The 260,152-nt window shown below is 34.5% G+C and overlaps 15 protein-coding genes and 3 long non-coding RNA genes across 22 annotated transcripts; 9 read left to right on the top strand and 9 right to left on the bottom strand.

Moving 5' to 3' along the window:
* Nucleotides 1-1,653: 1,653 nt before the first annotated feature.
* LOC123697803 (zinc finger CCHC domain-containing protein 24-like) lies at nt 1,654-16,834 on the bottom strand. Its single transcript, XM_045644356.1, has 4 exons — nt 16,462-16,834; nt 5,540-5,734; nt 2,630-2,794; nt 1,654-2,186 (listed from the first exon to the last, which is right to left on the bottom strand). The coding sequence occupies exons 1-4, from the start codon at nt 16,570-16,572 to the stop codon at nt 2,073-2,075; spliced, it is 585 nt and encodes a 194-aa protein (XP_045500312.1). The 5' UTR covers nt 16,573-16,834; the 3' UTR covers nt 1,654-2,072.
* Nucleotides 16,835-37,566: 20,732 nt separating this feature from the next.
* Nucleotides 37,567-43,549, top strand: LOC123697797 (cyclin-dependent kinase-like 1). Its single transcript, XM_045644350.1, has 14 exons — nt 37,567-37,684; nt 37,854-37,994; nt 38,305-38,499; nt 38,745-38,914; nt 39,227-39,348; nt 39,686-39,872; nt 40,435-40,507; nt 40,590-40,661; nt 40,827-40,893; nt 41,122-41,204; nt 41,607-41,746; nt 42,232-42,341; nt 42,596-42,681; nt 43,057-43,549. The coding sequence occupies exons 1-14, from the start codon at nt 37,598-37,600 to the stop codon at nt 43,114-43,116; spliced, it is 1,593 nt and encodes a 530-aa protein (XP_045500306.1). The 5' UTR covers nt 37,567-37,597; the 3' UTR covers nt 43,117-43,549.
* Nucleotides 43,550-44,209: 660 nt separating this feature from the next.
* Nucleotides 44,210-80,080, bottom strand: LOC123697798 (SH2 domain-containing protein 4B-like). Its single transcript, XM_045644351.1, has 10 exons — nt 79,848-80,080; nt 54,626-54,740; nt 51,832-51,948; nt 51,375-51,548; nt 50,964-51,170; nt 50,257-50,431; nt 46,428-46,532; nt 45,977-46,078; nt 45,202-45,396; nt 44,210-44,756 (listed from the first exon to the last, which is right to left on the bottom strand). The coding sequence occupies exons 2-10, from the start codon at nt 54,728-54,730 to the stop codon at nt 44,659-44,661; spliced, it is 1,278 nt and encodes a 425-aa protein (XP_045500307.1). The 5' UTR covers nt 54,731-54,740; nt 79,848-80,080; the 3' UTR covers nt 44,210-44,658.
* LOC123698235 lies at nt 62,857-64,974 on the top strand. The gene has a single exon (XM_045644818.1). It carries the CDS (start codon nt 62,857-62,859, stop codon nt 64,972-64,974), a length of 2,118 nt encoding a protein of 705 aa, XP_045500774.1.
* Nucleotides 80,081-103,436: 23,356 nt separating the features above from the next.
* Nucleotides 103,437-107,135, bottom strand: LOC123697804 (glyoxylate reductase/hydroxypyruvate reductase-like). The gene is made up of 4 exons (XM_045644357.1): nt 107,026-107,135; nt 106,611-106,755; nt 106,254-106,370; nt 103,437-104,072 (listed from the first exon to the last, which is right to left on the bottom strand). The coding sequence occupies exons 1-4, from the start codon at nt 107,121-107,123 to the stop codon at nt 103,437-103,439; spliced, it is 996 nt and encodes a 331-aa protein (XP_045500313.1). The 5' UTR covers nt 107,124-107,135.
* An 854-nt stretch (nt 107,136-107,989) lies between these two features.
* LOC123697799 (glyoxylate reductase/hydroxypyruvate reductase-like) lies at nt 107,990-110,525 on the top strand. The gene is made up of 3 exons (XM_045644352.1): nt 107,990-108,511; nt 109,128-109,389; nt 109,804-110,525. The coding sequence occupies exons 1-3, from the start codon at nt 108,357-108,359 to the stop codon at nt 110,437-110,439; spliced, it is 1,053 nt and encodes a 350-aa protein (XP_045500308.1). The 5' UTR covers nt 107,990-108,356; the 3' UTR covers nt 110,440-110,525.
* A 54-nt stretch (nt 110,526-110,579) lies between these two features.
* On the bottom strand, nt 110,580-111,805 carry LOC123697801 (thioredoxin domain-containing protein 15). The gene is made up of 2 exons (XM_045644353.1): nt 111,672-111,805; nt 110,580-111,454 (listed from the first exon to the last, which is right to left on the bottom strand). The coding sequence occupies exons 1-2, from the start codon at nt 111,718-111,720 to the stop codon at nt 110,625-110,627; spliced, it is 879 nt and encodes a 292-aa protein (XP_045500309.1). The 5' UTR covers nt 111,721-111,805; the 3' UTR covers nt 110,580-110,624.
* A 2,594-nt stretch (nt 111,806-114,399) lies between these two features.
* LOC123697802 (sarcoplasmic calcium-binding protein 1) lies at nt 114,400-123,790 on the top strand. 2 transcript variants are annotated; one of them, XM_045644355.1, is made up of 4 exons: nt 114,400-114,530; nt 118,564-118,730; nt 119,750-119,983; nt 122,968-123,790. In XM_045644355.1, exons 1-4 carry the CDS (start codon nt 114,479-114,481, stop codon nt 123,088-123,090), a joined length of 576 nt encoding a protein of 191 aa, XP_045500311.1. In that variant the 5' UTR covers nt 114,400-114,478; the 3' UTR covers nt 123,091-123,790. The 2 variants fall into 2 exon arrangements, with proteins under 2 accessions (XP_045500311.1, XP_045500310.1); XM_045644354.1 differs by having other exon boundaries at nt 118,564-118,742.
* Nucleotides 123,791-128,831: 5,041 nt separating this feature from the next.
* LOC123697796 (NPC intracellular cholesterol transporter 1) lies at nt 128,832-207,020 on the bottom strand. Of its 3 annotated transcripts, XM_045644348.1 has the most exons (24): nt 206,774-207,020; nt 188,917-189,039; nt 163,712-163,931; nt 162,912-162,991; nt 157,899-158,111; nt 156,357-156,549; nt 154,522-154,584; nt 152,677-152,868; nt 151,971-152,252; nt 149,908-150,094; nt 148,517-148,682; nt 147,110-147,371; nt 146,228-146,429; nt 145,644-145,844; nt 145,067-145,235; nt 144,167-144,389; nt 143,624-143,758; nt 142,985-143,191; nt 141,895-142,169; nt 141,370-141,465; nt 140,770-140,964; nt 138,978-139,065; nt 136,031-136,113; nt 131,785-132,084 (listed from the first exon to the last, which is right to left on the bottom strand). In XM_045644348.1, the coding sequence occupies exons 1-24, from the start codon at nt 206,855-206,857 to the stop codon at nt 132,073-132,075; spliced, it is 3,951 nt and encodes a 1,316-aa protein (XP_045500304.1). In that variant the 5' UTR covers nt 206,858-207,020; the 3' UTR covers nt 131,785-132,072. The 3 variants fall into 3 exon arrangements, with proteins under 3 accessions (XP_045500303.1, XP_045500305.1, XP_045500304.1); XM_045644347.1 differs by lacking the exons at nt 131,785-132,084; nt 136,031-136,113 and adding an exon at nt 128,832-129,936; XM_045644349.1 differs by lacking the exons at nt 131,785-132,084; nt 136,031-136,113; nt 154,522-154,584 and adding an exon at nt 128,832-129,936.
* On the top strand, nt 170,506-171,456 carry LOC123697805. The gene is made up of 2 exons (XR_006752283.1): nt 170,506-170,751; nt 171,308-171,456. It is a non-coding gene; the product is annotated as an uncharacterized LOC123697805 (long non-coding RNA).
* Nucleotides 207,021-207,379: 359 nt separating the features above from the next.
* Nucleotides 207,380-208,771, top strand: LOC123698052 (myb/SANT-like DNA-binding domain-containing protein 3). The gene is made up of 2 exons (XM_045644639.1): nt 207,380-207,740; nt 208,060-208,771. Exons 1-2 carry the CDS (start codon nt 207,531-207,533, stop codon nt 208,531-208,533), a joined length of 684 nt encoding a protein of 227 aa, XP_045500595.1. The 5' UTR covers nt 207,380-207,530; the 3' UTR covers nt 208,534-208,771.
* Nucleotides 208,772-209,337: 566 nt separating this feature from the next.
* Nucleotides 209,338-210,464, top strand: LOC123698051 (G patch domain and ankyrin repeat-containing protein 1 homolog). Its single transcript, XM_045644638.1, has one exon. The coding sequence runs from the start codon at nt 209,493-209,495 to the stop codon at nt 210,423-210,425; it is 933 nt and encodes a 310-aa protein (XP_045500594.1). The 5' UTR covers nt 209,338-209,492; the 3' UTR covers nt 210,426-210,464.
* Nucleotides 210,465-211,419: 955 nt separating this feature from the next.
* On the bottom strand, nt 211,420-212,872 carry LOC123698158 (mitochondrial carnitine/acylcarnitine carrier protein). The gene has a single exon (XM_045644757.1). The coding sequence runs from the start codon at nt 212,689-212,691 to the stop codon at nt 211,795-211,797; it is 897 nt and encodes a 298-aa protein (XP_045500713.1). The 5' UTR covers nt 212,692-212,872; the 3' UTR covers nt 211,420-211,794.
* Nucleotides 212,873-215,555: 2,683 nt separating this feature from the next.
* LOC123697920 lies at nt 215,556-216,514 on the top strand. Its single transcript, XR_006752311.1, has 2 exons — nt 215,556-215,914; nt 216,335-216,514. It is a non-coding gene; the product is annotated as an uncharacterized LOC123697920 (long non-coding RNA).
* Nucleotides 216,515-218,809: 2,295 nt separating this feature from the next.
* Nucleotides 218,810-233,976, top strand: LOC123697871 (SWI/SNF-related matrix-associated actin-dependent regulator of chromatin subfamily A-like protein 1). Its single transcript, XM_045644432.1, has 14 exons — nt 218,810-219,318; nt 219,426-219,541; nt 219,846-219,946; nt 220,444-220,578; nt 220,815-220,920; nt 220,991-221,074; nt 223,721-223,901; nt 224,437-224,587; nt 225,078-225,242; nt 225,728-225,881; nt 226,045-226,176; nt 232,468-232,593; nt 232,835-232,894; nt 233,665-233,976. Exons 1-14 carry the CDS (start codon nt 218,973-218,975, stop codon nt 233,857-233,859), a joined length of 2,052 nt encoding a protein of 683 aa, XP_045500388.1. The 5' UTR covers nt 218,810-218,972; the 3' UTR covers nt 233,860-233,976.
* LOC123697874 lies at nt 229,914-231,754 on the bottom strand. Of its 2 annotated transcripts, none has more exons than XR_006752297.1 (3): nt 231,135-231,754; nt 230,652-230,872; nt 229,914-230,578 (listed from the first exon to the last, which is right to left on the bottom strand). It is a non-coding gene; the product is annotated as an uncharacterized LOC123697874 (long non-coding RNA). The 2 variants fall into 2 exon arrangements; XR_006752298.1 differs by having other exon boundaries at nt 231,141-231,754.
* Nucleotides 233,973-236,851, bottom strand: LOC123697873 (serine protease inhibitor dipetalogastin-like). The gene is made up of 2 exons (XM_045644433.1): nt 236,758-236,851; nt 233,973-234,933 (listed from the first exon to the last, which is right to left on the bottom strand). The coding sequence occupies exons 1-2, from the start codon at nt 236,771-236,773 to the stop codon at nt 234,116-234,118; spliced, it is 834 nt and encodes a 277-aa protein (XP_045500389.1). The 5' UTR covers nt 236,774-236,851; the 3' UTR covers nt 233,973-234,115.
* Nucleotides 236,852-254,499: 17,648 nt separating this feature from the next.
* On the bottom strand, nt 254,500-255,482 carry LOC123698142 (mitochondrial coenzyme A diphosphatase NUDT8-like). The gene has a single exon (XM_045644738.1). The coding sequence runs from the start codon at nt 255,424-255,426 to the stop codon at nt 254,767-254,769; it is 660 nt and encodes a 219-aa protein (XP_045500694.1). The 5' UTR covers nt 255,427-255,482; the 3' UTR covers nt 254,500-254,766.
* Between the last annotated feature and the right edge of the window lie 4,670 nt (nt 255,483-260,152).

The following is a 260,152-nucleotide window of genomic DNA, read 5'->3' as shown; positions in this document are numbered from 1 at the left end:
GGTAAGTTGCACTTTATTCATTTTTTACGGCTTATTTTTTTCGTAGTATCATTGAAAGTTCCAGATAAAATACACATAAAGCTACTTATAATATATTTATTGTCTTACTGTGATTTGTTTCGTTTTTACAAGACCCACTACCTGAATGTCCAGTATTCTTCCCCTTATCAAAGTTATAGAAAACTATATACAAAATTATATGTCCAGTATTGTTCTCGTTGTCGACTTATTAGAAAATTAACTTTTGTTGTTTATTATAATACTATATTAGGGATCCGCATGTAATATGTTTTGAATTTTACTATTTTTGTCTTTTTTAGAACTTCATGTCAAGAGGACAACGCTTAGTAGCATTGGTACCGCCTGAATATGCTCCTTCAGATATAGACACTGATTCTGAACCTGATGAGGATATTGCTATTCATAATAAAACTGAAGATTTGTCCTCCTCATCCTGCCCTCCCATTGACTCAAGCTTACAGCGCATGAATTTATTAGACAGTTCCGAAAATGATACACAAGATTTAACCAAGTCGTAGATAACGATAAAAAGATCGTCATTGTAAAATGGTTCGATAATAAGGTTGTAACTTTGGCCTGTTCTTATGCAGATGCTTACCCTGTTCAAGAAGTCAAGAGATGGAGCAAAGAACAGAAAAGAAAACTTGGTGTCACATGTCCCCAATTAGTCAGCTACTACAATCAACATATGGGAGGCGTTGATCTGTGCGACATGTTGATAGCTCTTTATTGAATATCTTTCAAGAGCCGTCGTTGGTACATGAACATCTTTGGCCAAATGTTAGACATATCGGTTAACAATGCTTGGCTGCTCTACAAGAGAGAATGCAACATGAAGAGCCTGAAAAACATAAACCTAAAAAAGTTTAGACAGAGGTTGGCAGTTGAATTGTGGCAAAAGGGAAGATCGGTTGAGACGGAACCCCCAAACCCTGTACCGAAAAAAGCTCTGATCCAAAACCCAAGTGCACCGAGGACCCCAGTTTCTGTACGTTATGATGGATACAACCACTGGCCTGAATATATCACTTATGGACGTTGTAAGTTCTGCAAGAACAATAAAACGAACATGCAGTGTTCCAAATGCAAACAGAGGTTGTGCTTAGTGACCATAAGAAATTGCTTTTATAATTTTCATAATAAGTACTTAGATAGATAAAATAATGATTAACAATCTACATCGATATATTTTTTGATACTCATTTTTATAACTGATACTGATTATTTTAACTAAATGTTGATTATTATAAAGACTGCATAGATTACCTATTATTATGTTCAAAACATAATTGTGATTTTTATAATTTATAAGATTTAAGAGTTACAGAGTATTTAAGCGTAAAACGATGTAACTTTGAGACTTAATTTACCAAAATATATTGAATAATATTCTATTGAACCTCTGGTTTTTATATTCTACCTTTTTGACAATGAGAAATATACTACACATGATTCAAGTGCATCAATTTGTTGTAAACTTGATATGGTCCAGTATATAGGACATAGGTTTTTCAGGAACCTGAAAACAATAGATTTTTTTTTGTATTTTTTTTAGGGTCCTAGATAAGCTAAGAACTGAAATTAGTAACACAGATACAAATTTAATTACAAAAAAAATCTGTCGAATTAAGGGTTAATCTCGCCCATACCCGAGTAATATAATAATAATAATTGACATTGGCAATATTATTTTACTATTTGTTATGAAATATTTAGAAAATTTTGAAAACTTTAATCCAAAGAATTTAATTTTTTTGGTTTTAAGAGGGAAGCGCTTGACCACGGTAAGCTGTGTTCTATAAATAACAGTGCATTTAAATCAAAGGAGCAAATGCTCATTCTAACCCCACTATGAGAAATTATTTTAGTATGAACAGGCGTAGAGCATTCTTTCATTTTAGTTTAGGTATAGATCACGAAAGAAGCACTTGCTCGAGCTCTAGCTCCATGTTCGTTTGATGTAAATGCACCGTTTGATGAAGCGTGCTTGCCTAAAATGTATCCTCAACTCTTCCTTCTGTCTTTGATAATAGAAGTTTCCTGTACTTTGATTAATATTCCCGTCGACAGTAATAGCCCAAGGATCTACACTTCTGGCAGAGATGCTGTGGATGTATCTTCGACTGGTCGCTGACGTCCAACCCGTCGGGTTTCTCGAGAGGCCTCTGGAATTTGGGAACATTAATTAGTATTAATTTCATGGTCGCGTAGCAAAGTATGGGATGAATTCGCATTATAAATGACTATTGATTTATTTGGTTTTATGAAGATAACCTTATATTGTACCTTTGTTTGATGGTGAATCTGTAATTTTTAAACTAATTATTGATGTAAGTTCTTCTTTTCTTTTCTTATTGCTTATGGTTTCAAAAAGACATATACAAAAAGACGGACAGTATGTTTTCAACATAGCCTTAAAATTTATGTAATATCTGATAACGTGAGGCAAAAAGCTATATCAACTATAATCAGACCCTCAATTGAGTTGAGTCGTCTTACTCCATGACGTGACGGTATTGCCATGAAGCGACCTTGAAATTTTGCTCTCAACGCGCCTAAATAAGTTTCCATAAACAAATCAAGCATTTTTATATGTATGCATGTTTACCTGTTTATGTGGGAACACGTTGATCCGGCACTTGATGCACTCCTGTCCATTATTGGCCCAGCTGTTCCCGCTCATCCACTTGCGCTTGCATTTAGGGCATTTGTACTCGCCGAAGCAGCGCTTCTTGCCCTGGTACGGGGTTAGGCCTTCGCCTTTCGGACGGGCCTGGAAATTTTTATAAATAATATTATGTAAATGTGAAAAGCTTGTGTTTAAAAAACCTCTCCTCGAAACCCATTATCGGTAATTATAATCTAAAAATCCACCCCATATCATTAATTTTGCCTACGGGTGAACTATAACTAGTGCATGAAAAACTCTTGGCTAATCACATCGAATTTAGCTGATGTGACCGAAATTCGGCGGCCTCTACCTCTGTTATGAATCTATGGTAAACATAACATTCTATTCTCATTGTATTGCAATGTTTTCGGTAAACACGTCAATAATTGTTTATGCGTTTATTATTTATAGGCGTTTGTCTAATTTAATAACAGTTGTTTGTATTCTAAAATGGTTCTACTATATAGTTTCTATAATATAAGTTAAATCTGACAGTTACTGTCCTTGGCTTGAGTTACTCAGGTATCATAGTACCTATACCCAAGTAACTCAATAAATCTATACTAATATTATAAAGCTGAAGAGTTTGTTTGTTTGTTTGAACGCGCTAATCTCAGGAACTAGGTACTGAGTACTGGTCCGATTTGATAAATTCTTTCGGTGTTCGATAGCTCATTTATCGAGGCTATAATATATCATCACGCTACGACCTACAGGAGTGGAGCCACGGGGATAAACCGCGCGGAGCAGCTAGTACATAATATTTAGACTCAATATTTAAAAAAACCTTAATTATTATTAATGTTAATTTTGTACCATTAAAATATATGTAGTTCCAAATGAGTTCCAAGAAAAAATGTTGTAGAAATTATTGTGATATCTGTTATAGGTACCTATGTTGTTTATCTAAATGAAAGTTCCTTATTTATTCCTTGTTACAAATTACATATTATTGTTATATAACGGGTCCCGCGAAGAAAGTAAACCACTTCAGTTTAGAATTATTTAGTCTAATCGCATTCAAACGTTTCAATGTACGATAGGAATCAAACAAAGAGTATTATTTTAAGTTTACACCGTAAACCTGAACTCGAAGCAATAAATTATAGTCGACACTTGAACCTCTCAGAAAATTGGAGAGCCCATAAATTACTATTTTAACCACATTTTAACGATACAAAATTAAACGATCGTTCTACGGGCATAGATTAAAAATGTTAGTCATTTTTTGGCGGGAAGTTTGACAGTTTGACATTTGAATTTTGAATTACAGAAGTGGTGATATTTTATGGCTGGTTTACACAGTGCGAGCTAGCGTACGAGTAAGCCTTCCGAGTAGCTGCACTGCAGTAACTCGCACTATTTGGACGTAACTTACTAGTAACTCGTACGTGCGAGTTGGTCAGTAGCTCGCATCCGAGTTACTTCAACATTTTTTGTTTTCACTCGCCTGCTCGCCCGGCAGCAACTCGCACATGACAGCGGCTCGTGCGTCGCTCGCATCGTTTGGACGCGTTCGGCAGTAGCTGTCATAGAGCGTATCACCGTTTTTTTTTATTAAAACAAGTTCACTCGACATCGCGACACGACTCGGACTGAGCAGTAGCTAGGTGTGGTGTAGACAGCAAAGGCGAGCCGAGCTACTGACGTACGAGTAGACAAACCGAGTAGCTGTCTACTGGCCAGGCAGCAGCACGCACTGTGTAAACGAGCCTTTATTCAGCGTAGACCGTACTTTTCTTATTTTAATCACCTACCTATTCTATCAACACTTACGTTCTACGGGCATAGATTAAAAATGTTAGTCATTTTTTGGCGGGAAGTTTGACAGTTTAACATTTGAATTACATTGGAATTACAGAAGTGGTGATATTTTATTCAGCGTACTTTTCTTATTTTAATCACCTACCTATTCTATCAACACTTACGTCAAAATGTATTGAATACATTTTAACGTATTGAATACATTTTAATGTATTCAATACATATTTCAATTTTCAGCACTTGTAGCATTCACTGTTATGACTTTATCCTTGGGCCTCTTAAAGATTGAAGTAGGTACTTATAAGGTTACAAACAAGTAGGGTTTAGCTCTAGCTACAGTTGCTTGAATAAATTATTATTAAAAGTTTAAGATAGTTCGTAGAGCTAGGTTTTTATAGCACTATTTTTCATTGCCCTCGCGAATGTTATTCTAAGTCTTTAGATGTTCTTTATTTCATTGGATTTTGACAGTGTGTCTGTCAGTCTGTCCGTCTGTCTTGGTAGTAAACAATTAAGATCAAGCGTGATCTTGACACACAGTTCCATTAAAAATTCCTTTGAATAGAAAAATATGTAAAAATCAAGAAGGTAAAAATAAAACGTATTTGGCAAGCTGCCTGCTGGATCTAAAGCGCGGAAATAGAAAACCTATTTGGTGATAAATTGATAAATAATTTGACGAAATTGTGGTACTAAACTGTTTATGCTCTTGTTTTCTATTTTACAGATATTAAACGTGTTTTTATTAAATTGAGAATACATAGCAACAAATATCTCCATAATATATGAAAGTATGTACGTGTACCTACTTATGCGTGTGTAAAAAAGTCTTTCTAAAGACGTACGTGAAACTGTAACTTACTACCCATCACGTGATCGCTTTCAGGCAAAGCATTTTTTCATCAATTCTAGCGTAAAAATCTTAACTATCACTAACATTTTTATGCTAGTGCTAATTCTAGCATAACCTGTGAGCATAACAATGTTAGTTATCACTGATAACTACTTAACATTGTTATATGTACTTATCACTAACACTCTTATGCTAGAATTGTTGAAGAGGCTGGTGCTTCTCTTGCTCACCTGTGGACAATCTCCAATATAGTGTCCTTTCTTGAAGCACAAGTGGCACATGTAGGCCGGGGGCGGAGGACGAGGTGGTCGCCGCAGGGACAGGGCCGCTAGTTGCTCCGCTAGTGAGCTGGTGTCGTCTGCTGGCGGCTGGGCAGTCCCGGTAGCCGCTGTGGGCAGCGGACCCCATACTGAGCCGGGTACCCACTGAAATGAGATAAATTATAGGTAGTGACATCTAGTTGGAAAGTAGGGAAACGTGATTTGGAAAGATGACCTTTTTGAATAAGAGGAAAAATAAAGATCTTAAAAAGGTATGGCGCGGTGCGGGTATCATAATGAATCGAAAATAATACATCTTATTTGACAACGCTATCTAGTCTATAACTAGAGCTAAAGAAGATTAAAAATAAGGATCGAAAAAAATTGTTAATAAAGTTACAATTACTACGAGTATTTCCAGAAATTTGGGCATTTAGTACTCATATTAGATTGTGTGATATTACATGTTCTCTAAGACTCGTACTCCAATACAATTATAATATTTTCGCGTCCAACGGAATGTTATCTATTAAAATAATTTTTACAACGACCTCATCTCACCGAGATGCTCTAATTAATTTCACAGATCAACGCGATATAAATATAACAGCTGTACGATGCTTTGGTCATACGCATGTGTTACATGGATTAGAATGCGTAATGGTAGTAGTTTCATCCGCTAAGAATTATACAAGACTTGCTTTCCACCCGCGGCTTCGCTCGTGTTTTCAAAGAAAAACCCACATGGTTCCTCAAACCTATCCTGTGTTAACCCAAGTTAAAATCTATATGTGTGCTAAATTTAATTGTAATCGGTTCAGTAGTATTTGCGTGAAAGAGTAACAAACATACACACACATCCATCCTCACAAACTTTCGCATTTATAATATTAGTAGGGCTAGTAGGATAGACAAATAGTTTTAAGAGCAGAGAAGAAAGTGGAAATAAACAAAAATATGTAGAATTTAGTCATATAAATATATGTATACCTAACTGGATTTTGATGTAAATGTGGTATACCGTTTATCAGAAATAATAAGATTTGCGGTATAAAAATATGTAAAGTAAAAAATACTTTATTGCACAATGCGTACAAAACTAACAATTTACAAAAATAACGACTAAGTAATAAAATTTAAAATTTGGCGATACATTATGGTCACATAATATATTATGTTTTAATTCATGGGCTATAATTATTATTAAAGATTCCTATTGAATTTTTTTATGGAAATATGCCTTTTTAAATATGTGACGTTTTCCGTTCAAAGATTGAAGAATTTTGTAATTTCCGTTCGTTTCCGTTAGCTTCCCGTAAAGACGCTTGATGTGTGATTAAGGTAAACGCAGGTATTAACGACCCCTCTAAGGCAATTTCAAAATCAACCATATTTTTTAAGTATACTGGTTCTTCTAAAGATTTATAATTTCATTTTATATGCTAGTGTTATGTATAAAAAATGTATTAATTGAAGCAAATACATTCTAATAAAGGATTATCTTGTAAAAAATAATTTACAATGTGACTTAGTCGATTGTTGCTATTACCGACCCATAAAAACGGCTGTGAAGCTATTAACGATTTTTATGCAGCTATTCCCGATCGTATGTGTGAGGAAGCCTTTTTCCAGCAATGGAATGTATAGAAGCTAGTGATGATGATGATTACCGATCTTAATAAAATTTAAAATTTAAAATTTAATCTTAATAATTTTTTAATTAATCAACATAATACTATTAATATATTTACATATATTAAATTAAGGATTTCAAACTCTAGGATATTTCGTTATGCTATTTGATTGATTGCTTCGGCGAGTTGTGTTTCACTGAATACTTTTCGCCGCTTTCGTGGCTCCATATTTCTGGAAAAAATATATCTAATTATATGTTTTATGTTAATTTAACCTAAAAAAAATATAATTTTTAATAGGCACCTATTATGTCATAAAAGTAATAAAAATATATTTGCACGCTCAATTAGGAGCGGAATGTTTAAGGATCAATATTATCTGTATATACAAACATCTTTATTCTACATTCTGCAAATAAAGCAATTTGAATTTGAATTTGTAGATGAGAAACTAAACAATCTATATTCGATCGGTAATAGCTTCCTATAGTTGCTATTGCCGACCCACATGGGTCGGTATTAAAGTATGTAAGTATAAACCTAAATTGTATTACCGACCCATAAAAAAATGGTTATTTTAATTCATTTGACCATCAGACTATAAAATAGATTATAATTGATTAATGTCATACAAAATATGAACAAATGCATATTGTTTAAACAAAAAAAAAACAATGATTTACTACTGTAACTATTCGATAGGGATCCTCGAAAATATCATAACTTTGTATAAATTGACAACGCTAAAAGACACAACACTAGACAAAAAAGTTTAGTCGCTAATAGATTTTTATGAAGACTCATAGCTTAGATTTAAACTGGTCCATAAAACCACTTGTGTTAGTGTGATATAATAACATAAAAGAAAATAAAACAAAAAGTTACGTTGCTGCCATTGCCGACTTACGGGTCGTTGATACCTGCCACGACTTAAACTGGTGAAGCTAACACCGTCCCATTTTAATTTTAAGTTTTATCGTTTCAAATTACTTTTTATTAATAAAATGTTGTAAGAAATGAAAAGTTGACACTTAAATGCATTGACATTTAGTAATATAAATTAAAGTATAAATGTCATTTATTTGTAAATGTCTTAAAAAGATACTCACAGTACTTACCCGAAGGAACAACGGAACAGTACGATACGTCCTGCTTCCACGCTACCCCGCAGCAACTTACGCATTTTAACTCTTTTTTGCTCAGTTACTCACTCTAACGTTAAAGTATACGATGCTCAATTAATACATTCGTGTATAACTTTGCCTACCTATAGCTAGAATAGTTCTGGAAACGTTTAAATTTCGAATTACTTTTATAGGTCGGTAATACCTTCAGATTTTCGATGGGTCGTTGATAGCTGCGTTTACCCTAATCGATTTATTTCTGGTTTTTCGTTGAAGAACAGTTGGTCAGGATAATAGGTGACGTTTTGACCCATTTAATTTTCGTATATGTGGGTGATATTTGTAAGATTCGATTCGTCTTTTTTCACATCTTCTTCGATTTTTCAGTCATATGATTCTACCGCCGGTCTTTACTCTACATACATAATATATATATACATTCTTCTATCAAGATTGTTTATGAATTTGGTCTAATGTTTATATAATAAAACATACCTATATGTATGGAGTATGGACTGTGTGTTGGATGTAAAACTTTCCAATAGTCATTGACAAAGATTCGTTTTTAAAAATGCATGTTGTTGCAAACCTAAGTTAGACGTGCATATTAATCTATACCAATATTATAAAGAGGAAAGGTTTGTATTGTGGTTTGTATGTATATAATATGTATGTATGTATATGGTTTTCACGCATAAACTACAGAACCGATTATAATGAAATTTAGCACACTTAAAGAGGGTAACACATAGGATAGGTTTTATCCCGGAAATCCCACGGGAACGGGAACTATGCGGGTTTTCCTTTGAAAACGCGGGCGAAGACGCGGGCGAAAAGCTAGTTAATAATTATAACTAGAATAGTTTTACCCGCGGTTTTTCTAAGTTGTTTTGTTATTTCAGGTTTCTATCTGCATAACAAATTTCAGATGAACCATTGTTGAGAAGTTTATACGTGAAAAAACAACAAATATCTTTAGATCAGCAATTTTTCCATATTTATGTCAAACTTTCAGATTTATAATATTAGTAGGAGTTAGATAACTACCATAAAGTTTACGTTTCTGAACGTGAGATTATAAGTTATTAACGATAAATAAGAAGTTTGTAGATTGTTATATTTTCCAAAAATTCTGTAAGTTATGATTGGGTATGGAAATTATATACCGTAACATACAGCTATTCCGGTATTTTATAAAAACAATGTTAACCGTCGGGTTTTCCAAAATATCTGCATGTTAATACTTTTTGATACTAAGTATTATGGTTAGCTCGTGTTTTATATCCTATCCAACTAATATTATAAATGCGAAGGTTTTTTAGGATGAATGTATAATGTATGTCGTATGTGTATGTATGTTTGTAACTCTTACACGCAAATACTACTCAACCGATTACAATAAAATTTATGGATTGATACATAGAATAGGTTTTTCCCGGAAATCCCACGGGAACGGAAACTACGCGGGTATTTTAGAAAAGGCGGGCGAAGCCGCGGGCGAAACCTTGTAATAAGTTTTATCTACGAAAACCGAGTAACGTTCTATTAGCACAATGAAATTAACATCTTCAATCTAAAACTAAACCACTACTTTTCCCCATGAAGCCATTCATAAATACTTACTATTTTCTTTAATAATGCAAAACTCGAGAACTATTCTGCATTCACAATACTTTTTCATTACGTTTTTATTGTTTTTTGTCTACTATTTACTAAGTATAGTCAAAATATATTGTATCCATAAAGAGAACGCGTCCACAACATCAAGCATAGTTTCTTTTGCCGCCCCACTTTCATGGTCATTTATACAAAGTATCTAATTAACCAAACAGCTGAAATATTTAATTAAAACTAAACATAACCATCAGGTGTTATATATCAAGTGTTGAAGATCAAAAGCACGGGATGTTCACAGTGGTAACACGACGCTGATCAGCCATGTTATTGTTAACTTGGTTTGGGATCAAATTAAACTAACTCACATTCAACTCAAGCTAAAAAAAACTAATTTATTCTTATTTACCTACTGTTGATTTGAGAAAGATTAGGTTGCGGGTTCAACTTTACTATTATTTCTTACTAGCTGCGCTCCGCGGTTTCACCCGCATTACTCCGCTCCTGTTGGTCTTAGCGTGATGATATTATATAGCCTTATAGCCTTCGTCGATAAATGGGCTATCTAAGACCGAATTTTTTTTTCAAATCGGACCTGAGATTAGCGCGTTCAAATTTACAAACAAACAAACTCTTGAGCTCAGACCAATAAAAATTTATTGGTCTGAGCTCTTGAGTATAATAATATGTATTAGTAGGTATAGATATATTTCTGCTTTTAATGTTTATGCTTGAGTGGGCAACCGAGTTAGTGGTTCTTCTCATGGTAAGCGATCACCACCGCCCATGAACATTTGTAGAGGTAAAGCTTTTGCTAATACGTTATCGCTTTTAAAAAGTAAAGGATTAGAAAAGGATTGACCACGGAAATAAAGGAATGACCTGCAAAAGTGCTTCTAGAAGTCTAATTCAATAAATAAATGTTTGAGTTTGAAGTAAGAAAAAAAGTTACGGGCTACCTAAATCTACACGTAATTTTATAATGTAGAGTACTGTTAAGTGTAGAGTAAATACTTGTACTGGCTAAATTTAACCCATCTACTTATAACACGTAGTGTTACCACATGTCTATTACCTGACTGTGGAAGTACACCATTAGTAGAAGGTAATCGACCTTAGTAAGCAGGTATTTGCTTGTACACAATCTTTTAGTTTTTGTATGAAAATTATGCAGCGCCTCTAGCGGTTTATAGTGAAACTAAATTAGTAGTGAGTCTTGTTGTGTTATTTATGAAAGTTGACTGAAAGTTGAAACTTTTGCAATTAAATTACCTAATAAAATATAAGAAGGTATACATACTATCTTATAATCCAGGTTTAAAACTACCTGTTTACAAAATTGTTTACTAAAATATTTAAACTTATTAAATATCAGATTTATAATATGTACCTATATCTATATTTTTAAATTCAACAGACATAACAGACATAGCCAGCCATAGTATATTCCTAAATCGTAAATGGGGGGATATGTATTAAAAGAACGGTTTACGATAAACATTAGATTTAGTTTAATTACCACATTAATTTTATATTGTTAGTATTGCCTTTGTAAACAGATTTTCAGGAATTGTCCAAGAATTCGGGATCATCCAGATTTAAAAACAATATGCGTCAAATAAAAAAATAATAAAAAAATAATCTGAACTCACAGATTTCTTGATATAAAGTAGAAAAAAATCGTATTTAATTACTGAATATAGATATGTGTATTGTGTAGGTATAAATGTGTTTTAATTTTCATACGTGGTATGAACTTTCGACTTACGTAGATACATATTAATTTATAGGTACGTATTTATATAATAATATTATAAAGATGTAGAGTTTGTTTGTTTGTTTGATCGCGCTAAAATCAGGAAGAAAAAATTTATAAATAAACTTGTATAAAAACCTTCCGGAAAGTCCTTGTACTAACTAAAGTTTTCTATTTTTATCTGATTACGGCGAACCCAAAAGAGGGTAACGATTTTAGATTGTTTATATATTGTGTAAGTAATAAGTATGTTTGTGTATCTGTTCCAGCGTAAATACTAAACTAAGAACTTTCGCGTTATATGGTAGAGCTTTAAAAAGAAGTTGGACTACTTAGAATTAATTAAAAAGTTGACCAAAATTCTTTCACGATGAATGCTTTCCACACAACCGTATTCTATATATTATTACAGTCATTTCATATTTTACTAGCTGCGCTTAGCGGTTCTACCCGAATGGCTCCGCTCCTGTTAGTCTTAGCGAGATTATATTATATAGCCTATAGCCTTCCTCGATAAATGGGCTATTTAACACCGAAAGAATTTTTCAATCGGACCATTAGTTCCTGAGATTAGCGCGTTCTAACAAACAAACTCTTCAGCTTTATAATTTTAGTATAGATGCAGTAACTTGTGTGGTTCTTCAAAATACTTCAACATACATTATTTTAGATACTTTGACAAATGGAGCAACTGAAAATAATGTTATTTTTAACAATGTAAGACATAAAACACCTGTACCCCTGTAATTCATAGTACATTTCAATTTTAGTTGTGTTTTAGAATGCACGTGTTTCTGAATTGTTTTGTGTTTAAAAGTTAATTTATAATTAACGCTGTTGCACGCGGTAGTGTCTGTTAAATTAACTCTTCCGTTGTTTATAAAAATGGTTTTGTTTCATATTGTGTAATTTTGATTGTCAGTTGTTTTAAGTTTTATTAAAGTTCTAAATGTAGACTTTTCAGGGAATTTTCAGGATAAAAAGATGTATGAAATCATTTTATATCGCTATCTTATTTACTTTATCTATATCATAATATATCTTTTAGATTCAATGAATTACTTCAGAAATTCAGGTTACTTATTACGTTTTGTAAAAGTTGAAGGATATTTTTAATTCACACACCAAATAGTCTTATTCACACATTTAACTTCTGCCTTTCTGAAAAACTTGTTCCTAACTAGCTGTGCCCTGCGGTTTTACCCGCATTGCTCCGTTCCTGTTGGTCTTAGCGTACTGATATAGCATTTCTGCCTATGGCCTTCCTGGATAAATGGGCTATCTAACACCGAAATAATTTTTCAAATCGGACCAGTAGTTCCTGAGATTAGTGCGTTCAAACAAACAAACAAACGCTTCAGCTTTATAACATTAGTATAGACTAGCTTCCGCCCGAGACTCCGTCCGCGCGGATGACGGTCTTCGCGTGGTTGGTTTATCCATTCTGAGTAACTCTGACAATGACATCTTATAAATATCTATTGGACCCAAATACGGCTAGGCCTATAATAATACGCAACGTGTGTTCGCGGTTCTACAGAACAACGTCTATGGATAAAACTGAAAAATTAAGATTAATTTTTTTTCTACGTATTTTTCCAGGATTAAAATATATACCTATTATACGCCCAGGATAATAAGGTATAATTATACCAAGTTTCATCGAAATCGAACCGGTAGTTTTCACGTGATGTCTTCACATACAGACAGACAGACAGACAGACAGACAAAAATTTTTTTAATCACATTTGGGTTTGGTATCGATCCTGTAACACCCCCTGCTATTTATTTTTTCAATATTTTCAATGTACAGAATTGACCCTTCTACAGATTTATTAGATGTATAGATAGATGTAACGTCTATCTAAATCTGTAGAAAAGCTTGTTCGGTGATTGTGTGTCTAAAAAGCTTGTTCGGTCGTTATCTTATTTAATTTAATTAAAAAAATCACAATTAAATGGAATAGTTTTACAGAGCATGGTAGCGTAGACATCATACTTATAAAGCGAGTGGTCAGATGTTCAAAAACAATTAATTTGTGTGTCCGCCATGACCCAATTGACTGTATTTAAATTGATCAGCACGCATGCGCCCGTTATTACAATTATAGATTTTCCGATATAAATATTATGATTTAGATACTGAAAGATAAATTATGCCAAATATTGTTGTTTCAGAAAATAGTGTACAAGGATGCATGAAAATGAAACGTTTCATATTTTCAAACAAATAAGAAATTTAAATCTCATGCGTGTTTATGTATTACTAGCGGTCCGCCCCTGCTTTGCCCGTGGTACATGATTATGTTTTCTCTCCATCCTTGTTCTTCAAGGAAAATTATAAGAAATCGGTCCCGCCGTTCACGCGAGATTCAGTGACCAAGGGAAATAGGGATTTTTTTTTATACATATATAGAGGCTAGCTTTCCGCCCGCGGCTTCGCCCGCGTTGTCAGAGAAAAACCCGCATAGTTCCCGTTCCCGTGGGATTTCCGGGATTGCGTCATTTTCCCTTGATAAAAAGTAGCCTATGTCCTTTCTCGGGTATCAAAATATCTCCATACCAAATTTCAAATTGGTTCAGTAGTTTAGGCGTGATTGAGTAACAGACACACAGACAGACAGAGTTACTTTCGCATTTATAATATTAGTATGGATTTGCTTGAGATAATCCCCGTTTTCCAATTACAGCACTAAAGCGCATTATGCGGCATAATGCTAACGTTGAATGTTCCAACTACAGCAACGCTTCGCACAATCGAGCACAAATAAAAGTAATGCGCGTGAATTGATGCGTGCAATCGATGCCAACATTTGATATATTTTTTTTTCTGAAAAAACCTTCACATGTATTGATTATTGCATGATTAGTCTGAGGCCACTTGATATCATCCAATTTCGTTAGAATCCAAGTTATGACACGGCGAATGACTCGGAATGTTGATGAAATTGAAATATCAAATAAATTTGATATAGTCCGCGATGGTTCAGTATTTGCAATAAACCACAAAAATATTAAAAAGCTTATTTCAGCGCTGATGGGTTTCATCCCAAAGGTATTCTTGGGAATAAAAGCCGATGTTTCAAGTTCATCTACAAAAAAAGGTAAAAGTAATATATTATTATATAGTATATATAGTTTAAAACTCAAAAATATGAATTCTTAAAATACGTACTTATCAGATGATATGCAGTAGTTCGCGATAATCGAAAATTTTCTTTAAATTCAGCATCCGTCCAAGCTTTTACTACATTGAGATAATTTTCTACTCTTTGCTTTCGACAACCTGTCATCAAATATTTCATCAATGGCTCAAATAACTCATCTGATGCATTATCATATATATTTTCAATAAATATATCACTTGATAAGGAACTAATTGATTGATTTAAACTCTGAGTACTCGATAAATAGTCATCATCACTATCATCTGAGTAAGATGATTCAATTAAAAAGTATATAATTCTTTTAGAACTCATTTAAAAAAATTACTCAAAACAAAAAAAAATGTTATTGAAATAATCAAAATCCAAATTACTTAAAATAACCGTAGGTAAATAGTTTTCAACCAATTTACCTAAGTATAAACACATTAATGAGATTATTGCTAACTATGAATATTTTTTTTTTTAACAGTCAACACTGAACTTAGCGCAACCTGCTGGTGCATTTATTCACGTTCCAATTAAGCATCAGCATAATTCGGCATTGTGCGCCACTGAGTCGCATTATGCTCTGTAATTGGAAAACAGCCAATGATTTGTCGTGCTTGTTATATAATAATTTTAATTTTATCTAAGTCTATCGGTGATATGTGGGGATAAATGTTGAGAAGTTTTAGGAACCTCTGAATTCGTAAATATGTATGTTGTGGCCTAGTTCGTAATTTATGGAGAAACAATGTATGGTCTACAATCTACATGTAATAAGTAATTTGTTCATGTGATATTAATGCACCTATTTTCGTTTTTATCAAATTATAAAACTGTATACTGTACAATGTCTGGTATATTATGAAAATATATCAAATATTTAATGTCGTTTATGTAAAGTTTAATATTTAATTACATGAAAAAGTGGTTTCTAGCTGTATAAGTATCTAAATTTGTTAATTTATACATATATTTTATTTTATTGTTTTTATTATGTTTTAAAATCGAAAAAAAATCACCAAAATATTCCTTAATTCCAGTTATGTGTGAGTGTCAATGGTATAAAGTAATACATGTTTAAAAAGTACATAATATTACGTTTTTGATACCTATTTACATTTATCCATATTTCTAGTTTCGCTAATACATTGTCTCTTGTCTGGAAGAAATCTCTGCACGTGATAAGACCGCTTTCAGAAATGCGGACCTTATGAAGCATGTTTGTTATTTGTGTGACTACGCATAGCATGGAGTATTTATTATGTTTTTACTAGTCACATAAACTGATGTAAAAAACACATGTTATTAGACTATAAACGTATTCATATGTCTGTTATGGCACAGCTTTGGAATTGTCGAAAGCACTATAGTAATATTGTGTCGAAAGTTTCGCTTAATTTCGATAGAATTCATTAATAAGACAAACATTGTAACCGATTTAGGTTAATCCTGACAATACATATGGCTTTCTTAATATAATGGAACGTAAATGAATCAGAGTATTGGAAATATATAACCTATTTACACATGAAATCATATATATTTAGATCTTTACCATGAAATCGTATTTAGATATTTGGAAATGCGCATAACAATGTAACTAAGAGCATACCTGATCGTTCTGATCATGAGTCAGATATAGCCAGCCGAGCAGCGCCTGGGGGCAGCCCTCTGTCTTGCCGCACCATTGAGGCAAATCTCCGCCGAGGGCGGTTGGCGACATCGCCGCATCGGTCGGCACACTTATCGATAAACGTACAACACTAATCACTCGAAATTAGATAATTTAATCGAACTTGAATCGAAAATGTTTTCACGGCATGTGCGCCGGTCGGTCGGCTGGGTGAAGATTATTTTTGGATCGTGCGTTGTGCGGGATGCGCGCGCGCCGTCTAAACAGTGACTGTGGCCGCTCCTTGAGACGGGAGATATAGGGATTAGGGACGTGTTGCTGTTCGCTTGTCGAGTTCGTTGATCGGTGTTATTTAATTGACACAGTTAGAAATGTGACGTCAGTAATTTCTTTTTAATACATTATTTTTGTTCTATAAGTATTACACAATAAGAAGAATATATTTTTTACAAAAGACCAAAATGAATAAAAACAGGCGAAGTTTATTTAAGCTTAGGTATAACAACTTTGCAGAGCAGAATTCTATCAATATGAAACCTGGAATCAGGCCATCATTTCATGATGTAACCAATGAAAGTAGTATATGGAAAAAAATAATAACCATAACATAATGCATTCTCAATTCATAATTTATCATAAATATTAAAACGACTGTCTATCCTAACCATATTGAAATTTTCTAACCCACATCTCTTGTCTACACTATTCATCGATAATACAATTTATCGTTCAGCATCGGTACATCACTATGAAACATGTGGGTGCACCCGACGCAGGGACTCTGTAGAGTAATATTTTCGTTCAGGCCCCCCTACCATGATATAGGTCGCCTTGTTGAATTTCGGCAAATTAACAAAAAATAAGCAACGTGCAACGTGTATCTGTAGCTTTTTTAGTGTAGTTCATTTGTTTTTAGAAATTTGTAAAAAGCTTACTTCCTACTGGTGGTCAACTCTAATTTTATAGCTCAGAGAAGTTTATAATATAACATTATGTTATGTGTAGCTTGTGTGATATGAACTAAGAACTACAGTAATCTTACTTCCTATGAATACAAATATATATCCGTAACTTCTTGCGTCTTATTAAAAATACCTCAACCATTTTTGTCGAAAATAAGGATAAATGTTATAAAAGTCCTATTTATTGTTGAAATTTGTAGCACGATCAAGTTCACAATAAGTAAGCAGAAATAATGATTCATATTCTATCTCCTCGATACTGGGATCCAACATTACGACTTACGTGTCTTTTTTACACTTTTTAAAACAATTTTGTCAAAAAATATTCTGATAAGGAATTGGGACTTTTCCTCTTTTGCAAGTGTGTCATGTTTGGGTCGTAACAAAAATTATTTATTTGTACAAAATCAAGTTTTTATGATTTTGTTTTATGCAATCAGCATTTGCCAAGTTTACAAATCATTTCGACTCCCTGAAATAAGAAAAAACAGTTATAAAGTTCAAATAAGTTTGAGCACCTCTGCATAAGCCATAGCAAAGCGCAGCATACATACTTTCGCCTGCAACTTGATCTAGCAATGTTTATCAAAAATTTGCGCACAAGCATTCTAGCGAGCGTGATAGAAGGGGAGTATGGCTAGTGCATTCTCGGAAATGCGACCGTGCGAGTTTTATACACGTTATTTATAACAAAATAACGCCCGGATGTTTATGTAGGCGATTTGTAGATGAAATTGTGTTGTGTTGCGTTCAGTTGTTGTCAAACTTATAGGTACACTGAATGTGAAAAAGATGGCACCATCTCATAAGTTCGGTAGTACCTTTTTGTGTAATGATTGATTTGGTAATACTTATTACTATGTTTGTATTTTACGTAATTAGTTCAATAGATTTTCAGTAGCTTGGTTTTCCATCAATTAACATGACGTATACCTAGGTAATTTGTAGAATGAATGTAACGTAAAATAATTTACTCATAGGTACTTTACGTAATGCTATAAGTAGTAAACTCTACTAAAATACATTTTCTATTTATGATAGTTAAAACGAAGTTAAGTACCAAACTATGGGTCGGTATAAGCAGGTCAACTTAGGTACTTCATAATATTATGTATCTACAATATATTTGATATTTAGTATTATGAAATGATGAAAATTTCTTACCTACAATATAATAGATTAGTTATTAAGTAAAGTGCTGAAACACGATATGTCACCATTAATAATATCAAGAGGTTATGGAAACATCAAAGAATGTATACTTAAATTAGACTCTTGTTTCAAAATAAGAAGATGAATAAAAATTGAGTGACGAAAGGAATCTTTAAACACGCTGACTTTTGGTTCATCTTTACATTCATTATGGAAACGTTTTATATTTTATGGCACGCAATCATAAAAGTTAATATTTTGTAATTACAGTGTTACTTAGCACTCCAAAACATAATCTAGTGCCGATTGTCTTTACTATTTCTGTAATGTTTCGAGACCTTTTCAATTACATACCTAGTGCATGACTATACACTTATACAATACTAGCTTTCCGCCCGCGGCTTCGCCCGCGTTTTCAAAGAAAAACCCGCATAGTTCCCGTTCCCGTGTGATTTCCGGGATCAAACCTATCCTATGTGTTAATCCAAGTTACCCTCTATATGTGTGCTAAATTTCAAATCCATTCAGTAGTTTTTACGTGAAAGAGTAACAAACATCCATACATCCATACTTAGGTACAAACTTTCGCCTTAATAATAGTAGTAGGATATTTTTTAGTAATTCAGATATTTAAATAGGCATTCATGAATTTCAAAGTTCCATGAATCTTCCATACATCTACATTCCATACAAACACCTTGAATTGATACTCATTTTGAAGTCTTTTAATGACACCAGAAAATCTATGTGTCATTCCTTTTTGAAGTCGGTTAATGAATGAAATTCAGGTAGTATAGCCCTCATGTATATTCGGCATCTGGATGCAGTCACGATTTATGCTATCGATATAAATAGCGGCCAATTTATTGACCATAATTATTCCACTTGGATTCTAAAAACGTCAATGTTACATTCCTATGCGTGGACTGGGAATGATTGTGATTAGAAAATCACTTCAGAGTTCAGTGCTATGTTTTTAAAAGGTACAGGATCGTGGGATCACGCTAAAATACTTATGACATTTGTTAATTGCTTGAACTAAGAATTGGTTTACTATACTTAATCATGATTCATGACTTATGTCGTTAAAATTACTTTATAAAAATAATAGTAGTTACCTATATCAGTACTTAAAATTATGTTTTTCTTTGTTACGCGGACACTCTTCTGTAGAAAAATATTTAGAATAAGAAAATTCAACTTGAAGATTTTTTATGAATAAAAAATTAACATTAATAAGTTAATTTTGTTTTTGTTAAGGTAGATTTATTATTTTATCAATAGAACACAAAGCGCGTCGGCACAACGTCTTTAATATTAAAATCACGCTCCCGTAACAAGTCCATCAAAATCTATTATAAAGCATCTATTCATGGTACAACCCGACCAAATAGAAAAGACCTTCAATTCAATACATGTTCAATATATCCTGGTGCATTTTACGAGGTCGGGTTATTGTGTTGATAGCGCCTCATTGTACTCAATTAAAGAGGGACATACTCAGCAATTGAGTTTATTAAACGTGATGTAAGAGTACTGTCACGGAATAAAATGCATTTGTATTATTATACAAAACTGACTGAACTAGCTCGAGATATATCTTTTAGTTTTGAATTAATTTTGGTTTACGAAGGAAAATAAGAAGATCACGAAAATACCTGTGTATTTGAGATAGTTGTCTACAAAATAAGCAGTCTAGGTACAAGTTACACATTGGAAGTCTGGTTATTTGAATCTAATGAAGTTGTAAATAATATTATTCTTTATTACTAGAAACCTACTATTTTTATTGCAAAAAAGCGCCCAACAATTTTTTTTTTAATTCTGTATAAAATATGTTATCGAATATGTTCTATTTAACCATGTCGTTTTATAAATTATTAATTAATTAGTATACCTTTGACATCACAATCTGGCTTTGATCAACCATGAATGGAGGTTTTGTTTAGCATTTCTGATATGTAGAGCTATTTATAATAGATATGGTCGTATTAAATAGATAAACATTACCTAATGAATTAACTATGTATAAATGGTTTCAACTAAATATTGAGATAACTATGTACCTACTTATAAATGTATTACACTAAATATTGAGAACTAAACAAAATAATGGTTGGGCATATGTAAATATGTAGATAAAAAAGAGCGTGTGTCTCGAGCACACGTGTCAGAAGTGAAACTGCTTTGGCTAAATTCGAAGCTATATCACAATTATCTCATAACTGCATGACGTGAGCGTGACGGTATAATATTATTAATTATTAAATTTATGCTAATTAAGTTACACTTCGAAACTCAAAATCACCTCAAAATCTACGGAGTAGAATATAATATAAATTATAAAAAAATAACAATCTGTGGGGTAGGGAAATAAATAAATCAATACATAATATAATCGTTTTAAAAAGTGTTTCGTGCCTTTTTTTTTCAATCACTTGTTTAAATTGTAAAAAGTTTAAATAAAGCACAACTTTTACCAATACCGAAACACGTGTGTATCCGAGACACAATTGCGTTTTATTTATTATCCTTCGCTTTTTGTTTTTACCATCTGGTTATTGAATGTGATCTTTTGTTAGTGGTGTGAACAATACTTTTACAAAACTTTCTAGGGTTAAAAATTATCTATAATATAAAAATGAATCGCAAAATGTGTTGGTAAGCGCATAACTCGAGAACAACTGAACCGATTTCGTTAATTCTTTTTTTAATACATTTCTTGAAGTACGAGGATGGTTCTTATGGAGAGAAAACGTAAAAATGTACCACGGGCGAAGCCGGGGCGGACCGCTAGTTACAGATAAAAGAATAAGCTAAGAGTTTTGTTAGAGGTGTACAATGTACATATTAAAACAAGATTCAAAATACATTATATTATGTATCTACATCTAATGTTTGATGATGATGATGATAGATGATGATGATGATATTATCAAGAATATAATATCATCATCATCATCTGCCCATATAGATACTTTCCCACAGGAAAGAGTATAGTATAATATAGGTAGTATATTAGAACATATACACAAATAAAATACTTATGTGTGATTGTGATTTGTGACTCTACCTAAATCCTTCCGTAGCGATTATAATAATAATAAAACAACACAGTAAAGTTCTCTAAAGGGCCTCTGCGTGTTGGATCCGTGTTCCCACGTAAGCCTTCCAAAGGACCGGGTACCTTCCTTATGATGGTACCCGAGTATTATGGATTTGAGATACACATAAAAAAAAAATAATAAAATTCTTTATTGACATAATTACACAGGTCAAAATAATGAATCCGAAGTTTTATATTAATTATTATTCCGATTAGGCCGAAGTTTTATATTTTCTGTATATTCGGTATATTCAGAATAGCTCGTTAAATTGGTATAATATTTCATACCACTAGAGTATATTATTATTAGTCTGTGCCACTAGGCTCTAGGTGATTGGATTACCTGCAGACAGTACATTATTAGCAGGGTAATCAGTAGAAATAAAACTAATAATACTTAATATTATGCATCCTTTACTCAATTGAATATTTGAACCACAAATTATGAATGGATTCTGTTTATAGTAAACCTCTTTTTATTAGAAATTTTAATAAATAGAGCTGATTGGCACAAAATAGAAAAAGTGATGGCAATTCTCAAAAATATTCCAAAATTGACAGTTACTACATAATTATATGACACGGACTGGTTTAAGAATTTTATAGAGTTTTAATTTTATAACGAACGAAAAAATAACTGTATCAAAAATAAAGTAACAGACTTTATTTTAATTGTGACGCTCATACATTTTTGGATATTATTGAGGTAAGCTGTATTTCAACTAAGTATATTTAATTTTTAGTAGGTACGATGTACATATTTGACGAAAACAATATATAATTCTTTAATGTATTACAATGGACCAGAAATATTCAGTGTTTACTGAAAATTTAATGTCCATGTAGTTCTGCACATATTTTATAGATGGCGCTATATTCAAAACTGCGCTTATAATAATTGAAGCTAAATAATTAGTCACTATAGTGTATGCGTGTTGATTGTTTTTAAACAATTCTATGAACGCCATTGCATCTCGATTCGCTGAAGCATTTGTGTACATAAACAGCAATAACTCATTACTGAGAAGTGATAAGCTGTACTAGTAGGCTAGCAACTTTGTAGAGTTTGTAGACCAAACAAATATTATTTACGTACTTTTGGCGCCAATTTTAGAATTGTTGGACGATTGGTGTATTTAAAAAATCCATAATTGATAATTCCTTCAGCAGATCATTTGAACAGCTCTTTAGGTAGAGACTTAAGACCTATCGGCCATCTACCAAAATTATAAAATAGCATAGGTTTTATAGGTTCACTCTTCATTTAAACAAACGAAATAATTTTGTACTTATTCAGTTGTTATCTAGCATCATAACTACGTATTGGATATTGGATAATATATAGGTAGAGTGTTACCCGAATATTATATGAATATTAGGTAAGTAACTACATATATTTTTAACATTTTATCACAGATTAGTGGTTTTATGAAGAAATTTAGGCCGGTATACTTAGTAGCTATAAAAACTATGAGTAGGTACCTTTAATTATTATAATCTGTTCCTATTACTGCGCATTAAAAATAAAAGCACGACATTGTAGATAATATTCTTACCCCGTAAATAACAAAGACCATAGAGTAACCACGAATTTATAGCCCTCTAATCATCCCCATTCCGTTCCCGCGTAAAGGCATTATTTATTGCACAATATAGGTCACTGAACTACACAATATAATGCCGATCCGTATCTTTCCCTTTTTAATAACTCCTGTGATTTGCAACTGCTGGCTTACTGTTTAATTTAACGACATTTATTGGTTTATAAGCGTTCATAAAATTGGATGTTTAGTACCGTGACATGACCTGGTTTGTGGGAATTAAAATTTAAAGTTATAAAAGTTTTATTTGATACTAAGAAGTAAGAATCAGAACCTTAAGTTACTTAAAGCCTATATTATGGGCTTATTTGTCCATAACGAAGTTGGCCATGTTTAGCGTGAGTCAAAGAAATAAAAAAAACAAAGTATGAAAGATCATCTAGGTAAAGTTCAGAAATATAGTTACATAATTATTATGTAAATTGCTTGGGGAAGCAAATATACGTTACACATAATGCGTAGGGAAACGATTTTTTTATTCAGTACTAGCGGTCCGCCCCGGCTTTGCCCGTGGTACATGTTTACGTTTTCTCTCTGTAGAACCATCCTCGTACTTCAAGGAATATTGTATGAAAATAACAGAATCGGCTCAGCCGTTCTCGAATATGCGCTTACCAACACATTTTGCGATTCATTTTTAATTATATTATAGATATTTGTTTCAGTTTAGATATAGATTACATAATAATTATAGGAATACTCTATAGTCTATACATACAATATACATTTACATACAATAATGCAGGCAATAATTTCTTTTTGATAAAACATAGCGTGGGACAGATAAGGACGTCGATTTTGTTGTAGAAGTCTAGTAATCAATTTAATGTTTACCACGAAGAAACTTTAGCAATTTCAACTGTATTAGGGTCAGGGTAATTTGCTCTAGCTTATTTATAAGTAGCGACCTTATTTTCGATGTAATTGCAATATGAAAATTACGTTACTTGAATATTTTTTCTGCTAAGATACCTAGATAAAAATATAAAAATAAGTATGAAATAATGTCCAAAATAGAGCATAATAGGTGGCCCAGTGATGAGACCTCGGACTTCGAATCGATAAGTCCGGGGCGAAGTAACTATTCTCTAATCTGTGTCCGGGGTTCGAGACCAGGCGAGCGCGCAGGAAATAAATTGATTTTTCAATTTATCTGCGCATGTTGTAACATCACCACTGCTCGAACGGTGAAGGAAAACATCGTGAGGAAACCGACATGTCGAAGAATTAAAAAGTTCGACGACATGTGTCATCCGCCAACACGCACTTGGCCAGCGTGGTGGATTATGGCCTGTACCCTCATAGGAGGCCCGATTCCCAGCAGTGGGAACGTATATGAGCTGATGATGATGATGATGATGATGAATGTCCAAAATCCGTGTTACAGTCGTAGCGCGTAGTATTTTTCTATTTTTTCATTTGTCTTCCTCTCTAATAATTGGACTATGCATCATCACAAAATTTTCGATTTGATAATTCGGAAGATTTGCTTGAGCTAAAAAAGTGATCAAGCGAACAACAAACAAACAAATTGTTCAGCTTCATTTTAACAGCTAACATTTTTCAAACAGCAGAGTCTAGTTATGAGTAACTATTGCGCAGGAGATGAAGGCTGAAAAATGTGGCTTCGAACTTCCGAATCCTCGTTCAAACATAAATTTTTTATCGTTGATTTGCTCGCCTCAGCTCCGCTCAAATGATTTTTATTGAAAAATTTGCCCTAATTCAAATTTAGATAAATCCGTTTCTGAAGTGAACTCATTAATACTCATTATTACGTGACATAGGTACTTAATCTTTTCTCATAAGCGAAGCGCGTGCTCTACTCTTGTATTACAAAGACAAAAAAAGACAAAAAGGAAAAGTTTTTAAATGTTTTTACATGTATTTTCGTGTTACAAATACTTCCCCTGAAATGTTTTCCTTCAAAATGTACGGTACTGTCTGATGTATTGGTCTCACACCCAAACAAGTCTGTCGGTGCACATTTTGGCCACTCCCTTGACCGCGGTCGCACGCGAGGGGTGCTTGACCTGTCGTTACGTGCATGCTGTAAGACGTAATGCTTAGCACACAGTGTGGTTTGGTTTAGTATGGATATTATAGTGTTATATTATCTGTGGCTAAGTACAGAAAAGAAAAAGTTTGTAGGGCACTTTTTTAGCGATATGTAGGGATGTCTAGCGAATTTTAGATGTAATGTTATTTAGTTACTAGCTGTGCTGTGCGGTTTTACCCGCATTGCTTCGCTCCTCTTGGTCTTAGCGTGATGATATAATCTATGGCCTTCCTCGATAAATGGACTATCTAACACCGAAAGAATTTTTCAAATCGGACTAGTAGTTCCTGAGATTAGCGCGTTCAAACAAACTCTTCAGCTTTATAATATTAGTATTAAATTTAGATTGATAAAATATGATAACGGATGGGTGGTGAAGATGTAGAGTTTGTTGCGTTCTTTTAAAAGATTGGTTTATGTTCAAATAGTAGCACGTAACAACGAATGATGGTATAGATTATATATTAATATATTTATTTCATACATATATTATAGAATGATCATTATTATAAAATTGTGTGATAATAATAAATAATAATGAGAATTTGATACTCAAAAATAATTTATTTGTATAATGAAAATCTATTGAATATACGAATCACATTATTTATTTTCGAAGTTTGTTTATAATAATTGAAATATTTATGACATTATATATACACGTATTTATAGCAGCCTGTGTAGTCGTTACTCAGACTGTTATAACGTAAGGGTGTTTGAAGGTAAATTTCATACTTCACGGTAATTATTGATGTTAGTGCGATAAACATAACGCAACGCAACAAATTTATTATTTGTAGAGTTCGTTTTTGTGTAATTACCCGCATTTGATAACAAATATTTGAAACACATTTTGAATTAAAGCTGAGCTTTCATTATTATAAAAAAATCGCATAAATTGCATTCAAAATCGCATGAAACACACCCGAAGCTGTATGATTTTCCCAAACAATTCGCGGTGTTTTTCTTTACGAATATACCTTGTTATTTGTAGACATTTTAACCTATCAAATACTGTAATAGGAATAGAATATAACCAAGTAGGTACAAAGAATATCTACTTAATTTTTATTTGAAAACCCAATCATGGTTTAAGAACGCGACTAAAGTCAAATCACCAATCAACATTTAGTTGATACGTGTAATATTCAAGACCAAATATAAAAAATAAAATATATGTAAAACTTGATGATATTTTCGATTATCCTGTTTGATCAAAAACATAAAATATTGAAATTGACTCGATAGAAATAATTCACGAAGTTACCTCTAAATTTCACACTTTGACGTTTTTTACTTGACATGGTTATGCTTATTATGTTATTTTTTTCATAAACAATTATATTGAAACATTTGTGAGAACTTTGTTATACCACTTTTGTCTAATTACTTTTAGTTTTGATTTAATCACGATAAAACACTTTTGGCGCTTACTATATTTTTAATTACGCAAGAAATCATCTTGCATCGCACGTTCTAGGAGCTTCAAACATAATTCTATTTCATACATCAGACGCTATCGCTCCGTTGAGACGAGTAGACCATGCTTAAATTGCTGTGCCGCGCGCCGATTTTTTAATAATATTGTTTCAATATTGTTTTTTTGAAAATGGTAAACAACAAAAGAACATTGAAACTTCAGAAACGAGAACTAAAAGAGATTCATATTTAAATGATATCTAACTAATTTTCGAAGATAAGTATAGTATTGTAATCATATTAATAAATACCTAATTATTATTTATAATAAATAATAATAATTATTATTTATTAATATGTATTAATAAAAAATACGACTTTCGATTCATTTCAGAAACTTTATGCAGGTGAGTTTAGATATTACATAAATATGTAATATCTAATCACACTCACACGAATTTATGCAAATGCATAAATTCGTTTCCGTGGGCTGAGTATTGACGCGACGATCTTAGGTATACAAACATATATATAGGTATATATTATATGGATACAAATATTTCATTCATAGTGTTACATCAATAAAATCAAGAAAGATTTATATGTACCTAGTATATTTTTTTATTGATTACTTATTACCATTACTACTATGATTACCTACTACCTATTTGTAGATTCCTATGGTTGTTCCAGTAAATAACGTAAATAGGTTGTGAATAGTAGATATATATAATATAATATATTCACAATCTGTATTATAATAATCACTGGTGCAGTGAACTCCCATAAATAATTATAATCCATACTATAATATTATAAATGCGAAAGTAACTCTGTCTGTCTGTCTGTTACTCAATCACGCCTAAACTACTGAACCAATTTGCATGAAATTTGGTATGGAGATATTTTGATACCCGAGAAAGGACATAGGCTACTTTTTATTGCGAAATACATATGTACCACGGGCGAAGCCGGGGCGGACCTCTAGTAAATTATAAAGTTATACCTGCTCATTATTTGAAATCTATCGTAAAATTAAATAAAATAAGTAACTTTACTCGTCTAAATATTTGTATATATAAAAATGAAACCCGGTATCACGTGTGAACGGCTGAACCGATTTCGATAATTCTTTTTTTATTGTATCCCTTGAAGGATGAAGGATGGTTCTCATGTAGAGAAAACGTAAATATGTACGTTTTCTCTACATGAGACTACGTTACAAATAAAATACATATTATATCATTCATAAGTAACACGCGAAACGGAACGCTCTCGATTGCGCTCATATGAAACAACATTCAGTACAATGCCTACATACGAAATCCAATAAGAGAAATTTCGCGACAGTCCTGCGCGTGAATCAAAAGATGGAATATCCATTTTTGGAGCGCCGGTTTCAAGCGACGGTGATAGCAGCAATTGCGCGCGACGCGACGCGGACGGCGACCTTGCCACTCCTATATTATAAACAAACACTATGAATAGGGTTGCCAACTTTTTTTACAAGAAATAAAGTACGTATATTCATTATTCAGGTCTCTCTCTCTCTCTTGTCGGTCCCTCATGTCTGAGGATCGTGGTCAGCATCAGGGTTGCATCTGGAGCGGATGATTTGCCTCCACCTCCACCTTGGTCTCTTACGACCGTGTAAAAAAAAATATTAAACAGTATTTATTGTAGTGTGTGCCCTCTGACTAAATAAAAAAAAATCGTGAGCGTCTAAATGTAACACATTATATCTGTCTATATTATGTGTCTGCACTTTGATGCTGAAAACAGTCTTTTGTATAAATACTTTTTATTTGTTAAACAGTAAAAAGTATAATTTAGTGAAAAACAGTAGAATACTGTTTGGCAACCCTAAGTATGAATACACTCGCGAATGCAAATTCAGGGATTTTCTAATTTTGCTAAATTTTTGCGTTTGTAGTAGTGTATGGTCAGCAAATAAAAAAAACAACATTTTATTTTTAGTTTTTATTATATATACAGGGTTACTTGTAAAACACCAGCAACCTCGCAGGACAAGATACCTTACATCATAAGTAACAACATTAATAATAATTGTTCTACGACTTTTGATATTTTGTTAGATTTTATTTTCATAAAAAAAATAAATGTTCATTTCATTTTCCGTTTGAATATTATAAACTCTACGCGCATCACAAAAATTACGTAAACAAGAAGCGAACGGGAGGGGAAAGGGGGCGTCGCGTCGCGGTTGTCCTTTCGATGATGAGTAGAACATAGACTTACAAACGTTAGGAGAGTACAATAAAAGCTTAAAAAATCATTTAAAAATAATTTATTTCGTTATGCCAACAGCCAAAAGTCGTAGAACAAATGTTACTTAAGATGTTAGCTATCTTGTCCTGCGAGGTTGCCGGTGTTTTACAAATAACCCTGTATATGGGATTTTAAATTAAACTATATGTGTTTCTCCTCTGAAAAAGATGAAACTTTATTTTAATATTTGCACATTTAACATACGTATAACTTTTACATTAACAATTAACAATATAAAGTTACAACACTTACACACAAATTAAACACTTCAACAAATATTATAACAATAATAACAACAATCAACAAATACAAAATTTAACAATTACGTAATAATTATAACTTTTGAATGAAATGTGTGCTTTATGTTCTAACGGTACCAAGCGACTCACGGACTGCACGTGGTACCTGCGGACAGCGTAAACTGGTTTATTCTGGTTTTGTGCGTGTTTCCACTTTCAACTATCAAGTGACGATTTATTTATTTGTTTTGTTTCGTAATTATTACGGTCAAATATTAATAACGAAACAAATTATTATGGACACGATATTTTATTGTTTCACGGTAGTCGTTTTGTCGTTTGCTCAAGAACGTGAAATTGAATGATAATTATTTTTTTTTTTTTTATAAAGTCAAAACCATTTTCTTTCAAATAAAAACTTGTTTTTATTGAAAACAAAAATCAGAGTGTTGCTAGGAATAAGTATAAAATTAAATAGTAATGTAAGGATATCGAAACATTTTTGTATAGGCCTGAACGTTATAGTGGAAACGCGCTCTAAGATCTGAGTAATATACACACCACTAGATATGCAAATATTTCTCCAAGCTAATTTACCTTGTACTAATATTATACTAATATTGTACTAATATTGTAAATGTGAAAGTAACTCTCAATCACGCCTACTGAACCAATTTGCATAAAATTTGGTATAGAGATATTTTGATACCCGAGAAAGGACATAGGATAGGTTTTATCCCGGAAATCCCACGGGAACGGGAATTATGCGGGTTTTTCTTTGACTGCGCGGGCGATGCCGCGGGCGGAAAGCTAGTATATAATAAATATAATATAAAGTATAAACACAACAATTTAACATTCATTCAAATCATACAAACAAACAGACATAAACAAACAGACAGAATTTTTTACGGATTCGTGCTCTATACTGTTTCCCTAATATAGTTTTTTTGAATATATTACATACGTATACACTTTTTTTACTGTTTTATTATATACGTATAGATTATCATCAATAATTATAAATAAAAATTAAAAAATAATAATAAATTATCATATTACATAATTTGCCATGATTTCAACTTCACTGTATACTAACTACCGAAAATACGCGTTGAACGCGCGAAGAATATTGTGTTTAATTTAGCGTCCGATGAACTTTACGTAAGTACGGTGAGCCGTGTATGATGGAAGAAAGATTGCGCGCGGCATGGCGCGCTAGGGCGGGGCCCATAACTTTAGAAATTCTCTGCCTTTATGCCCACTCTTAAATATCATCTACACGGCTACAGTTATCATCACAAAAATCAACGAATACACTTTATAAAATTACTAGCTTACCGCCCGCGGCTTCGCCCACTTTCTCTAAAACGATTTGAGATTTAAACTATCCTATCTCTCAAGTTGGATCGAACTGCACATGGTGTGCGAATTTTATTATAATCGGTTAACTGGTTTAGGAGTCCATTGAAGACAAACATTGTGACACGAGATTTATATATATTAAGATATTATTTGCTATATATATATATATATATATATATAAAAATAATAATAATATAGTTATATAGGTAATAGCTAAGCATGTATACAATTACGTGTCCTATCTATACATATAATAAATCTGTAGAAGGGTCAATTCTGTACATTGAAAATATTGAAAAAATAAATAGCAGGGGGTGTTCCTGGATCGATACCAAACCCAAATATTTGATTAAAAATTTTTTTGTCTGTCTGTCTGTCTGTCCGTCTGGATATATGAAGGCATCACGTGAAAACTAACGGTTCGATTTCGATGAAACTTGGTATAATTATACCTTATTATCCTGGGCATAAAATAGGATACTTTTTATCCCGGAAAAATACGTAGAAAAAAAATTAATCTTAATTTTTCCGCGCGGACGGAGTCGCGGGCGGAAGCTAGTAGATAATATAGGTATGACTAAAAGGAATTAGGAAATTGAAAGTTGAAACACAAATTCTAAGCCCTATAATTTTAGATAGACGATGTCCTCGGTGACATTTAACTTTAATATCGGTTACAGCTGATTATTAAACAGATGTTCAGAATACACGAGTTTATTACATTTTTAATCATGACCTACTTTTTAGGACATATTGATTCTTTGATGTGTGTGAAATTATTAAGTGGATTGTATGAGTGGTGATGTCAGGTTGTGGAATTCTTTAAAAAGTTAACACCTGCGTATAGAAATAAAATGCGACGTCCATTTGTAATAATCCAAACCAATATTATAAACGCGAATGTCTGTTTGTCTGTTATGCTTCTGTAGCAATTGACAAAATAACACAGCTAGTTTAGTACAACTCGTCACTGCCAACTTTATTTGACATTATTTGCTTTCACAATTTTATGGATTAAAATGAAACTTAACACTTTAACTAGCTACTTGAAGCACTGTTTACTTTCTAGCAATGATAACTATGTGAAAATATTGTTTTTAGGTTTATTATGAACTGACAGACTAGAGAGAGCGTTTTAATATTTCATTATGGATTTTGAAGGACATTTTTTTTTGATTTGAGTAAATACAGTAATGATTTTTTATATAATACTGGATACCAAGTGATTCTTATCAACAAGCATTGGAGTTGCCAATCACATAAAATAACATAAGCAATCTCATTATGGATGCCAAAAGTTCCCGAGCGTGTCGTGACCCTCTTACCGTCATTTCGATTCGTTGTTGAAGGATTTACTCAATATGCCTATACTATTTATGTATGTCCTCGTATAATATGTATGTTTACCATTACTTTGGTGTAATTGACAAAAGCATCAGCTGATAGCCATGTAAAAATTAGTATTATTATCTAGATATAGTATTATACAGCAGATTTTTCATATAATACTGCATAGTCATAAAAGTATATTTATACAAACACTAGCTTTCCGCCCGCGGCTTCGTCCGCGTTTCAAAGAAAAACCCGTTCCCGTAGGATTTCCGGGATAAAACCTATCCTATGTTTTCTTTCTCGGGTATAAAAATATCTCTATACCAAATTTCATGCAAATTGGTTCAGTAGTACAAGCGTGATTGAGTAACAGACAGACAGACAGAGTTACTTTCGCATTTATAATATTAGGATTCTTAAACAATAACGGGACAATTTACCCAGAACGGTGTCTGTAAATATTTTATTTCTATCAAATCCCATGAACATTACTGAGCAATACTTCATAAGTTATTCATTCATGATTCATGCATTATAATAAAAAAAAGGAAAAATAATACCACCTCTCTACATGGATGCATATTGCATGTTGCCAAATGAAGCAACTTATTGTACTTTTTAAAATACTTGATCATTATTAACGTATTATTAATTCTAGATTTTGTATAGTATTTTATAGTATGAAAATATCTATTTTACCCTAATAATACCTCATTATGAGCCTCAAACGCAGTCTACGCCGTCGCGTGATCGTAGACGCCCGTTACGTTAGCTACGCCGTAGCGATTCGTGAAAGTTTCTAGTTCTACATTAATTTGAACATTTATTTTAATTGCTCAAATACAAATTGCATTTGTGTCTAGTGAAAAATATATAAAGTTCTACGATTTTCAAAAGCTTAGTTTCCTAAGGAAAATCGGTTTAAAAGGACTTGCTATGAGTGATAACTCAAAATGCGTGGTATTTATTTAATATTTTTATTATAATATTATATGTTAGTTAAAATCATAGGTCAAGTAAATATTTTAAGAAAAATCGTTCTATTATAAATTAATGACTGAATGTATTTTTTTTCTATAATGTAATAGACATAAATTATAGTATATAATAAATTGATTTCAAAGTTATTTTGATTAGGTTGTTATTCTTTTGAAACTGTGGTTTTTTATTTATTTTGTTTTTATGCTGTAATTTTCCTATCTCTATTTAGTAGGTATCTAATTCTATTCTTATTTGTTCCATCCGTGTACAAAAAACTTTGAAAAACGTTTATTTGTAATAAGCTCTACAACAGTATTTTATAAACGTCTTCATTGAGATGTTTGATTTGATTTGAAAAGCATGCAAATTGATTTCATTAAAGTTTCATTACAAAAAAGTTACATGATACGATTTTTTTTTTGCTTTACAAACGTTTAACTAATATGCGAAAGCTAATAATATGCTTAAATTCAGAAATATGCCAATGTCTATATATCCAAATCCCATCCAATTCAACTTTCTTAGCAATATTTTTTTTTGTTAATTTTCAATTAACTTTAATCCTAATCATTGAAATCCATACTAATATTATAATTGCGAAAGTAACTCTGTCTGTTACTCAATCACGCCTTAACTACTGAACCAATTTGCATATTTTGATAACCGAGAAAGGATATAGGATAGGTTTTATCCCGGAAATCCCACGGGAACGGGAACTATGCGGGTTTTTCTTTGATTGCGCGGGCGATGCCGCGGGTGGAAAGCTAGTATTTTTAATTTTTATATCTAACAATAGTAAATATATAAGTTTATTTGTGAATGCGTGTGTGCTTGTTACTCGACTACGAAAGATGGTTATGTTTTCGAGTGTATGTATGTATTTCTTTGAAACGCCCTACAGCCCAAACCGCTGGACGGATTTTGACTAAATGGTGCCGTTGTAATCAGAATTGTTGTAGTGACATGACATAGGTACGTAGGGTCAGTTTTTTTTTCACAATTTATTGCCATTCTTGTTTAGTACACGATCCAATCATCTTCTTAATATATATAAATCTCGTGTCACAATGTTTGACTCTTAAACCACTTAACCGATTATAATAAAATTCGCACACCATGTGCAGTTCGATCCAACTTGAGAGATAGGATAGTTTAAATATCAAATCGTTTTAGAGAAAGCGGGCGAAGCCGCGGGCAGTAAGCTAGTATATTTCGATGTAGCTTTTTGCAACGTTGCTCATAAGGCTATATTCGCTTGCTAAATACATAACTAGGTACCTATATCATCCGTTTGTGGCCGATCACGGAAAAAGAAATCGAATAGCAAATGACGTCGACTTTACGAGCATCGGCTTTTTATTGATTTGTAATTGTGTTGTCGCATAAATCGGTGCAAGCACGCGACGATTTTTTTATTTTCCAAACGACTTGGGTCGCCCGCGGATCTTGCAAAAAGTGGATAGGTCTGTCGATTAAAGAATAATAACTACTTACACTTTAAATTTAATAGGAAGTGTATACAGGGTGTTGAATTTTGAACATATGCTTATTACACATAGCAACTAATTTTTTTATTACACTTTATTGTACATACATAAAAGAAAAGAAACAAAATAATATAATAATAATGTAGCACAATTGACAGTCTTATTACTAAGCACTAATAATTTAGATCTTGATTAGTTGAAAGGAATAGATCGGGAATAGCGTTTGAATACGAGTACCTGATTGTAACTTGGTAATAACAAGATTAGAAAGTTGCTGGGTCAGTTGAATGTGATTAATGGATTTGTAGAGGGGTTGTGAACTCAAAGACGATACTGATCGTAATCATTTTATTTTGCACACAATATCCGTATTTATACAAAAATCGACCAAAAACAAAACCAATCAGAATTCTAATGTTGAAATTGAAATTTAGAATGCGCTTTGATTATGAAAAAGAATGCGCCGGCCTGTACACAATATGATATATATATAAACTCTATGCATGTCTCCCATAGATTCTCTATTTTACATAACACGCACTCATTTTGTATATGTACTATAAAGTATTCTTAATGAGTTTTACATAATAAGCATATGCATGAAAGTTCATATGGATGGATCTGAAGATCAATGATATTTATGTATCTGTATTGAACAGTTTTTTTGAGAAATATTGTATTTATAAAACAAACAAACTTGTTTTGTACGTTTGCACAATTTTCGTACTTTTGCCTCGGGATAATAATTTCCGAGAAACATTTATCTGATATTTAGGTACATGAAAATCTACTAGTATCTCCTCAAAACTATAAACTGCACAAATCTATAAATAAGCAAAACATTTTAGAATCGCATTTAATTATATTTAAGCGGAAGTTTGTAGCCAAAACTGAATTCGTTTTAAAAATAGGGTAATATTTGCGTTCCGTGCTCGGTCGCGTGACACAGCCCGCATTAATCCTGGATCGATCTTGTAAGTGTCCAACTTTGCTTGTATTTGTTGGATCTAAGATGTATTGGCTGCCTTATTATTGATAGTTTGATATTGCATTTAAACGACGGCTATCTAGAAAGGAACTTTTTTGACAATCTTTTCAAGTACCGAAGTAGGGTCGTAAGTTTTTTGAATATAGTCTTTTTAAGAACCGCAGTAGTACTAATGTTGCGTGAATGTCAACTGCGGATTTAGCGGTTTAGCCTGTAATAAACAAAAGAAAAGCTTGGATATCCTTGAATATTCTAGATCTTTTAAAATTTAATATCGAATTTTGCTTCGAACTCAGCCAAGATTCGAGAGCTTTAACAAGACGTGTAGAAAGTTATATCACCAACTTAAAACAACTGCACGACCATCAAGGATTTCTAACTTGCCTGTAAAAATATATATTTGATGTTTGTTTAATGCATTGAGGAATTCAGCAAATTGTAAACCAAGACTGATGCACCTTCAATAAAACAACCCAGAAAGCACAGGTTCTCCTTTAAACAATGACACATTCTGGTACTTCAAAATACCGGCATTTTATTCATTAGAATCTGTACATTCTTCATTTTAGGCATTCAATAGTGCTTAAGAGCAATAAGGTAAGCTAATAAGGTAGGATTGCTAGACGAACATCAACTTGTCTAATGATAATGCTGTGGTAAGAAATGAGAAGAATTATAACGGCAACTGACTACTTGCAGCTACAGCAAAAGCAACAAACAGTTTTAACTTTCGAAATTTCCCTTCACAGCTGGCATTTATCGATTGATTGATGACATTCGTATTGTGTCACGTAAACACCAGCTAATATACATGACGTGACAATTTAACTGGCCTTGCGGGACCACCTGTCCCCGTCTATTTCAGTCCAAAGCCCACGAGGGTTGACATTGACTCGCCATTATAGTCACGATACAAAATGTCAAGCTATTCATTTTTTATATTGTTTGCGTATGGATTCGATCAAACTGTTGTTTGAATATCGTTTGTAAATTACAAGGTATGTGGGGACCACGTCAATGGAAGGGCAGTAGCTCGTTTAGCGGTTTTAAAATAGGCCGTTTTCCGATCTATCCAATTTAAAAAGAGGATTTGTGCAGGTTTTAATATCCCTATTCAATCAGTATTTCCAGGTGATAAAGTGAATGTAACACGTTCTTCGAATTAAAGGCCTATAGTCATCTCGCTAAGGCAGCATAATATCCACCATGTGATTTTACTTGCGAAAGTTTTCTCCAATGATTTTAAAACCTTTGTTGCTCTTTCATAAAAAAATTATGTAGCACACAAATTTCTTGGAACTTTGCTATATCAAACAGACATTGGGATATATTTTAATAATAGAAATAATAGAAATTCAGCAGTACTTCCTTTGTTGTTTTTATAGCTATTCAGTGAAATAATTATTTATTTGTCATGTCATGATACACAGCTGTATACCTTGATATAATTACTAGGTATTACTAGTTAAAGGTCACATAGGTATAGCCTATAGGTATAAATATTAAATACTAAACAATTATTTGTAAAGCAAACTTTAATATAATAATTTTATCGTATCCATCTAAATGTAGGTACAGCAATCTAGTGGTGACTTTGACCGTGACCCGGCTGTCGCCGCGTGACAACATTAGTCATTTCGTAATTAATTCATGGTGAAATGTCAATTTAATCTAGTATTGATCGTGACAACTAAATACTGAATTAGTTACCTATAAAAAAAATAAAAGAAATTACCTATGCGTGAGGTATTTGAATTAGATGTAGTTATTAAAAAGGCTAGGATAGGATATAAATATGTAGGACTGAAAAACAATGTCGTGATCACCTTTCATCACCATCACTTGCATCAACATCTCCCTAATTTTCTTCCAGGTTGTCCTCACATTTATTGTTTGAGTGAAAATTTACGAAAACTTATTTCCATTATGCGTACGAAAGATTTCTAACTTTTGGTAGATTTTGAGATTTCAAACGTTTTGTTAGACGAGTTTTAATCGCGAACTTCGTATTTTTACCGTATTGCACTCACTGTAACTTATGAACAAAAACAAACTTATAACAAAAAAAAAATCTATATTAAAATCAGATAAATATTCAGTTGTTTCAGATTACCCGTTATAACTGAAGATGCCACATGACCACAACGATGGGCCGCCGCGTGGCCATCTCGCCTTCCACGCCTAGGTCGCGAGCGATGGATAAGTACGAACAGTTGTCTGTGGTGAGTTGGAAACACACATTGCATTCCAACTAGACAAAGAAACTATAAAGTGGAAGTATAGGGCATGATTTTGTTAAAAGTAAAACAAACGTTACTCAATTACCTTTTCTTATAAATAATATCATGGCATCTTGTTATATGTACAGCGTAGAAATACGATATCTCTCAGGTCGGTGAAGGCTCATACGGCGTGGTGCTGAAATGCCGCCGCCGCGACACTGGCCAGCTGGTGGCCATTAAGAAGTTCCTAGAGACGGAAGACGATGCCGCCGTGCGCAAGATGGCGCTCAGGGAGATACGGATGTTGAAGGTAGGGGCAGTGTTTAGAGTGATTCCGGTTCAATGTAATATAGTAAATAGTTATAACGTGTAGATATAGAGTGTGTAGGCAAGTTCCTGTTGTTTGAGTTTATTATTTTTTCATTAACGAGATAAAGAAAAAGTTAGGAAGGATAAACTATAGAAAAAATGAATATTTTTACAAGGGATTTTATCTAATTAAATTTATTTTTTCGAAATTACGAAATCCATATTTTCTGCTGTCAAAAGAAATAATGATTTTAGTACATACTTTGAAATTAACAAAGAAATGTAAAATGAAATTATAATTATAACTTCAGAAGCTCCGCCACGATCACCTAGTGAACATGATCGAGGTGTTTCGACGCAAGCGCAGGTTCTACCTCGTGTTCGAGTATCTGGACCACACACTGCTGGATGAGCTGGAAGCGTCGCCAGGAGGTCTGGGAGAAGATACTGCTAAGAAGCATCTCTATCAGCTCTTGAAGGGAGTTGATTATTGTCATCAAAATTCGGTGAGTTTAGTTATTATGTAATATAAAAGTATATATACTGGCTTAAAAATGATGTAACCCCCCCACACATTAAAATGATTTTAAAAGAGCAATTATTATAGAATTTCTTGTTATATATTCTATATAGAAACTACGTACCTAAAAGGTGTACATAATAATGTGTCTCATCGATTCAAAAGTGCACCCAACGAAGTCCATTATCTTTATATTGAATCAAATGTTCAGTTGCAGTTTTAAAATTTCAGATAATCCACCGAGACGTGAAGCCCGAGAACGTGCTAGTCTCCAACAATGGTATAGTCAAATTATGCGATCTCGGGTTTGCACGAGCGCTAGCCGCACCAGGGGAGCCGTACACGGAGTACGTGGCCACCAGGTGGTACAGGGCGCCGGAGCTGCTGGTCGCTGAGCATAGGTGAGTTAATATTATAGGCAAGAAAGAAACATTATATTGTAGTGATACTAATGTACTCGCACTAATATGTAATTCCACAAGTATAGGACATGCCCGCAAACATTCGTTCATTGCACGAATATTATGGTATTATAAGTATTATTATTAGATGTAGATGTCTCTTCTTAATGCAATCCTAAAGTTTTCATAGTAGACATGATATGGCATGTGCAGTTTTGCTAAAGTGAAGTTAATTTCGATCTTCTCGTTTCGTCTTCTCTGTAAGTTACTGCTTACTAGTACTTATTAACACTTTGATTCATTTTTTATCAGATATGGTCCAGAAGTGGACATCTGGGCGATCGGTTGTCTCTTTGCGGAAATGTTGACGGGAGACCCACTGTTTCCTGGTGATTCGGATATCGACCAACTTGCTCTTATAATCAAAACTGTAGGTGAGTATAAAATATACTTGCAACAAATTATCAAGTCCAACACATAGATGATTTGATTGTTTTCAATTGTCACAATTTAATTTCTGTCATTTGTTTAAAAAAACGTAGGTTTTATCTGTAAACTTCTTTCGCTTTCGAATTTCACTATATTTTCTGCAATTTATAATTATCAAAATATAATTTATTCAAACTCAAAATCAAATATTTATTTATTCAGTTAGACTTCTTTTGAAACGTCATATTTTCACATATTTTTAACATTTACCACCGATTCGGAAAGCAGTATCTATGGAGAAGAACCGGCATGAAACTCCATAGTTGCTCTCTCTATTGGCAGGTAAGCTAGCACCGCGTCACCAGCAAGTGGTATCGCGTCTATCTGGCGGTGCTGCGCTGTGTACGGGCGGGGCGGGTACTGGGCGCGCGGCGCTGCCGGGCGCGGGGCTCGCGCGGGAGCTGCTGGCCGCCGCGCTGCGCACCGAGCCGCGCGCTCGCCCCGCTGCGGCCGCGCTGCTGCGACACAAGTGAGTGTATACAAGGTGAAAGGTAAGACATTTGAAAAATTTAGACAGGAGCTTCTACTCATGAAACTGAACAACTTTTGTTCTACAACTTTGCTGAATTCGTAGAAAAAAATTTGGACTTTGTATGGAAATCTGTCAGCTGATTAGCGAAGTTTCCTTACAAAGTCCAATTTTTTTTTACGAATTCAGCAAAGTTGTAGAACAAAAGTTGTTCAGTTTCATGAGTAGAAGCTCCTGTCTAAATTTTTCAAATGTCTTACCTTTCACCTTGTATATAGTATGGGGGGTAGTCCTGGCTGGATAGCAAAGAGCTGCTGCGGAGTAAGCAGTGCAGTTGATATTTGAGACTCAAGTATGTGTGAGAGAAGCGCCGAAAGTGGGTTCTGCTTACATGGTGCCACCGGCCAAACGGTGCGCGCAGAACTTGATTACCGTGGCGCTTCTCTCGGCCCACTGCGGCCTGTGATATGATATGATAATAATCTGTGTCATGAGTGGTGCTTGAAAAGTGTTATTCGTTAGGTTGAATTAAAAAAAATAATTTGTCTTTCAAAATTTGCAGATATTTTGTTACTGATGGTTTTGCGGAGAGCTTTAATGCTGAATTGAGGAAAAAACTTGGCAAAGAGTCTGAGGTAAGCGCAAATCAAATAAACATTATTAAAGGCCGATTAGAGGTTTTTTACTTACTTATATAATAAATTTCAATGTTATTAGACTCCTCCACCCCAAGGTGCAGCTCGAGTGACCGGTAAACCAAGACAACAATGGACATTAAACATTATTTCTGTGAGTTTTTTTTTTCATAAATTTGTTATTGGTACTAATAATAGCAAAACGTGAGTTTCTATAAAAGTATATTATAGTATGTGACAGCTCTTCTACAGTCTCTTTTACTGTAGTTTTTTAATTAAATACAAATTAATAGATTTAATCATATCATATTTGTAACAGGACAACAATAGGTCTCGAACAGAAAGCACTACGGGTGAGTCGCTGATCGACTATAACTATACGCCGAGTGAGTATTCTTATTTATATTGTTATTTATTTATTTATTACATTACAAAGGAATTATTTTGACATTATTTCATTTTTATAATATTCTGATACATTTAAAACATTTTATGTGTATACCTCGGAAATACAAAACATTGGATTTTTAAGAGGCATATTATCAAATATATGGATAGTGGAAGGTTTTTCTTCACTCTTCAAATAATGTTACAAAATATTATAATTATTTCAGGTACAGAAGTTCAAATGGAAACTAGTGTTGTCGAGAAAAAGTCACAACTGACAGCCGCTGCACCAGCGCCTACTGACGATGAGGTAAGTGAAATGCATATCTAGATGATATTTTACATTTTAGAAGCGAAACGTCTTTAGGTGCGTTGAGACTATAATTTCAATTTCACGTCATGGAGTGAGGAAACGATTTTGGTATCTTTGAATCTTGCCAAAGTTTCACTTCTAACAAGAGTGCTAGGCACACGCGCTCTTTTTTATTTTTACACTACCTAATTTGGATAATTATTAGTTCAATTTCAGGTAGATTTATTGTTATGTGTCTTTGAATCTTGCCAAATAAGTTTCACTTCTGATACGTGTGCTCGACACACGCACACACACACTCTTTTTTATACAAAAAATCGATATAAAGGTGGAACAAGTGAACTGTGTGTTTATTTAAAAAATCTAAACTATATGACTTATTTATCTCACGTACACAAGGTGGGTTGCTGGTGTCCTACTACAGTAGGTGCGGGGGCGGCTGGTCGCGCGCCGCGGTCTCTCCCGCGCGCGCTGAATGACACGTTTCACACGTTCGGGGTGCCGCTCAACGCGTACCCGAAGACGCCGTATATCAAGAAGTTTGTACATTTTATGGATAGAGGCTTTTAGTGTTGTGTTTAGTTGTAGACTCTAAGGCTGGTTGCAGAGCTTGACCGACCGTCAGTGCGTACCGTCGGTCCTGACGATACGCATCAACAATTGTATGACTAATATGACACTAATGCGCATGACAATATGGTGCGCGTGTGTATGGTCAGTCTAGCTATGAACGGTTTTAAGTATGCATTTCCATAGATAATTGACAAGCGCGACAGACGTACGCACTGATGGTCGGTCAAGCTCTGCAACCAGCCTAATACTATACTATACCATAATATAGTCCTATTGTACATTTTTTAAGATTCCTGCTTTAAATAATTATTATTAAAATGTACTTCTAGAACCGAGTATTGTAGAATCAATTGTAGTATGTGTTAGTGTGTAAGTTGCGTTGTGATGAGTTTTACTTGGAAAAGGGTCGAATTTTACATTGATCGGTAATCTATTCATGTTTTATCACAAGGGTGAACAGTAAATTGGTAATGGACGAAGAGTTGCTGCGCGGTCGGTCGCTCGCCAAGAAGAGTATGAAGAAATCACCGCCGGATATATCTCTACCCTATGTACCAGGAGGTGGGTGTTCCTTCCTAAATCTATTACGTTTTTCACGCAACTTCGTTTGCTCTCGAATTTTTTTTTTTTGCAAAAATTCTCATTGATGCTTTACTTTATTTATTTTAAATACAGGTAACTTATTCATTCTTAATTGTGTACGCTCAAATGTTTACACAAAAATTTCTCATAGGTAACTCTATACCAAACTACAAAGCTTGATTTTTTGGTTATAAAAAAAATCACAAAAAAAAGTTATTCTTCTCATTATACAGCTAGCAATAGTCCAATGAAGAAAGCGAAGAAGCCCCAACCATCGCAGCATCACACATCTAAAGCACACGACGCCTGGGACAGTAATGTGAGTTTAAAAGCCCTATTTTTCCTAATTTATATACCTAATATTTATATTATTTACTAGCAGTCGTCAGTTAAATATTGTAATCAGCCTCTAAAAATTGTTTCATCTAATTAACAAATGAGGGTATATGTTTGGTAATCCCGGATCTTAGACTATTTTAACCAGTTGATCTCATCAACAAAATTACTCAACTCTTTTGCATATTATTTTTTTAATCAAACAGGAGATGTTTTTTCATATTCCTATGTCATTGTATCAATAAAATTACTATTGGTATTTCAAGTTTTCGAATCCGAGTCGGGTTAAATAATATAATGAATATATTGCGTCTCTAATAACTAATTGCTAATAATTTATTATTTTATTTTCATGCAGCGTAACAGCGTAGACTTGACGTCGAGCCAGCGTACCCCAACCAACCTGCCCTACATGTGACTACAGGGGACGAGAGCAATTTTCCAAAAGCCCTTCACCATAGTGCAGGGCTTTCAGAAAAATGCCAGACATTATTATTATTAATTCTATCGAAACTACTTGTGAATTTGTGTTGCTACCTACTTAATATGTGCATATTTCGGTCACGTTCTTTTCGCTAAAAGCGCATCATTAGGTATGGAATGATTTTGCAGGCATACAAAATTATGTTCTATATGTGTGTTTTGTTTGCTTCTATAGTCGTTAAAAATAGTATCTGTAAAAGCTAAAGGAATTTTAAATCTAAATTTATAAGACAGTGGTTAGGACTTGTTAATTTTAGCAGTGCATCTTTGTGGGCTGCAGACGCCTTTTTCATTAAATTTAAAAATCTAGCTTTGTTGACATACTTGTGTTAAATTTATAGTGCTTATTTGTCAATGTTAATTTATTAGAAAAAATAAAATTACCTATAAATGAATAAAAAATGTAAATTTTAATTTAATTTGGAACGTGATGTTTGATCGTTTATAATAATTAGAAAAATAGATTGTTTTAGATTGAAATTTTGATGTAATTTAAAATGATAGTATTTGTAAATATGTACAGTGTTGCCTTTTAATACACGATATTGGTAATTTCACTTTGGTTTTATTTCATACTAGCTTTCCACCCGCGGCATCGCCCGCGCAGTCAAAGAAAAACCCGCATAGTTCCCGTTCCCGTGGGATTTCCGGGATAAAACCTATCCTATGTACCAAATTTCATGCAAATTGGTTCTGTAGTTAAGGCGTGATTGAGTAACAGACAGACAGACAGAGTTATTTTCACATTTATAATATTAGTCTGGATTACCCTACATAAGCTGATCCTTTTGTTAGATCGAGCAATGGATGTATTTTTATTTATTGTTATGTCTATATTTTGTATTTATAAAATTTTATCACGGTATGTTTTGTGAAATTTTCTTAGTAGGTCTGAAGATTCAGAAAAAATACGCCTCTGTGATAAGTGTCATGGCAGAACCTATGCTGGGTCACCTAGTATGTTTCTTTTAAAGGTATTTAATATTTATATAAAGGTGAAGGGCATGGGAGATAAGAGAAAACAACAATTCATATTTGAAATTATTCTAATTGGCAGTATACAAATAATAATAAGACAAGAAAAACTACAATAAATGGCATAACAAGAGTTTTTCTGAAACAATTTTACTTTGGCTCAATCTGTCCCAATTTCGGGAGATATTCAAAATAATACTGAAATATCCAATCGTTATGAACCTTTAAAATTATCACAAAACTCAAAAGCGAGTCTAGATAGTTCTTAAACGATAATTACAACTAAAAATGCATTTACGAACTAGAGATCTAATATCGGCCAATATCTAGCACCTTAAGCACAGAAGTACACATTTTCTAAGACGATCTCTTGTCAAATAATCTTACAATAGAAAATACATAAAACTATACAATGACTGAGTAAAATGGTCCCTATTGCTAATAGTTATATGGGGCATAAAAGTAAAATTCGATTTAGTGAACGTAAACAAGATGGCGGCGGTTAGATGACAGGCGTTTGGGCGGGAGGACATGACGTCACCAGCAGCTCGCCGCCACTCTCCGTGATCGGGACTTCCCTGTGGTAATTAATGAGATCGACTGGAAAAGAGATGTTAATTTTTAGAGTGAATAAATTAGATTAAGTAAATATAATCTATAAAATAATATATAAAAATAGTAAATTAGAGTAACTATGTACGTAAAAGTTAAAGAAAATTGCAATGCACGAAATTCTGGTCTAATTACTCCGTCAAATATGTCAAGTATGTTAAAACATGAATTTTCACTGGAAGCTTTATCTGAAATGGCGGTACGAGATGGCTCGAGGCGCTACGGTACGGGCAGCGGTACGACACTCACCCAAGCTGCTGTGCACGGGCTGCCCCGCGCCCAGCAGGCGGTACCCGCGCGCCGCGTCCACGAGGTAGTGCTTGCAGCGGTACGACACTCACCCAAGCTGCTGTGCACGGGCTGCCCCGCGCCCAGCAGGCGGTACCCGCGCGCCGCGTCCACGAGGTAGTGCTTGCAGCGGTACGACACTCACCCAAGCTGCTGTGCACCGGCTGCCCCGCGCCCAGCAGGCGGTACCCGCGCGCCGCATCTACGAGGTAGTGCTTGCAGCGGTCGCGCGCGCGGTACGAGATGGCGTACCCGAGCGCGCGCTCCGACACGCGCACGAGGAAGCTGCCCGCGCACGCCACACGTAATGCTGCTTCGGCTTCTGATCGGCTTGTTATGCCTGCAAGTGTAAAGTGATATGTTTTAGTTGGCGAGAGATAGCGCGGGCCACGCGGAGCGCTACTTCCTGTAAGTGATAGGTTGTAGTAGGCGAGGCCTATAATGCGTGTGAATGTGTTTTGCGTGTGTGACTGAAGATTGCGTAAAACAATGTTGTAGGTAGGGCATGCTGGGCCTCTAGACAAATGGCAGAAACGCTAATAGAATAGAAATAACCTATCGATGGAATTACCAATAAGCTTTTGATGTTTTGCTAATCGGTTGAAAAAATTGTTCCAAACATCTTTAATTATAATCTAATAAAATTCAAATTCAAATTCAAATTAATTTATTTGCCAAAAAACATGGTATACATAGATGTCAGGTAACAATTATTGAGTTCCAGCATGTTCAGCCGTTATTAACAGCATGCAAATTATGTCACTTAATTTTAAATCAAAATTTCAATTATTACATTATCATTAGGTACATTTCAAAGTCTACAATTATTATTACATACACGTTATAATACACACGTTATAATAATACACGTTGAAAGTATTATAAATTGTATATTTATAAGCTACTTCAGATCTACATACCATGAAACCAGTCAACAGGTTTGTTCTCATCAAACACGCCGCGCGGGAGCTCGTGCGTCCTGAACCATTCCACCACCGCTTCTCTTGTTAGTGGCTTGCTTGCTGCAACATTTTATGCAACTTTAGTAAATCCGGCTTGAGGGATCAAACTTATAATATTATGTCTGTGACATAAATCCAACTCGAAGGACCAGCTATTTATTAAAATACCAACTTAGCAAAGGTTTAGCCACAGTTATACTGTCAATTATAAACAAGTATGAGTATTGAATACACGGAGAGAATCAAAGCCTAGCTATGAATAAAAGCGAGAGGACCTCGAGCAATTTTGTTTTATAGCACGTTATTTTGAAATAAAATTGATTATTATAAAAATATTATGTAACTACAAACTCGCAAAAGAATTTTTTGAATTATTTTCTTCTTAATAATATAATATAGAACTACTAACCCTGTGTAGGACAGACCGCCTCAGGTTCAGCGCTGCGGCGGTGCGCCTCCCGCGCCGCGCGCGCTATCTCACGCATCGCTGCTTCTGCTTCTTTCGCTTTACGCTCTGGTAATGGATAACAATTATAAGCTTTTGTCTCTTGAGTTTTAGCCATATTATCAAGTAGTCTGTGTGAAAATATGTGTTAAGTATACAGCTGTGAGCTGCTTAATTCAAGTACTTTGAACTATATTTTTTTTTTTTTTTTTATGTAAGAGCAGGTAACTGAGCAGGTGGATCACCTAATGAAGTGACACCACCGCCCATGAGCACTGACAAAGTTACCTTTGTGAAGCTGTTACCGGCTGTCGAAGATGGATGTAGGCTCTCTTTTTAAAGGAATTTAAGTCATACACGTGCGGGAATACAGAAGAGGGTAGACTGTTCCACAAGGTGGTAGTGCGGGGTAAAAAGTGTCGCGAGAAGCGTACGGTACTCGTTTGCCAGCGGTCCAAATGGTGTGGATGGAAGTTTGCTTTGTGACGGGCGGAGCGGTGGTGAAATTCCGCTGCAGGTATGAGCTCGAATAACTCCTCTGAACACTCCCCATGGTATATGCGGTAAAAGACACACAGTGAAGCAATGTCTCGTCGCAAAGCAAGAGGGTCAAGCCGATCGCTAAGTCTTGGGTCGCCAATCATTCTAACTGCTCTACGTTGAACGCGATCGAGTGGAAGGAGTTGGTATAACGGGGCGCCGGCCCAGAGATGTGAGCAGTATTCCATGTGTGGCCGTATCTGAGCTTTATATAGTAATAGAAGATGGTCAGGCCTGAAATACTGCTTCGCTCTGTATAGGACGCCCAGTTTTTTTGAAGCTAGAGAAGCTTTGCCTTCCAAATGATCGCGAAACTGAACATTGTCAGAAATACTGACGCCAAGAATCGCGATGCTAGACTTGACGCTGAGGGGAGTGTTCATAAAGAGGGGAGCTGATTCAAATGGCTTTTTTTTGGCCGTAAATGCACATAGTTGTGTCTTAGTGGGGTTAAACTCTACGAGGTTTTTACGACCCCACTTTGAAACTTCTTCCAAAAGAGTTTCAATCTTGGACACCAAAGTGTTTCTGCACTCATCGACATTTTTTCTCGAGAAGTTAGCATGGCCAGGGTAAGAGGCGTCACCAGTACTATCATCTGCATAACAATGAATGTTACTAATTTGTAACATGTCATTGATATGCAGAAGAAATAGTGTGGGTGAAAGAACACAGCCTTGGGGGACGCCAGCGTTTACGGGCATAAGCTCCGAGCACGATCCATCGACCAAGACCCGAATATTTCGTGCTGCAAGAAAGCTGGCTATCCATGTGCGTAACTTCTCGGGGAGTCCATATGATGTTAGCTTCGATAGTAGAGCCCGGTGCCACACCCGATCAAAGGCTTTTGCGACATCAAGACTTACGGCTAATGCTTCCCCTTTACTCTCAATAGCCGCAGCCCATCGGTGAGTTAGAAAGACCAAGAGATCACCAGCCGAACGTCCATGGCGAAAACCATACTGATGGTCACTGATCAGCTGGTTCTCCTCCAGGTAACCTAAGAGCTGACGGTTGATTATGCTCTCCATGACTTTTGAGAGCAAAGAGGTAATAGCAATGGGCCTGTAGTTAGAGGGGTCTGATTGATCGCCTTTCTTAGGGATCGGGTGCACGGCGGCGGTTTTCCACGAAGCTGGAGCAATGCCGACATCATAAGAGTGCTGAAACAAATGCGCAAAAACGGGAGCCAATTCTGGAGCACACGTTCTCAAAACAATTGCAGGGATACCATCAGGGCCACTCGCTTTATGGGTGTCAAGAGAAAAAAGTACCTTACGCACTTCACGTTGAGTAAAGCGTACATCGGACATAAAGTACTGGCACCGCGAGATAGTAGGCGGTACCTTTCCCCTGTCGTCCAAGGTGGAATTGGATGCAAAGAGAGCGCCCAATAAATCGGCTTTCTCTTTGGGCGAGTGGGCTAAGGTATCATCTTCCCGGCGCAAGGGTGGGAACGTTGGCTGACAAAAGTTTCCTTGGATGGCTTTAGCGAGCGACCAGAAAGCTCGGCTACCGGATGGGAAACGTGTCAGTTTTTTGCCAATATCGCGTATAAACTCGGACTTTGCTATGCTCATTTTCCTTTTGTACTGCCTGGAGGCAAAGTTATATTGTTTTTTAAGAGCACTGGCATTCGGATCCTGTTTTAATAATGCATCTGCCCAGTTACGGAAACAATCTTGCTTCTGGCGAAATGCCTCTTTACAAAGATGACCGTACCAGGGCTGAGACTTGCCGCCGATGGGCACTACAGAACTCGGTATGAAGAGTTCCATTCCCTGCAGAACCACATCCGCGACAGAGTCAGCATAAGCACTAGGATCGTGTGCAAAACAAACTTGCTTCCAGGGATAGGATGAAAAGAACTCCCGCATTCCATCCCAATCAGCCGCTCTGTAGTGCCAAACGCGACGGCAGCCACCAGATCGGGGCCGCCTTGAGCGCAAGATTGGCACCACACTGCGGACCAGGCAATGGTCTGATGTGCCTAAAGGGGCAACAGTATTGACCTGATAGTTATTTGGATGGGAGGTGAGCAGGAGGTCTAACATGGAAGGGGTATGGTCCACGACATCAGGCAGCCTCGTGATCGAAGTCACCAGTTGTCTTAGACCATTAGCCAATGCAAAGTCGTAAACAGATCTCCCCGCATGGTCAGTAAGTCGTGACCCCAACCATTGAGTATGGTGGGCATTGAAATCGCCTAAGACGATAATTTCAGCAGAGGGGATCTGTTCTAGTGCTGCGTCGGCTGTGATTTGAAGGTGCTCTATAAGCCGATCGGTTTCAGCATCACCACTATGCGACCTGTACACGCACGCATAGACCCGTGGATGGTCATCGCAGTCTATACGGAGCCAGAGTGTTGACAGGTTGGAATTAACGAGGTTGTTGATGCGACGATAGCAGATATCCTCCTTTACAAAAACACACACACCAGCTTTAGGGATAAAAGTGTTCTCCAGTTTGTATCCTGGGTAGTGAAGGTGTGATGTGTCAGGTGGAGGGCAAATTTGAGTCTCCGTCAGAAATAATAAGTCTGGCTTTGCCGTCTCAAGGTGGTGGTGGACGGCATTGAGGTTGGAGCGTAAGCCTCTCACGTTACAGAAGTCCACTGACAGCACTGGTGGTGGTTTTGATGACTTTTTTCGCCTTTTGCGCTTAGGTGGTTTTTTAAGCGGACTTTTGCCCCCCCCAGAGTACGTAGGGCAGCCTGAGTTTTGATTCTCAGGGAGGGATTCTCTAACACTAGTGAGGTTAGTACCCTCCTGGGGTAGTCTAAAATTTAAATCCGCTGCCATATCTTTTTATTTTAAGAGGAGGATGTGAGGAGAGGAAAGGGTAATGGAATTGTAAAGGATTAACACGGGAAGCATAGGGAAAGGATTGGGATAGGTAGGAGAGGGATACGGGCCTCCGGTGCCCCCACTCATCGTACGAAACACAGTGGCATTTTCATGCCACTATTTCACGCCGATCTTCTGTGGAGGTGTGGTACCTTCCCCGGTGCGAGCTGGCCCAATTCATGCCGAAGCGTGCTCGACTCCCACTTAGAAATTTATATTTTTCTTATATTTTTCTAATCCGCGTTTCACACGTACCCTCTCAATTGTCTATTATATTCAATGTCACATCAACTTTCTTAAGTTTACAGCGTGTTATTTTTGACATCTCCGATCCCTTTATGTCAAGTATCCAACAGATTACCCATACTTTCACCTATACTTTCTCTATCCCATTATACACGTACCTTGTTCCCGCCACACCGCATCATCGTCCCTGGCCTGCAGCTGCGCATCCCTCAGCGTACGAGCCCGTCTCGCTCTCAGCCCGCGCAGTATGTCACCGGCCCGCGCGGCCGCCACGCGCCGCTCCCACGCGGCAACACGCAGGCTCACCCCGTCCCCGCGGCATACGTTCGAATCCTGGATCATAAAATTTGATGGTATGCTCAAATATCGAAATCACTTATCTATACATATAATAAATCTGTGGAAGGGTCAATTCTGTACATTGAAAATATTGAAAAAATAAATAGCAGTGTTACTGGATCGATACCAAACTCAAAAATGTGATTAAAAATTTTTTTGTCTGTCTGTCTGTCCGTCTGTCTGTCTGTATGTATGTGAAGGCATTATGTGAAAACTAACGGTTCGATTTCGATGAAACTTGGTATAATTATACCTTATTATCCTGGGCATAAAATAGGATACTTTTTATCCCAAATAAAAATCTTAATTTTTCTTAATTTTTTCTACCACAACTCATTGTGGCAATGTAGAAAAGCCAAGACACGTTCTGAACATTAATTGGTTTACCATAACAAGCTTTACGTGCTTTTATTACTGAAAACAATTTTAAATTCACACCTATTTCTTTTTTTTATTGTCTTATTTACGTGATGTTTATGACATATGTAGGTCTTACGAACGTAGAATAACTAAAATAAAAGCTCACCTGAATATCTTTCTTCCCCTCAATAAAGTTGAAATGCAGCGTGTTCTTCTTTAGGTCCAGTTTGATGTCATCACAATAGTTCTTGTCCAAGTCCTTCTTGCCCTCTGTGTCCAACTCGTCCATCCTCTGCCGCAGCTCGTCCACGGTACAATACAGGTCCAGAGTGTCTTCTAAACTGTCCACCGTTTTCGGAGATAAATCAAATTTCTGTAACAAAAACACGTAAAATAAGATTATAAGCTTTTTAAGTGTGATCTTTGTGAAGTATGTATTTTATTAAATTGATCTGAAGCTTTTTGCTAAAGTCGGAAGAAGTAAATAGATTAAGATTTTCGTTGAAATGAAAATAAGAGATCAACATAGTTTTACACGCTGAGCTCTAAAAATTGAGATAATCTTAACAAAACCTACTTGTTCCAAGCTGTCCATCGGTTTATAATCAATGAGATGTGTGAGCTCCTTCTCAACGGACTTGCGCAACTGGTGCGCTTCCTCTCTGGCTTGCGCAAGCGCGCGCTGCCTCGCCTCCTCTGCCAGGATGCTCTCGATTGACTGGTCGTCTGGGTGTTCACCCATTACCCAAACCTGTAATATAATATATAAATATAAAATGTAACCTACGTAAATATAGAATGGAATATATAAATAGATCTGGATAATCACTATGACTCTTTGATTCGAGCAAATTCGAAACTGCTAACCATTGGAATAATTTAATGATGATTTAATGAATACATACAATGTACGAAAAAATAAACAAAGATAAAAATGCGCGATAGCCGTCTAAGCTCAAAATACATGACACAAATCTGTATAAATTTATAAGAAAAGACGAAAAGTACATCATTTTACATAAGACATAACTTACCCAAGGCTCCCCGTCTTCCCCTTTCAGAAACTGCACTTGTTTCTTCCCGTTGGTGAACTTTGGTCGTTCGATCTCCTCTTTGCTCACTTTCTCGTCCCAGACTTGCCAACGACGCACCTGAATTGTTGTAATATTATAAGCATTAGAGTAAGGTTCATTTAAAATTAATAATGTATGATATAAATGTACCCTGTGTACAGAATTTTATGAGCAAATATAGTTTTAAATTGTAAACAAATTTATCGGACTTCGGGTAGGAGTAACCTGTTTTTCTAAAAACTCTTCATAGATGGCGTCAGGTGCTTCGCAAACTATAGTAGTGGATCATCATTCATCAGTGGTTTAGACTTTAGTTTGGTTACAGTCTCGAATTCATATTGAACATACTATCTAACTCTACATTATTTTACTTTTACTATTAATAAGCAGTGTTGCCAGCAACATGTTGCCTACAACTCCGCCGCATATTCATTCAAATGTTTTTCATGAATTCGGGGTTTTGGGGGCTATAGTGAAGGGAAAGTCGTTCAAATCTGGTCTCAGAACCGTCTTATAAAAAACTTATATTATTTGTTAATTTAAAAAATGCTGTTATACATTGTAGTTTCAACATCTTACAACTTGGAATGCTCTGATAAATAGCTGATAAATAGTAAAGCGTGCAACATCTACAATATACGTAAAAGCGTAAACTATAATAAAAATTCCACACCAGCCACATTGCTAAACATAATTGCAATAAAGATTTCAAACATAAATCGAAACCAGTCGTATCACATTTTTCAAAAGTTGCCATGCGTGATTATGTCAAAATATGACAGATTATATATATTGTTAGTCGAGCCGGTTAATTGCGAAATGGGCAACACCGCGTGTAATGAGCCATGGGCTATTTGTCTGTTTGACAGGTAGCAGACAGGAATTAGGTGGAATTAAGTATTACATTTAAAAAAAAACGGTAAAATATCTTGCTTGGTTTAATCACAGAATACATAATAGTAGCTAAACGCTACAGAACGGACACTCTCCACCTCCCGCCAAAATTAAACACTTACCTCACCCCGCACGATCAGACATAAAATGGTCCATATTTTTCTACAGGGACGATACGCAACGCAACGAAGATTGACAACATTAATCAAATTGACTTAAAGTAATTTTATTATTTTGGATTTGTGATTATCGTTTTTCGTAGAAAATGGTTAGATATTGTGCTGTTTACGGATGTATTTCATCAGAAAAACGCGAATTTTTTTTTACGCTAGTCAAAAATGTGCCAACCATAGAGCGTTAACACACACATTTGCAGTCTCTACAGTGTGACTGTCAAAACGATAATTTTGTATGGAGTGTCCGGGGTGTGGTTTAATGTTGTATGGAAAATGTAGCTATTATGGGCTTATTTAAATTAAAGAAGAACACTTTAAACACACTTTAACTGTTGAATAAAACGTTCAAAACTAAAATAAAAATGCTGTTATTTTTCAAAATCAATTTTATATACATTTAAATATATCTGATGAATTAATTGAATAAAAAAATCGTCTACATAGTTAATTAGCTTCGCAATTTCACGCTTTCCAATGAAGCTATTAGCTAATAATTTCATTAGGATGTTAAACTTATGTATTTATTTTTGAGAGCCAAGTTTTAAAATTTACTTACAGACTTCATGTTTTAACAACTAGGCCTGGGGTTATACTTAATTTGTGTTAGTTTACTCTTAGTGGTTAAACGAAGATTTGTTAGCAAATGTGACCCAAATTTCTGAGGATACTGAACATTTTTACAGATTTCATAAAATAATTTAGTATTTACCCATTCTAATGTAGGTATAAATAAACCATTTTATCAGTTTAATTTGCAAAACATTTTAAACTGAAGTTCGCATGATTTACAAATAACCTTCGATCATGTAACTTCCTCTATAGTATTTATTTAAAATCTAATAATAAATAGTAGTAACTTACTGGCAATATAGAAGTGAAGGGTAATTTGAAATTGTCTAAGCCCAGACCTTGAGTACCTATGCGGATTTACCGGTTATTTTTAGCGAACAATGATACGTGTCGAATAACCGTAAAATCGGTAAGGATATCGACTACTAGTTTCGTAAGCTTAAAGTTCAATAGATTGCAATTATGTAGAGATGTTAATTGTACCTACGTTTATAAGATTTTATTATTGAAAAGAATTTGTGCCACGTGATAGTCAAATTATTCGACTACTTCTGTACTTAAGTATGTAATAATGATTCACTTGTATAACTTCACGGATACAAATTTTCAACTGTGTATAAGTCGTGATAACATTTTTTAGATATAATAAAAATGTGTGCGTGTACTAGTGTACACACGTAAGAAGTGAAACTTCTTTATGACCTTATTTTTCAAAAAAATAATTTACTATAATCTTTACAGAAATAAGTCGAATTACGCGTGGTAGGGATAAGAAAAAGATGGCGCGTAACGGAAAATGTAACGCGTATCTAACGAAAAAATGCTACACTACATTTTTTTCCAACCCCGAAGAAAAGTTTCCCTTCAAAAATTTAAAAATACTTGGTACTTTTTATGAGGAAATTATCTGCCACTCGTCCACCCGAGTTGGCTTTTTTGTAGTAAAAATTTTAACAGTCATAAATTAATAATTAGTAGTTATTATCCTAATGTAAGCGCAGATAAGCTATGGTTCAGTATGTTTATTGTGACTAAAACACGGATTTCTTTTTTCACTATAGATATAATAAGTAAAACTATTTTATTTAGATCCAACAAAACTAAAAAGTGCTGACCTGTTCTTCTCTCATCTTGCAGAATAGCGTCTGCTTTTGGGTCTCGTCCAGCTCGGCGAGGATCTCCGGGTCCACCCACATGTCTCGCAGGATCTGCTGCAGCATCTTGCTGGCTCTGGAACAATTTATTGAATAATCCAATTAGTATCATGTTTACTGTCTGACTTCTTATACGGAAAGATAAAATAGGCATTCGAGGGGCATTCATTACAAAACCATAGTCACTTAAAAGATACCAGTACGGGAGCTAGCAACGTTAAAAAAAAATTCATTTTAGTATAGTTGGGTTTTTGATATACTGTTTCTCTTGATATTTCGGTTAGAGTCCGGGCTGTCTGGCTGGCCGCAGTGGTTGCGTTTATTAGTGCGCATCTTATCTGCACAGGAAAATATCCTTAATTTAAAGTCATTTTTTAACGCGTAATTTTTAATCGTTTGCCTTTAGATAGATCCATCAGACATAATTTTTTTATTGCAAGACGTTTTTTTCGTTGTAAAATAGGTGCCATACGCAATTTTTATTTCAAAATAACTAAAATGTCATCGAAATAAGTGAAATTACATCAACATGAGTCCGCTTAAAAGGTAAGTAATAACTTTATTATTTATATTATATTATCCTTTTTTAATACTTATATTGAATAATTAGTAAACTAATATTTTTAATAGATGGTTTCATATTTATTACACTTTTGGGTATAAATATGAATTTGATGATATTTGTATTTTCTAGTGCTTGATTTTACGCGAGTATTATACATTTTGAAATTAAAGACTTGGGAAAATAATACAATGAATAAATCGCGTTTAAAATCCGTTAAAAAGTCTTTAATTTCTTGATGAAATTTGGTTTTTATCAAGTTTACATTAACGTCCTATTTGAGGTTCGTTGGGAAAAAGGAGGCGATATGGTAGATTGTTGCAATAAAACTGTAAATAGCAAATGAATATTATATATTAAGTATAAGTAACACAGTGATTACTTATCCTTCACTGGGACTCATGTTGATGGAATTTCACTTATTTCGATGATATTTTAATTATTTTGAAATAAAAATTGCGTCTGGCACCTATTTAACAACGAAAAAAACGTCTTGCAATAAAAAATGTATGTCTAATGGATCTATCTAAAGGCAAACGATTAAAAATTACGCGTTAAAAAATGACTTTAAATTAAGGATATTTTCCTGTGCAGATAAGATGCGCACTAATAAACGCAACCACTGCGGCCAGCCAGACAGCCCGGACTCTAACCGAAATAGCAAGAGGAACAGCATATCAAAGAACCAACTATACTAAAATGCTCACTTGTCAACGTTGCTACCTCCTAGAATATACAATACTAAAGTCTGCTAGCATTGTATTATATTATCTGTGCTTAAAGTGAAATAACAGATATCTACCTATATAGGAAAAGTGAATAAATCAGAAAAGAAAATTAGTACCTACACGTGGGAAATCGCTAAAGTTTGCTGTCATTCCATTGACACAGCACGAATTAAAAAAAATATATTAAGTAGGTAAGTAATTTGTTATTTCGAAATTCTATATTCAAAACAATGATGCATATTTGAACAGATTGTGGTTTCCATCTTTATTACGCAACGTTTAACAAAACCAAACTATTGCATTCCATAAAAAAGCCTTTATCCTTTCGACTCCGAGCGTAACGAATAACCTTAGAAATATTAGAAAACGACAAGTCTCAAGTCAACATGTATTTGTGTGAAACTAAGTGAAATCTTTCTGTAAACAAAACTAACTGTTGACGAATTTTCTCGCGCCTGTATGTTTGCATACCAATGATATTTACCTGGTAGCGTTAGATAGGTACCTACTATTAAGTATTCTGTGATTATGGTCAGATTGATTTTTAGTCAAAGTTATTAGCATCGTCTTCATCATAGCGTCGTCATCCTCTTCTTTCTGTTCTGTGCTCAATTAACACTCAGGGGTACAAACATATTTAACAGCCACTTCGCACATCTAATGAAGAGATTTCAAAAAAAGTCGGACATGCCGTTTCGGAGAAGCTTAATTACAAATACTGGGATATGAGAATAATGCCCCCAATACAATCTTAATGTCTTAAACTATATTAATCTCGTATCATAATGTTTGTCCTCAATGGACTCCTAAACCATACTTAACCGATTATAATAAAATTCGCACACAATGTGCAGTTCGATCCAACTTGAGAGATAGGATAGTTTAAATCTCAAATCGTTTTAGAGAAAGCGGGCGAAGCCGCGGGCGGTAAGCTAGTAAATATATAGGTATCACAATTCGACAAATGTCTTATAGACAAACAAGTGAATTTAAAAAAAAATACAAATAATCGATAGATGATTCCAGTACAATCATGACAGAGTGGTATTCCGGATAAAATTTGACAAGGTTTCACAATCGTCATGAAAGCGGAGAAAAATAACCTTAAAAAAGTCATAACAATGAATAAACACTAAACAGTTTTCTCTTATGATAATACCAAGATAATACCATCTCCTCTGATCTGACTGTCAAAGATATGAATATATGATAAATTGCCTTGACATTGCAAAGATAAAGTAAAATAATATTTTTATTTATTTATTTATTTATAACACTTTACTATGCTAGTTATACAAATAACATAAAACTAAAACTTATAGCTAAACTAGCACAGAGGGCGGCCTTATCACTAAAGAGTGATCTCTTCCAGGCAACCCACTGTGTGAAGTAATAAAGGAGGAGGTAGGTCAGAAGTACACAACTACATAAATAATAAATACATACACTTATATATGCATACATATTACTACTATAATATAATATATGGAAATCCCCTTGAAAATATTACTATTGGAATTATTTTTAGATAAAATCGATGAATTTTGCATACCTATTATTCATACTCGTATATGTATTCTAATCAAATCATCGCGGTATTTGTAGTTATACACCTTCGAAACAGCTTGGTCGATTCTCATGAAATTTTGTTTGCGCCATTCTCCTAAAATCTAGTAAGGCAGAACAACGTTTGCCGAGTCAGCTTGTAAATACATAATAATAAACTTAGTTAGGTACGCAATACGCAGGTATAATTTGTTTAGTCGTATATTTTTTGGTACATACATATATATAAATATACTTAAAATATGCTCTACCCTTCACCTTTACTCTAATTTAATTTCTCTCCGTACGTCCTGTTGTCTGGAAGAAATCGCTGCATAGCGATAAGACCGCCAATGGTTTTAATGTATTCTTAGCTTAAGTTTTATTGTAATAATTCTAAGAGCATAAAATTTAATAATTTGCCATATGTTTTCTCTTACAAAACAATCTATTTTTACACGTTTTACACGTTCCTCCAGTCATCTTTAATAAATATTGAGGACCACTTCCACTATTCTATGAAATTAGAAATATGTAAATAGTAAACATGTTTATTTTCGCCATTTAAACGTGTTATAACAACATTCGATGGTTTATTGTTTACATTCCACGCAATATTTTCGTATCGTCATCTAAAATATGTAGATATAAGAGAAACTGTCTTTATTCAGCTTTTAAACTATTTGTATGCAAAAATTTGACACAATTTACTTAATTAGCAACCTTGCTAATCGAAAAGGTATATTATATTATCGAATTTATAAATAATTTTTATTAGTATGTAAGTAGCGACATTTTTCATTTGATGATTATTTTAATATGCTGAGTGATGGGTCTGTATATCCACATATTTATGCTACGGCCACACTACCTTACCGTCTACCGGGCTGTTACCGCAATAATTATGGCATTAAATTACCGTCTAAATTACTGCATGAACTGGTGTGGTTACACTACAGTTTACCTAGATATGTCGGTAATTATTGGCATTTACCGCAGCAAAAAAAATATTAGTTAATAATTAATATATAATATGGTTTCTGTAATAATTCATCAAGGATTCTTTCTTTTTAAAAAGGATTTTTTCTTTTTCAAATCATCTATTGTACTTGGAAATGATAAATTTTGTTTGATCCGACGCCACGCATCATTGTGTACACTGCGATGTTTATAGTTCTTCTGTTGGGTATCCCCAAGATCCCAAAGAGAAGAATTCCAAGAATTCCCAAAATTTGCGCCATTGAGCGCTTTTTCATTTGACCACTCCATTTCGGTCGATACGTGCGTCGCCGGTGAGCTCATATTGCACACTGGACAAACGGTAGTGTGGCCGCATACGCAATAATTACGGCGGTAATCTTCTTTGATGTGCGAAAGAATACCGCCGCCAGAGCTATTGCCTACCGCCATTTGTCATATTGATTGGCATTGTAGAATTATGGCCATAAGTCGTGGTTACACCTAGGTGTTGTTAAAGTTGTGGCAATAATTATTGGCATATCACGGTAGTGTGGCCGTAGTATTAGAGACTGCTTAATTTTAGTAATTTTGTGCCAACATACATTAATGTATTGTAATCCTTCTGATTTGTCAGGTTGTCTAGTAGGTAATCGCTTACAGCGATAAGACAGCCCTCTCTGTACATAATACATATTATAACTTGTATCGCTCTTATTTTGTAATATTGTATTTATTGTGCAATAAAAAAATTCATTCATTCATTGTAAATGTTTTTTTTTTATTTAAATTAAGTACAAAAAACATTTATTTAACGGTTTTTGAAGATCAAATAGGCGTATGTATTAAAAAATACTTTCACATAGGTATTATAGGAAAGAATGAGTCAAATGTGCCATATGACTAAAAAAAATTCTATGTCAACAGTCCCGTTCTTTTACAGGGAATGAATCACGCACGTCGATCGTTTCATAGAAATGTAAAGAATAAACAATGGGGCATAAGTACGTGACGTGTGCATTGTGTTGTTTTACGACAGGAACACAGAGAGCCATTGAGCAAGCGCCCTGGAATTTATGACCACAGAGTAAAAATCGAACTGTCATTGTGGTTTGGCGGGAATTGTTTCCTAAGTTGTCTGCGGAAATTCAAAGGCAATACAATGATGAAAATGGAACTGTCATTGCGAGTTGGCGGGAAATTAACAAATTTGAGTGAGTACGAAGTCTGTAGAACTTTATATACCTACTCGAAGGCAAGGATTTTTACCATACACACTAAAATCTATAATCCAATGCTTATAATACCTACTATAAGAAACTTATTTCTCGCCATGGCCATCTAGATATTTAACAAGTATTTAAATACAAAAGTTATCTTTAATGTACCCACATAATAGAGCTTTTCAAGATAATGAAAACACGAATAACTATACATATACTTAGCAGTACGGGTGAAAGTATATATGGTGCTATGATAATGTTTGAAGATAACAATATACCCATTGTATGCACTCACCTTTTTTTTCTTCCAATAGTAAATACAAACATATTATGTGGAAGTTATATGAAGCTCTGTATACTAAATTTTAACGGTTCAGTAGTTATGTTTTATTTAGCAGCTGAATGTTGTATAATATACCTTGATAGAGAAGAAAGATAGACATAGCCTTCTCTCATTATAATAAATTAGGTACAGAAATATTTGAATTGTTAATTTTAAATTGATGCGTCCATGATATAAGTCCAATAGACTTATTTAATTTTAATTATATTTTATATTAAATACAATATGATTTTTTATTTAAATTAGAAAACAAATTTCTACTACCTATACGAGTATTACTGAGGCCTATGTCCAGCAGTGGACAATGATGGGCTGATAATGATGATGATGATGATGATAGGAGTATTGCTAAGGTCTTTTGCTTAGAACTTTTTGCACGGGTTTTCCAAATAATATGAAATGTAACATTTTCTATAAAACTAACTTTAGTTAATAAATAAACAAACGTACTTGTAACATTTCTTTTTTAAATTATTATTAATTACATTTACATATTCACTTGTATCATATCCCTCTAAGCCATGCGTCGCACCTAATTATATGTTACTTACAAAAAGTAGTCCAAGGCAAAACTAATATGTACAATCCTTTTGTCCCGAACAATATGCTCATTTGTAACATTTCTATACAACTCGTGACCAACACACAGACACTATTATCCATCATTATATCTATTGTTGCGAGAGTCACGTCGAAGTATTGCACTTAGACTGCTTTTGTATCCCTTTGAACTGTTTTAGCTTTAAGCGTATTTAACTAAATGTACCTATTATTAGTTCATTTTTTGGCGTAGGTATGTTAAGTATTTCAGAACGTTCTAGATTATCTGTGGTACAAGTAAATTTAGAAGAGTAACGTAAATTTTGTGTAAATCGATTTCTATCATGCGATTTGAAAAAGTAGCCAGAAACTAGGCTGATAATAATCGATCTTCCTCAACACCAACAAAGCTAACTTTGAATGATATAATAACCTGAAGACGTGAAAAGCAGGTTTAATTTTTATTTTTTATCATTACAAACATCAACATTGCAGTGAAAATATATTATGTATACTGTATATAAATTTCAGTTCAAATATAAACCAGTAATACTGGTTAAATTGTTATGACTCATTCCATAACGGTCGGATTTGTATAATTTGTACGCCCCAAAATACGTAATCTTCTATAGTAAAGACTAAAAGTGAAGGTGATGAACATGCAGACTGCAGTCGTTTAGAAACTGGTTCTCTTGGCTGTATAATGTTGTTTCCTTAGCCGGTGGTGTAGCGAAGGCAAAACTTGCCGCGCCTTTTGACATTTGCTTTTTTTTGTTATGTGCCTGTAACTATTTCAAATTTGAGTGTAGTAGAGCTCTGTGTTATTAATAATTATTATCAGTAAAATTATTAAATAGTAACAGTTTGGAAATATACTAACTCAGGTGTATTATTTGAACGAACAATATATTTGTATATTATCATATCAGATATTAATATTTTTCTATTACTTGAATTTGACTGATTTAATTGTTAAAACCACATTGGGATTTATTTTAAATTGTCTCAAATTGAAGCCTAATTTATGACTCGTACGTGACAATTTATGTTATTGGAATCCCATTTCCTAAGCAAAGAAAGCCTCGCCTACAAGTGAACGACTGGGCGCGGCGGCTCGTCAAGGACATAGAGCACAAAGGACTTGGCGGGCGATATGACTTGCAAATATGTACATACATACAGTACTTAGAGCTTTGAGTCGTGATATTATAACCGAGCAATAAATACAATATAGATATTATAATAATCTAAAATAAGTTACACGTAGTAGTAGAAATTATTAATCTTGACATTCTTTGAAATACTTAGTTAAATACTCTTTTTCTGATCTTTTTTTTTCTATCGTTTATAGACCTTGTTATCATGATGGCCGCGAAGATAAAACTTATTATATGTATTAAATTAAAATATTATAATCTGTGATAATGAAAATAGGTTTAAAATTTTACTTTTTTTTAAACAACAGTCGACCTACTCCAAATTCATACAATTAGCGGAAGAAATCTGGGCTTTCAGTTGATGCATTTTTAGAAAAGAAAAACATTTTATCCGTTACTGTTACGGTGTTAAATAGGTGTCGTGTAGCTGTGTAATGTGTTCCCCCCCATCGTTCCAAGCCTTGTCGTGGCGGGGGGGCTCAGTACCTGGGCTGCAAGCCAGCATCTTGGGGAAGCTAATATGGAATAAACACGTGCCGCTCCCGATTCGTTTTGTTAATTAAACCATACGGGAAGTGGCCTTGGAGTATAGGCATATAAAACAGGAGCGAGGAGGTGTATCGCCGTATCCGATCCCCTGTACAAATATGCAAGAAGAAAGCACACGGTGCAACTCTGAAAAGGGTCTCTAGAAGACCAGCGGCTGCATTGCAGCGTTGGATGGCGGTCAGCGAACCGTGGCGCGGCGGACTTAGCGGGAGGATGTCTCTAGCTGGGTTCTGGGGCCTTAGCCTCCCGTCGGGCAAACTGTTATCTCTAGCGTGTGACGTTGTCATGTCTAGCGGCACGCTGGAGACCAGGGGGCTCGCCTTAACCGGCCGGCCCGAGAGGAAGGTGACCTCAATAAAAAACCCCTCTATTTCGGCGTTGGGGCGCCCCACGGGGCCTAAGCGCGACGTCGGATTCCTGCTTTCCCATTGGGAGGTAGGTGGCTTGGCGAGAAGACCAAGTCGGAGCGGCCAACCCCCGGATACCGCCCGCCCTCCGGGGTGTAATAGGGTTACCCGGGTACAGGGGGCACCACCCGGGTGGACCATATATTTCCCCCTTACTCGTGGGACTAAAAACACAGTCAAAATGAAACCCAAACCAAAAGAAGAAGGAGGTTTGCCGAGAGATCCGGCAATTGGAAAATGCAGTCTGGTGTTGGAGCGTGCGTCGTGCGCTACCCCTACACCCACTGAAATTGGAGGAATTGTTAATCGTTCGTATGTGATGACGGACGTAGCCGCGGAGTCAGACTCCTCTAACTCTATGGCGAGTATAAACTCACGGGTCACTATGAGCCCTCTGGCCTGCCGAGAGGCTCTGTGCACCCCGAGCAAGGAGCCGCGCTTCTGGCGCACCCGTAAGCGCTCGCGATTGGAGGATGGAAGTTCAAGCGATACCACCATCCCATCTTCCTCTGGAAGACCTCGCACAGGCCTTCGCAAGGCACACAGAGTGGAGAAAGAGGCACAAGCTGAATCGGTAACCGGAGCATCCTCATCCGCTTCAGCAGACCCAAAAACGAAAGGTAAGCGATCGCCATCGATAGCAATTGGTGCCAATACAGCGACAGAAGAGGCTAGGAAGAGAATTGAGGCAAATCTGACAATTGTCGAAAAGATTGCCAAAGCTTCCAACCACCTCAAGACCACGTACGTAGCAGACCTGAGAAACGCCGCCAAAGCTATTAGGGAGGACGCGGATTCCCTCGCCGTAAGAACTTTATCCGAAGAAACCAATGCGCTCCGCGCTGAGAATGAACGTCTGCGTATAAGACTAGATGTTATTCAAAGCGAAATGCGGGAGCTGCGGTTGCTCATTCACCGGGGCCCTGTTGCCTCTGCGCAACCAGCGGAGTTGCCGCAGGATCTTGAGGATAGGATGGTGCGCCAGTTGGGAGAGCTCATTGATACGCGGCTAAGGAACTTGGAGCTACGACCGAGTCCACAACTGCGACGCCTCTCCAGCGCTACGGATGGAGAAAGAAGCCGAGCCGTCGACCTCCGACAGGACAGTCATCCTAAGGATACGGGACCAAGGCCAAAGAAAACCAAGGCGCTGTCCATGCCGGCGCAGAACGCGGCACAAAACAGGCAAGAGACTGAGATAAAGGAGGGAGGCAAAAAGAAGAAGAAGAAGAAGGGGAAAGAAAGTCGAGCGGTGGAATTGCGAAGTGGGGGATCTACTCCTGCCTTATCTCCCGCAACGGTTGCTCCTGCGTGTGGCGACGCGGAGACCTCAACGGTGCCCACAGCCAATGCTACTGACGAAGGCTGGTCAGTCGTGACTAGGAAGGGCAGATCAGGCGCGAAGAAGGCACAACGCGCTGGGTCCGGAAAAACTGCGGTTGATACACGGAAAATATCTCACCCAACCAAACCATCACAACCTACGCTGAGGGCCCCACGATCTGCTGCAGTCGTCTTGACAATATCATCGGACGCACAGGCTAACGGCATAACATACGCCACAGCTATCAAGGAGGCGAGAGCTAAAGTAGATCTCAAGGAGGCCGGAATAGACTGCGTAAAGTTTCGACAGGCAATCACGGGGGCCACAGTAATCCAGATTCCTGGGCCCGGTAGCGGAGAAAAGGCTGATTTACTGGCAAGTAAATTGAAGACAATCTTTAAAGACAAGAACATCAAAGTCTCAAGACCAGTGAAAATGGCGGACCTACGTGTTTCGGGCCTAGATGCGTCCGTTACAGAGAACGATTTAAAGGACGCCATAGTAACAAAGGGAGAATGCCTTGTGGACCAAATACGGGTCAGCCAAATACGCCAAGATAAAACTGGGCTTTATGGAGCGTGGGTAAACTGCCCTGTAACAGTGGCCAAAAAACTTACAGAGGCACGCTTTCTCGTCGGTTGGGTGGCGGCAAGAGTAAGGGTACAGGAACCACGAGAGATGCGTTGCTTTCGATGCCTGGAAGTGGGGCACGTGGCCAACCGCTGCACCACGGAGTGCGATCGCAGTCATCTATGTTATCGCTGTGGGCAGCCAGACCACAAAGCTGCCAACTGTACCGCCAAGCCAAACTGCGCAGTATGCATAGCAGCAGGCAGAAAAGCAGACCATCGCTTAGGCGGTAACGGCTGCGCTGCACCGAATATGAAAGCGTCTAAAGCTCGGCCTAAGAGACGCAATGCAGACTCCCAGGCAAATGAAGCGACTATGGAGGTTGTGGAAACCGTCACAGCATAGGATGGCGCTTCGGATTCTACAATCCAACCTGAACCACTGTGCCAGGGCTCAGGATCTACTGATGCAGAGCCTGGCACAGTGGTCCATACACATCGGAATTCTTTCGGAACCGTATGCAGTTCCATCGGAGCGAGACAACTGGGTCGGGGATCTTGACGAGGTTGCTGCCCTTATCATAATGCAATCGGAAGGATCACCTCAAATCTGTGCGCACAGGAAGGGTCATGGATGTGTAGCCGCGAAACTGACTGACATGGTGGTAATTGGAGTTTACTTCTCACCAAACAAAACGCTTGCTGAGTTCGAAGCGTTATTGGGGGAAGTAAACTCTATGATTCAATGGGGTCGCCCTCACCAAATTGTCATTGCAGGGGACTTAAACGCCAAATCTGCTTTGTGGGGTTCCTCTACCACGGATGCTCGCGGAGACATTCTAGTCGAATGGATCGCAGCTCAAAATCTGGTCCCTCTCAACCAGGGCACCGAGAATACATGTGTGCGCATGCAGGGAGGGTCAGTCGTGGATGTTGCGTTTGCAAGTCCCACCCTGGCTCATCGAGTTCGTGGTTGGAAGGTTTTGTCGGAAGTGGAGACTTTGTCGGACCACAAATACATCCGATTTGATGTTATGCAAACAACATCAAATCTACACGGGAACAGGTCTACGCCTGTCGAATCTGGCCCGAGATGGTCCCTCAAGTCCCTGAACAGACACTTACTGGAACTGGCATCTATAGTTAGTGCGTGGTGTCCGAAACCCGACTCTATTAACGTGGACACTGAGGCGGAATGGTTTGCGGCAACGATGACACACATATCAGACGCCGCAATGTCTAGAGTAAAACCATCTCCGCCACATAATAAAGTTTATTGGTGGTCACCAGAACTTGCGCAGCTTCGTTCAGCCTGTGTTACCGCCAGACGACGTTACACAAAATACAGACAAAAGAGGAGACGGGCAGACTACTCCATTGTCGAGGAATCTGAGCGGTATGCAGCATACCAAGACGCTAAGAAGGTTCTTAGAGAGTCCATAGCGACCGCTAAGGAGAGGGCATGGGCCGAATTGCTGGAGACTCTGAGCCTTGACCCCTGGGGGCGTCCCTACAGGCTGGTCATGAATAAACTACGTCCTTGGGCTCCACCATTAACAGCTAGATTGGAGCCGGCACTGCTTAGAAAGGTGGTGTCTTCACTCTTCCCGGGTCGAAATGCAACGGAGCACTCGGACCGATGCAGTGACCAAGGAGACCTAGACTGCGCGGGACCTATTCCGGACGTGTCCCTAACTGAATTAGATGTGGCGGTACAACGCCTGAAAAGGAAATCTACCGCCCCGGGGCCCGATGGCGTGCATGGAAGAGTGTGGTCACTCGCCCTCTCACAAGGATTGACCCAACGATTCTGCGAACTACTGACAGAATGTTTTAAGAACGGAAGGTTCCCAGAACGATGGAAGGTGGGTCGACTTGTTCTACTAAAAAAGAGCGGCAAACCGGCCGATTCACCATCAGCCTATAGGCCAATTGTTCTGTTAGACGAAGCTGGCAAGCTCTTTGAGCGTATCATTTCCAGCCGTATCCAAAACCATCTGGCGCAAACAGGACCGGACCTTGATGAAGCCCAATATGGCTTTAGGCGTAGGCGGAGTACAGTAGACGCCATAGCCCGCCTGCGAGATATAAGTGAAGAGTGTGTTTCCCAGGGTGGGGTTGCACTGGCAGTATCTTTGGATATCTCCAATGCGTTTAACACCTTGCCCTGGGTCAAAATCCTGGACGGTCTTGCTCAACATCATCTACCGCTCTATCTCCGACGCATCATCCGTTCATATCTTGGTGGACGCAAAATTATCTTTCCCGGGCAACACGGCTGGGGTAGTCATAGGGTTGCATGCGGTGTTCCACAGGGTTCTGTTTTGGGGCCTCTTCTGTGGAACATCGGATACAACCACGTCCTTCGAGGAGTGCTGCCGCAAGGCGTTAGCGCCATCTGTTACGCCGATGATACTCTAGTCGTGTCTACTGGCCGAGACTATAGGGAGGCGCGACTACGAGCTACGGCTGGGGTGGCACAGGTGGTCGCCAAAATCAAAAGTCTAGGGCTAAAAGTAGCACTCGAGAAATCGGAGGCTATATGGTTTCACGGTCATCGGAGGGCTCCACCAAACGGGGAAGATATTGTGGTGAGTGGGGTGCCCATCCGGATTGGGTCCAGGCTGAAATACCTCGGTGTGGTACTCGATCCGCGATGGACATTCCAAGCTCACTTTTCGGCACTGGCTACAAAGCTCAGCACCACGGCAGCGGCTCTCTGCCGCATTATGCCGAATATTGCAGGGCCGAGCGGAGCATGTCGCCGACTCTTTGCTGGAGTTGTGCGCTCACAGGCGCTGTACGGGTGCCCGGTATGGGCGGACAAGCTTTTAACGCGCAATACTATCGTGCTGAGGCGGTCGCAGCGAGTGATAGCCATAAGGGTTGCAAGGGCGTATCGCACTGTTTCGTATGATGCGGTGTGTGTTATAGCCGGTACGGCACCCTGGCACCTCGAAGCGGCCGCCCTGGCGGATGTTTACTGGCGTAGAGCGGAAGCAAGAGGGAGGGGCTTAGAGCTGACCTCCGAAACGCTCGATGCCTGGAAGCAGGAAGCTCGAGACGCGGTGTTCCGAGAATGGAGTCGGGAACTCAACTCATCGTGTGTGGGGGCCTGGACTCTCAGCGCGATAAGCCCGGTACTAAGAGAGTGGGTAGAGAGAGGGTGGGGGGCACTCAGCTACCGACTTGTGCAGATCCTGTCGGGGCATGGATGCTTCGGCAGCTACCTGCATAGGATTGGACGCGAACCGGCCCCCTCTTGCCACCACTGCAGCAGCCAACTAGACACGGCCCTACATACGTTGGTCGAGTGTCCAGCTTGGACATCCGAAAGAAGGCCTCTCGAGGGCTTGCTGGGAGCGAACAACGAGCTAACCCTGCATGACCTTGTGAAGATGATGGTCGCCGATGACGCGAAATGGGGTATGGTCGCAGCCTTTTGCGAAACCATAATGAAGGCGAAAGAAGATGCAGAGAGGGCCCGGGAAAATGACCCAGCGGCGGATCCTCTGCGTCGACGTAGACCTGGTAGACGTAGGCGTCAGTATGTCCAACGTCTGCCCTGAAACAAGAGCTAACAACTAAGCACAGGGGGAGGTTTACGTAGAGACGAGCATACTACAGATATGCTCGCTGCAAGTAAACCGGCCCCCCCTGCGACAGAGGGTGGATAGCCCGGCAATAGGGCGGCATTATCATTATGCGATACCGTCGCCTATTGCCAAACTAGGGGCTTGGGCGAGTCGCCCAGTTGCGACACTCACCACGTAGGCGGCGGGGGTACAAGGCCTGGCTGTTAACCCCTGTCGCCGAAGATGAACGGTGGCCACCGTTGGGTTTTAGTGGGTATGGCTTCATGCGAGTCCCACATACCCCCTCATGCAGTAAAACTGTAGAGGGGGATGCGTAAATGCATTTCCCAACGTTAAAAAAAAAAAAAAAAAAAAAAAAAAAAAAAAAAAAAAAAAAAAAAAAAGCTGTGTAATGTGTTTCTCCGTTGTTAACCCAGAAACGTTACAGTTAGTAATTTGCAAGCATTATCTTGAACGCAAAAAATGGAACAAAAACCAAACAATTATCCGCTATAATCTAAATAATCCGCTTCGCTTACGCGCATACAAAACCACATGCATTATTTTGTACACCCCGACCTCGTATTTTGTGTCTTGGCTGAGCAAATAAACAAAAAACATCCTTGTGAAATCTAGTACGCTGGAAAAGTTAAGAATTTTAAACAAAGCGCGTCTTTATTCACCTGTCACGGTGACAGATGTCAGGCGGAATAGCGGCAAAATTGTAAAAAAATGGAAAGTGGATTGCACAAAGCTGACAAATAAAAGTCCCATGTCATGAAAATTACGCAACTTGTCTATTTAAAAAGCTACTTTCGCGAATCATACAGTGCAGGCAATTTTATTTCATTATATTATGCGATTATTTTATTCTATACGTTAACTTTCACATCACAAAGACATTTTAAAAGAAAATTATGAGTACCTACGTTATTTCCAAGAAAGGCGGGTGCAACGAAGCTTGTGCGTAACCTTAATGTTAAGCTGTAAGCCATTTAGTCTGCATAAATGAGTAACAATGTATTTAAAAAATAAAGAGCTTTAGTTTTAAAGAGATGAAATTGTATAAAGTCGGTTAAAAACATTTATAAAACAAATGAAGCTAATAAGCGCGTCATAAGACTAAACTAAAACATACAGGCATCAGTGAGAACCCAGCTTATAAAATTAATTTCACTTTGCCGCTTGTTACGCGATTATTCCAACAATACAAGAGAATTAGTAAATAACAAAAAATGCAAGTTATTATTACGAAATAGCAAATGTTCGCGGTCAATGCTCCTTTCGCAGTGGCAATCTCACTACTAGAACTAAAAATTACACACCGTTCTAATTATTCTCTTAATTAAATGTTATCATATATTTAATTATGAAGAGAAATCTTTTTATTCAGATATGATTTAAGGATGATAATAATCAATTCTGTGCTAATCTCAGTAGTGAAACACAGATAAAATATAAATTATACCGATTACAAATATTTTAGATTAATCCATAATCCTTCATTAATTAAATACAATTTATACCTACTAGGTAATATTATTATGTACTTATATATGTATAAAACATAAAAATCATTCGACAGTAATACTTTTAATACAGTAAATAATAATATAGTTGAACATAAGGTTAATTGTAAATTTTTCAAACCTGCAGAATTATCAAAAAATTCCAACGTTACTAAACAACCTTATTTTTTGCAAACATGTGCTCTAGTTAACTGCGCGATCTAAAATTTAATCTAGAATTGAATTTTAATGTGCCAAAATTGGGGCCGCGTAGTATGGTCGCCATGTGTAGGTAGGGCTGCTAGCTTATAGGAAAGTTATTTTATATTATAACTAAGTAAAAGAAAAATCTTTTAGAAACGGTTTCAGCTGTAGGTTTGCCTCTATTGCCTCTGAATCTAATAGTTACAAGATTCGCCACAGCTACCAAAACATTCTTTAGTTTTACATAAGATGAATGTGGCTGACAAAAAATATATTTAGTTACAGTTTTTTTTTCTTCATTAAAAAAAAGCAAATCACTTAAAATATTTTATGTATTTACAATCACTTAAAATATTTTAATTTTAATAATATTATGTTTTAGGATTATTAAAATAATCTGTTCAATAGCATGGACATCCAAAATTTTAAGGAAATTAATACATAATACTTTTCGTAGGCAACCCTACACTTATATGTGTGCTGTGCGTACCAAATTACAACACGTCTACCAAAAAACGTCTGATACAGAATTCAGCGAACATTCTAATTTATAATAGAATTGTCCGCAATAGTTAGCTTTTAATTATTTGTACAACTGTTTACAAAAATTTGAACCAATCATCAAATAAAGAACAAAATTTATTATCTACTAATTACCTATTTAATTTATTGGCTAAAAATATTATTATAAAGACAAGTACAACCAACATGACAACAGTTTCTTAAATATCCTCAATTTAAAAAAAATCTCTTTAACTACCTACTGAATCAATTTAGATAATTTGATGTTTGAAATTTAAGCAAATAAAAAACTGTATACATGAACATACAGTCAATAGTAACAAAACTTATCAGCTATCACCATTTATGGCTCAGTAAAGGCGACAATTATAATCTCCATCAAATAATGAGACATAAAATCAATATTAATTACCTCTAACTAATCATTTCAATTACTTCCTGGTTGTATGTGAAAAATGCGGTTAATGCATGTTAATTCTAAGAAATGCATGTAACAGGCGACCTTCCTGCCATCTTCCGATTGGAATCGGAAGCCATTACGTGATGCAAGTATGTTCTTTACATTGAGTATAGTTTCCTAGATAACTGGGAATGGTAAGGAAATGCTCCAGTTTTGTAACGTTTTATGTATGTATAGTTTTTCTAACGTTTTGTGTATGTTACAGCTTCGCCTAATCATGGTTATATTAAGATTGTTTATAAATAGAGAAAAGGTTCGTTGTAGTAAGTGCTAGTTAGAGCCAGTTCGGAAAATAAGAAATTTTATTGGTATTCTATTTTTCATTATGAATGTAACAGTTTTGTTACATCTTTTTTCATGTGATAGTATCTAAAACTTATCTAGGCCGACATACATAAATATAAGTTAATGCAGTTGCACTCATATATAATATTATATATAAATTAATAAACAACAAATATTTTCCACATCGATCCCACATAGGGTCACCAACCCCTACATCAACCAGGTCATATAATATAATAAATATCTTATCATTTTAGCAAAGATTGATGCGTTACTTTGAGACGAGATAATTGCAAGGGATACATCAATCTTGAGACCTCCACAAGTGACTAGACACATAATTTATAGACTTTGACCCTAGTGCCCTTAAATACTGGCATTTTAATGAACCTTAACTCAATATTAGATCATACATTTTTGAAAATAACTTCGTTTTAATTAACGCAAGACTAAAGAATTTTATTCTAATAAGGGCTGATTTTTTTTTAAATTGGTTGAATTTTATCCGTCCAATAAAGTATTACACAATAATATACAGATGTCACCTAAAAACTGTCAAAAAGTGGGCAAGTAACACATTTTTAAAATGGTTGTTTAATACGATACTTGATGAATAAGTTATCAAATATCGTATTAAACAACGATTGAATAATCGGCCATTAAGACGATAAAAAAAGCAAATAAAAAAATATTCCAACAAAACTTTCTTTTTAATCTTGTCGTTTGAAAAAAAAAAACATTGTAAACACAAACAATGTAAACTTTAGCATAATACAGAAAGTCGAGAGTGAAAATAATCGGCTACTTGTATTATGTATCGATTAAAGTAAATACAACGTATATTATTATCATTGATAAGCAATTATCTAATTATCTGTTTCATTGTAACAATTATACCCATTGTTTTGTTTTTTACCGCGAATTCTTATCAGCATTTAGTTGTAAACAAACAATAAATTGTTACGGAATTGGCACCCTAATTTTTTATCTATTGAAAACATATTGCGTTACACTTTTAAAAATGTAATTTCCGTGTAAGTAGGTATTTAAAAAATAACCCAGAAAATTGTGTTTTTAATTAGACTAAATTTGCTGAAAAAGTAATGTACTTATGTATTTGCGCGCAAAGGTACTTTTATGTCGTTTTAATTGAAAAGGCTCGATGTCGTTGATTTAGTTCATATAGCCAGGCAAAGTTATGTTCTACATACATAGGTATATGTATATTGCGTCAAAAACGGAAAATCATAAACTATATTCCACTAACTACGCATCTTTTTTACATTGCAATCTAACATAAATTGACGCAAATGCAAACAGGAATGCGACAACTGAACAAGTAGAGTAATAATATTACATACGACAACGCAAATACCTCAAGGGCAAGTATCGGATATTAGATTATACACGTGAGTAGACATGTGTGAACAGCCTGTGAGGACCTTTGTTTATGAAATTTTAAAAAAGCCACCTGTCAACTGTCACGTCTTGTCACACGACCACCGAAATTTGCAGTTTGTAAGACTTCCTAATCAAAATTTTGCTTGTTAATTAATAAGTCATACATGTATTTTGGACCAGTTTGGACCTTGTACAAGTTAAAAAATTTTAATTAAATGGACAATATACACAGGCATACTTTAAACAATGTCGCATTTATTATATCAGTTCTAATGTTTATCTAGTTACGATAAAGTTACCGGTTCTTTCCCTGAACGAGCATCAATACAAAATACGAATAACTACGAAAGAGAAATAAATTGCGTGATAAGGAAATGAGGCCCCCATGGCCCATACGGCATACCCCTATAAACCTACATGCATACATAACTGTATTTCAACACCATTAATAAATCATTCCTACACATTTCAATAAAATTTGAATTTAAAGTTTTGTAATCAGTTGAAAATAATTCTATCTTGTCATTTCGAATTTCAATAGCTTCACCTATTGATAAATATTTTTTTTTTCCAACAAGAATGTTAAAAGAAAGCGTTATAATATTATTATGACTTTGACTATCAATGTTCTGACTTCTTTGAATACCATAATGTAAATTCTTAACAGTAGGTAGAGTCTGATACCCGCATAATTTGTACTTCGCCAATATTTATTTTTATCGCGGTCGAATATATTATTATTTTAGAGGAAAGCAGATACAAAATAGTATTGAGGCGTGTCAGACAGTCAGCTACATTGTGTATGCCATTGCATTAGATTGACACTGCGCCCGCGCAAGTTGAATGAACTCGGTTGCGTGGCGACAAATATTGCAATTCAAATGTTAAATTCGTTAATTTTCACAATTTTTTCCTCTTTTTACATAGGCATTCCTATCATTTATACGTGTAAATACGATAAACACAGATAATTAATTTTAATTCTATTAAACGTCCATAAAAAAAAAACAATAGTCATTTAAAATGCAACTTCCCGCTACTGCTAAACATTTGGAACAATCGAACACGCTGTCTTTGTATTCATATCGCCGGTTGATTTACCGGGTCAAATACCAATACCTTACCAAAAAGTATTTTTTTAACCGTCTCCTAAATTGTTTTGTCGTCCTAAATCGAAACGTTGCGTGTTCCTTTACGTAAGTAACACGTAATGTAAGGAAGTCTGTTGAATGCCAATGTCTTATGTTACATCGGTTTATACTTTGAAAATACGGCCATTGTTTTAAATTGTGGGTCATGTTGCGGATTTTGATCTGACCAGCCTCGGAATAATGCTTTAAAAAGCCTTTTTTGAAACATGTAGCGTTGGTACTTGGTTAAGATCTCTAATGCTATCATGAGCTTCGCCAAGACTACTCAATTTCAACGCTTTGCACTTTAAGTTTCAATTATTTAAATGCAATTTATGTATTATTGTAATACAGTTTACTTTAAACTCAAAAACTAAACAGTGATTCTAGTTTCTTATAAAATATTTCAATTTTTTTTTAATTTTAATAAGTTAATATTCAATTGAAAACAAAATTTTAAGGACGCGCTAAATTTTACGCCCTGATTCGTTACATGAAAGAGATCAAACATATGATACATAATAAAGACAAAAAGAGAAACACGTATTCTAACTAGGATCGTCTGATGGCCGAATTTCGACATTCTCAATCTCGTCACTGCATTCCACAGCAGATCGACAAATCTTCATTAATATACTAAAATAACCAAAATTCTGAAATTTTTCTGTTTAAATCTTCGTAGGTACGCAACGTATTTTGATGTGATTTTAGCATGGGTACCTATTGTAACTTAAGTTTAAGACAAAGCAGGCGAAGCTGCGGATGGAAGCCTAGTTTGTAATCTATACTAATATTAAAAAGCTGAAGAGTTTGTTTGATTGAACGCGCTAATCTCAGGAACTACTGGTCCGATTTGAAAATTTTCTGTCTTAGATAGCCCATTTATCGAGGAAGCCCATTGATCATTACGCTAAGACCAACAGGAGTGAAGTACCTACTGCAGGTAAAACCGCAGGGTACAGCTAGTATATTATAACAGTTAAATAAGTCAGTGGTTAGTCTACGCTTCCTACATTACATCACTTCGTGTACCACCGTTACTGATAAAATACGTAACGGTACATAATACAATATTGAAGGCACGTGTCGCTTCTCAAATTACATAAACTTTATTTCAATATTCTACACGTTGTTGTGACGAATTTACATACCTATAGGCTACAACTAGGTGACCTGACTTTCTAACATTGCAATTGTTTTGAATATTTTTATCATAATTAAATAATTAATATTATAATAGTCTATTATTAATAGAATAGTTGAAGCATCAGGTGCATCTATTGTGCAGTGGTTTATCAACATTATGAGCCCATATTTGTTTCTGAAGGTACTCAAGCCTTCTATGGGGGTTTAAAGCAGCCATGTAAGGCTATCATTCATTCCAATTAAAACTTAACTACAACAATATATTTTTTTTTTTTCGTTTTAGTCCGAAACAAACTAAAAAGCACCAAAAGTATAAGACAGAAATCCCGTACTACTAAATAAATTACTAAAACCTTTAAACTTCACCTCCTAATTTCCTAAATACTTAAATCCTTAACAAAACCAGGAAAATCCCCTTTCCACCCCTACCAAAACTGTAAAAACAAAAAAAACGACGTGCGGCACTCAGGGACCGCCGCGGTAAAGCTATTGCATAGCATGCCTTCAAGCCACACCTCCGATCCCGTCGGAGTGGGGAGCGTGAGGTTTTTTCGTTACGGAATTTCTCGATTCGGTCCCCGCGATAGAAGCTATGTAATGGCTTAAAATAAATAAAATCTAGGTCCTTACCTCCACAACTGTCAGCGACAATGTGCATGACGCATGGAGTATTGTCCCTTCCATTTGGAGCAGAACGATTGCTACTGTTTTTAAGTCTATCGGAAATCGCTACACAGTTTATACGTTGGATAAATGAAAACACGTTTGTTATTGTTATAAGTAGGACAAACGTAAACAAAGTTTTAAAGGAAGAAATTTTATACCTGTTTATCGTTATTATCGTCTTCATGTACCTACCTACGCATGATAAATATTAATTATCGATTATTTTTTCCTTGTCTCTCCTAAGTCCTACTGCTGGATTTTGGCAAAAATAATATTATTATACTAGCTGCTCCGCGCGGTTTCACCCCCGTGGCTCCACTCCTGTTGCCCGTAGCGTAATGAAATTATAACCTTCCTCGATAAATGGGCTATCTAATACCGAAAGAATTTTTCAAATCGGACATAAGATTTTTTTTGTTTTATAAATCTCTGTCTTTGTCTCTGTATGTTATCCAATAAAGAAAAATAAAATAAAATAAATAAAACAATGAACCATTACTCTTATTTTGAAATTTAATAAATGCAGAGTAGTTATTACTTATTACCAAAGATTATTATCAATAATTTATAATGTAGTAGGTAACTACTTAATCAATTAAATTCTGCAGAATTTTGATGATACATAATTCCAAATATCTTTATAATAGTAATAATATTTTATATATTATATGCATTAAAATAGATTTCCGAAAATAAGATAATGCTATCTTGTTTACCTGATTTACAAAATTTTGTTATATTGCCGTATTTTTATCAGAAAATATAAACAAATTAAGTACACCTGAATGGTGTGTTGCGATTTGATAAGAAAATAAACAGATTTACGACACATTAACCTGTAAATAACGTTGATAATAATTATTATAAGATAGTGAATGAAAACAAAATAATAGGTATATTGTATTTTAACAGGCTTATCCGGCAAATGTTCTGGCAGGAATCCCTTAGAACAAATGGGATATAAAAAATAGTTTACGAAATATTCACAGACCTATCATAAAATTATTATAAAAATCAGCTGGTTAGACAATTCTATTTATAGCTAAGATTAAAGTAATCTAATAACTTATGAAACTATGATAATTCAGGTTATAACATTATCTAAGTTTATAACTAACCTTTTTCTACAGATTGCGTGTTTACATTCCAAAGCGTCGTCATAATCTCAACATAATTATTATAATATTATGTTACAATAACACACGATAGACACACTGTATATAATTTATCTGTGACTAATACAGACAACAAAACAAGTATTGCCTTTGCTTCTTGCTCGTTAGTGCGGACAAAGCAAGCTGAAACTTTCATTTCAATATTGAATCGTAATCCTTTGAAATACGGTATTGATTGATTTGAGCAGTTCAAGTAAGAATTAAACAAGGAACTGGCCTTGAACTCAAAACAAAGCATGTATTGTGAGATTGAAAGTAGACTGGAGTTCGAGAGGGCTAATGATTGTGACCTCGTACATCACTATGCTATGGACACCGTTTATTTACCGATTTCGTCATCAAATACAAGGTATTTTTGGCGGTAAAATTACATGGTGAAAACGTTTACCATACAAAATCGATTTAGATATCTAAATCCATGGTTAACCTCGTAAAACGTTAGTAACTAACGTAAAATAATGATACTTAATATTGTTATTTACAGCTTATTTACAGCATATTTACAGTGAGAAATTTTATAGAAACTGCTTTCCGAGCGGTGGTAAATAATTTTTTACGCATTCTGTCGGTACTAAGAAGAAGTTTACTTGAACAAGTAGGTAGGTATAACTGTTTGAGTTAAAGCCGATATGTTTTCATAATACATACCTATTACCATGGTAATGTTACCACTTACCATTGCCATATTGCCACCCATATTGCGAAATCTAAGACGTCTTAGAATCATGTACCTAGTAGGTAGGTACCGGCAAATGCGCTTTGCCATTAGGCATATAAAAATCTGGTACACCTAGGTCTAGGCATAGATAAGAGGAAGAGAAATGTCATTACATACACAATAAACAAGGACATTATACCTAGTGCCCAGTTTAAAAAAATCTTCAAAAATTTGATGTTTACCTAAAACATCAAAGGAGAAATGCAGAACAGTTGTTCTAGATTTTTTTGGTGCTAAAATAATCTGTGTGTTTTATAAAAAGTTGTGAATATTTTTAAAACATAAGTAATGTTTGAATTTCAGAACGCAGCAGTTACAGTCAAGGTTTCCCTCCTAAATTAAGGAACAATCATTGCATTGTAATATGAGTGAAGGTGAAAACAATTTGACGAAAAAAACAAAACACATCTAATCTTAAAGATAACCAGTGTTTGCCAATTTTATCTTAGTCTTAGAAAATCTCATTTGCGTAGCAAAAAACCTTCAAAACTGATAGATAACTTTTCATTGATATCATTTTAAATAAAGCGGTGCACCCGGCATCGCCCGTAACTAGCCCAATAGCATCAGCGATTACGTATGGTCCAACTGTAAAATATATTTTTTTTAATTGGTCCAGAAGTTCCTACGAATAACACAGTCAAACATACTCTTCAGCCATATGTAAGTAGTAAATGTGCCCTGCAGTTTTATCTGCTCCTGTTGGTCTTCCGATGAATAAATTTTACACTGAAATAATTTATCGAATCGGTCCAGTAGTTCCTGAAATTAACACGCTCAAACAAACAAAATTATTGTTTGTTATGTAGATTATCATTGATAGGTAACGTTTTTAGGAATAGGTACTTTATCTATACATATAATAAATCTGTAGAAGGGTCAATTCTGTACATTGAAAATATTGAAAAAATAAATAGCAGGGGGTGTTACTGGATCGATACCAAACCCAAATATGTGATTAAAAAAATTTTTGTCTGTCTGTCTGTCTGTATGTGAAGGCATCACGTGAAAACTAGCGGTTCGATTTCGATGAAACTTGGTATAATTATACCTTATTATCCTGGGCGTAAAATAGGATACTTTTTATTCTGGAAAAATACGTAGAAAAAAATTAATCTTAATTTTTCAGTTTTATCCATAGACGTTGTTCCGTAGAACCGCGAACACACGTTGCGTATTATTATAGGCCTAACCGTATTTGGGAATTGGGTCCAATAGATATTTATAAGATGTTATTGTCAGAGGTCTCAAAATGGAGAAATAAACCATCCACGCGAAGACCGACATCCGCGCGGACGGAGTCGCGGGCGGAAGCTATCTATACATATAATAAATCTGTAGAAGGGTCAATTCTGTACATTGAAAATATTGAAAAAATAAATAGCAGGGGGTGTTACTGGATCGATACCAAACCCAAATATGTGATTAAAAAAATTTTTGTCTGTCTGTCTGTCTGTCTGTATGTGAAGGCATCACGTGAAAACTAGCGGTTCGATTTCGATGAAACTTGGTATAATTATACCTTATTATCCTGGGCGTAAAATAGGATACTTTTTATCCTGGAAAAATACGTAGAAAAAAATTAATCTTAATTTTTCAGTTTTATCCATAGACGTTGTTCCGTAGAACCGCGAACACACGTTGCGTATTATTATAGGCCTAACCGTATTTGGGAATTGGGTCCAATAGATATTTATAAGATGTTATTGTCAGAGGTCTCAAAATGGAGAAATAAACCATCCACGCGAAGACCGACATCCAGGCGGACGGAGTCGCGGGCGGAAGCTAGTTTTTGAATAATTATGTCAACTTTTTTTTTCCTTTATTTTGAACTGACTTCAAAAACGGAGAACCGCATCCGTATCCAATCGAAATCTAATTCGACTGTATTTTTAGGGTGTTGTGTACCTCAGAATTTGTGATTGGCAGAAACAATTTGATGCATTTTTTATTTGAAAGCTCGTGTCTTGGTGATTGGTGATTTGTGATTGGTTCCATTAAAATTTCGTCTAGCAGGCACCAATTTGAAAATGGAAGGCCGCTTTGCTTTTTTTAAATTTAAAATATTTTGAATAGTTATAATTCATTTTAATTGATGGCATAATTATTATTATTAATAAGTGATGAGAGACATTTTCGTTATTTACCTATTTAAAACTACATAAGTAGTTAAGTACACAAACTGAATCCACAAAGAGTGTTTAATACTAAGGAAAGGAAAGACGAAGTTGTTTCAAGTTTATGGACTCGTTCTAATTAGGTCATTATAATATACGATTAAGTCATTACCGACCATATAAATTAATGAGCGTAAACAATGCATAAAATTAATTTGCATTTACAGAATAATTTAAATCTTTAGCTAATACTTTCACATTTAAATTAAAGTTTGTTTCGACCAGCTAAATTTAAAACATATTTCGAAATTAGAATAATTAAAAAGAAAGCGGCAGAGGAAATTACGAAAAATATTTTGCAAATGCACTTACAATTCACTCCCGCGAGCGAAAAGTGAAAACAGCTCTCCAATGCGTTCCGATTCACAACAGCACAACACTAGCACAAAATTAAAAAGTTAATAATTTCTCAATTCAAAATCTCGCTTCTATTTTTCGAAATAAAAAATAAATACAAAATTCGAATTTCAAATTGATGTCGTGCGGGCGCGCCCGACGTGGCTGCGCGCTAAAAACCAACTGACGAAACACGAATTCCTAATCCTATAGAGATCGGCGATCACTCAACGCGCGTTGCGTCTACGTATCACGTACATTTATGTGAATCCGCATTATTCCAATCTTTGTTATAAACGATAAATAAAAAAGTTAAAAAATTAAATTGATTGATGCGTCATGCACTGTATATCACGATAAACATGATTTAAATTGAAAGTTACTTTAAAGATAAAACTGTTAAGTGTACCGTTGAATAATGCATTCATTAAGTTCCGCATGCAATTCATTTCAGTACCTACCTTCATTTTTTTTTTGATCTATTACCGATTCATCCGCAAAACTCATCCGAATTATTTTAGTTCCCGATTCATCCGAAAAAATATTCCCGATTCATCCGAAATCCAAATTATAATTATATAATTACCAATTCATCCGAAAAAATATTCCCTTTTCATCCGGCATGAAAATATCCTTAAATAAGACAAGAAAAAGTATAGATAGCAGAAAAAATATTTTAAAATATATTAACTCATATTTTTAATATACTGTATTAGGTATTACAAATTATATGTATGTATAAATACAAGTACTCACTTTTTTACAATATTTTTTCACTTTTTAACTGACTTCCCAAAAAGGAGGAGGGTCTCAACTGCCGAGTTGTGTTTTTTTGTGTGTTTGTACATCGATAGCGCCCAAACGCGTTGACCGATTGATGTGATTCTTTTTACATTCGACCCGAAATATATTCCGAGTGGGCCCATTTCAAGAATATTTGAAATCGATCCAGTAGTTTCCAGGCGGAGACAATCGGTCGATTTCTCGAACTTGCGAGACGATGTACACTAACTTCTACTGCACGTATCGTGTTGTAACTTTGCATACGAATGTAGATAGAGACTAACCGACTTTTAAAAGAAGAAGAAGTACCTACATACGTAACGAATTCTCGCTTGAAATTTCGTGTTGTACCCTTCTTACAACACTAAAAAGTGAATTGAATATACCTGTCCGACTTCTAAGTACGTGTTAGAAGTCGGGAAGGTTTATTATTTTTACCTTTTGGAAGTCGGTTTTTTTATATATATATATATATATATATATAGATATCTCCACGGGCACTATGTTGATCAAACGTGCCATATAGTTAGTAATTATTTGATCCGTTTTCACTTGTTGATCCGGTTGGTATTTGTGGATCCATTGCCACACCACCGTCCGTATGTGGATCCGAACGGAGCCACAAGTGTCACGATCAGTAATAATAATAATTACGTGCTTTTTATACAAATCCACCTTTTTTGCGTTATAGCTCTTGTTGATCCGATTCAAATGAGCCAATCAGAGCCCACCGAGCTCAGCCATTGGTCGCTTGCGGCCTTAGCCACTTGAAGGTTTAAAGAAGTTTATTCCCGTTATAAAAACGTATGTTGCCGTTCGCCTTCCATAATTTGTTCGGATCTTTGGGAGGGCAAGATAGCTAGCTCGTCTATTAGGATAGTGACGATTTGATGTTGAGATTATAATATTTGTATTTATGTTTTTATGTAGCGATTTGCGGATGAACATAAACGTATTATAAAAGTATAATTGTTTTAAATTCATTATTTTAGTGTCGTCGTAGATTTTATTTGTAGAAGTTAAAAAAGGATAGTTAAAGACAGTTTTAATGATTTTATTTTGTAAAATTTGGAGTGGCGCTAATTTATTTTTGTAAGCACTCCCCCATACTACTATTAAATACATTAGGTGCGGCTTTACTAACGTGTTGTAGATGGTGTGGCGTAATTTATGAGGAAGGCAAGAAGTAATATTACGCAGAGATCTAAGAAGTGCTGATAATTTATTTTTCAGAGAGCTGCCGATTCGCAAATCTAGGTTATTTCTCGTGGGTTTTATGTTCTAATACAACACCGTTAATTTTAAGTGGAGCGTGTGGTGGAATAATTTTTTTATGAGCTTTGAATTTAGATATATTTATTTTAATTCATTTTGTGCTTGCGCTATCATGTCATGTATAGAAGGACCAAAATAAAACAGACAGGTGTCATCCGCATAAAGTGTTAGGTGACCATTTAGCTTTAAATCTTGTAAATTATTAATATAAATTAAAAAAAGCAATGGGCCTAGAATCGAACCTTGGGGTACGCCACATGTAATTGGTAAGGGAATGCTATCGTGGTTATCTATTTTAACTATTTGTGATCGATTTTTTAAATATGATTTCAGCATATCTAGTGCTTTACCATTAATGTTAATTGATGTTAATTTCTTTATTAAAAGTTCGTGAGAAACGGTATCGAAGGCCTTTTGTAGGTCAATAAACACTCCCAAAACTATATTGTTTGCGTCAATGTTCTGTTTTATTTTAATAGTTAGGTCCATAGTCGCTCACAGAGCTCACTTTTTGGCTTAAATTCGTATTGACGCACTGAATTAAAATTAAATGAGTCTAAATATTTTTGTAATCTCGTGTGTAAAATCTTCTCCAATATTTTGACAATACTGCCAAAACCGAATACTCACTCTTATAGATAGGAGTTACCTTCGCTATTTTTAACGAGTCCGGAAAACGTCTATGACTTATGGCTTGGTTAAAACAGTCGCTTAAAGTATGATTTAATTTTTCTTTGATGCATTTAATTGCTTTTGTAGTAATACCATCAAGACCTGTACTACAGTTTGAATTAAGGTTATTTATAATTATATATTTTTACTGGCTTCGGTAGGTCTGAACTTATTAGTGAGGTAATTTTTAAAATTTCGTAGTTGTCTTTAGATTTCCTCTCCTCTGAATTATAAGATGTCTTTCTGGGAAACCAGTAAAAATTACATTTTTTTCGCGGCTCTTTCTGTCCCGTAGTTCCTTGATTAAGTTTTAATTTATATGAAGTTGATTTTTAGACGTAAAACCCGATGGGTTGGCTGACTGATTTATTGATTGAAGATTTAATTCCAGTGATTTTATGTTACTCTCACCCTGGTTTATCTGGGATTCTAATTGAGAAATAGCACTCTTCAATATGTTTTGTTCAGTAATAATTATCATACATGCTGATGACTTAATTTCATTGATTTGATTCGTATTTTGGCAAATTAAATTCAAAGATTGTTCGTTCGACGATTTAATTTCGGTAATTTGTATTTTTACCTCAGAAATGTTTTCATGAATTTTGTTTACTATTTGTTTATTTGAGCATACATATTTTTCAAGTAATAAATACGGCTCAACTCCGACCGAATATCCTTCATATCATCACTAAATCTGCAATCTTGTTCTAGCGGTTGTTTCCGTTTTCTGTAAGTAATTTGAGTATCAGTTGGCGTAGAACTCGTAGAAAACGAACTTAGCTTCGATAGATCGGGATGCGATCCACCGGCAGTACCCACTGCATGTTGGCGATCTGCGTACACTCATATTTACTCCGCAATGGATAATTTGTGCAGGAATATGAGTCGTCATTTGTTTGACCTAAATCTAACATTTTAATTATTTTATCAGATTGATGTCAGAACCAGGGCAAAGGCGAACGCTACACGTCAACAAATATTATGATAATTATCTTGATATTTACTGATGTATCTTGGGAGAGATCACAGCACACCCTACACCATCAATACTGACGGCAAGATAAATATAGCGATCTAGGTCCTGGGATCAGATCACAAGGATTTCCAGAAATCCAGCGATATATTTTGATCGGTCAATACACTACCCTACACGTCAATAAATATCGTAATCCGATAGTAAATATTGACGGATCACGTGAAGCGTTCGCGAAAGAGTTGCCCTGATTCAAGTGGTAGGTTGTTATTTGTAGGTTGCATACTACTTGAGAATTATCACCGTCACTGTATGACGAAAGGTTCGTCCAAATATCTATCTTTTTAGGGTTCCGTATTTTTAGTTTAACAACGTTTTCAATAAGTTTCAATTGAATTACGGTCGACTTCTTCAACTTCCATAAAACTCAGGAGATTTTTTGCTAGCCCTAATTTCATATCTCCATGTCAATGTCAAGCAAGTGCATATAAATGAAACAGATCAACATACGACTTATGATTTGGTATATAAAACGAAGTCAAGAAGTGTTTGAGCATTTCAAAATTTGAACCGTTACGGAGTCGAGTTCGTCTAGTCTAGGCGGATTTAGCAATGTATGGAATATTAACTAACTATAATATATTTGTGTACGGAGCCAACAAATACTGTAGTGTTTACGAAAAAATAATCTATGTTACTTAATATACAGTTTCGTTTTGTCAGATCAAATAAAGCTGTAATTTTGATAATATAAATGGATCTGATCAACATACGACTTTGGATTTGGTATATAAAACGGACCCAACAAGTGTTTATGGGTTTCTGAATTTCGGCCGTTACGGAGTCGATTCAGTTCAAGATCTTAGCAATAAAAATGTTGAGTATATCAATTTCTCCATGAATACGTTTGGCAACATCGCCCAAAAATTTGCGCCGTTGCCACTCCGGGCAAGATCTATGCAACGGGAGTCGAGTAATATCGGGGAAAAGGTGGAGTCAGGAATGCACGGCAGTCGGGCTGGATCAACTTAGTGCCCAAGTTGGTATTTATATATATATATATATATATATATATATATAGGTAGATACCATATTTTTATAATACCTTTTCCCTTCTTCCATTATATATTAACAAAAAAATGTTAATAAGTGTGCCTAACCAATTGTTCTTATTACGAGAATTTTGCAGTCGGCAACCGAACAAAAGGGCTACAGAGCGTCAGGTAGGTATTTAAAAATACGAGCTCTATATTGCATAAAAGGGGTTTTATGATGGGATAGATAACACTGGTGAGAGTTTTCGGAATGGATTAGTATTTGTTAAAATATTGTTATTTAAATGTAATTGTTAATTTTAAAAAGACAATGTAAAAAGTTTTTAACTTTGCTTTTGTCGGCATCATAACGCAAAACCACCCTTCTTTTTAAAAATTATGTCACATATTTTGCATAAATGAAAATTTAGTTGACTTTTCGCTCGCGATCAGGAAACATCTCTACTATCACTTACTGTAATCACTTTCTGAACACATTTGACTAGAAATAATATATATTTACATAATTAAAATATTTGTTTTATTTGTCAACCCTCCATCACTTTTTTTATTAATAACTATCTTTAAAACTCTCGGATGAATCGGACATACCATTTACTCTTCGGATGAATGGGGAAAATATCATAGGTATTTCAATATTTAATCAAATTTATCCGGATGAATCGGGAATAGATCGTTATTTTATAACAAATATCACTACATAGTATAAAACAATGTCGCTTTTTCTGTCCCTATTTCCCTATGTCCCTTTAGTTTGTAGGTATACTTAAATCTTTAAAACTACGGAACGGATTTTGATGCGGTTTTTTTTAATACATAGAGTGATTTAATAGGAAGGTTTTAGTGTATAATTTATTAGGTTTGAGACAAAGCGGGCGTAGCCGCGGGCGGTAAGCTAGTTCTCTTATAAAGAAAATTATAAATAACAACTTATACCTATTTAAATCAATATTCCAATCAATTCTAAGACGTCAACTTTTTTCATTCATACATCTCTACCAAGATCTCTACCCAAGAATGATTCATATTTGTTTTTATATTATAGGATCATTATATGAAAGTTGATCTATTACTAGTTACTACCATCTTCTCCCAGTACCTACAGAAAGCTACCAATAATTTACAGCAAGTGATTGCAAGTGGCACACATCAACTATGTGAATGCTGTTGGAAGTTGAAACAGATTATAAATCGTTTTATTAGAGATGTACCAAGAATTCTTGGTGCTTGAAAGTATTAGAAATTGAAAATGAAATCGATATTATTTATTTATAAAATAGTTCTAGGTTAGTATCTAGTTTAGTACGGTTGTATCTAAATTTGCTCGTTTTATTTTATTATAAAAACTTGATTCGAAACTTAGACGAGTAAAAAGGCAGATGTAAAGAAAAATAAAGATTAAGATACTAGGAATAATGGAAATGTTTTCAGAAACATCCTTTAACGGAGGTCACAACTCACACGGTCACACCTCATAGTTAGTGACCCAACCTGTGGACCCAACTGATTTTAAATTTATATCCAAAGAAGCTATAATTTTTGCTTATAAGAGAATTATATCAGATTGCATTTTACACTTTACAGTATGAGAAAAAAAAACTTGATCAATTAATTGAGTGAACGGCAAATTTAACAGCAAACCTGTTCTCATTATAAACGTATTTTTAACGTAATTAAATTGCATTTAACAATAAAACGTAATGTATATCCAAACATCGGTGATAAAAAATCAATTATAGTGATCGGGTGAAGTAACGAGTCCGGAAATCGTCTCAGATTTTGGAGCGAAACGATGATGTAAGTGGTTGCCATCTGCATAATTTGAATAGGGTTGCCAGTGTTCATAATTTAATTAAATTTATTTACCTATGAAAATATAGCGAGCCGTTACTCACGTGCAATTAACAATATCAGGTAACCGCTGTGTGTTATATAATTTTCATAATCATATTGTAACTCCATGGAAGTTTTATTCCAGGGAGGAAAAATAGTCTAAATTATTTTAACGATGTACCTACCAAGGTCATGCAAATCTGTTAGGCGCTTCATACATATCATCGATACAAACAAACTAAGCTACTATGACTATAATTAATTACGTAATACATATTATGTGCCTTTTGAAAAAAAGCATGCTTCTTCATAATACTGCTTGAGAATATATTGAACCAAAATAAATAAAAGCAACAGAGTCTGTTCGCGTCACCGGATGGCAAGCGATCACCACCCACGGACATCCGCGATTATAGCATTATAAATATGATTGTCCCTCTAGACAAGTCAACAGGATGATTCATATTATGTTCATATGACTTTCTGATCTGAAAAATTATTTACTCTTAATAATACTTAACTTTTCTTTTTACTCTCTTGTTAATTTCAAAAGTTTTTACGACATTAAAACACAAATTTTTGGCTGGCATATATCATACACACAAAATAAAATAACAAATATATGTAGATTCTGTCAAATAATTTTTCTGACAACCCTACGTATCACTATGGCGATCCACTCTGCACAGAATAATTGCCAGCTATACACAAGTGTTATTAACTTGTAACACTGGTCGTTTCCGCTCGCACTTGATATGTGTTGCCATTTTATTTGATATATCATTATTGTATTGTGACATGTGATTAAAATTGAAATATGTATACTTATTTATAAACGCTAAAATGACTGTACATTTGCACAGCACCGAGAGTGTTATGAACTGTTTGTTTTCAATTAAGTATTACACATATATTTTATACTGGAAATCTCGTTTACTTAGTAACTGATTAAAAATCATTTTATAGCTCTCTGGAAAAATTTATAAGAATTTATATGCTACTAAATTAGTATAGATTAATATTTCCTATACAATAATACAACCTACCATATCACAAATGGAAATGTGTATAAAGCTCTAAATAAACCTGAAGCCATTATTGCTAAATCTTATTGTAATAGAAAAGCTTCGAAACAACTTATAATTAAGATACCATATACGTCAAAGTTTTAAACATGGCGACGAACACATAATTATATACAATGTTAATAAAAGCAAGCAAAGCCAAATAAAAATTCAAGCATCTTGTCATATACAATAGAACATTTCAGAACCTTCCATGCATACTAATAACACATCCCACGTAGAGGTTCCTTATCGTTGTAAAATGTACTTGAATTCAAGGGAATAAAGTTTACTTTTGTTTATAATTCCAAGTGCCCATTGGGGGGAAGTCATGTGATCATATTGCTTACAAATTAGCTCATTATGCATGAAAATAATTAATGCATCTTGACGTTATTTCTTTGGTACAGAGTTTTAAAACGATCAAGATTTTTTTCCGAAATCCTGTTTATAGTCCACACAGACGAAAGTGAGCATTATAGATATAATTTTTAACCAGCATTTTACACTATTACTTAACTAGTTACTTAATTAAATATTATCAAAAGGTTTCTAAACTACACGTTTGAAATTGATGTTCTATATTCCTCCCCTACTTCTTAAATGTTTGTTAAATGTATGACGTAGGATTTTCTAAGCCAAAACAAAAACATAGGTTTAATTAAATTGCAGTAGTGACATTTTATTTTGGAACTAGCTGTGCCCCGCGGTTTTACTCGGATTTCTCCGCTCCTGTTGTTCTTAGCGTGATAATATATTATAGCCGATATCCTTCCTCGATAAATGGGCTGTCTACAGCGAAATAATTTTTCAAATCGGACCAGTATTTCCTGAAATTAGCGCGTTCAAACAAACAAACAAAGAACCAAACTCTTCAGCTTTAGGTATAGTATGAATTTAGTATAAGTATGAATGTAGTATAGGTAAGTATAGATATTCATATACATAATTATATTTTCCAACATTTTCTTCATCCGGCATGTAACAAGATTGTGAATGCATCCGAATATAACTATAGGAAATCGGAAATGCCTAACAAAGAAAAGTCGTAGTTCCGCTATTACTTCCATAATAACAAGAATGGTTTGTAGTTATATTCTTACCTCGTATTGACTAGCTATTGTACTTACTACTAAGTACTAGAACTTAGCTTTCATATTATAATCACGTTCTAATCTAAAATCTTTAGTGAATGAATTTTCAAAATATGTTACTTTCGTAATTAATTCGAGATTTTATCCGCATTGCTCCGCTCGTATTGGTTCAGTTCAGTTAAATAATTATTCAAATAAAAACTGTCGTTTCTGAGATTAGCGCGTCCAACCATACACACAAAAAACTCTTCAACTTTATAGCATTACTAATATAGATTAACTAATGGTCTGCCCCGGCTTCGCCCGTGGTACATGTTTACGTTTTCTTTCCATAAGACCCATCCTTGAACTTCAAGGAATATTAAAAAAATAATTAACGAAATCGGTTCAGCCGTTCTCGAGTTATGCGCTTACCAACACATTTTGCGATTCATTTTTACCTCTATACTAGCGGTCCGCCCCGGCTTCGCCCGTGGTACATGTTTACGTTTTCTCTCCATAAGACCCATCCTCGAACTTCAAGGAATATTAAAAAAAATAATTAACGAAATCGGTTCAGCCGTTCTCGAATACCAACACATTTTGCGATTCATTTTTATATTATTATAGAGATGTGATATAAGCTTCGATATTAGGTACTTTAAGATACATGAGATTACGTCGTTTATCAAAGACATCATAATTTTCATAAACAACATTTATAAAGCTTTAATAAACTCAATATGGCGAATAAAAACATTTCAATTTCGATCCCGTGACATCAATTTGCGTCGGCGCATCATTGCGAAGGTCCCGTCATGTGATTCGCGAGATGAAACGTGATTGGTTATTATTTATTCGAATTTAGAACAATTAAATGTAACGATGACGCAGATTAAAATTTTCCGGACAAAATAAATGTACAGAAAAAAAAGAACAAAAAACAAAATAATTTTTTTATGAATCAAATGAAAATTAGTTTTATTTCTAGTGAACCTATAGTTATTTCATGAATATAATAAATTGCTTTACACCAAAAATAGATACTAGGTACCTGTTAAAGATACTTATACATATTTTTATATATTTTACAAAATGCACTCACACAGCCACAGATAATATAAGCTTAAAGTAAGATACGAAAAAAATTCACTAACAATCTGCACAATTAAGTGCTTACTTCAATTAACATTAAAATATATTAAATAATCCAGTTAATTAGAGATTCTCACTACATTATCGTAAAAACTGCATCGTAACTGCATTGTATGAGGGAAAGTGGTTACATCATAACAGTTCACATCCATGCCCATTTAGCTTTGATTTGATTTCTTATCTTTTAGCATTATTTTACACTAATTACGTCTATTTATAATTAGATAACTCTTGAATGACGCTAGTGCCGCGAAATCGCAGAAAGTTATAATTATTTTTAATAGATAAAAAGGAAAATATAAAACGTACGTCATTTTTTGCGCATGGCAAGAATCGGTTTCAAAAAATTAAATATAGGAACATTGTTTTATCCATTTTTTCAATTTTCTATCATTTTACATAATAGCTAAGTTCAGAAAAAGGAAAAACGACTTGCATTATTATCAATATCAAATCATCTAGGCACAGCATCTAGGTATAAATTATTTCAATGTTTGTTTGTCGTTTAAATGTCATATGTGAGCACTAAGCAATCGATTAATATTCAGTTATTATATGTATTTCTTCATAATATATTGCATACATGGATGCCCACACAACCCGCGTCTCTTCCCCGGGGGACGGGGACCCTTGGTGTCTACTATCTAATGCAACATTAATTACATACATACTTTAAATTAGGCTCATTGCACATGCAATCCAACACTTTCCATTTTAGATGTTTGTAGCGCTATAGATTATAATTTTAGGCGACATCATAGCAAATAAAGGTAATATTTTAGTAAGACTGAAGAGTCAACTGCATTACCAGTTTTATAATATTTTTAAATTGGGTTAGAATTTTATATTTTCCATTGAATATATTTTTAAAGAGTCAGTTATGTATTTGTGTAAAGAAGCAAGCAAAACCGCATATTGAGACTAGTGATTTATATACAAATTGAAGCATCATACATTATTTATTCAGTAATACTCTTTCTTTATTACATAACGCTACTTTTAAGAAGACACTTGAGTTTTGCTAAAAGCGTATTTATGAGTCTAATGACCTCCAGAGTTGGCCCTAAAAAGAGCGATCACTCATAATGTCAGAAAGATGATTAATTACTTTAACAGGGTTTTTATTAAAATGTCAAGTAAGTATTGTTTACAGGATAATATATTACAGGTTTTGAAAATAACTAGGTCAAGTGTTTCAAAAAATGTGAATAAGTTCATGAAATTATTAGTAGTAATTTGCCTACTTAGTACTTACTAAGTTCATAATATAGGTAATCAACAACATATTCTAATATGTTACGTCAAACAAAATAATTTATTATACTAAAAAATGAATTCTATCATATCACTAGAGTGATTTCCGCCAAATAACTCAATTTTAGAAATAAACTATTGAGTTTTGGCACAGTTTTGGGGCAATTAATTTATATTTTGAATAAAATTTGCATATATATTATCTAGAATGGTTACTTAAAAATTAAATATCATACGGAACCCTTTGAAATATTATTTTAAACGTAACACTTTTTTGTTATGGCGTGTGTACAAGCCTTTGTGTGAGATTATTAATGATAAGGATGTAACAGTGACCCACTTTCGAGTTTTAAAGTGTACTGTGTAATTAGTGTTTTAAAATACACCTTGAATTTTTTAGTATCAATATGCAAACACCTAATTCATTCAATTCGTTCGTTTTAGTCTGTGTAAATTGCATTTGTTTTTTTTCATTACCTACGCCTTTGCAAATGTCAAATGTGCATTGACGGTGGTAGCTCAGAGGTAGCGCGCACGAGCAACTTTGTCTCCGCAACTAGGTATTTTGTCTCTCCCATCAATATATATCTGTATATACATATAATATGGGGAGTTGCTTCTTTGTCAACTATGACACAAAAAATTTTCAATTATGCTACAAAAAAGTTCAGTATCGTCCAAATTTTATCAGAAATCTTTGTTTTTGAAGTTATACTTCTTTTGGCGATGGAGAAAAATGATGAGAGTGAATTTTTACGATGCGCGCGCACACCGACACCTAAATTTAACAGCATGAAGTTAGTTCTAGGTGGTATGAAAATTGATAACTATGTTCAAGTTGTATATTCTAGTATTTTTTTTCCATACACCTAAGAAGTATAACTTCTAACGCATGTACATAAGTACACACACTCTTTTTTTGTTACGTTTCTAATGGATATATACTCAAGAACAACTTCTGTTATATTGTATTTAATTTCACCAGTAGAAAGCTGCATTATTCCCATCACCCATGTTATGATATTTTAAGGCGATTTTTATTTTAATTCTTATTATCTACGCTATAAAGCAGTCGAGATCAGTGTGGCTAGTGTGAGTTTTCATCGAGTACGAAACGTTACCATCGCGTCTGCGTCACAGCGAAAGGACAATGGGAAACAAATGTATGGAGTCTGGGCCCACCCCGCAATAGTAACATGTGATATACCATTGCATAGGGCTTTTTAAGCGGAACATTATTTATTATTACAACTATGGTCAAATGTTAGTACTTTCGGCGTCTTAAAGTATTTTAATCTAACTTATTATTTATGGATTTTTATAAGGTACAATGGTAATAATACACGTATTTCACTTTAAATAAGATTTATTCATCGTCCTGTACATCGATAACAATTACATCGTTTAAAAAAGCCGCGGGGGCCAGGACTGGTTGATATCTCCCAACTCCTAGGTACCAAATCAAAGATATTATATGAGCGCAAGTACCTACAGTTCGCCGTCCGGTCAAGCAGTACAATAATATTGTGTTATCGCGTTTCTTCCAACTTGGTTTCGATCAATTAATACGGTAAATTATAATATAATTATTACGGTAATTAATAATTTACATGTAATACGGTTCTAACACTATTCGGTAATATATTGAAGTAAACTACGATAATTAATTGCAGGGATTGGGATCACTTTTATGACAGTATAACTCCGAAAGAACTGACTTTTAACCTTTGATGTAATACTAAGTTTTATTCGGTATAAAAATACCAATTCATTCATGAGTTTCTCACTTCTATTGAGAGGTGGGCCCACCATTACTCATTGTCCTTTGTATGGGGAATCAAAGCTTCCCCATACGTCCGCTAGGGGCGCTGTTCGATTTCCCATACTAATTCGGCTGTGACGCAGACGCGATAGTAACGTTTCGTACTCGATCAAACTCACACTAGGGGTACAGCAACGAAAAAAACACAGAAACATGTTACCAAAACTAATAAGTAATTAGTAAAATAATAATTTATCCAACCGCTACTAAAAATAATATTATTATCTTTATAACAATATTGAGTAAGCACCTTTTTTATGGCCTCAAACAGCGTATGATAAGGTCATAATACACAGTACACTAACTAGGTATATGACGTTTTATTCTAAGAGATCACTTTTGAGTTTTGACAAGCACACACAGTGAAAGCGAGCGAAATGCGCTAAATCATTGCAAGAAACGTATGAAATTAAATATTTATTGCGTTATTGCTTTGAAAGTGTTATACGTAACAAATCTCTATCTGGTATTCTCTTAGTATTCTGTATTATATTTTAGTCCTAGAGCTTAGATTTATATAGTTCGCGTTCGCTTCGCTTCGCAAAAGATTGTGTGGGTGAATATAGAATAATTAATAATTAAAAAAACGGGCGTGTGTGCCGAGCACACGTGTCAGAAGTGAAACATCTTTGGCAAGATTTAAAAATACCAAAATCGTCGCCTTACTCCACGAAGTGACGGTATTGCCATGACGCGACCTTGAAATTTTACTCTCAACGCGCCTAAAGAAGTTTCACTTCAAAAAGTTTATTATAAATTCTAGCTGTCCCGGCAAACGTTGTTTTACCTTATCACAGGGTAGGAAAAATAGATGTGTAGAATCGGACCTACCCGATGCACACAAATTGCATGAAAATCGGTCTAGCCGTTTCGGAGGAGTTATTAAATCAAACACCGCGACACGAGAATTATATACTTACATTACTTTTTCATAATTTAGTTTAGGTCAGTTAGAACATTAATTATTATATTCTATAATAGATAATATTTTTTATACCGATTTTAAACAGATTCGAAATTGTAGGAATTGCCAATATTTACTAAAAGTTCGATAATAATACTAGGAAGTAGGAACTATGCAATTGGGCTTCAATATTTAATAAAATGATATAAACTACTAACATTCTGTGTGATATCAGAAATACTGGGATGTATAGGCATATCAACAAGCACTAAATATATATTGTATTTGGTTACATTCCTGATGTCTGCGGTTTTAATAAGGTTATCGTGCTTGCGTCATTTGCACTCAGGTTATTAAGGTCGATTAGAAACATGGACACGTTAAACAAATTGATCGAACAGTTTGTAATTGTGGAATATTGCTAAGTATATATATGCCAAGGATATATCTAAAATATGAACTTTTCATATACCTAAATAGCGAACAAAACACAAACATCCATTTTTTTTTTCGATTTTTGGTGTCACAAATTTCGCTCAGCCCAAAATCTTCGCTCTTAATTTGTTTTAAATATAAGGTATTATTTAATTTAATAAAATTATTGAGATAGAATTTCTAAAATTTGCAAGTTTGATTTTTGATTACGTGAATCTTTATCTATTCGATTAGAAAGTTTTTAAATGAGTCATTTATTCTATATCTTTTGGAAAAGCAGATAATGTTAATCTATTAGAGAAAAATCGTCTTTATAAAAATAAAATAAAAAAACTTACCTATCTCTTAACTTTAATCCTCATTCCTTGTTTTATTTAATTATTATCTATTGGAAAAAAGTCGACCGATAGAGAGTCGTAAAATACCATTTACCTAACCTTCAGTCAAACCTACATATTACGTACTCCTTAATTAAATAATAAACATAATTACCTAATGATTAAAAGAACTCGTATACTAATATGAGAAGTGCATAGGTACCTGTTTTTGTACTAAGCTCCATGCTGCACCTGTCAGTCATATCTGCTGCAATCTTCAACTTGCTGCAAATCGTGATTTACTTGGCACTGAACAGCTAAACGTATATGTGTAATACTGTTACCATATATTTACATATTGATTGTAAAATTATGATATATTAATTATTTTTTGTGATTGACGACTGTTGGCATCCCATCCAAAAAAAATTGTACCTAAGCTAGCGCGCGAAAAATTTGTGGAAATTCTATATTCAAAAAACAAACGAACCCTTTTTGACAGATTGATGTTTATTCTTGTTAGAACAAAAAAATAAAAAATTGCCAGTTAAAAAAATGATCTATTCCCGATTCATCCGGATAAATTTGATTAAATATTGAAATACCTATGATATTTTCCCCATTCATCCGAAGAGTAAATGGTATGTCCGATTCATCCGAGAGTTTTAAAGATAGTTATTAATAAAAAAAGTGATGGAGGGTTGACAAATAAAACAAATATTTTAATTATGTAAATATATATTATTTCTAGTCAAATGTGTTCAGAAAGTGATTACAGTAAGTGATAGTAGAGATGTTTCCTGATCGCGAGCGAAAAGTCAACTAAATTTTCATTTATGCAAAATATGTGACATAATTTTTAAAAAGAAGGGTGGTTTTGCGTTATGATGCCGACAAAAGCAAAGTTAAAAACTTTTTACATTGTCTTTTTAAAATTAACAATTACATTTAAATAACAATATTTTAACAAATACTAATCCATTCCGAAAACTCTCACCAGTGTTATCTATCCCATCATAAAACCCCTTTTATGCAATATAGAGCTCGTATTTTTAAATACCTACCTGACGCTCTGTAGCCCTTTTGTTCGGTTGCCGACTGCAAAATTCTCGTAATAAGAACAATTGGTTAGGCACACTTATTAACATTTTTTTGTTAATATATAATGGAAGAAGGGAAAAGGTATTATAAAAATATGGTATCTACCTATATATATATATATATATATATATATATATAAATACCAACTTGGGCACTAAGTTGATCCAGCCCGACTGCCGTGCATTCCTGACTCCACCTTTTCCCCGATATTACTCGACTCCCGTTGCATAGATCTTGCCCGGAGTGGCAACGGCGCAAATTTTTGGGCGATGTTGCCAAACGTATTCATGGAGAAATTGATATACTCAACATTTTTATTGCTAAGATCTTGAACTGAATCGACTCCGTAACGGCCGAAATTCAGAAACCCATAAACACTTGTTGGGTCCGTTTTATATACCAAATCCAAAGTCGTATGTTGATCAGATCCATTTATATTATCAAAATTACAGCTTTATTTGATCTGACAAAACGAAACTGTATATTAAGTAACATAGATTATTTTTTCGTAAACACTACAGTATTTGTTGGCTCCGTACACAAATATATTATAGTTAGTTAATATTCCATACATTGCTAAATCCGCCTAGACTAGACGAACTCGACTCCGTAACGGTTCAAATTTTGAAATGCTCAAACACTTCTTGACTTCGTTTTATATACCAAATCATAAGTCGTATGTTGATCTGTTTCATTTATATGCACTTGCTTGACATTGACATGGAGATATGAAATTAGGGCTAGCAAAAAATCTCCTGAGTTTTATGGAAGTTGAAGAAGTCGACCGTAATTCAATTGAAACTTATTGAAAACGTTGTTAAACTAAAAATACGGAACCCTAAAAAGATAGATATTTGGACGAACCTTTCGTCATACAGTGACGGTGATAATTCTCAAGTAGTATGCAACCTACAAATAACAACCTACCACTTGAATCAGGGCAACTCTTTCGCGAACGCTTCACGTGATCCGTCAATATTTACTATCGGATTACGATATTTATTGACGTGTAGGGTAGTGTATTGACCGATCAAAATATATCGCTGGATTTCTGGAAATCCTTGTGATCTGATCCCAGGACCTAGATCGCTATATTTATCTTGCCGTCAGTATTGATGGTGTAGGGTGTGCTGTGATCTCTCCCAAGATACATCAGTAAATATCAAGATAATTATCATAATATTTGTTGACGTGTAGCGTTCGCCTTTGCCCTGGTTCTGACATCAATCTGATAAAATAATTAAAATGTTAGATTTAGGTCAAACAAATGACGACTCATATTCCTGCACAAATTATCCATTGCGGAGTAAATATGAGTGTACGCAGATCGCCAACATGCAGTGGGTACTGCCGGTGGATCGCATCCCGATCTATCGAAGCTAAGTTCGTTTTCTACGAGTTCTACGCCAACTGATACTCAAATTACTTACAGAAAACGGAAACAACCGCTAGAACAAGATTGCAGATTTAGTGATGATATGAAGGATATTCGGTCGGAGTTGAGCCGTATTTATTACTTGAAAAATATGTATGCTCAAATAAACAAATAGTAAACAAAATTCATGAAAACATTTCTGAGGTAAAAATACAAATTACCGAAATTAAATCGTCGAACGAACAATCTTTGAATTTAATTTGCCAAAATACGAATCAAATCAATGAAATTAAGTCATCAGCATGTATGATAATTATTACTGAACAAAACATATTGAAGAGTGCTATTTCTCAATTAGAATCCCAGATAAACCAGGGTGAGAGTAACATAAAATCACTGGAATTAAATCTTCAATCAATAAATCAGTCAGCCAACCCATCGGGTTTTACGTCTAAAAATCAACTTCATATAAATTAAAACTTAATCAAGGAACTACGGGACAGAAAGAGCCGCGAAAAAAATGTAATTTTTACTGGTTTCCCAGAAAGACATCTTATAATTCAGAGGAGAGGAAATCTAAAGACAACTACGAAATTTTAAAAATTACCTCACTAATAAGTTCAGACCTACCGAAGCCAGTAAAAATATATAATTATAAATAACCTTAATTCAAACTGTAGTACAGGTCTTGATGGTATTACTACAAAAGCAATTAAATGCATCAAAGAAAAATTAAATCATACTTTAAGCGACTGTTTTAACCAAGCCATAAGTCATAGACGTTTTCCGGACTCGTTAAAAATAGCGAAGGTAACTCCTATCTATAAGAGTGAGTATTCGGTTTTGGCAGTATTGTCAAAATATTGGAGAAGATTTTACACACGAGATTACAAAAATATTTAGACTCATTTAATTTTAATTCAGTGCGTCAATACGAATTTAAGCCAAAAAGTGAGCTCTGTGAGCGACTATGGACCTAACTATTAAAATAAAACAGAACATTGACGCAAACAATATAGTTTTGGGAGTGTTTATTGACCTACAAAAGGCCTTCGATACCGTTTCTCACGAACTTTTAATAAAGAAATTAACATCAATTAACATTAATGGTAAAGCACTAGATATGCTGAAATCATATTTAAAAAATCGATCACAAATAGTTAAAATAGATAACCACGATAGCATTCCCTTACCAATTACATGTGGCGTACCCCAAGGTTCGATTCTAGGCCCATTGCTTTTTTTAATTTATATTAATAATTTACAAGATTTAAAGCTAAATGGTCACCTAACACTTTATGCGGATGACACCTGTCTGTTTTATTTTGGTCCTTCTATACATGACATGATAGCGCAAGCACAAAATGAATTAAAATAAATATATCTAAATTCAAAGCTCATAAAAAAATTATTCCACCACACGCTCCACTTAAAATTAACGGTGTTGTATTAGAACATAAAACCCACGAGAAATAACCTAGATTTGCGAATCGGCAGCTCTCTGAAAAATAAATTATCAGCACTTCTTAGATCTCTGCGTAATATTACTTCTTGCCTTCCTCATAAATTACGCCACACCATCTACAACACGTTAGTAAAGCCGCACCTAATGTATTTAATAGTAGTATGGGGGAGTGCTTACAAAAATAAATTAGCGCCACTCCAAATTTTACAAAATAAAATCATTAAAACTGTCTTTAACTATCCTTTTTTAACTTCTACAAATAAAATCTACGACGACACTAAAATAATGAATTTAAAACAATTATACTTTTATAATACGTTTATGTTCATCCGCAAATCGCTACATAAAAACATAAATACAAATATTATAATCTCAACATCAAATCGTCACTATCCTAATAGACGAGCTAGCTATCTTGCCCTCCCAAAGATCCGAACAAATTATGGAAGGCGAACGGCAACATACGTTTTTATAACGGGAATAAACTTCTTTAAACCTTCAAGTGGCTAAGGCCGCAAGCGACCAATGGCTGAGCTCGGTGGGCTCTGATTGGCTCATTTGAATCGGATCAACAAGAGCTATAACGCAAAAAAGGTGGATTTGTATAAAAAGCACGTAATTATTATTATTACTGATCGTGACACTTGTGGCTCCGTTCGGATCCACATACGGACGGTGGTGTGGCAATGGATCCACAAATACCAACCGGATCAACAAGTGAAAACGGATCAAATAATTACTAACTATATGGCACGTTTGATCAACATAGTGCCCGTGGAGATATCTATATATATATATATATATATATATAAAAAAACCGACTTCCAAAAGGTAAAAATAATAAACCTTCCCGACTTCTAACACGTACTTAGAAGTCGGACAGGTATATTCAATTCACTTTTTAGTGTTGTAAGAAGGGTACAACACGAAATTTCAAGCGAGAATTCGTTACGTATGTAGGTACTTCTTCTTCTTTTAAAAGTCGGTTAGTCTCTATCTACATTCGTATGCAAAGTTACAACACGATACGTGCAGTAGAAGTTAGTGTACATCGTCTCGCAAGTTCGAGAAATCGACCGATTGTCTCCGCCTGGAAACTACTGGATCGATTTCAAATATTCTTGAAATGGGCCCACTCGGAATATATTTCGGGTCGAATGTAAAAAGAATCACATCAATCGGTCAACGCGTTTGGGCGCTATCGATGTACAAACACACAAAAAAACACAACTCGGCAGTTGAGACCCTCCTCCTTTTTGGGAAGTCAGTTAAAAAGTGAAAAAATATTGTAAAAAAGTGAGTACTTGTATTTATACATACATATAATTTGTAATACCTAATACAGTATATTAAAAATATGAGTTAATATATTTTAAAATATTTTTTCTGCTATCTATACTTTTTCTTGTCTTATTTAAGGATATTTTCATGCCGGATGAAAAGGGAATATTTTTTCGGATGAATTGGTAATTATATAATTATAATTTGGATTTCGGATGAATCGGGAATATTTTTTCGGATGAATCGGGAACTAAAATAATTCGGATGAGTTTTGCGGATGAATCGGTAATAGATCAAAATAACATGAAACGAGACTTCTATGTAAGTACGTACTACGTGGTTGAAATAACAAACAAAGGCTTGATATTATAATAACAATATGAATTAAATAACACCTAAAATTATTTCCACCAAAACCGAAAATTGTTATATCAGACATTATCCACAAAAACCTTGTGTAAGGGAATCATGCCTCGATGCGTCGCAAACATATAGGTAGGTACCTAGTAAACTGTAAACCACCATTAAATGCCAAATTATTATAAAATAATTTAAAATTTTCGTACCATGCCAGGTGCGTAGATGCTTTTTGTAACATTTTTTGTAGTGTCTGGAATTTAAAATTTTAAAGTGAACAGTATAATTGATTTCATGGTATATTTTTGTTAAGTGTGATTAAAAGCGGCTGATCACAGATCTCAGGGGCAAAATCCGTACGAAAAGGCGAATGAAATTTCGTTTTACATGGTATCTAACTACCAGCTAGTCCGATTCCGAGTCCGGTAAAAATTATAGCGACTTGTGGCCGTTGCTTATGGCAATATTATGGTAATAAAGACAATTTAATCTGTCTATGGAACAAGATCTAATCGGTTTTGATCAACCAATTTTGCAAGACCTAAGAAATGAATATAATGTTCATGTGGATGAATCAAATAAATAATTATAATATTATGTTTGTATTTTATCAAATTCATTTTGGAAACAAGTTTATTTCTTTTCTTGTTTTGGGGGACCTATGTATGTATCTCCTTATGGGCTACGTCCTACAGTGGAGTCCTAAAAATGGCTGAACCGAGACTAAGATACTACTTTTCTTAGTTAAACTTCATACAAAACACGGTCACCACTATCAAGGATTCGCATAGTACATTCAGATCATGCGGCAATTTCTCCGTAATCGAGTCCAAGCGAAGCGGAACGCATAATTGACACGTGGGAAAAGGTCTTATTGATATTTTTGTTTCACTTTTAGCTGCATTGCTTGACCAGTTCGAGTGTAATTTACTGATTACTGGTAGAACTAGACAAATTTTGAACAAAATAGGGTTATTTATAAGTGTTAAACGATAAAATTCGAATCACAGAAATGTGTTAAAATTACGGTAACCTTGTTGAAGAAAAAAAATTGGCTGTAATTTTTAGTCCTCCTTTGGTGGCCTACCTACTGGCTGCCAACTGACTGCTCATAAAAAAATAATAAGTAAAAATTCAACCAACCGTATAATCATAATGCAAGAACCTTAGCAAGAACATAGTACTGTCTCCCTTGGAATTGGAACTATGTACGGTTTATACTTTATAGACATATAAACATGATTATATGTTAGATTATACAGACTTATAAACATGATTTACAAAACTTTACTTCCATATTATGTATGTAAATGTCTGTAAATGTAGTTAAAATAATAAAAATATAAGATAACAAGAGTTTCATATCGCGTTTGCGAATGATAATCGTGAGTTTATGATACAATTAATTAACTAACGATGTCCATCAACAAACAAATACTAGATCTAGAATGTACTTTTACTGCTTAGGGCTACCAGTTCATTGTTTTGTATTTTTCTTTAATAAGAAATTATTGCCAGCTTTCTGTGTATTCCAATAACCAATGATAGAATTGAAAATTGTGGAGCTTTCATAATAAGCTTTCATTGGCGAATAATAAAAATTGATTATAACTTATTAAAATGTTTATTATTTTATATGGTATTTTTACCTATATTTTTAAGAATTTGTTATAATATGGCAAATTAATAAGTAAGTATCATAGCGTTAAATAATATTATGGCAAACACAAATAAAAAAAAAATAATTAATTTGATTTTTTAAGTATTAATATATATATATAATATGTCAGATTAATGTGTTAAATATTTGTTACTAGCTTCTAATACGAATATTACTAACCACCATGAAATAAATAAATATATAATTATTAATTACAAATTACAATTAAAATTTAGGCGAAGTTGCAGCCCTAGCCTATTCACAGACTAAAAATCGTATGCACTGAAATTGCGCGCAATTTTTCATTAACGCGTCGCCGTGTCGCTTCTAAAACATTTCTGCACTTACGTGAGAATTTTCTAATTAACTGATAGAAAGTGGCTGCGTTTTTAATCATTTCGCGGGTTCCGAGCGTCAGATGACTGATTTTTGTGCATTACATACTTGATACTTCTATATTTTTTACTAGCTTCCGCCCGCGACTCCGTCCGCGCGGATGTCGGTCTTCGCGTGGATGGTTTATTTATCCATTTTGAATACCTCTGACAATAACATCTTATAAATATCTATTGGACCCAATTCCCAAATACGGCTAGGCCTATAATAATACGCAACGTGTGTTCGCGGTTCTACGGAACAACGTCTATGGATAAAACTGAAAAATGAAGTTTATTTTTTCTACGTATTTTTCTAGGATAAAAAGTATCCTATTTTACGCCCAGGATAATAAGGTATAATTATACCAAGTTTCATCGAAATCGAACCGCTAGTTTTCACGTGATGACAGACAGACAGACAAAAATTTTTTTAATCACATATTTGGGTTTGATATCGATCCAGTAACACCCCCTACTATTTATTTTTTCAATATTTTCAATGTACAGAATTGACCCTTCTACAGATTTATTATATGTATAGATTTGAGTCGAACGAAAGTGTGCAAAAGCATTCCACGCTGAATTCCCGCGCAAACCGTCACAGAAAGTATACCTATTTGGTAATTAATTTTTTCGTAGCGAACATAATTATATTTATATGTATACATTCGTTGTTGTGAAAGGCATTAATTAACAAAAAAATTACCTAAGATGCTAATGATCTAGGATTATGAGTATTACATAAGGCAATATTTAACGTGATTTGACAAATTTCTTAGTCAGTTTTAATTTAACTTCTAGAATTCCTAGACCAGTTTTACATCATAATATTTATCATTATTATATCCTTATTGCCTTATTTACATGTTAGTAATATAAAAACGACGTGAGGCACTCGGGGACTGCCGCGGTAAAGCTATTCCCCTTATATTACTTTACTCTTTGAGCTATTGCATGCTATGCCTTCAACTTTCAAGCCACACCTCCGCCCGTCGGAGTGGAGAGCGTGAGGTTTTTTCGTTACAGAATTTCTCGATTCGGTCCCCGCGCTCAAGGCCCGCAATAGAAGCTATTGCAATAGCTTAAAACTGATGTAATCTGAAAATGTAATCTTTAGTTGAAGTTTTATTGTTCTAAATGGATACTTCACTATTGTGGTTACATTTAACACTATAACAATCTTTGTTATATTTTAATTTAATGAGTTAAAACTTGTACCTGTTAACCGTGCAATTTCGATCATAATATTAAAATTACATCTACGGCATAATAATAAAAAAACAAGATCAATATATAAACATCATATTTATTTACATTAAACTTAAACTAATCTACTTCAATTCTGCTGGCATCTCCGTTCCGTTTAAAGCTGCTAGGATGTTCTTAGCTGTCAATTCTGCCATAGTATTCGTTGCCTCTATGGTAGCACTACCAATATGAGGTAAAACAACACAGTTCTTTAGTTTAAACAATGGATTGTCAAGTGGTAAGGGTTCAGGAGTTGTCACGTCCAATCCAGCCGCTCTTATCGTACTATTTTGTAACGCTTCTATCAACGCATCTTGGTCTACAGTACCACCACGACTCGTGTTAATAAAGATCGCTGTTTTCTTCATCTTCTCAAAAGCGCATTTATTAAACATCTCCTTCGTAGATGGGTCTAAAGATACGCAGCAGATTACGAAGTCACTTTTAACAAGAAGTTCGTCAAAGGTGACTTTAATGGCGCCAATTTCTTTGGCTTCGGGTCGATCGCTTCGGTTGAAGTATAGTATTTGAGATGTGTTAAATGACTTGATGCGTTTGGCAACGGCTTGGCCAATTCTACCAAAGCCCACAATACCAACTGTGGTGCCGGTTAGACCAGGTCCTGTCATCCAAGTTAGGGACCAATTCGCCCAACCTCCTGTTTTTGCAGCAAGCTGAGCTTCGGGTAAACGTCTCGATGTTGATAATAGTAACGCCAGCTGTAATAGAAAAGACGATATTGGATACAAGAGAAACGCCGATGCAAGTATATTTTACAGCAAACATCGATTAAATTATAATATTATACAGCAATTTACTATAATTATTATTAAACATTCGATCGTAAAACGGGATTTGATCTATCTTTCTCTCGGACTAATAACTGACTAATTATGTTAGCCATACCGTTTTATAGCTTCCTGTTAAATAATACTATGATTAACTGAATGGCTTTAAAGTATGATATTTTCAAGATTGTCCTCGTTTATGAGGTCTAACCGTAGTACCTACTGATCACATAATTCTAAGTAATAGCTCGAATAATATTATGTGTGCCATTCGCTTAAACTCACGTATCTGCAGCAGGGGCTATTTTAGAATTGGACACTTAATTGGCTCCTTAATTGTGATGTGTATAAGCAAGCAGGGGCAATTTATAGAACAACTGAAATTGCTCCGACCGCCGATCAACCGAGATTGTTCCAATATTGCCCCTGCGGCAGGTAGGGGAGAGCGGGGATGAAAGTCACATTTTTTTCTTTTTTTATGTAACTTCCAAAATACGTTGTTTAGGAATGATATTTGTATACCAAAGGATAGTGTAATTATTCTGGTACAAAATAAATAAACGTATTTTTGTATAATATTATCAGTTGTAGAAATATTTTGTATTTTCACTCCAAAGAAAAATGTGACTTATAACCCCGGGTCAGGGATGGTTGTCACAATGCCTAGGGTAGGTAGTCACATACTAAGTAACAGGCAATTTATAAATAGAAAGTCACTTTTTGGTCTTATAATTTTACGGAATAGTTTTTTAATTAAGAACTCTTAACCTAATGAAACCGTAGACAGTCTTTATTTCATTCTGAACATTAAGAATCACAATTTTAGCAAATGTAATTTATTTATTTTATTTATTTATTTATAACTCTTTATTGCACAAACTAAAATATGACAAAAATAACATTAATACATAAGAAAGGCATAGTTTGTACAAGAGGCGGCCTTATTGCTAAGCAGCAATCTCTACCAGGCAACCTGATGGAAAGGAAATGTATGAAGTTAATGGGATAGTGCAAAAAGAAGAAAAAATTTAGTAGACCAGGCATGTTTCTAGAGCCCAAAATATACAATCCTGGCATTGTACCCAAACCTCTAGATTTGCTTGCTGGGTATGGCGACAAACAGACTAAGCAGAAATCTTCATTCTCTTTCACTTCTTCACTGTTGTCAGATTTCTTCTTATTTTTATTAGATTTAGAAACCTTCTTTTCTTATTTCTTCTCACTCAATACAAGTTTTGTTACTTTCTTTTTCTTAGCATCTTGCTACTTCTTTTTCTCTTCTAAATAGGTCTTTTCCGGTATATCTGTCAGAATGGCCGATTTACATTTTCTTTTACCACCTTGCTGTGATTTGCGTGGAGGTGCTTTTGGTAGTGGTTTCAAAATAAGCGGAGATACGTTCAGAGTAGATTTTACACCACTAAGACCTGGTATCGCTAGGGGCTCCCGGGTTTTTACTCCACTTGGACCTGGTATCGCCAGGAGCTCATTGGGAACTTGATTCTACAAAGATTCCCCTAGCATCGGACTTTCTATAAAATTTTCTGGCGTAAGGATAGATGGACTTCCAGCAGGTTCGTTAGGGCGATTTTCCGGTGTTGATTGAAAATTAACGGCTGAAACAAACAACCTCAAAACGCAAATAAAGTCAGCTCGCATAGAGGGGGCTGGTTGTCACATGTGACAATCAGCCCCCGAAAATTTGTGAGAACGAGCCCCATAACACGTTTTAGAAAAATAACATTGAAAATAAATTCCAAACAATGAATATCTAAAAAACTATTCTACGATATTATAAAAGACATTTCATCATCATCAAATGAACTGAAAGATTATTACTGTAAAACAAGAACGTATACTTACGAGGTTCGACACAGCAGCACAAAATTTACTTTTGCTATGCGAAAACAATAAACACTTGTGAAGCCCTCACGGCAGATCGGAGCGGTCTGACGCGAAGTGGGGACAGCGTTGTCACTATATCGCTTTTGCCACGCTGTTCAACAGACTTATTCGATAGTTCAGTTTTGTGTTAAGACCGCTGTGACAACCAACCCGTGAGACAACCAAACCCGGTCTCCCCTACGTGTGTAGAGTGTGTGTGGGCCTTACAGTTAATTCTGCTGTAGCATCAGTCAAAACTCCAGGTGTGTGTCCAACTTTGATGCCTCTTTTCTTACATTCGGCTACGTCTATGTGGTCGTAGCCCACCGATATTGTTGCGATAACCTGAACAATGTGTTAAAAAAATGAGAAGTATAACATACATCGTGAAATAAAGATTTCAAAACAATAATGATTATAATAGCACAGAATACGGAATACCTAATTGATACGAGGATCAGTATCAAACTCATAATTTTAAATTATCGACTTATTTTCGATATTGTTTCTAGAACTTGATTAAGCTTGCTATTGAGGCTAAGTTTTGACAAATTTTTTGTTTACTTCCACTTAACAAAAATATACCTTCAAATCCGTACCAGCTGCATCCAGCACGTCTTTATCAATTCTATCTTTCATAGATACAAAAATAGCATTCATTCCAGAGACAGACTTTAGCAGATCAGCTCTTGGGATCGGTAACGGCGCTTTCCAAGCTATTACATTACATCTAAAACATTTTCATACATTTGCGAAGAATGCACTAGAGTGCAGATAGGTAAGAAGACAATGCTTAATAAAATCTGTCTAATTGGAAATATTTTTTTAATTTATCTCCGCCTTAATTAAAGACGGAAACTTTGGAATAAAAATTCCTTACAAATGCGAAGTTAATAAAACCTCCAGGAAATATGGACAGGTGATAAAAAATCAGCTAAGACAATAATTATTTATGGAGTTTTCTGATGTACCTACAATAATTGTAAAATTTTATACTTACTGTTTCTTTAACATTGTAACACCGTTTTCAGGCATATCAGGCCGAGTAATAAATACTTTAAAATTTCCAGATTGACTCATATTCCTAAGGAAATACATTTTCAACCTCTTCATCGTGGTTATAATTATTATAAAGTAAGTACATAAGATTTAGTTTTTACCTAAAATATCCGACTTGGGTAATGCTCAATGATAACAAATATGTACGCCTTTACAAATTAGTTAAGCAATACATCTCACATTAGAAGAGCAATAATTATTATTTCTAAATAATAAATAGGTAGGTACGTACAAACTATTTAATCAGTACATTATTAAATATAAATTATCTTCTAATTACTTATACTAAGTGACGATTTATTACGCCTCCCTTACATAATTTTACAATAACATAGGTTATTATCGGCTGTTAAAAATAAATAGGAACACACAATTTAAGTTAAATTGTGTAATATTATGTTAATATTAGTCTCCGCAGCATCGCTGTGAATATAATAATATGATGTTGTGTATGATGTTGACTAATGACTACACATTTGATTGAATTTTAACGTCTGACAACGTCGGACTATGCGTGTGCTGAGCGCCCTCTAAAGTTATTATGTGGTTATTAGTCATATAGTATAAACACAGAGTATGAATGCATAATAAAAATTAAAATAATTTCCGTAGATTCTATTTAAAATTATTAGTAAAAGTGTTCTTATTCCTGTTTTTATAAGTTTTTATTACTTTAATCACAGATTTTAATATACGATATGTGGTATACCTTATTAATAATCGTCGACATTTATTTCTAACAATAGTCATTTTATTTGAATCATAAAATGTTGTAGTGAGTGTTGTTTTCTAAATTTTTCATGATTCATCTACAGTGTCTACAGACGACGCAACTAGGTATAATTATTCTGGAACGCATCTTTATTGACAATTGACATCAGCTGACTGTTGACAGATGACGGAAGTCCTCACCGCAAATTCATTGCAAATTTACAGCTGCTTGTCTTTTTTCTTAATTATTATCACTCAAAAAGTTCAAGGCATTCAAGGTTAGAAGATAGATATTATCGTCTGTGAAGTGTGAATAAATTAGATGTGAACTTCGTTATCATACACCTATAATGTCTGGTCTGTCATTTATAAATTCGACTAAAGGAAGAGTAATACTGGGTACGGTGTTTACGCTCCATTTAGCGATATATTTTGCGAAACCATCATTTTTCAAGCCAGAGACTAGAAAACCGCAAGAGGTCCCGCCGAAATATCTTCCGTAGACATAACCTTCAACGTACGGAAATTAAATTGTAAAAAATTAACGAGTTTCATTGATTAATGCTTTATAAAAGGATTGTAGTTTTTCCTGTTAGCTTAGTTAGAACGGGAAAAGTATTTCATTTAAACAGGAAAATGAGTCAATCAGGAAAATTTAAAGTGTTTGTCACTCGCTCTGATATGCCAGAGGGTGGAATAAATATTCTAAGGAAACAGTGAGTATATTACTAAATATGAATTACATAGGATGATGATTAGATAAGTTATCTTTTACTTCTGATGTCTGTAGATTCATTTTCTGAAAAGTACTTATAATATTAGATGAATTCCTGGAAGTGAATTTTATGAATATTGTTGAAAAAAAAAAGAACTAGCATAATTATTCTGATAAAAGTTTTTGGAATTTTATATAATTTATATTATCTATGCTATTATCAGCTTCCAGCATAAGTTGTTTAAAAATAACTGTTTGTGGTACAAAAACAGGTAGTGTGTAAAAATGATACCTATACAATACACATTACATAATATATTTCACACATATCCAGCTTATTTCTGATAGGCTCGTACATATTTCCACAAATGCATTTACAGCAAATTATTTTCAAACCTACAAATAATATATTACAAACTAATACTCATGGGTATTGCATAATATAAGTACTTAGCTAAAAATAGCCAAATTACCTACTTCCTTTAATTATACTTAACAAGTTTCAATGAGACCCAGCATCCATATTATTACAAAGTGTGTTGTGTATGTAGGTATATAATTTTTCTAATACAATGATACTAAACATTTTGCTAAAAAATAAATCTTAATTATTACAGATGTGACGTTAGACTATGGGAAGATCCACTGCCCATTCCAAGAGCTGATCTACTGAAATCAATATCTGGAGTGAACGGTATTTACTGTTCCCTCACTGAAAAGATAGATAAGGAATTATTAGATACTGCAGGGGAGGGGCTAAAAGTTGTAGCGACAATATCTGTAGGACATGATCATATTGATGTTGCGGAATGTAAGAAGAGAGGCATTCGCATTGGGTATACTCCTGATGTGTTGACAGATGCTACGGCTGAATTAACCGTGAGTAAAGAACATTTTTGTAATAAAAGTAATTCTGATGGCTAGATGCTCAGCTAGCTCATTACAAATATACCTTTTGGCACCATGTAGTGTATTTTTTTTCTTTACGATAATTATGTTACTGTCATTCACTAAATAAGACATATTTTATAGAATCACGTTAATATTTTTAAAACTTATTTCAGAAATTTAAGCTTTTCGTATTTTAACTAAAATTAAATTAAATTTCGTATTTGTATCTTATTTTAACAGCATTATTTTTATGTAATTCTTGCTATAGGCACCTACTGATGTCTGTAACCATGTGTGACATTTGGAAAAAGTACTACATATATGTACTAGCAAATACCCTTGTATGCATTCTATAATTCTGTATGGTAAGAAAAAAAACTGATTTCTTATTTATTTTTACAGCTAGCGCTTCTACTATCGACATCACGAAGACTTCCAGAGGCACAGATTGAAGCTAAAACTGGTGGTTGGGTTTCCTGGGCTCCAACATGGATGACAGGACCTGGCTTAGCTGGAGCCACGGTGGGTGTTGTCGGCTTCGGCAGAATCGGCCAAGCCGTCGCCAAACGCGTCAAGTCTTTTAACACAGCTCAAATTCTGTACTTCAACAGAAGTGAACGACCAGAAGCCAAAGAAATTGGTGCAGTTAAAGTTACCTTTGACGAACTTCTAGCTAAAAGCGACTTCGTCATCTGCTGCGCCGCTTTGGTTCCAGAAACAAAGGAAATATTCAATAAAAGTGCATTTGAAAAGATGAAGAAAACTGCCATTTTCGTGAATAGCAGCCGAGGTGGTACTGTTGACCAAAACGCGTTGATAGAAGCCTTGCAGAATGGTACGATACGGGCTGCGGGGCTTGATGTAACTACGCCAGAGCCTCTGCCTCTCGATAGTCCATTGTTCAAACTGAAGAACTGTGTAGTTCTACCTCATATTGGCAGTGCATCCATTGAAGCGAGAAATACCATGAGTGAATTGACAGCAAATAATATTATTGCCGCTCTGAACGGCAAAGAGATGCCAGCAGAATTAAAGTAGATATTTTAAGCTTTAATACATTATATTTTTTGCTATTTATATCTTGTGGATATATTATTATTTTGAATATATTTTATTTATCAGTATATTGCAGTATATAGCCTTTTATTGAAAGTGAGTTGAATTAAAAGAAACAATAGTTAATAAACAAACACCATTTAATAAACACTTAAAAATAAATAGTCTTAATCATTATGCTCATGTTGAGCGACAGATTCCCTCCAATTGTTTTGCACCATTTCCACAATCATTGTCCACCATTTCGATTCCATGAAGTAATAAATAGAACACACAACAATAAACAACCATGACAATATTAGAAAGTAGTCAGTTTCCTTTTCCACAACACTTGACACTGGACCTTGAAAGTCCTTAGACATTACCAACAGTCCCTGTGGATTCTGTCCAGTTATAGCATTAACAAATTTACTGAACAAGTGAATATTATATTCAGTTCCATTAAATTTGCCCACTGGTCGGCCATTGTGGAACATCTTTAAAGTAGGCACACCTACAATACCATATTGAGCATTAATTCCGGAATGTTTTAAAGCGTCCAAAGCCACCATTTTGATATTTGGATATGATCTTGATAATGCATTGAAATGTGGGGCAGCATGTGCACTAAAAGGGCAAGCCTTTGCATAAAATAGTACTAAAACACAGTCAGCTTCCACATCTCTGCCGGAAACATCAGGTTTTGATTGCAGCAACTTCCCTAAAGCACTTCCATTGATTATTTCTACTGATGGCTCTAAATCCGCAGGTTCATAGACGATATCTTTACATTTAACAAGTTTTTTGGTTTCATTCGATGTCTGTGTTTTATTTTCGGCAGTAACATTTGAAGATGTGACATGGAAGTATAGATTTGATAAGGTACGGTTCATGTCAGATACCACATTGGAAAGTAGTGATTCTGAGTCGTCTACCGTCTCCATTTCCATGTCTTCGTCTCTTGGCACATCGATAGCCACTTCTTCGTCCATATCATATTGTATACTTAATGATATGCCTGAAACAAAATACATTTTTCAACAGAATTTATCAACTTCCAAAAGGAAATGAAATTCCTTTTCGTTGCAATACATAATCAGTATTAAACATACTGCATAAATTAGTGTTGAAAGCAATATCATGAATATAGTTACTGAATTGTAAATTCGAAGAAAAACAAATTTTTCAAATATTGATGCATGACATTTATTATTTATCATCAGAACTAAACTTACCACAAGCGAGCACCAATATTAGGATATGGAAATTTTTAAATAAGTGCATCTTAGTCAACGTATTTAGTAAATAAATATTTAATTTTTCATTTCAGGAATGGACTGTAGGTATTATTTTTTAGCATTTGACATTTTATAAACACAAAAAGGAACGTCAAAAATTGAAGTCGAACTGTCGAAACGAAATGAGAAGGAACGTCACAAGTGACAACAGAACGTACGTTCCATTTCATTCTCAAATAATATTATAATTTAGTTAATCTATGAAACATCAATAATTACTTATGACACTCATATCCACTCATATCCTTCTCATATCAGTCATTTACATCTGCACCAAGTTAAATATTGAACACGCGAGCTGGAATAAAGTTAAAAAATCTAATAAGATTTTTCTTAAAGCGAACCGAAATATTATTATACCGTCTTTCACAACTACTCACACTTATCCTACTAACCCCTACTAGTTCCTACTATTCCTACTAATATTATAAATGCGAAAGTTTGTGAGGATGTGTGTGTTTTTTACTCTTTCACGCAAATACTACTGAACCGATTACAATGAAATTAAGTCCACATATAGAGGGTAAAATGGATTAACACAAAGGATACTTAGGTAGAACGGGAACTATGCGTCTTTTCTTTGAAAACACAGGTAAAGCCGCGGGCGAAAAGCTAGTCTTACTTATATTATATAAATAGGTAGTAGGTACCCAGATATATGAGGATAAGCAAAAAAAAACATACATTCTTCAAACAAAGAGATGCTTTGTCTAAAACCGAATAAATTAACTATATACCTACTAAAACCTTCCTCTTGAATCACTCTTCTATTAAAAAAAAAACACATCAAAATTCGTTGCGTAGTTTTAAAGATTTAAGCATACAAGAGGACATAGGGACAGAGAAAGCGACTTTGTTTTATACTATGTAGGTAAGTAGTGATACACCTTGTAAATTACTCTTATTTCCGTTCAAAACTTTAGTTAGGTACATACCAATATCGATTTATTACACTCCAAGTCAACATAATATAAGTAGTTTGATAATTGAGCTACAAGTGTTCGAGACAGTCACCAACTTCATTGATTCAGCTACGATTTATTCCTGTTCCAAAACATCTGCATTTGCAACGATCAAAGAAAGCCGACGATTTATATACCTACCTTAGTAATAGGTATAAATGTAGATGGATTAATGTCCTCGTCCTGGCATTTAGTCTTGTCGAATATAAATGCTAACGTCGTTGTTTTATGCTTTCTTCAAACGTTTCCTATGAAATGGACTAGGTATCAAACTGAGCTAATTTTTACACAGATAATATAAAATCCAATAGCACAAATGGAAACAAAAATACTTCGACTTTTTATGATTTTACTTGTGCGCGTAAAATTGTAAACGCGGTTAGATAACCCTTATTCAAACGCGAGCCTGTGGAGGAGTTAACTAAAAAGTAAGATACGTTCCTGGGTAATTTTGGGTCGTAGATTTCAAAAATGCACACAAAAGAGGGGTTAGTGGGGGGGAAGTAACCTTTTTTTGGTGGGAACTATATATCCCGTCATCTGTTCTCTCATGTAAAAAGGTTGGAAAGGTGGGAACTATAGCTCCCAGTGTCCTAGTATGACACCAATATTTTCAAACACTAGCTAGTTGCCCTGACTCCACTTGTGAATTAAATATTATCGTAAAAAATTATATAGATCATATTGTTTAATAAAGCAGTTGAAAGTACTCATCAATGCAAGTTTCTTTTAATAAGGGAAGAATTCGGGTATTGAAAAATGATTGACTTCAACATAAACAAGGCATTTTTCTAAAACAAAATAAAAGCAATAGGTAAATACTAATGTATTGAGTTAAGATGTCTAATTATCTGATCAGGAAATAATGAATAATAATAAATAAGTTGCTTAAACCAACTAAAAAAGATTATTTAGACACACGGATTTTATATATAGAATTTCCAAATGTCGTGTGCAGTGAAGAACACTGGGATGATATCTTCCCACTTATAGACTTAAGTTCAATCGACTCTACCAAGGTATAAACGAAAGATTCTGGGCATATTTTTACGTTTCACGCAACCGTAATATAGTCTAGTTAAAACTCAAATCTACTTATCTAATTTTTTTTCAGCACTACACAAAAAACTAAAAAATAACGGTCGTTTTCGGTGGCAAAATCACGTCACCTGACTTTGACGTGTGTTTACCATGACATGTAATAATTCTCTGAAAAGTGTTTCCATGAAAAAAGTTCTCTGAAATGTTAAGATTGCGTAGATAAATATTACACTGCATTAGGTTTAAGCATATAAAAATAAAACACGATTTACTTCAATCTGAGACGTGGGAAGTATAGCTCCCAGCGTTTTAATAAGGGATAATAATAATCCCGCAGGAATGCAATTTATCGAAAGGTTTTCGTCTTCATAAACATTTATTTGCAACAATCTCACGAGTTTGATTACAATGTAACGATTTCAACCATCTCACGGCGACAAATCAACAGCCAAATATTATTACTAGGTACTGGAGTCTGGAGTAGCAGACTTCAAAGGTCCTCTTTTTCGTAGACATTTCGATACTATATAAAGAACTTCGGCTGACACCGCGATGATGTTGACCACTTCGTTCATATGATAGTAAATGTGTAACTAAAGGTGTTTTCATATCCCAGCCGACAAAAGATAAATTTAGTTTACTGTAGTGACAGCGCGTATCGCATCAGCGTTTCAGTTCCCACCAGAATCCCGCGCCGATCGGTGTTTTAACCGCGACTAAACAAATACTTCATCCGAAACTATGGCGTATTCCTGGGACAATAGAGTCGCGTTTGTCGTCCGATACCTTTACGGTAAGGCATGAACTTTACTGATGCATACGTAAGATTTTCATCAAAAACTTTACGTACAAACTTATTGTTTGAAATTATTGTCTGTTGTGATATGGCTAACAAGATAGGTACTCGTAATGTGTAATGGTTACTAGAATAATTACTGTTGCACAATACAGATGAATCAATAATTTACCTAAATATTATAATTATTAGCAGTACCTAGCATGAGCTTTCGGTTATTTTAAATTAACATGATTAAAACCCTTATTTTTTATCTGATAAATTAATACACACAGACATTATAATATGTCCATAGGTTTAATAAATAAAATGCGAAACTTTATTTTGTTGAGCTTAGTGGTTATTAAGAAATAACCATAGATTATTAATTAAGGCTGATGATATGTTGGTGATATCAGTAATTATTATGTATACTTTTTCTATTTCTTACTTATGTTCAGTTTAGGAGATCCTGAAATAACTAAATACTTATCTAGTATTTTATCCGTGACTCTAGACTCTAGTCATCTCTATTAGAGTGGAAATCTTTCTCAACAATCAGTTTGAATTCATAACGCAATTAAATATGAGAGTATGATCGCAAATCTCTTAAGTAGGTACATGGTCAATGGGTCCTTTATAGTAAGAGACGTTAATCGTTCAAGTACAATAAGTAATTAGGCAATGATCCCACTTTGTGTGTGCTAAATATCCGCATGTCAACAACTTATTAGAATGTAATCAATAACAATACTTTGACAAGTATTTTAATTGTAATTATGATTGGCATGCGGCCATTGTAGTATTTGAAATAGATTAATGATAAAAGTTTTACACAATGCATTGGGAATTGGGATAAGTAGTTTAAAAATTCCAAAAATGCAAATTATAGTTCACTTCAGAGATTCGTTTGATTCAAGTTTTTATCATCAAAATATTTATCGACTTATCAGAAGATCAGAGCAGATCTCTATTTCCCACTGCAGGGACAGCAAAACTCTACCCCTCCTTTGAAGTTTGATGCAGAAATACCTTTTAAAGATAGTTAAAATATAAATAAATAAATAAATATTTAGATTAGAAATACCTATCTGTTGTCGCCTGCAAGTACTATAATTATTATTAATTGACAATAATTATTACAGTATTGAGGTAGGTTACAGGAGTCGAATAATCATCAAATCGAGAGCTTAGTGCTGACGTAGATACATAAGTCTCGTCAATTTTAGATCAAAATATTGAAGTGGGCGGAGTGTAATTATAATTTGTTATCTTTAGAAGTTTACATTTCTTTTATACAAGATAAAAATAATAGTTCTTAAATATGTTGTTCGTATCGATATATCTATAGTGGTTGGTTACGGACTCTGATAAGGGACACCTAGTCATAAAGTGTTTGTTGCTAAACCACCACTTCTTTCATAGCTCATATTTTTTGGTAAACTCTACTTCAAAAAAAGGCCATCGCAATAGTTTCTTGGTAGAGCGAACAAATGGGCGTGGGCCATCTCACGTTAAGTGTCCACGGTGTCCACCACCGTCCTTAAACATAGTAAGATTGGTGGTATAACAGCTGTAACATCAATAACAATACATAAATACTATAAATCTTAAAGCCAAAGGTTGTTTAAATGCGGCTATTCGCGAACACCTATAAACGCATCTCATGTTGAAGAAGACAAAGTAGTACCACAGAGTACTATGTAGTTTAAATTGTTACTGTCAGAACTCAAAATAACATCAATCCAAAATACATTGCCGTTCTATAAAGCACTGTGTTGAACTAAGGTTGAACTTATAAAAATGATTATATCTACTTTTAAAAACTTGGAAGGAAGCTGCAAATCAATCTATTACTAGCGCTCTCTAATCCTATACTTAATCTTAATTAACGCGATTGCGTAGGATGATAAAAAACTAAAAAGTGTTTCAGTTTGACACGCAGTGAACCTCACATTGGCATTGAATGTCTATTGGCAAACATCGATTAGGGTTATAAATCTAGAGGCAATTATAGCTAACGAAAAACTATTTTTACACGTTACGATAATGATGTGATGACCGCCTACTTTTGAATTACACACACAGATAATAAATTTTAGTGACGGTCCTTGTGAGTAGTTTTTTTACTTGTCAGCCAGATTATAGAAATAATTTTTTTTTTGAAACGGCAAGGTGTTTTTTTTGCTTTTAAAAACATTAACACCTCAGTTTAATTCGAACTATATTATTCACATAATCATACGAATAATAATGAAGATTAATTAGCAATGTCATCTATACATATAATAAATCTGTAGAAGGGTCAATTCTGTACATTGAAAATATTGAAAAAATAAATAGCAGGGGGTGTTACTGGATCGATACCAAACCCAAATATGTGATTAAAAAAATTTTTGTCTGTCTGTCTGTCTGTCTGTCTGTCTGTATGTGAAGGCATCACGTGAAAACTAGCGGTTCGATTTCGATGAAACTTGGTATAATTATACCTTATTATCCTGGGCGTAAAATAGGATACTTTTTATCCTGGAAAAATACGTAGAAAAAAATAATCTTAATTTTTCAGTTTTATCCATAGACGTTGTTCCGTAGAACCGCGAACACACGTTGCGTATTATTATAGGCCTAGCCGTATTTGGGAATTGGGTCCAATAGATATTTATATAAGATGTTATTGTCAGAGGTACTCAAAATGGATAAATAAACCATCCACGCGAAGACCGACATCCGCGCGGACGGAGTCGCGGGCGGAAGCTAGTGTGTAATATGTATTTAAACATGGGAATATGGTTATGGACATCCCTCTTCGTGAATTTAACATTATTATTTACAATGTTAACTACACATTACGAAAGACTGCATCTTGGCATACAGCTGAGCAACCATTGTTTACCGCTCCGCCAAGTAGGCAGACCAATTCATCATTACGAAACAAAATAGAGATTGTTTGAGACGCAATGTCAGCCTGTCAGGGTCTTGCCAGGTTTTATACGATCATAAACAGACATTTAAACTTTGTAAACAGTATGGGATACGATTTTTTGGTGGATAGTAGATGCTTGTTTGAACAATTTAATTAGTGTTAAGGTAGGTATGATAAAAAATAGTTTCAATGTATTGTAAACGACATTGCTCAATCTACACTAATATTATAAAGAGGAAAACTTTGTTTGTTTGTTTGTTTGATTGTAATGAATAGGCCCATAAACTACTGGACCGATTTTAAAAATTCTTTCACCATTCGAAAGCTACATTATCCACGAGTAACATAGGCTAGGTTTTATCCCGGAAATCCCACGGGAACGGGAACTATGCGGGTTTTTCTTTGAAAACGCGGGCGAAGCCGCAGGCGGAAAGCTAGTTAGATATAATTCAAATAGTCGATAAATTTATCAAAGCAGGAGTAAAGGGTGAACATGATTGCGACCTATTAATGGTGTATACTCCACTTACAAGAATTTCATTCAACCCTTTCAACAGCTGTCTGTGACAAATCAGTTGGCTGCGATATCAGGAAGATTATTTGCTAATTAAACTACCTACAAAAATACTACATTTTAATTATTCTATACAATCAATTCGCTTGCCAAGCAATTAAGATGTTAATTGTTATTTCTGGTTCAAAATAATGTATCGTATCTTAAAATAAAATCGTTTACTGCCTAGATATGTGTCAGCCATTCTTTCGTTCTATTATCTGCAATTGTGTGATAGATATGAGTCACAAAGTGGGTACTGGAGTATTAATAGATTATATGAAGAAAAGTCCTTTTATCGAAAAGCAATATGATCTTCTACAAAAAAGAGAGCTTCGTTGTGATGATAGGAATAAGTTCTGATAGATGTATTTTAAGCTTTTTATTCATATATATGTGTTGATAAAAACCAGTTATAGAGAGCAGATACCACTTAAAGATCCCTTTTGCATCATGCAAAATATCCCCCTAATATCAATCCCCAGATATAAATTATCCACTCCCAAAAATCAATCCCCAGATATCAATTGGCCGCTAGTGACTAGCTATTTAAAATGCATAACATTGTGTTACAGATATCGACAACAACGGCTACTTAGACGCACACGACTTCCAATGCCTAGCATTGCGCACTTGCATTCTCGAAGGCAAGGGCGACTGCAGCGCCGCCAGGCTGCAGAAGTACGAGCACATTATGCTCAGCCTCTGGGAAGAGATCACGCAGCTGGCTGACTTCGACAAGGTGCCAGACTATGTCGGTTACCCCACATTACATTACATGCATCGCAGCTATGTTCTCGATGTACCAGCTTAGTTTCACTAGGTGTACCTAGGTACTGTTAGCCTTTGTAGTTAGTGCACGATCCTTGTGAAGTCGTGTCGTGAGTTATAAATAGCTTTTAGGGTTTGAAACAATATTGCAGGTTCTAAATCGAATGAAGGATGCCATTTGTAGTTTCAGTTTTGTAGCGTAGTACCTATATTCAGTAGTTGATACTAAAGTCTTGTAGAAAAATGTATGGTTTGCTCGTCTCCAGATTATTAAACTACTTAATTTAAATTACTTACTTAATTAGAAACTGCTAATTAAAATAATACGTGTTAACTAGAAACATATCATGATGGAATTGATAGATTATGATCCAAAGGTTTGAACTAGTCATTTCACAACTATAGTCATTTCGCAACTATGCGAAAATTATTAATAGTATCCAGTATGTATCCACATAATATATGTCCGGATGCACACGTAAATCACTCGTTACATTTTACACATGTCACATGAAAATGTATTATTATTTGTGTTTTAATAATTAATTTTGTGTTAACCTCAAATTCCTGTGGAACAGGTAACAATTACACACGCTAATAAAATGTGACTAATCTAACGAGACAGAGGTTCCAACTTTTTAAGTGATTATAAATATTTTGACTGGTGTTATAAATGTCTTTCATTTGCAATTTACTATGAAATATTAAGCTATAATACCACAATATAATACTGAAATACAAACAGTGATGTTTCTTCAATCTTTTCTATAAGTACCTACCTAATTTATAAATGAGACTAGTAGACCGAACGACTCGTCTATTAAATACGACAATATTACGAAAAATATAAAAGTGTTGCATGGCTTTGATGTTATAGTATGTAAAGATTTCTAGCACGAACTTTGCACGCTCTTTCGCAACGCACGCTTTTCGCTTTAAATGTGAACAATTTCGGCAATTCTAGCTCGTTAATTTAGCAGCAATTTACAGGACGGTATGATCACTGTGGATGAGTTCAAACAAGCAGTAAAGAACAGTTGTATCGGAAAGAAGTACGAGGATTTCCCGCAAGCAATGAAGGCGTTCATTGAAACTAACTTCAGGATGTTGGATATTAATGCGGACGGTCTTCTTGGTATTGAAGAGTTCAGATACGACTGTGTCCAGAGGATGGTAGTGGATGATATCAAGGTTATTGATGACGCGTTTAATTCCTTATTGAATGTGAGTAAATGAATATTAGTATAGAATTAAAATATATTAAGTTATTAATTATTGATATGTGGTCCTCCTTAGTATGATGGTTAGGTAAAGAGTCCGAGTCAAAGCGATCGGTCGTGGGTTTGACTCAATAGTGGGGAGTAACAAAAAAAATCTTTCCAATAAAGTTTTACAGGATCTAAAAGTCAATATTCCTTTTGTGTCATGACATAAAATGTAACTAGGTAATTCTTGTTAAGAGCTAGCTATCAACATCTATACATATAATAAATCTGTAGAAGGGTCAATTCTGTACATTGAAAATATTGAAAAAATAAATAGCAGGGGGTGTTACTGGATCGATACCAAACCCAAATATGTGATTAAAAAAATTTTTGTCTGTCTGTCTGTCTGTCTGTCTGTCTGTCTGTATGTGAAGGCATCACGTGAAAACTAGCGGTTCGATTTCGATGAAACTTGGTATAATTATACCTTATTATCCTGGGCGTAAAATAGGATACTTTTTATCCTGGAAAAATACGTAGAAAAAAATTAATCTTAATTTTTCAGTTTTATCCATAGACGTTGTTCCGTAGAACCGCGAACACACGTTGCGTATTATTATAGGCCTAGCCGTATTTGGGAATTGGGTCCAATAGACATTTATAAGATGTTATTGACAGAGTTACTCAAAATGGAGAAATAACCATCCACGCGAAGACCGACATCCGCGCGGACGGAGTCGCGGGCGGAAGCTAGTCTTAAAATATAGTTTACTAGCTTACCGCCCTCGGCGTCGCCGTCTTTGTCTAAATCCAAAAAAAAAAATTACTAAAACAGCTTTCCTCTTGAATAACTCTATCTATTAAAAAAACCGCATCAAAATTCGTTGCGTAGTTTTAAAGATTTAAGCATACAAAGGGACATACGGGCAGAGAAAGCGACTATGTAGTTTATATTCATCCTCGAATTATGAAGATATAGCAAAGTTACGTATTTCGACGAAAAGCACGTAAAATTACGCGTTTCCTGAAATATCTGCGTGAATTTGGCAGATATTTCGGAATATTTATGCGAATGACGATATCAATTGCGATCGTTTGTTTGTTTGTGTTAATCTACCAACTTACAGTAATTGCTTTAGACACTGTAAATATGTCCGATACCGATAACTAAGATAATTATATTGAACTATACAGAGAAAAAAGTAGTACCTATATTTGCACACAAATGTAGGTAGGTACATAATATCATTCACATTTTGTAGAAATATATTATCATCGAAAATAACAATATATCTCTACAATAATTTTTATTGAACAAGGTTCAAACACTGTTGTTGCTTTATTCCTCTGACGTAGACGTAGACTAATTTAACGCTAATTCATACTTGACTTGGGTTGCCATCTTCCAAGTTTTCCAGAGATTTCCTGTCTTCGAGTAGGTACCTAGGTCTGAGAAGAGAGTTGTTTTCAAAAAGTTAAATAAAAAAATATTCAGACGAATATCAGTGCAAACTTCCACACTGAAAGATAGCAAAGGCCGGAGACATTTCAATTCTGAACTCACAATATAATCATATCAATCAATCATAGATCAATAGTATATTCGTAAATATATTAGTAATGTTGCTCCTAATAAATAATAATTATTGATTATTGTTTTCAAAAATTTTCGGGCTAACTTATTCTGTTTTTTGCATATCTTCCATTTTATATAGTAGATAGGTATTTTACAATCACTATACTGTTAGCCTTAGTCTACAGTTGTATCATTAATTTACTATAAAAATTAATGGATACAATAAAATGTAATTGTCAACAATAAAAACTAGTTAAGAATCAACTATTGTAAGACCAATTGGCACATCTCCAGGGCAAAACTGTTAAAAAGTTTTACGCAGCGTAAATGTTTTTGGAATATGCGAATAAACATTTCGTCTTTATTATAATTGAGATTTAACAAGAGGAAGTTAATAATTAACAGAGAACTGCAGTTGAATCATATTTTTTGCACCAAAAAGAAACATTTCCACAGCAAATTATTATTGAAAAATGTGAAAATTTCAAATTTATCTAGTTTTAATAAAAATGCAATAAGTATTGATATACTTACTTACGCGTAGGTTAGGACCTAGGAAGTTATAAATTATTCTGGAATAAGGACGGTATCCTCACAGAATGGATGAAAGCCTATTGACTAATCGAGATAGTAGTCTATCTCTGTGCTACTTTAAACATATTCGATTAGATGTTGTTTTTTTGCGTCAAAATATCTAATAGAAATCCACCAATCCATCCTCACAACCACGTTTAAAATAAATATTTCTTCTATCGATTGGGAGCTAAAATCAACAAGAAAAATTTATCTAATCTAAACAGAAATATATTCCACTTTATATACATATTTTACGCTCAGAAATAAGTATATAATTGATACTTGATCGATAAGGTGTCCTTGAATTTTAGTATTGAAATGAAACTGGCCTGGATCATGTTATGTTACGCCGTATGTACCTACTCGATATATTAAATATAAATTATATGGATGTCGTAAAGCGTTCTGCCATGAGGATTATATTAATATCTTTAAAGCTTATTTTCTTTCAATGTGTACTACTTAAACATGCCAAACTCTAGTAATATTATAATTTATAAACATGTTATCACAGATGTTATGTATTTTGGAAGATAGGTTAGGATAGGAAGAAGGAAGGTTGTTCACGTTAAGTAAACTAAAAAAAGTCTTTCGCTCTACATTTTTATATAATTTCCTATAGGATAGTTTTTATCTACTGTTTTAAAATAAAAGAAATCGTTTATTGTATCTACAGGTAATAGATTTACTTCTGTGCTCTGTCGTGATTTTTTCTATGTACCTACCTAAATGATGCAGCTTACACAAATTATATTTTTTACCTTTACTTACTTACCCATTTACTGTTTTTTATGATTGTGAAGATTTCGGATGATGACAATTTTAATAAAATAAATGTGTTTTATATTCAGGATGACGACAGGCGACGAGGTGGCTTAACTTTAGCGAGATATCAAGAGCTTTTCGCGCAATTCCTTAGCGACCAGAGTGACAACTGCCAGGCGAATCTACTGTTCGGGCCCTTAGCGCTATAAGATTAATAATAACAAATAGTGTCTTATCCCTATATAATAAATCTTTTCGTCTTTTTACGCGTGGTAAACTATCCCACAAAGTCAAATGCAATAGTCGGAAAAGGTTGCAATGGTAGAGGGATGAGACAACCAAACTTGATAAGTCTCCACTTTTAACGTTTAAATGTAAAATAACAATAGCAAGCATTTCTCCCGATATCTAGACTATCTATAAATAAAATTACATCATAGAAAAGGTTAAAAATAAATATCACAGCTTCGCGGCTATCTCAAAATAGATATAACAAGATGCGCTCTGATTTATATACGCGTTCGAATTTAATGCACGGCATATTGTAAGAAATACCGTCACTTTGCTATTGTAAAAATAAATGTTTCCAAATAATAAATATTAGCTAAGATAATACGCTAGATTAGTTTCAATGTTTTCTGCGTTTATTTTTTGTTTTCCGTCCTTTCAATGTACCTCGTTACAAATGGAATGTTGTATTTGCAAAGTTTTGGTGTTCGTTTAATAAAATCGTTTCAGGCGTTAAGTTTAATAAAATTGGATGAAAGCGCAAAAAAAGCATTTGTAAATACCTACAGATTAAGGCGAATTTACAAGAGAAATTGTGCTCAAAACAGAATATGAATCTAGTCACGAATATTGTAAATATGTTGTTATTGTTTGACAAATAAAATTAAGTGTTCTTTTATAGTTCTTTATTTATTATTACCCCATCCAATCCAACCTATTCTCCATCTTTATTGAGTACTAAACTAGTTATTATTCTGTGGTACTAGCTGCGTGTCCCGCGGTTTTACCCGCATTGTCCTAGCAAAAATTACTCCTGATTGTTTTTCCATCTGTCATTTATAAAGTCTAAAGAATCATTTATAGACACAGAACAGTTTAGTCTTGTAAAACCTTAAACGTAGCTATCCAGTATCCTTTATCTACCTAGGTAGGTACCGTGGAACGGCTGAACAATTTGATGCATAGAGTAATATAATACCTAATACCTATAAATCGGTATTTGATGATTTTAACTTTATTCTCTGCCTGATTGATTTCTTAAGATAAAGGGAAAGGTATGAAATAAAATCCAATATATTTTCCATATCATTTATTTATCAATGCTATTACACATTATATACGAAAGATCACGCAAAATTTACGCTTTATACATTATTAGCAAATATACAGATTACATTAAAACATTGATTATGTACTTAATAGATTTAGAATAATTATTTACAGCAACACCGAAATAATATATCTTTATCTTATAAAGATGTTTGTAACATTAATCTACGATATAGTATTTAAATTATTCAATCATCAATTCAAAAACATGGTTATTATTTATTATAGCTTGACCGCAACCGCTGTACCGCGCCCTAGGTATGTGCGGTGAGGTACCGGGTAAGAAAGAGCACGAGTTATAAGTTAGAAACATAGAGTTTCTGTGATCTGTGGTTAGAAAGAAACGGAACGGCCAGTAGGTCCTCTCCCCCGCCTCGCCGCGCACATACTTCAGGCGCGGTACAGCGGTTGCGGTCAAGCTAAGAGCTAGCACGCAAGAGCAACTTTTGTCTCCGCAACTATTTTGTCTCTCCCATCAACTCTATGGGCTAGTATTGAAGTAAGAAAGTGCACGCACGTAGTGACGCAACTCCCCATAGAGTTGATAGGAGAGACAAAATAGTTGCGGAGACAGCAGGAGCAGACAGTTGCTCTTGCGCGCTAGCTCTAAGATTAATTAATTAATCTAAATTTATAAAATTTCTTCATGTGCATTCACTCTTTTAAACATAAATGTATAAAAATTATGAAAAAACATAAAATTATAAATGGAAGATTTTTATTATTCTTTCCCTATACTTACTCTCAGCGATTATATAAAACCCATTTAATAAGATTTTTCGATCAGGAACCTGATTTATAATAAATAAAGAAATCCTCTTTCTTACACTGTGTCCGAATTTCCCTATGGTAACTTCTGGCGTCTTTTCAATTATACCATAGGTACCTATCTAAAACTTGTTTTAACTCCGAACATTTCTTTTTTTTTTCGATTCTAGCAATAACATGGAATACAAATTTCGAACCATTTCAAAAGAAACTTATTTTTCCGATCGGCAATAATTTCCGAACGATCCTCAGGTTTTCCAATCATTATTCTTAACCGCTGATAATATATCCCTTCACAAAAATAACAATTTTACATTTACTAAGCGTAAAATTGACATTAGAAGGCACAAGCAAATAAATATTTATATTAAAACGATAATATTCCTCTTCACTTTGGTTTCAAAAACTTTGGTCATAACTTGCCTTTATAGGAGTACCTATTGAAAATAGAAATACGAGCCGGATAAAATTAATAGGTAAATAATAGAACTATAGGTAAATAATAATAATAGTTCTTAATAATATCAAAACTATCGAGACAATAATGTAAAGTAAGTATCTATTTACTAGTGATGCAACGAATACGAATACGAATATTCGTATTCGCCGAATAGTAGACATTTACCGAATATTCGTATTCGGCGAATATACGAATTTTTAAAAACGAATATTTTTTTTACGCAACTGTATTTACTACAAATTTAAAAATCGCGCGAAAAAATATGACGTGTGCAGAGACCAGGGCTCGGAACCGGTTTGAAAAGAGCGGTTAATTTAGATTATATACCGGTAAATATATCGTTCCTTCATTTACCGGTTAAACAAGTGAACTGTTTATAAGTAACCCAAATGATTAAGGTTACCGGTTACTTCTGCACAAACGGTTTTGACACCCAAATTAACCGGTTAATTCCTTTATTATTTTTGCCTCATTTTTTAACGCTTGCCACAAGATATAGTGAATCTAATATCTATACATATAATAAATCTGTAGAAGGGTCAATTCTGTACATTGAAAATATTGAAAAAATAAATACCAGGGGGTGTTACTGGATCGATACCAAACCCAAATATGTGATTAAAAAAATTTTTGTCTGTCTGTATGTTCAGGCATCACGTGAAAACTAACGGTTCGATTTCGATGAAACTTGGTATAATTATACCTTATTATCCTGGGCATAAAATAGGATACTTTTTATCCCGGAAAAATACGTAGAAAAAAATAAATCTTAATTTTTCCGCGCGGACGGAGTCGCGGGCGGAAGCTAGTATCTAATATATTCTATTCTAAAATATAGTTTGTAAGTATAGATGTATGGATGTTTAGCACACATATAGAGGGTAACTTGGATTAACACATAGGATAGTTTTTATCCCGGAAATCCCACGGGAACGGGAACTATGAGGGTTTTCCTTTGCAAACGCGGGCGAAGCCGCGGGCGGAAATCTAGTTATTAAATTCAAATCTATACATATAATAAATCTGTAGAAGGGTCAATTCTGTACATTGAAAATATTGAAAAAATAAATAGCAGGGGGTGTTACTGGATCAATACCAAACCCAAATATGTGATTAAAAAAATTTTTGTCTGTTTGTCTGTCTGTATGTGAAGGCATCACGTGAAAACTAGCGGTTCGATTTCGATGAAACTTGGTATAATTATTATCACCTTATTATCCTGGGCGTAAAATAGGATACTTTTTATCCTGGAAAAATACGTAGAAAAAAATTAATCTTAATTTTTCAGTTTTATCCATAGACGTTGTTCCGTAGAACCGCGAACACACGTTGCGTATTATTATAGGCCTAGCCGTATTTGGGAATTGGGTCCAATAGATATTTATAAGATTTTATTGTCAGAGGTACCTACTCAAAATCGAGAAATAAACCATCCACGCGAAGACCGACATCCGCGCGGACGGAGTCGCGGGCGGAAGCTAGTTTAAAATATAAACTAAAATTGCGAACTTGAGTGCGATTAAGAATTTTGTAACTAAATGACTTCGCAACGTCCAGGCCCGTCGAGCGAGGGTAGCGGGGGCCGAGGATCCTTATGTAACTTGGTTTTAACCGGTTAATTTTCACCACCAAAACCAATATTAATGAAAAACCGGTATTTCGCATAAACCGGTAAAAACCGGTAAAGTGCAACCTTTAACCTAAATCAATTTCGGTTTGGGGTCAATGACCGAAACCGGTTAAGAATTTAAACCGGTTTCCGAGCCCTGGCAGAGACTGCTGATCCACTGGCCTTTTGGCGAGAAGATGTCCAATTTCCAAGTCAGAAAAAACTCGCCCAACAATATTTTTCACTGAAGCCATGTACAGTCGCTTCGGAAAGACTTTTTTCAACGCCTGAAAATATCCAGACTGAAAAAAAAATAGCCTAAAACCAGAAAATCTACGAATTTTATGTATTTTAAATAAAAATTTGCCTATTGTAAATTTTAATTATTAGAAGAGTAAACATTCATTAAATAAATAAGTCTTTTATTACCAAGGCTAGATATTCGTATTCGTATTCGTATTCGCCGAATAGTAGGTTTGATATTCGTATTCGTATTCGTAAAAGTAGTATTCGTTGCATCACTACTATTTACTAACTTATTTCTGTCGCATTATATTTAAGAACAATAGTATAAGATATCAGAGCAATACTAAGAATTTTTTCTTACTTATTTTTTAAATGAAAATGGAAGTTCATATAAATTCCTAGCACTTTCTAAATTTAGATATTATTCAGCTAGAGTCTAGAGAGATGTTATTTTCAAACTCTTCAAATTACATTCCAAAAATATTGTTTTCCATACTATCTACTAGGTACTCTACGTAAAATAAAATAAACATCTATATATATAAAACTCAAAGGTGACTGATATATAGTGATCTATCAACGCACAGCCCAAACCACTGGACGTATCAGGCTGAAATTTGGCATGCAGGTAGATGTCATAGCGTAGGCGTCCCCTAAGAAAGGATTTCCCGAAATTCTTGCGGGAACGGGGAAAAACGGGGATGCACGTACAAAGTCGTGGGTGGAAGCTAGTTAGAAATACAATCCAAGATGTTAAATCCAAATACAAGATACCAAAGGAAGATTTTCAGACTAGCAACACTGGACTGGTAATCTAAATCAACCAACTAAAATATTACTAATTCTCTATGTGACTAAATAATGCGACTAAAATAAATTAGTAGAAAAGAATCGCCTTCCTACACCTTTACTACATTCTTATCTAATACAGTCCATTCATTTCTACTAAAACGTATACATACCTACTTATATGTAATACATGATATACGTTTCTTTGAAACAAAATGATACCCATTCCTTTTCATGCTTTCTCAAATAAAGATAACTATCTATTTTTAATTTTATTACAATCGAGACGATATTGGGCAATAGGCTTTACTTATAATAATCATACTTTTTTTTTCTAAAATTTCATTAAAAGGGTCAGCTGCCTGAACTGAAATTTGAATATAATAAATATTTAACAGTTGAATAAACTCGTAGAAATTATATTCAAGCCTACAATAAAATTACTAAAGACGATATTTTTTAGCTTTCCCTTAACTGTATGATCATAGAAAATACATACAATCTAATTTCACAATATTAAAAAACAGATTATAATTTACTGAAATGATCTGATTTTTTCTTTAGTATTTTCTTATGTTATTCGCTCCTGTACTTCGTTAATCTTTCGCAAATTATATGGCAACTCGAATCACCACCATTCACATACTAATCGTAAACTATGTATTTAACAAACTAACAACGATATTGACAAATATAATATTTATTTCAATATAAAGCAATACATTATACAATAATTGTTAAAACGTCGCTCTGTTATTATCTAATGCCACTCCTACGTAGAAAGGTTAAAAGATCTACTTTTAGCTATTCACTTCGTTAATAATATCACCATTTCAAGTCCATGTAATAGCAACACTGACACTTTTTAATATTTCCTATGATATTTATTAGATTTAAACTAATGTAACTGGCATTACGACTCGAGACGACCCTTAAAGTACTAAATAAACAGCTATTATTAGAAATAGGTCAAAACTGTTGACGATAATATTAAATCTCGAATCACCTATACTTCATAGTTATAAAGCCCATAAATACTCGACGTCAGTCTTGCAAGGAACGCCCAAAAAGCACCAGTGTAGTTTCAAATACGAATTTCGTACGAAACATTCAGATTTGCTTTCAGACTACAATACTTTAATCACAAAAATTGCATCAAAATATCGATAGGCTAATTAAGACGTACACGACAAAATAGTTACATGACAAAAGTGCAAAGCTTTTGCTAGTACTATCACAGAATCCAATAGGCCTTATCCAAATTCCACAACTAATGATAATCATAATGGAATTTTATAAAGCTTACACCTGAGGTTTCAATCTAAGGCAAATTGTTTAGATTGGATTAGCGCAGAATAGTAATAACCTTACAATGAGTATAGGCCTTCCGATGATATTATTTAGCAAAATTAGTTATTCTTTACATTCTAACGCACTATAGTTAGCTAGTTCTAACAATTAAGTCGCGTTCTACCGTTCTAACCAAATAAAGATCTAATAGGAAAGATTATTTAAGTTTTCAATAATAGCAACATTACAAGCCGAATGTGCTGCCATTGAACTACAAATTTCAATTTTGACAGTGACGATACACCTAATTGTCAATGTCACTTTATAAAATGTCAATGTCACTCCTCATATATTGACAGTGACGTTAAACCGAACTGTCAATGTCATCGTGACAGTGACGTAATTAAAAAGCGTCAGTGCTGCCAGCTCTATCGTATCACATCTCCTGCGTGAGCGCGGTGCCGCTGCCAGACGCTTGGGGCTCCTCTGGCGAGTCTAGACTGCCGTAGGCGAACCCCGGCCCCTCCCGCCAGCCACCCCGGCGACGGGTTATGCCTATGGACAAATTGGGGTTATAGCTGGCAAGCTTTGAGTACCAGAGGCGGATTTACCAAGATTCTTACCATACCATATGAATATAATAGAAGTTAATCTTCTATTATTAATATCATAAAACATATGATATTTTATTTTATATGTTGTGTTTGTGTTCTCCTTTCACATATTTTTATGGCAACTCGAATCACCACAATTTACTAATTAAACGATAATAACAGATATTAACAGTTGAGGAATATTTTTGGTTTCTGTTACATACCATAGTTTCAAAATTGAATATTTGGTATCAAAATTTGAATATTTGCATTGTATAAATCCGCCTCTGGTCTACATGTAATGCTTCAAGCTTATGAAAGCTTAGTTTCTAGCCTAACATAGAACATTAACGAAATGATTTACCTAATAATTTCAATTGTTCCTAATGTTATATTACCTTTATTTGCATTGCAAGAAAGGCATGACAATCACTACATGAGCGGACAAAACATATGCAAAAAGCAACCTTTTAACGATTTTAAAACTCATTTATTCTCGATTCTTCCATCACCATACTGACATGACTTCATCTGTACTAACCACACACTCCACGCTTACAAAAGATAAATTGTTTAAATTGCAAATTGGTTCAGGAATTCAGAGTCATAATCCCGCAAATATAAATCAAAATGAATCCTGCAATACAAAATTGTTCTTACTAATTTAAGATTTTATCTATCATAGAATATTAAAATATTTTATTTGTATAAATACGTTAACCAGATAACACGTCTGAACATTAGAATGTCTTTTAATTATATTTAGTATAAACAACAGATACAAAATTAAATATTAAAGCATGTCGTAGACAATTCTCACCTTGTATTTTATCCCAATACACCAGGCCATTTAAGTCTTTTAGTAATAATTTAATTTAAAAAAATGCATAATTTTAAAATCTTTCTCAATAAAAAAGAATCCAAACTGAATAATAACATGCTTCAATTTTAACACAACAATAAGTGAAAAACACATAACTACAAGTGTAAGATTTGACTATACAAGCAGGCTAAATTAAGTGAACATATGCGATGTAAAATATTAGGTTTTGTTTTTTAATTCTGTGTATACTAATGTCACATAATGTACCATAAATAAAGCAGAATTTCCGAGCCAAAAGGGAAGAGCTTTCGTACTTGTATTTTATTGTGTACTGGTTTGAACTGTTTTGATTGTTCTTATAACACCAGTGTTTGTATAAAACGTATGAGTGTAAATAGGAATCTACAATACTCTTTTTTAATAATTTCACTTTATTATTACATCAACTCGGAAAAAAGCTCATAGCCAATGCGCACGTAGATTGATCTTCGCTACCCGCATATACCCCCTTACGTAATTTTAACCAATGTTTAAACTAAGAAATACTCTGTCCCTTTCACTCTTATACCATAAGAATAAGATAGAAAGAGACAAAGCACTTACTAGTTTAAAAATTTATTAACGTGTGGTTTATGTCAGGTCAGCTAAAATCAACATTATAAGCTGTGCTTTAGTAACGTTTCAATTCTTACGCTGTTTTCACTTGCACTCAGCAGATCCTGATCCTATTGAAAAAATAAATACCATAATTTGTACATTGGACCTTGTTCAGACAGCATCGTTCATAATACAGATTATAAATAACAGCACAGATCATGCAAAGTTGTTACTCTGAATTTTTAAGATCTTACCAAATAACATAAAAATATAATAAATTAAATCTATTATTTATCTGCTTAATAGTCTTAAATATACTTAAAAAAAAGACCTTAAAAACCCATCGATCTGGCAACATGCAGGTGCGAACAAAAAATAAAACAAAAATAATAATCAAAAAAACAAAATTTATTTCTATCACAAAATTATGTTGTCAGTTTGTATACAATTAACCATAACCTTTGGATATTTGTTCCCTCTAATTAAGTACTAAATTTAAGTAAGAGATTCCGGAATAAAAAAGAAAAGAAAATTCTCTAGACAGTATCTCAGAATACTATTCGACATTATAGGAACATAGAGGGGTTTAATCTCAATGAATACATCACAAGTATAATAAAACACAGACCGAAAAGTGTCCAGAAAATGTTACAATAAATAGATTTGTTCATCCCAGGTCTAAAGGCGTACCTGTAAGAATATTACTTCTGTATTGTAGTTATACGATTGCATCCGACACCATGGGTTAGTTAGCGATGCCCATGTTAGTTTCATAAAAAAATAAATAGAAATAAAAGGAAAAAATAATAATACAATGTGCAACCTAACAGCGTATCTAATACAACCAGCGATGTACCAAAGGAACTATATTCGTACCGGTCGCGGTGTAATAAATAATGTGAAAATTAAGTTTAAAGTCAATGAAAATCGCAAATTTAATTTAAAACTCTTTTTAAAACGGCGGTACATCGCAGGTCAATAACATCTACATATCCACAGCGCAAACACAATTGACTCGTCAAATTTCTCAACGAAATCTAGGAATGTTAAACAATCTAGAGTCAATTTCCTTCAAATAAATCTATTTAATAATAACACCGACACACAACGACTTACACATTTCTCATTTTCACATGAAGCACACGAAATAAATATAAAAAGGATTGATTATAATATTATATCGATAATCTGCAACGTCGACGTTGTAATGTGCGCACATCACTACGTCGACGTTCTTTTGATTTCATCAATTGAATTTAAGCCTTGTGCTCAATGTATTAGCGTTCAAGCTAAACTATTCGATTTGATCATAATTAAATAATAAATACGTTTGCCGCGCTAAGTACTTCAATAAGTACAACATATAAGTACAGTGCAGAGGCGAGGCAGTGACGTCCAATAAAACATCGATAATTAAAAAAAAAATATAATTAAATTCGAAACACTAGGAATGACGCCTATCGATAAAACTATAAAGGTGACATGCATTGAAATTAAATTAGCTAAATAGATAGGGAGGCGAGGTAGCTAAATGGCGTAATTAAACGGCGCCGTCGAGACTTATCAAAATCGATAGATAAAATAATTTCGAAAAGAAAAGCTTCTATGGTAAAAACCATTTTAGCGGTGGGTTTGGCGTGTACGGATTTTCAAAAATGTAAAAAAAAATAGTTACTTGGGCATTCTCGAGCGCGTCAGATATTCATACTACGTATGCCCCAAGTGCCTCTGATAACAACGGTATACTAATCTGCCGGTTTGCGTGGTGGGGCTAGGCATATTAATTCGTCAAAAATGCACAAAAAAAAAATTTACTCGAGCGCGTCAGATTTTCGGAAGGGGTGTTAAGTAGGCCCCAAGGAAACTCCCCTTAAAAAAACTGACGATTTCGGCGTGACGATAAGTTACGATGAATTTTTGAAAATGCAGAAAAAAAAAGTCCTTTTGAAATACTCGAGCGCGTCAGATTTTCATAGGGGAGGTTTATCTCGGTCTCCTGAAAGCATATTTTATTAATCTGACAAAAATGTTGGTGGGTTCTCTTAATCTGACCGAAAAAGGTTTGAGAGTTTCTTTTTTTTAATCATCGTTATTTCATATCAATTTTTCTTAACACCCTCAGTTTTCGAGATATACTCAAAAAACCGGGAGTTTGAGTTTTTATGATTTTTAAGTCAAAAAGTTTTAACTTTGGACATAAATGTAAAGAGACCTTTTTTGTGTAAAATAAAATTACCTTTTTTGTTTATTCAAACTTTTTTTTTGTAAAATGTATCGTTCGCGACTTATATACTGCAACGCGTTTTTCGGAAGACGAAATGGCTCCTCCAGACTTCCGGTCACGCGGAAACCGGCAGATTTTGTATTTTTAGTAAGTTTTAGATTATATTCTTCAAAATAAAAATAAAAACAATCGCGCTCGAGAATGCCGGATTAACGTTTTTTTTTTACAAGTTCGCGACCCTATAACTTGGCGGCGTCAAGGACTTATCGTCAGATTAGTTAAATTTAGTCTTAAAATACTAAAATCAACCCCCAATATCTTAATCTGACGCGCTCGAGTATTTCAGACTATCGATTTTTTTTTACTAATCTGATCGTCTATCCTGGGCGCGCGTCACTACTTAAAGAGCTAAATAGTTAACAAGGTTGTTCTATTAGGTCTAAGGTATCTCTCATATCTTAAACTGCCACGCTCGAGTATTGCAGAAAATTCCCCTCTTCGCCTCCCTATCTAAAATAGACCGCCCCTTCAACCAACCAGTGGTTAGAATAAGAACTGAAGCAATTCTCAATTATCGATGTCGATAAAATTTCAAATTGAGAATTTCTTTACATAAATGCCTTTAAATAAATAGAAGGAGACCTTATGCCCGTTATTCTAAAGTTATGCCATCGATTGCAGTTGATCGATACATCGAAGTGAAACGCACGATGGTTTGCAATCGACGACCAAAGTGGGTTAGGCTGAACAGTGACCGTCAAGCATTGCGAACTTAGCACACGGATAAATAATCGTGTGTTTAATCCTATATTTCTCTCTCATTAAATATTATAGTCAGTTAATATATAAAACTCTTAAAAATACACGTCAAAAGCTTCTAGAAATCTACAAAATCAGTGTGCTAACCCGAATGCGAAGCCACCCCCACACCGGCGAAAATACATCTATAGATTTAACGAGACTGAACGATGCACATCACTTGTACAACATCTACATATAAAGCGAAGAGTTAAAAAGCCCAGTTCTTATAAACGTTATAGTGTGATGCAGTATTGAAATAGTGTTGTGTACATTGCTACGATGAAATAATTGCAAGTGATTGGATTAAGTTGTTAATTACAAAATATTACAATTTACAATCTATCTGAAAACTTAAATGCATATTAATGTTGTTAATACGTTTCACAAACGTGTGATAATTGTGACTAATATAATTTTAGTAATGACTCTAGAGTGATTTAAAAATTAAATTAATTTTATTAATTAATAAATTATGTTATGACAAAATTTAAAACTAGGTGTCCATGAAATTTCAATACACATGTCCCATTCAAAACCCTCCCCAACATTACCTATGAAAGCAATAATCCTTACGATTACAGAAGTTAGGTTAAACCGTTATCTGACTTTCCACTCGTGATCTCTAAAAGGTTATGGTTCATTACAAGAACTGGGCTAGGTTTACACACCGATACCTAATAATATAAATGGAATAAACATACTGATTACAAAAATATACTCAATAAATAATAATCGCGCAGGGTGACTTGGATGATACGTCAAAAAATCTATAAAAAATATATCCACGAAAAAGGTATAATCATAGGAAGAAAAGTATCGAAAATTTATATATTCAACTCCGTTGAATTTTTAATGTTGATTCAGTTTATCGATATTATGCATAACAGCACTATCATACTAGAATATAAATGTATGCTACTAAGGCCATCTGAATCTATTTGAGGAATAACCTACAAAAAAGCTTTTCAAAATACACTAACAATTTATTTCAAGTTTACCAACGTTACCAACGCGCCTGAATCTCACACGAAAAGATGATTGATAAGTTAGGCAAATTTCACAAAATATTATTATCAAATATCCTATTATTCCCGAACGAAACTTTATCATACTTCAAATTGGCTTATACTCATTTCTAAACTGTAATACCTAACTATCAAAACTGTTATTATTGAAATAATATAGAAGTTATAAAACTAAACTATGTATTTCTTCCAAACATCATATTACTGCAAAGAGAAAATAGCAAAATTGCGTTATTCCTTCTCAAACGGTTTTACTGAAAACTACAAAACCGCACTAATTCTCCCAAACAATATTGCACTAGCGAAGCTATCCCCCCCCTTTCTATCTCATAATCGAAGATCGCAATTAGATTCCGAACAATGCTAACCGACCTATTTCACCCCTCCCCCCCCTCCTAATCATTCTCTAACCAATCTTACCCCTACTGCAAAAACTGAATCCGGAAAAATCTAACCGACCTATCCCCCCTCCCTACCGCACCCAAGCCACCCATAGCATCATCCACTCTCGTTATCACGCGAGCGCGTCAAAGTTATACCGCCTCTCGACCACGCCGCCCCCCCTCCCCCCACTCCCCGCGCTTACTCGTGTGAGCGACGTCTCGGCGACCGCCGCCTCCTTGCCGCGCAGCATCTGCGCGGCGAGCTTCTGCTTGTTCACCGGCGAACCTGGAAATTAGGGCTCGGTCACCGGTACTGATGCGAATTTTTTTGGCTAAAGAGCTTTGACAGCTCACAGTCGAATGTATACTTGGCCACTGTGTGGTATACGCACATTATGTGGGAGATAAGCTTTTTGAGTAGCGTATTCGAAGGTAAGATAAGTGTTTAGACACTTAAGTGACTTAGGTCACTTATAATATGGAATTATCAACACATTGTGCCACACAAAGATGATCTTCTGTGAGACATTACAAAAATAAGAAAAATTGAGAACTTTATAGGGCAGGCAAGATGCATTTGGGACACTCGAAATCAAATTTGTGGTAGAAAAGTGTCAAGTTACTTAAAATATGGACTTATCAAAGAAAAGAAATGTCTTCTGTCAAATACTCAATTTATAACTTTTAGAAAATTGTGGCAGAAATTTCCTCGTGTCCACTTGTTCCTCTAGAAAAATGTATTTTTTGAGTCGCTCATAATATGGAATTTCAGAATACGGACTGACCAATGAAGAAAACTTTATAGTGCTGCAATATGCATCTGTGACACACGAAATACACAACTTTATTGTGTAGTGGAAAGGAAGTCTGGGATATGAGGTAAGAAAGCATCTTCTATGAGTCACTCAAAAGTCGGAAAACTTTGTGCTGACAACATAAATAAGTCACTCAAAATGTGGGATTTTAAAGAGCACTGTGGCAGATTACTCAAGTGTACCCACAATATGAGTAATATAAATATTAATAAAAAAAATAAACAAATCACAATCACTAAATAAATTAACACCATATCCGAATACTAGGACTTACATCGAAAGTACCACCAAAATTTGTAGGCTATTTAACTACTTTAAAAATATTGTATATTTTTTTAAATATTTATTAAAAATCAAACAATAATTCTAGGTTATTCTTTAATACAGACATAACCTCTTTTACTTTAGTTTGCCTTTAAGTATAATACTAATTATAGGTATATTTTTATAACAAATGATCAAATAGCCTACAATATCATACACAATAAATAATAAACTATAAAAACTCGAGCTTACCTTTTTGTTAATAAAGCATGGACACATTATAAAACTATGCAAGAAGCTTAAAAACAAAGACATAAAAATATCATACAAATTATTATAAACAAAACAATTGGCTAACATTAATATTAATACTAAATAAAGGAAAGGTCCAATATACAAGGTAAATAAATGTGCAAATAAAAACAAACGGAGAAAAGAAACGATAAGTATGTACAATATAGAGTATGTGACTATTATGAAAGATGTATTTAAAATAAAGATAAATGTACGTGAATGCTGTTTGCGCAAGTGATCGTTCATGCAGGCTTGACAAGCTTGATGTTGTGTGTGTAAGACGCCTTATAATGAAACAGACATTACAATTTTGTATGTATTTTAGTGATCCATTTTCATTGGGAAGTAACGGCTTTGTGTTTATTTTTCTTTTTCTTTTTTTTTTTTGTAGTGAAGGATGGATGAAGGAGGAAGTGATGCAATGAATTTTATGAAAAGTATGAAAGTTTAGTAGATTGGGAAAAGGCAATTAGTCAATTGTTATATTATACGTAAATTACTTTATTTAACAATAGCTTTGTAGTGTAGATATTAATTGTGTCACATTTCCAGTCTTTCAGTTGTGATATTTCATTTATTACGGAAGATATAGTGTAGTGTTGTGGTATATATCGTAGTATGATGTGGTTCGAGGTGGTGTCGCGAGTTATCACGGGGCGAAGCGTGTGTTAGTCTGTCCACTATAAGAATTGCCTTTTGACAGCTCGACGGGTGATACCAGAAGTGATGTCCAAAAGATTATCGACTGTGATACCATCTCAATTATAAATTCAAAATATTATCATAAATCGAATCAGGTACGTAAATAATAATTACAACGTAAACGTACTAATAAGATATGTAATAATAAGACCACATATCTATGCATTTTACGTTAAAACTAAGCTAAACTAATATTTTATTATTTATTGGTTTCTATCTTACAATTTGGTTGTCTTTTAAATTATATAACATAATAGAAGAGTTTTTCTGTATCGGATATATTTTACAGAGTATTTATATCGATTATTATAATCTATCGACACATCATTGAATAATTCTGTGTAGACATCACTAAGTGGGCGGGGCCTGTCCATGAAGTACAATAATAATTATTTATTTGTATGACATTTTAACATAGACAATACAATCTTTCATAGGCGTGAAGCTGTCAAAAAGAAAATAATATAATGGACAAAGTATAGCGTGGCGTAGGATAGCATGGCGTGGAGTGGCGTGGCGTGGTATGGTGAAGTGAAGCGTGTGTTGTTGTGTAGCGTAAAGTGATGTAGTATAGTGTAATAAAAAAATGTGTGCGTGTACTAGTACTAGTGTACCCACGTAAGAAGTGAAACTTCTTTATGACCTTATTTTTCAAAAAATAATTTACTATATGCAACTTTACAGAAATACGTCAAATCACGCGTGGTAGGGATAAGAAGAAGATGGCGCGTAACGGAAAAATGTCACGCGTAACGAAAAAATGTTACACTAAATATTTTTCCAACCCCGATAAAGAAGTTTCACTTCAAAAATTTAGTGTAACATTTTTTCGTTACGCGTGACATTTTTCCGTTACGCGCCATCTTTTTCTTATCCCTACCACGCGTGAATCGACGTATTTCTGTAAAGTTGCATATATAGTAAATTATTTTTTGAAAAATAAGGTCATAAAGAAGTTTCACTTCTTACGAGTGTACACTAGTACACGCACACATTTTTTTTTCCAACCCCGATAAAGAAGTTTCACTTCAAAAATATATGGTATAGTGTAGTGTGGTGTAGTGTAGCGACTCACCGATATAGCTGAGCATGACGGGCAGGAAGATGAGCCCGTGCGCGGCGCCGAACAGCACAATGCCCAGGTACATGCGGAAGTAGAACACCTGCCGGGTTTCACGCGGACGGTTTATATCATATAAAAGGGGTGACAGACGTACGAGTAAGTACGCGAACTTGTGGCTCGACGACCTTTTTCGCTCGTGTGTCACCCCAAGTACGCGTACTTAAAAACCGTCGAGTAAGTTCGTTGACGATCCAACATGTTTGAAATTTTACTCGAAGCCCGCCTTGGCTCGCACGTCTGTCACCGCCGCGAGCCGAGTAAGTACGCGAACTTTAAAACCGCGACTTTAAAGTTCGTACGTCTATCAGCCCTTTAATCTTATCTTATCTATACATATAATAAATCTGTAGAAGGGTCAATTCTGTACATTGATAATATTGAAAAAATAAATACCAGGGGGTGTTACTGGATCGATACCAAACCCAAATATGTGATTAAAAAAATTTTTGTCTGTCTGTCTGTCTGTCTGTCTGTATGTGAAGGCATCACGTGAAAACTAACGGTTCGATTTCGATGAAACTTGGTATAATTATACCTTATTATCCTGGGCGTAAAATAGGATACTTTTTATCCTGGAAAAATACGTAGAAAAAAATTAATCTTAACTTTTCAGTTTTATAGACGTTCTGTAGAACCGCGAACACAAGTTGCGTATTATTATAGGCCTAGCCGTATTTGGGTCCAATAGATATTTATAAGATGTTTAATTGTCAGAGTTACTCAAAATGGAGAAATAAACCATCCACGCGAAGACCGACATCCGCGCGGACGGAGTCGCGGGCGGAAGCTAGTCTTATAATATATATAAATCTCGTGTCACAATGTTTGTCCTCAATGGACTCCTAAACCACTTAACCGATTATAATAAAATTCGCACACCATGTGCAGTTCGATCCAACTTGAGAGATAGGATAGTTTAAATCTCAAATCGTTTTAGAGAAAGCGGGCGAAGCCGCGGGCGGTAAGCTAGTAATATATATAAATCTCGTGTCACAATGTTTGTCCTCAATGGAATCCTAAACCATTTAACCGATTATAATAAAATTCACACACCATGTGCAGTTCGATCCAACTTGAGAGATAGGATAGTTTAAATCTCAAATCGTTTTAGAGAAAGCGGGCGAAGCCGCGGGCGGGTAGCTAGTATATATTATAAAGGCGAAAGTTTGTATGGATGTATGGATGTTTGTTACTCTTTCACGTAAAAACTACTGAACCGATTACAATGAAATTTAACACACATATAGAGGGTAACTTGGATTAACACATAGGATAGTTTTTATCCCGGAAATCCCACGGGAACGGGAACTATGCGGGTTTCCCTTTGCAAACGCGGGTCAAGCCGCGGGCGGAAATCTAGTGACAAATAATTTTAATAACTCAGGTCCCGGAATCACAGACACAATAGAAAATCTATTGTGTCGTGGACCGATCGGGCCGCTTGGGGTTCAATGGGTTAAAATAGAAATAGGTTAGGCACTTTTTTTTTTCGGTGTAATTAATGCCAAACACATGACAATATTTGTGTACTGGGTCAAAAACCCACCATAATATTGTAAGACGATTTCATTCGCTGCTATTTACAACAAATTCTAACTATGTAGTTAGCATGTGCTGACGTCATCATAATCCATTCCTGATTTTTCTTTGTTTATAACACTTAAAAATGTGTAAAACATCACAAAATGGTTCCGTTCATCTGTCAATATCTAGTGGAGATCTAATGGGTAATTATCCAACTCACCTGGAAGATCTGGCTCTTGGCTGTGCCCAAAACGATGATCCCACCGAACTTGGTGAGCGTGATGCCGGACAGCACGGAGGAGCCCATGCGTGTGAGCGCGGCTGAAGCGCGAGCGATGCGACTCTCGCCGGGCGATACGCTGAAACTGTGCACCAGGTGCGAGCAGAACTCCACCGCTATGCCGACCGCCATCACCTGGGGGAGAGAAAAAGAATTGAAAAAAAAAACTTATACAGACATTGGTATCCTTATTTTTAATCCAAATATACAGAAAACAATTGCTTTTCATAAAAAACTAAACCACTTTCCGTCAAAACTATACAACTATGGCGGATATAACACCAACTTTCAAATAATAAAATAATCTTCAAAATCGGTTCACTCGGTCAAAAATAACAAACAAAAAAAAACAGTCTAATTGAGCACCTTCTCAAGTAAATTGAAAAGAAGAAATTGTTTGTGGTGCTTTGTAAGTACTGTATTTACTCAGATATGAAAACAGAATTAATTCTAAAGTGTTAAATAAAACTTTGATCATCGTTAGATACTCGACATTCAATTTAAAGAATTCCACTAATATTTTTATCCCGTAATACTCACCAAATTAACAAGAGACACGGCGTTAAGGCTGATGCCCCACCAGTACATGAGACCACCGAGGTTCACCACTATCATAGTAATTGTTATCACTACCACCTAAAATAAAAAGAAAAAAGAAATAAGTAATCTATCCGATATAACAGACATTTGGAATGTTTCTATATGTTTTATTATTTGATCATGTAAAAACGGATATTGTCATTGGCACATTTTTTTAAATAATATGATGAAGTAAGATAACGCAAATTAAATAATTAAAATATCAAGCTAGAAAAACAAATAAAAGTTGACCAAATCACGGTAATATTACAAACGTGAATATTTATTATTCATTTTTACTAGTATGAAACAAGACAACAATTAAAACACAAACTTTTAGCATGATCAAATTAAGTATTTTAAATATGTATATTTATCAAGAATTTAAGCACTAAATATCAAACTATGAGATGTTTTTTTACTCATATCTATTACTACCCCAAACTTCACTAACACTAACACCTAACACTTAGCACTAAAACTCACCAGAGCGGAAAACAGATCGAATCCCATGAGCACGAAGGTCACAATGAATATCGAGAGCACAGAAATGCCCATAGACTTAAGGGTATCCGGCCACATGGTCAAGTACTGTTCATAGAACACATAAAACACGGAATACGGGAACACGTTCACAGTGTTGGTGACTCCCAGTTCTTGTAAGTTGCGGTTCAGTGTCTCAGTGAGGTTCGCTGCGATGCTGCGAGCGGCTCGCAGCGCTGAGTAGTAGTCGTGACTGGTTTTCAGCACTGTGTGGTAGCCTGGAAGGGAGAATTCATTATAATATTTAGGAATTATTACTGCTGTGTTAGTTAATTGCGTGAATAATACGTTACGGTATTAGATAACACTGTGAAATATCAAAATAAGAGCAGATAAACGGTGGATTTAAGTTGAAAAACCAACACACTCTTTTGAAATGTATTTAAAAACTCCTCTTTGGTTAGTTTATGAATTTTCTATAACACTATTATCGTTTTAATTGTCCCTACGGGCATAACGCATTAAATCTGGCATCTTACCCACTTATTTAGTAAATAATACATTGCCTGGCACCATATTTGGCATGGCATTGCTGCAAATTCAAAACATGGCCGTACGCAGCATGGGCACCTTTCACACAGCCCGTAGTGGATGGATTGTCTTGTAAGAAGTATGTCACTTGACGCAGGAACTAAATTACACGGGGCAGTGGCCTTACAACTACTATCCCCCCTCCCGCACTCACTGTGACACAGGAACTAGTATAGCTATATTCTTATATTTCTATTGATTTCTATTAATTTCTTATTGTTAAACTATCTATCGTATTCGTATATATTATTTGTGTTTGTATTCTCATAATGTTAAATGAAGTGTAGTTATAAGTATTTTCCTTTCAGTGTTCTTGTGTTTTTTATCACGTATAATTATTGTAATGAGTGTATAATAATTTTTTGTACTGTATAGCATTGTGGTGCTTTGGTATGTCTGTAAGCCACATGTTCTATAATGAAATAAATAAATAAATAAATATCACGGGGCAATGCCCACCTTTCTATCCCCCTCTTCACACTTTCCCCCTCCCCTTACTCACCCTGGAAGTAAGTAGCTCCAACGTTAGCTCGCGTTTTGTTCAGTTGGTAATTCAAAGCGTGGCCATACGCAGCATGGCCACCTTTCACACAGCCCGTAGTGGATGGATTGTCTTGTAAGAAGTACGGGACGTAGCGTTGGAATTCATCTGGTGTGGGACGCTGTTCCCGGCCAACTAGCTGTATGTTGCACGCCTGGCATGGATCGTCTGGAAGGAAATAAACGGTGATTAATACGGCAAATGAGCGGTCACCTTTAAATTGAATTTGGTTAATGAGCGGTTGCCCTTATAATACTCCATATTTTTGATATAAATATAAACGACATCAGACTTATTAAAAAATTAATAACAATACAGTAGACGCATCATCCTAATTGAATGGTATCAATCAGAAATTGCCATTAAATGAGAAGGAAAGCAATCCAGATAGTATAAAACTTTTATAGACACATCTCTATAACAAATAAGTAAAAAATTTAGTTTTTCTGAAGTCTAGCAACTTAGCAAAAAAAAGTCTTACTTTAGCAATACTAAAAAATAATAAACAACCATGATTTATTCATTTCATTTCTACACCAACCCCTAATAAAACCAACAAAAAAAATCTATTTAAATTTAGAAACAATCAGAAACACATACCATTCTTGCTCGGACAGAAGCTATCATTCGAAGGGAAGTATTTACAGCAATCTGTCAGTGCGGCCCAGTCGAAGAAGTCGTCTAACCACGAGTTCGGCGGCTGAGCTATGTATGTCACGTTTGGAGTGCGGGATGCTAAAAATAAGATTGATAATGTTAATATTTATTATCATTAATAAAAAAGGCATAACTGATAAATGTCAGTTACTAAAAAGAAGGACCAAAAAATATTAATTGCCGGAAACAATAAAATTATTACAATAAAAACTGTAAATTGGCTACTGACTGATATTTTTCAAATATTAATAAGTATTTATTGCCTGTGCATGTATTTTAGGTGTCGTTGTTTCTTTTTTTTTAGAAGCGTTCGTCTATTTTTACCCCAGTAATTTTAAGACAAAACCTGCCTGTAATATCAATACCCAATTTCATATTACAATTTTTCTATGCCAGAAACAATTTTCCAACAATCACACATCACTTAATTATACAATTCAATTTTGCTATCCTACTACTCAATTACTCATTCTAGTTTCTACCAACCTGCATACAGTTGCATGGCAACACTGTCCGGCCTACAGAACCTGGTCCCGCAGACCATATTCTGCATGCTCGTGTTAGAATAATCTAGGCCTTCCGTGATCACGAAGTAAACAGGTGGACCAATGTTCAGGTATTTGTTGAGGTACTGGAAGTATTTGAGTTGGAAGCTGTCTTGAGGCATCGAGAGTTCTTGATCGAGACCTATTTCTATGTGCGGCGCCACCTTTATTAGAAAAAGGGTTTTATAAGTTTGTCATTAATATAAGTTTGCTAGTGAGATTTTACGGCAAGTTTTATTATAAAAAATACTTCTGAAAATAAATAAAATATTCCAAACATGCATCTTGGAGACCGCTTCAACTTCCAGCAAACATAAATATGAACCATTTGGCTTCCACGCCTTTCTTTTTTAGATAAAAATATTCACTGAAGAACCGTTAAACGTCGAACCATTTTTACAGCAAACTGCACATTACTCAGGTAGTAAAGTTTACAATCCATGAGGAAAAGCACGTACGCGTACTTCACACGTTGCACAGCGAACTGTACCTTATTGCAAAGCGAATAGAGTCCACAATTATTATTTTTTATCCTTAAAGCGGTCAAACGAGCAGGCGGGCCACCTGATGGAAAGTGATACCCGCCGCCCATAAGCATTCGCGACGTTAGGGTCACCGCGAATGTGTTGCCGGCCTTTGAGATATAAATGCCGTTTTCTTGAAGGTTTCCCTGTCAAATCCATTTCTCGTCTTCTCTGCCAACGTCAGAATAAACAAAAATCAACTCACAACGGCGGCCCTCACTTCGCGGCGCATGAGGAACGGCACGTACGCGTACTTGGCACGTTGCACAGCGAACTGCACCTTATTGCAAAGCGAATAGAGTCCACAATCAACTCACGGCGACGGACGAGCACAGCCACGCGAAGAATATGACCATGACGGCGGCCCTCACTTCGCGGCGCATGAGGAACGGCACGTACGCGAACTTGAACACGTTGTACAGAGCCCCTTCACCGGCGTCCGCTGCGTCCGTCTTCGTGCCGGACACGCAGCAGAATATGTCGAATCTGTGGAAAAATAATCATTATTGTTGTAAAAATTGTGTTATAAGTGTTTTAACTAAATATAATTCTTACAATTTACAACTTTTATGACCGGCTTAACAACTTCTAGATATATGTTTTGTAAAGCTAATTAATTGTAATTAACAACATATGAAAATTTACGCTATTTTCACATGCTTCTTTTGTAGAACTCACGAACGCTCGAACTGCAAAAGCAACCCGTTACCATGGCAACCATAAGCACACGTCACCACCCATTACCATAGTAAGCATTAACACGTGCCTATGGGCATCAGTAGAGAATGCAAATGCTCGTACAGCGGCACGTTTACGTCACAACCCGTTACCACGGCAACTATAAACACTATGGTTTCGTCACTGCCCGTTACCATGGTTACCACTAACACATACCTATTAGCGTTCTGCCGGTGCGTGTCTATAGCGAGCAGCGCCACGAAGCAGGTGACCTGCAGCAGGAAGTCCACGAGCAGAGCAGCTCCAGCATATAAAGCGAAGGCCCGAACTGCCGGCATGTCGCTTAGGGCTCCGAGGAAGAAGCACACGGACTCCGATACTGATGTGAGGAACATGGAGGGACCGACTTGACCGAGCCTGTGATTAGAAAAATATTGTTTGTGATTAAACAATCCACAATCTAATAAATAAAGAATATGGTACGCGCATCTATCAAGTTTGAAGTTGATTTTTTCTTTATGTCCACAAACACTTTCAAGATAAAGTAAAACGCTCCTTATGACTCTATATGCGTAACAGGCTAATGTATTATTCGAAACATCAGAATAAACAAAAAAATAAATAAACAACGTTTAACAGAATTTAAACAATTTTTATTTAACCAAAAACTTCTTTAGCCGCGCACTTTTTGACAGCCAAAAATCTTACCAACACATTACAAACATGCTAAGGCTATTTCAAAATTTTCACATCAATACATAATTCCTATTTTTTTTCCTTATAATACAAAAGTTACTCACGTCCTCCCAATATGCTCAGCGACCGTCTCATTAGGCCGTCTACCCTCCCGTTGGTTGGTTTGCACCAATATAAATATATTATCCACGCCCACAGCAAGCACAAGGAACGGTATCACTTCAACTATGATGAGTGTCGCCGCTACTCCGGCGAAACCGAATATGCCGATCGAGCATACTACTGAGGCCAGTACTATGAGTACACCTGTGGGTAAAAATATGATAGGAATTAGGATCAGCATTTTGCAAAAGGGAAAGATTGTTGCAGATAAAATTGACACATAGATAGTGGAAAACCAAAAAGTGTGTTTTCACTTTTTAACCGACTTCAAAAGGAGGAGGTTATCAATTCGGCCGGTATATTTTTTTTATGTATGTACACCGATTACTCCGAGGTTTCTGAACCGATTTACCTGATTATTTTTTTGTTCGATGCGGGATGGTGTCGAATTGGTCCCATAAAAATTTTATTCGGATAGGCTCAGTAGTTTTTATTTTATGAGCATTTTTGTCTGTATTTGTAAATGTTGCAAGTGCAAGTTTGAAGTCGGTTGTTTTAAACGCAGTTATCACTTGTCACATTTATATTTACAGGCAATGAAAAATCTAAAAGTGAGTTAAGATAGTACACATCATCATAACCATTTGACTTTCATTCTAAAACGATCTAAATGAATTAATTATATTATTTTGAAGTAGACATTTGTAATCGTTAGAACATTGACGAAATAATTTTCCCTACTTATAACACTTCTCATTTCCACATAAGTCATCCTTTCTTTTATCAACACAATACAATTCTGTTATCAATTTGAAGGTCTCATTAAGTAAATAAATACAATTACAAGTATAAATTCAGACTGAACACAACAACACAATACGCACCTCCAAGCCCCAAAGTGACTTTACTATCGATCAGCAGTCTCGAACAAGTCGTGAAGCGACCCAACGATATCGCAATGTACGCGAACATTATGAAGTACGACACCAATATCGTCGACACGTCGGACTGCGACTCGCGGTCCAGTTCGTCTTCTATAGACCGTTCCGACGTGTATGCGATATCCATGTATGCGGGCATTTCGTTTTCCGTGTAGTTCTTCATGAATTCGATGAACTCTTTCTCCCATTGCAGCGCTGGTTTTAACTGAAAGAGAAGTTTATGTGAATTTTCCATCTTGGTAATAATTGGAAGCGTTATTTACAAATTCGTAGCTTGCTCGAATCGTTGGTTTTATATCTCGCCACAGTAAACATATGAACAGTAGAGTTGGTAACTCCCTACAAGACGTTCGAAACAACTCACTCAAACACACATTTCTATGCTCAGAAGTCACTTTGGTACAAGTCGATATTTGTGTTAGTGAGTTGGTTCGAACGTTTTATAACGAATTGTGTTACTGTTCGTACATATTTACAGTGGCGAGTTAGCGAAAAATTAGGAATGTTTCGTAACGAATTTCACTACTGTATCTATAAGTTTACTGTGGCGAGTTAGCGAACCGTTTCAAACGTTTTATAGCGAATTTCCCTACTGCAACTACATTTATACTGTGGCCATTTCGAACGTTTCGTAGCGACTTTCGCTATTGCACCTACACGTAGTATTTTGAACACGTTATAGCGACATTCACTACTCTTTTTACATGTTTACTACGGCTCTTCGTGCTATTTCAAACGTTTCTAAGCTACTTTCCCAACCGCATCCACTTGCTCACAGTGTTGTGTATGTACTTTTCCTACCGCATTTGCACATTTACTGTGGTGACTTATGGTCTAAGATCCGAACATAAGTCGACCTGCACCGGCGTGATAATAGAATGAGACCAATTTAATAATAAATTTAGTGCATTAAAGAATATATTTAGTTTATTAAATTCTCATTTTATTATCACGCCGGTGCAGGTCGACTTATGTTCGGATCTTAGACCATTATACATATTATAGTGTTATGTAGCACACACTCAAAAAGCAGTGGTGGCTCAGTGGTGAGACCTCGGACTTCGAATCGATAAGTCCGTGGTTCGAGACCAGGCGAGCGCGCAGGAAATAAATTGATTTTTCAATTTATCTGCGCATGTTGTAACATCACCACTGCTCGAACGGTGAAGGAAAACATCGTGAGGAAACCGACATGTCGAAGAATTAAAAAAAGTTCGACGACATGTGTCATCCGCCAACCCGCACTTGGCCAGCGTGGTGGATTATGGCCTGTACCCTCATAGGAGGCCCATGTCCCAGCAGTGGGAACGTATATGGGCTGATGATGATGATGATGTAGCACACACTCACCTTCTCCCGATCGTGCCGGTTGTCGACGAGCACGGTGAGTATGAGCGCGCTGGCCTCGTTGAAGCGGCTGGCCTTGCCGAGCGGCTCGCCGGGCGCCAGGAACCCGCCCAGCGCCACGCCCGCCAGCACCGGCCCGCCCCACGCCGCCAGGCACCCGTACGGGTTGCTGTTACACGTATACTTTATAGCGGTCTAGTATCGAATATATTGAAAGAAGAAAAAAAAAAGTTTATTTATACAGGTAACAGCCCGTTTTACTTGAACGTTTTTAACGGATACGTCATAAATTATGCTCTGTTCACACATAGGCACCGTATAACGTTCAACGGATCCGTCATTACTGGATCCGATGTGTGAACAGAAATCTCTCGCAGTATACCGCCGACAAATCAATGATTATAATAATTATTACACACAATGCACGCACGCGTTCTCTTTGAATGTACGTACAATAGAAAATGCGAGTCAAAACCTGTCGCATCACTCCCCCTTCTACACCCCACACACACCGCTCTTCACGCACACAGGACCTATCTGTTAAAATTCTACGTATCCGAATATTTTTACTGTTCCGTCGTCCAGTATTCGATGACAAAACGGAATGTAATTTTTTTACGGAACGATATTTTTTACTGTATACAGTATACTGTGTGCCTAGTGCGAGTTTTCATCGAGTACGAAACGTTACTATCGCGTTTGCGTCACAGCCGAATTAGTATGGGAAATCGAACAGCGCCCCTTGCGGACGTGTGGGGAAGCTTTGATTCCCCATACAAATTTCGCTGTGACGCAGACGCGATAGTAACGTTTCGTACTCGATGAAAACTCGCACTAGGCACACTGGTATCGAATAAATTGAAAGAAGAAAAAAAAAAGTTTATTTATACAGGTAACACTTATAAATGATACAAACAAAATAAAAATAACATAAAACTAAACCATGTTATAAAAAGGACTGTCCCTAGACATATATTTTAAGATCGTCATTATAGTACTTTTGATCAATTTTAATGAAAGGAAACCATCAGATTTGTCCATAGTAGCCATAAAAGAAACGAAAAGTGGGAGCAGCACAAAAGTAAGAGGCAACTATCGGATATAACATATTGCAATGTTCACAGGCAAACCGGTCTTCAAGCACGCATTTTATGCGTTATTAGCGTATTAACTTTAATTTTTAAAGTGAAACTTCTTTAGGCGCGTTGAGAGTAAAATTTCAAGGTCGCGTCATGGCAAAACAGTCACGTCAAGGAGAAAAGCGAAGATTTTGGTATCTTTGAATTTTGCCACAGAAGTTTCACTTCTGACACGTATGTTCGTCACATACGATTTTTAGAACTCGAAGACACTTGCTGATTCAGCAGCTTCATGTGTATCAGTACTACACTCACCTGGAACAGCGCATCACTTGCGATAGATACGCGTTATCTTCCAAATAATCGTTGATATTATCCGGATCGTTCTCCCACCAGGCGAGCGGAGACATGATGGCGCACTGCTGTGGGGTCACCGGCCCTTCGAATGGGGAGGAAAGTGGGGCGAAACATATGTCCTCTATGCGGGTCTCGTTGCCGATCGCTGGAAAATAAATGAAAAAAAAATAGATTAAAAAGAGCATTACAAAATATAAAAAAAATGTGTGCGTGTACTAGTATACACACGTAAGAAGTGAAACTTCTACATGACCTTATTTTTCAAAAAATAATATACTATATTATGCAACTTTACAGAAATACGTCGAATCACACGTGGTAGGGATAAGAAAAAGATGGCACGTAACGGAAAAATGCTACAAAAAATGTTTTTTTCAACCCCGATAAAGAAGTTTCACTTCAAAAACTTGTGCAAGTCAAGGGACATCCGGATGGAACGAAGTGTTAAGTTAGAGAGCGACAGACAGAAAACCACACGCACGCATCACGGCTTATAGATAGGGAGGCGAGGTAGCTAAATGGCGTAATTCAACGGCGTCGTCGAGACTTATCAAAATCGAAAGAGAAAATAATTTCAAAAAGAAAAGCTTCTATGGTAAAAACCATTTTAGCGGTGGGTTTGGCGTGTACGGATTTTCAAAAATGTAAAAAAAAACAGTTACTTGGGCATTCTCGAGCGCGTCAGATATTCATACTACGTATGCCCCAAGTCCCTCTGATAACAACGGTATACTAATCTGCCGGTTTGCGTGGTGGGGCTAGGCATATAAATTCGTCAAAAATGCACAAAAAAAAAATTTACTCGAGCGCGTCAGATTTTCGGAAGGGGTGTTAAGTAGGCCCCAAGGAAGCTCCCCTTAAAAAAACTGACGATTACGACATGACGATAAGTTATGATGAATTTTTGAAAATGCAGAAAAAAAGAGTCCTTTTGAAATACTCGAGCGCGTCAGATTTTCATAGGGGAGGTTTATCTCGGTATCCTGAAAGCATATTTTCTTAATCTGACAAAAATGTTGGTGGGTTCTCTTAATCTGACCGAAAAAGGTTTGTGGGTTTCTTTTTTTTAATCATCGTTATTTCATATCAATTTTTCTTAACTCCCTCAGTTTTCGAGATATACACAAAAAACCGGGAGTTTGAGTTTTTACGACGCTTCAAGTAAAAAAAGTTTTAACTTTGGACAAAAATGAAAAGAGACCTTTTTTTGTAAAATAAAATTACCTTTTTTGTTTATTTAAACTTTTTTTTTTGTAAAAAGTAAAGTTTGCGACTTATATGCTGCAACGCGTTTTTCGGAAGATGAAATGGCTCCTCCAGACTTCCGGTCATGCGGAAACCGGCAGATTTTGTATTTTTAATAAGTTTTAGATTATATTCTTCAAAATAAAAATAAAAACAATCACGCTCGAGAATGCCGGATTAACGTTTTTTTTTTACAAGTTCGCGACCCTATAACTCGGCGGCGTCAAGGACTTATGGTCAGATTAGTTAAATTTAGTCTTAAAACACTAAAATCAACCCCCAATATCTTAATCTGACGCGCTCGAGTATTTCAGACTATCGATTTTTTTTTACTAATCTGATCGTCTATCCTAGGCGCGCGTCACTACATATAGAGCTAAATAGTTAACAAGGTTGTTCTATTAGGTCTAAGGTATCTCTCATATCTTAAACTGCCACGCTCGAGTATTACAGAAAATTCCCCTCTTCGCCTCCCTATCTATTACAACTCTAGCAAAACGTGTCGTGACAACTTTTCGTAAGAATTTTTTCCGTCTAGCCCCCTTTCACAACGCGCGATAAGGAACTTCGTTCCAAAAAAAACATCAAAAGGTGGGATTTTCCTGAATTCAATATCCTACTATACTAATTAGTAGGATTTTCCGTCAATTTATCTAAATATTGATTTGAATATTCTACTAAAGATAGTAAATTTGACTACATTCGTGAAGGCCAACAGCACAATGGAAAGTAATCCAAAAGAAAGAACGAAACGTAAACCAAACCATTTCACTCACCCATAATTCTATTCTGCAGATCCAGTACATCCAACAAGAAGGTCGAATTGAACACAGACCCAAAGGTCATCACTGTACCATCAGTTGCCGTGTACTCAATCTTCGGGAGGCCCTTAGCCGTGATGATCAACATCTCCGTTCTATAGAAGGGCTCAAAGTGAGAGTCGAAGAACTCTCTCTCTTGCCGAGATCTGGAGTTGGGAGCCGCCCACAGTTCTACGGGGTTCGTCGTCACTTGCATGTATTTGATGCCGTGCCCTAGAGCCACTATGAAGCAGAGACCTGTGGAGTATTAATAAAATATTAAATTGTTTATACAGTAATGTTCTATTCTGTTAAGAAGAGGCAGAACAAATACAAATGATTTATTTGATTGTTTTTATTGACAGTTGTGCAAAAATAGTAATAGTTTTGGGTCGGACCGAATTATTTTGAACTACTACAAATTACAATTTTTCCTTTCTAACATATTTGAAATGTTGATTTTCACGCTCTTTACCAGCTAGTTAAATACAATAATCAAACTCTCTCTTCTTCTCTATTCTTTCTCTAATCTTTCTGTCAGCGACCATACAGAATTACAATTTCAAGTTTCTAATCGTAAAAATGAAATCAATCTGTTACCGAGTCACTTTTAATTGACGGCCAAAAAAGGAGGTTTTACGTTAGTCTGTATTGTTTTAAATTCAAGTATTAAGTCACTTACCCAGAAACAGTACGAGCCACGGCCTCGACGCCATGATAGTTCCCCACCACTGGAAGAAGTCTTCCAACTTGGTCTCAGTCTTAGCTCCCAGCTTCTCAAAGAAACTCGCATCCGACGCTCCTTCAGCGCGGTCGAGAGGCCACGCAGCGCCACCGGCAGTGGACATTTCGGCGTTCGTTTCTGATGCTACGCCTGTTTTTGGTGTTATACCATTAGTGCTGATTTACACAGGGTCAGTAACTGACTACAAATTCGAGGAAAATCAGTGCTGACCCGAAAAAAAACCCTGTGTAAACAGATTTGAAGTCAGTACAGAGGCTTGAAGTCTATGTAAACAAAAAGTCAGTAGCGGCTCCGAATTTCGGCGCCGCGACTGACTTGTCTACTGACCCTGTGTAAATCAGCACTTATATTAATTCATATTTGAATTCAAATTAAAACATTCAAGTTTGATTTCAAACACAAATTCTACATTTTCAAATTCGATTTAAATTCATATCCGAATGAATCAAATGATAACTTAAATGTAAGTTAAAAAAACTCGAAATTTCGAATACAAATTAAATTATTTCAAGTTTAAATTTAAATTCATTCAAATTCTAAAATCACTCATTGAACAAAATGCACATTGAAGGTATGCAAAAATACTTTTAACACACATTTACATTTTACAAATACATACATTTCAACTACCTCTGTCTAACAAGTGCTTGATGTATTTATTTAATTTTAATTATTTATTATAATTTATAATGATTGAATCTTTAATCTACTTTCTACTCTATAGGACAAAAAATACGTCTTTTGTAATATTACACATAAGCTCTTTTTCTACTTAAGAGCAGTATTTACAATATATTTCAACTAGCTAGTTATAATTAGAAGTAAAATCTATAATAATTATTATATATTAAAAATATCAAGTAACCGAAAAACATACACATAAATACATTTAAACATATAAGTACAATACATATGACACACACATGCAAAATAATGTTCATGCAGTTAGCCTTCATGCAAATAAACAACACCACAAGACATCATGAAATTATAAAATTCACGCACACAGATCAATAAAATAACTATCTCTACAAAAAAAGTATTTGATATTGTAATTAAAAAGGTCAGACTTATTGCACTAACTTATAATTAATAATAACTTAAGGACGAAAAAAAGAAAATTCTAGCTTCCATACATCAGACCATGATTAAAACACTAGTTTTTACAACCCACGATTTTATACATTTAAATGACTGATCATTAAAAATCATTTGTCTGTACCAAATTATTGCTTTTTGCATATTCCAAACAATCCATATTAATATTATAAATGCGAAACTAACTCTGTCTGTCTGTCTGTTACTCAATCACGCCTAAACTACTGAACCAATTTGCATGAATTTTGGTATGGAGATATTTTGATACCCAAGAAAGGACATAGGATAGGTTTTATCCCGGAAATCCTACGGGAACGGGTTTTTCTTTGAAAGCGCGGGCGAAGCCGCGGGCGGAAAGCTAGTTGTTCATATACATACTCAAACTTTTATAAATCAATTTAAATAAGCTTGTGGGAACAATTGCACAGACTACAAAATGAGGAACGATACTTAAAAACAACATCCAAAACGAATTGCCAAAAATGGCGCTCAATCGATGCAGAACTTTTCGAGATTTTTTCGTACGAAAACCTTACCAACATACATAAGGTACCACTCTGTTAATATATATTTAACTCCTTTCAAAAGATCATTAAACAACAAGAAATTTTTCACACAAAAAAAAATTCCTCATCTAAACACGTGCCAAGCGAAAACACACCTTACCCCAGTATAAATACGTACTAGATCTGTGCGTGTGTAGCGGGCTCGTCTCCGGTCCGTCGAGGTCCACCGACCGCCACGACTCTGCCCCGCCCAACCAGACCCGAGTTAGTGACCCGTTATATTGCGTATAGTCATCCGTGGAATTCGATAACATTTTTTTAAGATGAGGGTAGTTTCCGTTTATAACCAAAGTGGGTAGTTTTGTAAAAAAAATTACGAGACTCGGGAAAAGTAAATGTTTTAAATGTTACATTAAACTGAAATCAAATATAGTAATTTAGAGAAGAAATTTGGTATTTGGTAGTGAGAGAGTGATGGAATAGCAATATACGCGACTCTTGCACAAATTTGCTTTCCCCTGTGTCTCTTTAAGACAAATAGAAGACGATTGTTGCCTTCTATTCATGAAGATAATAAATATTTAAAAATTAAAGACTTTTTAACGTATTTTAAACGCGATTTATTCATTATATTATTTTCCCGACGTTTCGAACACTTTACAGCGAGCGTGGTCACAGTCTTCCCTTTAATTTCTAAATGTATAATCTAATTTCTAAATCTATAATACTCGCGTAAAATCAAACACGAGAAAATAATAAATATTTGCAAAATGATTCCACGGATGACTCGCCATTAAAAATTAAAATTAAAATTGTATAAACTTAGAATAAAGCTATTAATATGCAATTTAGTGTAAAATAAATTGATTATGTTTAATCTAAAATTAACATTCTTACTAAATGATTTGCAATATTAATAGCTAAAATAGACAACAGATAAGGTTCCAATTTAGATATATTTTTTAATTTTAATGAGTCAGTCAATTAGCATATCTGTTATCTGATAATACATAATTAAAACATCCTACATATTTTGTTTTGTTTTATAGATAATCTTATAAAAATCGATGAAATGAAATGAAATAATTTATTTGCAGGAATTGCGATTACGATTTTATTTTCTTCAGTATTTATCACAAATAATTGATAACTGGTACCTATAGCGTAATCTCTTTTACTATCCCAATTCCTAATTTAATAAGGAAATTGAAAAAGTCAACAAAAACTACAAAATATTTAATTTATTTCAGAAAAAACGGAAAAATCAGAGACTTAAGCTCAAAGTTAGGATGTTTTAATTAAACATATAGTGCAGAATAACCCCTTACTGACACGTATCATGCGCTTGATTAGTATCTGCATTCCAATAATATTATTAATTAATAAATAAGCATTTATAAATGTATACTAAATAATATTAAACATATAGCAGTGTCAATAACGTGTGATTCTACTAAAATTGTAATGTGTTATAGCCTTCACCTCTACTTTTAAATTGTGTGTTTCATATATTGTGTCTGTCTAATAGTCATATTTAGTCACCATAACCTTTATTTAATTCTATTTGCTTCTATAAATTATAAAATAAGTTTTTCTAGTAAATTCATAACAACAGTGTTTCTTAAAGTTCTTCTCCCAAACAAATTATTATTCAAATTATTATCAAACCAAGGCTCGAATTATAGTTTGCGAACTGATGGCTATGTTGAATATTCCAGTTAAATAAATATGGTATATCACGTCATCGTCAGTCAAATACTGTAATCAAAAGATTTCTGAAATATAGTGAGATCCTTCAAAGAGCCTTCAATAGGCTTCATAATATATCTGCACAACATTTTATAACAATATCTATCACAGTTATTATCAACAAAACTTAGCTAAACCTACCAACACACTGTGCTGTATCTTTAAGTCTCATAAACCTACCAACACACTGCCGTATAAGACACATGTTTATCTTTTCAACAATACATTTTTACTATAATTATTTTACTAACGATTCCAACTCACCAACAACATTTTCCTGCTGGTTACAACAGTACACTCCGCCGAGGAACAGCGAAGTGAATATAACGAAGACGATCGCCATACACACCGCGTACCCGTCCGCGCCCGCTATGGAGAAGGGGCGGGGCGGGGCGGGGCCGGGCGGCGGCGCCGGGCACGCGCTCGTGCAGTCCAGGCACGAGCAGCCGGGCTGGCCCTAACGATCGTACAACTTATTAAGAGACTGACAAGACCCAATTTAATGCCGGGTACAGACTGGTGAAACGTAACATGCAATGTAACATTCTGCCTTTCATTGCATGTTCGCTGCAAGCGTGGACGCATAGCGCGCTCTTAACGCGCATTCACTACGAACCTCCCGCGTTCGTGTTCCTTGCTCGTAGCATGCGAGTGTAATGCACAATTCGCGCGCGCAAGACGTCCAAACTATGAGAAATTGTTACAAAGTGTGTTACCTTTCATGATACATTGCAGCAATGTGTACGGTGAATTATTTCATTGCATGTTACATTGCATGTAACGTTTCACCAGTCTGCATAACAGTGATTGCGCTCTCGTTTACTCCCATACAATTGGACAGTGAGCGCAAACGAGAGCGCAATATCACTGTTACTGGGCGGGGCCAGGTCGTAGAAGAAAATAATAAGAAAATATGTGATTTAAGGAAAAGTGTGGGTCATATGCGAAATATGACTCGTTAGAGGTTCAGCCCCCCTAGCCAAGTGGCTTTCTGTTAGCGTAGCGTTCAATAGAATAGACTACGAATGTATGAGATTGACGTAAGCTGTAGATACGTTTGTCTACAGCTTACGTCAATCTCATAGGGGGGCAGGTATGAATATGTTGACTACGTGTTTTAAATTGCAGATCCGTACGTCAAAAAAATAAACACATAGAATCGTTTAATGATGATTTTAAGACCAATCTTTGCAATTATTTTCTATAGAGCCGATTTCGTCCAATTATGTATCGAGTCCGTTCACGGTCTTCTAAATATGATGAACATTAACATTTTTTTTTTTGATGGGCTAGAATCGCTTAGCTAAACATCTTTTCTTAAAAAACTGCTCAAATAACTTCAATTTTAACAAAATTGGGTCATGTCAGCCCCTTAATCCTACTAATATTATAAATGATGATGAGGATGGACGGACGTCTGTTACTCTTTCACGCAAATACTATTGAACCGATTACAATTAAATTTGGTATGTAGACGAAGACCCAGAATAAGACACGTAGGCTACTTTTTATCCCGGAAATCCCAAAGGAACGGGAACTATGCGGGTTTTTTCTTTGAAAACGAAGTAACAAAGCGAACGAAAACGAAACTTTTGAAGCTAGTTTATATGTTACGGGCAATTTGATAAGTCCGGGCACTATCAATAATGACCGGTCTGTATTCATAATGTCCTACTCAATTAGGCTATGTGATAAAAATAGAATAATTAATCACTTTCCCCGGTCCTTATAAATAAAGCCCACCCTTTTTTGGCCAAGTAATAAAATTAGGTGAACTGAAGTGTTTTTATATACTACCATACTCACATTAATGCCCTCATTGCACGGCCGTGTGGGTGGGTTGTACGGTGTCAGACCATCGCTAGGCTCGTCCCCACTGATGTAGTTGATCTGGAAGGGCACAAAGGGTGTACTCGCGTCGCCCATTGTATCGAACCAGCGCTGCGGCGTGCAGAACTGCGACCCGTAGTTGCCGCACATGAGATCCAGCGCCAGTTGGTTCGACGATGGCACTTGCACCTGGAACATGAGGTAGAAGTTGAATAAACTGGTCCAGAAAGAAACATTGCACAGTTTTACATTAATAATAAATACAGTATTAAGTGATCCAGAAAGATACAATGCACAGTTTTACAATAATAATGAATACATTATTAGAATGAATGGTAGGGACTTCTCCTGAAACTATTGATTATTTATTTATTTTTCATTCCAGAACAGAAAAACACATATAATAACATAGTACTCTGCCAAACTGTAAAACAGTTTGTTGGCAGAGTTGATTATGCACCCGGTCATATTATGACAGCTTCTGCAAGTAATCTACCTCTTGTATGTCGAAATACCGGCTCCCGGTGTAAACAAATTTTCGCCGTGTATGTCGATATACCGGGGGCCGGTGTGGGTTCGAGTGTTTTGTTTTTTAGTATAAACAACCTCATTGTATATCACCCTTTCCTTTCTGACACATTACAAATGCTTAAAGAAGAAACAGGCCGGCTAGTGACGCCAAAACACGAGCAGCGCTAGTGAAAAAAATTTAAACACGCGTCATTCAAAACTCCGTCATCGCACGTGGTGACTACGTATTTTTGTTTTGGTGAAAACTTGTTCTAATCTTAAAGTGATTCGCTGAATATTAAAAGCAACGATGGATGGGTTATTAAATATTGATTATATATACTAATTATATAATAGTTCTGTTAATTTTCACTAAAATTTGGTCTGTAACTATCAGCATGTGCAAGGTCGAACGCGTGATGACGATTTTATTATCGTTATATTTCAGCCAGAAATGGATAAAAAGGTAAGTTGATGTTAGATATAAAACGTAAAACTACTTAGTTTTGATATATTTCATAGGGTAGCATTATATTTGTTTCAAAAACATGAAAATACGTAGTGAAATATGATACTACGTAGTATCATACCGGGAGCCGGTACGTCGACAGATTGCGTATTTTTAGGATGCTACCTAAGAATGGATATGCCACAGGAATATTTTTGTATGCATTAAAATTTTAATTGATTGCTGACTGCTACATTACCGAAATATGACCAGAATAGATGTTTTGAATGTACGATAGTAAAAAACAAACACATCTCATAAGAGCCATACCTTGAAAATATTATGTTTTACGAAAAGCCGTATCCATTTTTTTATAGCATCCAGGTACCAAAATGAAAATTTTTTTGCTACTTTTAACAACTTATATTTTGAAATATTTCCTAGAACTGTACTGTTCTGATGATTTGTTTTGATCCTTGAATCTATCTAAATCTTAGAAAATGTCTAATGCCCGGTTCCTATATTTGAAAAACGATCCGTTTTAGTTACGAATAGTAGTATAATTAACCAAGCGTAAGCGAAAATCGTTCCTATAAAAAACGTCTCGTCAAGCAACTTACCGACGGCTTCCTACTGACGGATGGGAGGGTTACTATTAACGAACGGTAAGCATATTGTATGGAGAAGACAGTTTATCGCGTTCCTATAAATATTTTTAATGTCATTATGCTGTCAAAGTTACTATTCGTATAGCATTTTGTTTACCCGTCGATTTCGGGCGGTTAAATTCTTACTATTTCATTGTTTCCGCTTCAATATCGAAATGTGGAGTTCAGATAGTGATAGAGAAGTGTTTAATATTATATCGAATTTCGGAAGAAGATAGTGGGCGTGAAAGAGTATATATTATAGAGAAGGAGTGGATTTTTTTGCGACCCTGGATTCTCACGAATTTCAATTGAGATTTCGACTTGATAAAGAATCTGTTGAACAATTACTTCTTGAAATTTATCCAGACGTACGAATAAAAGGAGCCAGGTTAGTTTAATGGAGGCATTAATATTATACCAAACACGTCTAACCTTATTACATACCTAATTTATGTTGTCATTTCAGGAATCATGGGGTATCTCCATAACATCAATTACTGTTGACGCTGAGGTTCTATGCTTTAGGCACAATATCGATATCAGTGGCAGACCTATTTCCCTTGGTCACGGCATCACGCGTGAACGGGTGGACCGATTTCGATAATTATTTTTTTATAATGTTCCTTGAAGTACGAGGATGGTTATTATGGAAAGAAAACATAAACATGTACCAAGGGCGAAGCCGGGGTGGACCACTAGTATATATATGTGTCTATGTTTGCAATGTAGAAATCAATTTTTTAAACATTGTATTGTAAATAATAAAAAATAAATAAAAGTACATAATAAAATGGAATAAAAGTTTTATTTCTTTATAACTATGTTTAATTTTACATAGTAATATGTAACTACATAATATATGCCAAAGAACTGTCCTGTGATTCTTACGCGACAACCCTCCATCGATTATCATCTTCTATATTATATTCCTTAACGCTGTAATAGGCTCTCTGAACTAAATACATTTTTTACATAAGATTTACATTTAGCACTAACAAATTCTTTTTCTACCGTGTGTCTAGATATATTGCTTAATAATATACAAAAATTAATTAGTTATTGTGTCTTCAGTATTTCAAGGGCGAAGCCGGGGCGGACCACTAGTATATTTATATGTATGTCTATGTTTGCAATTTAGAAATCAATTTTTTAAACATTGTATTGTAAATAATAAAAAATAAATAAAAGTACATAATAAAATGGAATAAAAGTTTTATTTCTTTATTACAGTTTAATTTTACATAGTAATATGTAACTACATAATATATGCCAAAGAACTGTCCTGTGATTCTTACACGACAACCCTCCATCGATTATCATCTTCTATATTATATTCCTTAACGCTGTAATAGGCTCTCTGAACTAAATACATTTTTTACATAAGATTTACATTTTGCACTACCTAACAAATTCTTTTTCTACCGTATGTCTAGATATATTGCTTAATAATATACAAAAATTAATTAGTTATTGTGTGTTCAGTATTTCAATTATTTCTTCATAATATTTGTCCATCATCCTTATTATGTTTGAATTTTTTGGCTGAAAATAAAAAGTTTTCCTGGTAGGTATTTGACCAATTTTTGCATTAAATGTGTTGGTCAACGAAGTCCAACATTCATCCTTTAATTTATTCGTAGAAGCATTAGTCTCCTTACTGGTTATAATAATTGAGCAATCTCGTCTTTACTCATAGCCTTCTTCGATTTCTGTAACAGAAATATATGTTTGACTTTAAAAGTGTCCGAAGCAAAAAGTAAGCGGCAGACGATTTTAAAGAAGAAATATAAAGGCGTACTTACCGGCGTAATATCCATTTTTAATAAAATAATATATAAACAGTGGTCGTTGTATTGTTATTCTTTAATTATAAAACTTGACAATGAATCATCAATCAACAATGAATGACAATAATTTGACAACTGACAAGCAATGCACGCGTGCGCGAGAAAAACGTTCCGTTTTTGCTTTCTGTGTAACGCATTAGGTTGTTTAGAAGGAAAATTATCACGCAGATGTCTACAAATATATAGTTCTTTAGTATTAGTTCTTTATTAATAAGAAACTTTATTCTTAAAGTTTATAATTCGGCTGTATATTTAACTTATTTTGTCCTGAATTTTGTGTTATTTTAATTTCAATTTGGCTTATAACGAAACGCACATCTGTGAGTGAAGAGGGCTCGGTATTTTTATGACCAACGGATGTCCGTCGATAGCACGTCAAGAAATAAAATTGTGGAACGGTAATAACGACTCGTAGTTAGTTCTAGAAAAACGGATAGTAGCTTTGATACTATGACGATCCGTTGAATATAGGAACCGGGCATAAAAGTTCCGTTAGTTGCAATATTTTTTCCAAAAACTATGTTTTTAAATGTACGTAATTTTTGACCCAAATTTTTGAGTTATTTTTGTTTAACTCCTACTCAAGATATATATAATATAGTGCTGCGATACTTTCGTAATACATAGTTTATAAGCTTAAGTTTCTAATAAACAAAACATCGTGTCCAAATCGGCATGCGTCATTTAAAATTAGGTTGAAATACGATACCCACTTATGATGACTCGTTAAGTGGCGGTTTTTTGTGACGATATTAAGATCGTGTGTTGTGTAAAAAATTTGTATGGTGGCACTTGAATTTTGTGTTGTATTTTAAACCTAATGTGATAAGTTGTAAATAAAATGTTTTAATTACTTCCAAATGTTGTTTTAATTCAAATTATAACCGAAACTTATCTAAATATCACACTACCCTCTGTTGAAAGTTGTGTGTTAGCTTTAATTGAGTATTTATATAGAAATGGTTGAAAGTGAATAAAGATTATTCAATTTACAATAAGATTTATAACTTGAATTAACTTGATTAGTACTAGATACGGAGAAAATCGAGTTAATGTAAAAGTCTATCTCAAAATTTCGCTGTCGGTCGACCATACCGGCTCCCGGTACGACAGATAGGGAAAATCGGGAAAATGTCCATCGACATCGGAAAGGTAGTTCCAAACACATATATCCATCCCCTATTGTATTATTTTCTCTATAAAATTCTAAATGGATGTTGAACATTATTTAAAATTGTAAAGAAAATTTCACTCTTCTTTGTATATTTTAATTTAAAGTATGTCGCTTATTAATTTACTAGCTTGCCGCCCGCGGCTTCGCCCGCTTTGTCTAAAACCTAATAAATTATATGCTAAAACCTTCCTCTTGAATCACTCTATCTATTAAAAAAAACCGCATCAAAATCCGTTGCGTAGTTTTAAAGATTTAAGCATACAAAGGGACATAGGGATATAGGGACATAGGGACAGAGAAAGCGACTTTGTTTTATACTATGTAGTGATGTACATTGAACATTTTATCAGTTCTACTTACATTTGAACATGATGTGAAAGTGTTGTTCATATACGTAGCGCCGAGATGATAGTCAATCTCGTCAATACGCTGGTGTGTTGCTGGAAACAGAAACATATTTCTCTTATTTTGATAAGAAAGAAAATTTCAATTTATCTGCTCGGCAATAGAGTGCGTTTCTGAGAAAATTCATCGCTACGAAATTATAATAAATGTTCAATTTACGGGGAAATTTATTATAGTGTCAGTTTTATCTACGTTTTCCAGGGTTATTTATCATTCTCGGAACTGCATTTTGAAACCTCACTGTTTGTAGTTTGCAGATATAAACTATGTATTATATTTTTAATGCCTTATCCATTGTTCAATTAAAAACGAGTGGATATATACACTATAGTAGATATTACTAGATATTGTATATAGTTAGAGCTATATTTAGCAATAATTATGGAAAATGAAATATGCATCGTTTATCACTTACTACTTCCACGCACGCATGCACGAAAGCACACACGCACGCATGAACGCAAGCACGCACACAGACTGTTTAAAATGTTTTTAAAACTCAGATGACAAAAAAGCATCTCTAGACTGCGTGTCTTAAACCCATGACTAACAAAAAGAAGCAATATCTGTAGAGATTCTTAAATTCAGAAAAGCGCATAAAACAATTAAATGGATTAGTCTTCACTATAGCTCCAAGTAATTGCTCAGATTAGGTACTAGTAGGTGCACGAAATCTCTGCGTCACCCAAAAAATCTTCTACAGCCTTCCGGTATCAGATAATTGTTCAGATCCAAAGCTACTACACTACACTTACCATTGAACGGGCTAGTCTTCGCCGGTTTCAGGAAATTGCTCTGATCCGGCGCGCACGTCAAACTGCATATGTGCTTTATGAAGTTGTTCATACAGGACGGGCATCTTGCTATAAGGTTTTCGGCAAGAACGATCTTGCTGTTGAGGGTCGCGAGTTGCTCGCCATCGCAGCAGGTCAGACCGCCGGCTGCGAGGTCAGGGCAGTACTTCTCTAGGATCGGCTGTGGACAGGAATTGATTGTTTTAGACATTGACGTAATGCAGACAACTTGGTTTGCATTCGCCTATTAAAAGGTGCTAAAAAAATAACCGTGCGGCTTAGTAGAAAACATTCATTGAAATTTATACCTATTACGAGGAAGGCATGATAAAAATCTACTATAGCGCGGAGAGATCTGCTTATAGTACATTTTAATTTCAACATTTTAACTATGTATAGGTTTATAAATTTATAAAGAATAGAAAAAATTCGATCACGAGGCGGGACTCGAACCCGCATCCTTTCGCGCCATTCCGGGGCGGATGCCTGACCAACTCAGCCACTCGTGACCCGCCAGAGCAATCGAATTTATTCTATTCTTTCAGTTTTATGTGTCTAAGGGACACACCGCATACATATATATAGGTTTTTTTTCATTATTACTTTAAATCTTGTTTTAAAACGAATCTACATTTTCCTCAATATAATATAAGCTGAGAATTGAGATAACCTGGTTATATTTGTTACAAAAAAAATAGTTCAAAACAAATTTCATTCACTAATCTCGATTGAAACAAAGAAAACCTCAAACACAAATGCACTCACAATTTCATCTTTCATATCTTATCTATCATATTACTTCATATCTCATTATTTATTTCATATCTGGCATTAATTTAGTACTTGTAACATTTTCCTAACACCTACGGACAAATTATACCGGTATACTGGTATATTGTGTCCACTGGTTCACTATCTATTACCATCAAAAAAAAGTAAAATCAATTTGGTTGGCTATTATAGAATAACGGTTGTGTAATGTTACGCTTCGCTGATTATTTTTATGAAAGTACGCACTGTTATCGATAGCCACAAACAAATATTTAAAGTCTTCAGTTGTTATCCTAAAAGGTAACCTTTATTTTTTTTTATTGAAATTTAACCTTTATTTCAAACCAAGAAGATTTGAATTTAAGTTGGTGCATTACTACGCATAATAGTCAATCTTTTATTTATTACCTTACTGCGACCCAGTACGCGTGAATAGTTTTCCTTACAACTCAATTACCATGTACCGTGAATCATAACAAAAAAATAGCCAGACACACAACGGGCTTTCCATTTTCCAACAAATCAGAGGAGTTTTGCCATAAACAAACCCCAATTAAAAGGAAACCTCTCCAAAATATAAACAAAGAGATAGTATATAACTACCTTATTAAATTATAGTATCACTAACTTACCGCCCGCGGCTTCGCCCGCTTTGTCTAAAACCTAATAAATTATATACTAAAACCTTCCTCTTGAATCACTCTATCTATTAAAAAAAACCGCATCAAAATCCGTTGCGTAGTTTTAAAGATTTAATCATACAAAGAGACATAGGGACAGAGAAAACGACTTTGTTTTATACTATGTAGTGATATTGATTTTTATTGAATTCAAGTGATCAGCATCAAAATCAAGGTGGTACGGACATCATGTGACAACGTTCTTCACGCTAGGAGGTTACAACTTCAAGAGGTCGTATAGTTTGTTTACTATACAGACACAGAATACATAATAGTAGCTAAAAGGCGTAAGTGTAGCTGTATAGCAAATAATCTACATACATACACAAATTGTATAACACTTTATAATAACCAAATGCCTACGAAACACCTTGATCAATTTTTATAGATTTTTTTTTTATAAATCTGAGTATAGATGTTAAACTTTTTTAATATTTTTATAACCCTGAGTGATAAGGGTGTTTAGACAGAACAGCAGCAGACGGGTCAATTTCAAATCAATACAGCCTTATAAATTTAGATTTTTATTATTGTAATAATACTCAAATGCAAGTTTATTTAAGCACGCTGGCTGTCATGGTATAGAATTTTTAATTAATTAAATGTATCTTTATAATTGTTTAATTTTTTTTTTTTTTTTTTTTTTTTTTTTTATACCACAACCGACAAAGGAGCGGGCGGTGTACTAATGAACATGATCACCGCCGCCCATGGACAATTGCAAAGTCAGGTAACTTTGCGATTGTTTTGCCGGCCTTTGAGAGACGCGTAGGCTCTTTTTTTGAAGGCATCCATATCATAGGTAGATGGAAACACCGAAGATGGCAAGCTGTTCCACAATTTAGTTGTTCGGGGCAGAAAATGCCGTGAAAAGCGCACAGTTGTTGAGAGCCACTCATCCAGGTGGTGCGGATGGTACTTGAGCTTATGTCGTGCAGTGCGATTGTGGAATTTGGCAGCCGGTATTAAGCCAAAAAGTTCCTCGGAACACTCTCCATTGTACAGGCGGTAGAATACGCACAGAGACGCAACATCCCGCCGCAGTGCCAAAGGATCGAGCCGATCGGTTAGCTCGGGTTTGCCGACGATTCGAGTGGCTCGACGTTGCAGGCGGTCAAGAGGAAGTAGTTGGTATTGGGGTGCTCCAGCCCAAAGGTGAGAACAGTATTCCATATGAGGCCGAACTTGTGCCTTATAGAGTTGCAGGCGGTGAGCTGGCGTGAAATACTGTCTCGCCCTAGCGAGCACCCCAAGTTTCTTAGAGGCCAATTTGGCCTTGTCCTCTAAATGACCCCTGAACTGCACGTCGCTCGCAATGTCGACACCGAGAATCCCGATATTTGGCGTGGCTTTGAGGAGAGTGTTTTGAAATCGAGGAGTCACCGTGAACGGCTTCTTTTTGGCGGTGAATGCGCACACTTGTGTCTTTGATGGGTTGAATTTAACAAGGTTAGTCTGACCCCAACTGGAGATTGCATCCAGGGTTTTATCAATGTTGGACACAAGTTCGTTCCGATACTGATCCACCTGCTCCTGAGAGATTCGTGCGTGCCCGGAGTATGTGGCATCGCCAGTGCTATCATCAGCATAACAATGAATATTATGTATTTGCAACATATCATTGATATGAAGAAGGAATAGCGTAGGCGACAGCACACACCCCTGCGGGACACCAGCATTCACAGGCTGCGGCTCTGAGCACGATCCGTCGACTACGACCTTAATGCTGCGTGCCTGGAGAAAACTGGAGATCCAACTGCATAGTTTCTCAGGGAGCCCGTATGAAGGCAGTTTAGAGAGAAGACCTTTGTGCCACACCCGATCAAAGGCTTTCGCTACATCTAAACTGACTGCCATAGCTTCCCCCTTACTCTCAATAGCGGAAGCCCATCTGTGCGTTAAATAGACCAAAAGATCGCCAGTCGATCGACTTCCACGGAAACCGTACTGATGGTCGCTTAACAACTGGCGATCTTCTAGGTGACGCAACAATTGGCGGTTGATTATGGTTTCCATAACCTTGGAGAGTAAGGAGGTTACCGCAATCGGCCTGTAGTTTGATGGGTCAGAGCGTGTGCCTTTTTTAGGGATCGGGTGTATCAAGGCAATCTTCCAACTGCTTGGGACAGTACTAGTGGTGTATGAGTACCGGAACAGGCGCGTTAGAACCGGAGCTAGCTCAGGAGCACATGTTTTTAACACTATTGCAGGAATGCCGTCAGGTCCATTCGACTTGTGAATGTCAAGGGAAAGTAGGGTTCTTCGCACGGCACATTGCGTGAATTTCACATCAGCCATAGTACTATTACAATGTGGTATAATAGGTGGAGTCTTTCCCTCGTCATCCAGAGTCGAATTTGACGCAAAGAGACTTGCCAAAGTTTCGGCTTTGTCTCTTGCAGTGTGGGCCAAAGTATCGTCATCCCTGCGTAGTGGAGGAAACGTCGATTTACAAAAATTGCCCTGAATAGCTTTGGCAAGGGACCAAAAAGCGCGAGTACCAGATGGGTACTGGGTCAGCTTCTTACCAACGCCTTCAATATACTTTGACTTTGCCTTTATGATACTGTTCTTGTAAGATCTGGAAGCAGCATTATATCTTTTTTTCAGTCGTCTAACGTTAGGATCCTTTACCGCTTGAGCTTCTGCCCAGGCCTGGAAGCGTTCCTGCTTCAAACGAAATGCCGTTCTGCATGAGCGCCCAAACCAGGGCTTGGACTTGCCACCAACAGGAATTACAAGGTTAGGAATATAGAGTTCCATTCCCTGCAAGACCACATCGGCGACAGAGTCTGCACAAACATTAGGATCACTAGACGCAAAGCAAATTTGCTTCCAAGGGTAGGATGCAAAAAAAAGTGCGCATCCCATCCCAATCGGCCGACCTGTAATGCCAAACACGACGGTAGCTGGGTGGTCGAGTTCGAGATTGGCGGGTGAGAGGCACTACACTCCGTACCATACAGTGGTCGGATGACCCAAGAGGAGCCTCAACGGTTACCCGATAGTGGTCAGGATGTGAGGTCAGCAGGAGATCTAACAACGAATAAGTATGTTCCTCCACATCAGGGATTCGCGTGGGTGAAGTTACAAGTTGCGTTAGGCTATAGGACAAGGCAAAGTCATGAAAGGATCGCCCCGCGTGGTCTGTGGTTCGTGATCCTAGCCATTCAACATGGTGGGCATTAAAGTCACCTAGCACTACAATTTCAGCGGAGGGAACCCTTTGTAGTAAACTATCGATCGTTCCTTGAACATGCTCAATAAGCCGGTCAGATTCGGCGTTTCCACTATGAGACCGGTAAAGACACGCGTAAATACGGGGGTGGTCATCGCAGTCAATGCGTAACCACAGTATGGATAGATCATTGCCTTCAATAGTACCAAGGCGGCGGCAACAGATGTCCTCCCTAGCGTAAACGCACACACCAGCGCGCGGTACAAATGAATGTTCCAGCACGTATCCCGGGTATTTAAGGTACGAGGTGTCAGCAGGGGAAGAGATCTGTGTCTCCGTTAAAAACAGTAAGGCCGGCTTAGCTGTTTCTAGGTGGTGATGGACAGCTTCAAGGTTTGAGTGAAGTCCCCTAACGTTGCAAAGGTCCACAGAAAGAAGCGTGGTAGGGGTTGCCGCAGAAAGCTTACTTTTTCTTTTCCTCCTAGCGGTACGACAGAGCGGAATTTTGCCCCCCCCAGAGTACGTGGGGCAGCCCGAGCAGGAGCGCTCAGGGAGGGATTCTCCAGAACCATTGGTGCTGGTACCCTCCTGGGGTAGTCCATTTTTAAATACCGCTGCCATGTTATTTGTTTGAGGGGGGTAGGGATTGGGCCTCCGGCAGTCTCACGAACTCATGCGAAACGCAAAAAAAAAGAAATGCTTCACGCTGGTGTTAGGTGAGACAGTGGTACCTCCCCGGACAAGCTACAGCCCAGTCGTGCTACACACAAATGTTATAATTGTATGTAGCTGTAGCTCTACCACTGTAGGGAAAAAACGCCAGAGCCTCGTCTGTTGATTAGCAGGGTGCACCACGAGCAGGTGAGGTTGGCTCTTGCTGAGAGATGGTAGACAGCCATTGCACCCCAAAAATTATAATTAATTAATTGATTATATTATCTTTTTTCATGGTTAAGTTCAGACAAACAAGGCCACATTAGCCATAACTATTTAAATTTCACTAAAACGTTATTTATAAGATCATCAAAGAGCCTTCCTCAGGGCCGTGTAAGGTGTTTTTACACACCAAAACATCTTATCGAACTAATAAGTAATTCTAACAAGCTTATAAGGGCATTTTAATCCATTTATAAATATGTATGTTGTTGTGTATAGCGAGTATTAACAATATGTTTGCAGGAACATATAAAACAACCTACATACCTACTCTAATATAAGTATACTAGCGGTCCGCCCCGGCTTCGCCCGTGGTACATATTAACGTTTTCTCTACATAAGAACCATCCTCGTACTTCAAGGAATATAATAAAAAAAGAATTATCGAAATCGGTTCAGCCGTTCTCGAGTTATGGAATTACAACGAAAAGTGGCATTGATTTTTATATATTAGAAGATTAAGAAGAGCTGGAACGTCAACACATTTACACATTGCACATGTTAGGCCGGGAGATACTGACACAAAATTTCGGGTCATTTGTAACAGGATGGCGGTCTAGAGGGGTCTTACTTATCCGACGAGTGTGACTTACGCCCACGCGACTAGTCCGCCGGTACCAGCGTTCTGACCATCATTTTTCTTTTTGTCATTGCGTAATAAGACCTCTGTAGAACCGCCGTTCTGTTACAAATGACCCGAAATTTTGTGTCAGTATCTCTCGGCCTATGTATGTGTCATATTTTGCAATTGTTTATAAATACAGGATGATGTAATTGGTGTAGTACGAATATCTAAAAATCTATGAAGAATTTTGTGATACAGTAAATGGAAGAATAATTTACAGTATTTAATAAAATTATTTAATTTTTTGTTCATTTTCATTAGAAATGTCAATTTTTCTCACCAAGGTGGAAATTTGGATGATAAGGATCTTGTTAGAAAAATATAAATTTTGACTAAAATCGGCATTTTTTTTTTTCAACAATCAAATTACTAATTTATAATCAGAGTTATCACCATTTACATTAATTTACAAACGATATCGGTTGTTCTTACTTAAAATTGAATACCAATGTCTTATTGCGGTATGTGTTCTTTGGAAGTGTTCGTAAAGTTGTTGATCCGTAATTAAATTTTGCGGAAAATCTTTTAGAGCGCTTAGTTGTGACATATCCTAAGCATATTCAATAGAATTAAACTTAGAGCATTAAACCAACCGGAGTGGCCATTGGCAGGCGTTCCCCGCTCGCCAAAGGTTTGAGTAAGCGTTACATACCTGTTATATAAAACTAGTTGACGCGCGCCCAACGCCATTTTGCTAATGTCAGTGAACGTGAAAAAACCGGAGCGAAATATGACAAAATTGAAGTGAATTTACGTGTAAGAAGAGGTCAGAAACGTGGAATGTAATTAAGGATAATGTTACTTTTCATCTGTAAGTACTTTTACATCAAAATATTGTGAAATATTGCAGCAAATTTGCAAAATACTGAAATATATTGTCAATGTAAAAGTGTTGCCACATAATGGTACTACATCCACTTTTGGGTAAATTTTAAAGTACGTAGACTGTTTTAATATTTAATTATAACTTTTATCACCGTTCATATTTGTTATTATAGATTAATAATAAAATTTACCCAAAGAAATCATAAATAACGTGAAGTATAATTTGTATAAACTTTATGAATTAATGATAAATACCGTTTGCAAATTCATTTATTGTTTATCTCCAACACATGTTTTTCTTTAATATTTTATACTATACTAAGTTTAAGTTTGTATCTTATTAATTATAATGCAATTATTTACGTTCGTAACATGTACGTTAAAAGGCATTTTTAATTCGTTATTCTGGTATCACTGCATAAAAATTAGGGATGGGACGGTAAAAAAATAATATCGATATAAATATTATCCAGCCGTGGGCGTCTTATGGTTGATGATGATAATTTTTTTCAGTTTGTTTAATTCTTATATTTTATTTTCAGATTTCTCAAAGGTACAGTGATTCGGGATGTCTGGATTCAATCTTGTGCGAATCATGTTTCATGGACTTCTAAACGGACTAGTACTATAGTGTTTCTGCGTTAAAATAAATATAAGTATTTGTAAATAAACGATGTAAATGAACGACGAAGTTGTCTTTTTGTTCACTCTTCCTTGTTTTATATGTAAATTGTGACATTCACGAAAAATCATATTAGGCTTAACTTTACTTTATGGGACGTAGAGTTGAGAGGCGTAATTTTTTTTGTGGTTAGCTACTTAAGGAACCTTAATCTGAAATTTCAGTTGCCGGAAACTTTTAGTTTTTGAGATATGAATTTTTGAAAACCAGAAAATTACTATAGAACATTCCTCCATCTTGTTTTTGTAACGCATATTTATTGCTTTGATAGTGTCAAATTTAGCGATTCATTTCACGAAAAACAATTCGAGACGCCTCTCAACTCGACGTCCGATAAAGTACAGTTTTACCTGGTATTAAAAAAGTATCATGCATTTTATTTTGTGTAGATTTATAATCTCGCAAACATATTTTTTGAGGTCCGACACGATTTTTTTATTAGTGATAAATACTTAGGTGTCACAAATAACAAATATTTAATTATCATTAAAATTCAAATTCAAAATTCATCGACCATGATGTATCGATAAATCTTATAATTATCGACTTAAATTATCGACGCGTTTTCGCACTATCGGTGTTTATGTTGCCGTTGAATACAGACACGTTGTCTATGTGTGAGTTTGATTCAAGTTTTGTACTTTGTGTGCTGGTGTTTGATTATTTTGTCGTGTGCGTGTGTAGCGACGTAATCTCAAAATACGTTTGTGTTAACACTATTTGTATGTGTTGACTCGTTCCCCCCGCAGAAAATTACAGACATTTTGGCTATGAGAGATTTGCGCGTGTCATCTCCGGTTGGTTTAATGCTCTAAGGAATTAAAAGACGAGCGAATATGCAAGCCAGTCCCTGTCACGTCGTATGCGAAGGGACATTATCATTCATGAGTAAGAATTTCTGGTCCATTTTTACTTTGTATGAAACAATACTTTTTAATTAAAGGGAAAGTAGCATCACAAAATGTGAACTTTAACTTGAAAACTGTGGAAGAATTATTTAGAAAGGAAGCAAATGCTATTAGTCTGGATATGTTTAGTGACGTTTGGAGAAAGACGCGAGAACATGAGGAAAAATATATTCAATTAGAACCAAAAGTAGATAATTACACTGACTCATTTATAATAACATTAAGAAATTCCGACGGCGAAACATCGAGTTCTTCGAGCGATGAAAGTTTCAGTGAAGTAGAAGATTACGATTATGATTAAATAGATTCTTCTTCTTCTCTATAGATACTGCTTTCTGAATTGGTGGTAAATGTTAAAACTGTTAAACTGTTATGACGATTCAAAAGTGCTTCTAGAAAAAGTCTAATTGTATAAATGTTTGAGTTTGAGTTTAAAACCAATAGTGTGAAAATTATACAATAAACATGTAACACATATTTGTTAGCGCGTATTGGTAGGTATTACGTACTTACTACAAATATAATATTTCTTAGATATTTTTACTCGACCAAAGTCAGGACAAGACTGCTCCGCAACTGCAGAAGACGTCCGTTATTTAAATCATTATCAAAACAACCATACGTGTGTTGGGACTTGGGAGTGAGCGCACGTGTTATTTGTATTGTTTTTATGACCTGAAATTTAATTATTATTTGATAATTGAATGATTATTAATACTTTTATCCAATTGATTATTTTTAGAATAAATAATTAAGTTCATCAATTGATTTACTTTTAAATTATAATTTTACAGGTAAATTATGAGAGCTTTCATAATTATATTTGCATATATTTATCTACAACGCACCCATTTTACAATTCAAGTCTAAAATGAAGCTAGAGTCGCATTTATTTTTGAACATACTGTAAGTGAAATTGCATAAGTGTGAGTACTGTGAACATGCCAGCTTTCCTTAATTGACCTGTATTTTAGTTTTTAAACCCCAAAAATACTGATAAGTTTATTTGTATATTTTAAAAGAATCTGAGTATTTCCGATATCTATGACACAAATGTCTCTACAAAAAATCTAAATACATTTTCTGACTAACATCAATTTTGAGCACAAAATATTTGCAATTCATGGTGTTATGCATATTTGCAATCGTTATCATTATCGATAAGATGGGTTTCACCAAAGTGCTTTGTTTTACTTCGGCGAAATCACAGGAAAGTTTAAAAACTTTCTGTTAATAAAGATTAGGTTACTATATCTCGACATATATATGAGAAATAATGTTAATATTTTAGAAATTGGATAATATATTATGGTTACGAAGTTGAATTTATAAACTTACAAACTTTAGCGAAAACCAGACGTTATGCATTTACCTATACATAATATTAGTCACAGGTATGAGGTAATATCAAAGGTATTTTGGTGAAAACATGGATCAGGAATCAGGATAGATTAAACCTTGATATAAGGATAAATATAATTTTATCTAATCGAGTATTCAATCCATGTTCTATATATATGTATTTAAGTAAAATCTAGATCAGATAATTTGAAATATTACAAAATGATGATTCTTTAGGTATATCTAAATATCTGTACATAATAATCGATGAGATAGCGAAATTTCTATGAAAAAAAATTATACCATCGTACTCGGAAAATATGCGCTATCTATCGAATGCGGTGGAAAATGAGTAATTTTGAATTATCTAGTACCTATAAGAAATTATATTCCATAACAAATATTAAATATTATGTTTTTTTATAATTTTATCCGTGTGCTCGTGTATTCCAAGAAATGGTGTATAAATATTCTAAAAATGTTTTGTCCATAGCCAAATGATGGATGTGCGTTATGCCATTTCTCTTCTTCCAAATTTTTCAATTCAGTGTTAAATATAAACATATTAAAATAACGAGAAATATTTGACCTATTTATTTTTTCTATAAATATATTAATCTACTAAAATGCAACTTAACATTCATGAATTTTTCGCTAAATCATTTGCCCGACATCTTATCATTTTAAAAACGTGTATGATAAGACTCTCATATTTGAATGCAGCAGGTATGCGTCTTATATGTCGCACATACCAAAGACACATACTCATTAGTTACTAGCTTATCGCTGCGGCCTCGCCCGCTTTGTCTAAAACCTAATAAATTATATACTAAAACCTTCATCTTGAATCACTCTATCTATTAAAAAAAACTTCATCAAAATCCGTTGCGTAGTTTTAAAGATGTAAGCATACACAGGGACATAGGGACAGAGAAAGCGACTTTGTTTTATACGTGTATAGTGATATCATTTTTATTATAACAAAAAAAATCTTTAAAAACCCTTCCAATAACTATTGTAGATTGAGGATTAGAAGCTTAGTGAGATTAGATAGAACCGATAACCAGCCTATTAAATGTTTCGGAGAAATGCTTGAACAAACAGACATATGTAGGTAGGTACAGATATTATCATACGTGAATCTTTGACAGTTCCAATAACCATTCTAACATTACATATATCAAACATTTGATGGATGTTTGTTATTCAATCACTCCAGACTGACTGAAATCATTGAGATGAAAAATGGTACAGAAATAGATACCTAATCTGTTTACATACATACCTCCTATACTTTGTATAGTATAGAATCCGTCTTTCATTGAAGTCAGTTAACCATTAAAGTCAACTAATAACTACAATATATGAAAACAACGGTTGCATAATAGTTTAAAATACATACGACCAAAGCCAATATACTCAACATCGTAGTTATGTAGATCGGTTAATCTCATTATGGGGATTTCAAGAGCTTCGCTGTAATCTTTAGATTAGTACCTGCAGGCAATATTTCATTACGTATGACTAGGAAATGTCTAGATCTAGGCTCGTTGCGAACCTATTTGCTCTAAGTTAATTACGAGTCATAAATATAGTCCTTTTCCTTGAAGCACGCAATACGTATATTTAACATTCATTTACCTTTTCTTCGCCCATAAATAATAAAAAAATTCTAGTCTGTTCAGCCCCCCTAGCCAAGTGGCTTTCTGTTAGCGTAGCGTTCAATAGAATAGACTACTACGAATGTATGAGATTGACGTAAGCTGTAGATAAACGTATCTACATCTACAGCTTACGTCAATCTCATACATTCGTAGTCTATTGAATAGACTACGAATGTATGAGATAAGAATAGAATAGACGAATAGAATAGACTCTATTCTATTGAACGCTACGCTAACAGAAAGCCACTTGGCTAGGGGGGCAGATCATACCAATCTTTGCGTTTATCATTATTTTGCGCTTAACATCAAACCAACAAGTTATGTGTAAAAATAACCGGGGAAGAATATAAATGTACGTTACAAAAGAAACTGCTTTTTACACAAAACTTATTTAATTTTCACCTTGAAAGCTGAAAGACTATACGACTATAGTCTGCAAAATTAATTAGAATTTGGCCCAAATTGTCTGCGAAACAAAGAACCTGTCAGATGGCTACATAATAAAGTGTTCATTTTATAAAGGGATCCATTTTTCACTTTAGAATTGGATACCACAAAAGTTTTATTAACTACTAGCTGTACCCGGCGGCTTTACCCGCATTGCTCGGCTCCTATTGGTGTTAGCATGATGATAATTGATAAATGATAATATAGCTTTCTCGATAAATTGACTATCGAACAGTGAAATATTTTTTCTAATCGGACCCTGGTTTCTTAATAATATTAGATAGGATAGATATCCAAAATTATCGCCTAATCACTAATGCATTTACACTTGTGTATTATTACGAAATCGTGATAACATAATTATCTTTATAGCGTGAAGCGATTGTTAAATTAAGTTATTAATTTTTATTGAACACCATTTCTTTTAAAGCCGCAGATAAATATTGTGATGACTAATTTTATTATATCGAATAGTTTAATTTAATTGACACACAAACAAAATCAAATACACAAACACACACACACACACACACACATATGCGCGCGCGCCAACAGACACATAAATGAGAATGCTCATCTCATACGCACATACACAAACACAATAATTAATAAACAACATTTTAGTACCTATAAAAATCTATTTCTATGTATAAGCTTGGATGTGTAACAATGATTACGAAGGAGGCATTAATTAACTTGATAGCCTTAGGTCTGTATCATTGGATCAAAAAAAGAAACTCAATGCTTCCAACATACTGCATTTATATTTTATAAACAATAGAAAGGTCTTAAAAAATCTCATATAACATTTTAATCACTACCTTGACTTGACCTTTTAAATAACATATTACAAACACACATTCCATACATTTAATACAGACATTCCTAATAAACTTATGTCTAACGATAAAATGCAATAACCAAACGGTGTAGGTCATATCATACTGTAATAACATACAACAGTACGTTTTGTTAACTCAATAAACAATTAACTTTCGACAAGATCGATATTAATAGTTTTCTATTCAAACAAAATATAAATTGCACTATTCATATATTGCAAGCGCAGCAGGCTCAAGAACGTGTACAGTGTACGGGTCATACATGTCACTGTAAAAAAATGCAGTCACGGCAATATGACACTAGACACGTGCGCTATAAAACCCAGAATTGTATAAAACAAAAGTGTATCGAGGCGATAATTGTTTTACGACTGTGGTGGCGTGATGCACATTCATGCGTAATGCTCTTACGAATATTAAATGGTTGCTATATAATAATGTGATAGGAACCTAAAGCCTTGTTTTCACTTGAGCATGCTCAGGCGAATGAGCGGCTCATTTGGCCGAGCTGCTCAAGTGGAAACAAGGCTTTAGAAACCTTTCGCTGAACCTTTTTTAACCTAATTAATAATAGGTATAGGAAATCATCCTAGTATTGTTAGTATGTAAGCGGATGTTTGTATGAACGTATGTTAAATGAGAACAACAGACAATCAAATTAGGAAACGTATGTAATAGATTACTGTCTTTATGAATCATAACATAACCTGGATTTAATTAGGTACATACATACTAAGTGAAAAACGGACAAAGCATACAAGTTCAACAAAACTGTACAACGGGCAACTCATCTCCATAATCCTTCAGTTTTACAAAATTGAAGCTATAAAAGGAAGTATAAAATTATCTGAATTTCCTATATTGCTGGATAATTCTAGCTAAATACCTCTTAAATAAAAAAAAATACAAAGTTAAATGCACAATTCCTTCCAGACTAATTGAAGCTAATTAGTAAACTCGTTAAAACGTTTAACGTTCATATAAATGTATGAAAATTATGTTTTCCTTTAGCATGTTCATGTTTCTCGCTACATTTAACTTAAAGATAATATGATATACAAAAAATATATAAATGGCAAAATTAGAATTCCTAGCTACAATATCAACAAGATCTTTATCAGTCTTGATGCTTATCTTTATCTTCTTATCTTTATCTTCGTATAATTTTCAGCAAAAAAAAAACCCTATAATTGGTTTTTCCATTTAAGAGCACGTGTAAATTCACATCACTCTATTCAGGAACTACTAAATTAAACAAAAAAATAAATCAATTACTTTAAACATGAGAAATTCACTTATTCCAGAAGCGACTTTCCTCACTTTCAATTAAAAGTTATATTGCAGCACGCTTTAACTTTTAGCGAAAACCTATCAATATCAATTTATCAGCACACAGCAGTCACTTTAGTATTAATTACAATTTACATGCGGGAAAAATATGTTTAAAGTTGATAGATTGGCATTGGAAGGTTTGGCCAAATACACATTAAACTCAAGAGTAGAATAAATTCACGTAACAATAAATTCGATATTTTTTTTCCATTCTTTCAATTTTATAAAAATATGAAGTCCGCAGCTTCACTCGTTTTATTCGCATGATGATAAAAGAGCCTTCATGCTCATCCAGGCTCTAATCTATCTCAGTATTAAATTTTGTACTGATCGGGTCAACAACAAAAATATATCCAACCCTAAAAATCTTTCCGTTTGTGATTTTAGAAGGATATCAGAAATTCTCTATAATAAATCGAATGATAACAAAACAATCGTTAGCATTAGATTCCAATGCGGGCAACGGAAAATTTCCTCGATAGTAATTCCGTTAACGATGTCAGAATAATTAGCACTTTATAATTACACTTGTTAAAGAACACAATCGTTCAGTAAGAAAGATTCTAAACGAATCAAATGCATTTAAAAATGCCTGCTTTTTTCATAGATTTCATAATACTAATATAATAAATGCTGGTTACTCAAGTTGGTTTGTTCTGCTTTAAAGTTAGAGCTTTATATATATTTTACCTGTAAAATAATATCAGGCTAACGTTTTTAAAATTTTCCTGCCAAGTAATCATAAGCTACAACAAGGCTACAACTTTCAATTTATTTTAAAGAAAATGGCTCAGGTAACACTACATTATACCATTGAAGTATTTGTTTATTGAGTAATAATATTATTATTTAAAAATTAACACCAATAAGCAATTGCGTGCGACCTACATCCTAACTAGCACCTCTATACCTTAAAATTTAAATGAAGACAAGCAATCTTGCATCAAAAAGAATCACAACAACCGTGAACTTGTTTTATTTATCTTGACCACCAATTAATATATCATGACTTAATACAAGAAGCCGATTATACAAAGCCAATTAAACGAGATAGCGCAACAGACGATACCTAAAAGGCTATTCTTTCATACAATAATCACAGTGCAACATATGTAGTAAGCTGCACTATCTGCAGTTACTTATTATACCTTAGCTACGTCCTGATTTATCTGTAGTGACCTGAGATAAGCTTTCTCTGATAAAATAATTAAGATTGTTCAGTGTTTTCTTTTTTTTTTCAACCAGTAACGTATTTTGAAAAATAATACTGAAACATCGTACATAGTACTTAATCAAAACAGTTAACAGAAATAATACATCAACACAGCAAATGCCCCAGCTTCATGGTATCGCCTATACTTATTGTTGTCTCTGACCCTTTTAGTAGAAGAAAATAGGCTAATGGTTATACCGAAGTCGGGAATGCTCACAAATATACGCAACACTTTTCAGACTTTCATAGTGACCTATAATTTTTTTTACTTATTTATTTGCAACCGGTCAAGTTTCAATTAGGCCAAGATAATGGAAAGCAAAGTTCCTATCCTTTATGGATAAAAGATAGGAACTGTGCTTTCCATTATCTTGCTGGAGCATTCCAAATTTTACAAAAAATTACGAGTTCATTGTAAGTGGAACTATTAACATCAAGTTTTCTGGTATTAATTTTAGACGAGGAAATACACGTGAATAATGAATATGATAACGAGCGGTCATACTTACGATTATGTATACCTTTAATTATACCGGTATTCCGGTTTGGCCCTTAACCCATTAGTATTAATACAGCAATCCTTACATTAATTCGCTCCGATACATTGTTACATAACTGGTTATGCTAAATAATTTATTTTATTTAGGTATATATAAGAAATAATAGCATCACTTATGTGGGGCCAATCGACCTTGCTTTTTGCAATTGGTTATATAACACATAAATATTTCACACTGGTCTGCAGGTATTGAACGAGAGTTGCAGGAAATTTCATTACCTTTTTGGTTACAAAGTTATATTCGAAAGATTTACTATGGAGTTCTAGAAGGTTCCAAATTCGATGCGTATGTTCGGTTTCCTGATGTGTGTTCACTTATCGTGATACATTTTCTCATTTATACATTTTTTTGTGTGGCTGGTTTACGCCAAAATTGTATAAATTTAATAAGTTTGGCTATAATTCATTAAAAGTTCAGTTCAAAAGTTCGGTAGAGTTTACAACAAAATGTTAATAAACATTTTATCAATTACCAAACTTTCTGTTTTAATATAATTAAGTAGGAACATTTACAAGATCTTCCAAGGTCTGAGCCAAAGTCAACAGAAACAACATCAACTTAATGTTATTTTGATTTCGAAAACAAGAAGGAAAATCCGTTATAAACTTATAATGTAACTATAGTTAAATTAGGTACACCTATATAAACTACAGGTCATGATATTTTTATGACACAGCCGTTTAACGTCTGTTTATTGATATTTAATACCAAGATGGTGACGTAAATGCGTTTTATTATAATATTTTATCTTTTAATATCATATCATTAAGTATATTATTTAGTACCTATACAAGAAACTTTCAAAAAACTAAAGGAAGGAGGTATAGATTCAACTAAAGTTTAAAGTTCGTCTAAGGTTCAAAATTGACATGTTTTTGTTACACCACATTATCATTTATTTGAAAATAATTTTATATAAAACCCGTTTAACCAAAGGCGTAACTCAACAGCGTATTTAATTACGAATTAATTCGATTGTAAATGTGACGTCTATTGTAAAATGTTGCGCAAAAGCTAGGGGCCATCCATAAAGTACGTCACACTAATTTCATGAGTTTTTGAGTCCCCCCCCGTCCTTGTCACAGGTGGTCACATTTCTGAGACCCCCCCCTCCCTAGTGTGACGTCACATGTTTTGCAATTTAACATCGAAAAATTATTTAATTAAAACAGCAGTTCCGAAATTAGTCTTATTTCCATTTAAATTAAGTACTTTTTTAGGATATCAAATATTTGAAACAATAACAAAAAATAAACTAATGAATAAATATAAATTGTCAACCAAACAACTTAAACCGTATTGCCCTTAAGATAGAGTTGGACATATTTTTTAGTTTAATTTATATTTCCAATTACGCGATTAGTATTTTGAAATGTGATGTCACGAAACATAGGACCCCTCCCTCCCCTTGTCACACCATGTCACACTTTGTCGACCCCCTCCCCCCCTCTTTACATGTGACGTACTTTATGGATGGCCCCCTAGAGCTAAGGCTGAGAGAAAAATCAATGAGATAATTTGAATGCTACAAACGTCTAGAACGTCCTGCGCCCTGACCTTAAATGTCATGTCATTTGATTTCAATGGGCCTAACACTGAAACAGATCTGCTGAGTAGCCTATTTCAGTTTTAAATAAGCCTAAAAGAAAAGATTTTACAACTGTGGAACAACAAAATATATTTCTCAATAGGCCAGCTTTGTGTGAGCCTAAAAGATCTGAGTACTTATCTGCGAAAGAATATAAAAATATGTCAATAGACCGTACTGAATACTGAATACTGATACTTCGCCTTTCAATTATAATATAAATAAGGCAATCAGGTATTTGTTGATTAATTTAAAAAGTATAAAATCCAATCTCTTGACTTTCATAATGTACCAACCATGTTTAAATACTTGAAATAAACGTTTTTAAACTATAATTTTCAAACCAATGTAGGTGCCAGGTAATTTGTATATATTTTATATACTAGCTTACCGCCCGCGGCTTCGCCCGCTTTGTCTAAAACCTAATAAATTATATACTAAAACCTTCCTCTTGAATCACTCTATCTATTTAAAAAAAGCCGCATCAAAATCCGTTGCGTAGTTTTAAAGATTTAAGCATACAAAGGGACATAGGGACAGAGAAAGCGACTTTGTTTTATACTATGTAATGATGTATTGAATAACAAGGTTATTATTTTGACCACGAAAACTTAAATTATAATATGATGAGACAATCTTTGTAATATTGTCCACAAATAACAAATTGCTAAAATTTCCATGACACGAAAAACACTTAAAAAAATACAACATTAAATTACCTATATTTTACCAAAACAATCAAATTACGCAACGGAAGCACTTAAACAACATTATAACTCCAATCTTTATATCTAACTATGTTTATAAATACGTATTTAAACGTATTATTTACATGATATTTACCGTAATGGAAGGCCGAAATAATTTGATGATCATCGGTGTGCTTAAAATGCAGTTAATATCGCATCAAAAAAATTATAATAATAAAATTTATAATGATGACAATGACTGATTTGGCCTGATAGTGCTATCATCATAGATATTATAAGTAAAAAGAGTAAGTTACCATCACAACATTCGATCTTCAAAAACGGCATACTAACAACACATTCAACTATCCCGAGCGAAAAAGACAAAAAAGAGACCACTGAAGTAAATTCTGGCTAATACCTATTTCGACGTGCCATTCCCGGATCTAAATCTTTCTACTTATAGAAGCAGCAGCTTGTCGAATTGATTTTGAAACAAATTTATGCGACAAGCGAGAGCACATTTGAATTTGAAACTATGCCGTTTTTATATGTGTCCCTTATAAATATGTATTATTATATTATTCCTAACTGTTTTTTTTCTGTTTTGAAATCTCCACATGTATAACATTTAACCTAAAACCTAGTACATATAAGCACAAAAATTTTAAAAGAAGATATTTTTAATTTTTTCTTACCAGCGTGACCATCTTGCATTTTTTTTTTTAATTGTTTGTTATTTGCGATGATACGAGAAGATAATTTATGAAGTGTATAACGCTCACAGTTTTAGGATTATTTATTATACCTAAAGTTCATACTTTAACTCAACGAATCAGATTTTAATTTGAATGTACGCATAACTAACACATCTTACTGAAGAATTTTATTAAATACAAACTGTTTGTTTCCCAATAAGTTACAAGGTAAGGTTGCAAGCCTTAAAAATTTCAATGGTCCATTTACCTAAAACCGACAGTGTATAACAACACAAAGACTTTACACGTGTTTTTTATACAACAGTAACGTACTAAAAAAACACAAGTCAATAACTGCGTTAAAAACAACCGACTTCAAACTTGCACTTGCAACATTTACAAATACAGACAAAAATGCTCATAAAATAAAAACTACTGGGCCTATCCGAATAAAATTTTTATGGGACCAATTCGACATCATCCCGCTTCGAACAAAAAAATAATCACGTAAATCGGTTTAGAAACCTCGGAGTAATCGGTGTACATACATAAAAAAAACATACCGGCAGAATTGATAACCTCCTCCTTTTTTTGAAGTCGGTTAAAAATCAACTATCCCTATCTACCATTACGTAACACAACAATTCCCTTCTCTAAAATCTGAAACTTTTCTCTACAAAAAATTGATCGAGCGTGTATCCAACCGTGCCGCCGGTCATTCTCATATGATAATTCCCGGTAAACACGTACATACATCCAAAATCAATGGCCTCTTTCTTCTTCACATTTGATTATGAAGATCGAACAGGCGGGACCGAGACGGATGCCTACACCTTGCCCTTGAATACATTGGTCTGCACGCCGGCTAAATTCGCTCACACTTTTTGTTTTATGTCTGCGACCAACGGGATTCGGCATATATGCTGTGATATTTCTGTTCTCTTATCTTTACAATCAAGTTAAATTCACTTTCCAGTGAATTAATAAAAAGAATTATATATCTTAAATTATTTTAATTAAAAAGTAAGATTACAATATACGTGTTATTATGAGCACGATGCTTCACAATATGTTTTTATTCTAATATTATAATTTAAAGGGATAAAACGTTCTCACGAACGAAAGCACACCGTCAGCGCTTCACATTACATATAGCGTAGGGTTGTCACATAACTCCTCCCCCCGCAGATCCGCAACTATTTTAGGACATTGAGTGAAAATGTTGCGGCAGGATCAACTTCTGGGGCTGATGTTTTCTGTGTTTTCTGAATATTCATTTTCTTTGATTTGTAGCGACGATAGCACAGGAACATTGAAGTGGCCGCTGCGCTCAGTAGCTAAAGATGTAAAGTGGTATTGTCGTATGGTAGATGGAGTGCAGTCCCAAGGTTTTTTAGCGTTCTCGTCGGAATATTACTGATTGGTGCAATTAAAATTTTTGTAGGTGTATCTTTAATTTCATTATTAATATTTGTAATAGTGAGGTCGTCAGTACGTAGAGAGCAGTTTGTAGGTAACGTTGCTATGAAACTGCCTTGGAGATGAAGCTATTCCTTACGCTTGCAGGATAATTTAACCTTTGTGAGATGAGGAAAAATAATGATGTAGTGACTGTCGTCCAATTTCTCCATTGCTGGCTTAGTTAATGTTAGGCAGGTGGATTCACAGTCGCTGGATATCTCTTGCGTGGTGATGAGTTTTGCAATACAGTCGGGTGAACTTCTTGTATGATGATTTAGGGTCGACTTCACATAGAAACCGATTGCTCTTCGATTGAACTTCGGGCATTCAGCCTCTATGTGCACATAAATATCTTTATTGGTTGCTATATAGGGATAGGGAGGTATGATGATATGATTTGTACGATTAAAGTGTGAGGAGTTATAATGGGGAATCTTAATATAATTACTATCCTATTTTTACTAAAGTATGATCCAGTGCGAATTATTTGCGGAGATCTACATTAATAATTTGTTCTGAATCGTAAAAGGAACGTAAAGTAACTAATATAATACTTAATATATCTATCCCTAACATAACATGGTGCGCTCGCGATGTACGCATAAAAGCTAAACTATCCTCTATATTTCTTATTACTAAAAGTAAATCATTAATATTATCGTCTAAGGAGTCTAGGAATTGCGCTAATTCTGTATAGAACCTAAACCATTTATCAATCTACGTTTTACACTGGTTTTAAAGCTTCTAACAAGGACGATGCCTTATCCAATTTTTCGTTTAAATGTTGAACCCTAATTTTATATAGTAATAATGTACGGTTATAATAACTAATTGGTCGCATATTTTAATGAATTTTGTTAATACATGGGGGTTACCATCAAAATCTGGGACCACCCTTAAGCATTTAAAAATTTCTTCCGTGTCAAACGACATATTAAAACTATCAATACTTCTAATACTATCAACTAAACTATTTCTCGAGGACTGTTGGGTATTAACAGCCTCGCTACCCCGGGATTTCCTAGGATGGAAAATCGTGAAGGTTTATTCTAAAATTAATATAGGAATATAATATAGGAAAGCAACACAATAAAATAATTCTGTGCAACTCACATTGACATGGTTTCTGTATCGATGGCTGGATACTGCTGATGTTCTGGATACTCGCTTGGGTTTTTAAAAAAACCGGTCGGCCGCGCGGGGCCTCGGAACCGATATTCATTTCGGATATCTTCCCGCGGGCGACCCGAGTATCCTACCGACTGCGCCAGTTAAATTCACTTTCCAGTGAATTAATAAAAAGAATTATATATCTTAAATTATTTTAATTAAAAAGTAAGATTACAATATACGTGTTATTATGAGCACGATGCTTCACAATATGTTTTTATTCTAATATTATAATTTAAAGGGATAAAACGTTCTCACGAACGAAAGCACACCGTCAGCGCTTCACATTACATATAGCGTAGGGTTGTCACATAACTATCATCTATGTGTGGGTACTGTTTATATAAACATCTATTTGTTTATTGTTTAAGTTCGTGGAAAACCAGTCAATACATAACGTCTTGAGCCAAAATATTCTAGGCATCAAAATGTAACGTAGCAGACGCACCAAATCCACACCCACTACTGTCATACAGTAGTGATTTGAAAGCATCGCATTAAATCATACTAATTACTACTATTACATACGTTAAATGAATTTAATGCTGCTTTATATGAGAAATGCCTGCACAGAACAGAAACCCACGAGTTCAAGTACTCCGTAAGAGCAAGAACTTTCTGAAGAGGTAGACTTAATTGCTGCTACCGTTTGTGCAATGTGTTGATCGATATGACGTCATACTCTCATATCAAGTTACTGCATACAGTATACTGCAAATATTATTAACATCAATTTTATACACGAGAATCGAGTTTCAATTACATATTAAAACCATAATTTAGACATAATAAAATCTGAGTAGATCTCCGTAATTAAGATATACACACAAAAGTGCTGATAACGTTGCAAAAACTAACAAAATAAATGTCAGATAAATTAAAATCGCATCACGGAAATACGATAATGGTAGTTGTTCACGTGTGACGTGTTTTTTGCTAATTCAAAGACGAAACAGCAAGGATTTTCATGTTCAATGTTATGTGCGATTTTCATAAATGTATTTATAAATAGCTGAATTCAAAGAGGCCGTACTGCATAGGGAAATACGTTATAATTCAAGTAAATACTATGTATTTTCCTTAATATTTATAGTAAACAAAGACAAACCAAAACGGAACCGTCATAATATTGAGTAGTTTTCTGGCACGGGACCAAAGATCACTCTCAGTACGTTCCCTTTTAAAATCATGCTTAGGTTTAATATGCAAATTCGAGTTTCATTTCTTTTAATATTACTGATTCGATCCAATTCAATGCTTATTACGCAGTTTTATCTTTGCGTAGATTTACATTTCAGGCAACGATACTATTATGTATAATTGAGCCTACACATATTTCTTGATTTCTCAGTGTAAAACATTGTGACCTTTTATATTAATATCAACAAAATTCGCAAAATTTTCCATGAGGTCATTAACTCGTCAATGCATTCATACCTGCGTCCGTATTCTGGGAATTTATTATTTGTTAAATTACACTGTAAAGTGTATTTCTATTTATATATTGTTTCGAATTGCAGATTTTTACAGATAAAAAAGTTATTGTTTCGAATCATCAAGCTTTGTTGATAAAAACATTGACTGGCAAAGTTATTCACCTAGAAAAAAAGCTTCTATAGACATCAATGCAAAATATCCCATATATTGTTTGGTGGTAAAGTAGCCCACTGCCCAACAATGACGAAAAAGGGTTCGGTATACCAAAGCATGTTTATTGTTTATGCGGATTTCACAGTTAATAAAAATATGGCGTCACGGTTCAAATATTTATCTGAATAAAAACTTCAAACACAAATGACTCATGCCTATGATTAACAGTATATTTTAACCTGTATTGTAAAGGATCTGAATAAGCAGAAGATATATAATCCTAACATTGTGCTCAAAACAGCCATCAAACTGAGCAAACCATCACCTAATAGTAACTGTCATAAATTACTACATGCCACTTAATCTGACGAAATATTTACGCAAAAAATTCCTCATGTCATATTACACAATACTAAACATAAACCTGTATCTACTGCGTGTGACGTCATCATAAATCAAGTTATTTCTGCCTATTATCGCTCCGTATGTAATGACGAATACAATGACTCAAGTCAAATCAAGCTTAAACCAAAGAATTTAACGGGGTATATTTTATTATATTCAATTAAGACCATTAAATTAGTGTTATCAATAATTAAACCAATTAATAACGAATCTGGTATGAATCATTGTCCTCAAATCAATGAAAGTCATTTTAATATTGACGATGAATTGATTCCATTCATGCGTTCTCGAACAATCGCTCATGGATACAGTTAAATGTGTCACTAACACAAATCTCTTTGAGGAAAACAAAAAGAAATCACACTCGTATTATGAAATGGGAAAGTAAAACCACAGAAAAAAATGTATTGACACTAAAGAATTTTGATTCCATACCTAATTATGAATTTACGAAGATGTTACTAGAAATGCAGTTCTTGAACTATAAAGCAATTTTTGATTGACAGTCCTAATACGCCTCAAGGACCGCGACGCAATATTTTCATACGTGAAAATTATGCGCGCAAGGAGTGAAGTGTCGCAAACCGCGGTTGCAAAAAGCATCCAGGTCAAGTTCCCAATGTTCTCGATGTAACGAAGGCTTCGTGTGACGTCACACCTGCATGCACACGCTAAATATAGACGGGGAGCAACCTCGTCTACTGACCCAGTTTGTATGGTATGCTTACCGTCCTTCGGTGGAAGTTTCAATAATAATAGTTATTAAAAGTCCTAATATTTCTCCCTATTAATTGGGTCAAAGCCAAACTTTGCTGATGAATTGCCTGTTTGCTGATAAGCGTCAAACAAACTAATTGTAATGCGCGAAGAGATCTCGAATCTCAGTCAAGTATTAAAGGTTTTCCTTTATAATTAATTGAAATGAAGGCTGTCTTTAATCCATCGACATAATATATCATAAATCACTGTTTATATAAACATTTCAACAGTATAGTTGAAAGCATGAATGAAGTGAAGTGTCTCTTAAACCGGTTTCTTTGAGAAACTTCGCGTATGGTCTAGTGAAGCAGAGTACTTGACTCGTGCTTAGTCAAATTACACACTAATCATTCTTAGAAGAACCCAGGAGTACGTTATCGTTTCACCTTCAAAAGGTATTTCCTTTTAAGCATCTCCGCAAATTGTCCATTAATAACCTCGAAAACATCTTTGATAGCATATCTAGGCTTATTGTCTGATAAGGAGTTAGAAGCAAAATATTTACAAGAACTATCCAGACATTATGTTTCTGCGCATTATTTTAAATAAAGTTTTTGTGTCACGCTTTCCATCACTTCCTGACTTTCATTTCGAATGACTAGTTTCAAATTAGCTTTTACAAAAAAAACATCTAGCATTTGTTATACTACCGACAATTACCAACGCCTTTTTTCTTGCAACTGACATAAAATCCTTTGGAAACAACCTTAAATCTACACACATAAGTCACCAGTTTCTACGTCAATCCGATAATCAGTACCTCATTCATACATTTATTAAGGAATAATCTCAAATAACTTACCCGAGAGACTTCATCGACCGGCTTGGCGGGCCCATCGTATAAGCAGTTCTTCTTCTTGTACTCTGTGGCATTGGAACAGACGCCGTACCACACGCACTGGCCCTTGGCTGACGCGCTCGGAATCTGTAATGGACAAATTTATTAGGCCACGGTCAGAAATACCATAGTAATATGTTAAACAGAGACTAGAATATAAGATTCTTAATGACCTGAAAAGAAATTGGTAGAGGATGGTACGATTGTTTGGAGTTAACTGATATGAAAATCCATGTGAAAAGTCCTTATGGTCGGTGGCAAAAAGCATACTTGAAGTAGTCTTATTTATAGAGACAGCTTTCAATATATATAAAGGAGATAGCTCTTCGTTTGAAACTAATTATCTAGATGTAGATACCCTTTTCATGTACTGAACTAACTCAACTGAAGCGCCACGTATAGAAATTGAGCACTTAGATCAAAGGGCTTACAAAATCGACTTCAGACAAGTAGTTATTAATAGAAAAGTTATTAATAACCTTTAGTTTAAAATTTACAATGTATAATGTATGAACATTATTCTCCTAGGCGTTTTACCTTAGCTTATATATCTATGCTTTCCTTCCTTATAACAAAACGGTAGAGCGTGGTAGGTCATTTCAATACATAAATATAAACCATGACGCTAATTTGAATAAACCGCACAATCTCAAGAAACCTATAAATTAGTTTGTGAGCGTGCTAGGTTTCAGATTTCCTAAACAGCTAATAGGCACGAAATGTTTCCAATCTAAAAGCTACAATCTATCGATTTTTACTTAAGTCGCCACTTAATGTAAAAATGTGCTATAATCTCGTGGAAATTCTTAGAACAGAGGGGCGAACACGAAAACTATCGCCATTGAGAACATTTGTATGGGAATTTGAATAGCCACCCCTGCTGGGCGTAAAGGATATATAATATTTTATATGTAAGAATGACTTGATGCTCTTAACGACGATACGAATCAAAAGTGCTTCTAAAAGAAGTCTAGTTGAATGAATGTTTCGAGTTTCAATTTGAAAACTTTGATGATTATTTTCGTGCTTGTGCCTCTGCATCGAAAGACGAAAGCTACAGAATTTACCTACATAAACATAGACATACATGTAAATGTTATGTCTACCATACAAATCAACATACCTACAGATTTAGCTAGTAACCTTCGCCGTAGCTGAACGTGATCAATATGGGTTTTTTTATTATTTTGTGAACGAGTTGCATATACTTAAATAAAAATTTCCTGTTTCAATGTAGGTAATAGTTTAAGTTCATTTTTTTTATATAAATGTGCATCAAAATAATTTAAGAGGACATTCAAACTTTATGAACTAGAAAACATTGTGGTAGATCATCTTAAAAATTACCAGCCTAAGGATTCTTTTTCCTTTCGCTGTCTTTTACTTTTAATTCTTTATTTACAGACATAAAATATAACAAAGTTAATTCTTTACAGGTAACCTGATTTACACAAACTAACAATTTCCCACACAAAAGCCGCTTAATGGAAAACCGGTCAGAAAACTGGCCATCAGACCATAATGAACTGCGTATAAAAAGCGGCCATTGTCTGCCAAATTGACTCCTGAAAACTCCCCGATAATTCAACATTTTCTTTAGCTCATAAATAGATGCAGGCTTTAAATCTATGCAACACCAGTTTGACGTCATCGCACCAACATTATGTATATTTAGAGATCGATAAGCTTAGGTGTTGAGTAAATCACCATACGTTTTGCATACGCCAAAACAATTCGATTTGAATCTTATCAAAATTCAAATGCGTCCGCATTGTCGTCACGACATCATACGCATCGAGATCAAAGATATTCCGGTCAAAGTTATAAAGATTTTTCAGTCATAGATTAGCAAAGTGCTGCTGTTTTAATTTTCCACTTTTCTTTAAAAACATTTCCACTGTTTCATTTTTAAAACAATTCGGTATCTAATTAAAACTGACATCATTAAAATATTATTCTGCTCACTCCAAAATCAAATAGTGTTGATATTTGGTTTTTGAAAAATATGTATTCATATAATACGAACACCTTCGTCTATTTCTAGAATGCTGAAATTTTAGTCCATAGATGTACAAATCGATGCTATCAGTTATTCCCAGCATGAAGATGCTAAAAGATTAACTTGATGAATATACGATGTATAGGTATGCTTTTCTTTTTATATAGTTAATAATAAAAATAGACTAGGTACTACACAACATAGGTACTGAAGGTTTAAAATCCAGTCCTAAATTCTGTAGCTTCTTCGCAAATATTTATCAATAGAAAAACAACTGTAAAGAGAACGCAGCCGAAGCCTAGATCCATACCCTTACTTATTCAGGACCAAATCACCATTCAATTGTGAAACATGTGGATTGTGGACCCGTTACATTGACTTCTAAGAATAACGAGATGTTTTCACAAACACAAAGTAGATAAATTAATTCAGTGAAGAGCTCAGTCAAGTTCGAAAAGAAGAAAGTAAAGTTATTGATACGCATGAAGCTTTTCCAAATAGTATACCTACAATCTACATTATACTCATTAGTAGCGGAAATCAATGTAAACTTTACTTCATTGGAGTAGGTACGTCATAGGGCAAGCCATAGGAAACAGATGAACAGCATAGCTTATCAAAGACAAAGCAAATTTCAACGAATCATAAACGTTAAAAACGTTCTTCTTAAAACGCTGCAGCCCAGTATAAATCGCGTCCAGACTACTGTTTACAGCATCTACTTTTAAGCGCTGACGTATCGCATATTTTATCACCGCGCATCAAATCAGATCTGAGGCACCAAATCGTAAACCGTGACCTCAAAGTTATCTGTATGATATCTATTATGCATGTAGCATCTACTTCCCGCTTCAATACAATCTATAATTTAATTACATGATTGCAGTGCTTTGCGGATGGACTAACTGTCGAACGCGAGTCTATCGCTAATGACGGGTAAGGGATAAGAATAGATAACACGGTAGGGGCGAGATTGGTATAGTGTTCATTTTGATTCAATAACTATAACAGCATCTACCTACCTACTGTTAAGAAGTGTCTATATGATAGGAGATTTTAATTGCACACGCTGTTTAAAAAATAAGCCGTTGTACATATATATTGCATAACATTAAGTAGACAATAAAGAAAATCGATCAATAAAATCAATAGCACCTGCATTCAGGCAAGATGATGGGAATAAAATCCAAAGAGCCATAAATTAAATGGATAATGGATATGGATGGATAAAAATCTATGGTAATTATACATGATTTCAAATCGGACAACCTTGATCATACTTTATGTTATACGCTAGTGCACATTCGTATATTATTACTAGATGTACATGACTATCCTACACATAAATTGACGTTATGTAATTTCCTTACTATAAATAGTAATTTTAACCAACAGCAAATCATTGTTGAGAATAGTACTTGTTATAAAAACACAACTATTTTAACAACATTCGAATTTATTTTCGTCTCTCCTCTTAAAACTTTATAAGCTTCAGACAGACATAAAACTCAGCCTGTAAACGGGTTTTGAACGTTTTTGTTGCAAAATTTAGTTGCGAACCTGCTTAAAATCACTTTTTACAATATGCTGATGAACAGGCTGATCTGGATTTAATATGTATTTGGCAATCACGTGTACAGAAAATTTCATACGTATTATCAGTATGCTAACTTAAAATAACACTTACAATCTTCTTGCTTACAATATATTAAGATTAGAAGAAAACGTTTCTTTTAAAAAAAATATGAGAAAGATATATTTTGTGACTAGTTTAAGCTAAGGTTTTCTGTGGCTATAATACAGTGTGTTTATGTTATTCTATTTTTGTAAGTAATTTAGAGCTAGCGCGCAAGAGCAACTTTTGTCGCAAGAGGAAGTTGCGTCGCTTTGAGCGCGCACTATCTGACTAGCCCATAGAGTTGATGGGAGAGACAAAATAGTTGCGGAGACAAAAGTTGCTCTTGCGCGCTAGCTCTTAATGTTTTGCAAGGAATGAGTACAACTTTCGTGTTACCTCCTCTATACTTTCATATGTTTCATACATAAGGCTGAAGCCTGAAACGCGTTTTAAAACAATAACTAGGGATACACCAAAACTTATCAAATCATTTAAATTTTATCATGGATAGATGAAACAGCAAAATGTCTAAATTTTTCTAGTAGTTTTTATAGTTTTCACAGTTTACCCCTAGTTCGAAGGTCAGGGTCTGCAAATTAAACTGTACCTGTTTTATATAAATAAATTTTATTACCTTTTTTTGGATCGTTTTTATTTTAAACTAGGTATAAAATAGGTATAATATATAGGCCCGCGGCTGCGCCCGCGCAGTCAATAAAAAACCCGCATAGTTCCCGTTCCCGTGGGATTTCCGGGATTGCGTCATTTTCCAGCCAGCAAAAAATAGCCTATGTCCTTTCTCGGGTATCAAAATATCTCCATACCAAATTTCATGCAAATTGGTTCAGTAGTTAAGGCGTGATTGAGTAACAGACAGACAGACAGAGTTACTTTCGCATTTATAATATTAGTATGGATGGCACAATCTAACTATATAAAGTATACAGAGATAGTCCAATTGTTATTTAATATCCATTACCTTTGTAACATATAAGTGGTATTTACTATAAGCCGTCCAAGGCTCCCGGCAAATGTTTATCGATCGCTCACCGATCCGACGTAAACACTCCGATAACGATGTCAAAAACCTTTACACTTTATACCGTTGTTGTATTATATATGATTCCATGCGACTTTACTTAGAACACGCAAATAGATTGAATCGAATATACCGTGTGTTACAACTTTATTACTTTTTCAAACACAGACAGGTACCTACTACATATGAGATCGAACGATGACTATTCAATATACCCTCAATTTTGAAATATTTTTATTGGAACGCATATCCTCATCGCGCGTTGCGAAAGGGGGTTAGACTAAGTCCAAAAGTTGTAACGATTCATTTGCTATAGTTGTAAGCAGTGCGGCGTGCGCGTGTATCTCTGTCCGTCACTCTTTCTCTCTCTCTCTCATAAAAAGCAAGCCAGTTATTAAAAGTAAATTCGTTCGATCCGGGTGTCCCTCGAAGCCTCTCAAGTTTTTTTTTATTCTTACGTTACCTACCTTCTATGGAGAAAACATAGACAACATAGATACAAACAAGCAGTATTCCAATAATATTTGATGATCCACAATAAATAGATAGCATCGAACAAAGATACTAAGGACGTTAACACTTCAAGTGTTTATTTACGAACCTACGTTATATTCAGAATAAATAACTGATAAGAGTTTTCTTCTACTTGTTTTATTCCATATCATGAACCAGAAACTGATAAACATACCTACAAATACAGCTATGCAACCCTATACATTTTAATAAAAAAATATATACATCAATTTATTTAATTACATAATGGCCATTGGCCATACGATTTTATCTCACTTAGTTTTCATCAAAGAGCGCGAATGTTTCAAGGCCCTGAAGGCATAATATAATACAAACTGAACAAACTGAACAACACAACTAAATGAAGCACTTCAAAAAGCTATTTCAACAAGACATTCTCGCATAAACGCTAACCACAATTTGTAATGAAAATAAAATACATACTAAATTTTGGCATAATTTTCATACAAGTCAATTCACACATATTTTTTTCAAATGTCTTTTTTTTTACTGGTTTGAGGGATTGACCTGTATTCAGGATAAACAAACAGTGAATAGCTGATTCGATTGTTTTTTATTATTAATAAATCCATCCGTGTTTGTTATAAAAAAACTACGCAACAACAATGTTGAAATTACTCGAATTCAACAAAAGATTCAAGAAATTACAAACAGAATCGCCTGAGAAGTTAATGTTTTAGGGTGCGTCCATTACCAATGAATGGAATATCATTAGAAACACGATATAAATGATAACAGGTAAATGACCCAAAGCAATCAGCAACCAATCCACTAATTAGAACAATTAGGGACTACTCGAAAACCCAATATATTCGAACAATAATTATCGTTTTTAGTAACTATAACAAAACTTTGGACATAACTTTTCCACGATCAATAAAACTCGAGCCTTTTTTTTCCTTTCTGCAAGAGAATTTATATTGTAAGAAAACTACGCGTCGTCCAACGGCTGACGTCACATATTTTTATCACCAGACGTGCCACTATTCGCACTAATTATTATTTGTAGACTGTTTTATCATCTCGACGATCTTTATTTCTTTATACTTTGCAAAAAGCAGCCTTACCACAAAGGGAATAGGGTTCAACAGAGCCATAATTCCCATTGTTTATCTCCATTTCTATTTATGATTTTGATACGGTCAAGGCGCACTTTCCCAAATTCATAGAAGCAATCACAAACACATACGCAATATGTTTTTGCGTTATTTCCGGCTGCATATCGCCAATCTATAGCAGTTTCTAAATCGCCAGTTCTATAACGAGAGTCTACGCAATTTTATTTAGCTGGAGAAATAAGAAGAACGAATAATATTAGAAAAAAAAAGTTAGATAGAAACGAGCACAAGATAAAGTTGTAACTTGTAGACTATTAACAAGATAAAGTTATAAACTCTTTGAGGATTATTTTTTATTAATTTTTTAATTAAAGTATATTCGCGAATACATAATATGAGATCATAAAGTGATAATTTAAGATAAATATAGACAAAAGATAACAATGGATGGGTTTCATCATATTATGGAATGAAAGATACATTATGTAACTTATGTATCACTATCAATTAAGTAATAACAATAGTTAAGTCTAAAATAAAAGATGATGTTATTTTAAGATAACAATAGAAGCATCACAACATAGTAGACACCTACACGTGTTTTGAGAAAAGAAATCTTCGGAACAAAATAAGAGCAGAAATTCTTATTGCTCTATGGATGTCACACATTTATTTGCCTTATCTTATTTATAAATTTTTACTTTACAGAATTGTTATAATTATTCTAAACTGTCTATTTCGATACTAATATTAAACTAAAATAAGTTATTGACGAAACGTTGGCTTTATTATTTGCAGCGCTGAGTGCGTCGGTGTTTGTAAGGATATAAATAGAAGCAATCAAACTTCATCCAAACCGCGTACTTATACAGTTTATAAACCGCGTTTATACTGAACTCTTGGTGGAAATATTTCAACCCACTCATTAATTAAACTTTTAATTGCGATCTTAACTCGAAGATCGCATCAAATTTAGATATGCTCGCTCCTCCCGTTTTCTGAAGCTTAAATGTTCATTCCATAATGGTAAATGAAGTTTATAATCTTATCCTGGATTTAAGCCCCGGCAGATTTGGAACTGTTTCCAGAATATAGGATTAGGTATTAACCTCACATTCTATGATGATTAATTATCCCTGGGACATCACATAATGTCGACGGTCCATCTACCTTCCCTTTCAACAAACATCGGTCACGCTCTCGGTCACGCTATATTCAATGACAGACTTTCCGGACAATTTTGGTTGGGGTCAATCATGCTAAAAATGTTTCTAATCATTTTGTTTATCTTCAGTAAACGCAGCTAATAATAGGAGAGGTGGAGAATAAACAATGGTACTGCCAAATATGATTTATTAGATGGATGGATAGGATATATGCGTCAATACATGTACCATTCATTGTTATGGCAACAACAGTTGGCACAATATAGTCAATAACCACGCCGCATCAAACGTGGCGATATCACACGCTTGCCAAAGCATACATAGTAATAAATCAATCTCTGGAACATTGTAGATCTTTGGATATAAGTAACACAGGTGATCTGTAACGCATACTGTGTACTATGGGATAAAATGAGCGGTCTGATTCAACTGTTCTGCTAAAACTGATACAATTATTCCCCATGAGAAAGATTCGAATTCAAATTGAAATAATGGAATTGCTATTCTATCTATTTTGACCGATTTTCTGTTTCCGTATTCGACTCTGTAATTAAATTTTAATAAAGAAGATTGAGATACCATTTGAATTCATTAATTTGAATTAAAAAATAAATAATATAGACGTTTACCTTGAAAAAATATACATTTACAAGAACAACATCTCATACTTTAAGTTTAAGGCAACGACCTTTCAAGCCTTCGCCCGGTAAGGGGCCATCCATAAAGTACGTCACACTAATTTCATGAGTTTTTGAGCACCCCCCCGTCCTTGTCACAGGTGGTCACATTTCTAAGACCCCCCCCTCCCTAGTGTGACGTCACATGTTTTGCAATATAACATCGAAAAATTTTTAAATTAAAACAGCAGTTCCGAATTTAGTTTTTTTATGAAATCAACATAATATCAAATATTTGAAACAATAACAAAAAAATAAACTAATGAACAAATATAAATTGTCAACAAATCAATTTAAACCGTATTGCCCTAAACTCTAAAGATAGAGTTGGACATATTTTAATATTTTTTAGTTTAATTTATATTTCTAATTACGCGATTAGTACCTCTAGATTTTGAAATGTGATGTCACGAAACTTAGGACCCCTCCCACCCCTTGTCACACCATGTCACACTTTGTCGACCCCCTCCCCCCCTCTTTACGTGTGACGTACTTTATGGATGGCCCCTAAAACACAAAAATAGGCCACTTTACCTCCGACAAAGCCTTACATTTTACCGAATCCACGTGATTTTCATATTTCAGCTGAAGTTCGATGAACGAAATTGAATAGAATAATAGCATCCTCTTAATAAAACAAACAAAACGCGTTAGGTATTCAAAGAAACCTCCACCGAAACATCAATAACGCTGTAATTAATATGAATGATACCAATGTTATCTATTGTCTGCGTAAATAAACGACTTTGAACCTTATGCAATAGGTCAGTGGACATTGATTGCATTGAATATTATCGACTGACGTCATGAGGGGACACAAATCAGGCCTTTCCGCTAATTATGAGTCACGTTGCTCCTTTGTTTATGGATTAACAAGTTTTTCAGTCTTCATAATAAACACCATCCTGTCCGAACAATACGAATACAGTTACAAATTATATAAAATACATAATTCAAATATTTTACATTACATTCATCTAACTTTCTGACACTGCCAAAATCGATACATTCACCACTTCGCCAATGCGTACTAAAGTAATCGTATACTTTCAACTTTTATTTGGCCAAAGCTTTTTCGCCTCTCAGTCAACGATGCGTGTTTGCCTTTTTCTTATCTTATAATGAGGGGACACTTCTGTATAGGTTGAACAGGGTGAACACTCTTCTTTTTAAAGGCTATCGCTACATAATATATTGTCCTAAGCATTGTGCACTCATAGCGAAATAGAAGCAATACAAACGCTCAATCCATGATTCCAGAACTATCCCTTAAGTCCCCAAGTATACTCCAACTGCGCAAAACCATATATCCAATACTAGCACTATAATCAAATAAGCGGCGACCTTTCGTGACCAAGCTCGAAAAGCTTTGAACCGGCGCGGTCAGGGTCGATACATCGCTGCAATTTAACGTTCTACGCTAAACCACCTCACAAACATTGGATGAACAATGATTTACAGTGCCGGTCTGTTAACACTTCTACACAAGGTCTTGAACAGTGTAATCGAGGAAGCCGAATGTATTTAAGAAATCCATACTATAATATAATATTATAAATGCGAAAGTAACTCTGTCTGTCTGTCTGTTACTCAATCACGCCTTAACTACTGAACCAATTTACATGAAATTTGGTATGGAGATATTTTGATAACCGAGATAGGACATAGGCTACTTTTTATCCCGGGAAAATGACGCAATCCCGGAAATCCCACGGGTACGGGAACTATGCGGGTTTTTCTTTGACAGCGCGGGCGAAGCCGCGGGCGGAAACCTAGTTATAATATATAGTAATATTCGGGAAGGCACGACGGCATGTTTAATATTAGTAAATGCACAGCGCTATTCAAACAAGAAAATACCATAAAACCTACCATTTCTTCCTGGAAAGTGTTTTTTTTAGTCAAAACTTCATGAAACCTAAACAAATGTGTGCACACATTAATACCAATTCGCTAATTTTTTTCCGTTTACATAACACATTTGTTGCACCTGTCTAGTAAATGATAATTTAAATCAATTCCCAGACATCCAAAATAGGATACTTATATTAGAAACATTCTTAAAAATATGCTTCAGACAGAGAGCAAACAAGTCTTTACATAATTTTTGAATATCCACAAGTCTACTGACTACGACATCATTACAACACCTATTCCTAAAGTCTAGACTTCTAAAGTACTGGTCTCTAGACGGAGTACAGGTGGCCTGACTCGATCAGCATTAACGTTATACGGTTATAAGTATTGATCGCACGCTAACTTTCCTATGCTGCCGCTGTAAGTGGTGTAAATTACAAGCACAGAATTGTATTACGAAGTTATAAAATAATACACGAGTAGAAATATTCTAGAAGTTTCCTTGACTTCTAAATTCTCCCAAATGCTTTACGCAGGGCTATTCTTCAAGTTGTAGTAGAAAGTCAAAAATAAGACTTTTTCTTTGTTCAATAAATAACACTGTTCTGTATAAGCTGTGTAAGTTAAATGCCTATAAGTTGTACTGTAGGGTAGTTTTGAAACATGATACTTTGACTGTCTATTATTAGATTATTTGGTTGCATTTATATGATGCGCTGCGCTCTATGTTCTGTCATCTAAATTGATATTTACGTAATCTATACATGTAAGTAATATTAATTTGAATAAATTGTATGCAGGTATATTTTTATGTTGTATCTGTCTTCATATAAAATGATGAAGTATATTGTAAATGCACATAAAACATCACTACATTGTTGCTTTTGAATGTAATTACATATCTATTTGAAAAATCACAATACATTGTTCCACTATTCATTTGTGCAAATAAAGCCTTGCTTAAATTATGAACATTTTTTTTGTAAACTTGATACGTTCAAAACATATTAACATTTTAGTAATGCATTTTAAGTCAATCAGAATGCGAAACCAAAGCTTGTTCACAACTAAGTTTTTTTCAGAGTTATTGTAACTAAAGACAGTAGAGGGAGAATAATAAAAGTTCGTAATTAGCATAAAGAAGCCTTCTAGAAAAATCTCTTCAAGAATGGAAATTCGATGAATCAGGCTTTGAATTGTTTTATTATGTAATAAATAATCCTATTACTGATGCATTCACGGTAGGTATTATAGATTAATTAACAGACACTAAGCAAGTGACAATGGACACTCTCTTAGAATAAGTTATTTAGAAATTTAGGTTAACATAAAATTACTTATTAGTCTTGTAGGCTAGATTGTAATTTGTATAAGGTGCTATTTTAATTAGCAACCTTATTTAATTAAAAAAAAAATAGATTAATGCCATTGTTGTGTATTATTTAGAACGAACCTATAATAAATTATTAACTATCGCAATAAAATAACTACCTATCATTTATAAATGTGACAAAATATAGTCTATTGTCATATAATTATTATTATGGTTAAACATAAAAAAATACGCCATGTCTATTTATTCAATCATCCATTCAATAATATACAGTTATGTGTTTTTCTTAATACTGAAAGGTTTGATTTTTAAAACATGGGTTTTTAATACGTTGTTAAATGTTTTCTGCAGACAAGGCGATGCGAAGACAAAATATTTGTTAGACAAATAAAGCCTGAATACAATAGCACTACAATTAACATATAAAAGTCAAGTTAGTCGAGTCACAAAGTTTCCCAAAGACATCTAATTTGTTATCAATGAGGATGCGGGAACAAACATGCGGGTAGTTTTATTAAAATAGTGATTCGTCATTCGTCGGTTTGTGGTCAATTGTCAATCGGTCGGCGATTGTTTACTAGTTAGGACAATATAATCTCGCCCGGGTTGAACCGGGATTATTGAAATTCGTTCAGAAAAAAATAATCAAAATCTCATGTCATTTTGCAAAGAGCCAGCTATTATATATATATATATTTTTTGTTATTGATTAATATATAGCAATGGAAATAAAGATTCAATATTGATACGTATATAAAACACCACATACGCAAAATGCATTTGAATGATTTTTGTTTATGTCAGTACTGTTCTACAAATCAACATGAAATTAGTTTTCATACCTCGTTATTATGATATTAAATAAACAAACATGCATACTATTTACGAAATCTTATACTAGACCTACATTATTATGCTTACGTTTAATATTACTAGATTAATAAAACAGGTTACGTTCCGCGACTTTCACAAAACCGCACACATGAGGATGTTCAATTCGCTTAGCTAACACGAACAAACAATATAGACTGTGCTAAAAACGTAAATAGATAAATAAATAAACCTTATATTTTATCAGGAACGCGTTAATTGAATAAGTGAGAAATATATACTAATGAAATCACACATACGATAATAACATTTTAATACAATGAAACAATTTCTGTCTGGCTCTGTTTCTTTGCTAATTGCATCTAAATAGCACAACGGATTTTGATACGATTGTCACAAATAGAAAGACCGGTAAACGTAAAAGCATATGAATTCATATGATGTAATTATTACGCTGTTATATTCAAAGAACTATTCCATACCGATGCCGATAAATCTTAAGAATTTCCGCGCTGCACTTTAACTCGATAATATCGAAATTAGTAAAAATACCTAATAAAAATGCATTTTTTATTACAGTACAGAAGCGAAGGTAATCAATTTTAGGTAATAACTAGTAGGTATACTTTTTAAAGACGGAATTGTCTTCGTACCAAAATCAGGCTAGTCACAAAAGATATAGCAAGGAAATCATAGTACAATCTACATAATAATAATTTATATTTGCAATAGAAAAATGCAATACCACCCACAGTCGTGACGAGCGTATTAATTTTAGACCTTCCTTGTACTAATGCGTGTCGCATATTTAATATCATGTCGTTACATTTTACTTATGCAGACAAAGATGTTCATGTTAAAATGTTTCAAAGGAAGCTACCTCTCAGTTTAATTTCAAGTGGAAATTGTTTATATTTTGTATATAATTATGTATATTTATTTGTACATGGAGTAATCTAGAACTTTACATACAAGCATATACACGAATGTATAATTGTATGTCTATAAACTACCTATAAGAATTTCACTAAAAGACCTTGCCACAATTTGCAAGGTAAATTATCCCCACTCATAGTTATTATGCCTATAGCATATATATAATAATCAAAAAGTTTTATAGTTATAATATTATCCCCTAAGGACATTCCTAAAAAATTAATAATCATTTACTAGTTCTAGAATGTTCAGATTTAACGAACCCAAGTTTATGCCTCAGGGGTATTTGACCATTAGCCTAATGTAGGCAGTACAAAAATGACTTTGAAGTTTGAAATGTATATTTAATAATTTCTGAATATAATATATAGACGGATTTAGATATTACATAAGTATTAACTGTACTGTTATTATATAAGAATATATTTCAAAACATCTTAATTGAAATCTACTACTGAATAAAAATCACAGTTAATTAGCATACCTAACGCATACTTCCATGGTCAGTATTTGGACAGGAGATTAACTGTCTTTCTCATTTAATAATAAAGTTATAATCTATCAAGCCACTGCAGCCTACATACCCATCACAACCTTACAGATCCACTCCACCATTTATTAAGCTACAGTTTTTATAGCCGCATTGTATTTCATAATGTATTAAAACTTGGCACTAGAGAACGGTTAAACTCTCACATAAATAATACATTGTGTCCTTGAAAACATTTTTTTTCAAACTTAAACTCAAACATTCATTTATTTAATTAGACTACTATTTAGTAGCACTTTCGAATCGTCATTACATAATTATTTTTAACATTTACCACTGATTCGGAAAGCAGTATCTATGGAGAAGAACTGGCAAGAAACTCCATAGTTGCTCTTTTAAAATCATGTCGATATTACATAATATGTAACTTATATCTAAATACATAGTATATCATTATATGCCAAAGAACACATCATTACACAACTTACACAACTCTAGATCATAATAAATTCATATGGATGCCTTGCATTCAATTATTATTACTTAAATATTTTGTTGGAATGAAGTTGCAATTTTTAAATAACTTAAATTCTGGGCTAATTGTTGAATTATGTGATACGCAATAAAAGTACATTACAAAAACATGGGTTCATTGGTATACTAATTATTGCATCCATGTTTTTCTTTCTACAAAAAACGCAAGTCGGATTCCCTAATTACATGAACAATATCAGTGTAAGAATAACATAAATCCAATATATTCTGATATTTTTTGAGCGCAAATTATTAATGTCTGTACCAAAAAAAGTATTATTTTTGTACTTACTAAATCGAATATTTAGTACATATTTTGAAATTATTACTAAGCTATTAATATGTATCATAACATGTAATAAAGGTCATATTTTATTTCCTTATATAAACTATCAAGATGTTATTTAGGTTATGGAAGCATAAATCCCAAGGGAAATTTCATCCCTATGCTGGCACAGATAATGTATTATTTCTAATAAACAACTGTCCACCTATTTCCTGCCTCAACATAATTAAGTTAAATCTATATATTTTCGTATGACGCGGACTGTGTGATTGCAACACTGTTATGGGACACAAAATGACTAATTTGGGAATACACATAATTTGTAACTAACATGTAATTTTGTATATGAAACTACCAGTTGGTTTAAGTATCATCATGAAAATATAATAATAATTAATTAGCACTACACAGTATAAGACAAAGGCGCTTCCCATTGTGTGTCTGTCTGCCGTATGCTTAAATATTTAAAACTACACAATGGAATTTGATGTGGTTTTTTTAACAGGAAGAGTGGTTCAGGAGAAATCTTTAAAAAATTATTTAAAGTTAATATAATTTGTAGACAACGCGGGTGAAACCGCGCTTTTGATTAGTTATTAAAAAATATATATATTTTTTTTTTTTAATATTATATCTGCGATCAGTCGCTAGACTATAAGCGGATATGTTAAAGGCGCGTATGGCAGGAAGGATGCTGCTCCCATTGGAGTCCACCCTTTATGCTATCGGGCTTGGTAGCCGGCAGTGTTGACTAGTCAAAAATGTCTCGTCGCTTTTTGAGACGACGCACGTTTTCAGGTTCAAGCAGTTTTGTAGCAAGAGGGTTTGGGTGTTTTCCCAATCGCACTTTGTATGAAAAATGTTGCGTACATATTTCCTGTTTGATGGTTGGTATATTCAATAAAGTGTGAACCTCTTCTGTTCTGATGAACCAGGGAGCACCTGATAATTGCTTGAGAATATAGTTTTGAACTCGTTGCATTATCATTATATTAGAGTTACAGCTTGCACCCCAAAGTTGCAGTCCGTATGTCCATATTAAGAACTGTTTTATAAATGAGGAGTTTGTTGTTCATGGACAGTTTTGAGTTTCTAATATATCTCTTAAAAAATATATTTTCATAAGTAATGCTAATACAAATTCAAAACATCAAACATCTTTCAAATTGATTTCATCCAAAGATTTAAAATCTATATCAATTCGACATAGCAACATACACATAGAGCAATTCAGGCGCCATCCACTCAAACTAATTTAAACAATCAAGCTTCATCCACATCGCAGCTTCAATTGACATAAGCAGCTGTTGAATAGGCTTCCATTAATTTTAATTGCCATTGATTGACCGAGTTGATTGAGATGATAATAAATATGACTTGCTGTTTGGGAGATATTTATTGATTAATTTCGATTAAATATTGCCTATCTATAGATTGATATATTATATAGTTTATAATGATTATAATTGATTTAAATTAAAGTGAAGCATTATACATGTTAATGTGAATGAAGTGAAGTTCCATGTCCCCTAGTGCGGTAATGGGCAGATGCATTATTAATACATCTGTTTAACGGATCGATTTTCTTTAGGGACAAGTAGGTGATCAGCCTTGTGAGTCCTGCCAGACCAAGACATTTTTTTGTTCTTCGTCTCCACTCTGAATCGAACCCAGGTCCCGATGGTTCTACGCTCACGTGTCAACCATTGTACCAAGGATGCGGTCCATGTGAATGAAGTGCTTATATAATTGACATTAAAAAAACAATTTACATACAATTGATTTTATCCTCTAATTCTAAAAATATTATTTATTACCAGGAAAATTTTTATGTTAATTAATTATTGAATTTAAAATTTAAAATCTACTCTTATCTAATTTGTAAAATCAAATTTGTAAACATATAGAAACCTAGTATCATAATATATTCGAAGTTTATATTAGCACTGCATATTAACAAAAATATTTATGAGTAAATAAAAACTAGTGGTTAATTCACTATAATTTATTTTATGTTATTGAAATTAAATAAATAAGGTTAATCAATAAAAATGATGTCCATTTGCATTTAAAATAAACAAATGGATGCTTCTGTTGTTTGTATAGTTAAAGAAATATTATTCTTTACTGGAAATTAGAGAAACAATCCACATACCTACCAGACATTAGATAATACTGAGAATGATACACTTTTCATTTCACATCATGGGGTTCCTGTGGGATTTCCGGGATAAAACCTATCCTATGTGTTAATCCAAGTTACCCTCTATATGTGTGCTTAATTTCATTGTAATCGGTTCAGTAGTATTTGCGTGAAAGAGTTAACAACCACACACAGACATCCTCACAAACTTTTTGCATTTATAATATAAGTAGGACTAGTAAAGAGCTACTAATAAAATTCTATGAAGCTTTTTGCCTTCATTAGAACTCTATTACTATATAAAATATGATTCACATACCTAATAATAATAAATTAAATAATTTAACAAGTTTATTAGTAAACCATACAATTCAAAGTAGCTTTATGTAACAAAGAACTGTAGATAAGTTTGATTTTAAAATGAATTGTTAGCTCTTCAAATCCCATAGCATACAGAGTATTTTTACAGACTACTTTTTACCAACAATATAATCCTATTATGGAATAGAAGCTATTGTTGAACAATAAAGAAATATTTCTATTATCAGTTAATAGTTATCATTGAACAAACCTATAATTCACTTTTGCATGAATTCCTTATCTTAGATAACATTTTTAGCTCCTTCTACATTGAACACCTGATTCTTTTGTTTCAAATTGTAAACAAGATCAAACCATATTTGCCTGAATATGGATTATAAAGAGAAATTTGAAACCAAATGTTGTTGCAGGGCATTATTTTTTATTTATATGATAATAATATGAATAAAGACCTGTTCATATGAGTAGTTAAAATGAAATTATGAAAATCTTTAATATTTTTTTTCTGCTTTTTAATCATTTTTCTCAAATATAGACAACACACAAATTTCATTACCATTCTCTAGTTATGTTTTTTTAATATTCTATCATCAAATTACTCATAAATAATAACATTCAACTTAATCATACACTTCTTTGCTAAGGATTAAAGCAACACTTGTTTGAGTGTTCAAATCCCTGACTTTTTATCCTGATTTCCTGATCCCTGATTTTTTTCTTTTATATGAAAGAATTGTGAACCTATAATTTTCCAAAAATAATGCAAAAAATATTAAAGTAGATGTAACCAGTTAGTGATCTCATTTCCTTATGACCGTGCAACGCAAACACCTTGATTTTCTTATGTTAATTTGCAAGGTGAATGTAGGTAAATGTACAAAATAAAGATATTCGACCAAATAGCCACGAGAGTTGCATAAAAATTTAAACAAATAGATTGACAGTATCAGTTAACTCCGTATACTTATTGGGGCAGAACAATAAAAGGTAATTACTTACATATTCTGTTAGGTGAAGTAAAAACAGATATCCGAGTATAGATGGTAGAAATCCTCGCATAATTCTTTTGCCACTGCCAGCCATTTTAATTCACTAAACTTCACAAATTACAGTTGTAAAGTTCTTGTTTTGTCATATCATAGTTACAATCACAAAAGAGCAAATTTCAATGGAGAAAACACAGTAATGTTACAAAATTTATGTGACGCACTTCTCCGTTCGAGTCTTTTTCCTAAAATGACAAATTTCAAAAAATTATTATAGACGTCAGACGACAGACTTCAGAGTTGCTACTAAACAATTAAAAAAGGTATTGCCATATGCTTATCTAGAAATAATTTAACACCGGAACCTGAAAAATCTAGAAAAAAAAACGTCAATATGGTATGCGGTGCGTAATTACCGTAATTACCAAATATTTATATTCTATTGAAGTAAAATTAATTGTTTTAAGACCCTAAACAACAGTTTAATATTAAATTATCATTATAAAATTATTTGTGCCCTCACCCACTATTCAATTAAATATAAGCTGTAATTTATTGTGAAAAAAAAGCCCTGACAGATGACAGTTGACATATTGTTGTCATTGTTGTCAATATTGCTTTGCACTGCAGTCTGCGTGCCCACGAAATGTCCAAATTAAATAAACATAAACAGCCTTTATGTATTTTGCTTTTGTGCCAATAATACTAATTATAAAATGTTGTTTTATAAACTCACTATTTCTAATTAACTACACTTAGTGGTTCCGCAAATGGAAGACAGAAAAAGGCAAAGATGTATATACGTTACTGCTAAGCAAAAAAAGAAATTAATTGAATTAATGACTAAACATCCAGAGTTAATATCGTGTAAAGTAACTCAGGACTTCAACTACAAGGATTCACAAAAATTGTGGCAGAATATAGCTAACGAATGTAATTCCATACAAGGGGCGAGAAAAACTTGGAGGCAGTGGCGAAAAGTATGTTAACTTTTCTTATAAATTAGCATTCCTATGGAAAATACACAACTATTATACAATGCCTGTGTGCATTTAAATCTATCATTCTCCTTGTTACAACAAAAATGAGAGACATTGCTTATTTACAAGGTCGTAGTTTTGATAAACACATCAAACTGAAGCTTTGAAGCATCATTTAAATTTTTCTAAATACTTATGTCATGAACAGAACCGCTAAATTCAGTGCAGTTCATAGAGCAACATATCTTTCTACTTCAATAATAATAAATGTTATTAAATTATTATTTATTATGTAAAATGTAACTTTATAATATTTCAGACATGGCATGACTTGCGGTCCAAAACAAAGAAACGTCAAGCAGAGACAAACGGTGAGCTCCCATTGACAACAGTCATGCTAACTTCTGCAGAGCAAGAAGCACTTGGCATCAAGACTGGTGAAGAATATCAGGAATCTACAGAATTTGTGCCTCTTACCGATAACCATGATGATAATTATCACGCAGAAATGTCAAATGGATCTATAAGTGAGCCCGAATCAATTCCCGAACAAAAAGTGTTCACGCAAGACCTTAAAAAGTCAAAGGTGAAGATTAAAAATGGTGTTAAAAGTTCCAAGCATTCAAATGAATGTTACCTCAATTGTGACTTATTGGCTGTGCAGGAACAAAGGAAAATACAGATAAAGGAAGATTATCTTAACTTCAAAAAGGATTATTTGAGGCAAAAACTGAAGTTATTGAAAGAACAGACTGAAGCATTGAAAAGTATAGCCAGTGAGCTATCCAAATAAGTTTAAAGTAATACCCATGTAGTGTTACTAGACTCAAAATTGGGGCCTTCAAGAATTTTGCACAATTCTCATTTATCAGTGATCTCAAATCATGAATATCATTTTGTTTGGTGAAAGCAGATTGACGATTCCTTTAGATCTCATAAAAATATTGAATAAAATAAATAAGAGAAGCAATAAATACACAGAAGTGATTGACAAGGAATAAAAATGTTAATATGTATAATATATTTATAGTGGATCATATTTATATTTTATGGGCTAATAGTATAGGGCTATAGGCAAAGGAAATGTGACTTATCATTAATAAAAAACATGTGGTAAAACCTGTTTTTGCTTATTTTTATATTTATCCTTATAATCAATACTTTCTCAAAGCCTTATTTGTTATGTACATATTTATATTAGGTTGGTGTAAGCGGCTTTATAGCAACACCATGAATTCTTTAGAAGATTGTTTGGAGATTGAGGCTTGAAAGTGACATAGATCGGCTGTAGATTTGTGTACATATTAATTCTTTAGCCTTGTAAGTTGAAAATCAGTTTATGCCTACTATGGTTTCCTGTGGTTTCAATGTTATTAATGAGTAGGTAACTTCGGTTTTCAAATCCTGTTCTCTGTGTAGCAATATTTAGCTCTTGGATATAATGCAAAATCATGTCGTACATTTATATATTTAAGATATCGTTGTGGATATCGTAAAAACTAAAAATTCCAAAAGGATCGTATTCTGACTAAAAAATGGAAATGTCAACCATATGTCAGAAGTCAAATGTCTACGTTTTACGTCATTTATGCGACTCGTTTAATACAAACCAAATAATATGATACCTACAAACCTTTGTTTAATTCAAAGAGTTTAATAATATATATGGTTTAATTATTTACCTCATCAAGAAATAAGTCTTGGAAACAACGTTATGTGAATTATTCATAACAATACAATTTATTTCATAATATGTTTCATAAAGATTACAGTAACTTTGTCCGACCAACAAATGACAGTGAAATTAACAAACCCACTGTAAACTTTCCATTTCTATCTGGTGAACAAGCCAAAAAACTTTATCTGGAAGAAGTTCAGAATTCGGCGAGCCACAGTGTCTTTTCTACTACAAATACTAGTTATATAAGGGATAAAGGAAGCTGTAATCGCAAGAGGAAAAATTCCGTTAAACTCACAGACAGGGAGTTGTTTCAATGTGTTCAAAACAATGATGTTGAGTTGATAAGTGTCGCGTTAGATACATCTCCAGAAAAGATTAACATTGTTGATGAATTTGGGTGGAACTTGCTTATGATAGCATGTCAAGCAAATTCGATAGAAACTGTTAAAGAATTATTAAAGCGCGGAATTGACACTTCAGTTAGAGATAAATCTGGGAATTCTGCACAGAGTTTAGTTATAAAAAATAAAAATTACACTCTAGCTGATATATTACTAAGTCACAAATCAAATGAAGATGAGAATGAATGTAAAACCTCTAAACAAATTAAGGTCAAGCTAAAAGAGGAATATAAATGTGAGATTTGCAATAATACAACTTTTCCTGATAAACAAGAGCATCTATCATCCACTGTTCACAATATAAATGCCAGTAAAGGGAAGAAATTGCCTGCAAACTATGTGATACCTCAATCTAACAAAGGTTACCAAATAATGGTAAAAGGAGGGTGGGATAAAGAAACAGGCTTAGGTCCAGATGGTACTGGCACTAAATATCCAATTAAACCTGTGATGAAAAAAGATAGAACAGGTCTAGGTCTCAAACCAAAAAAGGAAGGCAATGTAGTGAAGGAATCCTCGAAAGTGATAAATAGAAAAATAATAGCAAGGGAACAATACAATAATAGAAGAAAAGAAATCAATTTCAGAAGAGAATTTTACTAATTAAGAATTACCTAGTGATATTTTTGATACTGCTCACAATTATGCCAACTGATGTAATATAAATATCGGTTATTTGATATTTATAAAAAGACATCATTAATAAAAGATGCACAATTTAAAATTAAACTTTATTGCTTTGTTCCTTTCACCCGTACATACAGCTAAATGATGTCAGATAAATGACCTATCTAACACCGAAAGAATTTTTCAAATCGGACCAGCAGTTCCCGAGATTAGCGCGTTCAAACAAACAAACATACAAACAAATTCAGCTTCAGCTTTATAATATTAGTATAGATTAGTATTTATTTTTAATTGAAAGTGTACACTTTTTTTATATTGTACCAGAAAAACTATTCACAACCATGCATGATTATGTAGTCTATGATTATAATATGCCACATGATAAGAACAAGATTTTGTTATCATTATTTCAACAAGTCAAGTTCACAATAATGTATCTCAAGTGATCATCAGATTACTTTTGTATAATATGTACCAATTCTATTCGTAACTCACATTGTATTATATTAATTTCAGAATGCGATAATAAAATATACTTCTTATATAACAATACAGCAAAACATGCTGTTCTGGTACATAATCATTAAGAGAATTGTTCACTAGTCTATTCAGTTTAATATTTTTGATAATATTGTGTAGGAAATCTTTTTCCTTTCTTTGCTTGTACCAAACATTCTCAGAAACAATGTTCTGCACCTTTGTACAAACAGGTAGTTACATGAAATTGATCAATATCTCAGGATGGCAAAAAAATTGATTCCACATTTATTTAATGATAGTTGGTTTAAAAAATAATATAAAAAAATAGATATATTGTGTTCATAATATAATTGACCTAAACATGAAAACATTCAAAATACACTTTAAAATAGTGCTACATTAAAAAAAAAACAAAATCTGAATCATTTTCATTCTATTCATTTGCTTCACAACATTTTCCTTATTTGTAAAAAATAAAAATAACATTACCAAAATAACATTACCAACATGAGGAAAAGTGTAACAGCACTGAAAAGATAACATTATAAAGACAAAAAACAATTACATCTTACAAAGGCACTGATTTTTTTCACTATTATTTATCTGTGAATACAAAACAAGCATCAAAAATAATACTTAAAAAACATAATATCATTAACAAAAAAAAAATTGCAATCATTTTGTGTGTTATTTTAAAGCTTCCATGAAAAAATAATTCTGTCATGTAAAAATAATACAGAAAATATAATTTGGCAGAGTAAATATTTAAAAATATCTAAATTACACTAGATGTAACAAGTTTTAAAATCATTTTATCTTATCTGCTATATGATACAAATTTGTTAGTAAACTACTACTAATATCATCAAAGGTTTGGAGCAACCCAGTCAAGGAACTTGACAGCCAATTCAAATCCTACAAAGCATGCAGCGTTAGCTGGGAACGCTCTTATCATTACAGGAGCCACACCTTTGTACAGGGCCGTTGGACCTTCTCTTGCCATCAACTGTTTGAAAACATCCCTCATACCATTAGGATATGTTCCCTCAGGAGCAGTTTGCAATCTACTCTTTAAAACATCAGCAGGCATGCCCACCAGCCAGTTAGCTATACCAGCACATCCCCCAGCCACCACTGTTGCCAACATCTTCAATTTAGCACTTGCATCTTCAGGAACTATAATCTCTTTCACCCACTCATATGTCATAAAGTACATTCCACTCGCTGGAACGTCTCTCAGTATGGTGGCAACACTGCCTTTGTAAATACTTCTGATACCACCCTCTGCGTATAACTGCCTGGCACAGTCAACCATGCCACTATACTTCTGTGGCCCGGAACCACCTTGTTGAATTTGGAGTAAACATTTAATTCTCTCTCCTGGAGCCATAATTGAGGTTGTAAAGATACCTGAAAAAGCACCAGCAGCAAACAATTCTGGTCTTGTGAGAACCTGTTCACTATCTGACTTGATTAACTTTTTACCGAGGCCGAAACCAAAGAAACTTATCGCAAAAATAGGCGCGACTCCGGTCAACGGAGCTGACATTCCTTTGTAGAGACCTTTAAAGCCCTCTTTTTGAATAGTCTTCTTGAAACAATCCACAGTACCCGCATACAAAGCTGATTCTCCAGGTTTTGGTAAAGGCATAGTTTGTAATCTTACTTTAATAGTGTCCATTGGATGGCCTGCAAGAACAGTGCATACACCGCCGAAACCACCACTTAAAAAGTATTTAATTGGGCTGCTATTCTCCGACATTTTGATAAGTTACGACTTATGATTTAAAAAGAAAGGTGTTACACTCTTCAATACAGCTGTTGGCCTGTAGAGTTAGTTACAACTTACCGCAACTTAAAAACTTGAAACAAGTTTTTAAAATTCAAATGTCAAAGTCCACTATTCGAGATGTAGGTATAGCAAGATATATGACAGTTATTGAATGGCATAAAATGTCGTATGTCATAACAAACCATTATGTCTTGCTCTGTGTAACAAACTCACGTCTTGATCAAGAAGCTTATATCTTATACACTTGATTCATGATTGTCTTTTGCTTCTGAGGCATAGAGGAGAGGAAGGATGTATAACTGTTCTGAGGGGAAGACTTGGGAAGAATTGTTTGATACAAACACAGATACAAATAGGTAAATAGGTAAAGGATCATAATCACACTCATAGTGTAAAGCGTCTTATTCACGGTCCATCTTGACGTACGTCCCGCCAAGGTCATACACGATGCACGACGCATATTCACGGTCCATCCCCGCTGTACGTCAGCTCAAGGCTGCCAGTGTTGCCACCGAAGTATCAAGCTACCCACCAGAAGAGACCTCTGAAACCACCAGAAATCCACTGTGCTGGATGTATAAAGAGTAAATAAATATTTTTAAAAATGTGTTTTTTTGTACTTTTTGCAGTACCTAAGAATTTTTCATTATTTTTAAATGAATTATATGAATCCAAACATTCCAAATCTAAATTTATTTCAAGAGCTCATTTTTAATTAATTTTTAATGAAGCTCGGTTTCTCTCTTCCCGCCACTTCACATTCATGACCGAAAAGACTCTTTCAGTAAATGCTGAAGTGGCGGGAACAGAGAGTATAATATAGCTAATCATTTTTTTTAAACAAACAAATTCGTTAGGACATTTTTTTTAAATAAATTGCCATTTTTCTGCAGTGGACTTTTGCATAAAATCTTTGTTATTCAACAATTCGCCTTGGAGTTCTTTTAAAATAATAACTTCTGAATATAAACTGTCCATGTGTACTAGGTTGATCCAAAAGTAATGATAATTGGGTATTTCCTGTGTACATAAAAATATAAAATAACTGTTTCTTGCTTGCTCATGTACTCACTACGTTATCACAAAACTAAACTAACTACTAAGTTATCACAAAAAAATCATATCAATAGGCCACGTTTCCAAGTATTTACATTAATTTCTGTTGGCAACACTGATCTGCTGTACAGCAAGCCTATTCACGATCAAGCATGCACGATGCACGATGCGCTTGCACGACGTTCGCGGTGGTGGGGATGCTCATCATCATCATCATCAGCCCATATACGTTCCCACTGCTGGGACACGGGCCTCCTATGAGGGTACAGGCCACAATCCACCGCGCTGGCCAAGTGCGTGTTGGCGGATGACACATGTCGTCGAACTTTTTAATTCTTCGACATGTCGGTTTCCTCACGATGTTTTCCTTCACCGTTCGAGCAGTGGTGATGTTACAAAATGCGCAGATAAATTGAAAAATCAATTTAATTCCTGCGCGCTCGCCTGGTCTCGAACCCCGGACTTATCGATACGAAGTCCGAGGTCTCACCACTGAACCACCACTGCTCTTCAATTTGCCAACGAAAAATTCGTCGTGCACATCCAGCAACGTAATAATAATAATTATTGACGTACGTCAAGACTATTCACGGTCGTTTTGCGTCGTGCATCGTGTATGACCTTGGCGGGACGTACGTCAAGATGGACCGTGAATACGACGTTTTAAACGTTTAATTTTTCGTCCAGCGAGCATCCCCACCACCGCGAACGTCGTGCAAGCGAACTCCAAGGCGAATTGTTGAATAACAAAGATTTTATGCAAAAGTCCACTGCAGAAAAATGGCAATTTATTTTAAAAAAATGTCCTAACGAATTTGTTTGTTTAAAAAAAATGATTAGCTATATTATACTCTCTGTTCCCGCCACTTCAGCATTTACTGAAAGAGTCTTTTCGGTCATGAATGTGAAGTGGCGGGAAGAGAGAAACCGAGCTTCATTAAAAATTAATTAAAAATGAGCTCTTGAAATAAATTTAGATTTGGAATGTTTGGATTCATATAATTCATTTAAAAATAATGAAAAATTCTTAGGTACTGCAAAAAGTACAAAAAAACACATTTTTAAAAATATTTATTTACTCTTTATACATCCAGCACAGTGGATTTCTGGTGGTTTCAGAGGTCTCTTCTGGTGGGTAGCTTGATACTTCGGTGGCAACACTGGCAGCCTTGAGCTGACGTACAGCGGGGATGGACCGTGAATATGCGTCGTGCATCGTGTATGACCTTGGCGGGACGTACGTCAAGATGGACCGTGAATAAGACGCTTAAGACGCGATAATTATAGTATATAAAGGTGGGTACAGACTGGTGAAACGTAACATGAAATGTAACATTCTGCCTTTCATTGCATGTTCGTTCGCTGCAAGCTTGGACGCATAGCGCGCTCTTAACGCGCATTCACTACGAACCTCCCGTATTCGTGTTCCTTGCCCCTTTGTGTTCGTTCGAAAAACCGACAAATCACGGATCGCTCCGCGCGCGGCTTGTAATGCTCGTAGCATGCGCGTGAAATGCACATTTCGCGCGCGCAAGGCGTCCAAACTATGAGAAATTGTTACAAAGTGTGTTACCTTTCATGATACATTGCAGCAATGTGTACGGTGAATTCTTTCATTCCATGTTACGTTTCACCAGTCTGTACCCGGCATAATATGTACAAGCTTTGTATGGTGTGCACTTTGTATGTTTGTTTAATACATAAGTAATATTTTGAATCCAAATGATCGTTGTCATTTGTAGTATCTGTGCTTGGCACCTACTCTCTAAGACCGTAGACAGAGTAACTAATAGACCCAATGACGATACCTTTCTCACTTACACAAGAAAGAGAGCGAAAATACCATAACAAATGCATAAGACAAAGACACAAATACACAATTTTTTGTCCCTTAGTGTGTAACCTGTTTTTCAAGATCCGCAACTTGAGTTGCGAAACAAACTTTGACAGTTCGTGCCTTCATCGTGCTTGGTGTTCGAATTTTGGATATTATTTAGTAAAAAATCGATACGAGTACATTGAAAAGACGGTGAAATTATCTTAATATAGACATCGAAGTAAATAGAATGGTGCGTTGTCGTGTTATTGCATGTATAAGCGATAGTGAGAAGAAAATTGCCGGTGTGTCTTTTCACGCGTAAGTACGACTTTATTGTCCTTATTTATAGTTTCTCAGTGATGATTATTTATACTTTAGCCTAAAGTAACAACAAGTCGCGTTAAAACAAGGAAAATATTAGCGTAATATCGATTTTTACATTCAATAACCTATAAACATCAACAAGTAAGTGTTGCCAGTGTCGGGAAAAATAATACCCCGATCATCAATAAAAAAATATTGATTTGACAGTATGGCGAAACTCGAAAGTAAATGAATATGAAATCCCATAATAACCCAGTGTTTCGGGAAGACTTCGGCATCGAAAACATATTTTAATTTATTATTTCTCATAGTAATAATTGTGATTGACATAAAATTACACTTATAATTTTAGAGAACCTGAACTACCTGCGAGCATTAATTATTATTAACCTATGTTTATCGATTTGTTTCCAGATGATCCAGACCTACGTAATTAATGGATCGAAGTGGTAGAAAAGATTGGATTCTCACAAAATATTGTAAAATATGAACAAGCCAATGAAAAAGTAAGAAATGTGTTTCGTCATCAATAATCAATCTGCTTATATTTTTTGTATCTACTAAATTGATTATAAAGACAAAAGAAAAATCTCATAACTGGTTTTATTTAATTGCTCCTAAAAATATTTACCCTTTCCAAAACATCCGGGAGCTCGGATACTGTGGCAACATTCAACTTATACATTGACAAACTATCTTTGTCTCAGTCGCGGTTACAGAGTACCTTTGTCTATTAGTTTCTCAGTCTACGTCTAAAGTAGCCTACTCACGATTCAATTTCAGTAACAATCTGCTGACACAATCTGCAGTGAGCTGACAGATTGTGTCGTGAATAGTATAGTTGAGGGCATGTTGGGGGCGTAACCCAACATGTTGTGTATTGGATCGGCGCGGAAGCAACCCGACAAATTGTCTCAGCAGATTGTGTGCGTGTTGAAACGTGAGTATTGTGATTGCTCCAATCTCGCAGTGTTACCAACTCTCAAAAATATTTATCCCTAAAGTTTGTGTCAAAAACCCCTAAAAACGCCTAAATTATTCAGTTGTCCCCCTAAAAAAACATACAAATATAAATTCATGATGATTTAGAAATAATATGCTATAATATGTTTCAAAAGTCTTTTTATTACAAGTTATTTAATACAAAAATATTTCGTCTTCATCTGAAGATTCAGCGTTTTTGAAATCATACATGTTGAATAAATTTAACATTTTATTGGATGGATTAAAATATGTTGTACAAGATCCACCATTTCGATTTAATGTAAATCGGACCATCATGATGCTTTGCAAAATTTTATTTAATTACGTACTGGATGTCGCTATGAGTCGCTAGGTCAAGAAATAAATATTAAAACTAGTTATGTAATTATCAATTTAAAAATATTAAACAGTCAAAAAAAATCCCTAAAAATACCCCTAAAAATTTCAGACCCCTAAAAAATTCCTATCTCACTTATTTACCCCCTAAATCTGGGGGGAAAACCCCTAAGTTGGGAACCGTGCAATCTAGGCTCAATCGCGCAGCCGCGTTAATCGCAAAATGGCGGTTTTGAGATAAACGCGGGAAAGACATTTTTTCATATTTGAGGAAGATGTTTATATTTTATAGCCGTTTATACTTTATAGCCCTTGAAATCTATCAATAAAATTGGAAAAAATACAAGCTTTACAAAGATAATTATCTTATATTTCATAAATTGTATATCCATTAATAATGCGTATTATTGCGTTGAGGTTTAGCATCAGGCCAGGCATCAACGTTACGTGCACACGTTGTGGCAAGCAATCGCGGAATGAAATTGTGTCATCAGCAGTGTTGCCAACTTTTTTTTTCCGAACCCACATATTGGAGCCTCGTGGCCCACCAGAAATCCACTAAAGTAATCGGTCTTTAAAACCACCAGAAAAAACACTAAAAAATATCCAGAGACATGTAAATATTGAGTGCCCGTTGGTTAATTTTTTGCGAGTTATTTGTAAATAACAACAATTTTGAAGTAAGTAATTGACGTGACAACGTCTTAAATTAGGTTGCGGCTGGGAGTCACTTATGAAAAAGTGTAACGCTCGGTAACGTTACGATGAGTCACCGAAAGAGGCACGCGGGCATGGTTAGCCCGCCTAAGAGCGAGAGAGAGAGACATAAAAAGTCGTTGTCACGTAAAACTTTCGCCCGTATACCGACTTTACAGGCAACCAATTATTTTTATTTTTGTTACATTTAAAGATCATCTAGAAAAATCTGCTTCTTCTAGAGTTTCAGTACCTATGTGAAGAATAAATTTCTGTGATAGAAATTTTGGTGTGTATTGTGGTTTGGGCATATTTAATGTAAAACCATATTACTTCACAAAATTAATTAAAATACGTCAAGCTAGAAGCTACCCGCAGCGTAAAGCGTTGCCAATACGTAGGTACTGACAATTATTGTTTTTGTACACAAATACAGAATAAACATATAACCTTTTGAATCATCAAATCATACTTTATATCAATAGTAATAAAGTTTATAATCAAAAATATTCAAGAAATAGACAAACAACGGAGAATTCCCGAATGTTCGTTGAACCAACATGACACAAAATAAATCTTCCTAGTGGTTGAATGTCGTACCTTACCACTAATTGAACTCATCTAAACCACTAGGAAAATCCACCAGCCACTAAAACCAATATTTGTCCGCTAAATGGGGGAGCTAAACCACCAGATCTAGTGGAAATTTCACTGAGTTGGCAACACTGGTCATCAGATTGAGGGTTGGATGAATCGTGAGTAGAGAACGCTCAATCGCGACTGCAACAAATTGTTTCCGCAGATTGTTGGTTGTGTTGAACCGTGAGTAGGGCCTTTAAGACCTACTCTATGTTCATAGTCTATGTTCAATGTTGAATGTTGATTGGTCATTGGTGGTTGATTCATGATTGTTGACAAATTTTAATTTAGATTGGTTGTCTTCTGTGTTTTTTAAATATTTTTTGTCACGTTTCTTGTTATTAAAAACCAATGATACAATGAAGGTAAATTAATGTGAGATACATGAATTAATGAAATGGCATGCAGTAAAGAGGAGATCGAAAGAAAGCGTTTAGCTGCATTAGAAAAAATTAAAAACAAGTTTTCCCAGTCAGCGCAGCAAAATGTAAATAAATCACCAGGACCCTCGTATACAAGTAACTTTTCGAAAAATACTAGGGATATCTCTATCTCTAAAAGCCCTGCGTTTCATCCATACTCAAGAAACGATAAAAACAATACAGCCGAAAGTTCTGTGCCTGTAACAAAAGTTGTGAGTGGAACGGTATATTTGATAACGGAGGATCGTTTTGAAGTAAATCCATCAGAATTTTGTACACCTTTGATAAATATCTTCAAAACAATACCATCAAAAAGTTATGGTAAGTCACATATATGTTATATCAACAAAGAAGAAAACAAATTCTTCTGACAGTGATTTTCTTTTTCAAATGGCTAAAATATATGATGCTACATTTATTTATTTCAGATGCCAAATCAAAATTATGGAATTTCTCAATACATGACTATGAACAGTTGATGTCTAAGGTGGCTCCTCTTGCTCCACATGTGGTGTTGGGAACTTTGCCACATTATGTTCTAAAGGTATTAGTTTTATTTATTAAATTATATTATACACCCGCGTGGCTCCGCTCCTATTGGCCTTAGCATGATGATATATAGCCCATAGCCTTCCTCAATGAATGGGCTATCTAACACTAAAATAATTTAAAAATCAGACCAGTAGTTCCTGAGATAAGCGCGTTCAAATGAACAATCTCTTCAGCTTTATAATATTAGTATAGATATTAATCTTAGTAATATTCATTTATTTTTTTGTTTGTTAAAAATTGAGTTCGATAAATGTTATTTCACCATCTTATGTTTTTATTTTTATTATCCCTCACAGATACTCAAAGAAAATATCATGAACCCTAATTCTATAGATTTATCTCCTATAGAATCAACGTTAAGGACCAAATTAATGCCCTTTCAAGAAGATGGTGTCAGGTAAAAATTATTAAATTTTTTAAAGTAATGGTTACTCTGATAAATAAGCTTCAAAACTACATAGTTTTTTCAAAATTGATTCAGTAGTGTAGGCATGATTATGTACCTAACAAACAAACAAATTATCAACGTACAATGAATCAAATTTTCGTATATTTACAATATTTTTATGTATAGAGTGTTTTTTTATGTTTGTTTGAGTAAACAAGCCTATGATTTACAATATATTCTTATACTCCAAATTGTTTTTTTCATGTTTATTTCCTAATGATTAACAATAATAAAAAAAAAAATTGGTTGCCTGTAAAGTCGGTATACGGGCGAAAGTTTTACGTGACAGCGACTTTTTATGTCTGTCTCTCTCGCTCTTAGGCGGGCTAACCATGCCCGCGTGCCTCTTTCGGTGACTCATCGTAACGTTACCGAGCGTTACACTTTTTCATAAGTGACTCCCAGCCGCAACCTAATTTAAGACGTTGTCACGTCAAAACTTGTAGATTCGGCATTGCACGGCGCGGGCGTTGTATGATAGCAGATGACATGGGCTTAGGAAAGACATTCCAAGCACTGGCTATAGCTAGTTATTATAGACATAACTGGCCTCTTTTGATTGTCACCACTTCATCCATGAGGTATTTTTTTTTTAATTTTACTGTTTATCTCTTGTCTTGATTAGTATTTCATAGAAAATGTTTGTTGCAGCCTGTAAGTTTTGCTTACTTCCCACTTAAAAATCATTGAAATGAAATGAAATAAATTTATTTGTCCATTTTATGTTTTACAATTAAAGTACGACATTCTTTAACAGTTTCTATTGTATTTTCTATGATATTTCTAGATCATTTCTGAATTAATTTATTATTTACAGACACACTTGGCAAAGTAAAATACACGAATTGTTACCCTCCATTCCAATGATGAATATAGTTACTCTAATAACTGGTAAGGATGCCCAAATGGTCGCCGATAGACAGGTACAATACATTATCAACCTTTTGTTTATAAAAATAAGGTTTAATTTTAAAATTAAGTTATTATTTTCAGACTGAAGTTGTAATCGTGAGTTATAAGATAACAACAATGCACACGGATCTTTTGAAGAGCAAGAAATTTGGTGCTGTTATAATTGTATGTAAATATATAATATACTATGTAGTTTAGTGATAGCTCATAAACTATTTGTCACTAAGTTTATTTTAATCTATGTATACAAATATTATAAAGAGGAAAGGTTTGTATGTATGGTTTTCACGCATAAACTACTGGACCGATTTTGATGAAATTTGGCACAGATAACACAGCTCAACAAAAAAACAATTTTTTTTGCTGCCCTGGATATTTCTACAGATTTATATATTTCAAGTACCCAGTTTGTGAATGTAATCATTAAAATTATTTGATTGGCTCTAGTTTTTTTTAAATTTGGATTTTCATATATAAAAATTTCTTACGGCCCTTCAGAGTACGGGTTACTATACCCGGCGCGGCCTAAGATGATCCCTATGACACTGACAGTTATTCTCAAGAGACAAACTTGTAATGGCGTCACCATTAAATTAGAAACGTATTGGAGGCGTCTAAAAATGGCATTTATTAATTTTTACGTAGCTTTATGCTATTACAATGATATTCCGTTGGAATTATAACAATTCTTATCATTTACGAGAAATTATATCAATCTGACTTTACGTTTACGTCCTTCAAAACTTACATCGTTGGCATTTATCGACTAGTGCGGAAAGTATCGATAAACAAATTTCGATAAAGGAAAGGAGTTCACATTTTCTCCATGCTTAAGCTATAGTTCATTCACTATTGAATGGAACAGATGATCGCAGCATAATTAATTAATTAATTACCGTTCGCGTTAATTTACTTACCTATGATAATATAAGTTTTTTAGAAAAATTAAATGGGGGATTCCATTTTATGATAAAATAATATACACTGTGTTAAACGGGTTGAAAATTACGAGAAAATGATAAGGTGCATTTTTATGTTTTGGAAAACTTTCGTTTTACTTACCGTTTCGTTTACATTATAGACGTTAAAAATTCATTTTATAATATTTTTAAAAACATGTTTACCGACGTAGCTGAATGCAAACCACGCCTTTGCCTATAAAATAGTAAAGTATCGACACGATCCATCATACGAGCAATCACTAAGACGAACTGTCATAGGGATCATCTTAGGCCGCGCCGGGTATAACAAGTGTTTATTTTTAGGTGAATTACGTTTTCTGCACATTTATTCGCTCAGACATAACCCTATTCTATAAAACTGACTGTAGAATATCAGAATAATAAATGGTTTCTGTAAAAAAACATTTTTATGAACAACAATGTTCGGTTTGTATTGAGTTAAAGAAACCCAGTAGCACTTGGTCAGCAAAGTGGATAGTTGTACGAAATTCCCTTGATGTTTTTATTAATAGAATTAGACAAAGCAAATTCATTAGGAATAATTAATAAATATGAAAATTTAGGCCTTTGAGGGAATCTAGAAGTATAAGAAGAATACACGATGGCCCTACAGGACGGGCGTGTCGACAATTGATAAAAAATGAAAATTTAACAAAATTTAATAACTGATGCTGAATGTAAATAATGGAGAGATATAGTATTAATTAATTTAAGATTAATTTAAAACACCAAATTATAAAGAAATGGCACAACAGTTGTTTAAAAAACTTCATTATTTTATGAGCAAATACGAGCATAAAGCTACACTTTGCCCACAGTCTCCTGGATAGATATCCAGTAAATCTGCGGAATTTCTGTGAGAAACAGGAAGAACACATCGAAAAAGAAGTAAAAATTATGGAATAATGGTATCAGGGTATATGGGATCGTCACATGATGGCAGATTACTGATGGTCCATAAGAAAACTATTGTCCAAAAATTAACTAAGAAGAGAAGCTTATAAAATCTATTTCCTTGTACTATTTCATAAGTTTTAATGATTTTTCTCTATTTTTATATCCATTTGAATTAATTAAATACTAAAACAAAACAATAAGTAAAACTTTGTAATAAATAAATTATGTAAAACAAATATACCTTCTATTTCATGCTGCGTTTTAGAGTCTAGTAAGAAAATTAGGATAAAAAAAAAACTAGAGCCAATCTACCAAAACCATTAATAGTTCTATATATAAAATGCATTAAATTATTCGAAACCACTTTCACATCCAGGGCAACAAAATCATTGTTGACCAGTGTAATCTTTAGACCCTGAGAAAGAACATAGGCTATCTTTTATTGAGAAATATGTACCACGGGCGAAGCCGGGGCGGACCGCTAGTGACTAATAATAATGAAATATTGAACTGAACTGACATAGCATTTATTCAATGCCAAAATGATCTTTTACACCAGAGCTATAAAATATCACAATGTTATTTAACTGTGAACATAATGCATTGTCACTTGTGAGCTATGCTTCGCTCAATGAGCATATTCGGTATTTGAGCAAAGTAAAACATTCAATTCCATACAGTTTCATACATTTCCAGTAACATGTTATTATTTATTAACTAGCGTTCCCGGGGGATTTCCGGGATAAAACCTATCCTATGTCCTGGGGTAAAAAGTAGCCTATGTCCTTTCTCGGGTATCAAAATATCTCTATACCAGATTTCATGCAAATTAGTTCAGTAGCTAAGGCGTGATTGAGTAGGTAACAGACAGACAGACAGAGTTACTTTCGCATTTATAATATTAGTATGGATTAATTATCCTGTCAAATATTGAGCCATAAATTCTCTATAGGACGAGTCCCACTACCTCAAGTCGCACAAGGCACAGTGCACAGTAGCACTACTGTCTATATCCCGGCAATGTTCCCGCGTAATACTGCTCAGTGGAACACCAGCTCTGAGCAGACCGGCTGAGTTGTATACACAACTGTCTTTGATTGAACCAAAGATTTTCACGAATTATACGGAATATGGTAAGTTTGGATTTTTTGTTAATTTAATGTATTTTTTTTTATTTATTAAAGTGAAACTTCTTTATCGGGGTTGGAAAAAATTTAGTGTAACATTTTTCCGTTACGCGCCATATTTTTCTTATCCCTATAGCGACGAGCGTTGTAGATTAACTTTTGAACTACCGCACGAGCCGACCGAGTTGCAGCAGCGGCCGGTGTAAATATTTAAATAGGTAGCGAGGAGCGAAGCGACGAGCGTGTTAGACTAACGTATTTCTGTAATATTGTATATATAGTAAATTATTTTTTGAAAAATAAGGTCATAAAGAAGTTTCACTTCTTACGTGTGTACTCTAGTACACGCACACATTTTTTTTAAGAATATGTCTGTGTGGTAATTAGCGAGTGCATAGAATATTTTTGTTGCATATTTCTCGGGTTGTTTGAGAAAATTTTGATAAAAAAAGTATTGATTTTCTTAACTTTATTTGACTATTATTCTGTTTTTCATAGAGATCCTTTATATTTGTAATTTTTGGATTGATTTCATTTTCAGGTAAAAGGTATTGCGCGGGTAAACAGACGAACTTTGGGTGGGATATGTCGGGACAATCTAATTTATCTGAACTGCAGATAATTCTGCAAAAACGGTTCTTAATACGAAGGACTAAAGAACAAGTTCTTACGAAGTTGGAAGAAAAGACTAGGTATGTGAAGCAGATGTTATTTTATGTTAGGATTTAAAAAAAAAGCTGATATAGTTAGTAAAATAAATGCCTGCCATAAATTTTACAATATTGTATTTTCAAGTGCGTTCTGAACAGTGCAAAAATTCAAGAGAAAAACACTCCGAAATATGAAGAAAAATATATAGTATTTTTTGATTTTAATATTTTGATTTTCATAGCAGGATTCTGTAACTTACTCCCGAAATACGCTTTGGAATCATTTATTTCCTAAATAGTCACAAATTAAAACGTCATAACATAAACAAACATAACAAACTCGCATATAAAACATCTAAAAATGAATATTTTCTGATGTTTTATATGCGAGTTACTGTTTTTCTGTTACTGTTTTTCAGGCTCCTGAAAAACAGTTTACAACTATATTAGGAGCCTGGGTCATTAAGTTTTTATAACATATGATGGTGTAAATAAATGATTTATTTATTATTATTATTTGTTATCATTACAGAGAAACAGTATTACTCGACCAAACATTACTGCAATTCAGCAAAGAGGAACAGCAGGGTCTCAGCCAAATGGCGGAAGCGTACACGCGCAGCAAATCGACGGATAAACATGCGGCGCTTATCACGTTCTTTAGCGAATCCGCTGCCATCAAGATACCCGCGATTTGGTTAGTTTTTTTAAATATTGAGTTATTGGAAAGTATAGATTTTTTTTTATTCAAGATAGGGAAGCGCTTGACCACAATCTCGCCTGATGGAAAGCTAAGATGCGATCTAAGATGGTACGCGCTTCGCTAGTAGGTACCGGTTCACTCTTCGCTTGAGATTTTTTTGGGTAAGAAGTAAGAATTTTTTTTTAAACTTGTCTTTTTAAGGCGTTGTTTCAGATTGAGTAAGATTTTTAAAATGTATTTCTGATTTATTAACATTTTTTTCTATTGTTAGTCAGTCTATAAATTCACACGATGATACTTTTAAAGTGTTAAAAATACTATAAGAGGAAAATCGAAATAAATTTTCTTACATCTTTACATGCTATCCTTTGTGGTCCTTCGAGCCGGAAACTTAATATCGAAATGATAAAATCTATAAAAAGTTAAGTTCTACAATAATTCTATATTAAATGAATTGTTTTCTGTCTTTTTAATTTCAGTAAATACCTAAGGCAATTGTTGAAAGAATTCACGGGCAAGTTCCTAGTATTCGCACACCATCGTAACGTTATAGAGGCGATATGTTCCACACTAGACGAAGTTGGCATACATTATATTTGTATAGTTGGATCGACTCCTGCGCATGCGAGAGCAGTAAGTAATTTTTTACTTTATGCAATGGTAATGATTTTTTTTTGGCTTTCTTCTTACCTTAGAACTTTAGATTTTTTATTTAATCGACTGTCTTCCGTTATTTTGGTAGTTATTGGACATTTGAAAACATTTTTTTTTTAATTAATACTTTCATTTTTTCCAGGATTTAGTGGACAAATTCCAACACAGTCCGACATGTCGTTGCGGCGTGTTATCGATAACAGCGGCGAACTCGGGACTCACTCTTACCGCTGCTGACCTGGTACTTTTCGCGGAATTGCATTGGAATCCGGGAGTAAGTTGTAGTGTAGATATTTACAATGATACAATGTTTATATTTTATTTATTTTTTACATTCAAATGCGTTATAAATATAATTGGTAATGATTCGGTCACACTACTAACGACGATGACACATCAACATTTCCCGTCATTCCGGTATTTGAAAACAATAAATGAAATTTTTCGAGAACAATATTCAGCAAATGTTTTGCTGAAATGGTAAGTTATATTATAACCTTTTACCAAAATTGTAGATAATAAAATTATCTATGTAATGAAATGCCATTTCATCAATATTCAAATTTGCCGCGCTTCGCGCGTTCACGTTATCTGTAGCACGGATTGACGTAGCGGTGAGAAAAAATGGCGAGAAAGGATTAAAGTATTGTGTGCTGGTGTGCAACGCAATTTATAATTAAACTGAAAGATAGAAGGGATATAATTGGGGATTTATTATATGTGGACTTTAAATGTCGTTTCTTTGAATTTACAGAGAAACAAATTGGTTTCCTTGAAAATCCTCAATAATATATCTTATAAAACGACAATAGATGTCATCTTATATCTATAAAATTTTATTATCTACAATTTTTCATTTTCTTCATAGGAGCCACCGTTTCTTCGAAGAACCTTTTTATTTGTCCATTGATCTCGAATTTTTTTTCCAAACAACAGTATTTTAGTTGTGTAAATTTAGGCTGCATGAAAATTTAGTTCGTGGTCGTCATTGTCGTTTGTAGGGTAACCGAATCCTTACGAAAACGTCAAAAGCTTATGTCAATTAGTATCGTTATAGTCGGATTTTTAATTATGAGAACCATTCACAGGCGCACCCATCCGCTGGATTTGTAGCTGGCGACAAGTCCGCGGACAAATCTGCGTGTGTATGTGTAGTTGTGCGCGGCTCGCGTCAAGTCCACCGACAATACCGCGCCGGATAAATCCGTACGCGTGTGTGCGTGCGCGGATTTGTCGGTGGACTTGTCCGTCATTCGCCATAATACGTCACTAATTTTAATAATTCCATGATACGTGCAAGGCTCACCAAAGTTCACAGTCGACTGGACTACAATTCGGCGCTCGTGTAGTGTGTGGGCGATGACGGATTTGTCCACGGATTAGTACGGCTCGGGGCTCGGCTCGCGGTGCGTGTGAATCAAATCGCGGTGAATGCCGGGCTTTAAGCCATTCACTACACCAGTCGACTGTGAACTTTGGTGAACCTTGCACGTATCTACCATACCAAGGTACCGATGCTTTCAAAACGCAAAAAAGTGGCTCTAGTAGTCGGTGCAATGAAATGAACAGCAGAATGAATTCTTTCCGAAACCCTCTATTATCGTCGAAAGACATGTTATTTATTAATTTTATTATATTTTATTATATTGTACTATAGTAGAGTCATTTTAATAGGCAACATTTGACAGTTCAACAACGTAACCTATAGTCCTTTTCAACTAGGATGATTCCTGTGACATATCGATTGTTGACACGTGTAGAGATTACCGCCTGCCTGAGAGAGTGCCTTTACTGAAATCGTACCTATCAATTGTTTCCGATAATCGATAATGAAATCGATTTGAATAAATGATCAAAATCAGTTATTTCGGCATTTCGCCAACAATTAACTTAGGAATCCTAGCAAACAACAGCGACAAAAAGTGAACAATAACAATAAGTAATAATAACACAATACCACGTAAAGTATCAATATAAAAATGCAACTTGTATACAAAGTCGACGGACTCGTATCTACAGATGATTGACGCGATTGACAAACGATCACAAGATGGGCGTCGTTTATATGATTTTCCAACTCTATAATTTTTAACGTTCGATTTCATGTACACGAATTGCGTAGGTATTATTTTATTGTGTTATTTTATTTTATTTTTCGTTATATTAAACTAAACAACACTGTTTTTGTTTTAGTAGCTTAAGATGTTTAATTTTTGTATTTTTGGTCATAATGCCGCCTTAAAATAAAAATATTATGCACTATATTTTCACCCGCGGCTTCGCCCGCGTTTGCAAAGGAAAACCCCCATAGTTCTCGTTCCCGTGGGATTTCCGGGATAAAAACTATCCTATGTGTTAATCCAAGTTACCCTCTATATGTGTGCTAAATTTCATTGTTATCGGTTCAGTAGTTTTTACGTGAAAGAGTAACAAACATCCATCCATCCATACATATTAGATTAAGAGGGCTTATTCAATTTAACGCAAGTCAAAATCTCTGCGATCTATTACGATAGATATATGGACAATAAAATTTCCTAAAATTATTAGTAATTCATATGTTTGTAAGATAAGTGGTTGATGGACAATCTGGTTTGAAAAATCACATATTTGAGCCAAACAGCGCACGGACCGCGTACACGGCCTTAAGATTAAAATTATTTTTGCTTTTTAAGACATAAAATACGTAATTCGGAACACAATGAAGTGTCACAGGAATCATCCTAGTTGAAAAGGACTATAGAAACGACGGCATAGAAATATGTTATTTCGTTTTGTTAGAACTGCACATTTGTTTAAGTTTTAAATCTATACATATAATAAATCTGTAGAAGGGTCAATTTTGTACATTGAAAATATTGAAAAAATAAATACCAGGGGGTGTTACTGGATCGATACCAAACCCAAATATGTGTTTAAAAAATTTTTTGTCTGTCTGTCTGTCTGTCTGTCTGTCTGTCTGTCTGTCTGTCTGTCTATATGTTCAGGCATCACGTGAAAACTAACGGTTCGATTTCGATGAAACTTGGTATAATTATACCTTAGTATCCTGGGCGTAAAATAGGATACTTTTTATCCTGAAAAAATATGTAGAAAAAAATTATTTTTAATTTTTCAGTTTTATCCATAGACGTTGTTCTGTAGAACCGCGAACACACGTTGCGTATTATTATAGGCCTAGCCGTATTTGGGTCCAATAGATATTTATAAGATATCATTGTCAGAGTTACTCAAAATGGAGAAATAAACCATCCACGCGAAGACCGACATCCGCGCGGACGGAGTCGCGGGCGGAAGCTAGTATATAATAATGACCGATACGAGTAATTTTTATATTTGATTATACTTATAAACCATTCTTATCTAAACACAATAAACAATTTCTGATTTAACGAACCTGAACCTTTTTTCTTTTTAAATATACTTACTAAAGACGTAACTCTAAAAATCGAAATCTGATATCTAGATAAGTAGTAGAATAAGGGTCAACTCACACCAAAAGAGCGGCGAAGCGCAGCGAAGAGCGCAGTTTCAGTGCCATATGAATTTTAACTTTATTTTAACGATATCGGGTACAGGGTTCGATTTTTAGTCGTGCTTTGTAAATAGCAACTTGTTTTCGACGACTGTGTTTCTATAGTATCTACTTATATTGAACTAGGTTTTTGCCCGCGGCTTCGCCTGCGCAGTCATAGAAAAACCGCATAGTTCCCGTTCCCGTGGGATTTCCGGGATTGCGTCATTTTCCCGGGATAAAAAGTAGCCTATGTCCTTTCTCGGATATCAAAATATCTCCATACCAAATTTCATGAAAATTGGTTCAGTAGTTTAGGCGTGATTGAGTAACAGACAGACAGACAGAGTTACTTTCGCATTTATGATATTAGTATGGATACCGAATACTTTTTAAGACTATCCTCTTGTCAATACATCATGTAGTTGAAACTATAGGTGTATAAAACATAACAATTATAGGTAGGTAATGAAAAAAAATCATTGCTTATTAAATAATTTATTTTTATTAATAATCCGAATTCCGAACACAACTCATCACTGTCTCTTTTAGCGACAATTATTATGAATCTGTCAGAAACATCATGTTGTCGAGACTATACATTTTGTCTATTTCTTCTTTGATATTGTGAGACACGCAGCTATTCCATCTTTGAGGCGTGACACGTTAAAGAAGAAGTCAAGAAGGATCTTGAAAAAGTATTTTCGTCTCTGTCAATTTAAAGGTTTTTTGTTACTCGCAACATACCCTTTAGCCTGCGCCCATACCAACTGGGATTGAGCTCACAGTGGTATAGGAGCAGACGTAAAACAATTATACCATGCTGCGCTGCCATCTCATCTACAACATAATTTTCGTAGTATTGTTGTTATTGCTGCCGTACAATGTCTATAAGACTAGCTTTAACCATTGTAGTTTCAAATGGTATATTTTTACTAGTTTTCTACTTTTCCTATAGTGGTAGGAGGCATTATCCATCACAACTACTGAATTTGGTTTTAAATTTTTAATTTTGGCAAAACCCTCCTAAACCAATTTTCAAAATAATCGGCATTCATCTCTTGGAGATAATCTTTTTTTCCCCACCTATTTGGCTAATAATAATCTTCTGCCCTTATCTGAAGACTTCCGAATCCGATCTTCCTCTTCATTCCTCGATGACCTTTGACACAGTGAAAAATATAAATTAATTATTGAAAATACAATTTAATATAAAAAAATAAATTTTTAATTACCTTTGCTATCTACGTTTCATCTCGGTAATAAATATACCTTTCTTCCCTTCGATACTCCTTAATTTTTCGAAGGTATCGCTGGCTCTGTCAATTAAAATACTTCGTCTTGATTTTTGTGACATATTTGAAATTCAGTTATTTCATAACATGTCTAAGTGTACTAACAACTACTACCAAGAAAAATTGGGTAAGTCTGGATCTTCGTTGACGACCTTAAGAATCTGTAAATTAATAAAAAAAGTGTTTGAGTAGGGAAGTCTATTTTTTATTTTTTATTCTTTAAGTGGAAGTCAACGCAATCATATATGTATTTTGTTTTCACAACGAACGTTAAAATAAATAATATAATGCAGTAGAAGGAATGAAGTTTAAAATCATCCAATTTATCTTTAAAATTGTATTTCGGTCCACGTTTCTCGGGAGACGTGAATTAATAATCATTTTCTTTGTATTATTTTAGTACACTATACACTGAAGTCATACCAATACCCAAAATGTCAGCGGTTTTCGAAACACATTCTTTTTTTCGGGAGTCTTAATTGGTAAAAGTGAAGCAGTTTTCTCTTCATATACGTGTATGTAGACGATCTGCGCCATAAGTTTTTCGGTAACGGTTAAAGAAACCCGTGGTCTTTTCTTTCTTGGAGGATAAGTTTTGGTTTGACGTGCTTGGTTGAGGATCCATATCGTTTATACGAATCAATATAACAACAAATAAAGACAACAATAACAACAAACACAACTTAACGAAACAATTAACAAAAACAATAACTAAACAGCGTGAGCGCAGTGAAAACATTCGTGTTATTCAGACCAGAGGTTAGGAGCCGAATGTTGATGATGATGTTGCTACGCGCCGGGCTTTGTAATAAGACGTGATTATTACAATGCGTGATTGTAAAAATGATTGTACATACTACTAGTAGTAGTAACATAAAGCTTATATAGTTTTATTATTTAAAATATAAATATTTATTATTCACACTTATTGTTCATTTATCTGATTGAATGAGAACTGAATTCATCACTATTACTTTAAATATGGCAACATTATTTTACAAAGTGACATTAGCTGATGCCAGGTAGCTTCGACTAATTAAAAATACGACCATAGCGGATTCTATTCGTTAGCGTTTCTGCCATTTGTCTAGACTCTAAAGGCTATAGTTATCGCTTGTTACGCATCGCACGTTTGACATCATATTATTTACTGTAAACTTTGTGTTTTTGTCCAACTTCGCGGATGGAAAGCATAAAATTGGTCGTATATTTTTAGGTTACTGAATTCAGTTGAAATTAAATTAAAATAAAACGAAATTACTAATTGTATCTGTTCGTGACTCTTGTACACATGGACATGGATAAAAAAAATTGGTTGTTTGTAAAGTAGGTTTACGATCGAGATGTTTACGTGATAACATAATGCAGTGGCAGCGCTCGAGATGAGACGGGAGATCGGTCCGTCTCTCTCTCGTTATACCTGCGATCGCGCTCGTGAGGTTTTGGTTTGACACAAGTTTCTGAACATGTCACCCGACTAAAACGATTTTAAAGACGTTATCACGTCAAAAATTGGTTGTCTGTAAAGTCGGTTTACTGATGATAGTTAAACGTGACTACGTCTTAAGGCCGATTGTGCTTCTTTGTCGCTCGTTCCGCGCTCTCGCTTGCACTTCAAGCCTTACATGGAACGCCTCTGAGCGAGGTAACGCCGCATGAGTCATGTTTTTTCGTGCGTGCAGCCGGCTCTATCGAATTATAAGACGTTGTCACGTCAAAAAATGTTCTCTATATGATTAAATGTTTGTTTGTGCAGATCTTGTCACAAGCGGAATCACGTGCGCACCGTTTGGGCCGCGCGGGTGCGGTGTGTGCGCGCTACTTGCTCGCTAGCGGCACCGCCGATGACGTCATGTGGCCGCTGCTGCAGGACAAGCTGCACGTGAGTGTGTGTGCGTGTGTGTGTGTGTGTGTATATCTTTCATAACTACATACTTTGTATAATATTCTTTGGCAAAACTCTTAATTTCTCTAGTATCAACCTTAGCGCTAACATGCCTCGGCTCAAGGTCATCGGTGGGTCTGACGTGAGTGTGTGTGTGTGCGGTACATTAACGAATATTTGTACCAACTATCTATTTATAGAGACACAATAATAATTAATATGATTTCATTTTTTCCAGGTACTGAACAATGTCGGCCTAAGTAAGGACAGCTTTGAAGATACAACAGTTAAACATCAGGTTAGCTGATTTTTTCATAGCTTATTTTGAACTTGTACAATTCTTTTATAAGATTAATGATACATATTATCATATTATTGTTTTATATTTGAAATCAAATAGGTGCATGGTTAGGAAGCTAACATAAATTTTTGAAGTGAAACTTCTTTAGGCGTGAGAGTAAAATTTCAAAGTCGCGTCATAGCAATACCGTCAAGTAGTAAGGTGACAATTTTCTCTTGATCTTTGAATCTTACCAAAGAAGTTTCACTTCTGACACGTGTGCTCGGCATACACGTTTTTTTTTTTCAAATATATTTATAATTAAATAAATTTATCAAACATATATATATATATTTCTTTACAAGCAGATTGAATAGGTACCTAATTCTGAATTATATTTATCAAGTTAACATAAGGATAACATAGCATACAATTATAATTAACTGTCATATACTTTGACTGGCTATCATCTATCATTATTTACTATTATTATAAATTGCAATTACAAACGAGTTTATATAAAGACCTTTTTGATACCATCTTTGTGGGGATCCCCAAGTATAGATTATATTTTGTAATACTGCTTTTTTATTTTCATTAATAATTAATTAATGAAAAAAATAGAGTAGGTAGTATCTACGTAAATTTACATTGTCATATTAGTTACTGAAGAAAAACCATTTATTTTTGTGTAAATTAAATAAAAACCTTACAAAATAATTCATTACAATTATAACCTAAGCATGTACATTTCAAATTCACATTTTAATATATTGCTTCTTTTTCAGGAAAGTAAAACGAATATAACACAATACTTGTCTCCGTGCAGGCCGAATAAAAACAACTATATACCAGGAACAAACATAAGGAAGGATGCCAAAAATGAACATAATGAATCTCAAATAAACGGACAAACAGACAGTGTAGACAATTTCTTAGAAGATGATGAAGGAGACGAATTATTAGCAAATTTTGATTTATGATTGTTAAGTTATTAATAGACATTAATTATAATATCTTTGTTCTCGATTTTAATTATTTCTTTCATATGTTACTGATTAAGTTATTAAAGCGTTGATAAATAAATATGTTAAAAGTTATTATATCTTTTATTTATCTTCACTGGCACTGATACATTTTTCGGATTATACAAAATACAACATTTTTCACATCCGCCATTTTGTAAAAACATAAATTTGGCGCGAAAGGACAGTTCGGAAATCAAAAAGCAGGGTTTCATTAATACGCAATTTCGCAAGGCCCATCACGGACCATGGTCAAATCTTCACTCACACACTTCATGATGCAGGAGTTTCCATACGTGACGCCATTGGACGCACAGACCGGACTCAAATTTCTAGTGCAAGTACAATTTGGCACATTGCCAACAGGCTTCGCTCTAACAATCTCGCAGGGACCGTCATGTTTTAACTCTAAGTTGGCATTGTAGGCCTTACCGCAGTTTAGTAAACAAGGGTTTTGGTATGTGAGACTATCGGTTCCACAGACTGGGTTGGATTCGGACGAACACTCGCATTTGGGCAGATTTAAAGACGCTACTTGGATTTCTTCGCGTTTCACTCTACACTGCCCTTTGTACTGAACTGCTACGTTAGGTGTACATCTCAGAGCGCATTCATTCGGGTATGTCTTGCCGTCGCTTCCGCACACATAGTCAAGGTTAGCTGGACAAGCGCAAAGGAACTCGTTCGCCCTTTTCTCTCTGCAACGACCCTGATGTTCCACTTCTAGACTAGGATTGCATTTTAGAAGACATTCATTGGGGTATGTTATGCCGTCGCTTCCGCACACTGGGTCTAGATTATCTGGGCAGGCGCAATATGTCTCTTTATTCTCCCGCTTTAACCTTGATCCATCGCAATTACCGGGTCTTGCGAAACGTAGGTCTGGCTTTTTGGTAGCCGCACAGTCGAGCAAGCACTCGTTGTTGTATGTTTGTCCGTCAGAACCGCAGACCGGCTGAAGATTCCTGTTGCAGACGCACGGAGGTAGGGCGAGCGTGACGGAAATATAGCCCGACACTAGGACTAATGCTCCTGTAAAGAGATATGTCTCTTAATATGTTATGATTTATGTTCAGTTGAATTAATCTAAATCTATCTAATCTAATGTCTGAATAATAAGTATTATAATTATATACATATGGATTGCCTACTTACGATTTGTAAATAATGTGTCTCTATAAATAGATAATTACTATGGTTCAAATCATTTCAAATCTAAACATATTATATCTAATTATTCTAATGTCCTCTATGTTCATGTGTCATGTTATATCGTATATAGATTATAGGAGATAAAATTAAGAAAAATATAAATACCTAAGCGTTTATTCGATTAATTAAAATACATAGTTTTGAACTCTATCGAATTTCGCTTAACCTTTTTATACTTAACAGTTAACTAGTGGTCCGCCCCGGCTTCGCCCGTGGTACATATTTCGCAATAAAAGGTAGCCTATGTCCTTTCTCGGGTATCAAAATATCTCCATACCAAATTTCATGCAAATTGGTTCAGTAGTTTAGGCGTGATTGAGTAACAGACAGACAGACAGAGTTACTTTCGCATTTATAATATTAGTATTGATTACTTATATAGTCGATCATTTTTTTTAAATAAGTATGATGATGATTCAGAAAGTCTAAAATATATAAAGTATTGAATTATCTCAGTAAAAATTGAATCAACTCGTTTATTTTTGGATGAAGGTTGCAATTCACATAATTATTATTGTCTGCAAATAGGCGTTTTTCTATAAACCGCCGCGGCTGGAACATAATGCTGCGATAACTACACAAATAGGCGTATTGTAGGTACCATCTATATTCTATACTAATATTATAAAGAGGAAAGGTTTGTAATTATGTATGTATGTAACCATACAGGTTTTTACGCATAAACTAGGTACTGGACCGATTTCAAAAATTCTTTGGTTAGGTTTTATCCCGGAAATCCCACGGGAACGGGAACTATGCGGGTTTTTCTTTGAATACGCGGGCGAGGCCGCAGGTGGAAAGCTAGTCTTAAATAAAATCAGCCAAGTGCGAGTCAGACTCGAACACCCAGGACTCCGAACAAACATATTTTTCCAGGAGTTCCTGAGAAAAAGGGTCTTGACAGACAGATATACAGACGGACTACAAAGTTACTTATAGGTTTCCGTTATTTCTTATAAGACTTTTAAATAACTTTAATTAAAAAAATGATTGATTTTTAATAAAAAACGATGAACAAAAGATACCATTTTGATAAGGCTGATCTTGAGTTAAACTTTAATACCTATAAATATAGTTACGGATGTCGGCCTCCCCGACCTCTAAATCATGTTTACTTAAGATGTACATATATAGATACGGCTATGTTGATATTGGTATACAAATGTTAGCTTATTTATACAAATACTTGAATTTCAAGAATTGGTTAGACTTTAATGTAAGTGCTGATTTACACAGGGTCAGTAGACGAGTCAGTCGCGGCGCCGAAATTCGGCGCCGCGACTGACTTTAGGTAACTGTTTACATAGACTTCAAGCCTCTGTACTGACTTCAAATCTGTTTGCACAGGGTTTTTTTTCGGGTTACCACTGATTTGCCTCGAATTTGTAGTCAGTTACTGACCCTGTGTAAATCAGCACTTACTCAACCAATATTATTAAGTGGTAGAATCTGAGTTAGAAAAATTACATTCATCTTTTCCTTAAGAAAATTAAATGGTAATGGTAAATTTTTTTTGCCCGCGAAAAGCTACACATGACTTAATTGAAATTACCAGAAGCCTTCTTATTCATAATAATTACTTAACACACAATCGAAATCTCCGTCAAATTTTAATCAAATAAAATCAATAAACACTGGACTTACCTAACCGGTACACCATTTTAAGGTTATCTTAGGTTAAATGTAATCTATGTTTACCACACGATATTTCTCAACGAAATCTATATTATGAATGATGCATCGGTGTCCTCGACTTCGTTTAAATACATATTGAGGGACATCACTACGAAATTCCCCAAGAACACTTCAGACGCAAGCTTAATTAGTACACATCTAGGTAGATATTACGCGGAAATGTTTTTGTTTTTCATGACAATTTCCCGCGTTTTTCGATGATTACTACAATTTCAGCGTAACAACATATAAGCTTCTTGGTAACAACCATTGGTGACTCACCATACAAAATAAACTTTCTTATTTCTCCTGAAAACATAATCGTGCTAAGACTTAATATAAGAGTAATCAGCCAATTGGTTTAAGCACTAAATCTAGTAGTGTATTCTATACTTAGAAGTTTAATGCACTAAATCTAGTAGTGTATTCTATACTTATACTAGCTTTCCGCCCGCGGCTTCGCCCGCTTTGTCTAAAACAATAAATTATATACTAAAACCTTCCTCTTGAATCACTCTAGGTACCTACCTATTAAAAAAAACCGCATCAAAATCTGTTGCGTAGTTTTAAAGATTTAAGCATAGATACATAGAGACATAGGGACAGAGAAAGCGACTTTGTTTTATACTATGTAGTGAAGAGCAACTATTGAGTTTCTTGCCGGTTCTTCTCCATTGATACTTTTCGAATCGGTGGTAAATGTTAATATTTTTTGTAATGACGATTCGAAAGTGCTTCTAAAAGAAGTCTAATATGAATAAATAAATGTTTGAGTTTGAAGGTAAGGTAAGTATAGAATGGATTTAAAATCCTAGTTAGTTAGGCTGATTTTAGTCTCACGCTCACCGTCAGCGCTCATAGCTCAGCGCGTAGTTTGTCAGCGCTGAGGCTCAGCGTGGCTCGTTTGTTTGTGGATTTAAATTAGGTAACTAGGTACCTACATAATATTATTATGATCGCCTGTATTCTGTATTGTAATTATTTAGGTATAAGGTACCTACTATTACCTACTATATTGTGTCGTCAAATACCCTAAATTCCTGACACAGCACAGGCATAACGAAAATCAAAATGAGTATTTATTTTTAGTTTTTACTTCTAATTGAAATCAAGATACTAGGTAGGTAAATCATAGGTAAAGTATTTTAATTCCATAGCCCACTAATCACACTATCATGAATTTTACATATAAATAGTATTTTAGCACCTTTGACTTCACACTTTACTTTTCAAATACATATAGGTATGGTGATTTTCCTACAAGTAAATCTGCATACAAATATTGTTATTTAATTACATCCCACTGAATGCTGCCATGGTTTCGGAATTCGTTCTGAAATGTGTGATTGAATTTTGTTCAACGACAGCAACCCTTTTGGTAACTATATGGAATATCATTAGTGCCAGTTACAGCATTCGCTGTTATAGCAACAATTTTTACGCATAATTTAAATTGATAAGTAGATAGGTAGGCTAAACAAAATTAAACAGAAGTTGTAAAACGTGCTAGAAGTATTCTTAAACCTAATTATAGAAAACTATTGTACTTAGTTTTCATATATTATTTAGTACTAGCTTCCGCCCGCGACTCCGTCCGCGTGGATGTCGGTCTTCGCGTGGATGGTTTATTTCTCCATTTTGAGTAACTCTGACAATGACATCTTATAAATAATTATCTATTGGACCCAAATACGGCTAGGCCTATAATAATACGCAACGTGTGTTCGCGGTTCTACAGAACAACGTCTATGGAAAAAACTGAAAAATTAAGATTAATTTTTTTCTACTTATTTTTCCAGGATAAAAAGTATCCTATTTTACGCCCAGGATAATAAGGTATAATTATACCAAGTTTCATTGAAATCGAACTGTTAGTTTTCACGTGATGCCTGAACATACAGACAGACAGACAGACAAAAATTTTTTTAATCACATATTTGGGTTTGGTATCGATCCAGTAACACCCCCTGGTATTTATTTTTTCAATATTTTCAATGTACAGAATTGACCCTTCTACAGATTTATTATATGTATAGATAGATTTACATGCTTTTCCCTATGCTCACTTGTCCATTGTGATATCTGGTACTTGAAATTGTTCAGTAGTGATAACTGATATCAAAATGTTTGACTACTAATTCATTAGTAATGTCACAAATTAAAAAGTGTACAAGTATTTATTAGAATCTTTTTCCTGTCTGAATCATAATCAGGAACATTCTTTTGATTTACTTATTAGGAAAATGATATTATGAAAATAGTCTTTCGTCGGTAAACTAAGTGACATGAATCATGATTACAAACTGTAGTCTGTAATACCTTAACAAAATAACCAACTAATTTCTTATTCTCGTATATGATGGGGATTTTTTTCATCTGGTACCTAATAAAAGTATGATTTTTTTTGGGATGACAAGCCTCTACTAATTATTTTATATACATATTATAAATGCGAAAGTAACTCTGTCTGTCTGTCTCTCTGTTACGCTTTCCCGCTTAAACCTCTGAACCGATTTTGATGAAATTTGGCACAGACAATGAAAGAACTTAGGCTGCCTTTTATTGCCACGGGCGAAGCCGGGGCGGACCGCAGTACTTTATAACTCAGAACTTATTTTAAATAGTATTGAAGGAAATAAACTAAGATGCAAATATTATAGAGCAATTATAATGTCAGGCGATGTACGAAGATAAATGAAAATGGAACCATCTCGTCCGATTGTTACTGTTATACTATACATAATATACATATACTTAGTAATTTAAGTAAGTATCTATATAGTTAATGACTTCATCTGCATATTACTATTATATTGTGTTCACTGTTCATGCTGCAGTTAATGCGAAAAAAACTTTTGAACGTTTTCCGGTTTGTAATTTTATTTATTTATCAATTATCGCTGTGTCATTATTCAATTGTGTAATGGTGCAGCTCGTTCTAAACACAATATGTCAAATTATTTTAGTGTAAATAGGCGTAGAGCATTCTTTAGTTTGTGCGTTCGAAAATATTCTATGCAAGTTTCTAATACTGAACAAGACTGAAATCTGAATACGAGTTTTCGTTTACACTAAAAGACCACGAAAGAATGCTCTTGCTTATAGCTCTATGTTCGCTTGATGTAAAACAGTAAATGCACCGTAAGATTTTAGATTATTTTACTGAACGATAGTGTTTAGATTAAATAAGTTTAATTAAATATTTTAATATATAAGTAATATGTGTTTTACAGAGTTTCTCCAAATCGAATATTAAGGACGCTGTCACAAATCTGCGTTACTCAAATTTAGGTATCTAACGTCGCCATGTGGTTCGCGGGAACATCACGCTCCCGTAAACATAGCGCATTCCATTTTATACACCATCTTCATACTTGATATTATTTTTAATTTATTACGAATTTTAAAAATTCTTTTGTACTTTTATTAGTAGGTACATGGTAGGTACAATTATTCTGATAAGTATGTTAGTTAGTAACTAACTTTAAAAAAAGTGTGTGTTTTACAAAACCTCTAGTATGTACCTGCATTGTATGCAATATCTAAGCTTTTTAAGAATTGTTTAAAATACTCTTTTAAGAATTATCATACATATTATGTTACCGGCAATGTATTAAATCCGGCATTGTATACAATTCTTAGAAAATATGTATGTAGGTATGTTATTCCGAGATACGATCCGAATTAAATAAATTAGATTCGTCACATTACCTAGGAAACCTGAACTTTTCCTAAGGAGCAAAAACATTTGCAAATGTGGGTGGTTTTTTGGGAAAGCTATTAGCCATATGAGGTCAAAACTAAAATCCAAGATGGCGCCGACGAATTTTTTACATCTTTTCGTCATGGGTGTCATTTTCATGGTTTTTGGGGTAACTATTAACCAACATGAGGTCAAAACTAAATTCCAAGATGGCGCCGACGAAAATTTGACATCTTTTCGTCATGGGTGTCGTTTTCATGGTTTTCGGGGTAGCTATTAACCAATATGAGGTCAAAACTAAAATCCAAGATGGTGCCGACGAAAATTTTACATGTTTTCGTCATGGGTGTCTTTTTAATGGTTTTTGGGGTAGCTATTAACCAATATGAGGTCAAAACTAAAATTTAAAATGGCGCCGCCGAAAATTTTGCATCTTTTTGTCATGGGTGTCATTTTTATGGTTTTTGGGGTAGCTATTAACCAATATGAGGTCAAAACTAAAATCCAATATGGCGCCAACGATGATTCCTAAACATGTATTTCAATGCTCTTTAAGATTATTTTTAAGACTCTCCTATAGTATATAAGAATTCGACTATACAGGGTGTCCCACTATCGGTATACTAAGTGCTAAAAGACTTGTAGTTTTGCATACACTTGAAGTACCTATATGAATTATATGAAGTATATGTAGCTTAATGTTTTATTATGTTATATTGTGTGCACCTATTTGTAAGTCAGTCTTGAATACACCTTATAACCGAACGGTTGTTTCATTTGAACTCCAAGCCTCTATCCATACTTCATGGCGACCCTAGCCAGTTCCTAGAAAAATGATAGCGCGTCGCCGGACACCGGGCGAAAAGTGCAGAGTAGCCGCATACCAGTGTGCCTTGTGGCATTAGTTTTAATCAAAATGATTATTATAACATACTTGTCGGCCGAAACGCGAACTAGTATTTCGCAAATAAAAAATCTATTAGCAACGAAAAATCAAAATGGGGAAGACCTACTCCAAAACTGAAGATAAGGAGATCATAATTGCGCAGACCTCGTCAGGCGGTACCAATGCCGCAGGCCTCTCAGAAAGTGAAAACCATATCAAAATTAACAACATCCTGCTTTCTGGGATTTTGGCGATCATCATTCTAATAATTTTTACTCTCATTTGTCTTAAGATTAAAAAAAGACTACAAAAGTGGATTGAAGAGAGAGTAAATTCGGAGTTGGTGAGGAGAATGCGTCTACGGGTGTCAGGAAGGCGTGATCCTGAACGGGAAGAAGCAGCAGTTTAAAGTGGGTGCCCCCTTTCCCCCAAATAAATTAAATATACCGGTGTAATCTAAAATATGGTGCGGTTTGCGTTGTGGTGTGAAAATGTGATCTATGAGGTTTAAGTGTGAAAAATAGTGCAGTTAAAAGTAAAAATATAATTAATCTATAATAAATAAATTTTAAAACATTGGACCTATAAAAAAAATATTTAAATAAATCGTGGCTAAAAAAAATAATAAGCAGTTCGTGGAAGTCCAGTCGACATGCGATACGCTATGAAGCGTCAGCAGAATGTTATCGTAGCGTATGTAACTGTGCTTCGAATTAGATAGAATTAATTTTAAGTGAATGAAATATGATACTACTTGGTTTGTATTGAGTCTATTTAGTTTGTATCTTTAACTTTAAGGTAAGATGTTAGTTTGTTATGGCCGATTTAATACTTAAAAATTATGATAAATTAAAAGAAATTAGGCGATATCTTATACAGAAAGGGCAAAGTAGATATATAAATGTACTGTTACGCCTCAGAAGTTGCGTGAGGCTGAAGAATTGTTTAAAGATTGTGAATTAATATTTTCTAATTTAAGTTTTAGTAAAGGTGAAACTGAAATAGTTACAGAAACTTACAGTAAGTTTAGATTATTGTTTTCTGAAGTGTTAGAATTGTGTAAGGCTCCTAAACAAAAATTTTTCAAAATGGATTTTGATTTAAAAACTGCATGTGGTTTAATGCCAGTTTTAGACGATAAGGAAAATACAACGAAACAATTGATTGATGCTGTGGAGATGTATGCTGACATGCTAAATAGTGCGGGTCAGTCCTTATTAATTAAATTTATTTTAAAAGGTAGATTGTCTGAAAATGCTAAGCTACGGGTGAACAGTGATTATATGACTGTTGCGGATATGTTACAGGATTTTCGTAGGAAATTACTGACTACAAAATCTTTTACTGCTATACAGGATCAGATACAATCCTTGAACCAAGGTTTTAAGTCTATTGACGAATACGGTACACAACTTGAAAAACTTTTAACTGATTTAAATATTGCACAGGCTGATGGTGACGTAACTAAAATGAACGTGTTGAAACCGATTAATGAAAAAATGGTTGTAAAAAAATTTGCAGATGGCTTGAAAAACGAGAAGGTCAGTACTATCATTACAGCGCGAAACTACTCATCGCTGAAGGATGCAATCCAGGCTGCGAAAGACGAGTGTAGATCGTCTACATCCAGGCCAGCAGAGGTAATGAAGATGACTTCTACAAGAGGTAAGTGCTATAGTAATCGTTCGTATTTTCGGGGACAGGGCAGAGGCCAACCCCGTGGTCAAGGGCATTACACTTATAATAGCAACTGGGGTAAATATCAAAATAATTATAATAATAATTATCGAAGCAACGCGCCCAGATATCAAGGGTATTCGAGGCCTTTTCAATATACTCCACGCGGTAGAGGTCATTATAACCACCGTGGATATGCCAGGCGGGGAGTAAATAATCGTGGGAATTTGTTTACCATCCCCCAAAATGCCAATGCTCAGGCTTCTTGCAATTCGGAACAAAGTAAATCTAAAGAAAGCATGAACCAGTTTTTTCGTGATGAATAATTTTATTTTTGAATGTAAAAGCTCAGCCAAATTCGTAAATTTTTATAGAAATGAACAAAAATATGTTTTATTATTGGATACTGGAGCGTCCATATCTGTTATTAGAGAAGAGGTGTTACCAAAGGGGTGTCAAATCTTTTATAATCAGTTAGAAGTGAATGGGATTGGTGGAAAAATTAAATCACCTGGCTATGTACATTTAGAGATACATGACATTAAAAGAAATAGATTTCAAAATAATTTATACGTTTTTAAAAACTTACCTATTGCAGTTGATGGTATACTGGGAATTGATTTTATGACTAAATATAATGCAAACATAGATTTAGGGAAAAATTTGTTGACGTTGCAAGTAGAAGATAAATTTTGTACATTACCAATTCACAACAAAGTCGAATACAGTAACTCTTTAGTAATACCTCCTCGAAGTGAAACTATTCATTATGTTTATTTAAACAAGGATATGGAAGGTGATTGTTTTGTGAGTGCGAAAGAGATTAAGAAAGATGTGTTTTTAGCTGGAGTTATTGCTCGACCTAAAAATAAAAGAATCCCTATTAAGATTTTAAATACTGGAGAAGAAGAGGTTAGATTAGACAATTTAGAATTAGATGTTGAATCGCTAAATTACTATAACATTTTAAAATTTAGTTCGTGTGAAAGTAATCATAAAAGAGCCAGTACTTTGTTGTCTTTAATTAATTTACAAAATTTGAATAAGGAAGAGAGGGAGTCAATTGAAAAAATATGTACCAAATATTCTGACATTTTCTTCTTACCAGGAGACAAATTAGAAACTACCAATGTCTGTGAACACTCGATAAAATTAAAAAACAACATTAATCCTATTTATACTAAACCGTATAGACTGCCTCAATCCTTAAAACCTGAAGTAAAAAATCAAATAAACAAAATGCTTCAGAATGATATAATCGAAGAATCCACTAGTGAATGGTCTAGCCCTATTTTGCTAGTTCCAAAAAAATCTGACGGCACTAAAAAGTGGCGTTTGGTAATTGATTTTAGGAAACTTAATGAAAATATTGTCGATGATAAATTTCCATTGCCTAACATTACTGATATACTGGATTCTTTGTCAGGTTCAATATATTTTACTCATTTAGATTTACAGCAAGGCTATTATCAGGTGAAATTAAATTCTGAGAGCAGGAAGTACACGGCATTTTCAACGAACACAGGACATTACCAATTAAAACGATTACCGATGGGACTTAAAACTTCATGTAGTGCGTTTAGTAGAGTTATGTCGATAGCGATGTCAGGTTTAGCTTTTGAGAAGTGTTTTATTTATTTAGATGATCTGATTATATTTGGACGATCGCTGACAATGCATAATCAAAATTTGATAGATGTATTTGAAAGATTAAGAAAGGTAAATTTAAAATTAAACCCAGCTAAGTGTCAATTCCTCAAAAAAGAAATATTATATTTAGGTCATTTAGTCTCAGCAGAAGGAGTGTCTCCTGACCCTGAAAAGACAAAAATTTTAGAAAAATATCCAGTCCCACAAAATGCAGATGAAGTTAGACGGTTTGTTGCTTTCTGTAATTATTATAGGAAATTTGTACCAAATTTTGCGACTATTGTCATACCTTTAAATCGCTTATTAAGAAAAGATGAAACTTTTGTTTGGGATTCTACGTGTCAAAATGCGTTTGATTATTTGAAAACTTCACTAATGACTCCACCGATATTACAATACCCTGATTTTTCTGATTCAAACGAATTCGTTTTACAAACCGATGCGTCTGATATGGCTGTAGGAGCCGTATTATGCAATGGGAATATGAAACCAGTAGCATATGCGAGTAGACCGTTAAATAAAGCCGAAAAAAATTATCCCGTTATTCAGAAAGAATTAACCGCTTTAGTTTGGGCAGTAAAGTATTTTAGGCCCTATCTCTTTGGTAGAAAATTCACAATTATGACAGACCACAAACCATTAATTTATTTATTTGGTGTCAGAGACCCATCTAGTAGACTAATAAAATATCGGTTAATACTTGAAGAGTATGACTTTAAAATAGTGTATGTAAGAGGCAAAGACAATGTTATCGCAGATGCATTGTCAAGAGTGGTTATAACATCAGATGAATTAAAGAGTGTGACTGAACAGGTTTTAGCAGTAACAACTAGAGCACAAAAGAGAAGGATGGAAGAGAATAAAGTGGAAGAACAAAGTGCGCTTAATAAAGACACTGACGCGTGGCCTGATCAACCACGAGTTGTGGAATTATTAAGACAGCCGAGTGATTCTATAGAGATGAAGCTAGTGGAAGGAGATATTATAAAAAAAATTAAGAAAGAAAACATAAAGATAGAAGAGAAAGATTGTTTTGTGTATGTCGAGAATAAAATGGTATTATTTGTTAATTTAAGCTTCAGATTGCAATTCTCGCGAGCCGAATTTGCAACTAAGCTTAAAGATTTTTGCGAAAGGATAAAAGTAAAAGAACTATGCATAGTAAAAGATGATAAAAATGAAGAATTTATAAAAGGAATATGTAGTGAGATAAAATCTTTTAAAAAATGGAACGGGCCCCGTATATGTATTTTAAAAGGAGTTGAAAGAATTTTTGATGATAAGGTAAAGCAATTCATACTAAATGACTATCATTTGTTGCCCACAAGTGGACACGCTGGAATGACTAGAATGGCGAATAACATAAAAAGAAAATATTACTGGCCAGGACTTGATTTAGATATTCGTAAATATGTAAGTAAGTGCGCAATGTGTCAAAAAATGAAGCAAAGTAAGTATACTAAACAGCCGTTAAGTATTACTACAACAGCAACGACAGCGTTCGAGAAAATTTTTCTTGACCTAGTTGGTCCCTTAGATAGAGATGAGTTAGGTAATTGTTATATTTTAACTCTCCAATGTGAGTTAACCAAGTATATAGAGGCATATCCTCTACCTAACAAAGAAGCAGTGACTGTAGCTCATGCTTTAGTAAGTAATTTTATACTTAGATTCGGTGTTCCCAAATCTATAGCTACAGATAGGGGTACGGAATTTGTTTCCCAGGTTATGGAACAAGTGTGTAGATTATTAAAGATAGAAAAACTGACATCGACAGCGTACCACCATCAATCAATTGGTTCTCTCGAAATAGCTCATAAGCATTTAGGTGTATTTTTAAGAACTTATTGTACGAATAGTAGTTATTCTTGGTCACATTGGCTACCATTTTGGTGTTTTAGTTATAATACTTGTGTTAACACGCAAACTAAATACACACCTTTTGAACTTGTTTTCGGTAGACAATGTCGTTTACCAAATAATTTAGATAAAAATGTAGATCCTCTTTATAATGCTGATGATTATTGTTTAGATTTAAGATATAAATTGCAAATTGCATTACGAGATGCAAGAAAGAATTTAATAGAATGTAAAGAAAAAAGAAAAGATCATTATGATTTAAAATGTAATCCTGTATCTTATAATGAAAATGATTTAATTTTAGTTAAAAAAGAAAACTCTCGTAAACTTGACTGTGTTTATGATGGACCTTATAAAGTTGTAGAAGATATGGGAGTAAATGTTAAGATTGAAAAGAAAGGAAAATTAGATATAGTACATAAGGATAGAACAAAAAAGTATGTTACTTAGAATAAGATAAATATAGTACATAAGGATAGAACAAAGTGGTTCTTACGTAGAAAAAACATTTTTTTTTCTCTTTTTTTTTTCTTTCACCCCCGAAGGTGAAGTACCTATATGAATTATATGAAGTATATGTAGCTTAATGTTTTATTATGTTATATTGTGTGCACCTATTTGTAAGTCAGTCTTGAATACACCTTATAACCGAACGGTTGTTTCATTTGAACTCCAAGCCTCTATCCATACTTCACACTAATCACGTAAAAATACTTAAACAACAAAATTACATCAAAAAATTTTTTTGAAAAAGCATTTTTTTATTTTCAAAAAATTTTCCTGAAAATCCATGTTTTCTTCTCTAACTTCGTGCAGCCGGCATATACCGTTTCGCTAATGTGAGTATTTTGTCTATGAAAACAATCTTCAACGATAGCTCACGTGCGCGGTGCGGGTGACAAAGTTGGGCGGGTTGAATTTTAGGGGTGTACACAAAGAGTTTTAAGAATTAATCTATTTGAAAAAAAAATACATCTGGCATTTTATAAGTATTTTTTACGTACTTAGCGTATGCAAAACTATAACCTATACAGAGTGTGAGTGGGACAGTCTTAAAATAATTTTAAACATTGAAATACATGTTTAGGAACCATCGTTGGCGCAATCTTGGATTTTAGTTTTGACCTCATATTGGTTAATAGCTACCCCAAAAACCATGAAAATGACACCCATGACGAAAACATGTAAAATTTTCGTCGGCGCCATTTTGGATTTAAGTTTTGTCAAATTGCTTTACCCCACCAATCCGTTCAACAACCCATAAAAAAGAGGATCTCAGTCAACGTAATTTTAAAACATAATTTTAAATTACAAATAATTTGAATATGAAACTTATACAGTTTACTCTTATAAAGTATCAAATATTTCAAATCACGAAAACGACAGTGAACGCACAATAATCTTTTTATTATTCGTTTTTATTTTTGGGACGAGGAGCGATACACCCGTCCTTCCAAGAGCGCTTCTGAGCGCGGTCCCGCGAGAACAAAATGTATGAAGAAATCGACAAGTATTTTTAATTTAGCTCATTATTGAAATAAAATTTTGATTTAGATTCATAAAAATTACACCTTAAATAAAGGACTATATATCCCTCAATAAGATATAGTTAAGAAGATAGATTAGGCTCTTAATTTTCCTAAAATGGTACCGTTTTAGACCCCATTTTTTTGCATTTTATGCGTTTATTGTGATGGAAAAAACGTATTTCAGCGACAATTTTGTATGACGTCGTACAATTTTTATAAGATGAACGTAGAGCTGAATATATTATCTTTAAATTAAGATATTACTATGTTCTCACGTGTAATTGCTTTAAGTTAAAATGGTACCGAAAGACAGCGTGTTTTTGTAAAAATCCGTTATAGCACCCTTAAACTGGAATTCGCAGAGAGATTTCTTTTTTCAATCATTTTATAGTTAAGGCATTTAGCCAAGCATTGTCACTATTCCTTGTATGTTAATATGTTTGTATGTAACCGACTCCTTTAGACTCGATTTTGAACCACTGTAAATTTTCACTGTAGCTCGAGTGGCCCTTAAAAAATGGCATCTATAATCACAGTCTGGCAAATTATAACACACAAGCTTTCCGCCTGCGGCTTCGCCCGCGTTTTCAAAGAAAAACCCGCGTAGTTCCCGTTCCCGTGGGATTTCCGGGATAAAACCTAGCCTATGTTACTCGTGGATAATGTAGCTTTCGAATGGTGAAAGAAATTTTAAAATTGGTCCAGTAGTTTATGTGCCTATTCATTACAATCAAACAAACAAACAAAGTTTTCCTCTTTATAATATTAGTGTAGATTGCCGTAACATAAGGTAAGTACTTGTACGCACTACTTATTACCTGTGTATACTTACCTACAAATATATCTTCATATGTATTTATCTGTTAAGTTTAAAGGTTTTCCATGTACTGTGTGCATGTGATTAATTGATTGAGATAAGTGGATATCGTTGGACAGACAGAAGAACAAGAATTATTGTTATGTAGTTAAATACGTCTTCTTATTTATTTATTAATTACATTTTTGAAATAGGTAACTACCTACTCCGATAAGTTGATATCAGATGTTATCAGATAATATAATTAATTAATTAGTATGACGAGCGTTAAAATCCCATTTTAATTACATTTGATTGCATTATTATAGGTACGAAAATTTCAAAAGAGCTACCCTCACTTTTTAAACCGGTAGTTGGCAACGTTATAATCTATTCTCTAAGTACATAAGATAAATAAAAATAATTTAGACAGTCATAATATAGCTTTATGGAATGTAAAAATTTTCTCCTACAAAAAATCACTCGACGTCTCAGTATAACTTCCAAAATAGGATTAATTTATTTTCCGGGTGTATTCCACCCACACTCGTATCGTTAACCTAAATAGTAAATATTAAATAACAATGCAAATAAGTATGTATTTATAACTAACGACATAAGTAACTAAGTATAAGTACCTACCTAGATACCATATACAGTATACACCCATATATACGTTCACATGTTCGTTATTTTGTAAAATGTAAGCACTAGTTGGCGTGATGGCTAATAATAATTAAGTAATAAATTAAATTATACTTACCACAGAACTATATCGAGATATAGTTCTGTGATACTTACCCCTTATGCGTTGTTCTTGACGAATGGTAGCGCTTTTCCTGTTTCATTTTTATGTTCTATTAAAGACAGAATATTTTCTTATACACTACCACATAATATAATATACATAAACTGTACTAGATACTACTATATAGACTTTAGTTTAGTTTTTTAAATGAATTGGAATGAGTGGTTCAAAGAAATAACCAGTATAACTCAACCATATCTATGTAGGAATAGTCAATAGACCAAAAGTTTATGTTGTTTATTCGACCGTGAAAACAAACGTTTCAGTGTTACGAGATTAATTAAATGAGGAAGGAAGTTCAATAAAAATCTATCTCTACATTATCTTGTGAAACAATTCCAAGAGTATAGAACCTAAATATTAGAGTAGGTATAGGTATTTATTTTGTTATACGAAATCATTAAAGAAAATGCATCTCAATTAATGCAAGTTAAATTTTACGTTATGCTTTTTGGTGTGCGTAATGTCAAGTTAATGTTAAGGCGCCTAGAGCAAATGCTACACCCGTTCGCACTCTACTCTACGCTCTACGTCCCAGGGCTGGGACTTACCAATAGAAGCCGTACATCAGTGAAAATTAGTTTCATCAGTATAAATTACGCGGGAAAAACCGCGCAGCCTGTCAGTTAAGTTAGAGATTGTCTAAACTCTAAAGGGTGAATTCCCGTATCCCCATGAGAAATATACCTACGTGTGTAGATTTTGCTGGTTTATTTAATGGCTACTGGCTACTGAATATTAATATAGTTAGTCGATTATTATTCTTTTGTTTTATATTTCCTCGTTTTAAGGAAGACCTGTCGCAACAATCTCTATTCACAACTGGTCCTCTTTTCACAAATGGTTTCATATCACTGATGTCGCCTTAAAATTGCTAGCCTAATGTAGGTATCTTAGTATCGTATAGTACCTACTTAAATAAAAAACATAATATTATAACGTGGACGATCTTTTAACTGGCCGGCACCTTAACCGGTACAGCGTGTGTACAAAAATCGAATACAATATAATACAATATGATAATAATTATATTCATTTTAATAATAACTCAAGCAACAGCCTGTAATGTTTTTGGTACTGAACAAAAGCAGATAGGTAGGTACCTACTAAACTTTCGACAGGACCAACCAAAAACTTTTGCGTGAAATAGTTTATCAATAGCTAGGAGTAGGTACCCTAGTACCTATTCGTTTTCGGTTTTTTGAGTTCTTATTTTCTACAGCTACGCACTAATACGTCATAACTCATAAAGTTGTGACTATAAAATAAAAAAATTTAAATCCTCACGCCATGCTAAGAATACTAATAACATATACGTACTTAAATAGACAGTAACATTATAAATAATATATTCGTAACGTACTTACTCTTTGTTAGTTTGTCTACACGACAATACAATAAAATAAAGAACAATAATTGTCTATGTAGGTACACACACATACATATTTGGTTGTATCCTGTATTACGTAGTACTAATATAATTAATAATTATATTCTGTGCCTGTAGGCCTATGGGATTATTTTGAAACCACAAGGCAAGTTATTTTTTAAATCGTAGGTACATAGGTACTATGGGTGTTGATAATTAAGATATGTAAGTAGTTAGGTAGGTACCTGTGATACCGCTAAAATATGAAGCCAGCAAATATTACCTAGGTATATACTATACGTGCCTGTAGGCCTATGGGATTATTTTGAAACCACAAGGCAAGTTATTTTTTAAATCGTAGGTACATAGGTACTATGGGTGTTGATAATTAAGATATGTAAGTAGTTAGGTAGGTACCTGTGATACCGCTAAAATATGAAGCCAGCAAATATTACCTAGGTATATATACTATACGTGCCTGTAGGCCTATGGGATTATTTTGAAACCACAAGCCAAGTTATTTTTTAAATCGTAGGTACATAGGTACTATGGGTGTTGATAATTAAGATATTATGTAAGTAGTTAGGTAGGTACCCGTGATACCGCTAAAATATGAAGGCAGCAAATCTTAATATATATAAATCTCGTGTCACAATTTTTGTCCTCAATGGACTCCTAAACCACTTAACCGATTATAATAAAATTCGCACACCGTGTGCAGTTCGATCCAACTTGAGAGATAGGATAGGTTTTATCCCGGAAATCCCTCGGGAACGGGAACTATGCGGGTTTTTCTTTGAAAACGCAGGCGAAGCCGCGGGCAGAAAGCTAGTATTACCTATATACTATACGTAGTGAGTCAGGGCTCTATCACAAATAATAAAACTTACGCAAATTCTACATTTACATATTTACTTTATAATTAAAATAATAATTTATAATAAAATCGGATGTTTTCTGCGGCCTGCGTGTTTCAGAATAAACGTCAGAGGATATTGTATTTTCAAATTTACTTGTTGGTATTATCTAGGCAAATAAAATCAAAATACAGTGGATCTAAGGAATTGGGAATAAGGATCTCCGTTTTTGAAGCAGGTAAATTAAAATATAAATAACTGTTTTATTATTTATTATGGCGATATGCTTAGGTACGTTTTCTTACATAAGGCGTTGAAAATAAACAACCGCAAAAGATAGGCTTTTGACGGGAAGTAATAAAGCGCGCAAATACTTACGAGTTAAAATATCCTCATTGTTCCTTTTAATTTACATTAGTATTTAACTATTTATTTCGTTAGGAACAGATAAAGAGTCATTGTTTAAATGCTATATATTTTAACATCGACAGTATAAATATTCGCAGAGAATTTTATTTATTGCGATTATATTAATTAATTACAATTCCCTAGGAATAGAATAGTTACGTTATAATATATTCAAACATTTTATATTCATTGGTGCCTTGCGTGGCTTAATTTTATTTATCAATAAGATATTTAAAACTCAAACTTATTCTTTGACGCTCCCTTATTGTTTTATTGAATTATACATTGAAAAATAAAATATACATTTTTGAAACAGTCACGCGCAGTTACCTATTATAGATTTTTGTATTTGTTCTGAAGTTTAGTGAAGTAAATAATATCTCAGTAAACTGGAAAATAAGTAAAATAAGAGTTTTATTCTCATTTTAAACCATAAATCATGAAACATTTTATAACGGCTATGGCTTCCTATTAAACAATTTATAAACACAGTTTTAATTGACACTGAGGGAGATTACACCAAACAACAAAAAGACAAATCAATTACCTACCTTTGTACTGACCACAGACTAATAATAATATACTACGTATACAAGTACTGACTAAGTACTTTGGTCAAATATATTACGAACACGTACTATGCAAATGTTTCGATAATATTCTACAATTATTAATAGGCATGCCTGGGCTGAGATATTATTTACTTCAATCAATAAGCAGGTGCTCAACAGTCAAGTTATATAATCTATAAATACTGAATAAACTAGGCGCTTAACGGAAATTCAGATAAAAAAACAATAGTCAGTGTCGAGTATCGTTAATGTAACTGCGGTTACAGTATCTACTTCATTTATTGCGAATTACCACTCAAGGATCCAGGCCAGGTTTACCTTTATTATCCTTGCTCTTTAATCAGTTTGAGATAATACAATAATTAACAGTATAAAAAGCGGTGAAGGTTTCAAAGTGAGCACGAACACAGAACTAGTCAGTAGTCAGTTGATTTGTAAACAATGGATTCCAAAGTTGGTGAGTATTATAATATATTTTTTTTATTGTTACTGGCACTCTAGCACATATTATTACAGTTATAACAATGTGTTTGAATAAAGGTTTCAGGGTGTTTAGGTAGGTACTAAAATATGTAGGTATTTATGTTGAGTAGGTACTTTATATTTATGAAACCCCTTTTTGTAATTAAATAAGTAGGTTCGTTACCTTCGTTAATACCTTCAAAATGTGCTGATTAAAAGTGAAGCCCCGTGTCCCCTTAGTGGGGTAAGAGGCAGATGCATTTTATATCTGTTTCACTGATCGATTTTCTTTAGGGACAAGTAGGTGATCACGATCAGCCTTCTGTGTCCTACCAGACCGAGACATTTTTTTTTTGTTCGTCTCCACCGGGAATCGAACCCAGGACCCCTCGGTGCTACGCTCACGCGTCAACCACTGTACCAAGGAGGCGGACGTCAATGTGCTGATTAAAAACATCATTAAATTGTCGTGTTTCGTTCAATTTTAATTAATAATTATTTATAATTTTAATTTACAAACACGTACAGATCCTTACGAATCTGTACAGCGAAAAATGAATATTGTTTTTGTGTGTGCAAATTTAAATACAATTTTGTTTTTCAGTTTTTCTCCTGGCAATAATGTTAACCACAAGTGCTTGCTATTCACTACCAGACTCATACTCACTTTTCACTAAATGTCCTTGCGATAAAATGTACTCACCAGTGTGCTCTTCAGATGGCAACAGCTTTAATAACCATTGTGAATTTAATTGCTATAAGAAGACTTTCGAAAGGTTGTATGGTCAGCAACTAATGATTGTTAAGGAAGAGAGATGTGATGAATAGTGCTAATACTTATTTATTTGATATTTTGTAAGTAAGCTTTTTGCTTTTTTGTACATAAGATCACTAGAGGAGTAAATACTAAATTCGTTTTTGTTTCAGCATTTATATTTATGTTCTTGTGTGTGTTGGCACACTGCCAAGTGTGGGATTGGGGTGAAAAGTACTGCGCTTGCACTTCAGAATATCAACCCATTTGTGCATCAGATATGATAAGATACAGGAATATATGTACATATGAATGTAGACTTAATTACATACAATTATTTTCACTGCCAATGATTTCAAGAGTGGATTGTAAGCTGTTACCACCTACTTTGAAAAATTAAAACAATTTTTTTTAATACTTTATTATTCGAAATTTACATAAATTATTTATAAAATACATATCACAGTTAATGAATAATCAAGCAACCTAGTACCCATCACCAATTGTATTGGTAATTTATATTTAAAAGTCAAGTGTACAAAAAGTTAAATAAAACCTTGTTATTTATTACATTTCATTGTTTTCATTTACCCCATTACAATAATACAATTATTGATCATTTGTAAAAATATGTACAAGCTACTACTACTATAACTTAGATGGCAAAAGTTCATTCATATCAAACTTTTTCCTCATAAAATCAACCAAATAATTCTCACTGGGAAGGAAGCACTGTAAGAACAAGTGGGTAATAAACCCTGTTATACCCCATATCTTATGTTTGCCAGCTAAAAATATTGGTAGAGGAGTGTTATCAAACATCAAGTGTGCATGGTTAAGTGGATCACACAGTGCTGATATAGGAACAGTGAACACCTCTTCCACTTCATGGAAATTCGGCACTAATACACGCTTTTCGAAATCTTTGATAACTCCCACAACAGGTTTTATCAACATATTCTTATCGCGTCCCTGAACTGCGGACATTGTACACCAAACGTCGATCGCATCACGAGTTATACCAATCTCTTCTTCTGTCTCTCTTAGCGCTGTGTCGATTACGTCCTCTCCTTTGTCAATTTTACCACCAGGAAACGATACCTGACCACTGTGAGTTTTTAAAGCGGATGACCGTAAAGTGTACAAAATATGTACCTCTTCATTTATCACACATAGGGGCAGTAAAACTGCAGCTTTTGGTTCGGATATTGCACCATTTTGAATGAATAATTGGGGCTGTTCTCGCAAACACGCTTTACATTTCTCACGCGCAACATTCGATAGCAATATTCGCGGTGACAGGACCATGTTTAAAGTAACGTCGAAACACTGCCTACGGTCAAAATGTTTGCATGGTATTAAAAATTAAAACCTGAACTTTGGACCCATTTTCATTTAAAATAATTTGATTTGGCAACAAAAGTTACAACAAATTATTAAATAAATATGACATTTTTGATTTATCTTTAGAAAATTTAAATGACGTTAAGACAGTATGACTATGACATTGACAATTCTTAATTTTTTTGAAGATTTAATGGCCTGGCTACGAAACCTTTAAGCCAAATTCTTACCATAGAGTAAAATTAATAACTTTAAGGGTTATACTATACGAGCGGTTTTCTCGCCGCGGGAATCCGCTCGCCAAAGCTGCCGCAGACCATCAAACTACACGGGCCGCGGTTTATCGCTGTCTTCTGTTCATTTGAACATGGACCCGCCAATTATAACTGCACTTGCAGCTCCTTTTATATTAATAGAATTATTAGCGGGCGTAGCGGGAAACCGCCCGTGTAGTTAAGCGCCGGTTATCAGCGGTGGTTTGACGCTGCATGCGGCGGTCGAATTTGTCCCGCCTGTGAACCGCGACGGAAAACCGCGCAGTGTAGTAGGTATGCAGCATACAACTTTCATATTAAATTGTGACTAGGGGTGATACTATACGAGCGGTTTTCCCGCCGCGGGAATCCGCTTCTGAACCGCACTAGTCACAATTTAATATGAAAGTTGTAGTGCGGTTCAGAAGCGGATTCCCGCGGCGGGAAAACCGCTCGTTTAGTATCACCCTAAAATTTTCGTAAAAAAAAATTATTTATTTTAATTTGGTGATTTATTTATCATTCATCGTCAATGGCAAAAGAGAAACATGTATAAAAGAAGTAATGATAATTTTTGTCCATAATTCGTGATAATTCGCACTTACACTATTTTGTATAAATGTCAATACCTAACATTTTATCATTTATCTTCCCCTCAGAGCAATAAACCTATAGAGTTCTTATATTAAGACAGAACAAAATACATATTTTCTAATCTACTTACTCTTAGTCAATAACAGCATAAGCCAGATTGAGATAGCGATAGAGTATCTGCACTGTCTTCAAACGTAGCGCGCCGGCAGTCAGTTTGTTTTCCAACCAGCTGGTGGGCTCAGTGCGTCAAGTGTTTTTAACGAAATATTTAGAAAATATAAAGTGTACAGTGTTTCTTTTTATTTGTCAGTGTGCTAAAATAACTATTGTATGTTTATCATCCGGCTATCACTAGTCGAATGGGAGTTTTGGATAAAAACAATGTAAAAATATCTTTCCATCGGTAAGTGATTTTCAGCAAATTGATAAATCTTTATGTTTTAAACCTATTTGAAGGTTTTATCAAGCGCTTTTTTGTGATTTTATGTTGTAACTGTAACATTTACCCACTTTATGGGGTTGTGGAATACAAAATAATGAAATAATTTTTAAAAAATGTCACAATAATAACACGTTTGGCATTTTGTTTACCACCGTAGTGTTGTAACACATCTAGCGTATATTATCGATTTATGACAAAAAATCTATTTCATATTAGGTAACGTTGATTTATTTATTTTGTTTCTTATATCAGATTTATATGTAGTTGTTTTTGCAAATAATAGATGTAAATTTTTTACCGCAGGAAAATAAAAAATACCACGTGATTGTTTTATTTGACTTATGTGTTTTAGTTTTAGTTTGTTGTTTATTAATTTTTCTTTTAGATTATTAATAAATTCATTTTGTTTTAGATTTCCAGAGCTAAATAAAAAATGGGTATAAAACATGAGACATGAGTAGATTGGACGCCGCCACAATTTGCTATATTGTGTTCACTGCATTTCGAGCCTGCGTGTTATCAAGATGGATACTCTAGAGTCTAGAAGAATTGTGCAATCTTACGCTTACGTTTTTTTTTGTTCCTGTAGATAATAAATACATTTGATTAAAGAAAGTGAATTTTTATTTTGAAATTTTTTACACATAAGTTACCTACTTTAAATGTGTAACTATGTGAAAATTAAACGGTTGATTAAATGACAGTTCTCATAGATGAGAAACTACTATTGAAATACATACTTAATATACATGCGTTTTTAAAGAAAAACCCGCATAGTTCCCATTCCTGTTGGATTTACGGGATCAAAAGTAATTTTTCCAAATTTCATTGTAATCGGTTTAGTAGTATTCGCGTGAAAGAGTAACAAACATCCATCCTCACTAACTTTCGCTTTATTAGTAGGATGTTAGGAAAATGTTTTCACTAAGACTGTCCTTTTATTAACTTGTTAAAATTAAAATGCTGCATGATTCCTTCATGCTGACTGTGCCTTTCTCCTCACTCCTTTAACTTTATCATCATTTCCATCTTTATTTTAAATTAATTTACTTACATATTTTGTAAAATTAAATTGTAATACTGAAATGATTTAAAAGAGCAACTATGGAGTTTCTTGCCGATTCTTCTCCATAGATACTGCTTTCCGAATCGGTGGTAAATGATAAAAATATGTATTGACGTTTCAAAAGTGCTTCTCGAAGAAGTCTAATTGAATAAATAAATGTTTGAGTTTGAGTTGAGTTTATTAGTTACATTTCAAGTTTTAAAATTTCTTTTATAATATACTAGCTTTCCACCCGCGTTTTTAAAGAAAATCCTGCACAGTCCCCGTTCACGTGAGATTTCCGGGATACAACCTATCCTATGTGTGTATGTACAAAATTTCATTGTAATAGGTTCCGCAGTGAAAGAGTATCATCCATTTTCGCATTTATTATATACGTAGGATTAAACAAATAATGTATTCAACTGAAATTAATATTTAGTTTTGTTTTTTTTTTATTTATTATTTCACGAAACCGTAAATGCAAAATACATTCACGATTTTATCGATTGAAGCACATCCCATCACTATCACCTTCTATCTATCTAAATACGTACCTATAGTAAAAGTGGTGCCATGACTATGTTGAAACGTAGCTTGTTGTCTATAGCTGTCTCATTCTTTCATACGACGTTTTCTTTAGATAGAGAGAAACAAATATATGTAAATTGTATACGCTCGATACAAGTACTCTATAGGTTTATTGCTCTGAGATCGTAGACAGAGAAACTAATAGACAAAGGTACTCTGTAACCGCGACTGAGACAAAGATAGTTTGTCAATGTATAAGTTGAATGTTGCCATGAGTATCCGAGCTCCCGGATGTTTTGGAAAGGGTAAATATTTTTAGGAGCAATTAAATAAAACCAGTTACGAGATTTTTCTTTTGTCTTTATAATCAATTTCGTAGATACAAAAAAATATAAGCAGATTGATTATTGATGACGAAACAATGTTAATTTCGTGTACACATTTCTTACTTTTTCATTGGCTTGTTCATATTTTACAATATTTTGTGAGAACCCAATCTTTTCTCCCACTTCGATCCATTAATTACGTAGGTCTGGATCATCTGGAAACAAATCGATAAACATAGGTTAATAATAATTAATGCTCGCAGGTAGTTCAGGTTCTCTAAAATTATAAGTGTAATTTTATGTCAATCACAATTATTACTATGAGAAATAATAAATTAAAATATGTTTTCGATGCTGGGTTATTATGGGTTATTACTGGGTTATTATGGGATTTCATATTCATTTACTTTCGAGTTTCGCCATATTGTCAAATCAATATTTTTTTATTGATGATCGGGGTATTATTTTTCCCGACACTGGCAACACTTACTTGTTGATGTTTATAGGTTATTGAATGTAAAAATCGATATTACGCTAATAGTTTCCTTGTTTTAACGCGACTTGTTGTTACTTTAGGCTAAAGTATAAATAATCATCACTGAGAAACTATAAATAAGGACAATAAAGTCGTACTTACGCGTGAAAAGACACACCCGCAATTTTCTTCTCACTATCGCTTATACATGCAATAACACGACAACGCACCATTCTATTTACTTCGATGTCTATATTAAGATAATTTCACCGTCTTTTCAATGTACTCGTATCGATTTTTTACTAAATAATATCCAAAATTCGAACACCAAGCACGATGAAGGCACGAACTGTCAAAGTTTGTTTCGCAACTCAAGTTGCGGATCTTGAAAAATAGGTTACACACTAAGAGCGTTTTCACATTGTCCGGTCCGATATCGGATATCGGGCGCCGATAGCCGATATCCGATATCGGAGGCTAAGTAAAATGTATGATTTAGGTACCTGTCTTTCACATTGTCCGGTCCGATATCGGATATCGGAGCCAACACCGATATTCCCGTGAACTATCGGACGATAATGTTCAGTGTTACCAACTCAATTTTCGAAAAGGTAGTATACCAACAGCAAAAAAAGCACTAGTTTGTGTATTTTCAGTCATTTCTAGGCGCTAAATGTAAAAAAAAATCCTTTCATTTACTTTAAACCCTTTTATTAAGAAAACATTCATTTAAGTATTTAAAGGCATTAAAAATACTATTTTTACGGGAGCTATTTTAATACCGTCCTATAATATACGGCAATTGGCTGAACTGAAGTAAACAAAAATTTATTGCGTTCTTAAATTCAACCGTATCTTCGAAATATTAGTGTCTTTTATCTTTATTTACTCATTCTGCCTCGCTCCTCCTCCTACTTGGACTACTGTTGAGCTGTAAGCTGTTTATTGTATTGTTGTCATTGAGTCACAGATTTAGTGCTTTGTTTTAGCGCCGATATCAAACCTGTATAATAAATAGCACAT

The sequence above is a fragment of the Colias croceus genome, chromosome 15, assembly GCF_905220415.1.
Source record: "Colias croceus chromosome 15, ilColCroc2.1".
Classification (NCBI taxonomy): Eukaryota; Metazoa; Arthropoda; class Insecta; order Lepidoptera; family Pieridae; genus Colias; species Colias croceus.
Note: the sequence above shows the minus strand (reverse complement) of the source record. Positions and strands in the feature narration are given on the sequence as shown.

What these genes read in the sequence shown, in the direction of transcription:
- LOC123697803 (XM_045644356.1), bottom strand. Translation starts at nt 16,572, where the DNA reads ATGTCGCCAACCGCCCTCGGCGGAGATTTGCCTCAATGGTGCGGCAAG. An exon ending in ATATTGGAGATTGTCCACAG is followed by an intron (nt 2,795 to 5,539) that starts GTGAGCAAGAGA and finishes AAAAATTTCCAG; the next exon opens with GCCCGTCCGAAAGGCGAAGG. An exon ending in ACGTGTTCCCACATAAACAG is followed by an intron (nt 2,187 to 2,629) that starts GTAAACATGCAT and finishes CCCAAATTCCAG; the next exon opens with AGGCCTCTCGAGAAACCCGA.
- LOC123697797 (XM_045644350.1), top strand. Translation starts at nt 37,598, where the DNA reads ATGACCACAACGATGGGCCGCCGCGTGGCCATCTCGCCTTCCACGCCT. An exon ending in GGACATTAAACATTATTTCT is followed by an intron (nt 40,662 to 40,826) that starts GTGAGTTTTTTT and finishes TATTTGTAACAG; the next exon opens with GACAACAATAGGTCTCGAAC. An exon ending in ACGACGCCTGGGACAGTAAT is followed by an intron (nt 42,682 to 43,056) that starts GTGAGTTTAAAA and finishes ATTTTCATGCAG; the next exon opens with CGTAACAGCGTAGACTTGAC.
- LOC123697798 (XM_045644351.1), bottom strand. Translation starts at nt 54,730, where the DNA reads ATGCTGCAGCAGATCCTGCGAGACATGTGGGTGGACCCGGAGATCCTC. An exon ending in TGCGGTGTGGCGGGAACAAG is followed by an intron (nt 46,533 to 50,256) that starts GTACGTGTATAA and finishes ATCCATTACCAG; the next exon opens with AGCGTAAAGCGAAAGAAGCA. An exon ending in GGCGGTCTGTCCTACACAGG is followed by an intron (nt 46,079 to 46,427) that starts GTTAGTAGTTCT and finishes AAAATGTTGCAG; the next exon opens with CAAGCAAGCCACTAACAAGA.
- LOC123698235 (XM_045644818.1), top strand. Translation starts at nt 62,857, where the DNA reads ATGAAACCCAAACCAAAAGAAGAAGGAGGTTTGCCGAGAGATCCGGCA.
- LOC123697804 (XM_045644357.1), bottom strand. Translation starts at nt 107,123, where the DNA reads ATGTATTTCCTTAGGAATATGAGTCAATCTGGAAATTTTAAAGTATTT. An exon ending in CAGCTGGTACGGATTTGAAG is followed by an intron (nt 106,371 to 106,610) that starts GTATATTTTTGT and finishes CACATTGTTCAG; the next exon opens with GTTATCGCAACAATATCGGT. An exon ending in ATGCTACAGCAGAATTAACT is followed by an intron (nt 104,073 to 106,253) that starts GTAAGGCCCACA and finishes TTTCTATTACAG; the next exon opens with CTGGCGTTACTATTATCAAC.
- LOC123697799 (XM_045644352.1), top strand. Translation starts at nt 108,357, where the DNA reads ATGCTTTATAAAAGGATTGTAGTTTTTCCTGTTAGCTTAGTTAGAACG. An exon ending in ATAAATATTCTAAGGAAACA is followed by an intron (nt 108,512 to 109,127) that starts GTGAGTATATTA and finishes TAATTATTACAG; the next exon opens with ATGTGACGTTAGACTATGGG. An exon ending in ATGCTACGGCTGAATTAACC is followed by an intron (nt 109,390 to 109,803) that starts GTGAGTAAAGAA and finishes TTATTTTTACAG; the next exon opens with CTAGCGCTTCTACTATCGAC.
- LOC123697801 (XM_045644353.1), bottom strand. Translation starts at nt 111,720, where the DNA reads ATGCACTTATTTAAAAATTTCCATATCCTAATATTGGTGCTCGCTTGT. An exon ending in AATATTGGTGCTCGCTTGTG is followed by an intron (nt 111,455 to 111,671) that starts GTAAGTTTAGTT and finishes ATTTTGTTTCAG; the next exon opens with GCATATCATTAAGTATACAA.
- LOC123697802 (XM_045644354.1), top strand. Translation starts at nt 114,479, where the DNA reads ATGGCGTATTCCTGGGACAATAGAGTCGCGTTTGTCGTCCGATACCTT. An exon ending in TGTCGTCCGATACCTTTACG is followed by an intron (nt 114,531 to 118,563) that starts GTAAGGCATGAA and finishes ATTGTGTTACAG; the next exon opens with ATATCGACAACAACGGCTAC. An exon ending in CGTTTAATTCCTTATTGAAT is followed by an intron (nt 119,984 to 122,967) that starts GTGAGTAAATGA and finishes TTTTATATTCAG; the next exon opens with GATGACGACAGGCGACGAGG.
- LOC123697796 (XM_045644347.1), bottom strand. Translation starts at nt 206,857, where the DNA reads ATGGCTGGCAGTGGCAAAAGAATTATGCGAGGATTTCTACCATCTATA. An exon ending in CGTGCAATGAGGGCATTAAT is followed by an intron (nt 156,550 to 157,898) that starts GTGAGTATGGTA and finishes TACGATCGTTAG; the next exon opens with GGCCAGCCCGGCTGCTCGTG. An exon ending in CCAAGAGCCAGATCTTCCAG is followed by an intron (nt 139,066 to 140,769) that starts GTGAGTTGGATA and finishes GAAACCCGGCAG; the next exon opens with GTGTTCTACTTCCGCATGTA.
- LOC123698052 (XM_045644639.1), top strand. Translation starts at nt 207,531, where the DNA reads ATGGAAGACAGAAAAAGGCAAAGATGTATATACGTTACTGCTAAGCAA. An exon ending in CTTGGAGGCAGTGGCGAAAA is followed by an intron (nt 207,741 to 208,059) that starts GTATGTTAACTT and finishes ATAATATTTCAG; the next exon opens with ACATGGCATGACTTGCGGTC.
- LOC123698051 (XM_045644638.1), top strand. Translation starts at nt 209,493, where the DNA reads ATGTTTCATAAAGATTACAGTAACTTTGTCCGACCAACAAATGACAGT.
- LOC123698158 (XM_045644757.1), bottom strand. Translation starts at nt 212,691, where the DNA reads ATGTCGGAGAATAGCAGCCCAATTAAATACTTTTTAAGTGGTGGTTTC.
- LOC123697871 (XM_045644432.1), top strand. Translation starts at nt 218,973, where the DNA reads ATGGCATGCAGTAAAGAGGAGATCGAAAGAAAGCGTTTAGCTGCATTA. An exon ending in AATTTGGTGCTGTTATAATT is followed by an intron (nt 221,075 to 223,720) that starts GTATGTAAATAT and finishes AATTCTCTATAG; the next exon opens with GACGAGTCCCACTACCTCAA. An exon ending in ATACAACAGTTAAACATCAG is followed by an intron (nt 232,895 to 233,664) that starts GTTAGCTGATTT and finishes CTTCTTTTTCAG; the next exon opens with GAAAGTAAAACGAATATAAC.
- LOC123698142 (XM_045644738.1), bottom strand. Translation starts at nt 255,426, where the DNA reads ATGGTCCTGTCACCGCGAATATTGCTATCGAATGTTGCGCGTGAGAAA.